Source organism: Lemur catta, chromosome 3 (assembly GCF_020740605.2).
Source record: "Lemur catta isolate mLemCat1 chromosome 3, mLemCat1.pri, whole genome shotgun sequence".
NCBI lineage: Eukaryota > Metazoa > Chordata > Mammalia > Primates > Lemuridae > Lemur > Lemur catta.
The window spans coordinates 51,193,230-51,442,438 of NC_059130.1; the positions used below are offsets into that span (position 1 = coordinate 51,193,230).

At 39.1% G+C, this 249,209-nt stretch overlaps 3 protein-coding genes, 1 long non-coding RNA gene and 1 other non-coding gene across 8 annotated transcripts; 1 reads left to right on the forward strand and 4 right to left on the reverse strand.

The window, feature by feature from the left end:
- Nucleotides 1-13,264: 13,264 nt before the first annotated feature.
- Nucleotides 13,265-108,383, reverse strand: LOC123635370 (TLC domain-containing protein 4-like). 4 transcript variants are annotated; one of them, XM_045547482.1, is made up of 7 exons: nt 108,300-108,383; nt 49,014-49,099; nt 44,104-44,193; nt 41,589-41,647; nt 39,019-39,113; nt 25,147-25,220; nt 13,265-13,695 (listed from the first exon to the last, which is right to left on the reverse strand). In XM_045547482.1, the coding sequence occupies exons 1-7, from the start codon at nt 108,315-108,317 to the stop codon at nt 13,377-13,379; spliced, it is 741 nt and encodes a 246-aa protein (XP_045403438.1). In that variant the 5' UTR covers nt 108,318-108,383; the 3' UTR covers nt 13,265-13,376. The 4 variants fall into 4 exon arrangements, with proteins under 4 accessions (XP_045403438.1, XP_045403437.1, XP_045403435.1 ...); XM_045547481.1 differs by having other exon boundaries at nt 48,934-49,099; XM_045547479.1 differs by lacking the exon at nt 108,300-108,383 and adding an exon at nt 68,385-68,682 and having other exon boundaries at nt 48,934-49,099.
- A 6,640-nt stretch (nt 108,384-115,023) lies between these two features.
- LOC123634688 lies at nt 115,024-115,592 on the reverse strand. Its single transcript, XR_006733981.1, has 3 exons — nt 115,382-115,592; nt 115,190-115,288; nt 115,024-115,042 (listed from the first exon to the last, which is right to left on the reverse strand). It is a non-coding gene; the product is annotated as an uncharacterized LOC123634688 (long non-coding RNA).
- A 139-nt stretch (nt 115,593-115,731) lies between these two features.
- ALG14 (ALG14 UDP-N-acetylglucosaminyltransferase subunit) lies at nt 115,732-207,856 on the forward strand. The gene is made up of 4 exons (XM_045547483.1): nt 115,732-115,928; nt 121,305-121,456; nt 150,886-151,017; nt 207,366-207,856. The coding sequence occupies exons 1-4, from the start codon at nt 115,793-115,795 to the stop codon at nt 207,594-207,596; spliced, it is 651 nt and encodes a 216-aa protein (XP_045403439.1). The 5' UTR covers nt 115,732-115,792; the 3' UTR covers nt 207,597-207,856.
- On the reverse strand, nt 127,210-127,317 carry LOC123636136. Its single transcript, XR_006734347.1, has one exon. It is a non-coding gene; the product is annotated as a U6 spliceosomal RNA (small nuclear RNA).
- A 26,683-nt stretch (nt 207,857-234,539) lies between the features above and the next one.
- Nucleotides 234,540-234,707, reverse strand: LOC123634689 (40S ribosomal protein S29-like). Its single transcript, XM_045546420.1, has one exon. The coding sequence runs from the start codon at nt 234,705-234,707 to the stop codon at nt 234,540-234,542; it is 168 nt and encodes a 55-aa protein (XP_045402376.1).
- Nucleotides 234,708-249,209: the final 14,502 nt, after the last annotated feature.

Sequence of the window (249,209 nt, forward strand, 5' to 3'; positions counted from 1 at the left end):
GAACAATAGTGAGACCCTGTCTCTACTAAAAATAGAAAAATTAGCCAGGCATGGTGGCACACACCTATAGTCCCAGCTAATCAGAGGGCTGGGGCAAGAGAATCACTTGAGCCCAGGAGTTTGAGGTTGCTGTGAACTAGACTGACACCACAGCACTCTAGCCTGGGCAACAGAACAAGACTCTGTCTCAAAAAAATAGAAAAGAAAACATTAAACAACTTAGAATGTTTATTTTTATGTAGCTAGACCATGGATCATATTTCTTTCTCTTTTACTTTAGGAAGCAGCTTTTAATTCTAGGATGAAAATAAAATTAACATTTAAAAATATTGTAATTTTTTTAGAGTCTACATAAAAAAATTTTATAGTTGGCTTGTAACGTGAGCAATATTACAAATCTCAATGCATGAGAATACATATTATCAGAATTTTTTAAAGTATTTAGAGATTTCTTGATTTCTTCCTCCACCCCTCTCTTCAAACCTGCATCTTCCTTGGTGTTCCCCATCTTAGGGACACCATTCTCCCATTTGTTCAAGCTAAAATCATAAAAAATCATCATTTATGTGGCTTTTTCCCCTCACCTTCCCACAAGTAGTTTATCAACAACTACTATCAACTCTATCAACAACTACTATCAACTCTACATATAAAATATATCCTGAATCCATCTATTTCTCTTCACCTTTACTGTCACAACTTTAATCTGAGCCAATGTTTTACAAACAGTGAATTGCAACCCGTTGCTGAGTTATGAAATCAGTTTAGTGAGTGACAACCAGCATTTCTTCTTTTACAGTGAAAGAGAATAGAGAATCTCAAAGTGCATCACTCATGGTAAGGACATTGTCTCATGAAACTTTTGTTTATGTATATGTGTTTGTGTACTGAGTCACCATATAAAATATGTTTCTTCCTGTGGATTATGGTAAAAGATGTTCAAAACTCTAGATTTAAACCCACACCATTTCTTCCCTGGACTCCTTAAAACCCGGAATGCTTATTCTCGGCATAAGAAGCCAAGCAGCTTACGATGGCCCATCAGCTCAGCAGATCTGCGGCCTCCCTACCTCTCCCCCAGCTTCCATCTCTCGTCCCCTGCACTGACCACGCTCCGATCACACTGGCCTCCCTTTCGTTGAAGTCCCCACCTCAGGGACTGTACTTGCTGTTTCCTCTGCACAGTATGTTCTTTGCAACACTTGCAGATCCCTCCTGGTCTTAGCGCAAGTGCCACCTCCACAGAGTGGCCTTTCTAAAATGCCCCTCAGTCTCCACTCTCCTCTGTTTCTTTCCTGGCCCCTATTACCGTCTGAAATATCTTGTATGTTTATTTCTCTTTTCAGGCTTGTTCACTGCCCATCTCTCTTTGCTAGAAAGTAAGTTCTAAGAACACAGAGTTTTCCTCATCTGACTCCTTCACTGATGTATCTCCGGGGCCTAAAATAGAGCATGGCACTTAGTATACACTGAATAAATATGTTTTAATTGACTTGCTATCTAGTAACTTACTATATGTGAAACACTGTGCCTGATCTGGGGATCCAAGACCCCCTACACCCTACAGAGTCACTTGTTATACTTTCTCCTGTTCCTTACCTCTGTCTTACTCCGCGCAGGATGCTATAACAAAATACCATACAGTAGGTGCTTATAAACAATAGAAATTTATTTCTCACAGTTCTGGAGGCTGAGAAGTTCAAGATCAAGGCTATGGTTAATTTGGTGGCTGCTGAGGGCCCACTTCCTGGTTTGTAGGCAGCTGTCTTCTCACTGTAACCTCGCATGGCAGAAGGGGTGAGGGATCTCTCTGAGGTCTCTATTATAAAGGCACTTATAATGTGCCCTCATGGCCTAATCACCTCCTAAAAGCCCAACCTCCTAATACCATCACCTTGGGGGTTAGGATTTCAACATATGAATTTGGGGGGGACATAAACATTTAGTCCGTTGCAACCTCTATTCCTTTCCAGATGCTAAGCTCCCTGTGGGCAAGCACCCTGACAGTTTTGTTTGCCATTTATACCCTCTGCCTTGCTTGGTATCTAGATGATTAATGTGTTTTTGTTTTGGGTTTGTTTTTTTTTTTTTTTTTTAACAGATGGGGTCTCACTCTGTGGCTCAGGCTGGAATGCAGTGGTGCAATCACAGCTCACTGCAGCCTTGAACTCTTGGCCTCAAGTGATCCTCCTGCCTCAGCTGGGACTACAGGCTTTGCCGCCATGCCCAGCTAATATTTAAAAAAATGTTTTATAGATACAGGGTCTTCCTATGTTGCCCAGGCTGATCTCACACTCCTGGCCTTAAGCAGTCCTCCCACCTTGGCCTCCCAAAGTACTGGAATTACAAGCCTGAGGCACTGCACTGGCCCAATTAATGTTTTGTAAGTGAATGACTGAGAACTTGAATTTGGGTGGCCCCAATACACAGGGATGAATGATTTTCCAGAAGGTCTCTGCAGCCTGGGTGAAGCATAGAAAACGGTTTGATCCAGGGTAAGAATATGTAAGGCTTGAAGCTAATGGTTGGAAAGTCACAAAAGGAATGGACAATGGAGTGTAGATTTCTGGCTTCACTTTCTAAACAAACAGCTTAGATCCCTTTTTTTAAAAAAAAAATAATGGTCCAGTGTTATAAAAGTTTTCATTTAGAGTAGTCATTTTTAAAGAAAAAGATTAATGTGCTGTTATATTTATTTTCTCCACTCCATTCTTTAGAACATAAATCTTAGTTAGCTGCTTATTATAATGCTAAGGAATCATCTACATTTTTCCCTAGAACAATGCATTTGTTTCTTATGTCACTTTCCTTTATGATATAGTATCTTAGGGAGTACATCTACTGATTATAAAAATCAGGAATGGATCTCCTATGCATAATTTCATCACCAGCTTAAGATCAATAAAGTTGCAGAAAACAAGTATACCACCCAAGTCACAGACAATAAACATTGTAATAATAATTCTCCCATCCTGATTCATCCTGGCCTTGACTCTCCACAAAACCTACCAAATAACCCCAGAAGCCTACATTTAGGGTCACTAAGAACACAGAAATCTTACAGAAAGTCCTGATCTTATGGAAAGTCCCAGAACTCAGTCAGCCAAGGTAATTGACCCATTAGTGACAGACTTGCTTCTCAAGATAATTGGAGGATTCAAATTTTTTGTTTTGGTGAAAGAGGAATAAATAACTTATTATTTACATTTTCACTAATTATCTATTTTTTCCTGTCTGGTAATTATATTTAATTGTGGGAAAGAAAATGGGTTTTATGTTTGGATACCATGATTAAGATGTTTACATCTTTCAGAGGTTAACACTAGTAAGAATATTAAAAAATTCAACTTGGCAGCAAGTCGAGTGGGAAAGTGCATCATTAAAACTTTATCTCTTTCCCCTAAGAATGTTGAAGCACTCAGCAAATATTATACTCAGACTTTTTGGCTAGGTCTATTGATTGTAAGTGATACCATCTCCTCTTATAATGAGGCAGATGGAGTCATAAACAAGTGGCCTCACTCAAGGGCGTACAGTCACAACCAAAGTTAGGACTTAGGCCACCTCCAAAAACATACACAAATGAAACCAGTCTTCTGGAATTGCTGTCTGATGCAAGTGCCATGCCCTGGCCTGTACCCTAACCTCAATTCTAATCACCATAGTCATAGAATGATGGAATTGGAAAGAAAAGGGGCCTTCAGTTCATCCAGTTCAGCTCCTCACTTTACCAATGGAAAAAAACAAATGCCAGCAAGGTAAAAGCACTTGCCCAAAATGGTTACCAGTGGGTAGTGGAGACAGAAGTGGGATCCAGGTTTCTAGATTCCCAGATGAAAAGTCTGTGCACCAAGTTATTCAGAATATCAAAGTCTGTGCTGAAGCCTGCAGAGGGCTGCATGCCCACTACTTGCTCCAGTCAGTGGGGCAGGGGGCCTCTGGGCTGAGAGGACACACACTGAGCTGTGGCCCTTGCTCACTCAGGACAGGAAGCTTGCAGATCCAGGCTGCCAATTAAGAATCAGTTTATTTATCCTGCTTGTTCCAGGAACTCACCTGACAATCTAGCAAGTGCTCAATAAATGTTAAAGTAATGAACTTACTCTTCTCAGCTCTACCTGAACATTCTTCTGTTTTGTTTTTAGTTGGAAAAAAGAAAAAAGAGCCAATTCCCTTACTGTATAGCCTTGAGGATGAGTAGGATGCGGATCAGTAACAGGAAAGGCCTCTGGGCCAGAGGACAGCAAATGCAAGTGCCCAGGCTGGATGAGCAAGAGGTAGACAGTGCTGCCCTCTGGGAGAACTTTCAGGTGGATGGTGAGGTTGAGTAGATAGCATAGGGTTATATATGTCATCAAGAACCCTAGATTCGGTTTAAGGAATTTAGACTTGGGAGCAGAGTACTGGAAGTTTTGAGGACTGACAAAAATTAAAGATGCATTCTGAAATGATGATTCCATCAGTAGCATGTGTGGAGAGGGGAGACTGCGGAGTCAGAGAGACCAAATAGAAACCTGTATGATAGTCCAAGAGGGAATGTTTTAAAAGTGCCTCTCCATTTCCCCTCTTAACAATTCATAAACCAAAACTGGAAACCTAACATGGTCCTTGCAGCCTCCACCCCTGCCTCAGTAGATGCAGCTTCTTCTGGTCCACCTTTGAACTTCTGCCCCTTCTCTCACCATCCAAAGACCACCCTGCCTGGGGAGCCAATCCCACTGCAAGGCTGGGCTTTCCTCGACCCACAGTAGCCTCTAGCTACTGGACCGGCAGCCTGAAACTCCAGAGAAGGGCCTTATTCTTCGGACCTCTTACGATCATCTCTAGGTCTTTCCCAGATTCCCTTACTTGAGAGAGCTGGGCTGACCCCATGGGGAGCCATGAGCCATGGGGACAGGGCAAGGAACCTGAAAGCACTGTGAGGAAACCATGGGTCAGTGGCCAGTCAAGAACCTGGACTACACAGATATGAGGGGTCAAGGCAAGACAGTGGATCAGAAATCAGAAAAGCAATTAAAACCACAACAGTGTGGCACTTGGAGAGAGTTTTCTTTCTCCCAGATTCAATTCTGCACAACACTGCCATTATGTTAAAAGTCTGTCACGGGCTCCACTCTGCTCGTCTAACTACCGTGTCTTCTCTTCCTTGTTCATGGCAAATGACCTTGACATCTACAGGATCCCCGTAAGAGCTGCCACCAGCCTGCTCGCCAACCTCCCACTGAGTCCTACGTCACCACCCCGTGGCAGCTATCTCCTCTCAGTTCCATAGCCTTCGTCGTGAGTTAGGTTCCGTTTTTCTAAATTCTTTTCCCTGCCTCTGTGCAGCATTTATCAGGGCCAGCCTTTTTTAAAAATCTTCCTTATCTCAGGCCAACCATTGGGCTTAACCACTTTGTAGGTCCTTAGCCAGTTCTTCGTCACTTAACCTACTTCAATACTCTCATTCATCTAATTTGACACTGAGAATCTCCCTCCAATGCCATTTAAATCATATTACTAAGCCTTCAAAGCTACACTTGTTCCTTCCTAATCACCTCGTTTCAAATTAAAGCGCTCGCTAATAGGATGGGAGAGTTGGAAGGAATGTCAGAGACACTTCAAACACTATTTTACAGATAACAAAACTAAGACTCAGAGATTAAGATACTTCTTCGTGGTTACTGTAAGCTTTTAGGCACCTCACTCTTGCCAAATTGCTCTTTTCCAATTTACAGTTCAAACAAAATCCTACCCCCTTGTGTCTCATCCACTCATACATCCTTCCTGTCCACAACACAGTATACTTTAGAAACTGCTCATTTCGTCTTCTAAAACCTCTCAAGGTGAGCCTGCTTGGTAACCGTGATCATTCCAGGAAGCTTAACTGTTGGGCATAGTTTGGTTTTTGGTGCCTACACCAGATCAGGACGCGGGCTCTCCTGCGAGCTCAGACACCCCATCGGGACCACGGTTCCACCAAAGCTGCCTCTGCATGGAGGCATCTGATTGCTGGCAGGGCGGGGAGAACACTGGGAAGCTACGCTCCTTCTCAGATACAAATAATTTTGAAATTCTAAATCAGATCATGTCCCTCACAGGTGTGTGTGCACGTGTATGTAGATAGGTGTGTGTATATACGTATTTACACACACCCACATAGCTACACAGAGAAGCATATATAATGATTATGTGCATATTGTATTTTAATACAGAAAATCCATTAAACTTTTGGTTTTTTAGAGACAAGGTCTCACTATGTTGCCCAGGCTGGCCTTGAACTCCTAGGCTCAAGCGATCCTCCTGCCTCAGCCTCCAGAGTAGCTAGGACCACCAGCATTCATCACCACGCCTAGCTTTAAGAAAAGTCATAAAAATTCTTATGCCCTGAGACCATGTAAAAGAATTTTTCTATATCCATTTTTCTTGATCAGTTCTTGTCACCTAAAATGCAACGTGTATATACACAGCATCTTCTTATCTTTCCTGTTCTCTGAAGTCCTTTCCTCCTTCCTTTTGTGTCATTCTGTCCAAATTTCTATCTTTGGTCTTCATTCTTGATAGAAATGCAGCCCATCATCCACATTACCTTTCATTCCTCTGTACAAGTCCCTTTTGAAACTTCTGCTCAGGTAATTTCTGCTGCTATATCCATAATCTGATAAAACAACAAGGTTAGATGTGGTAACCAAATTTAGCCGAAGGTAGATGGAAAGAGGAAGAGACTGTCTGGCACTGGCAGGGAGGACCTCGGAGGACTATGCCAAAAATGGCAATGGGCACAGCTACTCAAGCAGAGGGTGGTGTGCACAGTCCTTAGAGACCAATTTGCAGGGACACCCAGGAATATCTGTCAGATTATCAGTTACTAGCATGGGGAGAAGTTACACATTTACCAAATCTACTTTGTGCATGCTTAAGGACCATCACAGGGAAGAGGAAGCAGTAAGCAGACTTTGAAAAAGACTAGAAAATAGAAGCATGGAGGGTGAGTCATGTTTGAGACGGCCTGAGGAGTGGGAGAGAGACCCCATTTACACTTGCTTCCAGCGGTTCTGAATACTTGTGATTTCACCTGTGGCCCATCTCCACTGACAGCTGGGACTGCTATTTTCATTTTGAAATTCAGCTGTTCCTTTGCCAGTCTTAACACAACATTTTAGGCATGTTCTGAAGCATGACTCATGATATTCTCCAAAGGCCAAACCACTTCAGTATTCTACTCATTTAGTGCTCTGCTTTCTGTTCTACTGGATATTCTCAGATCAAGATGCAAGATTCAGACCACAGGCAATTTTAGAAGGTAGGAATTCCAGCCAAGACATTTGGCAAAAGATACTAGAGGCCACGAGAGGCCTGAGGGACAAAGGTAAGAAGATTAAAAACATAACTGCCAAGGTTTTAATCTAAAAGGGCCTATCGATTAGATAGCACCATTCCTTCCATTAACAATCATGACTACAGCGTTTGCAACTCCTGGTTTGCTACCAGACCTCAGCGCGGAGAAGTCAAGGGAAGGAAGTAAACAAGTTCTACAAGCATCTTGAGGAATAAAATCTTACCTTTAGAATTCAGGTGCTAGAAGAGATGATTTGAGGAAAGTAATTTTATCATCAATCTATACATTAACAACTATTAAAGTAAACATCTTACAAACTTTTGCACTAAATAATTATGATTTTTATTAATTTTTCCCACAAAATACAAAGCTTTGCACCACATTATAGTAGTGTTCTAGCACAAGAAAATCCCATGGTTATCCTGGGGGTAGGGGGAGAGATAAGAGATTTACAGAATGTTGATTTTATCATTCTTAAAATTAACATTAAGTAAAATTGTCATGACAAACTATGCCAACCTTGTATAACATGCAGATTATTGCTTAGAACTTGCATATACCTTAAAATGGCACACAGTATACAAACACTTCAAAATTTTAATGAAACACTTAGACATTTATTATCCTTCCAAATGAAGCTCAACCAGGAACCAAAATAAAGAACATTAAATTGCCATTTTAATTACTGATGAGTCCTAGTAACACTGATTTATAAATTATATAATCTTACATTTTATAAATAAAAGTTCTTCAGCCTTACAGAAATAAATTAGAAGATATGTTCTCAAAATGTTAAGTGTATTTTGAAAGACTTCCAAAAATCTTTATGACAATTAAATATTATATATTCTCAGGAAAAACTGTATATATATCACTATAGCTATGACATTTGCTGCAGTTTTCAAGTAGCTTTTTCAAATAAAATATGTCTAAATGTTATTATAAATTATAGCTACCAAAAAAAATGTCATAACTTATCCTAAGTTACAACTTAAGAGTATTACCCACACAAAATTCCTTAAGTAAAAAGTAGACATAATCATACAAGAAACAAACCAAGCAAGAAACAGAAAAATAAATAGCACATTTTATGTACTGCTATATCTTTAGGCTTCATTAACCAAGAAGTAGCAAACAACTCTAATGTACACCTAATTACAGAAAGAATTATACAGAGATAGAAAAAAATATACAGAGGATGTTTAACGAGTTTTCAGCCAGAGGTATTGTACTTATAAATCTTTGAGATTTAGAAATATTTTTCATTGTTTTTGGTTTTTTATACAGGGCCTGATATAAAAACTGTCTGCTGCTCAGAAGAAGTGTAAACATTTTCAACGCAAACAAACCAGTCTTTAGGAACTGCCTTCAATTCTTCACTGCTATCCCAAATATCTTCTAATAGAGGTCTGACATTATCAAAGCAAGCAGAGGCTGTGTGAAGTCTAGCCTGGAAAGGGGTAAGGCTTAAGTCCTTGGGTGTTGTACTTTGGAAAACATCAGGTATCCCATTTGCTGGTAAGTTTGTTTTTAAAGAAACATTACCATAGCAAAGTTTGCCCTATTAAAGAGCACGACTCTGAAAATAATTCTGCCACAAGCCAACACCCCCTCTCATACCAAAGAATTACCTCAGTTCCTCCCAGCTCCTGTCATGGGGTCCTAAAATAACACTTAGGTAATTTACACGCCTACAATAAATCCCCAGCTGAAACACGTTAGTTATAAAGCTCCTATTGCTAAACCAGTTTAAGAGATTACAGATGTCTCTTAATAAAACTGTAACATTATTAGCTTTGCCTCCTGTTGTAAACAGGTATTATTAAATGCTGAATGGCTTCCTGTAGCCTCTTAATAAATTACAGTTTGAGCTCTACTTACATTTACTACAATGCTCTTTTCAATTAGAGAACCGATTTGTAAACTTTTAAATTTGCCACAAGAGACTGGGAAGCTTACAGATAGAGAAGAAGTTCTCAAAAGTTGACATAGAAAGATGTTGGCATAAGGGAGGGAGGTGCTGATCAAGTCTTTGGGGTAACAGAATGAAGAGATGGAAGGTCCGGAAGGATTCAGTGAGAAAATTTCTAGATCAAGGGAGGATTGTCACGGCTCTTATCGGGGGGAAAGCAGTCTCAGTGTCTCCTCTAACTCCTAGTCCTGCTAGCGCTTCGCTGTTCCCACACACATCCATGTGTTTTGCATCAGAACTCACTTTCAGTAGCTTTCTTGTGTTTGCCATCAGCCAGCTGTATTTAAGGCTGGGAAGGTGCGTGCACTCGGAGATGCAGGAAGGGTATGCTGGCTCAGTACTTGCTCAGCATTGTTGCTATGCTGGCTCAGTACTTGTTAAGAAACACCGACGCACACTATCTGGGGAATGGACACCCTTGAAGCTCTGACTCGGGGGTGGGGGTAGGGGGTAGGGGAGGCATCAGCAATATACATAACTTAAACTTTTGTACCCCCATAATATGCTGAAATAAAAAAATAAAATAGAATACATGAAAAAAAAAGAAAAGAAAAGAAACACTGTGACAGTCTTCTGATAAAATTATACAAGTTTCCTTCTTTTGGAACCCAAAACATATACAAATACAGAAACTTCGATGAAGTATTATCAATGATATTAACAAATTTGTGGACTTTTCAATTTCACCTAACAGACTAAACCACTTAAAGCCGATTCAAATGCACACTTACATTTTGGAGTTAAGAGCGGCTTAGAAACAGAAATTTGTTCAAATATTGAATAGCATCTTTTGAATGTTTATTTCGCTTAAAAATGACACAGAAACATGCACAATACCTTCCCCTCTATAGCTACATAAGAATGTTTCCGAATGCATGATAACACATGGTGCAACCCACAGTAAAGCTGACTCTTCACACCAGTAAAGGACTGTTCTCCGAAGGCCCAGTGTGCCTCAGAGAAAGTATACAATTTAAAAACTGACACTTTAGTCACAATTTGATTGGAGTCAAATTATTGAAATTTAGAAAAGAATTTGATTCAAATACCTATAAACTAGACAGTTTTTTAAATTAGACCTTTAAGACGGTCCTAGGTCATCCATAATATATCAGAGTCACTGTTAGGGATGGTAACAACATAACATTGTTTTTCTTAATGTAGGGTTAGTCCATGAAATAACGAAATCAAACAGTTGGAATAAAAATTTAATTTCAACTTACTACAGGGTATCAAAACATAATTTAAGCAGGAGTTAATTTCTTTGTACTCATATAACTCCATTTTGAGTCTTAAATAAATGCAAATAATCCTTAAAAAGATTTTAGACACAAGAATGCAAACTCTATAAACTAAAACTGATAATTTTTACATTCTTACAAATAAAAATTCAATGCAGGATCTACAATCTTGCATGCTATAAGCTGATTTTCATTCATTTTTAAGTTTCACAAGAACTTTTATTTTCTAGAATACTACACATTCAAAGAACATCTTTATAATTACAGGTTGTCACTAATCTTTTCTACAAAAATAGAATTGCTTAAAAATTTATACCAATTTGCTTTTATTTTCTATAAATATTTTAATAGAGTTGTTAAATATCAGAATGCCTAAGAGAATCATTTAAATTAATCCATGTAGTCAAAATACTTAATATCTAAAATGTCTAGCAAAAGTTTGTCATTTAATAAATGAAAAATTCATCGTTTAATAAATGATATGTTCTGTCCTTATATGTATTTTAGGTAGGTGGATACAATCACAGAACAGCAAAGTTTATCTCCTGTAAAGGTCAGACCTAAAGTAGCATGGCAGTTTGTAGTAGCATTTCCATTTTATGTCTGTTGTATGAGGAAATATATAGAACCCACTTTTGGATATTGAATCTGGATGGTGAATTAACTGTCATGCAGCTAGCACAAGGTTCACATTGCTAAGGGAATAAAAAAAGCTTAGTTCAGAACTTTAATATTTTAAATATACTCATTTAGTAGCAGCTATACCAATGAAAGGTAATGTTAGTGAAAGAAAAAAGGAAGTTTTAAGCATGAAACAATAACTATAAAAACTGAAACTGCTACATGGAGACTTACTGATATTATAGCTTTATATCATCTTCATTTTGATGGTGGGTTTAAAATCTGTGTTCAGAAATATAGAAATATCCAGAGTCAAAAATATTATTTCAAGGTTTTTATTCTTTCAAATGAATGAATTTCCAAAATAGTTTTATAATATAAATGTTTTCCTTTTTTAAAAAGCCACTTTTCTTGCAAAAGAGCAAGAACAAGATAAAATCACTTGCTTTCCTATCCCCTCTAGACAACCAATATATATTTAAGTGTCTATGATATGGACAGCACTAAATTTAGTAACAAATTATCAATGTAATATTAACTTTTGAAAACAAATAACTATTTTACATTACTTTAATTCTTTCAAAAATAAATGTGCCTAGTGTAAGCCAAGCAATCTCATTTTATCAGTTAGTTATTGATTGAGATTTCAATTCCCTTCTTTAAATGTTCTAAAACTCATCAGTCTCTTTCTGCACTGGATAACCAAAACAAATCAAATCAAAAGTCCTGATTATATTTAGCTAGCCTTCGTTCATCAATATAGCATGAACATTGAAAGTGAGTCAAACATTCTCCTTCAAACTGAGAAATTGAATGGATTAGACCTTTTGACTTGGGTTCAATTAAGTTCAAGTATTCACCACCAGTTGAATTAAATTTCTTTTTTCCTTAGGTAAGAACAATCATTAAAGTCAAGTACTTGAAAAAATAAATAAAGGCAATAATAGATAAATATATAAGTTTATATTTGGATTGCAAGAATGAAAGTAAAAGCGCGCACGCACGCGCGCGCGCGCGCGCACACACACACACACACACACACACACACACACACACACACACATCACCAGTCATGTATCTTCACATAATCAGGCAATAATTCTGACAATTAGAATACTTGGATTAAATTCTCTTATTTTCTTCCTGTCCTTTAAGAAAGATAGAAATGCAAAGCACTCAAAATGCTGACTAAGCAAGCATGGGTGTAAATTGTGAGTAAAATATGAATACTGATTTTTTTTGTAATAATAGTTTAGATCTCATCAAGAAGAGGCCTATTTTAGGAGCACAATAAATACATATTGCATAAGACTTTGGAACTGATGATGTTGGGTTCTGAACTCATAGATTTTGCAAATAGAAATAATAAACTTTTCACAGAAAATTGCAAGGGAAGCAGACAGGGACAATAGTGTTAAAGCTCTTTTCTTAATGATTCTTCCTATTAGCCATAGGCTCTAAATAGTCATCTATCAACATGCATTTTTAGAAGAAATTCATCTCTTAAGGAGGTATATAAGATCTGTCTGAAGCCTTACTATAACATAAAAATGCAGTAATTTGATAAAATGCTAAAAATAGAAATAAGAAAGTGACATCTGAAAAATATCAAAATGAAGTAAGTACTTTCCATGCCTAACTAATGAAATATTCCCTAAGTGGTAAAATATTTCATCATTAGTAGATGATGATTGCATATTGGAAATGAAAAATATATCACTCTTGCATAGCCTAAGAAAAAGAACATGTCAACAATTTAGAAATTAAACCTGACACAGGTGTTGGCAGCCAAAGGAAGAAAAGAGTGCTTGACAACAAATGTTAAGAGCTATTTACAGATTTAAAAGCAGTTCCCATTCTCCCAGCAAAATTGGTGACATAAAACCAAGTGCACCAAATTATCATAGTCCTCTTGCTACAGAGAAAAATACCAATGCAAGTTAAGAGATTTCTGGAAAGATTCACTACTATATTTATAATTTTTATTCAAACCTTTAAGATTTTATCCATGCTTATAAATAATGCAGAAGAAAAGCAGAAAAGATATCTTAGAATGAAAACTAAATTTTAGTTTCTCTTTTCTAAAGGTAAAAAAAAAACAAGACACTGAAACCCTGAATAACAGTTATAATTAATAAAGAAGCACAAAAACATGCCAAGAATTCATCCTATCAGTAGATAAAATGATGGGTAGTAATGAAGTTTGCTTATCAATAGCACACCCTTAGTCAAGTTTTCCATTCTGAAGACTATTTTTATCTTTATCTTGTCTGATGAGAGAGATGACTTTGATGCATCCTTTTGAAATTTTGATCATCCACATGACATTCATCACATCCAAAACAAGACAGGAGGAGATCCAGGAACATTGGATTAATAATCCAAGCCTTCTGTAGGGTTCTGTTCCATACACAGAATATATGAAGCTATACAAAGGAGGTATTGAGACAATCCGCACGATGAAGAACACCACCGTCATGAGTATTCCATTGATGACATTAGCTTTGGAAAACTTAGGATACTTCAGAGCTTCAAAGAACCATCTGAAAAAAGAATTAAAGAAACATTCCATTTATGCTGCATCTCTGAGGAGTAACCATTTTAATTTCAGTTTGTAGTTTTTAAAATTCAGTGAATGTCCCCCTAAGATTTACATGGAGAGGCAAAGGGCCTACAATGGCCAACACAATGCTGAAAAAGAATAAAGTTGGAGGACTCATACCACCCATTTTCCAAGACTTACTACAAAGCTACAGTAATCAAGACAGCATAGCATTGGTGAAAGAATAAACAAATCAGTAGAGAGCTGAGAAATAAACCCGCACAAATATACTACTCAACTGATTTTTGACAAAGGCTTGTAAAAGTTATTCCATGGAGAAAGAATGTCTTTTCAACAAACTGTGCAAAATTGTATATACATATGTAGAAAAATGAACTTAGGAGAGACCTTATACCACACACAAAAATTAACTCAAAATGGATCATAGACCTAAATGTAAAATGCAAAACTATAAAATTTCCAGAAGAAAACATGGAAAAAATCTGTATGATCTTGGGTTTTGTAATAATATTTTAGATACAACACCAAAAGCATAATCCATGCCAGAAAGACTGATCAGTTGGACTTCACTAAAATTAAAAATTTGCTCCTCTGTTAGGAGAATGAAAAGACAACCACACAGTGGGAGAAAATATTTACAGCATACATATATGATAAGATATACATAGAATTCTTAAAACTCAATAATAACCCAATTAAAACATGGGAAAAAGTTTACTTACTGTGCCATAGTAACCTAAGAGGCTAACAATAGGGGAAACTGGATGTAGGGTATATGGGAACCCTCTGTGTCATCCTTGCAACTTTTCTGCGAATGTAAAACTATTCTAGAACAAAAACTTTATTTTTTAAAAGTTCAGTGAACACTTGCTCCATTCTACTTTTTCCTCCTTAAAAAAACTACCTCGCCTAATTTTACATCATTGTTTTAGAGTTTAAATTGTAAAGGCAGTAAAACATATCCATGTATCTTAATATTCATTTTGACTGACTTAGTCATGATTAAGCTAAAACTCCTCAAGCTAAGAAACTAAAAATTAATAGTGAAAAAGCCTCAAAGTATCTTATGGAGAGATTAAAACATCAAATAGGAATAATTTATAGAATAAGAGACATATTAATATTACAATTTTTTAGGATCAAAAGGGCTAAATTATTTAAGACAATTAAAAGAGAAACTATTTAGACAGCAACAAATTAATAAAAATAATACTGCAAACAGGAAAAACATCCCTGAAGCAGTAACACCCACACCTTTGGTCCAGATCTCCTATCCCCCAGCCTTCTCTTCTCCAAAGACCTCCCTTATTCTCCTTCAGCCATTCATTTCTTTGACTACAGGGTGGCCTTGAGATTCCTCAAGAAATGCTATACCTCAAATAACCCATTCCTCTTTAATCATAAGCCTTTCATTTTTCATTTCACCTAATTCCACCTAAACTACTTGTTTGACCTCCAAACCCTCAAATCCCTCTCTATCAGCCTCCACACTTTGACTTCCTTTCATACTTCATCTGAACTCAAAGTCAACATCACAACACACAGAACACACATTGCAACACCTATCAGCACCTCCAGTTCTCTTGCCACGTCACCTATCCCACGCACCCTGCCTATCTCGATGTTCCATCAGGCCAACTTTCCTTAGGCAGTATAGTATGCCAGGAAGAGCAGGTACAGTGCTATCCAATCAGACTGCCTGGGTTCAAAGCCTGGTTCTGCCACTTAGCAGCTGGTGGTCTTATCTCTCTCTCTCTCTCTCTCTATTGACCTGTATGTCTCAGTTTTATCTCTATAAATGAGTATAATAATACCTCCTTTGTACTATAAAGCTGTTATGACACATGGTAAGAACTCCCTCATGAGTTCAATAAATAACTATTATTACCCTGATCTTCATATATTAAGATAAATGGCACAGATATCTTTTTAAGAGCTACAAACCTCAGGTGAATTTTCAAATTGGCTTGACATTTCTTTTATTTAACTCCATATTCTCCATACAACTGCTTCCAAACCTGTCCTCTCACTCAGGTCACTTCCCTTCCTCATTCACTTCTGCATCTCAATCCCATCAGAGGAACTGGCCTCTTCTATTACTGAGATACAGTTGACTCTTACAATACAGGGGTTAGAGGTGCTGATTCCCCTCATAGTAAAAAATCTGCACATAACTTCTGACTCCCCCAAAATTTAACTATGAATAGCCTACTGTTGACTGGAAGCCTTACCAATAACACAGTGAATTAACACATATTGTATCTGTATTATATTTACTCTTACAATAAAACAAGCTTAAGAAAGAAAATATTATTAAGAAAATCTTAAGAGAAAATATGTTTACTATTCCTTAAGTGGAAGTGGATCTTCATCTTCATTGTCCTAACATTGACTGAGGAGGAGGGGGAGCCGGAGGAGGGACTGGTCTTGCTGTCTCAGGGGTGGCAGAGGTGGAGATGTGGAAGGGGAGCCAGGCAAGGCAAGCATATTTGGCATAACTTTTATTGGGAAAAAAATCCATGTACAAACAGACGTATGCAGTTCAAATCCATGTTGTTCAAGGGTCAACTATATTATAGTCCATCAACCACTAATTCCTTCCATTCTGACCCCAAGATCTCAAAACTTCTTTTCAGGCACCTTTACCTTCATACTCAGAAGAATACCTACCTTCTGAGACTTTATTCAATAAATTATCCCCTTTCCCTCGCTCCACCAAGTTCCCCATCTATAAATTGATTTTTTCCTTCTCTCTTACTAACATGCTCCATTCTTCCTAATCCAAAAATCTCTTGTTCTCTGCTGCCCTTCCTTGCCAAACTTTTTGAAAGAGGACTCAACAACATATTCATAGACATTCTTACTACGTTTCAAAATCCAGTACAATATGGATCTCTCTGCAAAAGTAACTGGTCACCACTGGCTTTCTCATAACCAAGACAGTTCATCTTAGCCTTCATCCCGTTGACCTCCGTATAGCTTATGACACTGCCAACCACCATACTCCCTCTCTCTTTCCTTGACTGCCACAATACTATTAATATTTCGTATTGATTCCTTAACTCTGTGTTAAGAATCAGTCTTCACCTTCCTCTGTCTGTCCCCTTGTGCTTCCTAGGGACCGCTTCTTTCTGAATGCTCTATCAGGCCATTTCACCCATTCTCAGGGGCTCAACAACCCTGTGTATATAGATGACACAAATCTTCTGGTTTCAAGGGCTCTCTTAAGCTCTGCTTGTGGTTCCTTATTTCTAGTTTCTTGCCGGGCATCTTTACCCGACAAACCACAAATTCTCAAATATGTGTAAAACTTAACATGCCTAAGACCAATACCCTAATCCTTGTTCAAACTCCCTTTTCCCATTGCCACAGGAAACTACTTGTTTCTCATCTGATCCTCCCAATCTCAATCAATGAGATCACCATCAACTCAGACATCCAAATCAAAAGCCTGAACTATTCCTACAGTCGATTACCAAGCCCTGTCTGTTTTATCTCCTAGAATTCTTTCTAGTCCTCCTCTGGCTCTTCCCATTCCCACTGCTGCCATTATATTAATAATTTTTGGTCCCCAGCATCTTACTTAAATGACTATAGTAACCCAACTGGTCTCTCTGACTCTACCTTTCTAGGCTTTTCCCTTCAATGCCACAAGTCCTCCACTATATTTAAGCCCAGACTACGTCCTGTTCTACAAACACTTCACGCACTTTCCAAATTTTTGGTTGTCTAGAAATGTAATTACCTACAAACCTAAACTTAAAGAACTTATCCTTTGGCTTTACTATGGAATAACTGTGTTTAATTTCTTCTGATTTTTCCATCTGACCAGGGTTTAGTCTTTAAGCCAGTTTCTTTCAAAAGAAAGAACCCACATATTAATTCAAGGTAAAATAATATTTACTTAACTGTCTTCCTTACCTTCCTCTCCCATGAGCAGGACAACCACTTATTTTGTTGGAATCTACCTCTTCTTATATAATTAGAATATGCTTTCATTCCAATAAATAAAGGCTAACTGCCTATGAAGATATGTACTGAATCTAAAAGGCAAGGGCACAAGGCGGGAAGAGGGCAGGCACACATGTGGGAAGGAAGGAGAGAGGGAGAACACTCTCTCTTACCCACCATCTACAGCTACTACTAAGACAGGTATCGAAGAGAATATAGCAAATTGTATGTTTACAATCCTCCCAACTCCACAGAGAAAATTCTGTCTTTGGTCATTTAAGCACTTCCTCTCCCTGCCTGTCTAAAGGAACTTGAACTTTCTATTAAATTTCCTGGGAGTTGATTGTGTACAAGTTTGGCACTCACTACAAATAGTGTAAAAATAGGAACTATCTGGTCTAATTCACATTTGAATTAGAGGCGAGAGGGCTATTTGCAAGTAGAGAAAGAAAGAAAAAAAAGTGAGAAAAGAGGATAGGGGCAAAGAATCAGTCCCCACAAGACACTGGCTTGGTGAGTTTTGGAGTTGGGAGCCGACAGTAAGAAGTTTGAAAGAACCTTGGGAAAGCTGCGAGGTCCAGCAGATATTGTGTGTTCGAGAGGAATGAAGAGAATTTTAAGAAGTGCTGTTGTGAGTAACAAACTGAATCTTTGTTGGTACCTTTGGAAAAACTCCAGTAAGGATTTGGATGCTGTACCATTTCTTGGACTCTACACAGGGACTGGGCCAGGAGCGGACCCTACTTATATCCTGGTTGGCAAATGTAATTCTTTCAGGTATGTAAACATTTGTATTTAAGAAATATTAACCCTGAAAAGTTAGGAGTTCAGGAACTTAATTTTAAAAAAGTTGTTTTCCACCCCAATATTATATTGCTTCCCCTCCTACTTTTAAATTAATCTTTCATTATATCTACTCTTTTTTTCTCTTACTTCCCGATTCTAGACATTTAACTTTATCTGTTACATTCCATCTTTTCTTATAGCTTAAAATGTCACCACTTTTCTGATCATTCCAGCATTCCTGACTCTAGCTCTTAGTAAATTTCCACTCAGATGCTCTGTGTGTCCCTTATGCAATAATACAACATCTCCACTTACCACCCTCCCTCCTCATCTTCCTAATTCCCTATCACTTTTGATGGGCCCCCTTCTCCAGGTCCAATGTATGGATTTATTTTATATTTGTCCCTATTTTCTATTTCTAATTTTTTATCCATTGCCTATTTCATTTTTCTTCTTTCAAAATCTCTATGTTTTTCATCTCTCTATTCCCACAGCCTAATTGGGCTCTTATGTACTTTCTGAACTAATGAAATTATACCATTCATTCACACAGCTAAGACCTGGATGCTAGCCTCCTAACCTAAATGTTTGTCTCCAATGTTACAATCTATCCTACAAATATCAAAAATTATAATCATTCAGTGCACTTTTCAGAATGTCTTTCTCCACGATAACATAGTCTCGCTGTCCACTGGGGGTCAAGGTCAGTCAGTGCTCCCAGGCACTCAGCACCCTCTCTGGCTACCCGTCCTCCTAAGACATACTCTCTGATCCTACAAGTCTATACCCTTTCTCTTTCCCACAGCATGTTTATTCCACTTTTCAAAAACCTATGTTTATTCTTTTCTTCCTGAGTGGAGGGCTTTCCCTCCCCATCCACTTCTTTAAAAAGTCCTAAAACTTACAAGAGTGTGCCCCACCTTCTCTGTGAAGCCTTGCATGACAAATATCCGTCCAATAACAGGTATTAAAATGTGGTCCATGGACCCCTGAGGCCTTTTCAGGAGGTCTATAAGGGAAAGTTATTTTTATAATAATGCTAAAATGTTATTTGCCTTTTTTGCCGTGTTGATTTCTGCACTGGTAGTGCAGCACACTAGTGGATAAAACCACTGGTGTCTTAGCACAAATTAAGGCAATGGCAAGAAATGGTATTATTAGCCATTGCATTCTTCACTGGTACAGACTTGCAGTTAAAAACAAAAATAAAATCAGAAAAAAGGGAAAAAATAGTTTCATTTAGGAATACCTTTGGTGAAGCCATAAGAATTATTGATTTTATTAAATTATGACCTTTGAGTAAGTGCCTTTTAAATATTCTGTATGATAAAATGGGAAGTACACAAAAAGCCCCTCTGCTACAAAGTACAATGGTTGTCTTGAGGAAAAATCCTTGGATGATGGTTTGAACTGTAAGCTAAACTACCTGGTTTTTCCACGGAATACCATTTTTACTTAAACAACAAACTGTGATTGCTTAGGCATTTGGCAGGTATTATCTCCAAAATGAAGAAAGTGGGTTTATCACATCAAGGAAAACAACTGACAGTATTCGTTGCTGATAACAAAATTTGAACTTTCAAATGAAAAGCAGAATTTTGGAAAATTTGTATCTGCCACAGTGAGCTTGACAACCTTCCAAAACTTAAAGACTTTTCTAACAAGATCTCTGATATTATCTAATGTATTTTTTTAATGTCATCTAATAAATGTGTTAACATTTTGAAGACCTACATAACTCAGTGAACCAATATTTTCCAAATGATGAAGACACGATGAATCAAGATTATGCATGGATAAAAGATTCAAAGCCCAAGAAAGACCAAAGGATTTGAATGTAGTAGAGTACAAAAAGTTCACTTTTGTGATATGGTGTGAGTCCACATTTAACTACCCTTTAAGAAACTACCTCTTGGTATACTTCAGTGATATATTAAAGAAGAATATCCATAATTATTTGAAAAGGCTACTAAAATACTCCTCCCTCTTCCTACTATATTATTAACTCAGGGAGACTGGATATTTCTCCTATGCTTCAACCAAAACAACATCACAACAGACTGAAAACAGAAGCAGACTTGAGAATCCAGCTGAATTCAATCATTCCAGATAGTAAAGAGACTGAAAAAATGTGAAACAGTGACACTATTCCTAATGAAATTTTTTTTGTTGCTTTTGGCAATATGTTTTTCACGTTACACACAGAAAAAAAACTATGTTAACATGCAATATTGTTAGTACTAAATGAATTAATAAATATTTTAAGCATCTCCATTTTTATTTCCAATATGGTAAATATCAATAGATACAACCCACAGGAAAGAAATCATTCAGGTCCTCAGTAACTTATGAGACCAACAAGTTTGAGAACCATTGTTTCACCATTGATATTAGTACTTTTTTTGGGGGGGGGTTCCTTTTTCACACGTCATGTTTTAGTACCTCATTATTTTATATTTTTTAGTATTATTTTCTCAAACACAGAATTGAAGGCAGACATTATATATGAAGCTCCCTGAGGGCAGGCTCTGGGATGTTTAGGTACTAAAGAGGTATTTAATAAGTACTGAATGAACATACTAAGGAACATAGGTGTGAAGTTTTTATAAGGTATGCCATTTTAATAAAAATTCATAAAATATGTCCTCATAACAGTTAAGGACATTTAGGCAAGAAAGAAATTACCACCATTAAATTATTTTTTACAAAACAAACCTACCATGTGGGTACTACTCAGCATCAGTAATTTACTTGAAGCCAGGTGCCTAAACTTTATTCCAGTCCTCTTTTACTTTATATCCCACCACATACGTACCATGTTGCCTTCTTAAATCATGCAAAGCTCTAAAATGGAGAGAATATAAACATACCACAAACTATAAAGAAAACAACAAAACTGCAGAATTCTGACAGTGCTTAAGTAGCTCTGCCCAATTTTGTTATAATCTCCTTGCTGCCTGATGAGATCATTTCTTCCTCATATTCCAACCCGTTTTCATCTTCTTAACTTACAAAGGATTCAAAGCTTTTAGATAAAAGTATAGCATAACCTTTTACTATAAAATTAAAGAATAAACTATCTCTAATTTTATGATTTCTTGAAAAGAATTTCAAACAAAAACAAACAGGTTTCTGTGCCAAAGTTAGCTTTTTCCTGCTTCAAAATATCATAATCAGAATCATATTCGAGACAGAATTTGCTAAAGCTTAACTCATTACCTCGTGGAAGTCATTCATTCAAAAGGCAATGAGATGTCTACTATGTGCCAGATAACACGTGGATGCTGGACCATGCAAAGTTTAACCAAATTTGGCCCTTGATCTAATGAAATGTAAAGATAACAGGAAACAGAAAAAAGAGAACTTTACAATAAGACATATTAAGTGTAGTACTATAAACATATGTTGCTATTATGAAAGCACAAGTAAGGGGCACCCAACCCATCCTGGAAAGAGATGGATTTTAATGATGGAAATGATCCCTGGGTTGAGTCTTGAATAAAGAGCAAGAAGACAGGAAGCCTTGCCAGCAAACGGACAAGTTGGTACGACATGGGAGTTTGAGGAAACGTAGCAGAAGCAAATCAGCTCTACTTGGAGAGCTTTCTGTGTCACCTTAAAGAGCTCATATTTTATCGTATCAGCAGCAGGAGCCACTGCGAGGTTTCAACCAGAGGAGCTGCATATTATCTTCATTGTGGAAGATAATACTATAGAAGAGAGATGAAAGGGGAACGGAACTGGAGGCAGGGAAGATGGTCTGGAGCAGGGACCAGAAAACTTTTCCCACAAAGAGCCAGAGAGTAGACATTAGAGCAGTTGCCTTTGGAGGCCACACATCCTCTGCCACAACTACTCAACTCAGCTGTTGTAGGGTGAAAGCAGTCTGGGCAGACACGTGAACATGACTATGCTCCGATATAACATTATTTACAAAACAGGCAGTGGGTCTGGCCCATGAGCCATACTTTGCCAACCTGGCCTAGAGCAGCACTGCCCCAGAGAACTTTGTACAATAATGAAACACGCCTGTACTACAGTGTGTTGCTCAGTGCAGTAGCCACTAGACATGCAGACCCATGAGGCACTGGAAATGCCAAAAGTCAGACTGAGGAACTGAAGTTTTAATTTTATTTCATTTTAAATGATTTTAATCTAAATAGTCGTGTGTGGCTTGTGACAACTCTACTGAATGGTACAGAGTTGGAAGCAGGCAAGGCAGGCCAGGCAGGAGATGATGAACTAGGGCACAGACAGTAGAAATGGAGAAGAGGCAGCAAAGATGAGGGGTATTTAGGAGGTGATACGGTAGGACCCAATGATGGAGCAAATATAAGTGAGGGAAAACAGCCAAAGATGCTTCTCATGCGTCCAGCAGGGTAACCTGGTGGACAGCTGGACCACACACTGAAGGAGAGCGTACAGGCAAAATATGCTCTGTTGTTTTAGACACGTTGAACTTGATATGCTACCTAAGAGGAGAAAACACTTGACTAGAATACAAAGAAGAAGGTAATACTAAACATGGTCTTTTTATATAAAAACAACTGTGGTACAGGGATATTAAGTAACTTGTTCAGGGTCATAACAAGGAAGTGGCAAAGTTGAATTGCAACTTGAGTTTACTTGATTCCAAAACTCATGCATAGTCCATTACACCAAGTTGAGCAATTAGGTAATAGGTGAGGGCTTGAGAGGAAGAACTCACTCAGAGAGAAGCATACGGAAGATCATGGGCCCAGAAGAGCGCCCAGTGGGACACCAGCATTTAAGAAACTATTTCTTGCCTGTAATCCTAGCACTCTGGGAGGCCGAGGTGGGAGGATTGTTTGAGCTCAGGAGTTCGAGACCAGCCTGAGCAAGAGCGAGACCCTGTCTCTACTAAAAACAGGAAGAAATTAGCCAAACAACTAAAAATAGAAAAAATTAGCCAGGCATGGTGGCACGTGCCTATAGGCCCAGCTACCCGGGAGGCTGAGGCAGGAGGATTGCTTGAGCCCAGGAGTTTGAGGTTGCTGTGAGCTAGGCTGACACCACGGCACTCTAGCCAGGGTGACAGAGTGGGACTCTGCCTCAAAAAAAAAAAAAAAAAAGAAAGAAACTATTTCTTACCAAAAAAGACTAAAAAGGAATGATTAGAGAAATACAGGGAGAACAGGTGAATGCAGCATCATGAAAGGAAAGGGAGTCTGCCATTAAAGGAGGGTGTGGTCAATAGAATAAAGTCCAGAGTGAGACAACACCACAGGCCCCAAAGAGAGTTCACTGGTTTTTGCAACTGCAAATCATCGATGCCTTTAGTGAAACAGTCTCGGCAAAACGGCAGCGCAAGAAGCCTAATTATAATGGGCTAAACAGCAAAAAGGATATGACAAAGTAGAGAAAGCAGATATAAACCATGCACTTTGAGTGTTTAGTAGGTTTTGGCACAATGAATGCATGCTAGATTTAGCACTTACTGAATACACAGTGAATGACAAGTACTGTGTCACGTGCTCTACACACATAATCCCATTTAATCTTCACAAAAAAACTGTGAGACCTGTAAGTATCATTATCCCTATTTTATAGGTAAGAAAACTGAGTCTCCAAGAAGTTAAATAATCTTCTACTTATACACAATGGTAAGTGGGAAAGCTAGGATCTGAATCCAGGTCTTCTGACTTCAAAGAACACATTCTTTCCTCTATGCTTTCACATTATCAGAGTCTTTGAAGACTGCAGAAGAAATATTTCTTAAAAATATTTAAATGGCCTCAAGCTCAAGGAACTAATTGTCTTCTTGAAGAAATAAGATTATAATACATGGAACACTGGCGAACAAAATAAGACAGTCCATAAGTACTTGGGAAAGAAAAGGTTAAGCAGCAGATCTGCAATCTCTTCTCTCCTGTCTGGGGACAGAAACATCATGCCCTTCTCACCCCGACCCATGGCAAGAAAAAAGACAAGAAAAAACAAGCAATTTTTCAAAGATATATAAACAGACAACAAGCATATGAGAAGATGCTCAACATCATGAATCACAAAAAATGCAAATCAAAGCCATATGAGATAATCACCTCGCATCCATTAGGAAGGCTACTATCAAAAAACAGAAAATAGCAAGTTTTGGGAAGAATGCAGAGCAATTGGAACCCTTTTGCACTGTTGGTGGGAATATAAACAATAGAAAAATTAGCCAGGTGTTGTGGCATACACCTGTAGTCTCAGCCATTCGGGAGGTTGAGGCAGGAGAATTGTTTGAGCCCAGGAGTTCAAGGTTGCAGTGAGCTATGATGATGCCACTGCACTCTAGCCTGGGCAAAAGAGCAAGACACCATTTCAAAACAAAACAAGGACATTGGACTTGGCAATGATTTTTTCGGTTATGATACCAAAAGGACAGGCAACAAAAACAAAAATAAACAAATGGGACAACATCAACTTTAAAAATTTCTGCACATCAAAAGAAACAATCAACAGAGTGAAAAGGTAACCTATGGAATGAAAGAAAATACTTACAAATATTAATGTATCTGATAAAGCATTAATATTTAGAATATAGAACAAACTACTATAACTTAACGCTGACAAAACCCCACTTAAAAAATGGGCAAAGGGCTTGAACAGGCAAACATTTGTACCCCTGTAATATTTTGAAATAAAAAAATAAAATAAAAATAAAATATTAATAATAACATCAGTAACCTACCGCTGATTCACAAAAGGGCTGGAAAGCTCTGCAAGCAGGCGAAAATTCCCAATGAATGCCAGCACTCCATCTTTCTAGATGATAAACATAGAACACAATGTCAGGGATAACATTCTTATCAACATTTCCAAATACTGAAGAAATATTCAACAGCCTCTCGGCATAATACAACAATCAATATCAAAACAGACCAGAATTTTTCTACCTTTCATTGCTAATTTTCTTCTTTATGAAAATTTAGAAATGTCCTTAGAATTCTATAATATTTTTAAAAGACAGTATATTATACGCTTATGTTCATTATGTATATATAATATTCAATTATGAAAATAGGTTTTAAGCAGTTGTCTTATGTTGAACAAATGAACTCTGTAAATAACCATTAATAATGGCATTCTCAATTACTGTAGAAAGAATGATCACAAAGTAGCATGAATTTCAGAAGCTGAGGAATTTTATAACAAACACCTAATGGGAACTCATTTTTATATCCATTATTATAATAAGCACAAGCACCTTAAAAATCTCAAAAGTGTACTTATCCTAAATAACATATAAGCCTGTGAGCACCTTTGGGACCTTTCTAAATTTAAACATAATACCTATTACATCCCACTAATAATATGAAAAGTATAGCAGACTTAATAAACATTAGGGAAAAAAAGTATACATTCTAAAGAATTTTATTGAATATACTTCAAAATTTGCAACTAAGTAAAGGGAATCACTCCAGCACTTCCAATTAAATCAGAATCACGACTACATGCCAAAGAAAATATTCTTCCTCACCCCAACAGACACATGAAACTTCATAAACTATTTTTCTACTGGTTATTCCATGCTGCCTTCCAAACAAAAATACTATGAAACATTAAAAAAAAATACATTAACTTTTTATTTGAAGATATTTAGTATTTATCCATGAAAATTATTTTAGGAATTTAAAATCCAGAGCTGGATTATAAGAATTAGCTTTACCAAGGCTAATCTTAAACTTTTTATAATTTCAAATTCATTGTCCTTAATGATACTGGAATGTGTGGTGAGGACCACATTCTGGGGTTCTGGGAGTTAGGACTTCAACCTCCTATTAATTTTGGAAGGGACACAATTTGACCCATAATAATGCTCAATCCCAAATTCTTTTCTATATGTTGTGCAGTATGTTCTCTTTTGGCTATCAATCTCCCTAATTTAATTTGATGTATCTGTCCATAAGAACATGTTATGATATACTAATATATATAAAATATATTGTATGGATTTCCATATATAATGAAGATAACCTCCTTTATCAGTGATGTCTGGGGAATTCTGGTGTTTGTATTTTAACTGTTCTCGTTTTCATTATCTAAACCCTTAGAAAATACAGTCACAGTATTCACAGTATTGTAGATTACCCAAACACTATCTCAGTACAAATCACAACAGTTAATCTAAGAGGCAAAGTCAAAGATAGGTTGTTATTGCTCACAAATACAACACACTTGAATTGCATCAATCAATGTGATGCAACAACAGATGATCCATTACCGTGAACCTCAAATCATTTTTTAATTTTTTTAATGTTTGCCTTTTTTTGAGACAGAGTCTTGCTCTGTCACCAGGGCTAGAGTACCATGGCATCAGCCTAGCTCACAGCAACCTCAGACTCCTGGGCTCGAGCGATCCTCCCACCTTGGCCTCCCAGAGTACTAGGATTATAGCTGTGAGCCACCGTGCCCAGCCGTGAACCGCAAATCATAGTTGCCATGATTTTTCTATCACAGGAGGAGGTTCCCCAGGATGCAGGATTTTCAGTGGTAAAATGGTAAAACCTGTGGGCAGACCACTCCCATCTTTATTTTATTATAAATTCATTTTAATTAATAGAGAATCACATTTCCAACTAGGAAACAGGAAGAATGAGAAAAGAACAAATGTCTGACCTCTATAACTTATCCAGCATAAAGTACTTTAAAGATAACAGGAAACAAACTGCCACTTACATTTCAAGCCCCTGGATATTTTATGTGCTTTTTTAATTTAAAAAATTGGTGACTTGTTCAAAGTTTAGGTGAGTTTTTTTCCAAAAAATTGGTTGGAATATTTGCGTTAAGAAGAGTTTGGACAGCCGGGTGTGGTGGCTCACGCCTATAATCCTAGCATTCTGAGAGATGGAGGTGGGAAGATTGCTTGAGCTCATGAGTCCAGCCTGAGCAAGAGACACCTTCGAGACACCTGCCCCAAAAAAGAAGAGTTTGGACGAACAAGTAACTGTGTTCAATTGTAGATAATCCAAGTAAAATAAGAAAGCTCTAATGTTCTGTTTTTCTTTCCTCCATAGTTAAATTCTGCCGTGAATTAGGGTAAGGGAGAACTTTGAAAATAGTATACAACTAGAAAGTGACTCTTGTAGGAACAAAAAATGGAAGGACAAAGTTATTTTAATGAGATTCTTACTTGGACCAGATATAAACATTTTTGAAGTATTTCTATTAGTATGATCCTTCACTATAATGGATTCGTATATATAATAAACATGCACACTTGTTTCTAAAAAATAAATCCTATCGTTTAAAACGTTGCCCTTCTCCCCTCAGTTTAAGGCAGCTCTTCTTCCAATCTATTTTTCCTAACAAGTTTCTTCTTTTGATTTGTTGTTTAAAGTCTACAATATTCTACTTAATAATGTCCAATGTTTAGAGAATATGACAGAACAGATTGAAGCAAATGGAGTTCATATGTTCCTAAGGCCAGCCAAAATCCTTGCTAAATTACTTACTGTAGCCTTCAAATAGTTTCTCCTATGATGAAATCCAATACTGAAATCTGTTTTTATTTTTTATTCTTTTTAAGTATTATTATTATTATTATTGAGACAGGGTCTTGCTCTGTTGCCCAGGCTGGGGACACTGGCGTTATAATAGGTCACTGCAACCTCAAACTCCTGGGCTCAAGCAATTCTCCTGCCTCAGCCTCCTAAGTGGCTGGGACTACAGGTACATGCCACCTACACCAGGCTAATTTTTCTATTTTTTGTAGAGACGGGGTCTCACTCTTGCTCAAGCTGGTCTCTAACTCCTGACCTCAAGCAATCCTCCCTCCTTGGCCTCCTAAAATGCTAAGATTACAGGTGTGAGCCACCGTGCTTGACCCTGTTTTATTTTTAACAAAATTTGACATTCTATTTCTAAAATATTTTAAGGGCTGGGCGCAGTGGCTCATGCCTGTAATCCTAGCACTCTGGGAGGCTGCGGTGGGAGGATCGTTTGAGCTCAGGAGTTCAAGACCAGCCTGAGCAAGAGCAAGACTCCATCTCTACTAAAAGATTGAAAGAAATTAGCTGGACAGCTAAAAATATATAAAAAAAATTAGCCGGGCATGGTGGCACATGTCTGTAGTCCCAGCTACTTGAGAGGCTGAGGCAGAAGGATCGCTTGAGCCCAGGAGTTTGAGGTTGCTGTGAGCTATGATGACACCACTGCACTCTAGCCCAGGCAACAGAATAAGACTCTTGTCCCAAAAAAAAAAAATTTAAAGCAGACACCCCAAAGTCATGTAAAATATTGAAATAATATATTAGCAATAGGCTTAAACTTTAAAAGAAAATTCTAAAAATTTCTCTCTAGCTAATATTAACTTTAAAAATATATCCATGAAGTATGCTATATCTAAGACATTTTATGAGAGTTTAAAAAATTCGTCCAACTCCTTTCATAGCGGTACAGAATTAAAAATAGCTATTAACATTAATCAAAGTACCAAATTATTATCAGATTAAACCTGACTTTATGATATTCTTTAAATATGAAAAGAGGTACTAGTAAAAATAGTAAATTTGGTATGTTGTTTTCATCTAATCAACTTGGCCAAAATGCAAATTATCCTCACTCTGAGGATATTTTCTCTTGAATTTAAAAAAAGGGGGGGTGGCTAACATTTTCATCCTTCTGCTAATTTCTCTTTCCTCTTTCCAAAGAGAAGGGTTAGCTCTCTTATTTCTAGCCCAGTGCTTCTCTACATCAGGTCCCCAGACCAGCAGCATCAGCATCACCTAGAAACTTGCTAGACAGGTATATTGTTTGGTCTGTCCTAGACATAATGAATGGGAAACCCTGGAGGGTGGGACCAGAAATCTGTGTTTTAACAGGCGCCCCAGGTGATTCTAAAATATATTAAAGTGAGAGAGCTGCTGTCCTAGCCTAGAGATGATTGGCAATCTGTACGCCGGAAGGAGGTAGCCCCCCACTTCCCTGAAACTGTGGTCAGTGAAGGTTTAGAAATGCCCCCACCATACTCCACAGCATTCTCAAGGCAGACCTGCTACATTCCTCTAGAAATGTTTTTCCTGACTCCTCAAATCCCAGTCAAGTGTCTCCACAGATCTCTCCCCTTGTCTGTTAGAGTCCGTAGCCCCTGGCAAATCTCTCTATTCCTGTGCCTCATTCACTGTTACATCCCTAGAACCTAGCACAGTGCCTGGCCCACGTCTCCTGAGTTGAGCCCTTCCTGCTCACCAGCGTGAAATAAGCAGGTCACCTCTAAAGCCAAAAATTTCAAAAAGAATCCTTCGGACCTCTTTCTGAGTGGGTGAGAGCACCATCAGAATATTAGTGTTCCATTCTAAAAGGAGAAAAATATCCAGATTTTCATTTTGTAACGGACTATAGAAATGATCCCTGAAACTATGGTCTTCAGATTTTCATTTTGTAAAGAGATCGATGAAACCAAACTAGAAGTTATCAAACTTGTTATGAGGAAAAAAAAAGTCTCAAGTTTAACCTCTCACCTTTGACACATTTAGATGAGTGAAGCCAAACAAGTAAAAGTGGGTAAACAAGCAAAAGATGTAGGGGAATTTGGAATTTAGAATATTATATATTCTATTATCTAACAGAAGAAAAACATCCAGAAGCAGGCGATTAGTGAGCACGCTAGCAAAGCTAAGGAGCAATCAGATGTGGTCTCAAAGAAAGATACCATGGTTCTAGCCCGGCCCTTACTATAACGGTGACCTTGTAGCTATTACTGAACTTCTCTGACCCCCTTCCAAGAACTTAATAAAATACAGTTAATACTTTTTAACAGGGCTGTTGTTAGGACTATATGGCTGCCATTACCACATCATCATCATTTTATAAAACAATAAAATGAGAAAGTTAAAACCAACTGATAGATGAAGTATCTAACAATGCCATTTGATACCAGCACTATATTCCAATGCTGATGATAGAATTTCCATAAATATTTACTGGCTAACTGACTAGCATAAATCTTTTAAAAACTTATTTGGGCAATTCATTATGATAATTAAGCAATTAAGTTTTGGAAGGTGGGGACAGTTAATGATCACAGGCCTGTGGTGAGGAGGCCAGGATTTGAATCCTAGCTCTGCTGGCAGCCGTGGCCAAAGCGGACCTGAATTTCGGTTTCTCCATTTGTAAAACAGACATGATACCTAATCTTTATATCAGGACCTACATGAGAATAAAATGAGATGCATACTGATGACAATCAGGAAAAATACTGAAATGTAAAAGGCACTTAAAAAAGGGGGAAAAAATGTACTTAGCGATAATGAACCAGGTAATTGTTCTTACTATAATTATAAAGAAGATAAAATAAAGACAAGACCTAAAAGGGCCTATTGCCCTTCCTGCCTTGGTATAATCCTTCACCTCTAGTTACTGATATAGGGGTGACTACACAGGCCTAAAGGTCAGGCCTGAATGATGACAAGGAATGGATAAGACATCACAATTTGGAAGGCCTGAATGTGCTGCTAGCGAGCTGCTATTTTAGTACAAAAGATACTATGTGAACAAATCACCCCTCAAAAAGTGTTAATGTTACCCTCTAATTAATGAGTTACAGGAAAGCTTCAACCAGATAGTTTAAGAATAAAAACATTTTCAGAACTTTCAAAAGACTCAGAGAAGTTACCACCTTCACACCTTTTCTTAGGATGTTACTTGAGGATATGCTGCAGCAAAATGAGCAAACCAAGAAAGTTAAAGACATGGGATCCAGGAAACAGTGACTCCAACCCAGGAGAGCAATGACAGGGAGCCCCAGGACATCAGGAAGCAGCCCAGAGAGCAATCTGTTCAGACTGCAGCAGCAGAACAGCGAGCTTCAATAGCAGGTATCCGGGAAAAGACAGTTACAGAGATGTGATACTATCCTTGAGAACATGGAACAACTTGAATGTGTGATAAAGGCAAACAATGCAAGAAAAAAAGGCAGACAATTAGAAATGTCAGGAAAAAAAACAGACAGAAAACGGAATGCTGGCCCTGCAGCAAACTATTTTAATATAATCATAATAAATACTTTATTGATTTTCCATGTGTAAGATCAATTGGCTATAAAGGAAAACTTGATATGATTACAGAATACAAAGTAGATATTTTGAAATCTCAGCAATCCAAAATATACAAGTACAAATGACAGAAACTGAGAAGCAAAGTGGGAGTTAGAGGAGCAGGAAGGATAAGGGCACTAACACCTCCACTTTAGAGAGCATCAAGAAATAAAAGTACTTGAAGTTTTAAAAGGAACTGAGAGATGAGACAACTAGCATTACTTTAATTGCCTTGGGAGGAAGAAAGGAAGAAAACAGAAGTATGAGAGTTAAACTCTTATCCATCATAGCAGGAAGATATTATCTAACATTGACAAAGCCCATGACAAGCCAGTCTTCAACATCACCCATGAAAATCTGATATCTCCTCAGTGACTTTTCTTATAATGTCTTCTGACCTAGGAATCCTTCCCTACCTTTTTCTGGCAATCTATATAAGCATATTTTTTTGAAGGCTGAGTTTACGTCCCAATCCCAAAAGCTCTCTTAGAAAATTCAAAAAGCATAAATACATATAGGAAAATTCATGCGCAATTTATATAAACTCCAAGAATATAAATCAAGTACCGTCAGATCTCTGGAGAATCAGATCTAGAGAACCTTATACTTGCTAAGCCCTGTCTTTCGTCAAACTCGAAATGTTTTTTCACAAACATCTATATTCAGAAAAACAATTAACAAAAATTAACACAATGATCCTTCCATTCCCTAAATTACTATAGTATTACTGACTCATTGCTGGGCAATATTTTATTTTAATTTTTTAATAGTGTATTTAAATCTTAGTTCCTTAATTGAAACCACAGGTGCTAGCATATCTTTATCCCCCAGCCCCAACCTCTTTAGCTCAAAACCTCTGTGAGCCACCCTGGGGTGCAGAAGTATTCTTTGGTAGTCTTGCTTCTATATTTTCTGATCCGTACATCAATACATAAATGACTGTCGCCACATTTAATCTGATACACCTATGACAGCATTGTATGTGGTATACACTTCCATGGGCGTAGCTAGCCGTTAGACGACAGGCTTCAGGTTATGTGCAATTCCTTGTTACTTTATCCCCTTCTCTCCTGTTCAAGAAAACCTACTTGAAATACAAGTAGGATAGATGCTATTAAAGGGATAGGTTTAAAGCTTGCTATAATATTTTTAAATGAATAAATTACAAATTCTGACACTTTATGATTAGTAAGTTATGGCAAAATTCACAACCAATTTCTGATCAATATGGTGTTTTCACTTCTGTCATCCATCTTTAAGGAGCTTTGCATACAGTAAAATCCACATTTGCCATGGCCTCTGCATGACCATAAAAGAAAACAAAACAGGATTTCTCTGATCCGTTCCATAGCTTAAAAGAAAATTCTTTTAGCAAGTGATTAGGAAAATCTGTATTTTCTTACTATGGGAAATTTAAGTTTCTACCAGCTAAGAGCAGGTAGGGCCAGAGATTTTAGGAGGTGGGGGAGAAAGATACCTAAAATTATTAGGTTCCTACTACTGCTAGTATGGTGCTAACACTGTTCTACTGCCAACAGTTCGGACAGAGATGGGCACCCTTTCCCTCACTACACTACACTAGGACCACACATTGGTAGGAAGTAAGTTCTGGGCATCCTAAAGTGGAACCCTGTGTAAAACTGGGACTGTGTTCTACAGCAACAATAATGGGGCACTTCAATACGTAATATACTGACCCAGAGCCTTGGCACATTTTCACGGAAAACTCTTTCAGAGAACCATCAACCTAGAATTGAGATTTGAGAAGAAAATCTATGCCTACATTTAATAACTGCTTGTTTAATTTTAATCATTCAAGGTTTTTTGATTATTTACTTACAAGACAGAAATGAAGGTGTGAGCTAACACATAGGATTGGACTGCCAAATCAGACTCATGTGAAACAGTACTCTTACTTAGCATTAAGTTTTACCAACTACAAGGATAGAGGCCATGAAATAATTCAAATGAAGCAGAGAAAGGTCTGGGACATTAACGGCAGATGGCAACACAGGTCCTTCTTTCCTGTGTTTAACGTGAGTGTCTGGCCTAGCAGAGATGAAGGCTCTACAAAGTGAGGTTCACGAAGTTCCTTACATAGTTGGGAGAGTTTAACTTATAAAACGTCTCCATGTTATACCCCCAGAAAGCTGTACAGCCTACATGACTTTCCCCAAGGAGCCAAGCCTCATAAATTCCTGGGTTCTCTGCACTTTAGGTAATCCTTACCCAGGGACATCCTGCTAAGGGCATTTCAGAGTTAAGGTTTCCTCCTCCTAACAAATATCCAAACTCTACTTAACCAAAGGTCCTGTTGACAAGGAGATTAGACTGGGCCACTTGACTCCTTTTCTTCCTCTCCTCCCCCACCTCCACAAGGAGAGGAATGGCTCGCAGGCCTGCTGCTCTCAGGCCTGCCTCCCAAGGCTACTTAAGAACCTGGTGACATAATTTTAGCTCACTGTCAATCCCCCCATTGTCTAGTTCTCCACTATCAGAACCAAATCAAATCATTTCAACAAAATAGTTGAGTCACAGAATCTAAGAATTACGATGGAACTTTAAAAATCATTTAGTACAAGCTTCTACCCAAAGTTTCTACTTACTATATCTACTTTTCTATCTAGCTGACTGAAGATATGTCATGGTACAATAGCCACTTTAAAAGGCCATTCCATTGTTGTTATCCTCCAATCACTGGAGATATCTTTCTTCTGTAAACAAAAGTCTCCCCTACCTCTCCTTACCACTCCCACTGGTCCTAGTTCCAACCTCTGAGTTAATCCAGAAAGTCTACTCCCTCTGCCACTTAATAGGCCTTTCACATTTCCTGGGGCTTCAAAGCCATCATGTCCTCCTCCTCCTTGGCTTTTCTAGGCTGACATCTCTGGGTCCTGCAACTGTTTGTCATAAGGCAATAGCTACCTAATCTATTATCTCCCCTCAGTTAATTGGTGGCTCTCCTCCAGACATACACAAAGTTAGGGACTCCAGATGATGATGATCTTGGGTGTGGTATAACCAGGCAAACTATGTTTAAATTAGATACCATGCCTCCTCTAATATAGTATAAATGTGAAAGTAGCTTTCTTTTTTAGCAGATATGATGTACTATTGGCACAACTGAAGTGTGGTCATCTGCTACCTCCAGGCAATTCTTCCTTTCTACACATTGTTAAACCTAAATGTAAAATTTAACATTTATCACTATTAAGGTCCATCTATTTTTTAGCCTATTATTCCAGTATAAAGCCTTTTTAAAAATGTAATTCATTGTCTAACATATTATTAGTTCTCCTTCCTAATTGTGTTTTAGCCATTTAATAAGCTTCTTTTAAACTTTTTTTATTGTGATAAAATATACACAACATAAAATTTACTCTTGACAACTTTCAAGTGTACAATTCAGTGGTATTAAGTACATTCATACTATTGTGCAAAAATTACCACCATCCATCTCCAGAACTTTTCCATCTTCCCAGTGAAGCAATGTGTCCCCATGAAGCAATAACTCCACACTGTCCACTCTGCCCATCCCCTGGAAACCACTGTCCTATTTTCTGTCTCTATGAATTTGATTATTCTAAGTAACACATATAAGGAAAATCATATGATAAACTTGGCTTTTAAAAATCTAATTAAGAACAAATTACTGACTTGGGTGGACACGGCAATCTTCTTGGATGCCATCTATTTTATCAGCACATACCAAGTCCAATCTATCAAGCGTTTGCTTTCCTGATATTGAAAGGAAAATAGGATTCAAAAACCAAACTTAGAGAAAGTAAGGGAAATAGTTCTGCTAAGGTAATTTCACTACATAAATCTGTGCCCACAGAGGAATATGAAACAGTAACACAGGACGATGAAGGTAGGGAGAGCTAGACTTGAACTCCTAAACTAACACTGAGGAATGCCTTACAGAAGGGTTTTTATCATAAATGTGTTTGGAAATTATGGGAATGGTCACATCAGATACTCTATATTAAAAAGTGTTTTTAAAATGTTAAAACAAATTCCAAAACAAAAAACACAGATACATATGTGTATATCTATGTATATAAACATATAACACATATTTTATATATGTAAATATGTAACATATTTTTGAAACTGACCACTTAACATTTTTGCCACATAAATCTCTCAATAAATAAGAGTTATATAAAGTAACTGTATATTTGTGTTTTTACAAAGATTTCTATAAGTGAGCTACAGAAATACTAATAAAACAATTAATTCCCAAGACTGACTTCTGCCGGTCAATTGTTCATTGCTATATAAGAAAGTTGAAAATCTTTCATTTGAGTAGGAAAAATGATTTAGCATGTTATTTGAGTTTTAAAAATATCTTTCATTGATTAAATATTTAACATGTTTTACTAAACGTAAATTTTGTGGGAAACAGAAATCACACTTAGTGATTTGCAAATCACACATATTGCTTTAATAATCTATATTAGGTGGCTATTTTTAACACCTACCTAATTAATTTTTAAAATTTTACCTTTTGAAATGTTGTTATAACAGTTACTATGGTTACCTAAAATTTTTCTTTAAGGCTACCCTAACGGAAGAAAAGGAGGAAATACAGTAGTTACATGTAATAGGAAATAGGCAACACTATTAAAATCCTTTTAAAAACAAGAGTTCTTCTTTTTTAACACTACTAGTGATAAAATGTTAGTGAGTCATAGCATTTGTTTTATGGCATCGCTGTGGAGATATTTCTTCAGACAAAACGTAAAACCAATATTTTTCTAATTCTGGTCTCCTACTGTAAATTAGAACTTTGTTGAATCTGACATAACAAATCTTTCATTTTCAATACCACTTTATACATATTTGCTTGCAAATGTTTTAAAAATATAAATACTGTGGTAAAGCATTAAATAAGAAACAGAGAGACCAGGCGTGGTGGCTCATGCCTGTAATCTCAGCACTTTGGGAGACCAAGATGGGAGGATTTCCTGAGGCCAGGAGTTTGAGATCAGCCTGTGCAACATAGTGAGACATCGTCTCTACAAAAATAGGAAAAAAAAAATTGGCCAGCTCTGGTGGCACATGCCTGTAGTCCCAGCTACTTGAGAGGCTGAGGCAGGCAGGAGGATTGCTTGAGCCCAGGAGTTCAAAGCTACAGTGAGCTATGATCACACCACTATACTCTAGCCTGGGCAACAGTGAGAGACCCTGTCTCTAAAAAAAAAAAGAGAGAGAGAGAAGAAATAAAAAAGATAAAAAAGAAAGAAATTCAACAAATTCTCACACTTAAGGCATCATACGGTACCTAATACCCTGAAATAAATCAATAGCCATTTTAAATCAAGTCTTCTTCCTAAATTGCAGCAGAATGATTTAATGATTAGATTCCAGGATAGTGTAAAAAAGTGTGGAAGAGTTGGGAAAGGATGCACATTCAGTAATTTTCAAGTTTAAATGTTTTCCAAATGCATTGTAACTCATTATCTAAGGGCATGGTTTGATTGGGGAGAAGGGATGATTCCCAAAGAACATAGAAAAAAACTAAGGCTACAAAAGAAGTCAGAAAGGAGAGTGGTTTATCCTTAAAAAATAAGACATTAAAGCATAAATGTGTTCATTTCCCTTATAATAAGAGATCAGCCTCTCATACTTTCCTTGATAATTAGTATCCTGCCCCAGGCGTGAAAGCTAAATATCAGGGGAAAAAAAATTGTATTAATACGATTTTTACATCTCTATATAGACAGAAGAGGATTCCTTAAGCCCTAAATTACTCTGCCAAAGAATTTTAAAACTTCAGTAAATATAACAGAGGCACAAAAATAGTGATCAGGATATTATATAACCTACCACACCCTAATTCAAAAGAATCTTACTTTTCAACTATTTCTTCATTAGGGCATATATTTAAAACCTACAGGGAGCTTGCTTCTATTGATCACTTTAAGTTTTATTTAGTTCCAGTAACAGAATCATTTAAGAAAAAAGCTTATTACAAATAGCTTAAACAGTTATGTAAGTATCAAGTCAAAGTGCTTTACAAATACCAGTTCTCATAAGTGATAAGAATTTGATGACCATTTACACCAAAATTTGTAATTATTATTATTCTTTTATCCTTACTTAGAATAACAAAATACACAAAGTGACCTGGGAATTCTTGGCAAGGAAAAAACCTTATATTCAATGAGTAAATGTAAGATCTGTAAATAACATAGGATCTCTATCCATTCAACTATTATTTTTCTATTTTATTTCTCTATGAATAGATTCACTTTATTAGATAAATTTATTTCATAGTAAAACAATAGAGCACAGGAAGACATATAAAAAAGATCTTTAGGAAAAAGATGCAGTTGAATTCCTTTACTTATCAACTTACTAAATAACACAGTTAATTTCTTATAATTTTTTTAAAGGCATAAAAGTCCAAAGAGGAAAACGGTATTCACCCCACATAATTAAACATTCAACTTGCCAACGCATGCACAGCCAGCCATTTGCCATGTCTGTGATTTCAGTGGTCAACAGAGAACAGAATCATAATCTTTTAAAACATGTATATTAATTATTTAAATTTGTGACTTCAAATGGTTGATATGGAGAGATGTTTTGATATATCTGATTTTTACAGAAACAATGTCAAATCAATGTCTTATTCACTAGCTATCTTTATGTTTTTTAAAAAAAAAGAAAAATTGAAGAATATTATTAATGTACATTTATATAAATTTTTCTAAAAAATCCTCCAAATGGTCACAAATATCCAGCAATATAAGGATTTCAGTAATACCAAAAAAGAAAAAAAAACCCAGAGGCTATGTTTAAGTTTTAAAACAGAAAAAACATGGAATGGTATATCATATCTACTAAATAAAATTCTATTCACATCTATTATTTACAAATATCTATCTAGAGTTTGTTGGTATAGCTAGGTTGAAAAATAATTGGTCGTGGAGAAACCTAACAAACATACAAGGAATATAAAGTTGCTAGTTTACAAATGTGTATGTGGAAAAATAATTTTAGATATAGAATTTAATATGCTTTATTGCCTGAGATTTATTGCAAGAATCCTCTACTGACCTCAGTCTTGGAATTCTGATGAAGTCTCTGAGCAACATTTCCCCACTGCTCCAGCCTACTTATATGTTATTATGCATGTATATGGAATTAAACAAAAAGAAGTATTTTAGCTAGTTATACAGGAATATGTATGTGTCCCTGGCTGTTAAATCATAAATACATCTAGAAAGACAAATATTTGTAGCTACACAATCCTAAAGATTTTAAGTGGAAATTCAAGGAATAGGGTAATCTGCCTATCTCAAAGTTTATGAATACAGACACATTAATAATAGACACACATGTAAAGTTATTATTTTAGTTAATAAACAAGATAACTTATCACAAGAACAATCCCTGAATGCATTTGGAGATGGTCTTTATAAATTAAGAATTGTATGTTTAAATTTATGGTCACCCTCAAGTCACTATTTCGAATCTTGTCTGCTTGTTAAGCTACTGTAAATCCTGGCACTCACCAGTACAAAGAAGTATGCATACAGAGCTGCACAATGGTGAATTATAAAAAATTTGTCACCAATCACTTTCCAATGCCAAATGAGAATCAACAAATCTGTAGGAAGGAAAAATAAGTTATTACATAAGAAGAAAGCTTCAGTGTTTTTCAAGCGTATTTAACTCTTTCTCCTGACAACTCATCACTGTCTACTCCGAGCCCACAGCACTTTGTTCCTGCCTCAGTGAGTCTGATCACCCACTCTGTTGTAAAGCACCTGCTCCTTTTTCCTGTCACCCGCTCTACTGTGGCTCCTCCAGGACCCCTGCCAAGTTGTGGGCATTTTTATACCCTCAGAATCTAGCACAGGGTCTGGCAGATAGCATGTAACATTTGTTGAAAGTATAAATGAATAACTTGTTTTCATGGTTAAATGAAAAGAAAATATCAAACAAAAATAATTTTTAAATAAGCTTAAATTACTGATTTTTGTCACTATGATAATTCAAACAGAGGTAAGATGGTGGTAGAAAAGGTTCAAAGTGACTAATTCATTTATAACATAAACTCAACAAAAAATATCAAAAGAATTAAGAATGCAAATTAAGTATAAATTCAAAATTAAAACTACCGAGACATACAAAGAAAGAGGTCAGAGCATCAATTTTCTTTAAAAGATCCTGAATCTAAACACCATGAATCAGAAAATAATTAGTTTATTTTAGCAAAACAGAAATTGCTGAAAATTTTAACACAACTACTCTTTTTACCAAATAGTTAAACATGAAATGTAGACAAGGAAACAAATGGCTCTCACAGATGCAGACCAGGGAAGGATTCAGATTTTGTGGGGTTGGAGCTTATATAATGCAAGGGCCTCTTTTATAAAAACAAAAATTACTACTACAAGACTAGATATGAGTATTTAGAAAAATAAATCATCAAATTATAAATTTTAAAGAGAAAGCACTTACAAATATGAAAATCAAGAAAAATAACATTGTTACCAACTGCCTGACACATCTCTCTAATACATTTATTTCCCTATATTTTTCGGCTGTATACTTTTTGGCCACCAATTTATAAAATAATGATTTTGTTGTATGTTCTATAGAGAAAATAAAAAGAATTCACTTTTCATTCAGCTTGGTTTAGAAAAGTTTGTTTCAGGCCGGGTGCAGGGGCTCCCCCCTGTAATCCTAGCATGCTGGGAGACAGAGTGGGAGGATTGCTTGAGGTCAGGAGCCCCAAACCAGCCTGACCAAGAGCGAGAACCTATCTCTACTAAAAATAGAAAAATTAGCTGGGTATTGTAGTGCACAGCTGTAGTCCCAGCTACTCGGGAGGCTGAGGCAGGAGGATCTCTTGAGTTTGAGGTTGCAGTGAGCTATGATGACACCACTGCACTCTAGCCCAGGTGACAGAGTGAGACCAGTGTCTCAAAAAAAAAAAGAAAGAAAGAAAAAGAAAAAGAAAGAAAGAAAAAGAAAAAGAAAGAAAGAAAAAGAAAAAAAAGAAAAGTTTGTTTCAGTTCTTAACTCCTGTAAGTTTTTCGGATTGTTATCTCATTTGGGAAAACCTTAATCAAGTTTCTTTCATACAACATTTCCTGGGAAAAGACTATTGTCTGAATTGACAACACTTATTAACCAGTGCATGTGGTGCATTAGGGATTTTGTGTTATCCTTGCCAGGGACAGCACTGTGTGTCAAATGAGCAAATCTTTTTCCAGTGTGTTCACATGATTCACTCTTCTTTTAATTAGGCTATCAAATAATCCAACAGCCTATTCAATTATTTCTATTCAAAATTTATCTCTTCCACTTAACGAATTACTGTGTTTTGGTATAATCTAATTTTCTTGTTAGAACTCATTTCTTGATGGCAGAAAATTTTCTATTAAGTTCACCACTTTATCACTTTTGTTTCCTATTCCATTATTTTTATTTGGATTTTCTTTCGGTTATTTAATAAGTTTAAAAATTACAAAATGGAGTCCCCTATACAAATGTCCATATCAGGGATCCATTATTTCTCTCATTTTATTAAGATGACCCAAAATGTCTTTTCAAATTGCAGTTAAAATAGCGTAATCTCAACTTTACTTTCCTCTGCTTCACTGTAAAAAAGGCAACTCTAACCCCATCCAGCATGAGGGAAAATATGACAGAGGAGAATACGGAGTAACTGATTATGGCTGAAATAGCTTACTTTGGTAAATTTTACCAAAGCCATACAAAACCATGACTGTTGGAACACATTTCAAGGACTGTTGAAAGTGAGGCTTAAGCTTCATTAGCTGCATAGTAATTACACCTCAGAGACTCTTCAGGACAAACAGAGACCATCGTTAATAAAAAGTGTGCAGGCTTCAGTGGTTTGAGGCCCCATCTGGCAACTCTCATCTTCTGTGAGAACCAGGAAGCCATCAAGAAACAACATTTCATGTTCTACCATCATCACAGGTATTTTTTCCTCCGTATGGGTAAAAGCTACTTCTCAACTAAATAAACCAAAAGCACACACTACATATACTTTGTATACTTCCAAGAGTAGTCTAAAAAGAAATAGAAAAACGAACATATCACATACCAGAAATGAGGTAGCCTGAAGCAATAGCAATGTTCACGTTCACAAGTGATGGATCACCCCTAAAAATATTTTTTTAAAAAAAGTTCTTTTTAAGCACATTGGTTATAGATGACAGCTACTTATTTTTTCTATTGAGATTTAAATATAATGAAAATGCTTTCTACAGATTCTCTAATGGTAAGCTGCAGTTCTCAAATAAAATCGTAAAACGTACAGTAACAATTTGGCCGAACTGTGACACATCCTGTGGTACTGGTACTAGCAGAAAGACGCTGTCCCCAGGATAACATGAACCCACAGCCCCCAAGGAAATTTAGTGGCCTTCCTGTCCAAGGTCAATTATTTTAATCAAGAGATCTTCTTTAGCCCATATCTTCCATGAAGTTTACTTTAGACCCAAGGCAGTTTCCAAAATCTCTTTGAGGATAAATCATCAACTCTTGGAATTGGAACTAGGCTGGAATCCTCTAAAGCAGCAGTCCCCAGCCTTTTTGGAACCAGGGACCGGTTTCATGGAAGACAGTTTTTCCATGGATGGTGGGGGTAGGGGGGAGGTAACAGTCCATGGACCAAGGGTTGGGGACTGCAGTTCTAAAACACTTAAAGCTAATCCATATTGAGATTCCCAATAGTAGGAACAGATGTCCTGGGAGTGGCTAAGAGTACTCAGTTTATTTTCAGAACATAAGTTTTTAGAACTATTCCCAGAGTCCCCAAATCCAGAGGCACAGCATAGGGTTTGTTTTGTTTTGAATTGGAAAATCATCATCCATGCCACCAGTGGCATTTACAGTGGACTCAGTGGGTACCTTAGGGCCCACTACAGCTGACATTCCAATGTATCAAGTTACCTTACGAGTGGCTCACTATCAATTCTGGATCCTATTCTAAACTTATCAATGCACAAAGTATTGTGTTAGCTATGATAAGACATCTAACTGCATGAATAATCATAATTCTTATATGTATTAGCTAGAAGTTTTACTAAAACAATTTCACCAAAAGATAACAAAATTTATAAATGTTTTCTCATATGATTTGTTTGCAAAAGGACTCAACTGAAATTCCAGATGCTGATGTTTTTTGATTCCTTGAATCAGGGACTCAAATAACCTCAAAAAATCCCCTAGCTCACTTCTGATTTTGAGGCAATATAGTATTATCATCATCACTCTACTGAGGACTAGAGGGATTTGCCTATTATCACACAATCAGGAAATAATCAGAACAGTATAGTTTGACCCTGCTGTTTTGATCCCTACACATATCAGGATCCTATACTTTTGCCCTACAATGCTCTTTGCTCCAAGAAATACAAATTATCAGTCCTTTATCTGATTTATAATGTGAACCCCTAATGAAATTAACACAAAATAAAACCAACAGCTAAACTACAAATGGAAAGATTTAGCAAAAATCATGTCTTCTTTACAAATTTTTATCTGTAAATATGACCCAGGAAAATAGACCTAGAATAAATAATGGCATTAAAAATGCAAAAATGTCAAAAATTATATTAAAGTTTGATAAGGCAAAAATTGACCAATGAATCAAATCTGTTATAAAATTTACTTCCCAAAAGAACTGGTTCTGCTGACAATCATGTTAGTAAAATAAAAACTAAAATTATAATAAAGCTAGAAATTGTGTACATAGACTATATAAAAATCTGGTCAAGGAATTAAGTTCATTAAATTGATTTCCTTTGTAAAGTATCTTCCCAGTGAAAATTTATCAATATTGGTATAATACATGTGGCAATAATTTCATATTTATGAATAAAAACCAACACCCTGCAGTCAAATGGTGCTGGTTGAAAGACCTGGTTAAATTGCCCTACATCCTCCAGAGCTCACAATGACCACAATTCAATGCAGTGCTTTCTGAAAATACACCTCCTCTCTCAAACTAAGTTGCACTAAGCCTTCTCATATAATGCCAGGAAATATAGTTTGCAGAATTTCTGCCACTGGAATGACATTTAAATTTTTCAAAAAGAACCATCTTACAAATTATCCTATTATTGCTGCATATAATTATTATTAGTGCTTCAAATCTTCTCAGGTACTAAATGTCTCTCACATGGCCATCTATAATTCTCATTTTATCTCTTTGATATCAAACTATGGGTCAAACAGAAATTTGAAGACGAAGTCTTAAGTAGATATTATCCAACTTGACCATCCTATCTTAATAATGACTTATTTTTGCTCAGAATAGTGGTTACAGTAACTTGGTTTTACTCACTAACACAATACAAATGTTTACATCATCATCATAATCTCCTTGTTTTGAATAACAACTGCAATACTAAGGAAAAATGACCCTCTTTTGCATTCAGATCTAAATAAATTATTTTAATGCACTTTGCTAAAATAAGTCTGAACACAAGCATTTTAATAAAGCAGATACCATCAATACAGTTTATATTTTAAAGTAAAGTAAGTGATGTTCTTATTAATAATTAATATTAAAACATAAATCAAAATGGCTATCTTGGAAAGAAATGGCTTACCAAAGCGGATCAGCTATAGTAGCCTCATCAAATAAGAAAATGTACAAGCCAAAAATCCCAACCAACAAAGAATGGCATGTAGATACTACCCTGAAATGAAACAAGACACACACAAAGATTTTAGATTCTTTGCAATAAACTTTAACTCATTCTGGCAAAACATTTCACATTCTGAACAAACTACATCTTGGAGCATTTAAATATAGAAATGGAGTACATCGGCGAGTGTAATACAAAATTGTCATTTAGAAATCCAAGGGCTACAACTTTACTTTGAAATGAGTAAAAAGGAAGATGCCAAGGTCTACAATTTCCTGCTAGAAAAATGGTGAATCACTCCTTGGTTAAAAGTTCTAAGACAGGCTGGTGGGGTAGCTCACACCTGTAATCCTAGCACTCTGGGAGGTCGAGGCAGGAGGATAGCTTGAGCTCAGGAGTTTGAGACCAGCCTGAGGAACAGTGAGACCTTGTCTCTACTAAAAATAGAAAAAATTAGCCGGGCGTGGTGGTGCGTGCCTGTAGTCCCAGCTACTCAGGAGGCTGAGGCAGGAGGATCACTTGAGCCCAGGAGTTTGAGGTTGCTGTGAGCTATGATGACACCACTGCACTCTAGCCCAGGCAACAGAGTGAGACTGTTTCCAAAAAAAAAAAAAAAAAAGTTCCAAGACAGAAGCAAACATGATGACATAGTCGCCAGAGTGCTGTGCAGACAGATGGCAACTGGTGAGAACACTATTCTGTACCCTGCTCCAAGCTCCCTCTCCAACAGCATCATTACACAATGAGTTTCCTGCTTCAATCAGCATGGGAATGACTTCCAAATCTACTGGCCTTAACCAACTCGATATCCTGAAAACAATTCAAATGGATCATGATATGAAGATTTATTATCTTGGAGATTTTGGTTTTAAATGTACATTCCCATGCATTACTGCACTTGATTCTTGTAAAAAATCTGTGAGAAAGCAAGGGCAGCCATTATTAGTCCCTCTATCATTATTATGACAGCACTTCTAAATAGAAAAATTGAGGATCATGAATTTATACAGAAAATCCATTTTTAAAATAAACAACCAAGTGAGAGCAAAATGTTCAAGATCCAGATCAACTTTTCTTTTATTAAAGGAATAAGGTTTCAATGAAAAAACATCAGTTTCTACAAACATATCCTAATAATTTAATAACTTAACCAATACTCAAGCTGTATGATATGCTATTTAAAAAACTGTAAACACGATACTTTGTATTTATCCACATAATGAAGTTTTTTGCCCAACAATTTCAGTTTTCTCACATCTTTATTAAGAAATTTATGAGTAATGATGCTTCTTTTCTCTTCTTTAGAATAAAAGATGAAAGGAATAGTAAAGTTTTCTCTCTAGAAATTACTGGTATGCAATAAAATTCTCTCTCCAATAAGACCCCAGATCTTTTTATTTTTATTTATTTATTTTTTTTTTTTTTTTTGAGACAGAGTCTCGCTTTGTTGCCCGGGCTAGAGTGAGTGCCATGGCATCAGCCTAGCTCACAGCAACCTCAGACTCCTGGGCTTAAGCGATCCTACTGCCTCAGCCTCCCGAGTAGCTGGGACTACAGGCACGTACCACCATGCCCGGCTAATTTTTTCTATATAGATTTTTAGCTGTCCAAATCATTTCTTTCTATTTTTGGTAGAGACGGGGTCTCACTCTTGCTCAGGCTGGTCTCGAACTCCTGACCTCCAGCGATCCACCCGTCTCGGCCTCCCAGAGTGCTAGGATTACAGGTGTGAGCCACCACGCCCGGCCAAGACCCCAGATCTTTAAAAGTGAAATATATCAACTAATATTAAGCTTGATATGAGAAAATTTCATTGTAACTTGAAAAATCAATATACTTGATCTAATAGATAATGTTTCTAAATAGATATAACATGCTAAATCAGGTCATAATTTAAAGGCACAAAGATTCTCACTAAATTAAAGGCACTGACAAAGAATCCTTTGTTATTAAATAACACCAAAGCATCATTTGAAGCGCAAATAATTAATCCAATTAACCTGGTTTACAAATCTGGAATTTTTATACCAAGCACACCTGTATTCTATTTGAGCACAGCAGGACAAAAATATAAATTCCTTGATATCAAATAAGACAATCCATCTAACTAACCCTACAGCCCATTCTCTGTTGCTATTCAAAAATTCCAGAAAAGAAAAAAATATAACCTCTCTTACTAACTTGTTTTACTATTTAGTAACCAGTAAGTCAAGAAGTTTCCTTTGGGAACAAAAAAAAAAAAAAAAAAAAAAACTTTTTATTCCTGACACTCAGGCCCCTCAAATTCTCTTCTCTGTTCAGATATTATATGGTAAATGGAAAGCATTATGAGCCCTCAGCTGGTGAAAATGGCATACAATTCATTAAAAAATAGTTAAACGTTCGTTGGTTCAGTCAAATAGCTCCCACTATAATGAACAGGAAAAGTAAACACCCTGTACTCACATACTGTTCTGCATTAAAAGTCTATACTGTCTGAAACTTATTAGTAAAAATTTCATACTTTATTCTTTAAAATCAGATTCCTGGCAAAGCAAAATTTAGATGCCTTAGTAACTAAAAAGAAACACCAAGATGCTACTCAAGATAAAATTTTTCAATTTTTTTCAAAACGGGTCAAAAAGAAATGTCTGTGCTTATAAAGCACTTGAAGAAAATAATTAATGAGCATTTTAGAATAGCAATGTAAATTTAGTGATTTAATCAATCACAAGCAGTGTGAGTGTTGTCAACAGAAATTACATAGCTCAAGCAGAAGAGTTAAATTTTGGAAAATAGAGTAAAAAATAGTAGTATTTCAACACAATAGGATTTTCAATGCAATAGGTAAGCAACTGGATACAAGCAACTAAGAAACAATTTTTAATTATAAGACATAAATATTATCTGTAAGTATGTATGTTTTCAGAAAAAGTTACAATTAAGTACAACCATTTCTCACTTATAATTAAACTGCTCTCCCTCAAGTGGGCATTTGCCAGTAATTTTTTTCCTCCTGTCCTTTTTCTGCTAGATGGCTTATACCACCCATTTTTCAAATACTCTTTCCTGATTACTAGATATAATTAAGTGTGTTGTATTGATCATATGTTTTAAGACTGGAGGCTGAATTTTAAGACATTCTTAAATGTCTTAAATCTCTACTTTATTCAAAAAAATGGCCTGCTTTTTCCTTCCTTGCACTCTCCACCTCACAGCTTAAGTCCTATGTAAACAAAGCGGGAAGCAGGAACAAATTTGAGAGAAAGGGAAAACACCATTTGAATACCTAAATGAATCTTATATATAATCCCAGACTCCTTTTTCAAATAGGAACTCAGTTTCCCAAATGGTAATTTCCTGCATCACAGAATGGCAGCAATAAGACAGAATAATGCAAAATATTTTTCAATTTCATCATTTCATTTTTATCTTTGCTTCTAACTCTCTGTACCCTCCTTATTTCTTTGGCTTGCAGCTACTCAAAATTCGAATGCCTTTACCTAACCTAACCATGGTGAAAAGGAAATGAAAATAGTTCAAAATTTAATCAGAGAACATATGTCCCCCCACCCTTTTCTTTCCTACCATTCCATCTATCTTCATATGTTACGAAGGGCTTTTAAAAATAATGGTATCTCTGGTACACCACATTTAAATAATATTTTTATGCTAGTCTTAAGATAAAAGATTCATACCTCTTATTTTTTATGAAAAATGTAAAATGTAAAGAAATAATTCTTGCTTTTGGGGTGAAAAGAACTGTAGCATGTATGAACCGGTCATATCAGTGTAAAGTGCAAAAGAAAACAACTAACATCTTGTTAAATTCAGGCTAAATTATAAAAGTAGATGCCAGCAAAACAGTTTGGCTCAGAGAAAGACAGGGGATTTCAGGTCAACTATGACCACTCTCAAATAAATACTTAGACACTGGCAGAAGTTCTTGGATTTTAAAAGAAAATTTCAATGAAAAATAATTACAGCAATTTTAGAGACTTACTGAATGCATTTTATGGTTAGCGTTAACTTCAGCTAAACAGCAACAACAAAAAACATGCCTGTGACTGCTTTGATTCACTGAGGTTTGCAAATGCACAGCAATATTTGGGCAAATAAAATGCCTTAAAACAAGCAAAGCAGTCATCAGAGTCATTTTGTGTTTGAAATCGTGTGAGATTAATGAGTTGTACACAAAAAAATTTGCAACTAACATTTTAAAACTCCAGATTTCCATATCCATAGATGTCTCATTCTTTTTTCATTTTTGTTTTAAAAAAAATCTAAAAAGTAATTTTTACTTTAGAATTATATAACAAGAATAAATGCTAGTAGGCTCTAAATTACAATGAAAAGTTTATTAAAAAGATACAGATGCACTGATTGTACACTTCGTTCTCTGGTGTGTAACCCCTGGGTCTGGCTAAGCTGGCCAATACCACACAGTATATAAGCTATCCACAACTCCAACAAGTGTTTTCTTCCATTATCATTTCTAAAGAATATGTGTTTGTTATAATCATTTCAGAGAAAAACACAAAACAGTATCCTTCCACAGTCAGCTGGATTCTACTTAAACTTCACACTCTTCCGCAGAAAGTTAAAGTTTTCCTAACATCTTTCAACATAAGAATTCTTAAAATTTTCTTATATGAGATCTATCCATTTGTTTTTCCTTTTATTCCCTAAAGTCAAATAAAAATTTGGCCTTAGATTTTGTTAGATCCTAAATGAAAGACTTTTTTGAAGTGTTTTAAACAATTTTGTTTCATGAAACTAGTTTTTAGTCAATTACATTTTCATATGCTTTACCTTGAGTTCCATTCAATCTTCTTTTCCAAGCTGAGACTATTAAACCCTGGAGATATTTTTGCTGAGAACCAGTAACTTACATAGTGGAACAGAAACTGAAAGGTGACAAAGCTGGTGCAAATAGTGCTGATGACCAGTTTCCTGTTGGTATCCATGTTTCTTCAACCTGTTGAGAGAAATGACAGCTGTAAATTGTTATCTCATGATAAGCCTATATTAAAATCTTTTTAATTTTAAAAAGCATGTAATTGTATTCTTACTAATTTTAAAAATTTAGCACAAATGTAAGAATACAAAGAAACTAAGAATGTTTGGCCTTTTGTGTGTTTCTTCACCTATTTGTTGTATATCTTATGTTTGTATTTAAAGTAAAAAGAGGCCGGGCATGGTGGCTCTCGCCGTAATCCTAGCACTCTGGGAGGCTGAGGCAGGAGGATCGCTCGAGGTCATGAGTTCGAGACCAGCCTGAGCAAGAGCGAGACCTCATCTCTACTAAAAAAATAGAAAGAAATTATGGGGACAACTAAAGATATATAGAAAAAATTAGCCGGGCACGGTGGCACATGCCTGTAGTCCCAGCTACTCGGGAGGTTGAGGCAGAAGGATTGCTTGAGCCCAGAAGTTTGAGGTTGCTGTGAGCTAGGCTGACGCCACAACACTCTAGCCAGGGCAAAAGAGTGAGACTCTGTCTCCAAAAAAAATAATAATAAAATAAAAAAAAAAATAAAGTAAAAAGAGAAAAACCTATTACCTTAAAGGTCAATATTATAAATTTCAGAAGACGTTTTAACATGATATTCAAATTTATCTAAGTCTTAGAGTTTAACATTAAGAGGGAATTTCAAATACTAAAACTGAAAAGTATTCTTTTAATACTTTATTAAATTTAGAACAAATCACCTGATTGCTTTCTGCCTCAATTTCCTGATCTATAATATGAGTTCTTTGGATAATATCCTTTTTTTTTGAGACAGAGTCTTGCTCTGTTGCCCGGGCTGGAGTGCCATGGTGTCAGCCTAGCTCACAGCAACCTCAAACTCCTGGGCTCAAGCAATCCTACTGCCTCACCCTCCCAAATAGCTGGGATTACGGGCATACGCCACCATGCCCGGCTAATTTTATTTATATATATATATATATATATATATATATGTATGTATGTGTATATATATATATTTTTTTTTCCAGTTGTCCAGCTAATTTCTTTCTATTTTTTTAGTAGAGATGGGGTCTCACTCTTGCTCAGGCTGGTCTCGAACTCGTGAGCTCAAACGATCCACCCACCTGGGCCTCCCAGAGAGCTAGGATTACAGGCATGAGCCACCACGCTGGGCCCTTTGAATAATTTCTAAAAAACAATCAAGCCAAAGATCACAGTAGAATATTACCTGTGATAACAAAACAAAATTACATAATAAAAACTAATTGTTCAGCAGGACAAACATTTAAAACAAAATTTAAATCTTAAGAAGAATAACACAATGTTAGAAAAGAACCATACTACTGTCATTGCTTAAATTAGTATTTAACTTAAAAAAAAAAATTTCTGCAATCACACGTATCCTTGGACCAAAGGCCTCCATGGCTTTTTATCTATTTAAACAAAAAAAAGATTATTATAAAAAAGCTTCAAATCTTAAGGATAGAGTTAGTATAAAGAATAGTAATATGCATATGTACACACTCAAAGTATGTTTTCTATCTCATTGAGAGGAACTTTTTTTGGCTCCTAAAAATCTTAGGAATATTTAGACCAAAAAGGACACTAAAGCATTTGCTCTTATCTAGCAAATACAGCATTCCTATGGCTCCATCTCTTATAGAATTGATCCTCAAATGAAAAGGAAATGAATCAATAGACATTTCCAGCTGCCTAATATGAAGAAATAAAGTCACCTACTGAAGCCAATTCACCAGAGAAAACCCAAGTCATTGACTGCACTAGCAATACCCCCACTTCATTCCCTTCCAACCAGGATATCATAATAAGAATCAGTCTCCCACAGGGCCGCTTCCCACAGAATCCGTATGTCTGTAATGAATTCTTTCCCCTTTTTTTGTTTTGGTATGTACGCTTAGTAAAAATATTGATATTACAATTCTTCTCTGTGGGACTCCATTACCTTTACTGCTCATTTACTTTTTTAAATTCAACATGTGTTTACTGAGTATTAAAAATTTACTGTGTCCTTTTAGCCTAGGTTTAATATTAACCAAATAATACATAAAAGTTTTATACATAAATTAAGCATCACAATTATACGAGTGAGATAGAAAGGGGAAAATATTTTTCTAAGATTAAAGCAAATAGAGATCTGGAGGGCAGGTGGACAGATAATTGAAGAAAATGGAACCACTAATCAGAAGAGCGTGGAAAGTCTAACCTTAAAGGTGAGGAGGGTCTGTCCTGAAGGCTTTTGTATGCTCCCTGCTGGCCCCGGAGCACCAGAAGAGCATGAGCTGCTCAGTTACTTTTGTTAAAATTCAATGCATACAATAAGCATTTATTTCATGAATGTTCGTTAAAAGTTATCATAAAGCATACTTGCATCATGCAACATTATCGATTTTATGATTGTTAATTTAACCAATATATTTGAAGCACTTAAACAATTCACCATTAAGAAATGTATCATTCCTCCCAAATCAAGTTTTTATTATGTCTTTTCATACTGGCTGAATACTTTATATTTTCAACAGAATTATTTTCAGTTAAGACTTTGGGGTAAATGTTGAGAGTCTCCCTTTGCAAAAATGTTTTATTTAAAACTAAATAAAGAGCTCCACATATTCAAGCTGTGGCTTCTGTGAAAGGCTCAACAGACAGAACCTAATTAAATTGTTCTACTCAGCTTTGCTTCTTAATAAGCAGCTGCTTGCTTAATCAGTCATGCCAAATCAAGAACTAATCTAGATTTTTAAAAATTTCCCCAGAAAAATCAAGCCTTCTGATAGGAAGCAATTGCCCCTGTTCATTAGGCAAGAAAATGGTAAAAATGGATAAAACCAAATGATGCTTATTACTAACATATATTAAGGGCCTGAGAGAGCTTATTTAGGAATACACAGCGAAAGCAGAAAAGCATTAGACCTAGATCATACACCGCCACATGTGGCTACTAACTGGCAGCAGGCTGGGACACTAGCTGTCTTTGGAAAGAGCAGCTGAAACAGTGGAAATATTTCATGGCAATTCCCAGGAGTGTCTAGATATGAACTCTACAATATAATTACCCCATCTTGATCCACAGGCATTGTGGACACCAAAGAAACTCTTCCAGAGACCTACTGAATACTTTTCACCCAAGACAGTTTACATAAACTTTAATGGAAGCTGGTTTCTCAGTAAGGAAGAATGTGAAAAGGTTTGAAGTACAATCAAGGACCACGTATATGACAGTGGTCCCATAAGATTATAAAGGAACTGAAAAATTCCTATCACCTAATGACGTGGTAGCCATGTGACACTGCACTACAACACATTACTCACATGTTTGTGGTGATACCAGTGTAAACAATCCTACTGCGCTGCCGCTAGTATAAAAGTCTAGCACATACAATTATGTACAGTACATAATATTTGATGATAATGACCATGTTACTGATTTGTATATTTATTACACTATACTTTATCATTAGTTTAGGGTATACTCCTTCTATTTATTAAAAAAAAACTATAAAACAGCCTCAGGCAAGTCTGTCAGGGGGTGTTCAGAGAAGGCGTTATCATAGGACATGACAGCTCCCTGCAAGTTATTGAACCTGAAGACCCTCCAAGGGGGACAAGATGTGGAGGTGGAAGACAGTGATATTGATGATCCTGACCCTGTGTAGGCCTAGGCTATTGTGTGTGTTTGTGTCATAGTTTTTAACAAAAATGTTTAAAAAGTTAAAAAAAATTACTAGAAAAAAGCTTATAGAGTAAGGATATAAAGAAAAAATATTTTTGTACAGCTATATAATGCGCTTGTGTTTTAAGATGTGTTATTACAAAAGAATCAAAAAGCTTAAATTAAAAAGTTTGTAAAGTAAAAAGTTAAAGTAAGCTAAGGTTAATTTGTTATTGAAAAAAGAAAAATTTATAAATTCAGTGTATCCTAAGTGTGCAGTGTTTATAAAGTCTACGGTGATGTACAGTAACATCCTAGGCCTTCACATTAACTCACCACTCACGCACTGACTCACCCAGAGCTACTTCTAGTCCTGCAAGCTCCATTCACGGTAAGTGCCCTATAGAGGTGTGTCATTTTTTATCTTTTATATCACATTCTTACTGTACCTTTTCTATGTTTAGATAACATAAATACTTAACACTGTGTTGCAACTGCCTTAAGTATTCAGCACGGTCACATGCTGTATGGGTTTGTAGCCTAGGAGCAATAGGCTTTAGCACATAGTTTAGGTGTATAGTAGGCTGTACCATCCAGGTGTGTGTTGGTGCATTCTGTGGTGTTCACACAATGATAAAATCACATAAGGATGCATTTTCTAGAAGGTATCCCCGTCATTAACACAACTGTACACGTCTCAACCAGGAGAGCACTTCTCTTCCAACAAGAAGAGGCAGGGCCCCCAGATACAGCACAGCCAGGGCTGATTCAGCCTTCAGCCCACTGTTCATCCAACACCTGTCACTGGTCTACCACGTGCCAGGCACTGTGTTGGTGCTTGGAATACAAAATGGGAGACACGCTGACACCCAGCAAGGAAGTAAAGAAATCGATCCTCACCACATAAAGTAATACGTTCAGGGTGCTAAGGGGACACTCCCTGCTTTCCAGGGGGTAAATATCCAGCAGATGACACAAACAGTGAGAAAATGCCCAAAATTACTGAAAGCGAACCAAGACAGTATCTTCTGTTCTACTACAATCCCAACAAGATGCTGAGGCTGAAGCCCAAAAGACTGAGTTCTACTAGGTGAGCTAAGAACTACCGACCCCTCCCCTCCAAAACACAACCATTACTCTCATTCCCCTGTTTGTAATTCCCTGGTAAGTACAGGGATTCCTTAGGGAATATGTCAAAATCACCAGTGCCACTTCCACACACGCACACGACCCCACCCCTTCACATTCTGATATGATCCTCAAGTGAGAACCACTGCTGAAGTGTTTTGCAGTAAAACCCTTAAAAAGAGGGGAAAGAGGTCTGTGTGTTTGCCTTAAGGGCATCAAGGAAGGGGGAAGCTGGGAAGAATGCCCCCCTTATGCTTAGCATTCCTTTTCGCATCCCTAGAAAGCTCCCGGTTTTTATTTCCCACGCTGTTCCAAATATTCACTGCTCGCAAGTCTCCAGTTCTCCATCTATTATAACAGGTAAGGTTTCTTCCCATTTCACCAAGAAAATGAAGGCTATCGGGCATGAATTCCCTCACTTCGGCAATGTTTACAACCTCCCCAGCCCCCTCCCCCTGAACCTCTTCTCTGCACAGGACAGGCTCTGCCTGGCTCTGGGCCCCCACACCTCCAGCACTGCTTCTATTGTGTGCAACTAGACTCCAGCCCTCCCAGCACACCAGGCCTGGATGGTCAGCTACCCCCGAGGGCTCCATATGGGCATCCCAGAGGCCCCGCAGGCTCTACTTAGCCCAAGCTGAACTTAACCCCAAACCCAAATCCAAAGAATGCTCTCAAATCTTTTCTAAGATTTGAGAGTATTCTTTTAATATTTAAGAAACTGTGGTGCAGAAAAATGAGAGAGGGACCTTACTCTGCATTACTCAAAATGGCCCAAGTGGGCAAAAATTATAGGGAGGAAAGAGTTCGGTTTAACTTAAAGAAGGACCTTCTAGCCATTTAGAAGTATCCAAGCATCTATCACAGAAGCTGTGAGAGGATGGTGAGGAAGGTTGGTCTGCAGAAGGGATGGTCTAACTTTCAGAGCACTCTCAAAGTAAGGCTCTGGGTCTAAGATTGAACTTAATTTGGGTATCCAGAAAGATAACTCTATATCAAATATTACATTAACTTCTCAACACTCTATCATTTATGTTAAAACACCAAAATCTCACAGGTAAAGAAATGTTAAGTAGCTACAACATGGTGGGAAGTACACAGGCCCAGTTGAAGTCTTGAGTTTGAGTTTGAGTTCAGCCCCTTGCTAGCTGTGGGACCCTGGACAAACTACTAAACTTGCCTGAATTGAACCTCAGTTTCCTCATCCATAAGACGGAGATAACAATATTATTAACCTGACAAGGTTGTCAGGGGAATAAACAATATAATGTTTGTTGGGCACTTAGAACAGGCCCCAGCATATGGTTTGCACTTAGTTCCTGCTTCTGCCATCATCAGCCCCAGCAGCGTGCAGGGCATGTGATCTCTGGCCCTGCTGTCACTCCAGCCAAGGGAAACAAGACCATCCTGCAGCCACCAGGCCCCTAACTCATCCCAGTTTTTATCAGTCAACATTTAAAATGTAGGCAGTGCCCGCTGCAGAGATCTATCCTCTGCCACTTGAGTACCTTTGTTGTGTTCCAAAGTTCCTTCCCAGCCACCTGACCCAGTCTGTCACGCCCTCCACCTCCCAAACCCTTCCACTAGGCCCCTTGGAACTGCTGCTCCACACCCAGAAAACTGCTATATCCTTGGCCTCTCCTCCAAACACACTGAAGAAACCCCTTTCTCCTGCAACCCTCTCAGGTAGTGGCTGCGAGCCTCTCACACTAGGAGTCAGGAGGTGGCCCGTGTATCCTCTTTGCTCCTTGTGGTACCCTGAGGCCTTCTCCCTGATTCTCCCAGCCCCTGTAAACATCCCTGTCCTTCACGGTCCTGCCATTCAGTTACACTACCCTCTCCCTCTCCTCAGTGGCATCATATTCTAACCTCCCATACACTCGTCAACATCTCAGAGACATTGGCCCTGGCTTACTCATGCCCTTGGGCCGAGCCACCATCCTGAGTAACTTCCTATCTGTTAGATGGTTCAGCCTCTCCTTGGCAACTCCAGATGAAGTCCTTTTACCTCAAAGCACCTCTTCCATGCCACCTCAACTGCCCGTGGACTTTATTATCCCTTACCTATCATTTTTCTGCCTCCAAATTAACATTTCAAGTATTCCCTTTGCTGACCAGAGCCTCCTTTCCTTCAAGCTTGTTCAGTATTACAAGCCCACTGACCTCTCGGCTTTCCTCCAACCCATTAGCCCTTTCCTTTTTGTACATCCGTCTTTAATCAGCTTAGATCCTAAAGCCCATCATTTCCATAACACTCTTAGTAATATCCTCCCATTCCCTTTCCATTGCCAAGAGCTGGCAAGATCCCAACCCTGGATATGCCCAACTATTTACTCAGAGATGAGTCCTCAACAATCAGGGCACTGTAGGAGAAAGTCATACACCAGAAGAAATTGAAGTTGGTGAGCATGAATTACAGAGGAGAGGGATCAAACAGCCTTCAACACTGCCCTGCACTCCAACTACATCGCCCTGGCCAACAAATCCTCTCATATTCCACAATAAATTTTCCAAATTGACCCTATTCTTTTCAAACCTCCAACCATCCACCCCATTCTCAATAGATAATCCCCAGCCCGCTTCACAAAAAAATAGAAGCCAACATATGAAAACTCTCAATTTCCCACTACTAACTATACAAACTACCTGCATCTGCACCCATCTGTCCTCCTATCTAAGGCCAACCTAACCTATGCACTTTGGATCCATCCTTTCTGGCCTCCTTGGGAAGCTTTTGTTTCCCATTATCCTTTGTTCTCTCCTCAACTGGCTCTTTCTGTTGGCTTTTAAACAGGCTCAAGTTCCCAGCAAAAACAAAAATCAACAGATCCACAACTTCTTCAATCCTCTTCCCATTTAGTTCTCTTTCTCTCACTTGCACTTTCACATTTGCACTCTCTCTCTCTCACCACCCCTGTACAAAGTTCTAGAAAAATGTGTCCACGCTGTCATGATTTCTCATCTCGCTGACTCTTCAACCCACATTCCACAAATTTTGCTTCTTAAATAACTTTCAAAAAGATCCACTTTTTTCTCAAGCGACTACCTCGCTTCTCTGGACTGTCTCCAAATTCATCTCCCGGGAGTGGAGAACAGAGTGGAGGAATCCAGGGGAATCTTTTCTAAAAGCTGTAAGCTGTCTTTGATCATGTCACCTGCTCACCTACCCTCAACTTAAAACCTGCACTGGTTTCCCAATGCTCTTATGAGAACTCCACCTTCTTCAGCTTCCACTGGCATGTGCCCTCACTTGCTGCACTCCAGGCAACATGGCCTCCTTTCTCCTTCTCAACGATGCTGTGTTCTCTCAATCCACAAGGCCTTTGCACATCCTATTCCCCCACTCCCAAGTTTACTCCCATGCATCTTCAGCTCTCTGGTCAACTCTCACTTTTTGGGGAAGTCTTCTTTGAGCTCTGTCAACAGGTCAATTCTCCCATTATCTGCCCTCATGGCACCATGTCCCTCTCCTTTACAGCTGTGACTTAAATGAAAGTCTCCTTCCCCCACTGGAACATGTGCCCCATGCAGGTGGGAAACATGGCCATCGTCCCCCTCACCACTGAGTCCTCATGCCTATACACTGCCTGCCATATAGCATGTGCTCAATAAATGTTAAATAAAATAAAGATAATAAGACACTTTCATATTCTTCATGTGCTTTCCATTATGCTAGTATCTCAGTCACAGATCCTTTATCAGTATAATCAGAATACTAGAAAAAGAATTTTCTAAATTGTCAATGCTAGTATTACAGCATGAAAGTATATACTGACTTCAAAAAGATTCTCACTTCCAAATATGTCCGAAAGAAAAGACTATCAGTATTATAAATGAACTGAGTATAATTATCTACCTCAAACTCCTGTCAACACGATATGTATTTAAAAGTTTCATGTGTAACCTGCACTATATTTTCATACTCTTAATCAACTGCAGAAGTATATATTTATTATTTATCATCATCAGTAGTCCTACGATTTAAAAGTCTAGCTGCAAACTGTAAGTCATTTGTAAATAAACACACGACTGTAGAAGTTGAGCTATTTACTAAGCCAAACAAAAAACTTTAGCAAAAAAAGGCATACCTGCCCCCCACCCATCCTGGTTTTTCTTTCCATTTTCATATAGGCGTTCCTTGCCATGATCTGTCTCAATGCTCATAAAATGTCAATAACTGACCAGGGACATTAAAATTTTAGTAAAGAATAACTATCACACTACTCATTTTCAACTTTTCATTCATATAAAAACTGGTAAGCATCTAAGTGAATATATGTAAAGCTCTTGGCTAACTACAGTTACAGATTTTGCTTTTTCTGTTTTGTTTTTTTTTTAATTGTGCATTAAGGGCTACATGGAAAAAAGGTTAGAAGAATTATATACAGAAAACATTCCACTTCTTTTTCTTTTCTGAGCAGAGTTCAAGAAACATTAGCGTTAGTGTGAAAGTCTACAGGAAGCCAACTGCATGGAACAGTCAACCCAACTTCTATAAATTCTCTTATATTCATGGTACTGCTTTTTAAACTGAAGCAAATGGGAAGAAAATGAAGACTAAGCCAGAAAAGGCAAAGGAATCTCATATTAATAAGATTGAATTACACTCCCTTTCTAAGATAAATGATATCACTTAAGATTTAATAAGGAGTTGCTCGTGACTATGGAAAAGATTTTCTATGGTTCCTCCCTGTCAGTTAAGATACTAAACTTTGAATAAAGGTATCCTTTATATTTTTATTCTCTATCTTCTATTCCTTCAACCCTTACTCCTCCAAGAGGATATAAAAGAATTCTTTCAAAGCGAAACTACTCAATTTTGCCTGCTACAGATGCTGGCAATTGACACCTCCCTGAAATAATCTTTTTGGATTACAGATTGTTTTGGTTACAACAAAGAACAAAATATTTAAAGTTCAATATTCCTACATTTCTAATTGGCCTTTATTTTCCCTACAATTGTATATAATAATTATAATCACAGGACATTACATTAGGAACGAAGCTAAACTCTATTCCCTAAACTGGGTGTTGTAGGGGTCATCCCCCTCCCACAGCAAAAAAGTATCTATACTCTATGGTTGTGGAGTGGTCCCAGCTTGCTACTAAAGCTCAGAGAAATGTTTTGACAATTAATTCATATCTCTGTTAAAAATCTCTTTAAGATTTCCCTTTATCTGTCATAATCCTATCTGTCCTTTTATATCCTATATTAAATGCCTATATAAATCCTTCTCTGATCCCTCTAATTCAGTGTTTTTCAAATTTTCATATTCCAGAGCATCCCACCAGCACCACAGTACTCTTTCAGTATATATTCTGCTTATTCCTACCAGCAGAGAAAATTTTGTAATCTTCCTTTCTATAGTTTGTTTTGTGGGAGGGAAACAGATTTTTTTAATATAGATGTTTTCCAAACAGCCCAGAGTCTCCACCAAGAAATTGTGACACAGCAAGGGTGGGGGGTTATCCCATCTCCTTAATCCCTCCCTGAGAATTCCTGCCCTTTCAAGAAATTATTTCTCACCCTCTGGTTTTCATAACACCTGGAAATTATAGGCACAGTATTTTTAATTAAATTCCTCCCTTCCATTACAGGTACAATATTTATAATTGTATTTTAATAAAACGTATTATTTTCCTAGTTTATATTTAAATTTTGCATGTTCTAGCTTTTAACTTAAATAAATGAAATCTAATGTAACTCATCAATTTTACTGTCAAACTTTTTATCTTTTATCCTATTTAAAAATTTTCATTTCATTTTACAGTTATTCCTTTACTTGGGTTTCTTTTTATAAGGCCTAAAAAGTAGAGTGACTATAGAGAGTCCATCAAAGGAAAAAGGCCTCCTCTCCACCTCTTCCTTCAGCTCCTCTGCCTCAACTCCCAACCTGTTGAAGAATTCTGCCCTTAGGAAATTCAGGTCATTTTCTAGGGTCTTATGCCTGAGTACAGATGGTATGTGGGATTTCCGTGATTAAATGTTGATTCCTAGCACCTCACCCCACTTAAAACTTTTATAAAGAAGTCTTTGTTTTTAAACCTATGAGTTCCAATTATAGCCACTGTATTTTGGATAAACCACAATGCCTTAAACCAGGACAGGGCAGTAATTAGAAAGTCACATTAATACAGCAGCTGACGCAAACAGAAAGTAAAGGTTCTGAAGCTCATACAATTTCCTTCTTAGGGCCCACCTTTAAGGAAATCAATGTTTCAAATACAACACTAGACTTGAGGCTTGGGAAGACTCTGTGCTAGTAAGAAGCCCTGCAGCTAAAGCAGGGACCAGGTGGCTCCGCATTGCCTGGGGGTGACTCTTGGGAAAGAGGAAAGAGGTTCCTCAGCCAATCTTTTCCACCTAGCTTCTGATGTACTTATTTCCTTCCCTTCCTGGAAGGAGCACAAAAGGAGCCTCTTGGCTTGGGACATCTCTTGGCTTTCTGCCAACACTGTGAAATCAAGGAAAAGCTGGACAAAGCATGGTTTTTCTCAAATATATTTTGTTCTTTTTTTAAAGCGATCATTGGATCACCTGCCAAGCCACCTAGGAAGTCAGAACCTAAGGCAACAGGGAAGTTCTTCTCACCTCCAAATCACAGATCCGATTACCTCTGAGAAAGTACTTAGGATGCAGGGAAGTGGCTCAGTTAGGGCTTTGCCTCCTGCCTTCTATTTTGATTTCTTTTTTTTGCCTACACCCCTCAGGAAAGCAGATAATATTAAATGGGTTAGAGGGGCTGAAGAATAATCTACCAAATGTCTCCCACTTCTTGGGTTCCTAAGAAGAATTCCAGGCCAACCACAGTAGTTTATGCCTGTAATCCCAGCGCTTTGGGGACCTGAGGTGGGAGGAACACTAGAGGCCAGGAGTTTGAGGTTACAGTGAGCTATGACTGCACCATTGCACTCTAGCCTGAGGGACAGAGCCAGACCCTATGTCTAAAAAACAAAAACAAAAAACAAAAAAAAAAAGAAAAGACAAATTTGAATTCCATTCAGCTAGGCAGAGACCTAGAATCCTACTCCCAATACTTATCAAGAGGCCTTGAGCAAGATCAGCGTAACCTCTCTGACATGCAAGTTCCATAAAATGGGATAAGAATGCCTACATTGCAAGACAGTTATGTGGCTTAACGAGATAAGCTGTTAAATGCACCTAGCACAGTACTTGGCACATGTAGCCACTTGTGATAAATTATTTAATGGCCATAAATTCCTCTGGAATGTGACATGGTCATTCCGATCCTCCAATCCAGAGGTGGAATCTATGTCTCTGCTCTCATGAATCTGGGCTGGCCTTACCACCTGCTAACAAATAGAATACAACTCAAGAGAGGCTATGAGGGTTCTGGAGCCTAAGTCGGCTTCACAAGACCTTGCAGTGTCTGCCTTTCACCCTCTTGGAACATTGCCCGGAAGCCATCATGTAAAGAAACCTGTCTAGTCTACGGGAGGATGAAAGGCCACAAGGAGAAAACTGAGGCTGCCCAGCTAACAGTCAACACTCAATACCAACTGCCAACCATGCTGGCCAGCCATCTGGGTCTCCCAGCCCAGACGACCCTCCTGCTGAATGCAACCACTTGCGTGAACCTGCAACCAACACAGTAACTGCCCAGCTAACCCACAGAATCACAGGGGGGTGGAAATCATTGTTTTAAGCCACTAGGCTAGGGTTTGCAGGTGGTTTGTTATTTGGCAATAGATCAAAATATCACTCAATAAACAACAGCTCTTGATACTACTGGTCCTGTCTTAACCAAGAAATGTTACACCTATTTCTCCAATGGCACTAATCATAGAGGAATATCATATTCTGTATCTGAAAAAATGCGATTGTTTCCCCCTCCTTTTAACCATTGGCCTAAGGGCCCTGCAGCTGGTTTACACAGACCATCTAATTGGAGAATTAAAGGCTAAAATTTCTCAACAGCCAAGGAGTTTCTAAATTCTCTAGGTGGCTTTTTATCTTGTTATCTAAGGTCTACTTAAAATTCTATTCAAGGTACTCTGACAGTGGTTTCTATTCTGACCTATTGCCATCACCTAAAACTGGTTCCAACTACACTCTTTCCCAGTAAACGTGGTACTTATCTACCTGATTCAATATCTGGTTCTTATACTGTCAGGTAGTTAAAAAATCTAAATATAGTTATACGTTTCCTTGAACCATTCCACAGGCTAGCAAGGTCATATGCAAAACAAACCAGATATGCCTTCAACACATCACAAACTTCAGGTGGCCTCAATCTCATGTTTAAATTCAGGTATAGTAAGTCACATAAAAGAACCTAAGCTTGGCCCACAGACTTGGCAATGAAGGACTGTTTGGGGGCAAAGTTCCCAAGGCAAGAACTTGGTGAATGTGGTCATGGAAGCTCAGATCCAGGTGACTCATGAGAGGTGAACTTTTCCCAGGTTTATGAAATAGGGTGAAGCTGCCCCGACTTATAGATCTCTAAGCCATGATAACACTCTCATGCTGAACAATCGATTAACAATTGTAAGCCTCAAGATGCTTTCAAGATCACTTAGCACAGTGGCACTGACCCTTTCAGACTTAAGGGGTTGAATAAGTACCATCCTTCTTGCATGGACCAAGTACAGAGTTTTGGTGGGTTTTTTTTTTTTTGGAAAATATTTTGCTCAGCCATTGTTATCATTCTAGAAAGTTAATGTCAGCTAAAATATCCTCATTTCTGGCTTCATAAGTTACAAGCCTATTATTCTGTGAGTACTCATAGAAATTCCACTAAAATTATATATTTTATACTGACATTTGGCTCTAAGAAGTCAAAAAAAATAAAAAAAATTATATATTTTATAGTATATTTCATGCTACCTCGTAGAAAAATGTCAAAGAACAAAATCACATTGCTGTTTTCATTGGTCATGTGTTCCTTTAGGTCCTCTTAAAGCCATTTCTGGACTAAACCCATGAACCTACACCTCATCCTGCTAACCTTTCGCTGGGCATTGCCAAGGCATGATACCCCGGGCTAGTACTGAGCAACATGATATGAGATGGCATCATAAAGCAAAGGCACTAGGTTTTACTGTACAATACTAGGAACATCGTTGAGAATGCTGGCCGTTTCAAATGCAGTGTTTTCTTAATCAGAACCTAAAGGAAAATTTTTTCTCACCTTCTGGAATGAGGGATAGGAGGGCTTCTCTGATTTGGTTTCTCCTCTGGATACCCTCAAGCTTATTATGGATTGTTTGCCTCTTCTGGTTGGCTGCTGGAAAGCTTATAGCCAGAACTTAAGCCAAGAAGACAGCAGGACTTCAAAGTATACTAAAGAGCCTCACTCATGCTTCCATCTTCTTTCTCTTTTTATACTAAATTTACTTTATCTTATCATACTGTATGCATCTTTGTAAACCTTCCCAAATCCTTTTTGGAACAAGGTGGGGTATAAATAAAACTGAAAATATTTTAATCAATGTCATGCCTAATCCCCCCCTACTAGATAGTGAGCTCTGGTAAGCAAGGGCTGCACACTACCCCACTTTGAAGCCCCGAGAGGTTCCATCCTGTGCTTTCACTGTGGAAGGAATATCTGGAGAATTAAATAGCAGAATATGTAAATTCTGATAACACTATGTTTCTTGAATTATAAAATAAATTGATCTTTTACCTTCAAAACAAATTCACACAAGTGTGGAAAGAAAGATGTACAGTATTAACAAGGGTGTTTATCGAAGCATCATTAGAAGTAACCTTAAGGTCCATCAATAGAGAAATGGTTAAATATATTGACACAGCTATATTATCACGTTATATAGACATTTACATGAATAAGGTGATACGGAAGCAGGCTAAAAAACGATAAATTTTTCATAAATAAATAACTCTGAGCACACTTTGGCATTTGTAGAGAAAATGTCTGGAGGGCTATACGCTCCCAAAACTGGTAACTGGTTGTGGAGGTGAAAGCAGGGAGGAGAAGTGAACTTTCATTTCATTCTATTGAGTTTTGATTGTAATTTTTTTTATAATGAGCTATTTTCACCTCCATAATTTAAAAAAAAAACACTAAAGAAAACTTTAGGGACTTGCTTCAAATCCTCAAAATGCCAAATGTCTTAGGGGTTTGGTTCTTAACCGTGTCTTAAGAGATATGAAGAGTTGCCAAACATGATGCCCTTGCTCCAGGTGATCAGGCCTTCCCTTCTGTCCTCCCGCCCTCTAGAAAGAAAATCAGACCAGGCAAGGATGGGTCAAAGGAAGAATCCAACTAGGTCAGAATGTCAATGATAAAAGCAAGCAGTAACTAAGCAACACGCTGGGGTGAACGCTGATACCTGTGTACTTTTTCTCCAGGCTTTGTTTTATTTGCTGGTGGGAGTGTTAGGTGTTGGAGCCAGATGTTAATTGTTATGAAAAGGAAACCAAAAGTCTGCAGATAGACTCTGTCCTTGATTTACTCCAGGGCAGATCCAGGAATTAGCTCACAGTTGCTAGTTGCTGCCTTATCTATTTCTCCAAGAAGCTTTTTTGGTTATCCCAAAGACTATGAATGATGACTGGAGTTTGATGGTAGATCTTGAAATAGATTTTTAAGGAAGTCTTGATAGTCTAACCCTTTTATAAAATGTGGTGAGAATACTTTTCAAACTCTGTGAGACAAGCAGCCAACTTCCTAACAAGTTTTATCAGCAAATGGGGTTTCAAAAAAACACATTCCATGCACTTCTGCTCAAACTTTGTAAAGCTGGAAGGGGAGGTGTGAGCCTCCTACTCACCCACTCTGCACTATGAGCCCCTTACTCCCTATCCAGGAGCCCATGAAAGTGGACATGACCTAAATCCAACAGCCAATTTGTTCTGAATCCATTTGTCTTCTCATTTAACCTACAGAGAAAAATCTGCTCTAAAGAAATCTGCTTTCAAATCCAAGTTCACTCCTTCCATACTTCCTCTTTGCTTAAAACCAATTGTTTTGCTTTTAAGTGAAAAGAACAGGTGGGAAGTCCCGTTTTTGCATCTGCCCCATCCAGCTGCCTTTCATCTATGTGAGTCCTGCACGGGTTAGACACCAGATGAGTTCCCACACTCCCCTCTGTCCTCACTGACAGAGGTCCAGATAGCTCTCTGTCCCTTCTATGACCCCTCACCTCCTCCAGCATCTCCAACCCTGCTGCCCAGCCTGCTTCACTGCAACCTGTTTTTCTATCCATTAGACAAATGGTTTCCAAATGGTGGACTGTGATTCATTAATAGGTTACGCATTTTTAAGAACACAGAATGGAAACAGAAATAGAAACTTGTTTCAGATGCACATGTACTTACTCATGTCCTGGGTCTCAACGTAAAAATGCATGTTGTACCGTTGTAGTTCAAAATGTCTGAAATACTGCTTTAGACAAGCCTTGTCCATCGACTCAAACTCCCACCACAATATTGGTCCCACTGTCCAGGACTCCTTTCCTCCACGCTGGCCCAAGCTCTGAACAGACTTTCAGCTGTCTTCTTCATGAGCCATTTTTGAAAACCTTGGCCTTTTACATTGACTCACAAGCTCCTTCTCATATTTCCACAAGATTGCCTTCTCCTCGAACAGACCAACGTTCTGCGTAAAAAAGCACCTTTGCTATTCCTGCCTTATCCTGCCTCCGCAGGTCTGGGATCTGCTTGCAGCACATCGAACTGTCTCACCAGGAATAACAAGCTTCAGAGCAGCAGGACTCCATTTCTTTGTGTGCTACCTTTCATCTCCAACAGGAAAAAATACCACCAAAGTCACTCTTGAAATACCTTAGAATTTTATACAAAATTAGCCTCACTTTCCTGATGTAACACATTCTTTGGAGTAATACAGTAATCCAGTGCCTGATATCAATGCCAGGTGAATATAGCCTATCCCTAATGTTGAGTTAAGTCTGCTTCCCATCCTTGAGAACAGATGGTGATTCCACCTCCATACTGCTATCTTCTTCCTCTCACAAGGCAAATGGAAGGAGGGAAAGCACAGCAAGGTGCTTGGTGGTATCCTTTGCTCTCTCAAGGACAAGGACACAAGCTGTCCAGCACAATTCCACCCCCAGTCCTGCCCTCCCTTGTCCAAGTGCCCACTATTCTCATCCAGACAATTAATTCATTATCTTCCTGAACAGAAAAACTATAGTTTTCTGTATCTCAGTGTAGACTGTTCAGTTTACTCTTCTCAAACTCAGTATCCCACTTTTTAACATTCCAAGGATGTAGATGCCTAACTGAATCCTTAATCTGTAGGATACGGGGTTTTAATTTGGAAAGAAGGGTGAGGAGAGGCACTGAAGCCTGAAGGGTTTCTTACAAATTAAACTGCCTGGCTTCCTCTAATACATGTAAGGCCAGCTCTGAGGGAGAAACAAAATGCCAGGCCTCCTTTACAGCACCAAAGAAGGAGCGAGAACAGGTCTGAAAACTGTACAACAGGTGCACTCCACTCTGAGGAGCCAGAAACATTCTCAAAGGAAAAGAGGGAGAAGGGCCCATTAAACCTCAGGTGCATTCCAGAATTTGCCTAGAAGGTATGACACTCCCTTTTTGCAACCCAGTCCCTTTCCCATTTCCCAGTGGGGAATCGAGGGCTCCTTTACTGCCTGCTAGTTATCTGGTTATAGTGAGGGCCTTCCTTCGCCTGTCAAGCCACTTCTTCCTTCTCCCTACTCCTTTGCAGGAATGCTCTTAATCAGCCTCGCACTGAGTTAGATTTCTGGTAACTCCCTGCTCCCAAGGCTTCCCTTGGTAAGCAAATTATCCAATGGAGATTTCAGAAAATGAAAGAAAAGACAGGCCAACTCTTTCATAGATACTCCAGGATCTTGTCAGAAGACCCCAGCAAAGACCCAGCTTTTCTGGAGTTCCCAATAAAGTTTCCACTCCCTGACCACTGCCATTCCTAGTCACCTCTAAGTATACACCTTTAGTAGCAAAGGCCCATTAATTCTTTCCACGCGGGTAAAGAGGATTAGAGTGAAGGCATAGAAATGGAAATCTAATAGTGTAAATATTAATAATGATGATGGACTGAGTAGCTGCATTGGAGGTGTTCAGCTTAGATAGGTAAAACTCCTGCAAGATCACACAGTACAGATTTGAATTCTGTAGCGAGGTAATGTGACCAAAGGAGTTGCAGGGGTAGGAAAAAGGAAGTATCCTCAAAATAAATTATTCTCTGGACCATCAGATGGCACAGGAGGGGGTGTGGCAAATTAACTAAAATCTATGGTTACTCAAGCCATTCTTTCAAATTTTCTAACATGACAAGAGTACACTTTGTTAATTTAGTTTCACCCATACAATCCTTATCTTTTAAGGAAAAGATAAATAAGGGTAAAAATTCTCTACCACATATATACCTAACTTAAGAGAAAACTTGGATTCTCCAACTTATTACCTTAATTGGCTACACAGAGATGAAGCTGCATTCCAATCTATACCATGTGCTTACACAGCAGTATCTCACTTAAAAACACCACAATCCATGGGCTTTTTTTTCAGCTCCATTTACGACTGCATAAAGATTTTACTAAAATGAGTTTCCTGCTTCACATATCAGTTCCTAACATCCACACAAACTCTTCCATCTTGTCCCCAAACTGATATCTGGATTAATTTGAAATTGTCAAAGATCACTCTTTAAGGTAAATTTCATAATTTCATAGAAAAACGTGCACCACACTCACGCATGTACAATTAAGAAAATACAGACCAGCAACAGTGATTCTTAAATGAACTAACACAACTCAAAGTGCTTTCACAGAGGTTTTCCTGCCATCTCTAGGCGGTAGGAAAATGCTGTCATTACGAAGCCCACTTCATGGCTGGGTAAACCAAGGCACTTAGTTTAATAAACTTGCCAGAGGTTATAATGGTAGAGCTGGAAACAGAAACCAATTTCTCCCTCTGACTTTGCGCACGGTCCCTTTCCCACTACACTTTTCAGCACTCGTTGGCTAAAAATGGGACCCACTTGAGAGCTGCAAGGGTAAATAGAAGCTACTTGTTTTAGGAGGCGGCGGGGGGAAAGGAGACTTACCCACTTGATGCGCCTGATTGTCGGTCTCTAACAAGAAAGCTTTCCCCGGGAGTCCAAAGGTTTGCACCCACCCCCTTGGGGCTGAGACCCGGGAGGGGCCGCCAGGCAGACCGGGCAGCCGGAATCGCGCAGCCAGGAAACGCGAGTGGGACGCGGGGCGCCCGGGTGGCGCGGGGGCCGCGGGCCCCGGGACACCATCTGCTCCCGGAGCGGCGCCGGGGCCCGCGGGGCTGGGAGGATGCTGCGCCCGCCGCACACACCTGCTGGAGCCCGCCCCAGCCGCCTCCAGCACGCCGGACGCCCACCCAGCCTCCAGGCGCAGGAGCCCTCGGCCGCGCTAGGCCAGCGGCGGGAAGTCGCGGCGCCCCTGCCCGCGGACTGCGTTCGGCCGCGCGGGGAAGCCGCGGGGCGAAGCGAGCCCGGCCTCCCCCCTGAGCCCCGCTCCAAACGGCGTCACCTGTGCCGGGTCCCGGGGCGACTCGCGCGCGGGCGGCGGCTGCGCCGGACCAGGAGAGGGCGGTGGGTAGTTACAAGCGCCTGGTTATTTGGCCTGGCCCGAGGGCTGGCGCCTGCCAGAGCCGCCCGGCGAGATGCTCGCGGGAGCCAGGGAAGCCGCGGGCTCTGGGCCGCCTGGAGGTGCAGTCGCGGAGGCCAGAGCTGCCGCCGCGCCCGCCCGGACTGCGGGCTCCGGTTACCGCAGAGCGGCTCCTTAAAGGGGCCGCGGCCGCTCGGCCTCCGGCTCGGCTCTCCGCGGCTCCGACCCCAAGCCAAAGTGGGCGGGGCCCCACGCCCGGTAGTGAGGCCGACCTTCGGGTGCTGGAACTCGGGGCCAGGAAAGGGTTCAAGAACGTGAACACTCGAAGCGGGCTGCGGTGGGATCCTGGAAGATCAGACCTCGCCTACGGCAGGGCGTGCGGCTCCCGGGCTTTCCAGAGCAAGTACCCAAACTCGCAAGTGGGGGAACGGTGTTAGCCCTGCCCCGCTGCGGTCAGAACCTGAGCTAGCCACGTAACCAGGAATCTTTTTCGATTATACATTTACATTCTGCCTTAAATGCCCAAATACTGCGTAAAAGAACTGCGTTGTCATCAGAAAAGAGATGAAAAGGCAACTGCTGGTTTTTCCTGCCACGTCTGACATGGCCAGAGTCGTGTCCCGCCGGGTTCTCCTTGGGGCTGCAGGTGCATACCAAACTGGGTAGGGGGCGTGAGTGGAAGAGGCGTGTTCTCTCCTAGCAGCTGCCTCCGGAATTCATGAAAAACCCCCTCTGAGAGTGCACGAGCACTCCACCTACACCCGGAACCCCAGTGCTATCCGGGTGTGAAAGTAGGATTTGTGGAAGTAGGATTTGAATTTTTGGTACGGGCTGAGAATCCCAAATTGCCATTAAGTAGTTCTTCTGACCTGTTATATATAACCTCAAAAACTTCCAGGTGTTCTGGATCAACCAGATACTGTTTGGAATAAAACAAAATAATAAAGAGCTATATTTAGGCTATTGTAATTCGCAAAAAGCAAAAACAAGTCCTTTTTATGGAAAGAGGTAAGTTTTAAATAAATAATTTGTAAACAGCACCATTAATAACATAGGACAGTTATTTGTAAGAAATCACTATCAATAGAGCTAGCATATTTGATCTAATATGTACATGTACACAAACACACACATATCTGCTACAAATTTAAAGCTGAAAATACACACACATACACACAAAACCTCACACACCCTGTCTATATTCATTTTCAATGGGAAAACAATAGAATTGAAATCAGAACCTGGAATTCTGTCAGTCTATTTATTAGAGACTGTGTGGCTTTGCCTAACTGAACCTCACTGAGACTCAATTTCTTCATCTACAAAATGGGAGTAATAGGCCCGGCATGGTGGCTCATGCCTATAATCCCAGCACTTTGGGAGGCCAAGGTGGGAGGATTGCTTGAGGCCAGGAGTTTGAGACCAGCTTGGATGACATAGCAAGACCATCCCATCTCTACAAAAAATAAAATTAGCCCAGCATGGTGGCACACACCTGTAGTCCCAACTACTAGGGAGGCTGAGGCAAGAGGATAGCTTGAGCTGAGGAGTTAGAGGCTGCAGTGAGCTGTGATTGCTCCACTGTACTCCAGCCTGGGTAACAGAGCAAGACCCTGTCTTTAAAAAATAAAAAAATAGAAAAATATGGGAATAATAATTCATAGTTACTTCTGACCACCTGAGTCATGGCAAAAGGACCTCAGATTGACTTAGAAAACGCAAAACCTATACCACCCTCCAGAGACAGAAACCTGTCCTGCAGTCAACCACGGAGGAAGATCCTGCAGGCCCTCAAGTGCATGTTCCTCCTTTTCTCCCTGAGACTCTCAGGACATACCAGGACACACCAGGACACTAGTGCTCTTTGACCAAAACCCATCCCATCACAGTTGATTCACAACGTATGCACAGTATGTAACATCTTTGGTTTGCCACATATTTATTTCATAATTCTCCGTGGGTAGGAGTGTTGTATGTGGAAAGTACAGATTTCACAGTGTCATCTCAAGACTGTGTGTCAAGACTACCTCCCACAGACACTCTCCCATGTTTGTCTCTGGTGGCTAATAGTGACTCTGTTCTTTCCTGATAAATGTGCCATTGTTATCTTTGATATGCTTAATTCTCTAACACCAACAGCAGTAACCAAAGCCAAGGAAACCCGTGGAAATCCACTATACTCTGTGTCCCGCTATATTCCTTCATGTTAGGCAGGCCTCTACAAACGCATTACCAAATCTGAAAGATTGTTTTGAAATTATACAGGACATGAAAGTGAATGCATCAAGGACAAGGTCTGAGATATGAAGGTAATTTAGTAAATTTTAGTTGAATGTTGAAACTTTTAAACTAATCAAAACTGAGTGACTTTGGGGGCAGAAGAATGTACTGACTATATTTTTCCTGAAATTTTTAATACAGCTTAATTTCTTTAAAAATATCCATTTCCTTATTCACATTCAAATCTTTAATTATTTTTAACTTTGTTTTACCAATATTCCCTTTCTAAGGACATGTCCTCAAAATTCTGTATTTACTATACAAAGGTTTTCTGCAATTTACATGTGATGTAGCAAGGTTGAATTGCACTTTTTACATTTTTGTTCATTGAAACAGTTCAAGAGAAAAAATACAAAAATTCTTTTAAATGAAGTAAATTTTCCTGATGAATTTGTTTCCCAAAATTCTTAAACTTCTAAATAGAGCCAATTGCTTGAAAACCTAAGACCAAAGGCTGCTTCTTTTTGAAATAACAAGATAATTAAAGCAAAAATGTGTTGGTCTGAAAACTGCCTCAAGTCTCCACTCTGCACTGTTAGTGAAGGCAGAACCTAAATGACACCAAACATTTTGATGAGAAAGATTGAGTTAGTCAAAAATGAACAACCACAGGCACCACTTTTTCCTATATTGGTAGTCTTAGTGCATCAAGAATTTTTTGTGAACCCTAGCCTTAGCCCTAACCCTAGCCCTAACCCCCAGAAAAATAATAATAAATAATAATAAAAATAATAAAATAAAAAAAAGAATTTTTGTAAGGTTTTATAAGTATTTAAAAGTACTTTCATCTTACAAAGATATGGGATCAACCCAAGTGCCTATCAATTTATGAATGAATTAACAAAATGTGGTATATGTATACCATAAAGTACTATTCATCCATAAAAAGGGATGAATTGATGCCTTTTGCAGCAATTTGGATGGAACTAGAGACCATTATCCTTAAGTGAAGTATCTCAAGAATGGAAGAACAAACACCACATGTACCCTCTAATAAACTGGAACTAACTGAGGGGCATACATGTGCACAGAGGGAAGTAAAAGCCATTGGAAAGGAGATCCGGGAGAAGGGAGGAAGGGAGGGGCAAAAACCTACCTAACAGGTACGATGAACACTATTCGGGTGATGGGCACATTTACAGCCCTGACTTAAACATTAAAAAAGCTATCCATCTAACAAAAACATTTGTACCCCTTTAGTGTTTTGAAATTAAAAAAAAAAAAAAAAAAAGAGGGCAGCCAACATTTCTACCCATCCTGCTAGTCACAGGCCATTCCTCTCATCAGGAGGTGGAGATTATTTCCCCTCCCTTTGAATCTGAGCTGGCCTTGTGATTTGCTTTGACTTGTGTGAGTTTAGGATCTAGCTGTTAAGAGGACTGGTAGTGCTGACTTCTCTCTCTTGGAACTCAACTGCCGTGCTACGAGGAAGTCCGTGCTTTCCTGCTGGAGAGAGGGGCCATGTGGAGAGAGAAGACATATGCCACCCTGGAGGGGAACTAAAGCAGCCCAGATGACAGTCACCCTCAAGGCTGAGACATGTAAGAAAGGCCATCTAGCGTGCTCCAGCCCAGCCACCAGCTGAATGCAGCCAACAGAGTGACCCAAGCTGGAGCAGAAGGACCACCCAGGCAACCCACTGGATGGTGAGAAATAATAAACTATTGTTATTTCAAGCCCTATAAAAACAAAAACAAACAAAAATACAAAAAAACTTTCATCTATTTTTCAGTCTTTTCCAGAAAGAAACCATTTCAGAAATCTACTAACAGTGGTTATCTCTGGGTGGATGAGATTCTGGCCATCTTTGTTTTCTTTTTGCTTATTATATGTGATATTTTTCCTGTAATGTATGTGTATTGTTTGTATTTCTATTTTTAATGAAAATAATACATATAAGTGAAAATTCACATGGTTCTTAAAGGCTTAAAACAGAAAACATTCATGAGTGCCAAGTCCCCTGCCTTGCTTTTCCCCACCTGTCTTCACCCCCGATTCCACACAACCCTACTCTGTGTTCTATTCCTGAATGATATCCTTATACCAACGTGTCTTGATTTTCAAGGTTAGACATTATTCATTAATATCTTGTCATAGTATCTGAGGATTGAGCTCCTTTACATACCACCACCACAAACACTTTGCCCTTACCCCTCCTTCCAGTGTACCCACATCACCACGTTCACCCCAATCAATAACGAAGGTTACATCATCTTGACACTAAATATAGTGAGCACGTTGCTGAATCAAGTAACATGCCATGATAACATGTTAAAAATCCCGTGTTCTTCCTAGAGTTAATAATTGCCTCACTTTTTCACTTTTTAGAAAATGACCGGGTACAGTGGTTCATGCCTGTAATCCTAGCACTTTGGAAGGCCAAGGCAGGAGGATCGTCTGAGGTCAAGAGTTTAAGACCAGCATGAGCAAGAGTGAGACCCCCATCCCTACAAAAAGTAGAAAAATTAGCCAGGCGTGGTGGCACATGCCTATAGTCCCAGCTACTCAGGAAGCTGAGGTCGGCGGATCACTTGAGCCTAGGAGTTTGAGGTTGCGGTGAGCTATGATGACAACACTGTACTTTAGCCAGAGCGACAGAGTAAGATCCTATCTCAAAAAGAAAGAAAAAGAAAAAAAGAAAGAAAGAAAGAAAGAAAGAAAGAAAGAAAGAAAGAAAGAAAGAAAGAAAGAAAGAGAGAGAGAGAGAGAGAAAGTATCTTACCTGAATTTTATCCAAATACTTCAATATCTCTATCAAATGCCCATTAATAATATCTTCCAATGCCCAGACACATGACTTTCAATTTACCCTCTTATTTTGCTGAAACACACACTCCAGTAGCTTACTCAGAGGAGGTACATCAGTGGTAAATTTTTAGAGTACTTGCATGTCTGAAAATTTCTTTATTCTCTTCTAATTACTGACTGATAATTTAGAAAGATTAGAAATCATTTTCCCTAAGCATTTTTAAGGATTTTTTTCCAGTGTTGCCGTTGAAATGTCTAACGACTTTCTAGTTCCCACTCTTCTTTATCTGGATTGCTTTTCATTCTAGAATCTTGCCATTTTCCCTAGTAGTCTGAAATTTCATAATGATGCACCTTAGAATGGAGTTGTTTCTTTTTTTCATTGATAGTGCTGGACACCAAGAAATCCTTTCCATTTTATCTGCAATTTTTTTCTTTTATTTCTTTGCTAATTTCTTCCCTTTGCTTTCTCTATTCTCTTTGTGAACTCTTAATAGGATATTGCAACATCTATATTAATATCTAAATGTATTGTTCTTTTTATTCTATTGATCATCTCTGCATCTTTCTTTTCTATTGTCTGAGACAGAGTTTCTCAAAGTAGGGGGCTGAGGGAGAAGGTTGATTCCCCTGCCCCAGGAGGAATGTGGCAATGTCTGGAAATATTTTTGTCACCACAAGGAAGAGTGGGGTGCTCTAGCATCTACTGAATAGAAGCCAGGGATGCTGCTAACTATCTTACATGCACAGAGCAGCCTTCCACAACAAAGAATTTCTAGCCCAAATGTCAATTGGGCCAAAATTGAGAAATCCTGAACTAGGAGAATTCCTAAACTTTATTTTCTAAGTTTCTACTAACGTTTTTATTTCAAACATATTTTTCATTTCCAAGGGCTCTTTCCCATTATCTGGCTAGCTCTTTTATTATGGAACTCTCAAGGGATAAACTCCTTTCTCCAAAGAAGAAACTTCTGGCCTCATAGAGGGTTTGCCTGGGTGGTACCATTAGGATGGAATGCATGAGTGCAGGCTGGCTGTATGAGGTGAGAAGGGGACCTAGGAGTCGAAGAGCTTAGTGAACAACTTTGGGGCAATCCTCTTTGTCAGCCTTATACCCCACCCCTGCCTTCCACGATACACTGTACCTCAAAGTGCTATCTCCTGCAAGCGCCTAGGTTAGCCCCTCTTCCACTTTGCCATGTCAATTATCACTACTCCCTTCAACTTCTGGCTTCCAAAATTTATTGAAATCTTTCATCTGCTGTAGACTTTTCTCCTGTTCTCTTTTTCCTCGTGGTCCATATCTCACAAACACTTTTCTATACTACCATTTTAGTGCCATTTTGCAAAGAATAAGTGATAAACATCCGTGATCATTCCATGATGTTTAAACAGGATTGTCTTATTTTTATAAGATGAAAAAAATTAAACAATAAACAGAAAGGGATCTAGAACACAGGAAGGGAAAGAACACAGTTCTATTTTTCTTAAAATTCTAACTTACTTTTTAATTGTGACAAAATGTTATGATGGATATTTTAACAATTTTATAAATTATTTGAAATTAATGTTACGAATCACCAGTTTATATAACTTTTAGATCAGTTTGTTAGATATCCTTCCAGATGTTTTTCCATGTATACTCACATACACTTCAGAGTTTTTAACAACAAAAAAGATTAAAATAGTACATATTATTCTGTAACTATTCTGTTCTATTCAATGAATGTACCATGATATATTTAACTAATCCCTTACTATTGGACATTTAGGGATCTTATGGTTGGACCAAATTTTCAGTTTTTCAGATAAAACAAAGCAGTATCTGATTAGAAATTAATTTTAAAATTCAAAGCCAGCTTCCAATTTAATAGGGAAACACTGGAGGATTCTTGCTCAGGTCAAGAGGAGGACAAAGAGATGCCCCTTCTACTACTAGTTAAAGTCATGCTGGAAGCTTCAGTCAAGGGAACTAGAGGAAAGAGAGAAAGTAAAATTATAACTATTGGAAAAAAGAGTGTAAAATTATCATTATTTGCAGATGATGTGATAATATATTAATACCTGGAAATCAACTGATATATATATATATATATATATATATATATATTGGCCAAGAAAATTGACTGAAAAAATTTATATAAACATAGAAAATTAAGTATGGGAAGAGGATATAAAATCAATTTACCAAAATTGTGTGTGTATATATATGTGCACACACATATATAATATGTGCACATATGCACACACAAAATAGTACCTTACAAAATAAAAGAAAGAAAAGACCCCACTTATAATTGCAACCAAAAGTTCTATGAATACATTTAACAAGGAATATGCAAAACTTACAAATATATGAGGAAAACTTTAAAACACACCTGTAGGACCCAAAAGTAGACAAGAACATTGGAAAAATCAAACCATGTTCTTCGACAGAAAAAGCGAATGTATGTCCATTCTCCCAAAATTCTAATTTTTTTACATTTATTACAATCTCAATGAAAATACCAAGAGGCGATTTTCTGGAATAGGACAAGATGATTCTAAATTCCATAGGGAAAAATATATAAGCAAGAATAACCAGAAAAATTCTTTTAAAAAGATTAGTGAGGAAAGAATAACCTTCTAAATATTAAAAAATACTACTGAATCTCAATAATTAAATACTTTAGGATTTCCATAGGAATAGGCAGATTAATGGAAATGAATAGAAAGTCCAGAAACAGATCCAAATAAGCAGCATCTCAAATCAGTGGATTACAATGGACCTTTCAATAAATGGATAATATCTGGAAAAAATAAAGCTAAATCTATATATCATACCATACACTAGGATAAATTTCAAATGAGCCAAAGATTTAAATGTAAATTATGAATGCACAAATGCATTACAAGAAAATATTGATGAATTCCTTTCTTATCTTAGAATGGTTAAGAAAGAATGAGAGGGCCTTTCTGTGTCTCAAAATCTAGAAGCCATAAAAGATCAATAAATCTAACTAATTAAAAACCAAAAACTACTACCTGGAAAAAAATAACAATAATAACATAAGATAAGCAAAGTTGAAATACAAATTACAAACTGAAAAAGAAATATATCATGCTATTCAAATCACAGATAAAAGGCTAACCTCCTTAGAAACCAAAAAGAAAAAGACCAGCCATTCAAGAAAAATAGAGGACATTAAGAGACATCACAGGAAAAGAAATATAAATGGGCCAGGTGAGGTGACTTATGCCTAATCTCAGCACTTTGAGAGGCCTAGACAAGAGGATCGCTTGAGGCCAGGAGTTCAAGACCAGCCTGGGCAACACAGTAAGACCCTGTATTTAAAAAATAAATAAATAAATTTAAAAAGAAATATAAATGACCCTTCAACATTATAAACGGCCTTCATTCATCAAATATATGCAAATTAAAACCAACCTCATCCCATAAATAGATATTTATTCTACAATTCAGATTGTTACTTTCTGACTTGGAGCATTCTTCTTTCACTACAGCCTCTTCACATTGGTTCTACCCACCATCATTTGTTGAAAAAGTGGGAAATTTATGAAGCTATGACTTTTGTAGAAATTCTAGATCCAAAATACTTTGTCAAGAGGAGGGGGCGAGATGAGATGAGAAAAACTGCCGGCCAGAGTGTCTCTGCAAGAAAGACAGATTTTAGAAGAAAGTGAAAGAAAATAAGCAGACAGACAAACATAGATCTGATGAGGGTCGGAAGGAAGGGTGCCTGAAACTACAGGAGACTCCACACGAAGAAGCTGTGGAGGAGAACTGGAAGGAGAAAGGCCCCCGAAAGGCTTGGAGACCAGCAACAAGGGCAGGTGGAGCAGCTACATTTCCCCTCTCTTGCGTTTTGGACTGCAGGTGGGCTCCTGAGTGGAGAGACCTACCCACACCAGCCCAGAGACGCCCACTGCCAGTGAGCCCTGAGCCTCTTGAGGACAGGGCACCAGGCTCCCATCTCCCTTGGGGCACCTCCCAGTCTGCAGACCCGAGCCAATCAGCAGGTGCCATATTGCTTCATTCTCCCCTCCCCCTTTGCCTACCGGCCACTGCTGAGAGAGACAATTTAGCCACCACCCGGAGGCATCTGCAAGGAATGGGACCTTTCCTTTTGGGGACCTACGCAGACTGAGGGGTACTCAGATTGTGAGCTCTCTACCCGCCAGCCCTCCCAGGTGCTGCTTGCCTGGTGACTCCAGGAAAGTGGGGCAAATCCTGTGGCGGAGAGACATCAATCCAGTTTGGGCACCCCGTGGGGGACTTGAGACCAGCACTCCTCTCCCTGGAAGGGTCAGAGATTGATCTCCAGGGCTCAGGGGACAGGTCTGCAGGCCAAATCCTATACACCCAGGTCTCAATCGCATTGCCCTGGGACACAGAAGGGATATTTATGAACAACCCTACTGAGTGTGTGTGCCTTCAGAGGCAGAACAGCATGCTTGAGGGGCAACGCTCCTCTCACAGGAAGGCCGTGTGCCCAGCCCAGGCTGCGATCCTGGGTAGGGAACCTCTTGGCCTGCATGACAGCCAGGGTAGATCCACTGGCTTGAGGTCCTGCCTGCTGGCAGAGGCCCAGGAGAAACTGCGGAATGGGGGAGGGTGGAAAGGAGCAAGGCCGGCTCTAGACTGTAGGTCTCAGACAGCCCCACGCCCACACGCAGACTTTTCTGCTGAGAGGGGCCATTCCAGCCCCTCCCTGGCAACTGTGCCCAGAGACAAAGAACAGACCTTTGACCCCTGCTAACAGCATTTGTGGAGCTTAAGGGCAGCCTCACCCAACCCAGCTCTGCCCAGACTCACTCCCTGACCTGCCCTCACTGAAGTGCAGAATAAGGACACACCTGGAAGTCCCAGGGCCCCACCCACCACGTGAGGCACTAGAGTGACTCTCCAGAGGAACAAGAGCTGGTCACAGGACCCAAAAACAATACTGGAGCCTGCTCCTTCCAGCAAGCGCCACCTACTGACAGGGAGGTCATTCTGCACACCATTTTACTGCATCTACTGACTCATCACATAGGGTGTGGTAAAATCTCACCCACAAACACCACCTACTGGCTCAGAAACTAAACAGGGTGTGTCATTATGCAAATGAAAATCTAAAGGTAAGAAGGAACAGCTGATCCAGATGGGAAGGAATCAGTGAAAGAACTCTGGAAGTATGAAGAATCAAACGGAAAGCACACCCCAAAGAGGAACACCAGCTCTCTAGCAATTGACATTAACCAAATTCAGAACACTAAAATGACAGAAGAAGAATTTCAAACATGGATCATAAGAAAATTCAACAATATGCAAGAAAAAATAGATAACCAACACAAAGAAACCACAAAAAAAATCCAGGACTTGGAAGAAAAATTCACTAAAGAAGTCGAAATATTAAAGAAAAATCAAACCAAACTCCTGGAAATGGAGAATTTATTCAGGGAACTACAAAAGACAGGGGAAAGCCTCAAAAGCAGGGTAGATCAAACAGAAGAATGAATCTCAGAGATTGAAGATAACACCTTCCAATTAAATAAGTCAGTCATAGAGATAGAGCAAAGAAATAAGAGAAAAGACTAAAGTCAGCAAGAAATGTAGGATTATGTGAAGAAGCCTAACACAAGAGTTATTGGCATTCCTGAGGGTGAAGAAGACAATACACAACAGTTGGATAAGCTATTTGAAGATATAATTGAGGAAAATTTGCCAGGCCTTGCTAAAAATCTAGATATACAGGTACAAGTGGCCCAAAGGACCCCTGGGAGATTCATTGCAAATAGGAAGACACCACATCAGTCATCAGACTGACCAAAATATCCACTAAAGAAGCCTTTCTTCAAGCTGTAAGGTGAAAGAAACAAGTAACATACAAAGGAAAGCCCATCTGAATAATGCCAGATTTCTCAACTGAAACATTACAAGCAAGAAGAGACTGGGGCCCCAACCTCTCTCTTCTGAAACAGAATAATGCCCAGCCTAGAATCTTGTACCCAGCAAAGCTAAGTTTTGTATGTGAAGGAGAAATTAAGACATTCTCAGATAAACAAAGACTCAGGGAATTCACCAAGACAAGACCACCCCTCCAAGAAGTACTCAAAACAGAGTTGCACATGGACCAGCACAAGAAACACTCACGAATGTAAAACTACTCAAAAGCTAAAGATCAAAGGCCAGATACCACAATGACCCAAGAGAGAAAACGTAGCAATGAAGTTCTACCCAACAGGATGAACACAAATCTGCCCCATCTATCAGTTCTCTCAATAAATGTGAATGGCTTGAACTCCCCACTCAAGAGACATAGGCTGGCCCAATGGATAAAAAAATACAAGCCAAGTATCTGCTGTCTCCAGGAAACTCATCTAACTTGCAAAGATGCATCTAGACTGAAAAATAAAGGATGGAAATTGATATTTCAAGCAAACGGAAGCCAAAAAAGGCTGGCATGGTGGTTTTAATTTCAGATAACTTAGTTTTTAAATCAACAAAAGTAATGAAAGATGAAGATGGTCACTATATAAAGGTAAAGGGTACAGTTCAACAAGAAGACATAACTATACTTAATATGTATGCACCCAACTTAGGTGCACCTAGATTCGTAAAGCAAACCCTACTTGATCTAAACCAAATAATAAACAGCAACACCAGAATAGCCAGAGATTTCAACACCCCACTGACAGCACAGGACAGATCCTCCAAACAGAAAATAAACAAAGAAATAATGGACTTAAACAGAACGCTAGAACAAATGGGCCTGACTGACGTTTACATGACATTCTATCCAAAATCCACTCAATATGTGTTCTTCTCATCAGCTCATGGGACATTCTCTAAGATTGACCATATCCTAAGACACAAAGCATGTCTTAAAAAATTTAAAAAAAAAAAAAAAGAAATTATACCATGCGTCTTCTCAGATCACAGTGGAATAAAAGTAGAAATCAACCCTAACAGAAATTCTCATTTCTACTCAACGTCATGGAAGCTAAACAACCTTCTCCTGAATGATTATTTTATAAACGAGGAAATCAAGATGAAAATCAAAAGATTCTTTGAACTAAATGACAAAGGAGACACAAGTTATCAAAATCTGTGTGACATAGCTAAAGCAGTCCTGAGAGCAAAGTTTATTTCCATAAATGCCTATATCCAAAAGATAGAAAATATACAAATAGACAACCTAATGAATAGACTCAAAGAGCTGGAGAAGAACAGACTGACCCAAACCCAGCAGAAAAAGTGAAATTAATAAGATCAAATCAGAACTAAATGAAATGGACAACAGGAAAACTATAAGGGAGATTAATAAAACAAAAAGTTGGTTCTTTGAAAAGACAAACAAAATTGACACACCTTTGGCTAGACTAACTAACAGCAGAAAAGAAAAATCTCTAATAAGCTCCATCAGGAACATGAAAAGAGAAATTACAACTGACGCCACGGAAATACAAGATATCATCTATGAATTTTATAAAAACCTTTATGCACACAAACTGGAAAATGTGGAGGAAATGGATAAATTTTTAAAAAGACACAGCCTCCCTAGGCTCAACCAGGAAGAAATAGAATTCCTGAACAGACCAATATCAAGAACTGAAATCAAAACAACAATAAAAAAAACCTTCCCAGGTGGGGCACGGTGGCTCACGCCGGTAATCCTAGCACTCTGGGAGGCTGAGGCGGGCGAATCAGCTCAGGAATACAAGACCAGCCTGAGCAAGAGCGAGACCCCATCTCTACTAAAAAATAGAAATTAGCTGGACAGCTAAAAATATACATAAAAAATTAGCCGGGCATGGTGGTGCATGCCTGTAGTCTCAGCTACTTGGGAGACTGAGGCAGAAGGATTGCTTGAGCCCAGGACTTTGAGGTTGCTGTGAGCTAGGCTGACACCCCAGCACTCTAGCCAGGGTGACAGAGCGTGACTCTGCCTCAAAACAAAACAAAAACAAAAACAAAAACCCTTCCCAAAAAGAAAAGCCCTGGACCAGATGGTTTCACATCCGAATTTTACCACACCTACAAATAAGTACTGGTCCCTATCCTACAAAATTATTCTATAACATCGAGAAGGACAGAATCCTCCCCAACCCATTTTATGAATCAACATAACCCTGATACCAAAACCAGGAAAGGCTGCAGCAAAAATGGAAAACTACAGACCAATATTCCTTATGAATATAGATGCAAAAATTCTCAATAAAATCCTAGCAAATCGAATCCAGGTGCTTATCAAGAAAATAATCCATCACAAAAAAGTGGGCTTCATCCCAGAGATGCAGGGGTGGTTCAACATATGCAAATCTATAAATGTAATTCACCCCATAAATAGAAGCAAAAACAAAGACCATATGATCCTCTCAATAGACGAAGAAAAAGCATTTGACAGAATTCAGCATCCTTTCATGACAAGAACGCTTAACAAAATAGGCATAGATGGGGCCTACCTAAAAATGATACAAGCCATATATGACAAACCCACAGCCAACATCATACTGAATGGGGAAAAATTAATAGCATTCCCACTTAGAACTGGAACTAGACAAGGTTGCCCACTGTCCCCACTGCTATTCAACATAGTGCTGGAAGTCCTTGCGAGACCAATCAGGCAAGAGAGCAAAATCAAGCGTGTCCAACTGGGGACAGAAGAGATCAAACTCTCACTCTTTGCTGATGATATGATATTATATCTAAAAAAACCCCAAGGATTCAACCAAGAGACTCCTGGAATTGATAAATGAATTCAGCAAAGTCTCAGGATACAAAATCAATACACACAAATCAGAGACATTCATATAGGCCAATAACAGTCAAACTGAGAACCAAATCAAAAACTCAATACCATTCACAAAAGCAACAAATAAAATAAAGTACTTAGGAATATATTTAACTAAGGAGGTAAAAGACCTCTAAGGGAGAACTAGGAAACACTGAGGAAAGAGATATCAGAGCATGTAAACAGGTGGAAAACCATACCATGCTCATGGCTCGGAAGAATCAACATTATTAAAATGTCTGTACTACCCAAAGTGATCTACAGATTCAATGCAATCCCTATTAAATTACCAACATCATTTTTCACAGATATAGAAAAAATAATTTTACACTTTGTATGGAACCAGAGAAGACCTGGTTTAGCAAAAGCAATTTTAGACAATAAGAACAAAATGGGAGGTATTAATTTACCAGACTTCAAACTATACTACAAGGCTGTGGTTATTGAATCAGCTTGGTATTGGCACAAGAACAGAGACACAGAGCAGTGGAACAGAACTGAGAATCCAGATATAAAACCATCCTCATATAGCCATCTAATCTTTGACAAAGCAGACAAAAACGTACACTGGTGAAAAGATTCCTTATTCAATAAATGGTTCTGGAAAAACTGGATAGTCACATGTAGAAGACTGAAACAAGACCCACACCTTTTACCTCTCACAAAAATCAAATCACGGTGGATAACAGACTTAAACTTAAGGTGTGAAACTATTAGAATTCTAGAAGAGAATGTGGGAAAAACTCTTATAGACATTGGCCTAGGCAAAGAATTTATGAAGAAAACCCCAAAGGCAATCACAGCAACAACAAAAATAAATAAATGGGACCTGATTAAATTAGAAAGCTTCTGTACAGCCAAAGAAACCGTCACGAGAGCAAACAGACAACCTACAGAATGGGAAAAAAATTTCGCAGGCTACACATCTGATAAAGGACTGATAACTAGAATCTATTTAGAACTCAGAAAAATCAGCAAGAAAAAAAATCAAACAACCCTATCAAAAAGTGGGCAAAGGACATGAATAGAAATTTTTCAAGAGAAGACATAAGTATGACCAACAAACATATGAAAAAATGCTCAACATCTCTAATCATCAGGGAAATGCAAATCAAAACCACAATGAGATATCACTTATCTCCAGTGAGAATGGCCTTTATCAAAAAGTCCCAAAACAATAAATGTTGGCATGGATGAGGAGAGATAGTAACACTCATACACTGCTGGTGGGCCTGCAAACTAGTGCAACCTCTGTGGAAACCAATATGGAGATAACTTAAACAGATACAAGTAGACCTACCATTTGATCCAGCAATCCCATTATTGGGCATCTACCCAGAAGAACAAAAGACATTCTGTAGAAAAGACATCTGCGCTCAAATGTTTATAGCAGCACAATTCACAATTGCAAAGATGTGGAAACAACCCAAGTGCCCATCAATACATAAGTGGATTAATAAAATGTGGTATATGTATACCATGGAGTACTACTCAGCTCTAAGAAACGATGGTGATATAGCCCCTCTTATATTTTCCTGGATAGAGCTGGAACCCATTCTACTAAGTGAAGTATCCCAAGAATGGAAAAATAAGCACCACATGTACTCACCATCAAATCAGTGGTTTCACTGATCATCACCTAAGAGAGCACATTTAGGAATAATTAATTGGGTTGGGGGGGAGAGGGGATGGGTGTATACATACATAATGAGTGCAATATGCACCGTCTAGGGGATGGACACACTTGAAGCTCTGATTCAGGGGTGGGGGGGGCAAGGGCAATATATGTAATCTAAACTTTTGTACCCCCATAATATGCTGAAATAAAAAAAAAATACCTTGTTAACAAGGCAAATAGACCTTGACTGGATAATATTAGAGTATCATTGTTTATCAACATATAAAATTCATGCTTACCACTTTGAAACATGAAGAATCCATTCATCAATATGACAAAAAGCGGAATGATCATGTTACCTAACCTGCTCCTATAAACAAATTTTTCTTAAAAAATTAAGTTGATAGTTAACTATTCATAAGTAGTTTTCATAGACTTTATAGCTAAATACAATTTTTGAATTTAGAAATTTAGTATAAGTATCCCCTGCTCCACCCCTATCCTCTGCTAAATATATTCAATTCCAAAAGAATCAAATTTTTGTAATGATATAAATCTACTACCCCAGTGATCCTATAGACAAGGAACTTTTTTTGTTGTTGTTTTGGTTTGGTTTTTTTTTTTTCTTGCTATCTCAACCAATGAAGAAGGAACTATCTTAAAAATAATTAAAAAGGCCAGGCGCGGTGGCTCATGCCTGTAATCCTAGCACTCTGGGAGGCCAAGGTGGGTGGATCGTTTGAACTCAGGAGTTTAAGACCAGCCTGAGCAAGAGCGAGACCCCGTCTCTACTAAAAATAGAAAGAAATTATATGGACAACTAAAAATATATACAGAAAAAATTAGCTGTGCATGATGGCACATGCCTGTAGTCCCAGCTACTCGGGAGGCTGAGGCAGAAGGATTGCTTGAGCCCAGGAGTTTGAGGTTGCTGCAAGCGAGGCTGATGCCACAGCACTCTAGCCCGGGCAACAGAGTGAGACTCTGTCAAAAACAAAAAAATAAATAAATAATTAAAAAGAAAAAGCAAGGGCAATATTTATGACATATTTTTAATATGCAAACATACTGTCTCCCTTATAAATTTATTATCTCCCAATCAAATGGATCTCCTAATGCTATTACAATTATTGTTAATAGCAATAATATTACTATAATCAACCCACCCTATACATTTAAGTCATGTTCATCATTGACTAAAGTCCCTATTTTAGTAAAAGGTGAAAGATTTATATGATCTGAAGAGAAACCAGAGTATTATTTTAGACACTCTATATAAGAAGTCAGAAGCATCAAGAATGACAGTTATTATTTAAATAGAAAATGCATATGCTACATTCAGATCTCCTGCTTAATCTTGGGCCTGTGTTCTGTGCATTTTAGTTACAGCAAAAAATTTTTGTCTTCCAGTAAGTAACAGTTTTGAAATTTTATCCATTGCCACCCCTTTTCAAAATATTTTTAGTTTGCAATGTACTAAGAATTTTCTATTTTAAAAATAAGACAATCTAGTTTTAGAGAAAAAGATATCATTTTAATGGGGATTATTTTCCACAAGGAAAGGTATAGTTCTGGTCTGAGCTTTTAAAATTCTCCTTGGTAAACAACACAAGATTAACAAAAATAATTTTTGAAAGATTGCTATAATTATCTTCAAGCTTTGACAAATATATTCCATAATAAAATGTGTAGTATTCCAAAATGCTAAAATGATGTTTAATAGCCAAAAAGTAAGAATAAATGGATTGCAGAATAAGGAAAAATTTTAATTGTTAATACTATCTGTATACTACATATTAGAAATTATAATCACATTAATGAAAAGACTATCCCCATAAGAAAATTTAACTTAATCTATTAATTCTTACTCCAATCAAATACAAGTGATGAATTTCACAAATATAATATATGACATTAAAATGAAATAGAAGTAAATGTCAGGACTTTTTAAGCATACAAATTATTTCTTTTAATATATTAATAGATAATAAACTGGCTTTACCTCCCAATGTTTACAGATAGAAGTTGAGGTCTTCAGAATTTGAACCTTTAGCGATGACCAGTTTTCAGATGGAATATTATCTGAAGTGGTTTTCTATCTTTCCATGTGGCTACAAGATCCAAGTCACCACAGAGACCTAGAGTCACCCTTGACTCCTTCCTAGTCTCACAAAAGCATTCAGGATTTGCATTAGAGCAAATGCCTCCAAACTAGTCTTCTTTGCTTATCTTATTTCTACACTCATCCCTTCCATTAGCCTCTATTGCTGCCACCAGTGGAAAAAAAAAAAAAAACCACCCAGTAAATATTTTTTTAATTTAGAAATAAATGAAATCATATATTCATCCAAATCCAGCTTTCTTGGATATGAGCCTAGTTATCAAAACCTACCACCCATAGAAGAAGCAACATCATGATACATTAGAGTTCATTAGATTCTGAGTTTCACAATGGTGTTCTGGGAGTTCAATCACTGAACATACCTGGATTGGAAGTTGCCTGAAGACCAAGTTTCTGTCTTACACAGATGGTCCCCAATTTATCATATTTGACTTACAGTTTTTCAACTTTACAATGGTGGGGAAGTGATATGCATTCAGTAGAAACTGTATATCAAATTTTGAATTTTGATCTTTTCCCTGGCTGGTAATAAGTGGTATAATGCTCTCGGACAATGCGGGCCAAATCATCTAACACAAAGCCTAAGTATTCGATATCTCATGTAATTTATTGAATACTGTACTGAACATGATCTGAGCATGTTTAAGGTAGGCTAGGCTAATTACAACATTCAGTAGATTAGGTATATTAAATGCATTTTTGACTTAGGATATTTTCAATTTATGATGGGTTTATTGGATGTAACACCATCATAGGTCAAGGAGCATCTGTACACCTTTGCACCTTATACTGCACCCTGCAAGATGGGTGCTGTCCATGTATTCTCCCCACTTTTCTTATCTTGTCAAGGAACTCATTTAGGAAGCTCAAAGTTCTGTGGCTAGGGGAGAGTCTTAAACGATAATCTACATTCTAGAGAGAAAAAGAACAAAAGAATGACATGTTTCTCCTTTTTTATCGTGAGCAATTACCTAATGTTAATAAAAAGGAGTCAAGTGATTTAAAGGGCTGCTTTGCCTCTGATTTTAGAGCTCCTAGAAAGGAACTGCCCTCTGGTTTGTACATGAAGTCTTATACCACAGGACATTTAAAAATCTATCAGGATCTGGCTTTTAATAGTATCTTATGAACACAGTTCTACTAGTACAGAAAACGAAAGTAGTAGCCCTAATGTATTAACATAGAGGTGAAAGGAACTCAATTTCAATTCACTTTGTCTTAACACAAATTATTTATTCTCTTAAAGAATGCACCTTGTTAGAGCATCACAGGAAACTTTGAAAACAATTTCATAAATTCTAATAATGCAGAATTCTTTGGAAATAAGTAACCATATAGCTAAAAACACGAACTGTCAACATTTGTCATGTTGATTGGGGGGAGGGGACAAACAAACAAATAAAGCTGAAGTTCAGAACTACATGTCCTATAAATAATTTAGGTGTGGTTTTTGTAACTTTGGTCTTTGGTTTGTAATGACCATTACAACAGTAAAGAGCAAACCTTCTTTGACTTTAAAGAAATCAATATAAAAATAACTCACTGACATCACTGTTACTGCTTCATCATGTTAAATCAGAATTCAGCCCTTCCTCTAGTTTCTGTAGGAAAATATCTCCAAGCATTTCATGATTCTGCCCAACTTTACATAAGATTTAGTGGTTTCTAAAGAGTTGGGAAGACCTTCTACCAGCTCTAGGCTCCAATCTCTTCTCCCCTACAAAGGAGTTGAATGAGCAACTTTTGTGGCTTAAATCCCTTGGAGTTTCACTGCCTACCTAATAGTTCTTCCAAACAAATACAGAACTCTCCCTAAAAGAAGTTCTGGAAAAAAAAAAATTCTTCAGCTTGATCCACTACTTTTGCTCTTATTTCTCAATAAGCTCTTGCTTCATTCATCTCAAAGTGTTTATGATTCCTTGAACCTGAGAATGTATTGCCTTGTCTGCCTTAATAATTGGCTCTAAATTTTGCAATTAACCTTTTGCTTAGTTCAGTTCCAAGTCATGATCTCACGAAGTTTTAACTCTCAGTTTTGGCTTAACCCTGTCCTCCCTCGTCCCACAATCCACCGAGGTGTATCTGATCTCCACTTACACAATAGCTGTCTAAAACTCTTTCTTGAGCTCCAGCTCTATATTCTCAAGATCCTACAATGTTTTCCCAGGTCCTTCAAATGCAATAAAATATATAACTCATTATCCCTTCTCTTCTCTGTACTCCTCTTTCTCTTTCTCAGTTTATGAAGTCACCATGCCTCTAATCACCCAACCCAGAAAACTAAATTTTCCTAGACTCCTCCCTCTTGCTTAGCTCTCTATAGCCAAGTACATACCAAACTCTGTCAAGGCTACTCCCTAAATATTTAACATTTACTTACCTCCTCTACCCTTCCTCTTTCACTCACCAAGTTTAGAAACATATACCATCTGTAACCTCAGGTGTCTCTCTAGCAACATACCAGGGTAATAATTTCCATCTTCTCTCAGTATTTAGAACAACGTTTCACACACAATAGATCCTCAAAAAATATTCATTAATTATATGAGACTTCAAATCCTTATGATCTCACATCTTTCTTTTCCTTGTCATTTATAAATAGCCTCTCTCCAAACTTCCTGCCTCTTCAGAATTCTTCTGACCTGTTGTTGATTATCTTCTCATCTTTTTACCTCAAATCAAAAGTTTTCTATTACTCTTTACTGCCTACCAACTAAATGCATAGCATTAACGTCCTCTATTCTAGCTCAAACCTACATTTCCAGTCTTATTGTTCACACTCTTCACTCAGTCTAGCCAGAGCCAACTACTAGTCATTCCCCCAAAAATGCTGTGTATTTTCCTGCCTTCACAATTTTGCTCATGCTGTCCCTAACACACAGAATGTCTTTTCCTCACATCTTTCCTTGTCAAGATGGAGAATTTCTCCCTTCCTCTTCTCTCCTTTGAGAGTTTGAGCTAGTTTATAACTTGCTTTGTACAAGCAGTTTACTTCTCCTACTAGGAAAGTAGTATCATAGAATTGTTCAAAGCAGTGTTTTTCAGACCACCTGCAACAGAATAATCAGAGTCTTGTTAAAACAAAAAACAAAAACCCTACTAAGTCAGAGTCTCGTCAGGTAGATACTCAGAACTCTGCACTTTAAAAGCAGCTCTCCAGTAAACTGCACAGTGATGTTAGAGACCTTTAGAGACTGCAGAGTTGCAGAAATGGGCTTTGAAGTCGGCATGAATGGCAGTTGCATTCCAGTTATATCTTTGCTAAAAGATAATTTTTAGAAAAATCTAAAATCATAACTTTGATACAGATAGAAAAGAAAAAAATGTTAAAAATTTTATTTAACCCATTCAGTGACGGAACCGGCAGATGTTTTTTTATTTTGTTTTGTTTTGTTTTGTTTTTTTTGAGACAGAGTCTCACTCTGTTGCCTGGGTTAGAGTGCCGTGGCATCAGCCTAGCTCACAGCAACCTCAAACTCCTGAGCTCCAGAGATCCTCCTGCCTCAGCCTCAGCCTAGTAGCTGAGACTACAGGCGCATGCCACCATGCCTGGCTAATTTTTCCTATTTTTAGTAGAGACGGGGTCTCACTCTTGCTCGGGCTGGTCTCAAACTCCTGAGCACAAGGGATCCTCCGGGCCTTGGCTTCCCAGAGTGCTAGGTTTACACATGTGAGCCATCACACCCGGCCTACCAGGCAGATGTTATAGCCTGTTTTTAAGTGAGTCTGAAAAAGACACATTTATACAGAGTTATAAAATGGCTCAAAGGTAAAGAAAGGCAGGGATGAGATGACCTGGAAGGTGTCCTCCACGCAATGCATAATTTTCTACAGAAACACAAAATTTTTCTCACACCTCTTACTAGCTATGTGACTTTGAGTAGGTTACTTAACTTTTCTGAGCCTCAGTTACTTTATCTATAAAATTATAAGGATAAGATTTTATCATTTTAAAAAAGCTTTTGTGAGAATAATACTTACCTAATGGGGTTAATGAAGGCCCAGAGTTTAGGACAGTACAGAGCAATTTATACTCAATAAACATTACCCAGTAGTAGTAGTACTAGTAGTACTACTAACTATAAGTCCCTTGAGACTCATTCTTGTTTATTAATAAATGTATTCATTCAATCAATCAACCAAAGTGTGTTAAATACCTATTTATGCTAGGTTTGGGTAGATAATAACATAGTTCTTATCCTCAAGGAATATAGGCTAGCAGAGGAGATAAAAACTTGAACAAATAACTACATGAGATATAAGAAGTAAAAATAGAGTTATGTGAGCACAATTGATAAAATAACTAACCATGTGCAGAATGCACAGAATGCTTCCAGAAAGGCATTATAAAGGTGAATTTGAGCTAAATCTTAACAGGTGAGCAGGCAGTCACTAAGAAAACAGTTTGCTAACAATTATTATCCTAGATCATTACATGTGTTACTCTTAATTTGCACAAGAGGCGTATAATAATGGTTAATTCTAATTGAGTACTTACTATGTGCCAGGCATGGTTTTAAAGACCATCAATATCCGATTTTATGAAGAAAACAATCGTGAGGCTTAGAGAAACCAAGCAACTTTTGCAATATGATACAGCCAGTAAATGGCAAAGCCATGATTCATCACAGAAAACCTGTTTTCAACCTGAGGAAAGATAATCTCAATTTTTCTAATAGGAGAATCAAACCCCAGAGAGATTAGATGATCTCACAGGAGAGATTTATTAGAACTTGGGTGTCTGGTTTTAAAGCCCAGGCAAAGGCGGAGGAAGAGTACTCCAGAATGAAGGGGAAGATGCAAAACCATGCAAGCATGGAGAGCCTGGCATACCCTCGAGAACCACAGATGTGTGGAACTCCACATGCATTTATGGAAATAGCAGCAGAAGCTGAGGCCACTAAAGTAGTCAGGGATTATGAAAAATAAATTACGCCACACTAAATTACATAGACTCTGCTCAGGAGGATATGAGACAACAATGAAGGATTTTAAGCAAGGGAATGAGGAGATCAAAGGTTTAGAAATTGGAGTTATGAGGCAGCAAAGGCTAGTGTTACTGAGATCAAGAGTTTTGAAGTCAGACAGACTGCTACTTACATTGACCTTAGGAGAGAGAACCTATTCATCTGTTAAATGAATATAATAATAGGGCCATTATGAAGCTTAAATGAAAGAACATAGGTCACCACGCTATAAATCTGATGCTGTACTTCAGATCTAGTAGGCATTTAATAAATGATGGTGGTAATGTTGTTTATTGCTATTAATGTTGTTATGATACAAAGATATTGAGACCTAGTTTAGGTCTTTTTGAAGGAAGAACATATTAAATACACTTACTAATGCTCTTTTGCTTAGGTTGTTTAAAAATAAAACCAATGCTTCTTGATTTATTCAGGCATAGTAGACTGGCTGTATCAAAACAACAAACTCCCAGGAGCACAAAGGGAACCAGATTTCAGGAATGGCATAAAGTTATGGGTCCAGTTTACCAAATATTTCTGTGTCCCTACTGTGTGTCTAACACTGTATTAAGTGGTACATATACAAAAATAGGACACAATCTCCTTTCACAAGGAGGTAAGAGTCTACGATACAGTCATTTAGGTTGCTTTCCTTTGTTCCCCATCCCTGGCCTCCTCTCTCATTTACAACCTTATTCACCCCTTAGGTATCTGCACTACTCCTACGGAAGTAAGTGGTCTTAGTTTCTCTACTTCATTACCCCCATCTTGGACTACCTCCTTTCCTGGCTTCTCCAGCTGGACAAGTCAGATTATACCTTGTCTGATCCAAACCAGTATCTTACCCTGGTTCCAAGACACCTTGCTACTGTAGCAAAGTTAAACCAAATCTCTCATAGCTGGTACAAGAATTCTTATTAGAGGAAAACACCTTGATGAGTCATTACACATAGATGGTGTGCTTGAGAACTTGGGTTAGTAAGAGATAGGATGACAAAAGAGAGACTGTTCTACATCAGAAATTAAATTGAGATCAGAAGGGTGACTATAGTTTACAATAATCTATCGTGTATTTCAAAATAGCTAGAAGAAAATAATTTTGAAAGTTTCTAGCATAAAGACAAATATTTAAGGTGATGGATGTCCTAATTATACTGATTTGATCTTCACAGATTATATAAATGTATTAAATTATCTCATGTACCCCCAAAATGTGTACATGTATTATGTATCAATAAAAAAATTTTAAAGGAAAAAGAGGTTGGGTATGGCGGCATGTGCCTGTAATCCCAGCTATTCAGGAGGCTAAGGCTGGAGCATTGCTTGAGTTTAGGAGTTCAAGACCAGCCTGGCCAACATAGAAAGACCCCACCTCAAGTAAAAATAAATAAATAAATAACAAATAGAAAGAAAAAAATACGTTAACTTGAGGGTATGGAAGGAGTTGGGGACAAGAGAGAAGAGAGAGAATAGAAAGGGAAGGCAGATAACTTTATCATATATGCCTAACATACTTTTTAAAAGTATAATATTCTAAATTATATTTCTTTAATTCCTCTCATTTCTCTCAAATCTCCAGTAAACTTTTCACTATCTCTACATTCTCACACCTCCCCATGTGAGGACAGATGGTGGTAGGGTAGATGAAGAAATCACAGAATGGGTTGGGTGCAGCGGCTCAGACCTGTAATCCTAGCACTCTGGGAGGCCAAGGCAGGACGATTGCTTGAGCTTGGGAGTTGGAGATAGCCTGAGCAAGAGCGGGACCCGGTCTCTACCAAAAATAGAAAAATTAGCTGGGTGTGATGGCGTGTGCCTGTGGTCCCAGCTACTTGGGAGGCTGAGGCAGGAGAATCGCTAGAGCCCAGGAGTTTGAGGTTACAGTGAGCCACAATGACAGCACTCTAGCCCGGGCAACAGAGTGAGACTCTGTCTCAAAAAAAAAAAGGAAAAAGAAAAAGGAGCAGAATGGAGACAGTACATCCAGAACAATGAGACAGTCGACAAATAGGATACACCAGTGGAGGCTGAGGTAATGCTAAAATCAGATGCCTGGAAAACTGGCAGAATTCTTCATGAAGTGCTATGCTTTATAAGAGTTGTGTAATAGGGGCTTGCATCAGTATTATCTAGTTAAAAAACAAAACCGATTGTTCCAGCTGATATCTGGGTCATGATTTCCTCAGAGGCATTGACAATTGTTACTTTAATGGTTTGCCTTTCCAAAATCCCTACCATCCCTTCCCCAATGCTAGCCACCATTGTCTTACCCCCAGGCTACTACAAGTCTTCCTGTGTAAATATTTTCTTAAAGGGCCATATATAATAGTAAGTGGTTCAGCTTTGTGAGCCAGATGGTCACAGTTACTCAACTCTACACTTAAGGCCTGGAAACAGCTATAGACAACACATAACTGAACGGGTATGACTATGATCCAATAAATCTTTATTTACAAAAGCAGGCAGGCCTTCTGTCCTGCCCTTTGTGTTCTCCACATTGTTTTCAGGGTACTCTTTCTAAATGTCACCTCTCTGATTAAACATTTGAATGGCTTCCCACTGTCCTTAGGATAAAATTCAAATTTCTTAACTGGGTAAACAGATTTTATTCCATTAGCCCCCTCTAGCCACTTCTTGCTTCTAACTCAATTTTTCAGCAATACTGGAATACTTTTAATTTCCTGAAGTTCCTGGTTCTCTCTTCCTCCCACACATTTGCACATGCTGTTCTTTTGGCTTGGACTATTCCTCTCTCCCCTGTAGCCACACTTACCACCACCCCTTCTCCTAACCCCCAGCTTATTATGTCTATTATCTATATTTCAAGTCTCATATTAAATGGAACTTCCTCCAGGAAGTTTTCCCTGACTCCCTAAGTTCTTACAAAATGTTGAGATGGCTGATTTAATTGTCTGAATCTCTTATTAGTCTGAAGATCTCTAAGAAAAACAAACTGGTCTGTCACTTACTATTGTATAACAAGGTGCTCAATAAACAACTGGTGAATAAATGGATTCTTGACCGTATGAGGAAGGAAAAAGATAACAACCAACCTAAAAGTGGAGGGGGTCCTTCAAAGGCTAATTGGTGGAGAACAAGCTGGGATTGTTTGAAGTGTTTCCTCTGATTCAAAGCCTGCTGCTAGAGCACTTTCTGCTCTGCATTTGTAGCTGGCAGAGAGGTTTAGGAATCCTAAACATACAACACATCTCTGAGGACTTTCTGATGCAATGACCAAAGTCTTGAATGGTTCTACTTCTGTCTTTATCTCTAAACTTATCTACAAACTTCTGTCTTTATCATCCTCTGGCTCCCAATCTTACCTCATGTGCAGTCTTTTATAGACCATACTTTAAATTTGATAATTTTTCTCTCAAAGAGATCTTGGCTTGCCCTTCTGACCAATATTCACTTTCAAATATCATGTAGTGGGCATATTCTTTGTGCCATGCCTATAGGACTTAATCATTTAGTCCCTACTCAATCCTCGCAATAATACTATGAGAGATTTCATCATTCCCATTTACAGTAGATATAATTAAGACCTAAAGAGTTTAAGTAATGTGCCAAAGTAACACAACAAGTGGCAGAGCTGATATGTGCAGGAAGAAAGTCTGACTCAGAACTCAAGTTTGTAACTTCATACTGCTATGTAGGTTCTCTAGAATCATGTCTGTTTTTTTACCTCTCTGAAAATGGTTCCTCTATAGCCCCAGAAGTCTTCTGTAGTACTTCTGCAGGTTTCATCCTGAATTTCATGGACAGTATGGTTGAATACAAGGCAATTACAACATTTATTGACCATAGTCACTGTGCTAACAGTTACCTCATTTAACCTCCACACACCCTATTAAGATAAAAGTATCTGTTTCATAGACGTAGAAATACAGGCACAAAAAAGGAAAATAATGTGTTCAAGGTCACATAATTAGTAATGAGAGGATTTAGAACTTAAACCTATACATTCTGATTCTATGACCCATATTCATGGGTAATAAGAGAACATATAGGGAAGTAGAAAGCCTCAAAAATTCCTCAGGCCTCACAGAATGAATAAAGTTGAATGATTCAGGCTTTAACTGCCCAGGATAGGAGACAAAGGAGTATGCCTTAGTTATTTATTGCTGCCTAACAAACTATCGCAAAACTTCGTGGTTTAAAACAATTATTTACTACCTAACAATTCTGTGGGTATTTGGGCTGGACTTAGCTGACAGGTTCTTCTGCTGGTTTCACCTGGGCTCACTCATGTTGTGACAGTCAGCAGGCAGCTTGGTAGGGGTCTTGATGGTTCAGGATGATCTCTCTGGTGATCAAGACCAATTCATGGATGTCCGACCTGTGCAGTTGCATGGAGCTCCCACTTAGAAGGGTTTATTGTACTGCTGTTGCTATCTGAAAATTCCTAATAATTATGGAACAAGGGGCCTCACTGGACCTTGAAAATTATGTTGCCGGTCCTGCTGGCAGTTGGTGCTGGATGTCAGGTAGGCATCTTTCTTCACATAGCCTCTCATCTTCAAAAAGGCTAGCCCAGGTTTCTTCATATGATGACAGGATCTTTCCATGAGAGTGAGAGCAAGGCTTCTCAAGGTCTAGGCTCAGATCCCACATTATCACTTCTGCGGCATTTTATTGGTCAAAGCAAATCACAGTCCAACCTAGATACAAGAAGGTAGAGATCTGGAGCCCACCTCTTGATGGGAAGAACAGAAAAGTCACATTGCACAGGGGCATATATGGGGAGTTGGGATGAGTTTGTGACCATTTATTGCAATCTACTATAGAAAAGGTATGTGGTTAAGGTGAAAGAAAATAATTTCAGTTTTGGACATGTTGTGGTTGAGGTGTCTACTGTGGTATATCCATGCAAAGGTATCCAGTATTTGGGTAATATGGGTCTAGAACATAAAAGAGAATCCTGATTAAACATACAAATTTGGGAGTTGTCAACATACAAGTGATAGGTTTCTGAATAAACAGATCAGAACTCCCAGGAAGACTGCATTAAATTAAGGTGAAGGCTAACAAAGAGATACAGTCAATCCCTCAGACCACCCAAATATCTGAATGGACTCTTCTTCCCATACAGCTCAACCTTCCTCTCCATGAGAGACCATCTACGTTCCTATCTACTTTCTGCAGCCAGCCCAAGGGTCATTATCTCTGGGAAAAGTATGGCCTGCTCTGTTATGTCCAGATATGGATACTTCCAGTCCAATGAATTATAGACTAAAAGAAAGTTGCTCAACTCCCACTTTCAAAATGTGCAAGGATAGAACAGGAATAGAATTAATTACAATAAAAACTTCCATTGGACAAAGAAAAGAATGGGAAACTTGCAGCAATCAGTAGTCCTTAATAGTTTTATTTTATTTTACTTTATTTTTTTTCTTTCCAAGCAGAAATCCCTCCCCTGTCCATAGAAGAAATACCTCGATTAACCCATCTGGATTCCTTTTGTTAAGCCTTCAGGGCCTCTGGTTGTACCATCTGGGAGGTTCTTCCTTGTCCATTATTCTTCAGGTTCAAAACTGAAGTGGATGCTTCCTGGAGACTGCTTTAGGACATGAACAATGACGGGCTTCTTGCAGGTGAGATTTGTGGTTTCTTTAGCAATACAATTTCCTCAAAAACATAGTATAGTAGTGCCCCCTTAACAGTGGGGGACAAGTTCCAAGACCCCCAGTGGATGCCTGAAACTGCAGATAGTGCCAAACCCCATTGCCGTCAATCAGAACACATTTCTGTTCACGTCTTCCACCCACGAATTCAATGCCTTTTCCATCTTAACTAAGCAGTAATCATACACTGAAGCCATAACTTTTGCAGTTTGAGGTGTGACAGCAAAACTAGCACAAACTTCTTTTCCCTTCTTCACAATTTCATAGATAGAAGATTCGTTCTTACTGTAGATCTTAGTAACCTCAGCATATTTTTTTTTCATTTCTTAGAAAGTCGAAAACTTTTACCTTTTTACTTAAAGGAAGCACTTTACAGCTTCTCTTTGACTTATTTTTATTGCTAACATGACTATTCTTGCACTTTGGGGCCATTATTAAGTAAAGTAAGTGTTAATTAAATCCAAGCACTACAGTACCACATTACTCAGTATGATAACCTAGATGTCTACTAAGTGACTAATGGTTGGGTAGCATATACATCACGGAGACACTAGACAAAGGGATGATTCATGTCCTAGGCAGGATAGAGGAGGATAGTGTAAGATTTCATCATGCTATTCAGAATGGTGTGCAATTTAAAACTTAAGAATTGTTTATTTCTGTAATTTTTCATTTATTATTTTTGGAAAACTCAACTATGGATAAGGGGGGACTACCATAGGCTTCTATGCTATTTGTCTCCAGTCCATTACACATGCCAGGAACCACATCCAGTGCTCTTTTCTGAACCTACCTCTTCAACTTGCTTATTCTCTAGTTTCCATGCTCTACTCATTCCTCTTCCCATAGTTTTAATGGTGGCTACTTTGAGATAATCAAAAAATAAGTGATGGCAACACCTTTAATCTGATCTTTGCTGCAAGACTAGATCTCTTTCTTTGGTTGAAGAATCTTAATGGGAGGCCTTCAAGAAAGTCTCTGCCAGCAACAGTCTTATCTCCTGTTTGGACTATAAGAAATAGTTGGATTTTCCAACCCTGTGAGGTCTCAATTTTCTGTACATTCTTTATTTCCTCCCATCTCTGCTTGCAAACCTATTATTTCTTATGTGAGCTCACTTCTTTTTTTAAAAACCTTGCTAAATGCAGCAAGGAGAAACCATTATACATTTATATCCTGGTTCTTTCCAAATGCTTCCCCTAGAGTTCAGCCATAGAAGGAACATGATCATTCTTCTAAGTTAAGTAGGTAAAATTTTACCAAATGTTTTGTCATAAGAAGGATCAACAGTTTCCCAGTCTAATAGATTTGTTTCTGCACTGCCAGTTTTCTGACTGCTTAGATAATGCTATATGTTTTTGTATTTTTTTAGAAGTCTGTATTTCCAGGTATCAATGTCTGTATTAGTTAAAGGCTAAATTATTATAATAAAGAGATCCCAGAATTCAATGACATAAAGAAAATTGTCATTTCTTTCCCTCTCACATACAGGTGTTCCTAGACTGGCAGGGCAGCTGTATTCTGTGTCATTCAGGACTCAGTTTCCTTCCATCTTCTTTTTCTGTCCTTGTAACAAGTGCCCTGTTTTTCAGTGCCCCATTTTGAAATTTTCTTCCCCTTTTCTTGTTATGTTCTTTTTTTTTTTTTTTTTGTGACAGAGTCTCGCTTTGTTGCCCAGGCTAGAGTGAGTGCCGTGGCATCAGCCTAGCTCATAGCAACCTCAAACTCCTGGGCTTAAGCGATCCTACTGCCTCAGCCTCCCGGGTAGCTGGGACTACAGGCATATGCCACCATGCCCGGCTAATTTTTTCTATATATATTTTAGTTGGCCAGATAATTTCTTTCTATTTTTAGTAGACACGGGGTCTCACTCTTGCTCAGGCTGGTCTTGAACTCCTGAGCTCAAACGATCCACCCACCTCGGCCTCCCAGAGTGTTAGGATTACAGGCGTGAGCCACCGCGCCCGGCCTTCTTGTTATGTTCTTAGTGAGGAAATACTGATCTTTACCCTCCTTTTTTCCAACAGGCACTCCCTTGGACAAGTTTCCCCTATTAAATTATGTATTTGTTTAGAAGTTCCAGAGACTGAGTCTTGAAACTATCCAGACACCCACCAGGAGATTACCTCAGGGTTGCAGTTAATTTATGGATAAACAGCCTTTGAGGTAACGCCAGGCCATTCACCAGGTGGAGCAATAATTCAAGACAGTCATCAAGACAAATTAGGCTGACCAGCACCTCCTTACCACTCCTGCATGCCCTTCATATCAAATTCCCTTTTTAAACATTGACCCTCAGCCCAAGACTTTGAAATGGTTTCTTTGAGGCATTCCCACTGCTAGCTCTGAAATAAAATCACTTTCCTTTCACTACCCCTCAATCCTTGTTATTGGGTTTTGCAAGCAGCAAGCAGCCAAGCCTGTCCTCAATTACAGCCTCTTCTAGGATGTCTACCTCATCTTCATGGTCATGGCTATCACAGACATGTCTGTGAAGGAGAAAGAAAGCAGTTCAAGGCAAGCCATCTTCCTTTAAAAAGGTATGGTATTCTTTGCTTCCAGTTATATTCCATTAGCAAGAACTTACCCACAAAACCATACCCAGCTGCAAAGGAAGATAAGAAATATAGTCTCAAACTGAGTAAAAATGTGACCAGCAAGAAGAGAAAAATGAAATTTAGGATGATAACAATTAGTCTGCTACAAAAAATAAGAACAAAAGATACCCAAGGCTAAGAATCCTTAGAAATACAAAGACCAGCAGCTGGATGTGGTGGCTCACGCCTGTAATCCTAGCACTCTGGGAGGCCGAGGCAGGAGGATCACTTGAGGTCAGGAGGTTGAGACCAGCCTAAGAAAGAGCAAGACCCCATCCCTTACTGAAAATAAAAAAAATTATCTGGGCATTGTGGTGTGCACCTGTGGTCCCAGCTACTCGTGAGGCTAAGGCAGGAGGATCATTTAAGCCCAGGAGTTTGAAGTTGCAGTGAGCTATGATCATGCCACTGCACTACCCAGGGTGACAGAGCAAGACTCTGTCTCAAAAAAAAAAAAAAAACAATACAAAGACAAAAAGAGGATAAATGAGAAGTTTGTTTCTTAGAAGAAAAGCAAATGAGAGTCTTAAAAAGTACATGGCAAAATGTATAGCTGGCGGGTACCCAAATTTCCATTTTATTATTTCCAGTACTTTATTTTATAAGTTTTTTTTTAATTTTAAGGAAAGTAGATAGAAAATGAAAGGCCCAAGAAGAATATTAAGATAGGACAATAGCAGTATGAGGAGAATCAGAAGAAAATAGAGTAATAAAATCAATGGAAGAAAAAAATTTAAAAAAAAAGTTTCTTCAATTGCCTAAGAGAAGGCAAGAAAGATAAGAAAAGGAAATGTTCTTTAGACTTGAAAATCCAGTGGTTATTGGAGAATAATTATGGCAGAAGTTAGATTTCAGTGAATCAAAAAGTGAAAATGAACCAAGTAAAATGAGACAGCAAGCATAACCTGGTCTTTTTTAAGAATACTGCCTTTCCATTCAATAAAATTCAGTATCCCTTCATGATAAAAATCCATAACAAACTAGGCATAGAAGGAATATACCTCAAAATAATAAAGGACATATACGACAAACCCACAGCCAACATCATACTTAACAGGGAAAAGTTCCAAGCATTCCCCGTAAGCACTGGAACAAGACAAGGATGCCTACTTTCACCACTCTTACTCAACATAATACTGCAAGTCTTTGCCAGAGCAATTAGGCAAGAGGAAAAAATAAAAAGTATCCAAACTGGAAAAGAAGAAGTCAAATTATTCCTGTTCACTAATAACATGATTTTTATATCTAGAAAACTCTACAGACTCTACCAAAAAATTTTTAGATTTGATAGAATCCAGTAAAGTTTCAGGATATAATATCAATGTTCAGGAATCAGTAACTTTTCTATACACCAATAAATCTAGTGAAAAACCAAATCAAGAAAGCAATCCCATTTACAACAGCTACAAAAAAAGGAGTACCTAGGAATATATCTAACCAAGGAGGTGAAAGATCTCTACAAGGAAAACTAAAAACACTGATGAAAGAAATTATGGAAGACACAAACAAATGGAAAAATGTCCCAAGCTCATGGATTAGAAGAATTAATATCGTTAAAATGACTATACTGCCGAAAGCAATCTACAAATTCAATGCAATCCCTACCAAAATACTTATCTCACTTTTCACAGGATTATTTTTAATGTTTATTTGTTATTTTTTAGAGACGGGGTCTCGCTCTTGCTCAGGCTGGTCTCAAACTTCTGACCTCAAGCAATTCTCCCGCCTCAGCCTCCCAGAGTGATAGGATTACAGACGTGAGCCACCGCACTCAGCCCATTTTCCACAGAATTAGAAAAAACAATTCTAAAGTTCATATAGAACCAAAAAAGAGCCTGAGCAGTAACCAAAGCAATCTTGAGCAAAAAGAACAAAACTGGAGGCATCACAGTGCCTGATTTCAAGTTATACAAGGCTAATTAATGTTACAAAATAGCATGGTATTGTTATAAAAATAGACAAATAAGTCAATGGACCAGATTAGTGAACCCAGAAATAAAGCCACATACTTAAAACCAACTGATCTTTGATAAAGTTGACAAGAACATATACTGGAGAAAAGATGCCCTTTTCAATAAACGGTGCTGGGAAAATTGGATTGTCACATGCAGAAAAATGAAACTAGACCCCCATCTCTCACCATATACAAAAATAAACTCAAGATGAATTAAAGACTTGAATGTAAGATCTGAATCTATAAAAATACTAGAAGAAAACCTTGGGAAAACTGTTCTGGACATTAGATAAAGAATTCATAATTAAGACCTCAAAAACACAGGTAACAAAAACAAAAATAGATAAATGAGACTTAATTAAACTACAAAGCTTTTGCATAGCAAGCGAAATAATCAACAGAGTAAACGGGTAACCTGAAGAATGGGAGAAAATATCTGTAAACTGTACACCCAACAAGAGACTAATATCCAGAATTTACAGGGAATTCAAACAAAAAAACCCAAATAACCCCATTAAAAACTGGGCTAAGGGCATGAATAGACATTTTTCAAAAGAAAACACATAAACAGCCAAAAAGCATATGAAAAAATGTTCAACATTACTAATCATTAGAGAAATGCAAATTAAAACCACAATAAGATATCATCTTATACCAATCAGAATGGCTATGATTAAAAAGACAAAAAAATGACAGATGTTGGTGAGGATGCAGATAAAATGGAACTCTTTTGGTTTTCTTTTAAGCTGGTTCTTACAATCAGTAAAGAAAACATTTATATACTGATCGTGGAAAAGTAAGTTAGTGCAACCTCTATGGAATACAGTAAGGAGTAAGGAGATTTCTCAAAGAACTAAAAATACAACTACCATACAATCCAGCAATCCTACTATTGGATATATAAAAATGACATCTGTACTTGTGTGTTTATTGCAGCACTATTCACAATAGCAAAGATGTAGAATCAACCTCAGTGTCTATCAATGGAGGACTGAATAAAGAAAATGTTGTATATATACACGATGGAATATTAGCCATTAAAAAGAATGAAATCATGTCTTTTGCAGCAACGTGGATGGAACTGGAGGCCATTATCTTAAGTGAAACAACTCAGAGATAGAAAGACAAATACTGTATAAGTGTGAGCTAATAATGTATTTATTGGGACATGCATGAAAGCAGAGAGTGGAATAATGGGCAGTGGAGACTCGGAGGGGTTGCAGGGGTGGGAGGGAGGTGCATAATGGGAGGTTGCCTGCTGAATACAATGTGTATTGCTCCAGTGAGATGGATGCATTGAAGGTCCTGACTGTGCTGTAAAGCAATATACCTACCGGTGGAGCAAAATTACATTTGCACACCATGGATATATACAAATAAAAAATTTAAAAAATAAAGTCCATAGTCTAAAAAAATAAATAAATAAAAGTTAAAAATTACACATACACACTGACCAAAAAAAAAAAAAGAAAGAAAGAGATAAGATGATAGCCAGTTAGGACTAATTTCCCTTGCATGAGTACCACCCCCAGGGAGCTGAGTTGGGGTGGTGAGAGCAGGTTGTAGGGGTTGAAGAGGGAAAACTTCCCCTTTGCCCTCTGAAGGTTCTCTGAAAATGAACTGATAAAAGCAGATTAATAGCAGAAAAAGGCATAAGAAGTTTATTTAATGTGTGGGGTGGGGATGCGGTAGGAGTGATTCCTGAATAATCCAGTGAGGTCCAGATGCTTTTATACGCTTCTTCATAGGGGAAGGGGAGATGGAGGATGTAGAAGTAAATGATTCTCAGAGGAAGTGAATGAGCCCACAGAATACTGGCCTGGGAGAAAGTTTTTCTGAGCTCTGGGGGAAGTGGCCACAAGGAGTGGAACTTCACTGTAAACAAAGGTTGTCTTGTTATGCAGATAAAGTCTCCCAGGTAAACCTCTTGGAGCTGCCCTCCAAAGAACAAACGAAAAGTCTGTCTGGGCATGGTGGAGACTCCCAGTCTCTCCTCTCTTGGTTAATCTTTCCTGGTTAGTTAATGAGATTCTTAGGGAAGGGGGGGTGGGGAGCAGTGGGGGTGGGTGGGTCTTAAGACAATTGCATTTCTTTTGGAAAGAACCTTCTCTAGTCAGTTAAGGAAATTCCAGAAAGAGTCTCTCCTAGTACCTGGGAAAGAAAGAAAATCCTAGAGACAAGGGGTAGGGGAAGGTCAGGTTCCGAGTCTTATTTCCAAAGCCTTTCATTTTTTTTTTTAATTCAAAGCACTCAGCAAGACTAAGGTGGCCCACAGTTCTAGCTGCCCAGCATAAATATACATATATTGATTGAACATATATATAATATGCATTTTTGAACAGCTGGAAAAACGGAGTGCTTTGTATCTTAGACTGGAAAAGTTTTCCTAAAGTTCAGAACTTCTCTTGGATGTGACGGTTGACTCCTATAGTAATGAGATCCTGGGCCCCCCAGAGACAGTGCCCGCATCTCCACTCTCAGTAATTGCCACTTCTGCATGAGATAGATGACTTGTTCCCTGGAGAGTCAGGGGCTCTAAACTGAGTGTAGAGATGAAAAAGGACCAGAAAATACCTTAGCCAAAGCTGGAATTTGGGCAAAGCCCCAAACTTTAGAATATCCCCTGGGGGGGTTTGGGGGGATGGAGGTGGTCAATAAATCTGAATTCATAATAGGCATATAAATCAGCAGTAGTAAAACTTACAAACTTCGGCACTTTTGTTTGGTAGACTAAACTGGAAGTGTAACCCCAACTTCCATTCCAAACTCCCATAAGAAGAGACCCAAGGTCAACAAATTTCTAATTAACGTTGACTAAACTGGAAATATAACCCCAACTTCCATTCCAAACTCCCATAAGAAGAGACCCAAGGTCAACAAATTTCTAATTAACGTTGGTGCTGGTTCTTCAAAGTGGCAGAAAAGGAGGAATCTCCTGTTCTTATATGATAAGCCAAACTTCCTTCAAGAAAAGAAATATTATTTCATGGAGAAAGGATTAGATTGTGTTGTGTTTGAGGAAACTGAATGCTGCTCATTGCAACATGTGCTTGCAATCTAGGTGACATAGCTCACATTGGTAGGAGGATTGAACCGCCATTTGGGAGATTCACCTTCAGCCTTATTCGTGGGGCTGGAGCCCATTAACCTCTGGAACCCGAGTTACTGAGTACTGATTCAGATGAAGTCTGAGGCATGGGGATATGGAAGAATAAACCAAAAGATGAAACTTTTGCTGGGAAGAGGTTGAACATTTCTGAAGGAGGGAGACAAGGCCACCAGACTGAGAGGTTTGGAAGAGAGAAATGCAAGGATGGGAGTAGGCATCAGAGGAGTAAAGGGAATGTTTGCCTTGTGACACCTAAATCTAGAAAGTCCCCCCACTCTTGGGAGGTTTGTCAGCCCTTTTAGAAAGATCACTGGAGAGCCACCTAGTGGTGGCTGACAGGGAAGGTTGGCCAAGATAGGGCAAACCTAATATGCCCTGTTTATCTGCCAGCTTTATCAGAGAAAGGATCTGTTTCTATTTGTATTCAACCAAGCTCTCAGACACTCAGACACTCTTTGGGTCAGCATATTACAGAGGTATCCAGTATGCACAGGACAGCGTCATTCTAGGGAAAGGCCTGTGTCAGTACCTGATTTCTGTGCCATGGCTGAGGGGAGATGCTGTCTCCATATGCGGGCATGAACCTCCATATAGTCCACCAAGAATAGGCTGCCTGGCCGCATGTTCAGGATGATCACCTCTCAACATCTGAAATGAAACTTTGCTCTGTGCTCAGCAGAAGGCTTCAGTTCAGTGACATAGTCCGACTGCATAAAAATAGACTGGGAGTGGAGCACTCTGGCAAAGGTATAAAAGGTGTGGTTAAACACTGGAGTGCCATTTTCATGTAGCTGGGCTGTCTGACTGGTAGTTTAAAGGAGTAATGCTGAGCCTGACTGATTGAGGAAGTGTTTTATTGATTTTGCTTTTATTTTTTAATGAGAGAGACTTGAGACTTGTTTTATAGGCTAAGGGTAAAGACACAGTGAGGTCCTATTGCTGCTATAACAAGTGAATAAAAAAAAAAGACACAGTGAGAGTCAGTGGCTCAAGATTCAGGAAACAGAGGGCATAACTGATGGAGGAAATGACCATAAAAGGTTTTATTTAGATTATAGCACTTTTTCAGAAAGGGAAAATTAGAGATTCTTCTAAATTCTAACTTAAGACAGTTATGTCACAGTTGCCTTGGGAAATATTAATCAAGTACTACAAAGTGTTAAGGCTTTCTCAGGTTCATTTAGGTTATCTTTTAACTTATCCCAAACAAATACAATCAGCAAAGAGCCCACTGGAATACTGGTGTGGAGGAGAAGAGAATTGTGAAATAGCTAAGTCACTTAAGACTTATATCAAAAAAGTCTGTCAATAAGTTAACAAATCTGTTTTGTAACAAATTAAGAAGGGATTCACAATGAATAGGGTACCTAATGTTGATGAAAGATGAACAGGATATTAAATAAGTCATGGAGACACTGAAAAGAAACCAGGTTAAAGGGCACAGAGCAAGAGCTATCTATCCAGCATTATAAACTATATTCATTGATTATTTACACAAAACTAACAAGACACAGGCCGGGCGCGGTGGCTCACGCTTGTAATCCTAGCACTCTGGGAGGCCGAGGCGGGCAGATTGTTTGAGCTCAGGAGTTCGAGACCAGCCTGAGCAAGAGCGAGACCCCGTCTCTACTAAAAATAGAAAGAAATTATATGGACAGCTAAAATATATATATAGAAAAAATTGGCATGGTGGCGCATGCCTGTAGTTCCAGCTACTTGGGAGGCTGAGGCAGTAGGCTTGCTTGAATCCAGGAGTTTGAGGTTGCTGTGAGCTAGGCTGACGCCACAGCACTCACTCTAGACCGGGCAACAAAGTGAGACTTTGTCTCAAAAAAAAAAAACTAACAAGACACAGTAACACTAACCTTTAAGTAGTACATCTGTAAATTTCACTTTTCTTATCCCCTTCTTACTGTAAAATGTGTTCTCATTAAGTACCTTCCCTAAGTAAGATCACTACATTCCTGAAGCCACTAGATGGCCACATTACAGGACAGGAAGTCAAGTCCAAGCACCAGCAGTGTTAATTTAGGACAGTATAGCCTCCATTTCTTCACCTACGAAATGGGGATAATAATAATACTTCAGTTCATAGGATGCTTGTGAGAGGTAGTTGAGAAAGTACATACATGGCTTATTAAATGGTAGACAGCATATATTATTATATATATGAATTCCACAGGAGGTTTGTCATGCTCCTTCTTCATACAAAGTTAAGGAATAATGAATAGTCAGGTAAGAGTGAAGACATAATTTGTGCATTTCTATCAAGGACAAAAAGCTCTGTGGCAGCAGAAAATAATTTGAGAAAGATATAGAAAAAAGGGTAGTGTACACAAGGAAGGAGAAAAGAAAAACCAGTGAAGATGCAGGCAGAGGCTTTGGAGGAAGGTAGGATTGGGCTGAGGAGAAAATCAGTTCAATGGATTTCAAAGACAAGCAGTGTTTACCAAAGAAATATCATTGTTTCTTACCTAATTTACCGGTCAAAAATTGAAAATATGGTAACTGAAAATTAAAGAAACTACTATTGTTGTGGTTGTCATTAATAAACAGTATAATGGCCAGGCATTGTGGCTGTTTTCTATAATCCCAGCACTTTGGGAGGTGGAGGCTGGAGGATTCCTTGAGTTCTCCCAGAGTTCCTGCCTCTACTTAAAAACAATTTTTTTCAAACACTATAATATGGTATGATATTTCCCATGATAGTCTGGGAATGCATTTTTAAATAAGATTTGAATGTCTTCTTAAATTGGAACTGATTAGGCATTTTTGACAAGGCTAAGACAAGGGATTTATAAACATATCTAGAAAGATATATCTGGGATAAATGGACATAAAGTAAAAACAAAGGATAATAAAATGGTGTCTTAGTAATTTCACTATAAATTCACCTTAAGGCTTGAATCAAGATTATACACACACACACACACACACACACACACGCACACAGAGTATCCTTTTTGAATGGGCTTGGAGGAAAAAAACAGAAAAAGGAAAAGCAGTTCTTGACTAGAATGTTAAAAACCCATTTTGAGAAATCCTTTTCTTCCTATTTAATTTTAATTTTATAAGTGAAAAATCACACATAGTAAATAATATTTCTATCTTGCTTTCTTTCTTTTTTTGGAGACAGAGTCTCTCACTCTGTTGCCCAGGCTAGAGTGCTGTGGCATCAGCCTACCTCACAGAAACCTCAAATTCCTGGGCTCAAGCAATCATTTTGCCTCAGCCTCCCGAGTAGCTGGGACTATAGGCACTGACTACAATGCTCTGCTAGTTCTTTGCTTCTATTGTTTGTTGCCTGGCTAATTTTTTCTATTTTTAGTAGAGACAGGGTCTTGCTCTTGTTGAGGCTGGTCCTGAACTCCTGACCTCAAGCAATCCAACTGCCTCGGCCTCCCAGAGTGCTAGAATTATAGGCGTGAGCCACCACGCCTGTCCTTGCTTTCTTTAATATATAACACAGTAGCTGGTGTAAATATATAATAAACAGTTTTAATGATAATGTAGAAGCTAAAACTGTGGGCTATACAGTCAGACTAAGATTGAATCCTGACTCAACCAATTCCTGACTTTGTGACCCAGAGCAAATGATGTGATCTCTCTGTACCTCAGTGTCCTCACTTGTAAAATGAGGATCATAATAGTGTCTACTTCATAGGGTTGTTGTGAAAATTAAACTAATTAATCCATGTTCTGAGTGCCTGGCATATGGTAAGCATACAATGAATGCCGATTATTATAAGTATTAAAGAATTGCCTTAGCCTTCAAGGGTTAGCATTCAAGGAGTCTTAGGAGGTAGTGGCTCTATCCAGGAAAAGGTTGTGACTCAAACATATATTAGTGTATTTAAAAAGAAAAAAAAGTCTTAATTATAACTAACATTATGTGGTTTGTATTGGAACAATTTCTGTCACCCATCCTGCCCAATCTTCCAGAAGATCTTTAATAGTGAGGCATATAAATATCAATTCTAGTGGTCACAAAGTCCCAGTTCTATCCTTGACCCAGACTAAGAACTCCCAGCTCTATCCTACCTCGTCATGGACAAGCATGATGCTGGCCAAAGTGGTCTCCCTGGCTGTTACAAAAAGGCTTCATTTTTCTTTATCCATACTTTTCTGTCTGTGGTAGGACTGAAGATGGTTGAATTCAGGTGGGAAGGGGCCTAGCTGCCAGGATCCCTAGCAGCCCACACTCCCCATGCAGCCCCCAAAATAGGTTAGGTGGCTTTTCTTCAGGAGGCTTTGTCAAGAGGCATGTGGTTCACACAGTCAGGCTCATTGTTAAGTCACTGCTTGGGTGTTAACTGTTATCACCTTACTACTGTAGCCCTAGTGCCTAGCCTAGTGTGCAGCACATAATAGATATCAGCAGAACTGAACTAAAATGAATATAGAGAGTCTGCCTATATCCCTATTTACTTCAATCCCCAGAAGCTTCCCAGATCATCTATTATTGTCCTGATTCTTATCTCTAGTGCCTCATAAATCCCCTAGTCTAACCCAACCCTTGTTCCTCACCACCCTTCAAAGCCTTTCACTACACTCTTTGGACCTCCTGACACATAACCTGCAAACTCTCCCTATATTTGAAACCTCTGTTAGAATGCCTTCTCCACTTCCTTGCTTAAGCTGAAGCCTCACTCTCCTGCATTTTCCCAGTATGTCTCTAAAATAGAAGCTATTTGTTTCTCACACCGCCTTGTGTCCCTCCTATTGCTGCTTCCAAACCATTTCTCCTCCTCCTTTCAAAAACTCCAGTTCCTTTGAAGTTCTTGTCATGTAGTTGTACTACCCCGTATCAATCAGTGTCCCCAATAGGATATAGACATCACACTTAGATTAGGTTAATTTGAGGATGATTTAATAAACAGACCATTTACAAAGGTGTGAATGAGGTAGGGAAAGCACAGGGATAGTGCAGTAACCCAGGGCTAGCAGCAGTGGTGCTGGTACTGTTACGCAGATAGTGAGGGATTCCAGTTCTCCTAGGGACGAAAGTGGGTGCTGTTGCGGTTCACCCCCCACCCCCATGGGCTTTCAGAGAGGCTCATGGGAGATCCGCATGCACAGTAAGACTCAGGTCATATAACTCCCAACTGTCCATCAAAGTGGTTCCATGATGACATCTGAACCATGGGGAGGTCCCAATCCAGACACTACTATAAAACAAGACCCAGACCAAAACCAAGGTCTTTCTTTTGCTACAACAGTGGGTCTAGTTGTCATCTGTGGCATACGTATCTTGCTCTGTAAACCTATATCTTATCTTGCTCTTGCTTTATAATCCTATTTTTCACTCCTCAATAAACCCCATTTCCATGCTTACCTTGTTATCAGTGTGTCTGGTCATTCTTCGGCCAAGAGTGCACAAAGAACCAACATTTCAGACTACAACCTGACAGTACCAACCCTAAGCCTGAAGGAACAAGAAAAGAGACCCCAAAAAAAAGGACCCAGAAGGAGAGAGATGTATAGAGAAGGTCACATTGAAAAGAGTAAGGACCTTCAGTTCAGTGACACAGCCTTCCCTCCATCAGATCTTCTACTGAACATTCCCATTGGCCAAACCCAACCAGAACTACAGGGCAAGGAAACCTGTTGATTTAGTCCCTCAGTTTCAGCTAACATGGTACTAACTGGAGTGGTGAAGAATAAAGAATAGAACTAGAGGGACAAATGGAAGATATCTAACTCATACCTAATGCTCTTTTCTTTTTCTTTTTGGAGGGGGTTGTTTTGTTTGTGTTGAGATGGGGTCTTGCTCTATCTCCCATGCTAGTGTGCAGTGGTGTCATCATAGCTCACTGAAACCTCAAACTCCTGGGCTCAAGTGATTCTCCTGCCTCAGCCTCCGGAGTAGCTGGGACTATAGGCATGTGCCACCATGCCTGGCTAATTTTTTCTATTTTTCGTAGAGGCAGGGTTTTACTCTTGCTCAGGCTGCTCTCAAACTCCTGGGCCTTAAGCAATCCTCCTGCCTCAGCCTCCCAAAGTGCTAGGATTACAGGCATGAGCCACTGCACCCTGCCTCCAATGCTCTTTTTGATTGCTGTCATTTTCCAACCTCTTGGTCTCTGAAGACTTGAGCTCCTAGCTCATTATCTTCCTCTCCACCCCTCAGTAACTTCAGCATCCAGTGATCTTTTTCATCCACCCCCACAGTCACATCTTAAATACTATCACCAGTAACAATATAATACAGACTTCAAGCATTCTACTCTCTGACCACTAGCTCTTATCTCTACAGTTCACTTAATCTTGTTTTCATTATAATTTTTCAATCTTCTTGATGTCTCCAATCCACTGATCTTACTATCCTTCCACTATTCATTCACTCTCCCTCCTCCACTCTTGTGTCTTCACTTTCCACTATGTCTACACCAAATTCCACAGACCTCACTCCCTTGAAAAGCACCTTCTCTCCTTTGTATTCACCTGTCAAAACTGTAACTGTGATTACTGCCAACTGTCTTTGCCCATTTAGTGCTGCTATAACACTGTATCTGAGACTGGGTAAATTTATAACGAACAGAATTTTACTTCTTGTGGTTCTGGAGGCTGGGAAGTCCAAAATCAAAGGGCCAGCATCTTATGAGGGCCTTCTTACTGCATCATCCCATGGCATGATGAGAGAGAACAACAGACGGAACTCACAGCCTCGAGCTCTTTTACAATCAGCACTAACCCGTTCATGAGGGTGGAGGCTTCATGACCTAAACACCTCCCATTAGGCTCCACCTCCCAACAAAATTGCACTGGAGATTAAATTTCCAACACATGCTTTTTGGGGGGAACACATTCAAACTACAGCACCAACTATCTGTCTTTTCCAGTGGAGGGAAAATACACAAAATTATGCTGACTGGTTTCTCACTAAATTTGTTATCACCAGCTTCAAATGGTATTCTAATCAGCCCAGAAATCCTACACTGACCCTGGTGAGTAAGCCACTTACTCTTCAAGATGATTATTTCAGACCTTCTCTCCTCAAGCCTCCCACACGGTACCCCTAGTCTCCACACTCCCATCTACTCACCACAAATTATACAAATCTCCCTGCATCTGCATCCACATCCCTGTCCTCCATCCTGTTACCGTGCCACCCTCCTCTCAGAGTTCAGCCTCTCCACTTGTGCTCTAGATTCCAACTCCTTACATCTTTTTAAGAAATTTGTTTCTGTGCTCATTCCCTTTGGATAGAGTCCCAATCAAAGCTCACTGCAGCAACACATCCCTGGGCTCAAGTGATCCTCCTGCCTCAGCCTCCTAAGTAGCTGGGACTATAGGTGCAAGCCAACACACCCAGCTAACTTTTTTTTTTTAATGTAGAAACAGAGGCTCACTATGTTGCCCAGGCTGGTCTCGAACTCCTGGCCTCAAGCAATCCTCCTGACTCAGCATCCCAAAGTGCTGGCATTACAGGCATGAGCCAGCATGTCTGGCCCTCTATTGGATCTTTTTGACATCAACAAATATGTTAAGCAACTCCCATCTGAAAAAATGTTTCCTTGATTCCAAATTGTCCTCCATCACCCACCCAGTTTATCCATTCTTGTCAAAGAAAAAACTGAAATGACTGTCCACAGAGACTGCTATTCTTCATCTCCCATTTTTTCTTCAGCTGATTTGCATCTGCCTTTCATCACCATCTTGTTTAGATCCCCAGTGACTAACCTGTTCCTAAGACATCTGACCCCATCTATCAAAAGCATATGACATAGCTGACTGCACTCTCATTCTGGAATCATTTTCCTTTCTTGGTTTTTGTGGACATCATTCTTTCCTAACTTTCCTTTTATCCCTCTGATTTTTCCTTTTCCATATTCTTTGCTAGCTCAATCTCCTCTACTAAACCTCTAAATGTTAGTGACCCCACACTCTTCTCTATCCTGCGTTGTCCAATACAGCAGCCACTAGCCATTTGTGTCTATTTAAATTTAACATAATTCACATGAAATAAAATTAAAATTCAATTCCTCAGTTGCACTAGCCATATTTCAAATGCTCAGTAAGCATATATGGATAGTGTACAACACAAATATATAACACTTTCATCATCGTAGAAAGTTCTATTGGACAGGACTGACCTAAACTCTCTCCTTAGGGGATCTTACCCAGTCCCATGGCTTTAAATATCATCTATATGCTAATGAATTCTAAATTTATACCTCTAGAGCTGACTCAAGCTTCAGATCTGTGCATAAAACTGTCTATTTGACATAACCACTTGGATATCTAACAGGCTATTCAAACTAAGTCCAAAACAGAACACTTCATTTTCTTACCTTCCCCTACCCACAAAAGCTTGTTTCTCCTCCAGTCTGTCTATTCTTTCTAAATAACACCATCTAACCAGCTTTGAAGCCCCAAATCTAAGAGTAATCTTGATTTCTTTTTCTTCATTCCCAATATCTAATCCATCAATAAGTTTTATTGACTTCCCCTATCAAATATATCTCAAATCTGTCCTCTTCTACCTCCACTGTGATCTCCCTAGTCCAAGGTTTTTGCCTGGGCTACTGCCCTAAGACATCCCCTGCACTTAAAAGCACCTAGCACATAGCAGATGCTCATTAAATGTTGAATAAATTACAATGTACAATCTTAAAGAATGTACAATCCCAAGGAATACAATGTACAATCCTAAATAGTGCAAAATAATCTGAACTTTTAAGAAACTTTAAAAATATGCATAGTGGATAATTGCCATAGAAACTTTAGGAAATAGATTTAAGAAGATAATAAAAATCATACTCCAAGACAGACTTTACTTAGGATTTGTTATGGACCACATATCATTATTCATTTTACCAACTATTAATATGTTTTTCATGCTTTTTGCAGCACTATAATTTACTTCCGTGAATCTGTTATCTGAATTGTCAGTGCAACTCACCTTTCAGAGAAATTTTAGTTGTTGTTTGTCCCACTCAGCCTTCACTTTCCTGGTTAATCCACTACAGTTTCTTGACCTCTTGATTATCTATATGGGCCCACGACTCAGCTTACCCTGTAAACATTTTTGTTCAGGAACTCTTAACTTTGTTCCTGTCCCTGCCTGCTACCTAGCTGCTTCCTGCAGTCCTTGACTTCCTTGACAGGAAAACTTAACAGTTTGACCCTTGCCTTAACTCAGAATAACTCAACCGGTAACTCCAAACAATGTCTGCTACTCCACCCTCTTTGACTCTCTAAATTTACTGGCCGGCCCCACATGCTTGATTGCTTCCATTCTTTCCAGCTGCATGCCAAGTGTGGTCAAACTGATTTTTCCTACAGATATAGGTAATTGCAATAGTGAGAGGATGGGGTAACAGGAAATGTAAGAGCCTCCTTTAAGTATTAAATCTTCCCTAATATTGAGCTTGGGGCCTGGGGCCAAATAATTATTATATCTCCAACATTTGCATTGCATGTGTCAGTTTACAAAGCCATTTCACACACATTATCTTTACAGCAATCCAGAGGCTATAATTTGCCTACCCAACCACCTGCCCTCCTTCAACTTCCTTCTCTCCAAGAAAATGCCCATTTTGTTCAGTATTCACCCTCCAAACAATGGCCATATACTACAGATGAGTTTTCTTCCATTCTGCACTCCCACCTTTGGGGTCTCTTTCCTTTTATGCATGGGCAAGTGATATAAATATGGCCAAAAGGAGAGAAAGAAAGTCTGGGAAAAGGGGTTCTGGAAAAGGTTTCCCCGCCTTTAAATAAAGACCCATGACAACATAACCTCTTTTTTGGCTCTGGAGATTGCCCTGCACGGATGTAATTTCTGAGACCACTAATGTCTCTTTTTAAGTATGAGGAAAGAGAGTCTCAGGGTGAAGCCATTGCTGGGAATGGCAAAGTAGCCAGATAAAACAAAAAGATATCCTTTGTAATATTCTTGAGCCATTTTTCATACTGCACCAGAGGTCATACCTCTGGACTTCCAACTCTGCATTTGTAAGCCCCCAGGATTCTAATTCCATCAAAATTTCAGAGACACGGACTTTAAGTCCACAACTATGAACTTTTTCCACCACTTACTAGCTAAGAAACCTTAGACAAATCATTTAACTTTTATAAAATCTACTTCACTATCTGTAAAGAAGGGAATAATATCCACTTTTGGCCTCATTGTGAGAACGTAGGGTTAATGGAAGGCTGAATTTGGAAAGTGTTGTGAGGTCCATGAGCCAGGAAATGATGTATCCGCAGTCTCCCAAACTTGTCATCTGGTAGGAATGGACACACTGGTTATATAACCAGACCCCAGGTGACTTCCTGGAGATTCTGATTCAGTAGCTCTCTAGTGGACTCTAGGCGCCTGCACTTTTAAAACCACATTCTAGGCTCCAGGTAAGAGTGATGACCGGACAAGTTTGAATTTAGAAAAGGAATACAAGATGTAGTACTTCCATGCAGCAGGAGTTAGGATTTCTGGTTTCTAATTCTAGATCTGACAGTATTCCACTTCGGCAAGCAGTTGCACTTTCTGAACCTGTTTATTCATCTGTATATCTCTCCTATATAACTTATAGGCCTGTTACAGACCTAAGGCAAATTACATTTGGGGTGAAGGGGCTTCTTTAATTTTAGTATTTTCACATCGCTGTAATATGGATTAGACACAAAAATAAGCAAAATTGGACCAGATGCGGTGGCTCATGCCTGTAGTCCCAGCTGTTTGGAAGGCTGAAGCAGGAGGATCATTTGAATCCACGAGTTCAAGCCTGCAGTGAGCTGTGACCTGCCACTGCACTCCAGCCCGGGTGACAAAGCAAGACCTGTTTCAAAAACAAAAAAGCAAAATGGGGATTGGAGGAGGTGTTGGCAGATCATCATTTTCGCTGAGGACACTAAGAACAAACTGAGAATGCTCTGTGGTAAAACTGAGCATTAACTGCGGGACTATGCCTTCTCTACCCGGCTACCTTGAGCCGACAGCTTCCACTTCTCTCAGGAACATGGCAAAAATCGAGGTGATCACCCTCAACCACTCTGGTCATACTGTTTGAGAGTTGTGAAAACACCTAGAAAAGTTAAAAACAAAAACAAAACCATGAGTGTTGGGAAAGAGGGAGTTTGTTTGAGGGCCCTACATTCCGTTTTTCTTACGAGAGTACCTTTTACTGGCAAGCACTTTCAGTAACGTCTGTGTGTGCAACAGAAACGTTTCTCTTCGCTTTAAAAGAAGAAAGAAAAAAAGCGACGTATGCCATTAGCAGCAGGAGGAATTGACAAAGTGGGAAGAGCTGGAACACTTCCTAACTTGGGAGCTTCGGGGCCTTCAAGGGTGCGGCCTGACCTCGGCACGGGCGGAAATCAAACTTTTCCAGCGATTAACCCCCCGAATTTCGCCTTGTGCTCGGGCAGCATCGGCGTAGGACCCGGCAGCGCCGCCCTCAATTGCCGCAGGCCCCGCCCACCAGGGGGCGTCCCTCCGCGTTTGAGTCTCCCGGCGCCCGTAGTGGCGAACTTTGACCGCCCGTGCGCGGCCGGCTCCAGGGAACAGCACGCATGCGCCGCTTGTTTGCATGGTGTGTCTCCTCATTCTAGCTGCAGCGGCAGGAGCTGTGGCGGCCTTCCTAGTCCTGCGATTATGGATAGTGCTTCGTTCCCAGGACGTTACGCCCCGGCAGTCTCTCAGTCTCTTGGTAGTAGCTGGGTCCGGTAAGTATCGAGGCGGTGACTGTCGGGCTTGGGTGGTCACTACAAGCCCCAGAGTGCACCGCGTCTCTCTTCTCTGGCAGCCTTAGCACTTCTTGGAGCGTAGCATGCTGAGATCTGTAGTTTTTATGCGTTACCGGAACCGGCCAGCCCAGCCTGGGCAAAACGCTGGTTTGCTGACGCAGCCCAGGCGTCTTTTAATGACAAGTTGAATAACTCACGCTGGTCTGTAATTAAGCTTCTCTGTAGCGTATATATTTTCTAACAAATAAATTAGTGAACAGGGAGGACCTAGAAGCCTTGTGATGCTAACATGCAGTTTCCTTGTATGGCTGTTGTGCAGTGTTAATCTAATCTAGGCATTCCGTATTTAGTTTGGGAAACACGAATACTACATGATAAATGAGGCAAAGTGAATTGTCAAATTTATAAATATACAAAGTCCACGAGGATAAAAACAGTGATATACGGAACGTGGAACAATACACACAGTGGCAGAGTATGAGCAACAAACTGTCCTATCAGGTGATACAATCTGAATCCACCAGCTTTGTAGGTGCTTACAATGTTAAATGGACAGTTTTGACAGGGATACACGTATAGTGTATACATTCGGAAATGTCAGGAAGTTGCACACAGAAAGAATAATATTTATAGTATGAGCAAATGTACTAAATTCATGTTCAAGTATAATTCATTACTTTATTCACTTAATATATTTTCAGCCGTAGAAGAGGCCAGGCACTAAGCTAAGCTTTGGAAATAACAAAACTGATCAATATACTTGCCCTGTAGTGCTGACTATGTGCCAAGCATTTTGAAAGTTTTGAGGATACAGTAATAAAATGTAATGGAGAATAAGAAAAACTAACAAAACCAAATGAGTACTTGCTGTGATTAGATATTAATAAGTGCTATAATCTTGTAATGGTTGTGTAAGAAGTACAAACTGCTATGGCAGTCTTCAGAAACGGCGCCACTTTATCTGCACTTGAGCTAGGAAACTTCCTGGAAAAAGTGATGTTAAACTGCGACTTGAAAGATGACCAAGAATTAGCCAGACAAGGGAGAACTGGTGCTTTTAGGGCTATGAGGGTATGAAAAGAAGGTGGTAGCGCTTGGAATGGCCAGAGATGAGAGAGCACTATTGCACAGAGTTCGATGTGGGCAGGTAAGCTGAGTCCAGATCCTAAAGGATGTTTTAAACCCTGCTTTATATAGGGTATTGCTGCTACTCTACTGTTCTGTATCATGTAGGAGTTAGGACCACAGGCCTCCAGATTGCAGTAACTCTAGAGTTGATTCACATCTCTGCCACTTCCTACTACCTTGGTGATCTTGGACAAATTACTATAGTTAACCTCACTGAGACTTCTGTTTCCACATGGCTTGAGAGAGATCAGGAGAGATTACACGTGATGGTATTTAAAATGTTTAGCAAAGTGTTTGGCATATAGTAAGCGTTTAACAAATGGTGATTGTTAGTCTTGGTAGCAAAGGGATCTTTTAAAGTATTTAAAGTATTTATTTATTTGTTTGTTTATTTTAGAGACAGGGTTGCTCAGGATGGCCTCAAACTTCAGGACTCAAGCGATCCTCCTGCCTTAGCCTCTTCAATAGCTGGGACTGTAGGCAGGTGCCACCATGCCTGGCTTAAAGTACTATTTTTAAATGGAGAATTACTCAATTCAATCTGAATGTTTACAAAGATTACCCACCCTGCATTGTCAAAAGAATGTCTTGACAAAGACTGAGGTAGAGAAATGAGTAGGAACCTTTGAATAATTCAAATGACAAAAATGATAGCCTGACTGCAATATGTGGGGATGGAAGGAGCAAATGCATTCAAATGAGATTAGGAGATTTTAGGAGATAAATCTACAACTGTGGATTGAAAGTGGAAAATAAGAGAGAAAAGGACTAAAGGATGATTTCCAGATTTTTAACTTGAGCAATTGGATGGATGTGGATGTTAGAGCTATTAACTTGACAGTATTAGATTTGGTGGACTAGAAACCAAAATTAAGATTGAGAATTCACATCTCAAGTGGTGCCCTCATTCGAATCATTGAGGGTAGAGAGGGATCAAGGGCCTCAAAGAATCATGCAAGTCAAGGAAAGACTTGTAATCAGATAAATAGTTTAATAGTTCATGCCCAAAATTTGGAAGAGGAAGAAGGCATTTTCAGTCTTTACCTTGAAGACTAAGCAACATTTAATCTTTAGGTACCATAAAGAACTATTAGTTGACCACTTGTGTTCAGAGACCATCTATCAAAACTACTCATTTTCCTTGAAACACAACATGGTCTCATGTTTTCTCTTAGAAAAATTTTACATTTAATATCAAACCCTCATTCATTTATTCAGCAAGAGGAGGGCCTACTATTTTCTAGGCACTGGAAGTACAACAGTACCAAAATGAACAAAAATTCTTGCTTTCATGGTGCTTGCCTTCCAGTGGGGCAGGGGTGGGGGGAGATTAAAAAAAACCATAAATAGGCTACATAGTAAAGTATACAGTGTTAAATATTATACTATGACATGGTGAAAGGGATTGCATTTTAAAAATGCCTTCCTAGGCCGGGCGCGGTGGCTCACGCCTGTAATCCTAGCCCTCTGGGAGGCCGAGGTGGGTGGATCGCTCGAGGTCAGGAGTTCGAGACCAGCCTGAGCAAGAGCGAGACCTCTCTACTAAAAATAGAAAGAAATTATCTGGCCAACTAAAATATATATGTAGAAAAAAATTAGCCGGGCATGGTGGTGCATGCCTGTAGTCCCAGCTACTCGGGAGGCTGAGGCAGGAGGATCGTTTAAGCCCAGGAGTTTGAGGTTGCTGTGAGCTAGGCTGACGCCACAGCACTCACTCTAGCCCGGGCAACAAAGCGAGACTCTGTCCCAAAAAAATAAAATAAAATAAAAATTCCTTCCTGGGAAAATGGCAGATATCCTACAGCAAGAAGGACAGGGTGGCTGGACTAGACTGAGTAAGTAGGAAGAAGCAGGAGATAAGGCACAAGAGGTAAATGCAGTTGGGGGGCAGATCACAAGAAGCGTTTTATTCCACATGAGACATGAAGCCGTTGGAAGGTTTTAATCAGAAGTTAATAATTTGATCAACTCTTTTTAATAGGATCACACTGGATGGTGTGTTGAGAAAGACTGAAGGGGAAGCAGGTGGAAGGAAACAGACCAGGAAACTATGCTCATAATCCTTATGGGAGGTAATAGTGGCATGGAGCAGAGTGGTAGCAAAGGATGTGATGAGAAGTGATTGGGTGCTGGATATGTTTTAAGGTAAAACTGAAAGGATTTTATTCCCCCAAAATATATCTTAATAAAAAAGTAAAATGGAAGGCAAAGTCCATCATTTTAATGACTTTATTCAGTAACAAAGTTAAATTTTCGGTGAATGTATTGTCAACCTAAATAACAGAGAGATATTCTCCAAAGAGAATAAGTCTATTCAGGAATGAGCATTGCAATGTGGAATACGCTCACCATAGTAAACTATGGGAGTATTCAGGGAGGCAAGGGAAGACAAGAGTCTTTGAAGGTAAAATGAGGGTACATAAGTTGTTTTGAAACACTTAGCCTTGGCTACAAGGATCAATAACAAGGGTGGTATCAGTCTAAGGTTGGACAGGTAGTTGCTGGGTAGATGTTCTTGCAGAAGTATTTTTTGTGTAAGGTTGTGGAGGCCTTTGTGCAAGGTTGTGGTTTTGTATAATCTTTTGTGATAGTTCTTGGTATCAGGCAATCGTACATGCGTGAGAACCCTCCCTTCATGTACTTCCTAGCTCCATTTTGGCAAGGTTTGACACAAGTGAATCTATTTTGATTCTGACAACTTTCATAGTATACAGTTAGGGTTTCCTTTTTTAAAAAAGAGGAAAGAAAAAGACTGTTAAGGCAGGTATAATGAAATTTTAATTGTAGTGGAAGATGTTGTGGATATTAGGTTTTATCCTTAAGTGTTCCAACTGTAAAAACAAATACCTATTTTGCAAACCACCACATTTGTTCAAGGCTAAAACTAAAAATACTGAAATAAGTATAAATCAGATGTGTAAATTACATGCCCCAGTCAAGAAGATGGGTGACAAGTTATAAAGTTAACATATGATTCTAATTCCTGAAATTCCCAGTAAATCTATGCCAAATTTCTTTCTATATCTAATTCCTTCTGGAACCTAGAAAGAAATCCTTCCCATTCTATTATAAAATATATATATATACGTGTTTGGGGAAAACACATCCTTAATTTATTTGATTATCTTTCTGTGTGTTTGTGTATCACTATTAAAAGCTCTTTTCTTACAGTAAGGAAGGTGGGGTGGGGGAAGCTTTCTAGGTAGGGGAAACAGCATGACCAAAGGCAAGAAGAGGGTAACAAATAAGAAGAATGCAGAGAATGTTAAAGACATGAGGCAAAGAGCTAAGTGAAATGAAACTGAAATAGGTGTGACAGGGCTCTTTGATAAGGAGTTTGATTGTAAGCTTAAATGATTTATAGGAGGAAATAGTTGATTTTTAATTTCATGCTTTTAAAATTAAAATATTAAAATTTTGGAGATTGTATGACTTCAAAAACTGTACATAGACTTATTTGGTGAAGCTGGGAAATATTTGAGGACCTGCAGTGTGCTGAAACCTCTGTTAGGAGCTGTGGTTACAGTGGTGAACAAAAAGTCTTTGTTAGGAAGACCCAACCCCTGCTGGTCATTGCTCTTTCCTCCCTCACTCTCTACACAGAAATGTGCAGTGACTTACTTCGCGTTTCTTATCCTACTTTCCTGACCTTACTTCACCCTAACATTTCTTCCTAGTATTCCCACCACCCCTTCCTTGAACACGTCTCAGATCTTGCCATCTCATGCCCTAACAATCCTCACCCCCGCCCAGGGGCCTCCCTGCTCCTATTTGTGTATTATCTTTACCTTTCAAGTCATCTCAGCCTTTACCAGGGATCTTCCCTACTCTTAGGGCATTGATTTTTCATAACCATTTGCTTTCCCCCCACATTTTAGTTTTTCTTGCCATGTTGCATCATCTTTATATATGTGTATGTGTGTGTTGCCCCTTTCCCACCAGTCTTTTTAATAACAGGAGCTATGTTTTACACTTCTTTGTATCTTCCTCAGTCCCCACTGCTAGTGCTGATTTTATTTTTATACATTTTTTATCTTCTTCCCAATATAAACATAGTGTTTATACAGGGGCATAGATTATTGTTTCCAAATGTTCCTTGTGTCTTTTGAGAAATATGCAATCACAGTCGTCCTCCCTTCCCTAAAAATATGACATTGATGTAACATGTACAAATGGATGTGCCCATTGTGGATTTCTTAATCTTAGGACTTCTGATATTTTTTCCAGGTGGGCATACCACCGAGATCCTGAGGCTGCTTGGGAGCTTGTCCAATGCCTACTCACCTAGACATTACATCGTTGCTGACACTGATGAAATGAGTGCTGATAAAATAAATTCTTTTGAACTAGATCGGGCTGATAGAGACCCTAGTAACATGGTAAGTAATCATTTCTATTTCTAAGAAAGTTGTACATTGTACATTGAGTTTAATTGTCCCTGGAAATAATCTCATGGCACTTCAGTGATCTACCCACAAATGTTTACTGGTGATGAAATTTATGTCTTTCACTACCAAAAAGTAAGAATTTTTATAAATTAAATCTTCAAATTAAAAAATAGTTGCTTAACTTTTTTATAATTTCCTTTATTCTTTTAAATAGAGAAAACAGTATTTCATTGAGTTCAACCATGAAAATTGTTTTAACTTACATACATAAAGCTTCCAGTTCATATGCTTATTGGCTCTTCATTAAAGCTCTCTATCTATTGCTTTTATTAATAGTTTGATTATCTACAACTGCTTCTTATTTTCCAAATCATATTTGTATCTGCCTTTAAAATTACTTCTCTTCCCCTAGTTGCTCGCTTCATTTTAGCATTTTAGTTAGAATTTGGAGTTTTCTTTTTTTTTTAAGAGGTAAAACTACTTCTTTATTAAGGAAGGAAACTAGAGCTATTCCTTGCGTAAAGTGTCTCCATCTACCCCTCTCTTTGGGCACTGCCGAGCCACAGGGCTGCAATGGGTAGGTTAAGAGTGGACAGCTGAAAAAATACAAGAGGGGACAGCTGACCCCGCTCAGGCTAATCACAGTCTTTCTCTGGGCTTTTTGGACGTGGAGACGCAGAGAATGGAGTCAGTCTCTCTTCAGGGGCAAGCTCTGTAAAAGGTACAACTTGGGAGTTGTTGGCAGTCAGGTTTTCACCTGTTAGATAGTCTATAGATAGAAGAGTGAAGATAGTATACAGCAAGAAGATGAGATACCAGGTGAGTCCTGCCTTCAGTGACTTGAGAGGCCCTGATGCATCGGTGTAGACCCTGCCTTGGTGGTTCTTCTCTTTCTTGGAAATCAGGATCCACTAATATAACCCCTCCCCTACTCACCTTGTTTCCACCGCACCACACATACTTTTTAAAAACCTGGTTGAGTTGAGTTTTGGTCAATTGTAAACATGATTCATAAGTAACATGCTATTAAAATGTATTCTTGTAAAATCCATGGCAAAAACAAGATCAGAATGGGAATCTGCTTGCCATCATTCAGCCATAGCAAAATGTATGGTACTTTTTTCTATATGAAAGATAAGCCAAAATGCTTCCATTTCTGTTTTAGGAATCAATACTATTTTAGTTTCCCAGGGCGCTATAACAAAATGCCATAAACTGGGTGGCTTAAAACAACACAAATGTATTCTTTCACAGTTCTGGAGGCTAGAAATCTGAATTCAAAGTGCTATGCTCCCTCTGAAGTTTCTGAGGAAGAATCCTTCCTTGCCTCTTTCTGGCTCCTGGTGGCAGTGCTTGGCATTCCTTGGCCTGCAGCTGCATCACTGTAATCTCTGCCTCCGTCAGCACCTGGGCCTTTTCTGTGTCTTTGTCTTCACATGCCTTTCTTGTGAGGACACCAGTCAGGATTTGGGGTCCACTCTAATTCAGAGGGACCTCATCTTAACTTGATTACATCTGCAAAGACCCCATTTCTAAGTAAGATCACACTCTCAGGTTCCAGGTAGACATGAGTTTTGGAGGGACACTTTTCAGCTCAGTCCAGATGCATACACTAAACTATTTCAGGAAAGTCTATTTGACATATAAAGCAAAACAAACTTTTCAGAAAGTGTTAGAGGAGAAAATAGTATAGCCTGCTGGTATACCAGTAATTGTTCCTTTCAATAATTGTGAGGCAGATAGTAGTATTCTCATTTTACAAGTGAGAACACTGAGGCTCAGTGGTGTAAATAACTCAGCTAGAGTCCCACCAAATATGTGTCCCTGACCTCCACATGTCTTCTCCAAAGCCTGTGTTTCTCCCACATAGTGACTCTGCCTCCTTTGTGGATTCTTTTCCAATTCAAAAAACTCAGTGAGAGAAGAATGCCCAGGGAGTTCTCATCCAAGGCATCAGAGACTACAAATGTCATTTAACATTTTATCTTAAAGTGTGTTTGAGAATTGGTAGAGAATTTGGAAAAAATGATGGTGATTTTTACATAAGAAAAATGGGAAAAGTATTATAATTTACCAGTGGCATAGAGCACTTAAAAATACATAAAGGACAAAATAATCACAAAATTCTTACTGTTTTTTCAATATATGGAACAGATATCTTTGATTTTACCCAATTATTAGTGTGCATATTTTCTTTCTGAAGTTGCATCCAAATTGGAGCCTCCAATTTTAGTTTAGCATATGTATTGAATATATCCCTCTAGATCTGTCTGTCACCGTATGTATTATTTGTTGAATTATTTCATAGTTTACAGAAACATTTGGAAGATTGTTATATACTATGCATCACAACACTTTAGAACTCAGTAAGTTGGGTTTGATTCACATTGATAAGAAAGCCAAAGATTTTGGATTTTTAAACTGCCATTATTTTTTATTATCAACATGGTACCACATGTAGGACTGAGCATCTGTATTTGACTTCTTTCCTTTGTCAATTAATTTCCTGCTGGGGCAGTGCAACCATTGTTAGAGAAAAAATTCTATCCTATTCCTGAAAGGGTCTCTACTCATGAATCTGAAGCTGGGAAGAGCTTTGCAGAGATGCAGAAAAGAGCTGTTGAGGATGACAACATGGACATTTGTGCTGGCCACCCCTGTGTGCCACACTGTGTGTGTGGTGGGGAAGGCACAGAAAGAAAAAGAGACATAGTAGAGAGATAAAGGGAGGGGACCACCTACTGGTCTCTTTGTGCACTGCAGCTCAGCCATCTTTTGTACCTTCCATGGAGCTCACTAAGAAGCGAGGATCTTGCTGAAAAAATCAGTAGTGATCAATACATTTGCTGTAAGAGCCCATATCAGCCATGAATAATGAACAGTCTAGACCTGCTTCTGTCCGGTATAGTAGTCACCAGCCACATGTAGCTATTTATATTTCAATTTAAATTAATTAAAATTTTGGCCCCTTAATTGTACTAGCCACATTTCTAATGCTCAGTGCAGAATAGAACCTAGACACTGATCTATTTTTTTCTTTTTTCTTTTCTTTTTTTTATTACCTTTTTCTTTTTTTTCTTTCTTAGCTTCTCAATGCTGCTGTACCTAGACACTAATCTAGTCGTTTATTTATAATTATAAGCTGAAAATGAAACATGATCAGACATTATTATAAACAGAATTAACAGGTTCAAAGCAAAAGGCCCCTGCCAAAACAGTTAATATAGAAATACATCATTTACAGTATTTTTTTAAAAGGAAAGAAAAATAAGAGAAATACAAAATAACTTTGTTTTTTTTCAAGACAAAGTCTCGCTCTGTCACCCTAGCTAGAGTGCAGTGAGTGTTCATGGCTCACGCAACCCTCCTGCCTCAGCCTCTGGAGAAGCTAAGACTACAGGTATGTGCCACCAAGCCCAGCTAATTTTTTCTATTTTTAGTAGAGACAGGGTCTTGCTCTTGCTCAGGCTGGTCTGGAACTCCTGACCTCAAACAATCCTCCCACCTCGGCCTCCCAGATTGCTAGTATTACAGGCGTGAGCCATTGCACCTGGCCCAAAAGAACTTTTTAAATTTCATATTATCATTGAAATTCAATGAGATAGTCCATTAATTAAACAAAAATAATCTATTTTACAAAAGAAGCAGTCTCAAAACAAAGATTCCTTGGAAATTAAAACAAATGGTTATCAAAATTAAAAGTTCTGAGTCAGTAATTATCAGGTTAAATACAGCTGAAAACCTCATTAGTGAACTGGAAGTCGAGCTAAAGGAATTCTTCAGGCAAATAGACAGATATGAGGGGAAAGAATCATGAAGTGTCAGGAATGAGAGGAAAGAAAATAAAAGAAAAAAAAGGTCTGGAATAAATTTTTACTACCTTTCTCCTATCTTAGGTATCTTTATTTAATTTAATTAAATCTAATCTTGATAGCAGCAGTTATGTAGTCTTAACTCACTGCTGTTTCTTGTATACCATGTCTTCTTTGGAATTCATTTCATCTTCTATTTGGCTCAAGTATTTCGTTGAGTTTTTTTCTGTAGAAAGGTTATATGGGTAATGTATTTCCAGAGTCTTTCCATCTCTGAAAATATCTTTGTTGTGACATTATGCCCCACCAGTTTGGCTTGGTGTACAATTCTAATTGTAATGCTACATTTCTTTTCCCCACAGAAGTCTGTAAATACTATTCTATTCTCTTCTAGTAGCTGGAGTTCCAGAAAAGGTGTTTGATGCCAGTTTAATTCTCCTTCCTTAGAATTTTGAAATCTAACCAGGTCATGTCTACATGTCTGTTTTTTCATTAATTCTTTCTGAAATTCAGTAAACTCATGATCTTTCTTCAGTTTGGCATTATTTTCTTCTATTTTTTCTACTTGTCTGTTCTGTATACCAATCCCTTTGTCATATTATGTGTGTGTCATATGTATATACATGTACACACACACACAGTTGTCCCTTGTTATCTATGGGGGATTGATTTCAGGACCCCCCTCAGATACCAAAATTCATAGGTACTCAAGTCCCTTATATAAAAGGATATATTACCTTCATATAGCCTTAAATCATCTTTATACTTTGAATCATCTTTATAAATCATCTTTATACTTTAAGTCATCTCTAGATTACTCATAATGCCAAATACAATGTAAATGCTATGTAAATAGTTGTTTTGCTGTGTCGTTTAAGAAATAATGACAAGGGAATAAAAGTCTCTACATGCTCAGTACAGATGCAGCCATCCATTTTTTTCCCCCAAATTGTTTTCAGTCCATGATTGGTTGAATTCATGGATGCAGAACTCATGGAGTCAGAGGGCTAACTATGTGTGTGTATATATACATATTTTTTCTTCCTGCTTATTCTTTCACTGTTTTATGATGAAAATAAGTTTTTTTTAATTTTTTTATTTCAAAATATTAAGGGGGAACAAGTATTTTTGTTATATGAATATCTTGTATAATGCTTAAGTCTGGATGAACACAAGTTTTAGATCTTAATGTTTACATTTTCCTTTAGGACCTTAAATTTATATTTTCCCTTAGGACTTTAAGGTCATAGAGTTATACTCGTGTTAATTTCTAAAAGTTTTAACATTTTGCTTTTCGCACTTGTCATTAATTCATCTGGAGCTGATTTTTTCTGTATAACATTAACATTTGAAAGAAATCTAATTTCTGTATGGTAAAACAGCTGTTCCAGCCCAGCACCATTTATTGAATAGTCCTTTTCCCACTGATGTGCAGTGCCTCCACTATTATGATCAAGTTTCTACGCATGCATAGGTCTGTATCTGTGCTCTTTATTCTGGTAACTGGTTCATTTGTCTTCACCTGACCCAGTGCCAAGCTCCCTTAGTCTTACTCTTCGAAAGTGTTTTAATTGTTCTTTCTTTTTATATAGGTTTTTGAATTAGCTTTGACAAGTTCACAAAGAACTGTGTTGGTAATTTTATTTGAATTAAATTAAATAAATCAGTTTAGGGAGAACTTACATCAATATGATGATGACGTCCTATCCTAAAACTGCATCTCTCCCTTCATTATTTATATCTCCTTTAATGCTTTTCAATAATATTTTCTAATTGTCTTCATATATTTTGTTGTATTAATATTTATTTCTAGGTACTTCGTATTGTTTTCTTACTCTTGTAAGTGATATATCTTTTGGTGACATTTCCTGTGTTGTGATATATAAAAATATAATTGATTTTGTATAGTGATCTTTTTTTAATTTTTAATTTAAAAATATGGAACACTTCCTGAATTTGCATGTCATCCTTGTTCAGGGGCCATGCTAATCTTCTTTGTATCGTTCCAATTTTAGTATATGTGCTGCCTGAAGCAAGCACTTGTATAGTGATCTTATAAGAACTACCTTGCTGGACTCTAATTCATCCTAGTAATTTTTTTAATAAATTTTTATCTATGAAGATAATCTTATCATCTATAAACAGTAACAATTCTTATTCTTTTTAATCCTTACACTTCTTTTCCCCTGATTTTATTGTGGTGTTAGAACTTCCAGAACAGTAACAAATAGAGGCAGTGTAGTGATCACCCTATATTCTTTCTGATTTTAAAAGCATGCCAAGGGTTTTATTTTAAATCATATTTGGTTGTTGATTTTTTTTTTTTTTTTTGAGACAGAGTCTCACTCTGTCCCCTGGGCTAGAGTATAGTGGTATCATCATAGCTCAATGCAGCCTCAGACTACTGGGCTCAAGCGATCCTCTTGCCTCAGCCTCCCGAGTAGCTGGGACTACAGGCGTGTGCTACCACGCCTGGCTAATTTTTCTATTTTTTGTGGAGATGAGGTCTCATTATGTTGCTCAGGCTGGTCTTGGTCTCCCAAAGTGCTAGGATTACAGGTGTGAACCACTGTGCCTGGCCTTTGGTTGTTGACTTTTGTAAAATGTCTTTTCTACGTCTGAGATGATGATATGGTTTTTCTAATTTTATGTTTATGTGTACAATTACATGGTATGAATGATTCTTGAATTCCTGGAATAAGCCCAATTTATTTTTGGTGTGTTATATTTTAATACATTGCTAGATTTGATAAACATATTGTTTTGGATTTTTTTTTTTTTGGTTTTTAAATTTATGTTCATGAACAAGATTGTCCTGTACTTTTCCTTTCTTGTATTTTTCTTTGGTTTTTGCATCAAGATTACAGTAGGCTCACCACATGAGTTGTGACCTTTTTCTTTGACCTTTCAATTATTTCAAAGTTTTAAAAAATTTCTAAACATAGTTATCTTTTAAAAATTGACTTATTATCTTATTCTAATGTAATTAGAAAATTGGCCTATATGAGACCCAATTTTTTTAAATTGTCAAAATTTCCTTCATGGCCTTGAAATTTACTTAACATTCTTGCACAGGGTCAATTGTTCCACATGTCACTGAGAAAAAATGTGTATTCTCTAGTTGTTGGCCTAGTAAATATGACCATTAAGTGAAGCTTATTTGGATTTTCCAAATCTACTGTGACCTTGCAAAATTTTTTTGTATGCTTAATTTATCTATTACAGAAAAAGATAGGTTGAAATTTCCCTCTTTGATGGTAGGTTTAATTTCTTCTTGTAGTCGTTTCAATTTTGCTTTGTATATTTTCAGACTATCTTATTACATGCATTTAAGTTTAGAATTGTTACAGCCTATTTGTCAATTGAACTTTTTGTTATTATAGCATTTAGTGACCCATTTTATCCTTAAACTGCTTTTTCTTAAAGTATGTTTTTTTCTGATAATATAGCTAACCTAACTTTCTGTTCTTACAGTGGGCTTTTATTTTTCGAATTTGTCTTGTAAGTAGCATGTAGCTGGAATTTTTGTAAAATTCCAATCTGACTTTATAGGCAGAAGATGTGTTCTTGTAAAAGAAGAATTTCCTTGGTATTTGTTGAGACTTGCTTTGTGGCCTAAGATATGGATTGTTTAAGTCCCATCTTGTGTGTTTGAAAAGAAAATATATTCCCTATCATTTAGTGCAAAATACTTTATATGCCCATAATATTATTTATTATGTTGTTCAAGTCATCTGTATCTTTATTAATTTTTTGACTTCTTGATCTATCATTACTGAGCAAGGTATATAAAAATCACAATTGTGAATTTGTCTTTTTTTCTTTGTGTTTATCTGTTTTCTGTATATATTTTTGTATTCTAGTTCAAATTTGATTCTTTATTATAGTGAATTGCTGTTTTTATCATTATGAAGTGATCTGTTTTATCCCTAATAATGCTTGATTTCTTAAAATTTGTTTTATCTGTTAGTAACATAAGCAGTGCCAGCTTCCTTTTGGTTAGTGTTTACATGGTATATCTTTTTCTGTCTATTTTCACTTTTTTTGCATGTCATTATATTTCAGATGTGTCTTTTACAAATGGAATATAGCAGAATTTTTAAATTCAAAACTGAATTTTTTTTTGTTTTTTTTTTAAAGAGACGAAGTCTCGTTCTGTCACCCAGGCTGGAGGGCAGTGGTTTGATCATAGCCCACTGCAACCTTGAACTCCTGGGCTCAAGCCATCCTCCTGCCTCATTCTCCCAAGTAGCTAGGACTACAGGTGTGCGCCACCACCTAATTGCGCCACCACCGGCTAATTTTTATGTTTTTTTTGTAGAGATGGAGTCTCACTGTATTGCTCAGGCTGATCTCAAACTCCTAGCCTCAAGTGATCCTCCCTCCTTGGCCTCACAAAGCGCTGGGATTACAGGAGTGAGTCATCGCACCTTGCCTGTATAGCATTTTCTTTGCTTGCCCTTCTTGTATCCTGCTCACTCCTTTCAAATTCAATGTCTTTGTTTCAGAAGTATATCTTTTATTAGTTCCTTCATGCAAGGTCTGTAAGTGATGAATTCTTTCCATGTTTTTTGTTTGCCTGAAAATACGTCTTGGTTTTGCCCTTCCTTTGATTGCATTCTGCATTTAGAATTCTAGGTTAAACTTTTTCCTTCATAGCTATGAATTGAGCATTTACTCATTTATCTAACAAATATTTATTGAATGTCTGAGTGTTAGCACCATGGTAGTGAATAAAACAAAGAAAAATCTCTGCTCTCATGATGCCTACATTCTAATGGGGGGATAATAAGCAAGATCATTGAGTAAAGATTATAATGTGTTAGTGAAATTTTGTTAAGAAGAATAAAACGGCCAGGCGCGGTGGCTCACGCCTGTAATCCTAGCACTCTGGGAGGCCGAGGCAGGAGGATCGCTCGAGCTCAGGAGTTCGAGACCAGCCTGAGCAAGAGCGAGACCCTATCTCTACTAAAAAATAGAAAGAAATTATCTGGACAACTAAAAATATATAGAAAAAGTTAGCCGGGCATGGTGGCACATGCCTGTAGTCCTAGCTACTTGGGAAGCTGAGGAAGAAGGATTGCTTGAGCCCAGGAGTTTGAGGTTGCTGTGAGCTAGCCTGACACCATGGCACTCTAGCTCGGGCAACAGAGTGAGACTCTGTCCCAAAAAAAGAATAAAACAAGGCAAGAGAATAGGGAGTTTGGGGGGAGGGGATGTGAAGAGAATTTGTAATTTTAGGTAGAGTGACCAGGAAAGGTGGTACTTGAACAAAGACCTGAGGGAGGTGAGATTTTAAGCCATCTAGGGGAAAGGGAATTCTTGGAAGGGAAGTGGTAACTGCAAAGAAGGCCCTGAGGTGAGACTAGGCCTGGCAGGTCTTAAAATAGTGAATGGTCAGTGTAGCCAGTGTGGAGGAAGGGAGGGAGAGCCATGTAGGTATGAGGTCATACAGGTCAGATCTTTTAAGGCCTTGTGGTCCATTTTTTAGGCTTAAATTTTTACCCAGTGAGTGAAATGGGGAGCCATTGGGATGCTTTAGGTAGAGGATGGACATGATCTCATAGGATGGCTCTGGCTGCTGAATAAATGGAAGTGGAGGACAAACGCAGGGAGGGGTTTTGAGACTCTTGCAGTAATCCCAATGAGAGATCAGTGTGAGTTGGACCAGGATGGCAACAGTGCATGTAATGGGGACAAGTCAGAGTCTGGGTATATTCTGAAGGGAGAGCTAATAGGATTTCCTGGCAGATAAGTTGTGAGGTCTAAGAGAAGAAAGAGTAGTGGAAAGTAACACTCAGGTTTTTGGCCTGAGCCACTGGAAGAATGGAGTTGTCACTTATATGGGGAAGGTTACAGGGGAGAGCAGGAAGGCAAAGTGTGGGGTCTCTGTAAACATGCAAGTGAAGATGCAGCAGATACAGTTGGATCTGTGTGTCTAAAGTTCAGGAAAGAGATTTGGTCTGGAATATAAAATTTGGAGTCATCTGAGTATAGATCGTGGTACCTAAAATAAGAAACTTGGTGACAGTACCCAGGGGTTGATTGATAGAAAACAGAAGAGGACTAAGAACTAGGCCCTGGGGCATTCTAAATTTCAGATATTGGGAAGCTGTTACTGTGCGGAAATATCAGCTGCCATTTTGTTCCTGTGTTTAGGCTTCTCTTCCTAAACCTTCCCGAGCACTGAAACCCCGGCCCCTCTGGCCTAAGTGTATCTTCCTCCTCAAACCTAAGTGCCACAAGGCTGTTTTCTCCCTTTTCACTTTCTTCTTTCTGGCAAGTAGGAGTTTCCCTTTCCTTCTTCCCAGTTCAGATAAAATAATATTTTGTTGTAGTTCTGACATGATTTTAATTTCTTTATAGAAGGAGAGTTTTCAAGTTATTTTGTATGACTATTCTGTCAGAACCAAAGTCAAATTCATTTTCTAATTAAAGTCAGAGTTTTGATGTACACTCTGTTTCTATTCTGCGCCATTTGTGTAAACAGCAGCCCCTTCCTCCCTTAATTTCCCCCTTTTTTTCCTGATGTTATTGTGCCAACTGCAATTTCCTAGCTATAGATAATACTCCTATAGGTATTGGCCTTGAACTCTCTCTCTGTAATTCAATTTTTTCAGACTTCTTAAGTAAACCAGAAACTCTGTACCATTTTAAAGCAGTAACTGCACTTGTGCTTGGGCCGAGGATCTCATCCGTAATGCCTGGAGCACTTCAGGAATGAAAGTGCATCGAGTCACAGTTCCTGTGAGAAGCCAAAACCCACATTTTCAACATAGGCTTGCTCTTCCAAAGACACAAAGAGGACCTTCCCAGAATTCCGAAATCAGAAGATACAAATTAAAAGTATTAATCACTTAGAGTGATACAAGTAATATAGGAATTTTCTATCATTTGGTTTATAACTTATAAATCTAAATGTTTTTGCTAGTTTGTAGAAAAAATCTTAAATGTTGTTATTTACCTATTCTAGATTTAAATATAAAGCAGATTTTTAAGCTAAATGTTAAACTAATATAATTTTATTGATTGAATTTTAGAAGTGGCTAACTTTCATTGTAGAAACTTCAAATTTCTTATTTCTTTGATTTAGTGTATTTTTAATGGTATTTAATATTGTAGGTACATAATTCACCTTATTTATAAATACATAAGAGTAAAGAGAATTACTTTTGGTATACTTTTTAATTCAACTATTCAGGCTGAGTAGTTTAGCTTTTTATGAGAAACCGAGATTAGAAAGGTGAAGAGCAGAGAGGAAAGAAAGAAAGAAAGGAAGGAAGGAAGGAAGGAAGGAAGGAAGGAAGGAAGGAAGGAAGGAAGGAAGGAAGGAAGGAAGGAAAGAAAGAGAAAGTGAGAAAGAGAGAGAGAGAGAGACAGAAAGGAAGGAAGGAAGGAAGGAAGGAAGGAAGGAAGGAAGGAAGGAAGAAAGGAAGGAAGGAAGGAAGGAAAGAAGAAAGAAAGAAAGAAAGAAAGAAGGAAGGAAGGAAGGAAAGGAAGGAAGGAAGGAAGGAAGGAAGGAAGGAAGGAAGGAAGGAAGAAAGGAAAGAAAGAAAGAAAAAGGAATGTTTGGCTGTGAAATTACTTATATGAAAAAAATATCTTGAAAAGGCTTCTAAAGAAAAAGTAATTTCCACTGGGATTAGTTCTAAAGTAAAGAGTAGTCAAGTAATATCTTCTAGCAAAAATTGGATGGTAACCTTTCCAAATAGAACCAATTACCAGAGCTATATGAAGGTAAATGAAAACTCAAACCAGAGCTGCCTTCCTGGAGACCAATAGTCTCCTTGTTAGGCTGTGTTTCAGCAGGGACATCCCCCCTACAAGGCATGGAAGGAAACAAGGCTCAGGGCATCACACTGTGGATTTTGGTTCATCCTTTTATTTGCTTCTGAATCTGAGCCCTATCTCTTAACTGCCTTCCTTGACAACCAACTTTTACTCCTTGTAACTTCTGTTAGGACATCAGTTGGCCTCTTTAGAGCACATCAATAAAGAAAAAGGTGACACTTGAATAACAACATTTTAAAACTTCATTTAAAAATTATAGAGTGGACTTTTTTCACATATAAAACAACAGTAGAAGTTGCTGAAGACTGATTTAAAGGGTTAAAAATTAGAGCCAAGCTTCACTTTGAGGCCACTTAATTAGATTTCCCACTACTCTATAATTAGACTTACAATGTTTTCCATGAAAGGTATTTGTTCATTCATTTAAAAAATATTAAATGAGTGCCGATTCCGTACAAGACACTTGCTTAGTGGTTATTTCAGCAAATCTACATAGAGTACACCCCAGAATTAACTGGCAGGACTGTGGGGGGTTATTTTTCTGTTTCTTTACTCTTTTATATTCTTTCCAAATTTTATTTCTTTTTGGCTTGTTTCTTAATTTAAAGACTTTAGACAGTAAAGAAGTATATAAAGTAAAAAGTAGCAGTTCCCTGTCACCACCTCAGTTCCACTCTCTAAAAGTAACTACCAACTTGAGTTATATTCTGCCAGTGCTTTATATATATATATGTATATATAATTTTTATTTCAAAATATTAGAGGGTACAAGTGTTCTTGTTACATGGCTGAATTGTATAATGCTGAAGTCCGGGCTCCAGTGCTTATTTTCCCTCCTGTTGTACATGTACATATAACCAAGTATTATGAATTACATACATACATATACTTGTAACCGTGTAGATAATGTTGGGGAGTTTTTTGGAGGGAGCTAGGTATGGCTAGTTTATAAATCACATCCCATATATTATCTACAACTTTTTTTTCCATTTAATTCTATGATAGCTTTCCATGTTGGTACATTAGGTCTAATTTGTACTTCTAAATGATTGTATAATAATCTATAGTATTGATATACTGTTTCCTTATTACTGTTTTCAGTTTTTCACTAAATACTGTAGTAAACATTTATGTACTTATACACATTCTGGAAGCATTCTTGTAACTTCCCAAATTTTCTACAATAAATGCAGGTGTTACTTTGATTAGGAAAAAAGTTAAAAAATAAAGAAGCCCAAGTTAAATAACTTGCTGACATTAAAAGGCATGGCAACCCTTTCCCGCTGTAGCATTCTGCTGGATTGTCAACTGAATTCCTGTTTTGAAGTACACATAGAAATTATGAAAGAGTATAAATGTACAGGGTAGAAGCTAATGTAATAGGTATTCCAAACTGCTGTTGTTCTGGCCATTAAATAAAACCTATGCTCTCTATTCATATTTTTCAATATTTGCTCAAGCCAGCAATACTGAATGGCCTATTATATGTAAGCCCTACATATCCCACATGCTACAGTTGCTTTGGACACTAGTCGTCTTCTCTGCATCACATTCATAACCATGGCTGCGCACATTTAGCTTCCTAAAACACGACTTTGCACAAATAACCCATTATTCCACCATTTTCATTGGGTTTCCTTAATATGAAAAAGTATATTTGGAGCCAAAAGCCGATGTCCATTAGAGGCATTCTCTCTTTAAAATCAGAACCAAAATAAGAATATCTCCCGTTAGTCATACAATTTTGTTGTTTTGACCCTCCACCTAAGATGAAATAAGAGGTAAAAATATTGAAAAAGAAGAAATAACTATATTCTATAAATAATTATATATCCGGAAACACAATCACCTAAAAGACTATGAAGTATAGAAAACAGAACATCAGAAGGGTGTCAGCTGGGCACAGTGGTGTGTGGCTGCAATCTTAGCCACTCAGGAGACTGAGGCAAGAGCATCACTTGAGCATAGGAGTTCGAAGCCAGCCTGGGCAACATAGCAAGACCTGTCTTAACAACAAAAAAAAATCCTTTAGGAAAAGTGGCAAATGCAAGCCAAATATGCAAAACTCAGTAACTTTCCTATATGCTAGCTTTAGGTATTAGAAAAAAGAATGAAAAAATATATTTTAAATATTAAACATAGGGAAAGGATCTTTAATAAAAGGAAATGATCCATATGTACACAATAGTGAAATCTTATTGAGACATTAAAAATGGTATAAATATGGAAGCATGTTCCTGATGTTTAAAAATTAAGATTTTCAATTTTCCCAAATTTACAGTGCAATAGTAGCCAGAATTCTAAAGCTTTTTAAAAAAACTTTGTTTATTCAGCAATAAGTATTTGCTTTCCATTTGCCAGACATTGTTATAGACAATTGGTATACACCAGTGAACAAAACAGACCAAAAAATTTCCTGCCTTCATGGAGCTTACTCAACTCGAGCTGGATGGGAAGACAGCAATACTAGACATAGTAAAGAAGTTCTTAAAGCCTGTTGTTAGAAGGTGATCAGTGCTGTGGGGAGTTGCACAGGCAGAGGGGAACTGGGAATTCTGACGGGGCAGAAGAAGTTGCCTTTGCTGCTCTTAGGGCCTTGAAGAGGATGAGGACAGCTGGGAGAAGAGCGTTTCAGGCAGAGGGAAAAGTCTCTGGAAAACTGTAGAGGGGCATTCCTGGGTGCTGAGGCCATAGCAGGGAGTTCTGGTGCCTGGAGCAGAGTGAGTGGAGGGAGAGACTGGGGACAGGAGATGGGAGGAAAGCGCAGGAACCAGATGACACAGGGCCATTTGGGCCATGTGGGAACTTCCTCTCTTACTCTGAAGAAAATAGGGAGCTTTTGGAAGGTTTTGCTCGGAGGAGTGCTGTGGTCTGACTCCTGTTTTACACAGGTCGCTCTCGTTGCTATGTTACAGATAGACCAAAGGTGAAGCCAGGGAAACTAGTTAGGAGGCTGTTGCTACAATCCAAGCCAGTGATAGTGTGGTTTGCACCAGTAGGGCTAGGAGCAGGGGGAAATAGCTGGATTCTGGATATTTTTTTTGAAAGTAAAGTTAATAGAATTTCCTGACAGATTGGATATGGGATGCGAAGAAAAGAGAGGAGTCAAGCATGACTTCAAAGCTTTTGGTCTGAACCATTGTGAGAATGGAGTTGCCATCACTGACCCTGGGAAGTCTGTAAGTGGGGCATCCCTGTCACCAAGTGTCTTTAAAATGTTTCATAGCACCCAAATGAATCGGCAGCCTCTGCCTTGGCTGGAGGAACCTGGAAACTCCCTGGGATTCAAAGGGACTTCCCAGGCCCTCCTTGTGCTGATTCAAAACCATTTCCTAAGTCCTGCACACTTGCTTTCGTTCTTGTTCCCCTTCTCTCTTCTCTCCCCTTCTCCCTCTTTCCCTCTCCTTCTTTCCCTTCTTCCTTTTACTTTCCCCCTCCTTCTCTGTCTTCTTCCTTTCCCTTCCCCGAAACAGTCCTTCAGGTTTCAGAAATGGACCTGGAGAGTTCCTCCATGTGTTGTGGGACTTGCCTTGTCATTTCCTCTGCAGCCTCCCGAGTCCGTGTCAGTGGCATCCCCTCATGCTGCCACCAGGTGGCAGTGCACTGCTGAACATTGAGCTGTAGGACCTGCACTGCTTCTCAGTAGAGGCAGTAGAGAGCTGAACTTTGGAATGGCAGATCCATTTCTAATGTGTATTACAGGCTAAGCCGGCATGGGGTACATGGGGAGAGGATGTCTCTACTTCTTTTTTGGAGAACATCATATTGCTAGGGATGATTTTTCTTTATTGAATTTGAAAAGGGTTTATATGGGTTTGGTGCAGTCTTTCCATCTGGAGAATGTTTTTATTTAAAGACTGTTCACCAAACACCTTGCTGAGGTTGCAGCACTGGTATATTTGTTTCGAATGCTCTTCTTTATCTGAGATCGGTAGAACAGCTTACTAGAAGCTTTGCCTTCTGCAAAGTAAAATTCTTCTTAAAACCCAAAAATGGATATTGATTAAAACAGTTTCTGTGTGCAAAATTTGTATTAAGTTTTATGAGGAATACAAGTAAAGAAAGGAAGTGCCTCTGTTGCCTCAAGAAGTTATTGGTGTGGTTAGAGAGGAAAGAGCATAAATACTGGAAACATGAAGAGTTAGTCATTAAAAGCATCACTGGGCAGTGCTAGCAAATAAAAGATAATAAAGGCATTCAGCACTTCTGAAGCCTGCGGTACAGCGTAGGGCTGAAAACAGGCCTTTTGATTGAAGTCTGCCTACAGAGGAGTTAGACTCCGGGATTCTGCCCTATGCAGGTAGAAAACCAAAGCTTTAACCGTTGCACAGGTTGAACTGAATAGGTTTTGGCTTTGGAACACCAAGCCACATTGGGGATTTGGGTAAAATACTGCCCTGAACACAGGGAGCTTCAGAAGAGTGAATACCTCCCCTGTCCCTGCACCTAGGTCCCCTTTCTGGATCAGTTCCCAGAATGCTACATTTATATCCTCCAGGAAGGAAATTGAAGATTAGTTTTGAAGAAACTGCTTTGCCCAAGAGAACAGAACTATAGATCCTAACACTTGGGTCAGGTCCTGACTATTTTTTACCCTTCCGTTGACAAGCCCCACCCAGCACACGGAGCTTCCAGGCTGCTTTTTAATGCCTCCGTTCTTTAATATGAACCAGGGCTTCTCAATCTTATCACTATTGACATTTTGGGCCAGATAAATCTTTGTTGTAGGGGAGTGTCCTGTGTGTTGTGGGATGTTTAGCAGCATTCCTGGCCTCACTAGATGCCAGTTGCTCTCCTCCCACCCCCATCACCAGTCATGCAACCCACAGTGTCTCCAGATCTCCCTCTTGAGAACCAGTGGCTTGAACCAGTATCCACAGATTATCAGACATTTGAGGAAAGCCTCTAAAATAAAAGAAGCCAAAACTAACAATCAGTGAAAGGAACTCTGAGAAAAGAAATCAGAGAAAAAGGAGATGCAGAGTGGAGGGTAGCAGAAGAGGGGCCTTAAAAGAAAACAATTACTTTCAGAGAAATCAGAGGGCATTGTGTCCTTAAAAAAAGAATGAGATCTATTTTTTTAAAACTCAGAACAAAAAGACTCTTGGCTATTAAAATTTTGATTGCAGGAATGAAAAAAATCAATCAAAGATGGGAGATCAAATGGAAAAACTCAAGAAAAAGATAAAAAGCATAACGTATAAGAAAAAGGTAAAAGTAAGAGAGAAAAGTAAGAGACTTAAACAATCAAACTGGATGTTAGAGGTCTGCTATCCAAAAAGAACACAAGGCAACAGGGGAAAAGTTCAAAACAAAACAAAGTGATGACCCACGGAAAATTCCCAGAGCTAGAAGGACATGGCCTCCAGACTAAAAGGACTATCCCCAGCCCAGTGAAACTGTAGTCACAACAAGATATGTGATCTACAATTCCAGAATTAGGGTAAAGAGAAGATACCAAAAACATCCAGAAAGAGCAAGAAAAGGAGTCACATTGGGGGTCCAAATGGCATTCAGAGCAACAATGGAGCACTGTCTCAAACTGATTCCCGTGTACCCTTTCCCAGAGGATGTGCCCCACCAAAACAGAGGGGACCTAAGAAGGAAGACCGAGTTTCAGAGACCTGGGCCCCTATCCAGGAGAGAAGCAAAGAGAATCCTCAGGATGACAGTGAGGGGAGTTCTGGTGTGAAGACCTCATAAGCAGGGCTAGAGAGCAACCGGTCAGGAGTGAGCTAGGGGGCAGAGAACTCCAGAAGAGGTGGTGCCAAGAAAGAAATGGGGATAATAAATGACCTCAGGGGTTTGACCAAACTGAGAAGACTGTAGGAACTTTAAAACCATGTGTGCATATATATATTCTTTGATGTATGTATCTCAAATGTAACTTTGATTAAAAAAATAAAGGTCAATGAATGCTTTGAATGCAGGGTAGGAAGAGATCTCTGTGGGCTAGAGTGTGGGGTGGGGTGAGGACTTCTCCAAAAGAATAGGGAGAGATGAAGGGGGGAGGACAGCGTGGGAAAAAGTGAGGAAGTTGGAAAGTGCAGGACTAGACAAACAGAGGATGTATTTTGACAAGAATCATGATAGGAGATTGGTAAAGAAGTTGTTAAATTACAAGACAAGAAATGATTTCAATGTTAGAAACTTGAGATCATCTAGACTGTTTTCAGCTGCAGAAAGAATTTAAGGGTCTGATATTTTTTAAGGTTGTAGAAGGGAGTTAGAGGGACCATCTCTGAATTGTGGATATGGGTTGATTTTAGTTTTGTCTTTGAATATATTTTTCTGCATTTTCTAAAGTTACAATTAGAAAATAGTTATTTTGTAGAAACAAAGCTAAGAAGAAATAAAAGTTCCAGTGGAAGTAATAACCTACTAATATGAAATATTTAGCGCAGTGGCTCACGCCTGTAATCCTAGCACTCTGGGAGGCCGAGGCATGTGGATCATTTGAGCTCAGGAGTTCGAGACCAGCCTGAGCAAGAGTGAGACCCTGTCTCTACTAAAAATAGAAAGAAATTATATGGACAGGTTAAAATATATATAGAAAAAAAATTAGCCGGGCATGGTGGCGCATGCCTGTAGTCCCAGCTACTCGGGAGACTGAGGCAGGAGGATCACTTGAGCCCAGGAGTTTGAGGTTGCTGTGAGCTAGGCTGATGCCACGGCACTCTAGCCCAGGCAAAAGAGTGAGACTCTGTCTCAAAAAAAAAAGAAGTAACCCAAGCACATACCATAAGCACCAATATTGTGAGGCTAGTATACTTTCGTTTTGGAAGTACAACAGTTTTGCTGTTGCTTTAATAAATAGGGATTCTTTGGGTTTGAATTTTTTTTTTTTTTGGTTTTGCAATTTTGATTTGTATATGACTCAGTGGCAGTTTGGCTGTTTCAGGATTTGTCAACCAGTACCTGTAAAACTAACACATTTTTCCACTTAATACCACCTACTATTTTCCACAAGGTGGGGTGCTAACTTCACACAGTGAACTGAGACTGTGTACAACTTGCTGAGACTTCTAAATTTAATGCATTTGTTGTTTATCTTCCACAGTTCCTAGCAGTTCTAAAAGAAATGTTTGTAAATTATATAATCAGAATTGTGGGGTTTTGTTTTATTTTGTAAACTATATATTACAACTAATGGCTTAACATAGTTACATTTTTAGAGTATGACTGATGTATATGTGTGATTTTCCTCATCCTAATGGACCTTAGCTATATTCAGTTATAGGTAAAGGTAAAAATACCTCTAATTTGAAAGAAGGCCAGTCTAAATGAGTGAGATATCTGAATAAGAAAATATGTGTAATTTATTGCACATAGAGATCCTGATGTGGCTGTTTCAGTGACTAGATTATTATTTTTGAAATAGTATGACAGTTGGCGTTCCCAGATTCTGAAAAATAAAAAACAAAAACAAAAACAAAAAGTAAAGATAAAAAAAAAGTAAAAAAAAAAAAAAAGAAAGAAGTAGTATGCCAGGTAGATGTATGCATGTTTCTAAAGTATTTTAAATAGCTTAATCTCTTAAATTCCTCCCCAAATCTTAATTATTCCTTCCTCTATCTCTAGAACTAAGGCCAGTTAGGTTGAACTTTCTTTGAATCAGATTCTGAATGGATAGAATTAAAATAACTGAATAACCATAATGCACCTATTTCAACTTTCTGTTAGTTTAACCAATTTCCCTGTGCCAGTTAAATTTGTATGGGATTCTTACAACATTCAGAGCAGCACATTTTACAGTATAGTGCTATTGTTTCTCCATTTTAAAGTGAATTAATCATATCTAATAACCAATGTTTGGATTTAAACACATTAATAAATAGCACATTTTTTTTAAATTGACGGTTATATTATGGTATAAACATAGTTTCCTTTTTGTTGTTATAAAATCAGGAGGTGGCCTGTTTTGGAATTCCTGCATCCTTCCTTTTGCTCCAGTGGAAGCTCTTTGATCCCTTGCAGTCGTTATGCCCCAGAAGATGATTCTGGAGCCTGGTGGTTGCAGTCATGCCAGGCATACCACAATTCTAAGTCCGGCAAGTGGTGAGGCTGTGACTGATGATGTAGTCAGGATTGACCAAGGAGCTGAGCATGGCAAGGAAGTGAAAGGGAAACAGTGGGTTCCGAGAGATGTTCACTGGTCCTGTGGGTACCTGGTGCTGACTTCACTGCTGATAAAGTGCCAGGAAATGGCATACGAGTGATGGAGCTGTGGTTCCAGTGGTTCCTGCTGATAAACAGCTCCATTACCTTGGGCGCATCAACCTCTCTGGACCTCAGTCTCCCACTGTGAAACAAGGAGGCCTGGCTGAGATCAGGGATCCTCAACTAGCCACCGTGATCCCACACCTGGCCCTCAAGTCTGACTTGTCAAAGATAAGTGAGGCTGCTGCTCCAGGCCATGTGCCCCTAGGGCCTAGCATCCAGACTTCTGAATACTGTCCTTCTAGATTCCCCATTGTCTTGCTCTATACACCCACCTGTCAGGTCAACCCATTGCCTCAGTTCCAGGTGCAAACCCCTATCTGCCCCATTTCGACCTAAAAAGTGCCTGTACATGTTTTCTAATATTGACATATCTTAGTATTTTACTGACTCACAAAATTATGTCTCAAACCAGACCACGATAAATAATAACATGCCCTCAGCCCAGTTCCTCTCCTGTGTTCTCTCCCTAGGACATGACAATACTATTCACCCCAGCTAGAAACCTGAGAGTTGCCCCAAGCCCTCCAGCTTCTTAGACCCCTCCTCCCCATGTTTGTCCTCTCCATTTCTCTGCCTTAGTGCTGCAGCTGTCCTTTAGGCCTCGCCGCCATTCTGATGTATTTCAGTGATCTCCCAAATGATTGCCCTTCTCTGTTGTTCCCCACCCCTTCTGTCCATTATCATGACTGCCAGAGTAGTATTTCTTGAATGCAGATCTGGTCAAATTACTCCCCTTTTTAAACATCCATCAGTGGCTCCTCATTGCCTATAGATTCAAGTGCATACTCCTTAGCATGGCTTTGAAGCACCATTTTCTCCTGCTCTCTGCCTGGCTTCTTACATACCAGAATATAGTGCCCCAAACATTTCATGCTATTTTATGCCTCTCTGCTCTGAACATGCTGCTTCCTCTGCCTTCCCCCTGCCACCCCCAATTCTACCTGGAACATTTCATATCCCTTACAAGTCAGCTCAGGTATCTTATCTATGAAGCCTGACTTAATTTATCAGAGTATAATTAATCACTTCTTACTTGGTGCTAACATTATATTTATAATTATCTCATGTTGTATTTCTTTCTTTGGTTGCAATTATTTTTTCTGTGTTGTCCTACCAGACTGTAGTGAGTTCCTTGTGAACATCTTATTCACCCTTGTGTTCCTAGCCCAGTTCCTGTCATCTGGTAGGTGCTTATTGGGTATTGAATGAATGAGCAAATGAATTGTGTTCATAATGAAGAGTGCAGCTCTGAAATCTAGTGTCATAAGCAATTGTCTCATACATGATTTTAATATATTTTCGTTGTTTGAGAAAGGAAAGCCATCTTAAATTTATACCACTTTAAATCCATAGGAAAGGTGTTTCAATTGCAAGTGACATACCTAAACTCAAAACTGGCTTGAACAATAAAGGGAATTTGTCAACTTATGAAACAGGAAAAATTCAGTGTTGTTTCTGTCAGGACTTGGTCCAGCTGCCCAGACATGTCACTAATGATAGTAGGTGTCTCTCTGCTCTGTCTGTCTTCTACAGTGGCAGCTCCTCTGGGCTCCCCACAGCACTGCCTCCAGCAGCTCCAAGCTCTGTCATCAGGGTAGCAAAAACCTATAGCACCTCCTGGCTTCATGTCTTTGTACTAGGCTGTCTGAGGAACAAGTGGGTCTCTTATAGCATATGAGAGAGGGATAAAGCCTCTTTTTCCCAGAAGCCCCAGCAAACATCTCCTGTCTCATGATCTCCAGGTGGGTTATAATCCCATCTTTCAGCCAATCATTGTGGCAGGAGTGAGGATTATTCCATATCACTTAAGCCATTCCAGGCCTACTTTTGGAGCTTAAGATTGGGGATAAAAAAGAAAGAGGGTGAACACTACCCAAACCAGCTGGCTGATAACATGAAAGGAATCAATTACCCAAAGGAAAATTGGGGTATTGTTAAAAGAAGTGAACAATAAAGTCTGGGGAGAAAACAACAAATGTTCGTTATAAAAGGCTTAAAAAATCTTTTGGGCCAAAATCCCACGTCAGACTTGATGGCCAGTTGTGGGATCACGGTGGCTAGTTGAGGATCCCTGGTTTCAGCCAGGCCTCCTTGTTTCACAGCGGGAGACGGAGGCCCGGAGAGGTTGATTCGCCCGAGGTGATGGAGCTGGTTATCAGCAGGAACCACTGGAACCACAGCTCCCTCATGCACCTGCCACTTCATCAACACCATGAATTGAGCACCTATTAGGAACTTGAAGGACATGCATATAAAAACACTTTTTATGGTAAATTATGGTCCTCTTGGTTTCATAATGATTGGTTGAACCATCAAACATACATTTAAAATATATATACACACACACACGCACACATACTGCATTTTTTAAAAAAGTTAAAGCTGAAACCATTTTTGGTTCAATGAAATTTTACCATTTTAGTTTTCTCTTATTTCCAAGATTATTCAATAGTGTGACATTCATTAAATAATAAATGTATTGTACATTACAGTGGGTGGTAACATCAAAGAATGACTTCATAGACCACTTGATCTTCTCTGTTGTGGTTTATGATGCCATCTGGCTTCTTTGTGGAATTATTTCCATCTAAATCACTATAAACTTCTGTTTAGTTTTCACAAATCTAAAGCCAGATATGTTTGTGGTTTTTAGCAGTGATGTAATTCTGGAAGAGACTTTGAAAGTTAGAAGTTGTCATATACTATTAGTATTTAACTTAGTGTTTCACATAATTTCCGGCAAGCTAGAACCGTGAAAAAAAACTATTTCTCTACTTTATTTTGTTACTCTTAAGCATTCCACTTTGCTTGTCTTTCTTGCCACTATACATTTGGTTACATCAGTCAAGCAGATATAGGGAGCATTGGGAGGCCCTGTGGCCATATAGAGTACTATAGGACGTGGCCTCTGCCCTACAGGAATTAGGAAGCTGAGTTAGATAGGATATTTCACTAAGATATGTCTCTATATGGTAGAGAGAAAATAAGAGAGAGTCTTACTTCTTTGGCCAATTGTGTGAAAGAGACTCGATCACGTTGCAAGATAGGTGAAGTATATGTTACAGGATATACACATTGAACTACACAGAAAGAAAGAACTCAACTAAAACATCCTTTTTAGGAACATGTAACCCAGTTGGCCACCAGGTAGGAGCAAGAGCAAAACAGGAGAACTTGCCAGAAAAAGACTTGAATCCTAAGGTTCAACAGAAAATTCTGAAGGTTTCTGGGGTCCTATGTTCTTATTCCTATTTTTCCCCCCAAAGGCTTGGGGAATAGGTGAAGGAATCACTGGTAGCAGTGGTGGGTGGGGTTAGTAAGCCAATCTACAGTGCAGAACAGAGCACAAAGGACAGAGAGGATGAGACAGGGAGCTCGGTTCCCATAAGGCAGGAAAAGAGACAATAAGCTCTCTAGGTTTGAAAGCAGGTGAGTTGAAAAATAAGGAAGGAAAAGGAAGTGGGTCAGGATGGGTAGTTGGCTCTATACAGGAGCAACAGGAGCCAGGAAGTATACTTCATAGGAAGCTGGTTCAGCTTCTTACATATTGAGGAAGGCGGGCTTCTCAGCAGTGAGGCACAGAGATCCAAAAAGCGTCTGTAAAAGGGTGAGTCAGCAGCATATGGACATGTGGAAGACCCGGATTCAGGTCCTGGCACTGTCACCTTAGGAAAGTCCAGATTCTTCATCTGTGAAGTGAGGGAGTGGAGTTAGTTGGTCTCTTACAACCCTGAGATGTCATGAGATTAAGGGCCAGCAGCTTCCCCATCACCATCCCCCAGCATAGACCATAGACTGGACTTCTAGAAACTATAATGATAGTCATTTATCTGTTCAGCAAGTTATTACTGAGTAATCACTATGTGCAAAGCACCAGGCACTGGGATTATAGCAGTGAACAAGATGAAATCCTTTCCTCCCATAGAGTTTGCATTCTAAGGGGAGAGGTAGGCAACAGTTACACACATAAACAAACAAATTAATCTTAGGTAGCGATGCTTGCTATGAAAACAGTAAAATAAGACAGTGTGGTGGAGCGTGACCATGTATTGGGGGGAGAACTGTCTCTTGTCATGAGGAGATAATGTTCAAACAAGACCTGATTTGCAGGAAGGAGCTAGCTGTGGGTAAAGCAGACTGGTTAGAATAAACAGATAAGGCCCCCAGGAAGGAATAAGTTTGACACAGTCAGAGAACAGACAGAAGACCAGTGTGGCTCCAGTGAGTGAGCAAGGAGGAAGTAGAGAGGTAAACCAGCACCAGATTGCATGGGACCTTGGGAGCAATTGTAAGAAATTTGGACTTTATCACAAGTGAGGTGAAAAGCTGTTGGAAGGTTTTAAGGAAGAGAATGAAAGCATGCATCTGCTTTACGTTATAAAAAGATAGTTCTGCTGATTCCGTAGAGAATGAGTTGTAGGGGAGCAAGAGGAGAAGCACAGAGACTAGGTAAGAGCTGTTGTAGTAGTCAAGGTGAGAGATGGTGCTGACTTGAACCATGGGAGTAGCAGGGACATTTGGAATAAGTGGATAGCTATGGAATGTGTGTAGAGGTTTTAGAAGGAAACATGGAGGCAGCCTCCTCCCTTCCTGTCCCTGACAACCCCAACATATATCTTCATATCTAGCAGGAAATCTATGGTAGGTCCTACTATTTATTTGTTGATTTCTAGCTTGAGAATACAGAAGAAGTCGCATGTTTTGGTGGTAAATATGATAGTTCAGTTCTGAGTTATTGTAGAAAAATCTAGTGGATAAAGAAACAAAAAAAGTGCACTAAGTCCTCACTTAACTTCATCCTTAGGCTCTTGAAAACTGCAACTTTAACTGAAACTATGTGTAATGAAACCAATTTTACTGTAGTCTAATTGATATAAACAAGAGTTAATTTCCTATGGCATATATCTGGTCACAGAAACATCACCAAACTTCTACATAAAGACCAAAATACTTCTAATATTAAACATTGAAATGTGAGCTATACATATTTGTTTAATAAAAACAAATAAGAGAATGATTTACTCACTTATTCCAGTTCAGGGTCACGGGTGGCTGGAGCCTAACTCGGCAACTCAGGGCACAAGGTGGGCACCAGCCCTGGCAAGGACATCATCCCATCACAGGGCACACTCAGACCCATACCCACGCTCACTCACACTGACCACATAGGCATGCCAAGTCACCTAATGTGCACGGCTTTGAGATGTGGGAGGAAACCAGAGTACCCAGAGAGAAAGCCCACACAGACCTGGGGAGATCGTGTGAACTCCACACAGACAGTGGCCCCAGCTGGAAATTGATTTTTTTTCTTGTCAGTGTTATAATGCCACAACATTGAATGAAATGATGTTATTCTAGGATCTGCTGTATATATTTCTCCACCCCAGTAGAATGGATTGAGAGTTAGATGAACAGCTGACAGTGTGCCTCAATGGAAGAACTACATTCCCAGGATCTATAAGAATCCCAAGAAGAGACTGACCTTGCTTGGGTCATGTGGCCACTCCTGAACCAAACGTTGGGTCTGGGAGTGGGGGTAGATGGTATAAAATGGTAGACATGGAACCTTTTATGTCCTATGTCCCATTGCAGGGCATAAACCTGGGCCAGGAACAGTTCCCCCAAGGCAAAGGTGCATACTAACAAAAACAATATGCCTATGAGGATGCCTTCATGTGGATTTTTCCAGATGCCACAACCTCTAAGGAATTCCAGGCCAAAGGTCATAGGCCTGAATTGTAGCTCTCTGAACATCTGTCCCATTCCTTTGTCTTCAAAGGAATTTTTGTTAAGGCCAAAATACAAGCCTTCTATTGATAATTTTTCCTCATTGACTTCTTTATATATTTGATAGTTTTCTTAAACTGTGTAAAATAATAAAAACTCTCAATATTTTGCTGTGGCCTGTTTTCTTTAGGTGACATAATATCAAATTACCTAGTGCCCAACTTCTGTGTGTCAAGCATAGCTAATCTGAGGGCCCTATCCATATCAAGATGGCCCCAGGTTCCTGTCCACTTGACTGCATGGCTGCATAGCAAGTATAATACAGAACAGTGGGGCAGAGAATTTTTTAAACAGTTTTAGATGCATAACGGCATACTTCCGCTTGCTCTAACTAGCAGGCTCCCTTGCCCTTTGGGGACATACCTCAAAGCCTTAGGACTCTCCTCTCTCATGGTCCTGTTTTCTGGAGAGAGGACCCATGAAGGCTGAGAGAAGTTCCCTGAGGCCCTTGTAAATGGTCAGTTTCATAGAGTAAGGTCTAGGCTTTAGCTCTAGTGCTGCCCCTGGCCTCCAAGGCTGTACTCCCAAGGCTCCACCACTGTTGCTGGGCCCCCTCTAGGCCCCTGAGGCTTCAGTGCTCCTGTCGGGCCCTGAGGTTCCACTGCTGCTGCTGGACCTCGAGCTCTGACCATGAGGCTCCATTCCTGAGGCTTCAGGAACTCACATTCCAAAGGCAAATATAGCAAAAACAAAAACAAATAAATGGCACTTGATTAAGTTCAAAAGCTTCTGCACAGCCAAGTAAATAATCAATAGAGTAAATAGACAACTGACAGAATGTGAGATAATATTTGCAAACGATACATCTCATAAAGGGCTAATATCCAGAATCTACAAAGAACTCAAACAAATCAGCAAGAAAAAAGCAACCCCATTATAAAGTGGGCAAAAGACATGAACAGAAATTTTTCAAAAGAAGATAGACAAATGGCCAATAAATATATGAAGAAATGTTCAACATCACTAATCATCAAGGAAATGCAAATTAAAACCATAATGAGATATCACCTTCCCCCTGTCAGAATGGCCTTTATTAAAAAGTCTAAAAACAATAGATGCTAGCATAGATGCAGAGAGAAAGGAACGATTTTACTCTGTTGGTGGGACTGCAAATTAGTACAACTTTTTGGAAAATAATATGGAGGTTCCTTAAAGAAATAAATGTAGATATATCATTTGACTCAGCAATCCCATGACAGGGTATCTATCAAAAGGAAGTCATTTTATTAAAAAGACCCCGGCACTCAGATGTTTATTGCAGCACAATTCACAATCGCAAAGATGTGGAATCAACCAAACTGCCCATCAATTCATGAGTGGATTAAGAAAATGTGGTATATATAAACCATGGAGTACTACTCAGCCATAAAAAGGAATGAAATAATGTCTTTTCCAGCAACTTGGATGGAACTGAAGACCATTATCCTAAGTGAAGTATCTCAGGAATGGAAAAACACCACATGTACTCTCTAATAATTGTGAGCTGATCGGTGGGCACATGTGGGCACAAAGAGATATAAAGGTCATTGGAAATCAAGAAGAGGGGTGAGGGGAGAGGGGAGAGGTAAAGGTTTACCTATCAGGTACAATGAACAGTATTCAGGTGATGGGCATACAAAAAGCCTTGACTTAAGCATTATAAACGTTATCCATGTAACAAAAACATTTGTACCCCCTTTATAATATTTTGAAATTTAAAAAAAAAGAAAAGAAAACATTTAAATAGGCCAAGGCGATAGCTCATGCCTGTAATCCTAGCATTCTGGGAGGCCAAGGCAGGAGGATCTCTTGAGTTCAAGAGCAGCCTGAACAAGAGCAAGACCCCCATCTCTACTAAAAATGGAAAATAGCCAGGCATGGTAGTATGTGCCTGTAGTCCCAGCTACTTGGGAGGCTGAGGCAGGAGGATTGCTTGAGCCCAGGAGTTTGAGGTTGCTGTGAGCTAGGCTGACACCATGGCACTCTAGCCAAGGCAACAGAGGGAGATTCTGTCTCAAAAAAAAAAAAAAAAAAAAAAATTAAAAAACACTCAAGTAACCCTATAGAAAGGTTCATGTGGCAAAGAACTAAGGCCATCAACCAAGGCTACCAACCAGTGACCAGCACTAATTTGCCAGACATGTGAATGAGCTACATTGGAAGTGGATTCTTCAGCCCCAGTCAAGCCTTCAGATGATTACAGCCCCAGCTACCAACTTGATTTCAAGTTCATGAGACACCCCAAGCCAGAATAACCCAGCTAAGCCACTCCTGGATTCTTGATCCACAGCAACTGTGAGAAGCAAAAAAATATTTGTTTTTAGCTGCTAATGTTTTAAGTTTGGGGGTAATTTGTTACATAGAAATGGATAACCAATACAACTGGAACTTTTTTTTTTGAGACAAAGTCTAGCTCTGTTGCCTCTGGGCTAGAATGCTGTGGCATCAGCCTAGCTCACAGCAACCTCAAACTCCTGGGCTCAAGCGATCCTCCTGCCTCAGCCTCCTGAATAGTGAGGGCTACAGGTGCACACCACCACATCTGGCTAATTTTTTCTAGTTTTAGTCACCTGGCTAATTTTTTTCTATTTTTTTAATACAGATAAGTCTGGCTCTTACTCAGGCTGGTCTCAAACTCCTGACCTCAAACGATCCTCCAGCCTCAGCCTTCCAGAGTGCTAGGATTACAGGCGTGAGCCACTGTACCCGCCCACAACTGGAACTTTGATTAAAGGAAAATATATGGGTTTATCTAATTATGCAAATAATAATACATTCTTGTTACGAATTTCAAACATGGGTATATATGGCCTGGAAAACGTGAATATCCTATAATATCATCCTTCTTATGATTCGTGGCACAAAGTTCCAGATTTTCTCCTTGCAAATACTAATATGTATATGTATGCGTATACAAACACATGTATGTATGTATGGTTTTTTAATAGACATTGGATTGTAAGCACGTGTGTATGTGATTTCTTAATGGACATTAGATTATATTAAACATACGATCCTGCAACTTGCATGATTCACTTAATGTATCTTGGGATATCTTTCTATGTCATTTTTAACATTTCTCCATGTATCTTATTATATGGACTTCTCCATTCCCTGTTGGGGAATATTTGGTCTGTTTCCAGTTTCCACAGATAGAAACAATGATACAGTGGATAAAATGTGGGTAAATCTGTAAGATATATTTCTGGAAGCAGAAATACTAGATCAAAGGTAGATACATTTAAAATGTTGATAGATGTTTCCAGATTGCCCTTCCAAAAAGTTATACCAATATATTTGTCCAGGGAATGTGAATTTCTATTTCTCTATAACCTTGATAACCCTGGGTATCCATAATTGTTACCAATCATATAGGTGAAAAATGATTGTTTTCTTTTGTGCTTAATTGTTAGTCATCTTTTCATATGTTTATCAGTTATTTGTATTTCTTCTGTTTGGAATTATCCATCCATCTTCTTTGCACATCTTGTTACTAGGTTATTTGTCTTACAAAGGTAAGAACTATTTGCATATTAACATGTTAAGATCTTTGCCTAAAAGATATTTTATAGAAAATTTCCCCCAATTTATTGTCTATACTGACTTTAAAAGTTTTTTGAATCATATTTAGGAACTTTTCCGTCACAAGCCAGTGATGGGAGTGTTACACAAAGCATGAAATAGGCTTTGCAATTCTAATTTAAAAGTGGTTAGAATGAAGATTAAAAATAAACAATAAAGCACTTCCTATTTCTGCAAATGTTACCTGTTACTGTGTTTAACCTTGGTATTAGCAACCCAGTTAATTTGGATTCCATTTCCTTTTAGTCTACCAGATACTACATTCACCGAATTCCAAGAAGCCGTGAGGTTCAGCAGTCCTGGTTCTCCACGTTGCTTACCACCTTGCGTGCCACGTGGCTCTCCTTTCCCCTGATTCTCCGGCTGAAGCCAGATCTGGTACGTAAAACCATCACTATGGACAGGGAAAGCATTCATAACTCTCCTGTGGATCTTTCATTAGTAACAGGATATTTTGTTTTCTTAAACAGCTATCATTTATCAGTGTGCCAGCTAGTATATGAGACCCTTATTAACATATGCTAAAATTCATCATTTATAAAGTCACTTTGGTGAAAGAGGTGAGAAATTTGCCTTCCTTTTTTTTTTTTTTTTTTTTTGAGACAGAGTCTCGCTCTTTTGCCCTGGCTAGAGTGCCATGGCGTCAGCCTAGCTCACAGCAACCTCAAACTGCTAGGCTCAAGCAATCCTCCTGCCTCAACCTCCGAAGTAGCTGGGACTACGGGCATGCACTGCCATGCCTGGCTAATTTTTTCTGTATATTTTTAGTTGTCCATATAATTTCCTTCTATTTTTAGTAGAGACGGGGTCTCATTCTTGCTCATGCTGGTCTCGAACTCCTGACTTCGAGCGATCCTCCCGCCTTGGCCTCCCAGAGTGCTAGGATTACAGGCGTGAGCCACCGTGCCTGACCTGCCTTCCTTTTCTAGCTGTAATTTGAACTCTAAATTTTCCCTGTTCTCCTTATGGTAATAACCACTAACAGAGCAGTATCTTTAACCAATTTATGCACCTAACCAACATGTGCTTATCAGCCGAGAAAAGCCAATTCTTTCCTCCTGTTCAATAGTCTTTTTTTGCTTTTGTCAAGACTCTGCTATAAAATGTGGTATGCAGTGGGCAGAATGTCATATATACTCAAGTGGTTTTTTTTGTAATTTCAGAATATTACGGGGGTACAAACCCTTTGGTTACATATATTGACTTTACACTGCTGGAGTCACTGGTAGGACTGCAAATTAGTACAACCTCTATGGAAAATAATATGGAGATACCTCAAAGAACTAAAAGTAGAATTACTATTTGATCCAGCAATCCCACTACTGGGTATTTCCCAAAGGAAAAATAGACATTCTATAATAAAGACATCTGCAGTCAAATATTTATAGCAGCACAATTCACAATTGCAAAGATGTGGAAACAACCCAAGTGCCCATCTATACTCAGGTTTTCATAGTAAAGTAGTATAGAAAATAGAAAAATGAAAACTTAATTAGTATACTCTATGTTCAACCTTACCTTATCTATAAAAGTCTTAAGTTCTTTTGTGGTCTTTAGGATAAAGTTCTATTATTAAATTGCAAGTGGACAATAAAGATCAGTGGATATGTTATCACAATAGTGTACACAGTTCTTAGATAATAGTCTCATTCCTTTGAAAGCAGAATTCATTAACTGGCATAGCCTGAAAGGAAACTCTCTACTTGCTTTCCAAATACGCAACTTCTGGCATAGTGTATGTTATTCTCATGAATAGTTGAACAGAAATGCATTTAGCTACAGTGATTTGAAAGATATCTATCAGTTTGTTCATTGCCTTTCATCAGCTGAGTTGCGGTTCAAGTCCTTCTTTTGGATGAGAATTTTAAAATATGAATTTCCTACATAAGTAGGTTAGATTGATTTTAAAATATATAATTCACATACAGTGAAATGCACACATCTTAAATGTACAGTTTGACCACATCCACGTCAAGATGTAGAATATTTCCATCACCCCACAAAGTTTTCTCCTACTCCTTCCCAGTCATCACCTGCCCCCAAGCAATCACTGTTCTGATTTCTATCACTATAGATTAATTTGGCTTATATTTCTTTCAAAATTTTTGACAAAATAAGTTTATTTCAGTCTCCAACCACATTTTTTTTTTTTTTTTTTTTTTCTTTGAGACAGAGTCTCACTCTGTTGCCTGGGCTAGAGTGCCGTGGAGTCAGCCTAGCTCACAGCAACCTCAAACTCCTGGGCTTAAGCGATCCTACTGCCCAAGCCTCCCAAGTAGCTGGGACTACAGGCATGCGCCACCATGCCTGGCTAATTTTTTCTATTTTTAATAGAGACAGCGTCTCATTCTTGCCGAGGCTGGTCTCGAACTCCTGACCTCAAGTGATCCTCCTGCCTCAGCCTCCCAGGGTGCCAGGATTAAAGGCGTGAGCCACGGTGCCTGGCCTCCAACCATATTTTGAATGTGTAGAATTCAAATTTCCCTAAAAGGTCATTACTGCCCTGAAAGGTTTAATTATTTCTTAAACTGAAAAGACAAAGGGAAGGGGAAAAAAATGGTGTTACCATTTTAAACTGGGAATTTTAAGTTAACATTTACTAAATTATTAAAGAGACTTGGCCGCTTTCACTGGCAACAGCTAGCTTGAGTGCAGCATTAAGAAGGAAATGGTGATGTCTGGTGTGGATACTTTGGTGACCGCCTGGCCCGTGTATTTGATACCCTGGTAGTGGGACACCTCGTAAGATATAAGACAATTGGTTCTAGGCCCACTTTGGCTTTTATTTTACTTTAGTCATTTCCCTTCTCAGCCTCATTCTTCACCTTAAAATGAAAAGTTTGGATTATATATCTTCTCAGTTTCCTTCCAACTTAGTTTAAAACTTTACAAGCTCCATAAATTTGCTTAGTAAATTTGGTCAGTAAAAAGTGGAAGGGAAAAAAAGAGATTATGATGTTTCTAAGGAATAAGAGAAGAAAGTGGAGTAAAGGTAAGATGCTTATTTCCATTCTAAACTGAGTTAAGAAAATTATTTCAAGCTTAAACATCATGTGATCAATTTCTCTATGTTTGGCTTCACCAAATGCACTTCCATTTAATGAAACCCCTTTTTACAGAGAAGAAAGTTAATGGTTAAGAGACTTTTTTGCTACACTGAAAGAAAAACTACAATATGCTGATCTCTCCTGTATTCATCTGTGATAGACTATGTCTCTTCAAAATTCATATGTTGAAATCCTAACCCCCAAGGTATTAGGAGGTGAGGACTTTGGGAAGTGATCAGGTCATCAGGGCAGAACCCTCATGAATGAGATTAATGCCCTTATAAAAGAGACCCCAGAAAGTTCCTTTGCCCCTTCCACCACGTGAGGCTACAGTGAGAAGGCTGTCCGTAAGGAAGCAGGCCCTTACCATAAACTGAATTGTCTGGTGCCTTGTTCTTGGACTTCTCAGACTCCAGAACGGCGGGAAATAAATATCTGTTGTCTATAAGCCAACCAGTATATGGTATTTTGTTATAGCAGGTAAAATGAACTAAGATGTCATCCTTGACTTTTTTGTGACTTTTATCACAGAGCACTATTTCTTCTTTACTTTTTTAAAAAAGTGGGAGGAAATTCCATGCTTAGAAAGAATGGCAGCATCAGACCTTAAATTACCAGAGTTGTCTGAACAGCCAGGTGCCCTTCTGCTTCTCTTTATCTGTATGCACCTGAGTTAATAAGTCTATTGATCCACTCACCTGTCCCTCACTTTGTCATCTGTAAAATATAAATAATGACACTTTCCATATTGTTCCACACTGCTGAGTAATACAACATTTTAATGGTTTTGAAATGGAAATTCCATCTGTTCCAAATAAATAGCTGGTATTTATTGAGCACTTATATGTGCTAGATCTGGTACTAAGCACTTTGTATTCATGCTGTATGAAATAGGTAGTACTGCTCTTCACATTTAATGGATGAGAGAACTGAGGCTGTAAGATATGAGTTACTGGCTCAGAGTTTGCACAACCAATAAATAACAGAGCTGGAACTAGAATCCAGACCTTTCTGATTCCAAAGCCAAAGGCCTTACAACTGAAGTATATGCCACCATTTCTGGCACACACTGTGGAAGATGTGTTCGTTCATTCAGACCAATTAAGAATCAATTAATAAATTACTTTTTTAGTACATTACATATCATTGCCTCTAAATAATAAATGTGTAAAATGAAAATATATCCCAGCAAGTCAAGGATCTACTTTTATAGTAGATTTAACATAGACTGATCTACTTGATTTATAATAGTATAGATTTTTCAAAATTAAATGTCATGTATATTTGTCAAAATATTATAAAATATATTTTTATTGATGCATAATAGATGTACATAGTTTTGGGATACATGTAATAATTTAATACATTCATATAATTTGTAAAGATCAAATCATTGTGCTTGGGATATCTATCAATAAAATATTTTTAAAATTCAAAATGGATAATAAAAATAAGAGGGACTAGTATCAGTAAAGAATTCTACAAATGAAATTGACTTGGAAAATTAATTGAATTTAAATTTACCAGTTTCCTATTATAGAAAATCATATGTAAAAACCATTGTATGCTGTTTTATGTCTTAATTAACATTTTAGATAAGATGGTAACCTAAAACCATGGGTTATTTTGAGTAAAAAGTGTGTAAATCTGTTTATTGAGTATACATTAAAAGTTTGGCTTGTTTTGTCCAAGCCAATTATTTGATGAAAAGCCTTTCTTAGAGAAAAATTATAAACCCCGTTTGGAGACCTGTATCTAATGCTTAACAATGATTGCAGTGGATGATTTTTCTTTTTACAAGGTCATTAAATACTCTTTGAGTGGTTCAAATATTTCACACATCATATTTTTCAAGGAAGTTTTATTTTTATAGGGCTTTGCCAAGCATCTGTGAACAAAAGTCACAAATTCATAAGACTATGCTTGAGTTTAAAAAGATAATGGGACAGGCAGGCATGGTGGCTCACACCTGTAATCCTAGCACTCTGGGAGGCCAAGGCAGGAGGATTGGTTGAGTTCGAGACCAGCTTGAGAAAGAGTGAGACCCCATCGCTACTAAAATAGAAAAAATTATCTGGCCAACTAAAAATAGAAACAAAAAATTAGCCGGGCATGGTGGCAAGCACCTGTAGTCCCAGCTACTTGGGAAGCTGAGAAAGGAGGATCATTTGAGCCCAAGAGTTTGAGGTTGCTGTGAGCTAGGCTGATGCCATGGCACTCTAGCCCAGGCAACAGAGCGAGACTCTGTCTGGAGAAAAAAAAAGACAGAAAGAAAGAAAAAGATAATGGGACAAAAAAACTGATCAGTGTTTGCCAGGTCTGGGGGTAAGGAGGGGTGACTATGAGATGACTTGAAGGAACTTTTTGGGTGAGAAATTGTTCTGTATCTTGATTGTAGTGATGGTTACTTGACTGTATGTGGCTGTTAAAATGCAGATTTGTAAAGGGTAAATTTTACTGTGTATAAATTATCTCATATGAATTATACAAAAAATAAAATAGATTAAAATGTGTATAATTACCAAAAGCATCAAAGCATTTGGCTTCCAGTAGCCTTGTATGTGTAAGTGACTTGGTAAGTCACTGCTTACCTCTTTCTTAACACCTAACCATCCAGTGTTTATAAAGCATGGAAAAGTGCACCAAGCATTTGAATTGAGTTGACAGCATTTGTTTAAAATTTCTGACATAGAATTCAGCATACTTGTCTTAATAATCTGGGTCAGAAAGCATCAGTGGCAGCCAAAAATGACATATTTTGTCAAATGAACTGAGATATCTGGTACTTTCAGTCACTTATTATTTTATGTTTGTGTCTCTGTAACCCAACAGTAAATAGAGTTAGTCAAATTTGGAGTGCTCTTTATATGCTTGATTTGTAGGTGAGTCTGTCATCTTCAGAGTGGTAGCTGTTAAAGTATATGTCAAATGTCTGCTATATGCCATTTTTCCAGTTGGATATCTCATAGGCATCTGAAACAAACTTGCATGGTTCAAGGTGGTAGACATTTCCTATTCTTCCCCATCTTTGTAAATGTGCTTACATCAAATACCCAGGAGACATCCTTGATTCCTCTCTGATATACCCTACTTTCCATGTTTAATAGCAAGCCCTGCCAACCATGTCTTCAAAATTTATGCCCCAATCTGTCTACTTCTGTCCATCTTCACTGCCACCATGCTCCCTCTAACTTCCCACCTCCAATTGCATAGTGTCCTAACTTGCCTGTCTGTGGAAGGAAGTTCATGGCCCCCTTTAATTTCTTTACCACTTAACCAAAGTGATTTTTTAAAATATAAATAAGATTTTGTTACTCCACACTTAAAATCCTCCAGCGGCTTTCTATGCTCTTGGAATAAAGTCCAAACTTTTCAGCGTATCCTGCACACTTCAGCCCTGACCTGCTTCTCTGAACTTTTCTCCTTCTGTCCTCCCCTGGTTTACTATGTGCCAGCCACACTTACCTTTGTTTGTTTGTTTTAACAAACCCAGCTGATTAATATCTCAGAGCCTTTGCACTTGCTCTTCTCTGTGCTTGGACCTCTTCACTCTTGATCTAAGCATGACCAGCTCCTTGTTATCTGGGCTCAAATCACCTCCTCACAAAGGCCTATCCTAACTATTAGCATTTCCTCCAGCTCATGTCCTTATCCTCTGTCACATTGGGACATCCTCTGTCACTTTATTTCCTTTATAGTATTAATCTCAATTTCAAAATCACCTTATTTATGTATTTATTTATTGTCTTTCCACAAGAAACTGTGTTTGCCTTGTTCATTTTACTTATAGAACAGCGGCTGGCTTGTGGTAACCTCTCAGTACATATCTATTGATGAATATTTTAATCACTTTGCTAATTACTCAGAGTATAAACATGAGTGAGACATGTTTAGAGCTTAAACTCTATTGGAGGAGATAAATGGGAAGATAATTATAGGCATACCTCATTTTATTGCACTTTGCTTTATTGCACATCACAAATAGTGCATTTTTTACAAATTGAAACTCTGTGGCAACCCTACATCAAAAAAGTCTACCGACGCTATTTTTCCAACAGCATGTTTTCACTTTGTGTCTCTGTGTCACATGGTGGTGATTCTTGCAATACTTGAAACTTTTCATCATTAACTCTTATGTGATCTTTGATCAACAATCTTTGATGTTACCATTGTAATTGTTTTGGGACACCACAAGCCACACTCATATAGGATGGTGAATTTAATTGATAAATGTTATGTTCTGACTGCTCCACTGACCTGCTGTTTCCTATCTCTCTCCCTCTCCTTGGGCTTCCCTGTTCCCTGAGAAACAGCAATATTGAAATTAGACTAATTAATAGCACCATAATGGTCTCGAAGTGTTCAAGTGAAAGGAAGAGTTGCATATCTCTCGCTTTAAATCAAAAGCTAGAAATGATTAAGCTGAGATAGGCCAAAAACTAGGCCTCTTGCATCACACAGCCAAGTTGTGAATGCAAAGGAAAAGTTTTTGAAGGAAATTAAAAGTGCTACTCGAAAGTGAACACACAAATGATAAGAAAGCAAAATAGCTACTGCTGATGTGGAGAAAGTTTTAGTGGTCTGCATAGAAGATTAAAGCAGCCACAACATTCCCTTAAGCCAAAGCCTAATCCAAAGCTAGGCCCTAGCTTCCTTCAATTCTTGAAGGCTGAGACATGAGGAAGCTGCAGAAGAAAAGTTTGAATCTAGCAAAGGTTGGTCATGAGGCTTAAGGAAAGAAGCCATCTCTATAACATAAAGATGCAAGGTGAAGCAGCAAGTGCTAATGGAGAAGCTGCAGCAAGTTATCCAGAAGATGTAGCTAAGATAATTAATAAAGGTAGCTACACTAAACAACAGATTTTCCACGTAGACAAAACAGCCTTATACTGGAAGAAAGTACCAGCCAGGACTTTCATAGAGGCAGAGTCAATGTCTGGCTTCAAAGGATACACTGACTCTCTTGTTAGGGGCTAATGCACCAGGTGACTTTAAGTTGAAGCCAATGCTCCTTTACCATTCTGAAAATCCTAGAGCCCTTAAGAATTATGTTAAATCTACTCTGCCTTTGCTTTATAAATGGAACAAAGCCTGGATAACAGCACATCTGTTTACAGCAGATTTACTGGGTGTTTTAAGCCCACTGGTAAAACCTACTGCTCAGAAACAAAGATTCCTTTCAAAATATTACTGCTCATTGACAATGAACCTGGTCACTCAAGAGCTTTGGTGAAGATGTACAAGGAGATTAATGTTGTTTTCATGGCTGCTAACACAACATGCATTCTGCAGCCCATGGATCAAGGAATAATTTTGACTTTGAAGTCTTATCATTATATTTAAGAAACATATTTTGTAAGGCTGTAATGGCCATGAATGATGATTGCTCTGATAGATCCAGGCATAGTGAATCGAAAACCTTCTGGAAGGGATTCACCACTCTAGGTTCCATTAAGAACATTTGTGATTCATGGGAGATGGTCAAAACACAGGAGCCTGAGTTTAGAAGGAGTTGATTCCAGCCCTCATGGATGACTTTGAGGGGTTCAAGACTGCAGTGGAGGAAGTAATTGCAGAGATGGTAGAGATAGTAAGAGAACTGGAATTAAAAGTGGAGCCTGAAGATGTGACTGAATTGTTGGAATCTCATGATAAAACTTGAACAGATGAGGAGTTGCTTCTTATGGATGAGCAAAGAAAGTGGTTTCTTCAGGTGGGATTCACCTCTGGTGAAGATACTCATGAACATTGTTGAAATGACAACAAAGGGTTTATATTATTACATAAACTTAATGATAAAGCAATGGCAGAGTTTGAAAGGATTGACTCTAATTTTGAAAGGGGTTCTATTATGGGCAGAATGCTATGAAATAGCATCTCATGCTACAGAGAAATTTGTTATGAAAGGAAGAGCCAATGGATTCAACCAACTTTATTGTCTTGTTTTAAGAAATTGTTGTAACCACCCCAGCTTTTAGCAACCACCACCCTAATCAGTCAGCAGGCATCAACACTGAGGCAAGACCCTCCACCAGTAAAAAGATTATAGTTCGTTGAAGGCTGAGATGATTGTTAGCAATTTTTAACAACAGAGTATTTTTAAATTAAGGTACGTATTAGGTTATTATGAAATGTCCGATTTCATACTTAATATCAAATGACAGTTGATACTTCTGACATTTCACTTTGATACTTCTTGTTTTTTATTGTGAAGGTACATCCTCACTCTTTCAAATGCACATTTTGGTTTGTGATTATCTTTCATATTTTTTAAGAGCAATTTTTGTGAAACCATGGTTTCACAAAAGTGAAAAATTCATGTTATTTTTGAATTGAGTTCCGTCGTGGAACCAGTTCAGGGAAGACAGCTTGAAATATCAACGAAGTATTTGGGAAGAATGTGGCTAATGAATGCACGGTATGTCACTGGTTTCAGAAGTTCCAATCTGGTTATTTTAATCTTGAAAATGAGCCACGTGGATGACCTGAGACCAAGGTGGATAATGATGAGCTGAAAGCTGCAGTGGAAGCAAATCCATTTCAACCTACGTGTAAATTAGCAGCAAGGTTTGATGTTAACTATTCCAACAATATTGGACCATTTGAAACAAATGGGCAAGGTAAAGAAGCTGGATAGATGGGTTCTGTATGCATTAAACAAGCCTAAGAAGAGAAACTGTCTCAAAGCTTGCCTTTCTTTGTTACTACAACATAAAGACGAACAATTTCTACACTGTATTGTTACATGTGATGAAAAATGGATTCTTCTTGACAATCACAAGCATTTGGCACAATGGTTGGATAAAGAGGAAGTGTTGAAACACAATCCAAAACGAAATATTCATCAAAAAAAGCTAATGGTGTCTGTTTGGTGGTCCAGTGCTGGTATTATCCACTACGGCTTCATGAAACCTGGTCAGTTGATTACGACAGATGTCTACTGCAACCAGTTGGAGGACATGATGAGGATGCTTGTGATTAAGCAGCTGAGATTAGTCAATAGAGACAGGCCAATCCTCTTGCAAGACAACACTTGACCACATGTCACACCAACAACACTGCTCACGCTACAGAAGCTGGACTTGGAAACTCTCTGCCATCCACCATATTCACCAGACCTTGCACCAACTGACTACCACTTCTTCCAGGCTTTGGACCACTTCTTGCAAGGAAAAATACTCAATTCTCCACAAGCTATAGAGAACACCTTTTGTGATTTCATCACCACTCACTCTCCAGGCTTCTTTGCTACTGGCGTAAACAAGCTGCCGTTAAGATGGCAAAACCATGTTGATAGTTAGATGCATATACTTTGATTAATTGTACTGCTACTTACTTGAGATATAATAATGTACATTTTTTATTCGAAATCAGACATTTCATATTTAATGACCTAATGTTTTTCAGACACAATGTTACTGCATACTTAATAGACTACAGTACAGTGTAAACATGACTTTTATATGCACTGGGAAAGCAAAGCATTCATGTGACCTCACTTTATTCCAATACTTGCTTTGTTGCAGTGATGTGGAACTGAATCCACAGTATCTCTGAGCTATGACTGAATAATGTAATATGCCAAGTGCTTTAAGGGTGATAAGTGAAAAATTGCTATAGGAGTATTAGAAGAGAAAGTCAGTGGTTCATTCCTTCAAAAATATTCATCAAGGACCCTACCCTGCGGCAGGGTTTATACTGTGTACTAGGGGTACAAAAATAAGCACAATAGAGAGCAGTCTGCCCAGAGCTGAGTGGTTATAGTGTGGTAGATTCTCTCTGGGGAGCTGGTTAAGGCTTTAGGGAAGAGGTGCCATTTAAATTTAAGCGAAGGTGGATAAGAGTGGTAGACCAGTTAGAAAGTAGAAAAAGGTCATTTTAAGAAGAATGAAAGCCATTTTAGTAAGAGAGTCACATAATGAGCATAATTTTGAAATCTTTAGACTTTATCTTCATTAACTGGCATTTTACATATTTTGTTGTTATTAGAAATTAATGGAATTAGGTCCTCAATGCAGAAGTAAGATAGTTATTTTTACAAAGCTAAATATTATAGGTACTGTTAAGATGGCATATTGAGCTTTTTTCTCTATAATCCCCACGTACAGACTTGTTAAAATTGAAATCCAGTTATAAGTTAAAGGGAATGACTCCTTAAACATTTTATTAATTATCGTTTTGATTCATGTGAAGGGATTCATCTAAAAGTCTTTTAGAAAAATAACATTTATTGAACTTTTCCTATGTGTCAGTTACTATTCTAAGTACTTCACATATGTTAACTCTTTTAATTCTTAGCAGTCCTCTAATATAGTACTGTCTTTACCTCCTTTTTATGGATGAGAAACTCAAACCAGAGAGCTCTGAGTAGCCAAGGTCACATCACTATCAGTGTAGCATAACTCCAGTTCTCTTTAGAAATGTATTAGATTCTGCCAGAATTAGCTAACTTGCTCAACTAAAAAGTTAACTAATTTTTAAAAAATATCTGTAATGTAGCAGGCACTAAAAGGAATGAATAAAATACAACTCATGTCCTCAAGAAGCTTTTACTTAGCTTCGTAAAAAATGGAGTAAAGAAACAATAGGTAGACATGAAATACAGAGTACTTTAATTGAAAAAAGAGACCTGTTTAAATCAGAAATTGTTTTTTCTATCTCTGCAGCCTACATTAGAGTACGTTTAGCTTGTTCTAGGTATTCAAGATTCTCTTAAAAAGCATTTGAACACATCTTACCTTTTTTTCCTTGTCTTTTTTTTTTTTTTTCAGAGACAGAGTCTCACTCTGTTGCCCAGGCTAAAGTGCAGTGGTACAGTTATAGCTCACTGCAGCTTCAAACTCCTGGGTTCAAGAGATCCTTCTGTAGATCCTCCCAAGTAGCTGTGACTAGGGTGAGCCACTGCATCCAGCCACATCTTTATTTTTTTAATAGCATTTTAAAATTTTAAAATATAGATCCTAAGAACTTGCAAAAATAAAATATAGAGTCTCATATACCCTTTACCCAGTTTCACCTAATGGTAGCATCTTATTTAAGAGTAGGGTACTACAGTATCAAAATCAGAGAATTGATATTAATAAAATACTGTTAACTAGATTACAGAACTTAATCAGTTTTCACAATTTTTAGGTGCATTTGTATGTATATGTGTGAACATACTAAATCTAGGAGTTTTTAAAATAGAATCCCAGGGATTTTCTACATAGACATTTGTGTCCTCTGCAAACAGAGCTTTATTTTTTCCCTTCCAACCAGTATATCATTTGTTTCCTTTTCTTGCCTTATTGCATTACCTAGGACTTCTAGTATTATGTTGAATAAGAATGATGAGAGCAGACATCTTTGCCTTGTTCCCAATTTTAGGGTAAAAGCATTTTCTTTCACTATTAAGTATGATATTAACTGTAGCTTTTCTATAGGTGCTCTTTGTCCAGTTAGGAGATTTCTCCTCTGTATTTATCAGGGTTCTCTAGAGAAAGAGAGCCAGTAGGACATGTATATAGATATCTAGGTATTTAGAAATCTGTGTCTATCTTTAGATATCTGTATGTAGATAGGAGAGAATGATTTATTGTAAGGAATTGGCTCTTACAATTATAGAGGCTGAAAAGTCCCAAGATTTGCAGTCAGCAAGCTGGAGACTCAGGAAAGCCAATGGTATAAGTTCCAGTCCAAAAGCTGGCAGCCTTGAGACCCCAAAAGAGCCAATTTTCAGTTCAAATGCAAAGGCAGGAAGAGACTGAAGTCCCAGATCAACTTGTAAGAGGAGTTTCCCTTTTGATAAGCTTTTTTGTCCTATTTAGGTCTTTAATTGATCAGATGAGGTCCATCCACAGGAGGAAGGGCAATCTGCTTTACTCAGTCTATGGATTCAAATGCTAATCTCATCCAGAAACATCCTCTCAGACACACCCAGTATATTATTTGACCAATGGTCTGGGCACACCATAGTCAAGTTGACATATAAAATTAACCATAGCACCCTCTATTCCTAATTTGCTGAGTTTTTTTTTTTTAATCACGAAAGAGTATTGAATTCTGTCAAATGCTTTTCTTGCATCAGTGGATAAAATCATGTTATTTTTCAACTTTAGCATGTGGACATGGTACATTACAATGATTGATTTTCAGATATTGAAACAGCCCTGCATTCCTGGAATAAATCCCTCCTGCTCATGGTGTATAATTCTTTTTATATGTTGATGGATTTGATTTGCTAGTAATTTGTTGAAAATTTTTATGACAGTGTTCATGAGGGGTATTGGTCTTTAGCTTTCTTTTTCAGGCAGTCTTTGTCTGGTTTTGATATTGAGGTAATACTGGCCTCATAAAATGAGTTGAGAAATGTTTCCTCTTCACTTTCTGGAAGAGGTTGTTGAGAATTTATGTTAATTCTTTAAATTTTTGATAAAATTCTCTAGTGAAACCATCTGGTCCTGGAGATGTCTTTTTCAGAAGCTTTTTAGTCATGGATTAAATTTCTTTAATATCTGTTTTATACTGGGTGAATTTTGGTAATTTGTGGTTTTTGAGAAATTGTTTCATTTCATCTAAATTGTGGGATTTATGTGTAGAGTTGTTTGTAGTATGCCTTTATTATCCTTTTCTACAGTTTTAGGATCTAGAGTTATATCTTTTGTTTCATTCTTGATATTGGCAATTTGTATCTTTTTTTATGTTTGTCTTTTTAGAGACATCAATTTTATTGATCTTTTCAAAGAATCAGCTTTTTGTTTTATTGATTTTTCTCTGCTCTTGTTGTTATTATTTCCTTTCTTCTGGTTGCCTTGGGTTTATTTTGCTTTTTTCACCCTAGTTTCTTAGGGTAAGAAATTAGGTTACTGATGTAAGCTCTTTCGTCTTTTGTAATGTAAGCATTTAGTGCTATAAATTTCCCTCTCAACTCTGCTTTAGCTTCATCCTACAAATGTTGATATGTTGTATTTTTGTTTTCATTCAGTTCTAAGTATTTTTTGTGTCCTTTTAAGACTTCATCTTTGACCTGTATATTATTTAGAGTGTTTTGTTTAATTTCCAAGTTTTGGGAGATTTTTCCTATTATTTTTCTGTTATTGATTTCTAGTTCAGTTCCATTACAGTTAGAGAACATACTCTATTTTTAAATATCTTGAGGTTTGTTTTATGATCTGGAATATGGTCTATCTTCATGAATAGTCCATGGGCACTTGAAAAGAATGTGTTTTCTGCTGTTGTTGTATGAAATGTTCTATAATTGTCTGTTAGATCCTGTTAGTCGATGATGTTGAGTTCTTCTACATCTTTGCTGATTTTCTAATAGTGCTGTTGATTGCGGAAAGAGTCATAGAACACTTTGTAATCCCTTCTATAACCCTATCTAAATAGTCCCATTGATTTAAGCCCTTCATAATCTCTTCTGTGCTCTTCCCCTTCTGTAATGTTCACATTAATCCCACATTAAAATGAATTTTAAATACTCCATATGAATCTACTGTTTTGTATCTTGAAGCCCAAAGATTTCTTCACTATTGTGTCTTCTTTAGTTTCTTCTAAAAATAGGAGTCTTTGAGTCAGTCTTTGAATAAGTAGGCTGTTCTCATATTCTCTTGGAAATATACTCCTGAAGAGAAATTAGTTTGTTTCAAGGAGAGGAAGAGATAGTTTAAATTGAGAGGTTGCTGATCATTAAAGTAAGAGGACTGCTTGCGTTAGGGGAGCAGGGGAAGAAAGATCTGTAAAGTTCTTGAGGGTAAAGGCCAAGTATTTTTGCATTTTCTGTGGTCCCTTTCTAGAAAAGCTTCCACATATTTGTGGAATGACAAAAATAAATGAATGAATACTGGGTGATGTGAGTCATCACAAAACAAAGACACCCACTCCCTATACTGATGCTCTTCTCAGGCTTTATTAAGAATCTGAAAAACCAGGAAAGTTTCCAAAGTCTGCAGTGTTTGATTATTGGCTTCATTCCAACCTGGTCATTGTTAAATGAAATACTCAAGGAAAGAGCTCTGCATTCAAAAATGAAACCTAATTTAATTTTTAATCAAGTAAAAAATAAATTTTAGATTGTCCATATATAACAAATTGGAAAGAAATGGACCATTTCAGCCTAATACTCTGCCTCTTTGCCTGAAGCTGAAATTGATTTAATTCACCATGACAAATTTAGATGTATGTATTACATCTGCACTCACTCACGCTTTGTATGAAAGAAGACCATTATTTTACTTAGTCATTTTTTTCCATGTTCCATACCCAGTTTGAGCTGTGAAATGTCTAAGTTCATAGCAGTAGAAAGTTGATAACATGTATAGTGGGTTATTGTCCGTAAGTAAGATACTGTGATTTTTTTTTAATTAAGTATTTTCTGTGTTGAGCCACAAACTAGGTGGCACCAAGATTATCACTGTTTGCACAGTATATAAAATTTTTATTGTCCTACTAATTAACATGTGTTTGAAATATTAAGAAGAGGCAATTAACTTCTTGTTGATATGCCAGAACCCTTACAGGAACTTTGTTTTTCTCCTTAACTGTTGTTGGTTTGATTCTCTTTGCATAATGACCTTCATCTGGTATTATATTTTTTGGTGCTAAAAAGACCTTTACAACATGTTCAAGAGAGCTTGGCTAGACAAAGAAAAGGTCAGCTATGCCAAGATGCCTATCTATAAATGGAGTTAAGTGAGAATAGATTTTTCAAGCCAAGTCAAATGAGAAACAATTAGACCATACTTGTCTACCACTTAGTGTATTCCGAGATTAGTGAAATCATACTTGGGAGCCCTTTGTTTAGATTTCTTCAGTTCCTGTTCCTCTGTTGTCCAGTCTTCCATAATATATTAAAATAATGCCAGTATTACTCTTTCCCACCTTTTTATGCCTTCCATATATGCACCATAAATTTAGCAACCTTCAGAAAGATACAGAAGAACCAGCTCGGCATTGTACGTGCGTTTAGCAAGTCTGGTGATGGTTGAAGTCTACTGTGAGAAGTGATTTGATGTGAAAATCCTCCCAAATATCTGGTTTCTTGTGACTGACTGACAAACTGCTTTTCCCAGCTGCATGGTGAAATTACCAGCTGTGCCACTGACACGTTGGCTGAGTGACAACCTGTAGCTGCTTCTATCCATAAATGAGATATTTAATTTAAATATTTTGGCTTCTGTTTCACATCTTGAGTGAGCTCAGAACAAAATCTGTGTCAAAATTAGGCTATGTATTATCCATTAAATTGCTCTGAGTTGTTTTTATTCGTCTCCATTTTGGGGGACTCTCAGAAGCTTGAAAATGATTTTTCTTTCTAGGTTGATCCTTTTTCCACTTGGCAAACATTACGCTTTTCCTCTCTGCAGAAGCCAGCGTGGCTTTGCCTGTCGTTTTTGCTGTCTTGTTTTGCTTTGCCTGCGTTACTTTCCGAGTTGTCCCTGTTCCAGCCCATCACAGGCACATACTAGATCTGGACTTGATGGGGCCTCTTCCTTTCAAGGTGAAAGCCAGAGTGTTTTCCCAAGGATAGTAGTGTGGCCACAGTGAAAATGGAAATGAAAGTTGAAGGGAAAGGAATTCAGTTGTGAGAAAATAAGAATGAGGGAAGTGTGATGGAAACAAAGCTGTTTTCAAAGAAGGGACTGATGTGGTCAGAGGCCGTGAGCTTGGAACAACCTGGTGTTGTAGACAAAAGTGGTGAAGGTGCTGGTGGCTGGTGAGAACAGAGAGTGGGGTAGAGAGAACGGAAATCTTTGCAATGACCTTAAATGCGTACATATTAATAATTCCTAGAACCAGTCCCAGCTTCACAGGCTTTCAGTACCTATTTTAAAGGTTCTTGTGAAATAGTAGTCACATTTGTATGGCATTTGAAAATCAATAAAGTGATGTTTTTGTTTAGGATTTTTAAAATCTCCCTTTATTCTGAGGAAAAAAGAAAATAAGGGCGCACGAACAGCATAGATAATTGAATATGTAATGGGAGAGCTTGGGAAGGGCTGCTGCAGTCCAGGTGAGGTGGGATCGTTAAAAGATGTGGAGATTTTATAACTAGAGTTGGTATGGAGGTATCATGAGAAATTTTGAAAATTTGAGTACAGACTGTGAACTCCTTGAGCAAAAGCAAGGTATATTATTTACCTTGGCGATCCGAGCACCTATTAAAGTGCTTGGGGCATGTAGGAGTTTAATAAATATTGAAAGAGAGAAGTTAGGTAGGAGGCAGATAGGAAGGGCAGAGTCAGAGAAGCTATTAAAACTTAGTGAATAGGTACACCAAAAGCCCAGATTCCACCACTGTACAATGTATATATAATGGAATTCAACTTGTACCCCCTAAATCTATTAAAATAAAAAAAACACTTAGAGTTGACTGCTTACAGTTTTTAGGTAGCCTGGAGAAAATAGAATAGGGAAAAAAAAAAACCACTATATAACTGCTCCTTGGTTAACTTTTGCTCCCTTTGAATTAATTCCTGGAATTCATCTGAGGATTTTTTTAATAACATGTTTCTGAAGTGTTAAATATTCCCTTTATCCAAGCAACCAGTAGAAAATGGCAAAAATTTCTCATTCACCTTAACCAGAGAACAGTTGCTTTATTTTTTTATTGAAGTGAAATTCACATAATATAAAATTAAACCATTTTAAAGTGTACAGTTCAGTACATTTAGTACATTCACAATGTTGTGTAATCACTACCTATGTAGTATCAAGTTCCCAACCATTTTCATCAGCAGTTGCTTTATTTTAATATCTTAGTGTGGTAGAACCACTTGGGGTTCTTTACTTCATTTGAGAAAAAAAAAGACTGAAACCCAGACAATGTTTTCTAACAGCTTCTGGAGATCAAAGGCCATCTTCTTCATAGTCTGTCTTGGTAATTTCTCATTTTCCGTCCCCACAAGTCATTGGGTAAAATGTACCTTTTAAAGTTAGGATTTAGTCTTAGTTTGCTATTTGGTGACTTCTTTATCTCCTGGCCTCCTGGCATAATTTTTTGACTTTGTAGCATGAATACAGAGAAGCCTGCTGGTAATGGATTTCTTTTTCTAGTGTAAAACATATATGAGGTTAAATCAGCTGTAGAAAGGTTATCACTTCTCTGTTAGCATGTGATTTGAGATGCCACTTACACCAGCACAGCATTTTGCAGATGTACTTCAGGCTGCTTCTCACTTTCCATGGAGCCTTTTCCACATAGTCAAAAGGGTTAACTGATTTTCCCTAAGAGATATGGGCAAATAATTATAAAAACGCTCTTCAAAAGGACCTTACAATCAGGAATGTGTATAAGAGGAATGAATAAACACCTTACAAATTCAAACACTGTCATGGCTTACAGGAAAAGATATGTTAGCATTATTGTTTAGAAAGTTGAAAAAAATCCAATTAGAAACAGGTTAGAGAGCTTTAACTGGTATTACACACTCGTAAAAACAGCAAGAAGTTCCCTGCTGATAAGACCTTTGAATTATAAAAAGAACATGTTGTGACTGATCATTCCTTTTAAGAAATTTGAATACCAGATTTATAAGTTTCATATGTTTACAATGTCAGAATTTCCATATTCTGCCATAAAGAATAAAATCCTCCAGTGGAATCAGCTGTAAAATTGCAAAGGGCAGCAAATTCCATTTGTTAGCAAAATACCATTTTGCATTCTTGGTCTTCCTGAATTCACATTTAAGCCACTTACACAAATCTTTGACACAAGCAATTTTTAAAATATGTTTACAGCTGACAGTCTGTGAAAACAGGTTTGCTTTTGTGGGCTCAATAATCATTTTTCTCTAAAGACAGGTGTTGCATGCTTGAATCAGTTGTGTCCACATCTTTAAAGCCCCAGATGCTTTTTTTCAAAAGGTTTGCTTACACAAGACAGTATTTTATAGATAAGTCCTGTTAGTGGAGACTGTGCCTAGAGCTCAGGGAACTTGGTCTGTTGCTATTTAATTATACCTGAGCCAACTTTTCCTGTTTCAGTTTTTCAAAGAGCCATGATTCATCTCTATGAAGTCACATAGGGAGAAAAAAATTCCTCACTGGTCACTGCTGTGGGAGAACAGAATTGAATGGCATGGAGCTAGGGGGTGAATTTCACTCCCCTCTAAATGGGAACTGAGTGAGGCTTATATAAGACAAACTTCTAGTTTTCAGGTCATTGAAGAAGAGTTCCCATCTTTGGTCTATAGCTTTCATTGAGAATTCACCCTGAGTATTTGCTTACATTTTTTCTCACACTTTCTAAACTATCTTTTCCTCTGGTTGGCATCCATTATACCCCAGTTGTGGTACAGAAGAAAAAAATGCCATCCTGGGAAGCAGGAGGTTTTGGTTTTACTCTCAGCTTTGTCGATAATTAGATGTGGTGACTCGAAGCTAATCAGTTAGCCTCTCTGAGCTTAGCTTCTCCTCCCTAGCAAATGGGAATAATAAGAAGCTCCAATAGAAGTAGCACAGCTGTCAGCTCCGCTTGTTTTCAACAAGCCACTCCCTCTTGCTGGGAAGATGATTCCCTGCCATTCGAAACACCTCAGTGCCACTCACCTCCTGCTATGACTCACGTTCCATGGAGCTCCCGTACCTCATCATATTTTAGATATTGTAGACCTCAAAAAAATGTTTGCTTGAATTATGATGGCAATACAGAGTCAGAGTTGTTCTGGGATTCCTTATGGTTTACTTCAGGAGCACCTATCACCCATTCATTCCCCAAGGGACATTCCAGAGCTTGGTTGCTCCCCTACTGCCCTGCCCAACACATGCTCAGTGGCCCTCTTCTCTCTGTCTCTTATCATACTTTGTTCTTTCTCTTCTTCCTCTCCTTACTTACACCTCTGCCCTACCATTGGGATCCACATTGAAGCCCCTGTTTTCATCTTCTCCTTGACATCCTCTCCCACCTGTTTTCTTCACAAAGGCCCTAGGGGTGGCCTGTCTACCTCCACTTCTTTCCAGCTGCCTCAATCAGCTTCCACTGCAGGAATTCTTCTTCCCTTAGATCTACTGGGAAATAAACTTAATTTTAATTTTCACAAATGTTCCCATTTTTTTTCCTAGCACACCAACTCTTTGTTTTAAGGGCTTTCTTACTACTGACTATAGGAAGCAGATAGGTGTTGAGCAAAACTATAAGCATTATGGGAGTTAGATGTGTAGTAGCTTAGGGATTACTGATGAACTTTATTCAGATGTGAATTGGACAAGCTCTTTCTCAATGCCTTTTCTATGTCTGCTTCAATGAGCCCCTTTTTATTTCCAAGACTTGAACTCACCAGGCCTCCCACCTTGTCTTTTTTATCAGCCAATTCTGAAGCAAACTGATGATCCTTGGACCTCAGTGAACACAGAATGTCTTGTCTGATTCACATAGTTGGTCAGTATTTGGACCACGTAATTGGTCAAGATATTTCACACTACATGAAAAATCCATTTTTCTGGCTCCTTTTGCAAATTTGGAAGGCTTGGTAACTGCAGGGCAGATGTATCAGCCAGCACTGAGTAGTGACTGCCTTATCTGGGATCCTTTCTCTCTGTGGTTTCTTACCTCTGGTGCTTTCATTTTTAGAGGTTCCCTGACTGAACCATGATTGTGTCCAGCCTTCCAGCCTTTTTCTGAGGACCTTAGTGAGCAGTAGAAGTGGGAAGGGGTGGCTTGGGGATCTGATAGATGTTATGGGGAACTAAATGTATGCCATGTAAGTGAAGTGGGCTTATTGTGCACAGTTGCAAGATAAACTTGCCATCACTGAACTCTTCTTTAAAGTCCTTGTGCTGTCATAGCCATTGTGACAGAATAGTTAATATTTATTAGATTATTTATATCTTGGTAGATTTCTAAATATTAAAATTAGTATATATCCTCATATTCCCCTTCCTCTTTTTATTAGAACAGTCATATTAGGTCATTCCCTGATGGAGAACCCATTTGTACACTTGGAATCATAAACTTATATAGATGATACCTTCAGAATAGCTGAATCCCATATTGTCTTTTTAAAGTTTAGATGATAGAACCAAGAAAGAGGAGAGCCTTGTCCAGAGTCTTAGCACTAATAGCAAAGCATGGATGAAAAACAAGTTCTTCTCATTCCCAACTCCAGGCTCAGCTTCAGACCACACTAACAATGAGATTTCATAGATTTCTCTCCTTTCTAAGGGTGATCAAGTATAGACTGTCTACATGGAACAGAGGAAGTGGGCTTGGGCAACATGCATACCAGGGTTCAAAATCTAGGGCTGCCATTCTATTTGGGAAAGCTTAGGTGAACTATGTAATATCCAGAAACTTCCTTTTCCTAGTCTATAGAATGGGGACCATAATATCTGCTTCATAGTCTTGTTTGGCCGTAACTATATGTGCAGAAGGAGCCCCCATAGTAGGTTCCTGGGTCTCCCCACCCCTGCCCCCTTGTCATTAGGTTATTCTCTTCCAAAGATCAGGAAGCTAATAAGGAGTTAAATTTTTTGAAACTCAGACCAAGGAATGCCTGCGCAGTGCCCAGTTTGGATGATGCGGTATTCTGACTGTTTTCATGTTGATTTTCATGCCACAGTGAGCCCCTTCAGGCATGAAAACAACCAAGGATTGTTTGCTTCTCTGTTCTTTCTTTTTTGGCCCTCTTGTGTTTTCATCACAGACTCCAGCCTTTCCAAAAGCAGTGTGTCAGGATTTACCAATGAATTCCAGCTCTCTCCTGCTGAGCCACCGTTCAAGGACATCCTTCTGAACCTGCCCGTCTCAAGAAGGGCTCATCGACATGTGTCTCATTCATAAACAACCTTAGTTCCCCAGTTCAGTTTCTTGTCTTCTTGAGGCTTCTTCTGAGGCTTTATCTTGTACCATTGTTCTATTCAAATCTTTCCCTCCTGTGAACTCCTTTTGAATTTTTAGTTTAGCATTTAATTGTTCTCTGGTCATTTAAGTTCTGTTAATTTTCTCCCTCTCCAGATTAGATTTTGAACACTTTAAGGACCAAAACCTACGTCTTCTGGCTTTATCATTATCCCCCCACAGAGTTTAGCTATGTGTTGGGTGCTTAGAGTCATCTTTGATTAACAACTGAATAGTAAGGAACTGGAACACACCAGTTCCACCACAGGGAAATAAATGAGCAGTGCCTGGTCCCAGCTCACTCCAGAGCACTGCACTGCCTTTCTTCTCGCTCAGTTAAATATCTCCTCCTCAGCTGACACCCTGTGTTCCCTCCTGGATCTCACTGAGAGGTGAATGGAGTTCAGGGGCCCCTGGAGCTGCCTCCTGGACTACCTTTATTACTCTGACTCCCTCCCCCCACTAGTGGGTGTGCTCTGCCCTCTTTGTTATCACAGAGTAGGGATGCCGGCCTCCCTTTCTCTGAGTGCCATGGCAAATTGAAAACTGTAAAGCTGCCTTCATATTAAAAAGGATTAGGAAACATAACCAAGCCTTGGGAACTCAGGTTTTCCTCTGCTGCCATTCACTAAAATGCTCGCTTAATTCTTAAAATGCTATTCATTGAATTACTTCATACTTTTTAAGATGGCCTGAAATCATTAATGCAGAATTTTTTCTGATGTCATCTCTCTAGGATCATAAAACCTAGATGTCAAAGCTGGCCTTTGAAGTTATTTATTCATGAATTTGTTACTATTTTACAAACTTTTTGCTATTTACAAATAAATTATTTGTAAGTCAATTTGCAAATAATTGTAATTATTTGTGAATGAAAATAATAAATTATTTAAAAATTTTGTTTTTATTTTGCATTGAGTAACTGCTGTGAGACCTGAGCTGGGCAGCATGGAAAACGGAGGAGGATGTATAACACATGGCGTCTGTGCTCAGAAGAGTTTGTAGTCAAGGATACAGGAACGGCCTCAGGTCTAAGGCTGAGAAGGAGGGTGATGTGGAGTGGGAACTGAACTGACCCGCCTCAGGATTACAAACTAAAACATCAGTGTGGTTCTTTGGAGGTGTTTTAAATCCCAGGCCCTCTTTTGGAGGTGAGAACAGGTTAATGAGCCATTATCCCATTATCCCAGGCTGCACAAACTACATAATAAAGAATATGGCATGAGGCTTCAGGATGTCTGACAGAATAGTTCTAGAAGTCAGTAGCAGCAAAGGCAGTTCAAAAGGCCCAGAACAAACTGGCCCTTTAGGTCAGTTTTTAAATCAATAACAGATCGGTCCCCAGAAGAGGAAGCCTGTTTCACAGCCCAACAGTGAACAAAACCGTTTGGAAAAGGCCAGGTTCCCACAGTCTCTGGGGAGTAATCAGCCAACTTGTATTTCTGAGAATGATTCTAAACACAAAATAATAAAAGTTAGGTAAAGGGTAAAGTAAACTATAGACCATGACTTCATAATGGAATTGCATAATTCAATTAGGGAATCATAAATTTGGAAATGCTGGAGGTTTTTTTTTTTTTTTTTTTTTTTGGTTTTGTTTTATGGAAAAGTGGTTTAAAGGCAATACTAATAAAATAAAAATAACCCATGACTAAAAATATATGCTGAAGCATTTTATCTCACTTGGGACCTGGGAACAGTAAAATATCCAAGTTGGAGTCTAGTCCTCTAGACTAGTCTAGTTCACTCACTAGGCTAATAAATTAGTTTTGAGAGTCTGAAGTAATTGTTTGACTTTTTTTGTCTGCGGAAGCAGTGCAGACTTGGGGGGTTGTTTGTCTTAGTTGTTAGCAAAACACTGTAAATGTCCAGGTTCTGGTCACTGTATTTTTATTATAAAGAGCAGGAAACTTACTTCCACCAAATGAGATGGAGGGCTGGGCGTGGTGGCTCATGTCTGTAATCCCAGCACTCTGGGAGGCTGAGGCGGGAGGATCACTTGAGGTCAGGAGTTTGAAACCAGCCTGAGCAAGAGTGAGACCCCATCTCTAATAAAAATAGAAAAAATTAGCCAGCCGTGGTGGCAGGTGCCTGTAGTCCCAGCTAACTCTGGAGGCTGAGGCTGGAGGATCATTTGAGCCCAGGAGTTTGAGGTTGCTGTGAGCTAGGCTGATGCCACGGCACTCTACCCCAGGCAACAGAGTGAGATTCTGTCTCAAAAAAAAAAAAAAGAGATGGAGGGTTAGGATAAATTGTGGATAAACAGTAGCTTTTGGTCAAGTTCAAATACAACATGTTACCCTGCCCTGGAAAAAATGAGACGATTCTATATTTAGACTTTATATCCACTCTGATATTTATGATGAGAGGGAAAGCTTCTTCTGGATTGTTTTTTGTTTGTTGTTTCATCAACAGAGCAAATACAAGAAAGGCTTGAATAATATCTCATCAGATTATACTTTTTCCTGTGATACCAGTTTTTATCTTTTAGCTTTGAGCTTCATGAGTCTTCGATTCACTGGTTGTAAAGTAATGTACTAGGAAGTTCCACCAAAGCAGGGCTGCCTGGAACAGGCTCCACTCGCCATGGAACATAGATGTTCTTAAGGGGGAACTCACATATAATGATGTACTGTGCGACTAATCTGCAGAATATTGCCTGATTAGGGGTACACAGCCCTCATAACTACCAAATCTGGTATTTGTATTTCTCAGTAGCAAATGTAGAGAATGAATTATTACTTAATGAGCAACAAAATCTTACTGGGCTCCACTACAATAACATAGTAGCTTGCTCTAATAAAACAACTGTAACATTGTTCAAGAAAGTTTAGTTCCAACTCCACTTCTGACCAAGCTGGATGGTATTATTTCCCTAAACTAGAGATTTCAGGTTACTATGACATTCACCAAAAGATCCAAATCATGTTTACATGGAAGGTCATATGATGAAACAGTAATTAAATTAAATTGGTTAAAAGCTTTGATCTTTACTTTTCATCACTTATAGTCATTAAAATGCAGATTAAAACACTTGTCAATCAAATTTATTTTTTGGATTTCAATAATAAAGAATAGTGAATCTTAATCCTGTTGTATATGGGAATGTCTTAGTCTCTTCAGGCTACTAGGGTGGGCGCTTATAAACTACAGAAATTTATTTCTCACAGCTCTGGAGTCTGGGAAGTCCAAGATTAAGGCGTCAGCCAATTTGGTACCTGGTGAGTTGAGGGCTTGCTTTATGGTTCCTGGACAGCCATCTTCTCACTGTAACCTCATATGGTAGGAGGGTCAAGGGAACCTTTCTGGGGTCTCTCTTGTAAAGCACTAATCCTGTTCATGAAGGTTCTGCCCTTATGACCTAATCACCTCCTGAAGGCTCCACTTCCTAATACCATCACCTTGGAGGTTAGGGTTTCCAATATGGATTTGGTAGGACATAGATATTCAGTCCATAGCAAGAAGTAATTGGGATCTTCAGGTTTCTAGGCTAATCTAGATGCCCCCCAATTCCTCATTCTTTTCTGAGTTGACTTTCTGATGACAGTGTGACCAGATGAGCTGACCATACAGTATTCTAAAGATATAGTCAGAACAATTCCTTCTGACTTGATTCAATGTCATTGTTTATGTAATGAAGAACTTTGCTTGTTTTTATTTCTGCTAGGCTCTGTTGGAATTGGAATTTTATCTTCCAAATTTGTAGAACTTTTTACTAAATATGGAATGTTGGTATGATATTTTTTCCCTTCCAGTCAAGACCTCTCTCTCTCTCTCTCTTTTTTTTTTTCTTTTTTGTAGAATTTAGGAATGGCAAAAAGAACTAACTCATCCCTGTGGTATTTTCTAAATCCATAATACACAAATGAACAGTCAAATGGCTAATAGAAATATCAGTATACAGTAGCTTCTTGTTTCTTTCTCTTTTAAAATAAAAAGAGCATTTTCACCATTAGAAATGTCCTGAATTCACCTACAACCAATTTCTACAATCTCTTTTGGCATTTTAGGCCAAAATGAGATTTTGTCTCTATCACTGGTAGACAACTTTACTGTGTCTATCGATGATAAAGATGGCTGAATTTCAACTGTATGCTTTAATGAATGGAATATATTGGATTTTATATTACAATATAGACCAAGATACTACTTGGGAGCAGAAAGGTGGGGGTAGTTGAGGACAAATCTAGGCTGAGTCCTGTTTCTGACTTGGGCAAATGAGTCAAACTTCAGCTGCATTTGAAAGTAGGGATGTCCATTGGATGTAGTGTCAGAATTCAGAGAGCAATCTGGACTATAAACATTGATTTGACAACAGTTGAGGAGAATAATTATTTGAGAATATGTAAATGTTGGGAGAAGCCTTCCTATGTAAGTCTTTTCCAGAAGATAAAGTTGAAAGGTTTGGGAGGATGGATCTGGAAGGAAGAAATACAGGGCCAGTGTGACACTGAGAGTACAGGAGAGAATTGGTTATTAGAGGCACTAATTATAAACAGTCTCATATTTATTCTCCTATGAATATTGGAAGTTCCTTCAAAGATCAGACTTGTAACTTCAGATTTATCATTGCTATCTCTAATTATTAGAGTTAATGGTTTCACATGTCCATTAAGGTTTTTTATTGTTGTTGTTTGTTTGTTTATTTTAAGAGTCAAGGTCTCATTTTGTCACCCAGGCTGGAGTGCAGTGGCATGATCACAGCTCACTACAACTTCTAACTTCTGGGCTCAAGCGATCCTCCTTCCTCAGCCTCCCAGGTTGCTAGGACTACAGGTGTGCACCACCACACCCAGTTGATTTTTTTAATTTTTTTGTAGATATGGGGTCTCTCTATGTCACCCAAGCTGGTCTCAAGATCCTAGGCTCAAGCAATCCTCCCACCTTAGCCTCCCAAAGTTCTGGGATTACAGGTGTAAGCTGCCACACCTGGCCAAAGTTTAGAAACTATAATTGTTTTTAGCTTTTTATTTTGAAATCCTTTTAAACTTACACAAAAGTTGCAAAAATAGTAGAGAATTCTGCATACTTTTTACCCAACTTCCACTAATGTTAACATCTTATGTAATCATAGTACAATTATCAAAACCAAGACAATAATGCTGGTACAATACTGTTAACTAAATTACAGACTTTATTAGGATTTTACCAGTCTTTCCACCATTGTTCTTTTTCTGTTTCAAGTTGAATCCAGAATCCGCATTGCTTTTAGTTGTCAGGTCTCCTTAGTCTCCTCCAGTCTGGGACAGTTCCTAATTCTTTCGTTGTTTTTCATGACATTTATACTTTTGGTGAGTTACTAATCAATTATTTTGTATACAGAGACTACAGTTGTATGATTAAATGATGGGATTCATTCTTACTTTATTTCTGAATGAAACTTTGAGTTTTCTAAAGAAGACTATATTTGTTGTTTGTCAAAATCCTGGTGACTAGTCAAAATCTATTGTAGCAGAGCACAATTATTTTGACTTTTTTCTTGGGAATCTGTCACTACTTGGAAATTTCTCCCTCCTTCCCTATAAGGAAATGATATATTCTCTGTTCTACCTGCTATAGCAATCTCTTCATCTCTAGTTATGATAAGTGAAATATTGAGTGACGAATAACAATTTTCACAGTATATAGTTTCTAAATTAATAAATTTTGTCTTATAAGTCATCTTTTAAAACCATATGCATATTCCTCAAAGAGTTAAATATGGAACTACTATATGATCCCGCAGTTTCACTCCTAGACATACCCAACAGAATTGAAAACAGGGACTTAAATAGATACTTGTACACCAATGTTCATAACAGCATTATTAACAGTAACCAAAAGGTGGAAACTACTCAACTGTCCGTCAGCAGATGAGTGGAGAAACAACTGTACAGTATATACACACAGGAATATTATTTAGCCATAAAAATGAAATTCTGATACATGCTACACCATGGATGAACCTTGAAAACACCATGCTAAATAAAATAAGCCAGACACTAAAGGACAAATATCGTATTATTCCATATATTTGAGGTACCCAGAATAGAGACAGAAGTAGAATAGATGTTACCAGGGGCTGGAGAAAGGGGAAAATGGGAGTTAATGTTTAATGGGTACAGCGTATCTGTAATGATAAAGCACTTAACACCACTGAATTATACATGTAAAAAGTAGTTAAAAGGCAAATTCTATGTCATGTGTAATTTACCACCATTTTTAAAAAGGCTTTTACAACTATAGCTTTCCTGGCTCCCACTTATTGGATAATTTTAATCTAATATATAGGATTTTTTCGTATTCCACAGATCAAATTTTTTCCAAGAAGCCCTAAATAGCATCATACTAAAGTGGACCTTATTAAAATTGTATTTCGTCTATCAGGAATTTGAAAAAGTTTCATCTCAAATTTATTTGAATAAGATAATTTCTGATACTCGTATTTGATTAGTTATGAAAGTCAACAATAGAAACATAAGCTTATTCTCACTAGACGTTCATTTTATCCTGTTGGCTTGGGTTTTACAATAGACGTTCAAGTTAAGTTTAGACTCGGAATGATGTATCTGCAGAATGTGCCCACATTCATCAAAGCCCTTGATCTTATGCGTCAAATTCTCTAGAAGTGGAAATAAGTACAGATGCCTGTTTACTATAGGGAATCTAGGGGTTAGGGACTCGCATATCCTTGAGGTCCCAGACTCATTATACCATTTGCTAGCTCATTTGGTCTCATGACAGGCAGCTCCACTAGAATAACAAGGAGTAGAGAAGAGACAATTCTCAGAAGAAAGGAAACAAAAATAGATGTGTAACTAGCATACCAGGTCATTTCATTAATTCATTCTGTGAATGTTTCTTGAGCACCTGTTATGTGCTAGGCACTATTCTAAGCGTGAGGGATACATCAGCTAACAAAACAGACACGTATGCCTGCTGTCATGTAGTTTACCTCTGAGCTGATCTCTTCAGCTACAAAAGCATGTTGAAACTTGGGCAGCTAGCAGCTGTGACATAAAGTGCTTAGACTTCCATGGCTAACCTGTTTCCTACTTGTTGAAGCCATTGCCTTCAAGTTGGATAGCAAGCTAGTTTCATGCCAGAGTGGCATCCTTATGAGGTCTGCTATCATTTCCAAAGGTTCAAACCAGTAGATACTATTGCAGTGGTTTAAGGGTCCCGTAGCATCTAGAATGAGGAGATGAACTGGTACAGTTTTAGCCCCTGTAGACAACATGTTGGCAAAAGTCAGTCAAATTACTGCAGGATTTCAATCTCAGACAAAAATGGGAGAAAAAATCAGGAGCCTTGATGGAATTTTGCATTTGGGGGCTAAATAAAGCTGAGGTTCACTAGACACACTGGAATGCAGGGACTTCCCATGCACATATCAGATTCAAACTTAAGGCAGAAATACTAATTCCATTTTATAGACCAAGTCCCTGGAAAGGGTGGTGTCTTGCCAATATTGGTTAGATTGACTTGGGATATGGACAGGGTACAGTCTGTTAAGAGAAAAATGTCTTCAGGCAGGAAATGACTACAGGATGCTGGTAGATGGATGCTATCAGCAAATAGAAATAATTGTTGTTAGTATTTGGTAGCCAGACCCACATTTTTTCACTTAATCCTCAAAACTAAAACAAATAAGGAAAATGCCTCTTTGAGATCAGAAGTCTAGTTGCAAATATTAAAAATTCAAGTAGAACTTGCTTAAACAAAAAAGGAAATTTTTCAATACTGGCGATTTAGTGATTATTAAGACAGACTCTCAACCCTCACCACCCCCATCCTGATCTCACCGTCTCTGCAGAGGGATAACATTTTTCCCTTTTGGGGATATTAGAAAATAAAGTTATATATTTCAGCTCTAGAAACTGCATTCGGTTCTGGGCACCACACTTTTTTAAAGGGCCATTGACAAATTGGAGCTTGTTCAGAGGAAAATGACCCAGATGGCGAGGGAATATGAAACCAAGTTATATGAGAAACAGTTGGAGGAAGTAAGGAGATTTAGCCTAAAGAAGAAAAGATTAACCAGAAAGTATTACAGAGACCACAGTTTTCAGATTCCGGAAGAGACACCACAAAGGTTAGGGATTCGTCATGTTCTGCCCATTGGAGCCTCCAAGAACAGGGGCCTTTGTTGGGAAGATACAGGAGGAGCATAGAAAAGAAACTGATACAAATTGAAGCTATACCAAAATGCATGGGCATCACTGGAGCAGGTACTAAGCCCCATATTTCTGAAGTTATTCTAACAGGGTATCAGGCAGGACCTACTCACATCCTCCATGGGTCTTCCCAGATCTCCCATGGCCAATAACCTCTTTTCCTCCTTCTCCTTTTATACTTTTTACCTCTCTGAAATGTTTCTATAGGTTCCCTTTTATTCAATTCCATCTATATATGTCTGCCTCTCACTAGTGGTTCTTAAACTTAATGTGTCCTTTTTGAGAGCTTGTTTGGAGGTTCTAGCAGGGGAGCACAGCTACTCGTATACCCTTGACGGAAAAACGGTCCTTCTCTATCTGGGAAGGTTGTCCTCTTCAACCAAGTGTGCAGCTTCGGGAGGGCCACACGTGGAGCTGTGAGGGAGGAAGGGGACACCGGCCTAGCCAGCCAGATCAGCCGAATCAACCCTGGTGATCCGGTATCGCAGCCAGATTGCCCTCACATCCAATGTGTCCGTTTCGTAACACATCCTTTTCTATCCTGAAATGAAATTCCTAGTTAATGTAACCTGTGTTTATAATTCCAAAAATGCAATATATTTCCTTAATTGTAATAAAAAGGAGAAATAAAAGGAAAATAATTTGTAACCAAATTACATGTTTTACAATATGTAAATATCCAGGCATGACCACATCAGGAGACATAATCAAGTAGATAGATTCTGAATGTAGACTCACCATGAGTAGGACGGCTACAGCTCAGACTGATCGAGGTGCATTGTATTGGTAACCCAAAAACTGTGAGCAGTTTTGCTGCCCATGGTACAGTTTTCTTAAATAGTGAACATAAAGTTTCAAACAAAACAAAGTACAATCTTCCCTCAGTTTCCATGGAGGTTCTATTTGGGACAATTCAGTGTATATATAAAATATACAAAAAAAAAATTTGTCTTTCTAAGTAAAACAGAATTAGGTTTTAGGCTAGACAACTATAAATGGATTATCACCCACGCAGATGTCCAATAGGACATTTGAAAGTTAAGATTGGGCCGGGTGTGGTGGCTTATGCCTATAATCCTCACACTCTGGGAGCCTGAGGAGGGAGGATCACTTGAGGCCAGAAATTTGAGACTAGCCTGGGCTCTAAAAAAAAAAAAACATACAAAAATTAGCTGGGCCTGGTGACACATGCTGGTAGTCCCAGCTACTCAAGAGACTGAGGCAGCAGGATCACTTGAGCCCCAGGAGTTTGAGGCTGCAGTGAACTATGATGACGACACTGCACTCTTACCCCAGGCAACAGAGTGAGACTCTGTCTCTAAAAAAGAAAAAGAAAATCAAGATGGATGTAGGGCTGTACTTGGTTGTATTAGACAGTCCCAAGAATTGCAGAATGTTGATTATCCCTGGCACCTGCCTACTAAGTACAAATAACACCCCTGAGTCACTATAACAACCACAGATGCCCCTATAAGTTCCCCTATATGTTGCCACCCATTGAGAACCACACTATACAGTACATGACCTCCAGGAGGGCAGGGGCCAGTTTTTCATTCCCTTAGTGCTTGGTACAAGAGATACTCAATGTTTGTTAAAGTAGAGAATGCAATATAGAGGATGCCTAGATGTTCCTCTAGTATCTCAAACTCAGTTTTCTAAAATTGAACTGAAGTATAATCTTCCTTTTCCCTACCCCCACTCCCAATCAGTTTTACCTGCTTAATTCTTAGTCTTAAACTATACGGTAGTCTAAAAATTAGCTGTGGATTCATCTCCCTCACCACCTGTGTCCAGTAGGTCACCAGATAATTGTGCTTCTGGCTTAGAAACCTTTCCTGACTCTGGCCTGCTCCATTACCCTGCTCTGTCCTCCCTTTTCCTCTTCATCTGGGCTATTGTAACAGCTTGTTTCCCTGCTTCAGCCTCGCCCCCTTCAAATACACACTGAACTCTAAACAGTCCTTGGACATGTTGAGCCCTCTGAACTTTGGTTAGTAGAGTAACCGTTGCTTTTTCATCTGGAAAGACTCATGCATCAGCTTAAATGTCTTTTCCTCTGTGAAGTCTTCCCGGACCTGAGTTACTCAATGTGTCTCTGTTCATATTCTCGTTGTGGCATTTCTTGAGTTAAACTTGATTTGTTCACATCCCTGTGGTCTCCGCTACATTGAGAGTGCCTTGAGTAGAAGTTAATTACCCAGGCTTTGGAATCAATGGCCAGAGTTTGAATCCCACATAATTTAGTAGTCCTGAAGTTCTGGGTAGACTCCCTAATTTCTTCAAGCCCCAGTTTTCTTATCTGTAAAATGGGGACATTAGCAACCACCTCATAAAGATACTGAAAATTAAATACAATGCTCCTAAGGTATTTAAAATAAAGCTTGAAATGTTACCCATCATCATTGGCTTTGTATCTGTCCAACATTTCATAGTAAACATTAATAGAGAAAGTGCTTACTAGCTGATTTTGAATGAAAAGACTGCTGATATTGTCACATTCTGAGATTTTATGATTTAGTCAAAAAAAAATGGAGGTTATACTTAGAAATTATAGCAAATTTTGTTATAAATACATTTATTCATGGAAAATATTCTTAAAAGAAAAAAAAGATCTATTTTCCCCCTCTAATTTTTTTGGTCCATTAAAAGGTATTCATTCTAAAACAGTAATGTATAAAAACCCTTGGATCCTTTAAAGTCCACAACCACTGTGAAAAATTAAATGCCTGGAAACTACCGTGTTTTAGATTTTGACTTGTATCTTCCAAAATATGAAGTGTACGGAAAGTCACCCTTCCCTTATTAATGTGGGATGGTGAAAGACAACGAGCCCCTCTGGTACTGTTGAGCTAAACTCGGTCATGCAATTCATTTGCTTTCAATTGAAAATAAATATTCTTATTCAGCCTATGGATCAGTTGTTTCGTTGCTTTAAAAAGTCTTTCTTTAACATGTCTTAAGTGCTGTTTGCAGTATAAAACTGAATCCTACATTTTAAAAACTTCCATAGTTAATACTCTGCTAAATGTTTAAAGCCTGACATTTAATCTCTGTGAACTGGAACGCTCTGATTTCACTGTTTTCAGCTAGTAAATGTCACTCCAAACATTGTTGCTTTCACTCACACTTAAGCGCTTTCATCTGCAGTGGGTGCAGTGTGTCAGAGAGTTCTTTGTGTGCTACTCTAGTGAGGGGAAAAAGACTAAGCCCCCAGCCTTTAAACAGAACGAGAAAAACTGCGTGAAAGGCAAAGATGACCCTGTTTTTATATGGTGTTTGTGAACACACAATCCTAAGTTCTACCGGATACTCTTAAAAAGCAACTATATTAGCTCAGTCAGACCAGGGTCCCGCTGAGCTCATACGTGGTTGCCAGCCAAACAGCGTCCCCCTCCCTTGTGACTGGGGGTAGGGAAGGGTAAGAGATGCTATCATTACTTTAATTTCACTTTTGCCTGCAGGAGGAATCTTGTCATCTTCTGGCTCCCCAAGCCATTTTCAGCCAGGGTGTTTTATTTCTGAGTTTCTGAAGGCTACTGGCACGCAGGCCGGCTCTCACTTTTCATAATTTTGACATGAAATGGAAAATCAGTTTGTGGCTATTTTCATAGCATATGATTTACTCCTGTTCTTTTATCTGTCTCTCCCGCCTTTATATTTGTTGTTTGGACATATTTTTCTCTTCAGCCTTTTGTTCTCTTGGGATTTTTATGTTTGTCTTCATTCCTCTGCCTTCTCCCCAGCCCCCAAACCCCAGGTCCCTCGTGGGCCCTCAGCCTCCTTTGCTTGCTCCATGGTCTCTTGCCCTGCCCCCGTAGTGCTCATCCAGCTGCATGCTTGGCTGCTGCTTTCTCTTCCGCATCTGTCACATGCTGCCGTGGGGGCCACTCCACTGCTTCTCCAGACCTTCCAGGTCCCTCCTCATGTACCTGGAGGGCTCAGTCGGTATTGGCCCATGACATAGCTGACAGCAAGCAGACATGCTAAACTCATCCCTCACCGCTGTTACAGAAAAACAAGAATATCAGCAACATTCCTTGGCAAACTCGTGTTTTTAAGGTATTAGTGCCTACACCAAGCAGCACTTCCAATTTCCTGGAAGCCAGGTTGAAGCGTGAACCGAAGCCCAGACCTAGAACATTGTACAAGAAGTACTGAAGTGTAATTTTAGAAAACCCTGGGCTTTTCTGTCAGACATGGATTCATATCTCTATTCTTGCTTCTTACCTATGTGGCCTTGGATAAATTCGTTCATTCATTTAACAGATATTTATTGAATACCTATATTTGTGCCTTGTATTTGGCATTTATAGAGCCAGTTAATAGCCTCTGTTTTCCCTGCTTTTATTCACAACCAATTGAGAAGTAAGTTACAGAAATCAAAGTATTAGCTTTATCAACTGATAAAAGCCAGGTTGGAGGATGCGGCTTATATACCCAGCCACCATGGGTTTTGTAATACTCCTCTCCTACGTTAGACTGCAGGTTTGCCTCTCTTCTTCTCTGTGCAGCACACTAGTCAGGGTATAGAGGATAGTCACATGTTGACAACAGACAAGCTGGAAAAAAAGGAGTGAAAAAGCCATGGGGGCTTGCTGAGCTGAGCATCCTCAATCTGTTCTCCTAAACTCGCCGATCATGCAGGCCACGCTTTCTCCCTAGGGAAGGGTAGAATGAGAAGGCTGAGAAGAAGAGATCCTACTGGAAATTCCCTTCCCTCCAGGAAACAGGATGGTTGAGTATTCCCCCAACTCTGAGCATCATACTTAACCAGTGATCACTGTAGTAAACAAGATAAATATTGTTAGTCTATTTCCTTACCTGTAAAATATGAACTATCATAGCTACCTCCTATTGTGACTGTGGAAACTAAAATGAAAAGAGACACTATTTACAAAGAATTCGAGTGTGTTAACTGCTGTTTTTGATCAGGACCAGCCTGAGGTAGAATTGATCATTCACCCTTTCTTCCCCTATTCTTTCTGAACCTTCAATTTGATCATTTCCTTCTTCTTCACTCCTGTTTTTTTAAAAAAGTGAGGAGACTGGTCTTAAAGCTTTTGATATCCAGTAAGCATAGGTTGAATCAATTCACACTGGCCAAATCTTTGCTAATCCTGGTTTATGTATTAAAAATCTCACTAATTTGGACAGAGAAAGCATTGGGAACAATTAAGTCTGCCTTAGAACTATAAAACTAGTTGGACCTGAATGGTCACCCAAGTGTACAAACAGGTACACTGGCTACAAACAGGTATTATTTATTTCTTGAGAAAAATATTTCTTGATTTCTCACATTTATTGTTGTGAACAATACTTATAGAACAATACTTATGCGGTTTCTCTACTACCATAGAAAATAATCCAGGTGAGCCTTGAAACCACAATAAAGAACAACAAGATAGATAGTGAGTTTTAGGAACGAACCTTTAATCCATGATATTTGGACTTTATTTTGAAGGCAGGAAGAAACCATTGCAGATAAATGATGACATGACCAGATTTGTATTGTAGGGAAAAGTCACGTAGCAGCACTGTGGAGAGAGAAATGGAGGAGGAGGGGCTGAGGCTGGGAATGTTCCTAGGAGGCTTGGGTGAACCAGATGATGGGGGAGATGGCCCACACCAGGTAGGGGCAGTGAAGATCAAGAGCAATGCCAAGATTTGAGAGGCTTTCGGAGTAGAATTGGCAGGGTTTGGATGAGAAGAAGAGAGAAAATATGTCAGACTGGAGGACTGTTTCTTAATGTTAATAAGATTTTAAATGACAGTGCTGCCAGAGGCCCTTCCCCAGCAGGACTAGAGGGTAACCAGGAGGAATCTGGCCTGAGGAAGACAGTTGGAGCCAGAGGAGACATGAATTTGGCCAGTAAGAAGAGCCGGACCAGTCCCCCAGGAGGGGGCTGGAGAGGGAATCCCCTGGTTAAAACTGCAGGATATAGTCTAACACAGAGATACACCTTTCACTCACTGCAGAGAGAGAAAGAAAGAGGAGGAAAAAGGAGGGGTGGAAAAGTAAGTCAGTGTGTTGGGGACATTTGGGGCCCACTTGCTTTCAAGAATGCCAGGATGACATGGATTCTCCTGGCTTATGCATAATTACATCTAACCATTCAAATAAAGCACATGAAGCCTCATTTCAGTTTTTCCAGAAAACAGATCTAACGAAAGTACTTATTAATTGGATACTTAGCTAGAGATTTTTTTATAGTGTGGACTATGTCTTTGTTTTCTTTGGGTTTTTTAAAATTGCATTCTTCTTTTGCCTTAAATTGCCTGGGATGGAGGGAATTTGATCCCTTGGATGGGCTCTTTCCTTGTAGTCTGTTTTTATAGGATGTTACAAGAACTTTTAGATTTTAAAACCAGGGTCTAAAAACAGTGAACAGGAGAAGATTGGTGAATATTCTTTCTTGGAGGGTGGAAGAGGAAGTAAAGGAGAAAGATTTTATGGCTTTGACTTTAGAATAGTCCACGCTGTTTTCTTTCACCTCTTTTAATCTATGTATTTGCTAAAAGTTTTTATTGATTAATTGGACTTAGCATTCTGTGCCCCTCAGAGCATTATTGAGCATATCAACAGTGAACGTACACTGTAAGTTTTATAAGTAATTACATATAACAATGAAAAACTTTTTTCTCCAGTCTTTTATAGACTGAAGCTTTTCCCTCCATTTCTTAGTTTTTAAAGACTCTCAGAACTGGAGCATGGAGTTTTTAACTAATGACATGTTACAGTGTTTCGGTCTTATTTGTAGAGGTATTGTATAAAACCACTGTTTTTTCTGAGGTATTTTGTGATGTTAAACTAGCCAGCACTTCTAGACACCCGACAGTGAATGAGCAATTTCTGCAGGCTTTCCATGAGACTTTTGATGTGTACTGCTTTTGTGCAAAGCATGTGATAGGGGCTGAATGCAAAACCACATTTCTAGATTGTAAGCTCCCTGATGGCTTACTCATCTTCCCAAGCCCCAGTGCCAAAAAAAATTGCCAGGTACCACTGTAATACCTTACACATATTTAAGCCTCACAGCAACCCTGTGAGTTAGTTACTTGCCAATTTTATCCTCATTTTGTAAATAAAAACAATGGGGCACAAGAAGGAAAACTGACTTGCCCAAAGTCTGATGGCTAAGTGGGAGAGACAGGATTCAAACCCAGATAGCCTGAGATGACAGCATCTATAATCATTGTACTGTGCTGCCCTTCTGCTCAGGCCATAACGATTGAATTCATGAATGAATTTCTCAGTAAAGTCATATAGATGAGACAACACAGAGTGATGGGCTGGTGGTACTTTTTAGAATTACGATGTGGATCATAACACATTTGCTTATAATTAACATGAGATTTAAAGTTAGTGTCTGTCATGTATGTGAGTGCCTCGCCCCAGTTCCCTTCCACACTTCCCATTGCCAACACTGTCCCCAACCAAAGGGAGCCGGGTTTTGCTTTCAGACCCAGTCTCTGTTTCAAAGACTCACACCATGGTGGGCTGGCAGGGAAGGCTGAATGGGTTAGCCGGCCAGCGGAGGTGGGAGGCACGGCAACAATGGGCGAGTGGCAATGAAGGCCGCGTGGCGCCTCCTCTCCCTGGAAACGCTCTGTTAGACTCAGGAAGCGTAATTTAATCCTGGCTGAGATATTTCCATTTTACACCCTAGAATGGATTGTCTGCATTCTCCAACAGAATTTTTATTTTAAATCTTACCCTGAGAAGCCCTGCTGTAAATAACTTGGTTATGTTATTTGCCCGGTTAGCTGAACTACACAAAATAGTGGTTTATTCTCCCTCCTGCCATCCCACCTCTTTTTCCCTTAAAAGGCTCTTCATGAGAACCTGAGAACCTGCTGCCCCAACAGAAGATGCCTGGACTGCGGCCCAGCAATTCCCTCAGCAGGATTTGGGGGAGGAGGGAAGACTATAATTTAGTCAAAAGAGCCACTGTCAATCTTGAAAGAACGTCAACCATACAGATGCCACAACGATTCTCCTTCCCCTTCGGCTCCAAGACCTGTCTTTTGGTATTTGTTGTGAGCCAGCCCTAGGCAGAGAAACTAAGAATAATAACAGCAACAGATACAGGATCTAAGTGCTTTTGCAGACCTTACCTCACTTAATCCCCGTTTTACAGATGAGGAAACTGAGGTACAGAGAGGTGAGATAACCCACCCAGGTCGCACAGGTAGGAAATGGTAGAGCCAGGATTCGGTCCCAGGCAGTCTGACTCCAGAGCCCATGCTTTCACCGCTGTCTTTTCCCTGGACTTTTAACACCTCAAATACCCCATCTTGTTGCAATTAGGCAAAAACTATTGTTTCAAGAAACAGGAGGGTCCATATTTGAATTGGAAAACCTAGAGGTTTAGTATTCTCACCATACTGGCTAAGAATCTTTTCCTTGACAAAATTTGGCTTTTGGTCAGGCAAGTTGTTTCCCAGATTACCTGCTGGATTAAAACTTGCTGCCCCTCTGTTTATGACTACTCTGGGGCCAGGCAAGGCAGCTTATGCCTGTAATCCCAGCACTCTGGGAGACCAACGTGGGAGGATTGCTTGAGGCCAGGAGTTCAAAACCAGCTTGAGCAAGAGCAAGACCCAACTCTACCAAAAATAGAAAAAAACTAGCCAGACATGGTGGTGCGAGCCTGTAGTCCCAGCTGTTTGGGAGGCTGAGGCAGGAGGATTGCTTGAACCCAGGAGTTTGAGGTTGCAGTGAGCTATGATGACACCACTGTACTCTAGCCCAGGCAACAGAGTGAGACCCTGTCTCAAAAAAAAAAAGACTACTCTGGGAGAGGCTTCACTCTGGTGCTACTGACAGACTGAGCCCCTCCAGTGAGGCCCTGCTTATCCAGCCTCCACATCCCCAAAGACCCAGATTATAATGCCAAGCATGTGCAGCAAACCATTCCTGCTTGTGCTCTTTTAGCAGGGATGGGATGGGACATCTTGGCAGCCAAGATGACTTTGAGTGGCAGGGGGTATGGTGCCTTGCCACTTGCCACCTCCGTATTATCTTTCTGTCTTCCTACCCTCAAGTGACTCCCTATATACCATCTTGTCCATATTCTCAGGATGCTGTTAACTACTCCTTTTAAAAGCATTAACAGATAATTAAGAAGCTAACTTCTAGTCCTTCAGATAAGACTTACCCCAGGAATACTTGCTTTCTAGGAGATGACTCTGTAAGTCTAACCCACAGATGGAGGAACATTCCGGCTGAGTCCCCCAATATCTGTCAGTTCTCTCTGCTCTTAGGAGCCTCAGGCTCACTGAAAAGCCCTTCCAGATGGGTTCAGCTGTGCTGCTTGCCCCTAATGTGGTTTTGAGCAGGACGAGAGAGAGAACGGCTTTTGGCAGATCACCAGTACCCACGCCTCCTTCTCCTCACTGCTTTCTCCTTTAGTACACACAATCTTCTTTTGTAGTAAGGAGGGGCACCATGCCTGAAGATTGCTAGCCACCTTCCTATAGTGTAGATCAAAGATTTCCAAGCTCTGATGTGCACCAGAATCATCTGGGAGCTTCTTTGAAATTCATATTCCTGGGCCCTAGACCCAGGGATTCTGATTTAGAAAGAATCTACATTTTTGATAAGTACCCCTGGGTGAATGTGATGTGGAGGCCTGAGAAGCACTAGCATAGTCACTTCTCTGCTAGGTGGTTTCAGCAGGGTCCTCTCTAGATAGATAAACTCATTGCTTCCCTCAGATTCTACCAATGCTCCTGCCTTTTGAGTCTATAGTAAGTCATTAGTGCAGCCATGCATTCTTAACATCACTCAGCTAAACTTGAAGTCAATTAAAAAAAAAAAAAACTCAAAAACACTCCAGATTTTGACAAGCAGTGTCATTCTGCTTCTGCGTGTTCTTGATAGGGGTCAGGTGCACCATTGCTAGGACTTGGGAAAATGCATGATGGACAGTTAAAGGAAAACAACCTTTGAACACCTGAATGCACAGAGCACATGTTCTTTAGAGGACCTTGACCGCTTATCTAAGGTGTGGAATTCAAACTTGGCTCCAAATGCTGTGTTCTTTAACCACACCAAGAGTACAGCTACTTAATGCATCTCAAATTCTATATTCTTGCCTCTGTTTCATTGTCTTCGAGTATATGTATGTGCCTATCCCTTTCTATTCTTGTATCTCTCCCTCCCTCTGTCTCTCTCTACCTCTCTCTCTCTCTCACACACACACACACACACACACACACACAGAGGACCAGAATCTCATAAACAAGTATTCTTATATATCCTTTTGACTCAGAATTAAGGAATCAGATAATCCTCTATAAAAATTCTGAAGCTTTTTTTTATACTACAAAAACAGCCTGCACATAAAATGAGGAAAACTGCTGACCAATTTTCAGTTCAGCATGATAGAAATATAATACATAGGGACGTGTACAAAAATTGGGGAAGGGTCACAGGGAAAATATCACTTACCTGCTTAAGAGGGTGCCTTAACAGAAGTTAAGAGTTATGTAATTACTTTGGATTCAAGCCAGTTCTTCCTGTTTAGAAAGGATACTCCCTTTTCTTTTGAAAATATTAACCATTGCACCATTTTCTCTGCTAAAAAGTTTTCCTAATCCATTTTAGTCTAATAGTATGTTACAGTCTGCCATTGATTTCTTTATTAAAGCTATGAAAGTTTAATAACAATTGACTTTAATTAAATTCTGTGTCATAATCTCCCCTGGGGTACCCTTGCCTTAAGCCCATTTCTAACTAACGCTGGGTCTGGTTGTCAGGCCCAAGCCGGGGCCAGTATGGTGGAGTAGAGAACCCTGGTCTAGTCTTCAAAAAAAAACTTAGGTTTGAGTTTCAACTCAGTCACTAACTTAGCTGTATGGTCTTGTTCAGGACACTTAATTTCTCTGTACTTTAGTGTCCTTGTCTGAAAAAATGAAGATAGCAACCCCTACCTCTCAGGGCTGTTCTAAAGTTTAAATGAGGTAATTCTGCAACATCCCTTCCTCCTTAAGCTGAAGGGAAGGGATTGAACTAAATGATTCCCTGAGGCTGCATCTAGCTCTAGCTATCTATGCTTCTGAGAGAGCTGCTTAATACAGGGTTTGGGAAAACAAAAGGAAAAAATACTGGATTAGTAGAGTTCAAAGACCTCCATGAAAACGTTTCAGAGGGTTGAAAATACAATGAAAACAAAAAGAAGATCAAGAAGGCAGGAAATCATCACCCTGATCATTTGGTCCAGAGAACAGGAAAACTAAAAGATTCAGTTTCCTTAGCTGAAAGTAGGAACAGCCAGGAAGGTTGAAAAAACAGTTTGGTTGGCCTAACAATGATTGTCAGTGATGGTGCTAAGCAGGCATGGCCTGACCATTCCAACAAAAAAATTTTTAGGTTTTTATTTTATTTATGTATTTATTTTTTATGACAGAACATCAGGGCAGGGAAATGAAATACCAGCCCAGTGTGGGTACTGGCAACCTGTGAGCTCTTATGCCTTCCCTGACGGTTCAGTCGAGAAGTGGCCATGAACATGCGTGGAGCGTCCAGGCTATGTAGAGCCTTGGATCTGTAGGATGTTACTGACTGCATCAAAACCACGGTTGGCGGCCGGGCGCGGTGGCGCACGCCTGTAATCCTAGCACTCTGGGAGGCCGAGGCATGAGGATTGCTCAAGCTCAGGAGTTCGAGACCAGGCTGAGCAAGAGCGAGACCCTGTATCTACTAAAAAAAAAAAAAAAGAGAGAGAAATTAGCTGGACAACTAAAAATATATATAGAAAAATTAGCCGGGCATGGTGGCACATGCCTGTAGTCCCAGCTACTCGGGAGGCTGAGGCAGTTGGATTGTTGAGCCCAGGAGTTTGAGGTTGCTGTGAGCTAGGCTGACACCATGGCACTCTAGCCTGGGCACCAGAGTGAGACTCTGTCTCAAAAAAAAAAAAAAACCATGGTCGGGCACCCTGAGTTGTACATGGGACATTGGAGCCTGATGTCTGGATGTCTATGCCACTTATTTAGCTACTCGTGTAGCTCAGCCCAAACCCAAACAGTCAAAATGGTCACAAGTAGTTGGGAAGTCTAGTTTCCCATACAAGGGCAAAATAGCCGGCTCTTGTCTTGAAATAGACAAGCTCAGGCTTGTTCACCATGTTAAGGCTACGGACCTTCAAGGCCATTTGGCCACAGGCTCAGAAGTATACTACAAGGGCACTGCAGATGCAGAGCAGGGGAAGCTCAGGAATGCTTCAGTCATCCACTGTCCATAGAAATCCAGAAAATACCACTCTTGGTAATCAGGCTCTTTCTGTCGTTTGTTTTTATATTAATATATATCACTTGGAATAGATTGGACAGGGCAAAAAATATGACTGGAAGATAAAGAAACCAAAATTCATGGTGAGGGTACTGTTATCAGGTTTTCTCTGAAGGGTAGGATAAGTCATGCCAGGTCAATGCCATGCCCATGACAGAGTGACAGGCCTTGAGGACAAGGTCGGTGCAGCCCATGTAGTCTCTTTGCATCTCTGTGTGGCCTTTGTTCCACACAGTACTCTTAAAGTTTGGAAGATGCCATAGCATCCTACTGCTTACTCTTAGATGGATAGTAATAATAACTACCATTTGTTGAGCTCTGTGTTAAATGCTTTACATACATTATCTTATTTAATCTCCACAGTAGATACTGTTTGCCCTGTGTTGTATTTGCTTCTGGTCAGGTTATCATTCCCCATCCCTGACATTTTCCACTTTAACACTATAGACTCCCAAGAAGAGAATATGCTAGAACTGATTATCTACCTTCCCTGAGAACCAGCAGGACCAATCCCATCCTGCCCTACATCTTTGTTTACATTATTCACCACAAGATGTTCAAACCCTTGCGGTCGGCAGAACCTTTCTGTGTACCTGTAATCTGCCTCAAGCTCCCACTCCTCCCCCACTCCCCAGACTCTTTCGTTGGCCCTCAGTAATTCGCCGTCCACAAAATCTACAGCGTCCTCTTTGCTGCCTCTTGCTCTAATGGATATGTGCTCCTACCCAAAATACCATACCAGTTCATCAGACATCTGCTCACAAGTCACTTCCTCGGAAAGACCTTCTTTGTCCTTATCACCCTGCTTCCTTATCCTTCCTAATATTTTATATTTGTATGTACAGCCAGCACTTCATAAAGACATTTCAGCCAACAACAGACCACATATACGACAATAGTCCCATATGATTATAAAGGAGCTAAAAAATTGCTATTTCCTAGTGATGTTGTAGCTGTCCTAATGTAGCACTGGTAAACAAGCCTACTGTGCTGCCAGCCATATAGAAGTATAGCATTTATAATTCAGTACAGTACATAATATTTGATGATAAATGTTTATGGTTTATATATTTACCTATACTATGCTTTTATCATTATTTTAGAGCGTACTCCTACTTGTTAAAAAAAAAAAAGTTAATTCTAAAACAGCCTCAGGCAAGTGAGGTATTCCAGAAGACATTGTTATCATAGAAGGTGACAGTTCCATATATGTTATTGCCCCTGAAGACCTTCCAGTGGGACAAGATGGGAAGGTGGAAGACAGTGATATTAATGATCCTGCCCCGTGTTTGTGTCTTAGTTCTTAACAAAAAAGTTTAAACAGTAAATAAGGATATAAAGAATCCTTATAGAATAAGGATATAAAGAAAGAAAATATATTTGTTCAGCTGTACGATGTGTGCTTTAAGCTAAGTATTATTTAAAAAAACTAAAAAAGTTAAAAATTTATAAAGTAAAAAAGTTACAGAAGCTAACATGGTTTATTATTGAAGGGAGAAAAATCTTTTCATAAATTTAGTGTAGCCTAAGTATAGTGTTGATAAAGTCCACAATCGTGTACAGTAATGTCCCAGGTCTTCACATTCACTCACATCACCCATTCAGTGACTCACCCAGGCCTGCAAGCTCCATTCACAGTAAGTGGTGCCCTATACAGGTATATGTTTTATCTTTTTTTCTTTTATATCTTTTTTTATTGTACCTTTTCTACATTTAGATATGTTTAGATACACAAATACTTAACCACTGTGTTATAATTGCCTACAGTATTCAGTACAATAACATGTTATACAGGTTTACAGCTTAGGAGCAATGGGTGCTATCATACAGCCTAGGCGTGTAGTAGGCTATACTGTCTAGCTTTGTGTAAGGACACTCTTTGATGTTTGTATAACAATGAAATCACCTAATGATGCATTTCTCAGAAAGTATGCTCGTTGTTAAACAACACATGACTCTATGCATGTTATTTTCTTTCTACCCACTGGAATGTAAACTTTGTAAGGGGAGGGACCTTTGTTCACTGATACCTCCCTAGTGCCCAGAACAGTACCTGGCATATTCCCTTTGCTCAATAAAATATTTCTTGGATGAATGAATCCATGAATGGGGAAACTGAGACATGGAATGGATAAATGAGTTGCCCCAGATCACATTGCTATTAAGCAGCCAACACTGGTCTTCGTGATTGCAAAGCCGTGGCCCATAGTCACCATCATTAATCAGCCTGTTGATGGATTATGTGAATGCACAATGAGCAGGAATATTCTGACCAAACGGAAGTAATCAGTGATAGAGTATCAGTATAGGGAACTTATCAATGGGGCAAGATCTTACAGGACCAAAGTTTACACTGTTCTTCTCAGTTATTTGATTAAATTGAGAACAGTTTTTCTGAGTTGTCACCAAGCAAAGGGCAAGTAACTAATATTTGGGGAACCAGCAATAAATTCAGTATCCTTAAAACACTAGTGCATTAGACTAGATACAAAGAAGTGATAACTTAGTTAACCTTCTTGAGGGGTTTGAAAAAGGATGAAAGCTATGCCTGAGAAAAGAGAAATGGGATCCTTGTTGGTATAGTGATGAGTAAAAAAATAAAATACAGTAAAAAAAGAGAGAAACAGGAAAGTGGCCAGATGGACTGTGACATGTTCACTCAGTGGAGCAACTAAAGCCTGTGTAGAAACATGGAAGGGAAGTAGTTATCTTAGTGGAAAAGTAGAACTCAAAATGCTGTGTACACAATGATGGCAACTCTGGAAATTCTGTGTTAGCAATAGAATGTAAGAGACCTCGAGGTTCATAAATAGTTGATGATTCAAGTGTTTAGGATTTATCTGGTTATTTCATGTTGGTCTTGATATTTAGATGTTTCTGTGTAACTGTTACTATTCAGATGATTAAATATACATAACAAAGGAGAAATACAATGTACCATCATGTGAGCCAAGTGAATATGTCATTCCCATCTGTTGCACATCCTTTTTTCCTTCCGGCTGTTCACCTCCACTGATCGCTGACATCCAGCACTGCCTTTCCTTGGGCTTCACCCTAGCCTTCCAGTCCCTTGACTATGACTTCTACATGTTATACACCACCTGCCCTCCAACTGCGTTTTCTTCTTTACTTCATTACTCTCAGGTGCTTCTCTGGCCAGTTTTCTGAGGCTTTCAGCCCACTGCTCTTGCCCTCCTCCTCTCTTGGATGAGGCCTTTTGCTTGTCCATTCCTTACCCTGGAGCACTTACCCAGTCTGTGTGTGTGTGTGTGTGTGTGTGTGTGTGTGTGTGTGTGTGTGTGTGTGTGTGTTTTAATATTTTGTATAGATAAGGGTCTTGCTATGTTGCTCAGGCTGGTTTTAAACTCCTGCCTCAAGCAATCCTCCCACCTCAGCCTCCCAAAGTGCTAGAATACAGATGTGAGCCATCGTGCCTGGCCCCGGTCTCTTTTTGGTTTGTGATCCTCATCCATGTTTTGCCCTGTTTGCTTCCTGTCCAGTGATCCAGTGCTTTAGCTCTGCCTGCGGAAATCTGTGACTGTTCTGATGCAATCCATTCCTTCTCTGACTCTGCACTTGCTGCTCTCAGAAATCTTTGTTCCTCCCATATTAGTTAGCGTTCTTGGTAGCAAACCATAGAAATCCACTCTGGCTGACTGAAACAGAAAAAGAATTTAGTGAAAAGCTGTTGAAAACTCTCAGAATGGCCAGGAATGCTAATGAAGTTGGCTTAAAAAACACAGAGGGACAAAGTGGGAGCTGAGCAGCTAGAACCATGGCCAAAATTCCATGGCCAGAGCTAGTTCCAGGGAACACTGCTGGACAGTGGATGCTGCAGCTGGCACCACTGGCGCTGGGTGCTGGACCTTGCCAGTAGCACCTTTGCCACCAGGGCAGATTCTCCTCCAGCCCTGCTTCTCTACCACTTGCTTCCAGTCAGATCTAGGCAGAGACATCTGCCCAAGTCACTGGCCCATTTACTAGCCCTAAGGGGGCCTAGAAAGGAGTATCGTACTTCTGCCATGAAAGAGGGGCTCTGCCTACTACCACAACTCATACAGTGGGAAATTGCTTACACAGATTCTAGACAGGAACAAAACAAAACAAAACAAAACAGATGCATCCTTGATCCATAATGATTGTTTTATTAAACTTTCTACAACTTCTTTAAATCCTTGAAGCTATTTCTTCTAACTTCCCAGTCAGCAAGAACTATGGAACATAGTTCAATGAAAAATTAAAATAGGTTTATATATAAAGATGTTCATAACAACATGATTTAGAATAGCAAAAAAAAAAAAAACAGGAGTCAGCCTAGATTTCTAACAATAGCCATTTCCATTAACAAGGGAGTGGTTAAATGAATTATGAAATACTGATAAGATTAAATATATACAGTCATTAAAAATCATGGATTTTTAAAATACTTTAAAAACAAACAGAAATATAACTAAAAATAACTTTATAATATTTACATATCAGCTCTCACAATTGCATATGTGCATATATGAACATACTTTATGTTAGAATATAAGTATACAAAGACATACATTAGAAGGGAATATACCAAAATGTTAACAGATCAGTGAGATTAAGATTGCTTTCTTCTTTGTGCTTCTTTGTAATTTTCACATTGAACTGAGAAATTATTAATATTTAAAAAGAAGGCATACTTCCTGTGCCACCATTGTTATCCTTTATCACGTTCTCAGAAAGTACAGTTTTTCCCAAACCAACCTCATAAACCAAATACTCTCAATTCTTACTCTTTGTTCCTGGTGTTGAAAGAACTCATCCTTTTCTGTATAATCATTTCCTTCCTCACCATCCATTTGTTCCCACCTATCTTTATGTTCACATATAGATCACATTCCATTCCATAAAGCTTTTCCCTAACCCTACTTAGCTTGTCCCCTCTCCCAAGAGCATGCTCACTCTCCCTTTGCCCTGTATTCCAGCCCAATGACTCACTGAAATAGCCATCTCTGAGGTTTCCATTGCTCTTCTCTTGGCCAGATCTGAAGATCTCTTCTCTCTTTCTTTGTAGATTTTCTGGAGAAACATTATTGATCATTTCATCATCTTTGACATAGTTTTAGGGGGCAAGTGACCTTGTGGTTTTCCTCTTATCCCTCTAACCATTCTAAAGCACCTTACCTGAGTTTGTTTCCTCGTAGGCCTTACTTACAACCAAGCTTCTCTTCTTCCTGTATCTCCTGACCATTCCTACATGTCATTGTTTTCCCCCTTCTTCATCTCCCCCACTTACCTGTCTACATAGTGGAGCCAATATCCTATTATATAAATGGAAGTGCTGATTTTGACAGAACCTGTGACCTCCATATAGGCAGCCTGGCCGAGCCAGCCCAGCTTTGACAGAGGCCTTCAGTTCTCTGGCTTCATCCACGGCCTTAGGAGCTTAGCAGAACCTTTCCTGCAGCTGTGTTCCTGTGGTTCATGACCACTCTCCAGCCTCCACCTTCATCAGCAGGAGGCTGTCAGAAAGTCTGGTTTTAGGGCCAGTGCCTCAGAGTTGGACTTTGTTTCTATGTCCATTCCCTTAAGATTGAAGCCTTGGTTGGACCTTCTATCTGGCTTTCAATCTCATCTTCACATGCTCGCTCTTAGACACCTTCAGCTTCATGGTCTCTGCCCTACAAACCAACCCAGGACTCCAGGGGTCTTGGCTCATATTCTGGGGGCCGGGAGGGGGGCTCCTACTGGATTAGGAGTCAAATTCAGACTACTCAAGCTCAGTATGTCATTTCATACATGCAGATGTTATGTTTGAGCCAATGGGACTTAACCTGTGGTGACCCAAATCCACAGAACAGCAATCCTGTTGTAACTATTCTTGATCCTTGATCTGGCTCATCTACCCTCATGACTTCATATTTGTATTACTCCTGGCCTCTTTCTATTTTCTAGACCCATAACTTATCTTTAGTACATCTCTTTGATTTCCTGCTCTCAGAGTTTATTTATTGATTAGTTAATTCATCCAACAGACACGTACTGAATACCTACTGGTTGGCTCCTCAGATGGTCAGAGGCCAGTTAGGGAGTTAAACAAAATAAAGGGCTGTGTCAATTAGTATGCCTTTTATTGCCAGTGACAGAAATCCTGATTCAAACTGGCTTAAGCAAAAATAAAATGTATTCTCTCACATACCTGGCAAGTCTAGGGATAGATTTGGTTTCTTTCAGGCACAGCTGGATCCATGGATCTTAAATGCTGTTTTGGGGACATGGCCTGTCTTCCTCTTTCAGCTCTGCTCAGCTTTGTGATGGCTTTATTCTCTATCCGCAGTCTCCAACCCCCCAGGGCCATGAACCAGTAGCAGTCAGTGGCATGTTAGGGACCAGGCCACAGCACTACGCTGTCACACCCTCAACCCAACTCTCCTACCCCCACCTCTCATCCGTAGAAAAATTTTCTTCCATTAAACTTAGGAGGGGGTGGGGACACACAGCGAGAGGTGTGTCAAACTGTCCCTACCTTCCCCAGACCGTGGAAAAATTATCTTCCATGAAACCAGTCCCTGGTCCCTGGTGCCAAAAAAGGTTGGGCACTGCTGCTCTATGGTAGCAAAATAGACGTTTACAGTGCCAGGTCCACATCCGCCTAGGTTTCAGAACAGTAGAAAAGACGCCATGCTCTTAGCAGCCCCAACAAGTTTCCCGCTAAGTCTTACAGTTTCTGACTAAATTATGTACTCTTCCCTGAACCAGTGACTTTCACCAGGGGAATTTGATGCTCTGACTGGTCAGACTAGAGTCATGTGGTCAGACTGGAGTCCTGTCTCCTCTCCTTGTAGCTGGGTGTGGCTCTAGTCAAGAACTTAAATTGAGAGTGAGGGTTACAGTGGTTCGACTGAGAAAAAGGTGATAGATGTGGGATGGTTTAAAAGAAAAAGCAGTAAGTTACAGCCATTAGGGCAGCCAACCACTGAAGATTTATGGTAAGTGTGTATGGTTAAAGTTAAAAATGGTCAGATCTGGCCAAGGGAACCACATGGGATAAACAAGGATTCTCTTTTCCCATACCTCCTTGCTTCTTACTTTCCTTCTTCCTTTCTTTCAGCAAAATTTAGTGAGCGCCTACTTTGTTCCAGGTGCAGAGTATAGATTGTCCTAGAAGTGGACCTTGCCCATATGGAGCTTACAAAGTGAGGAAGAGAGATGGCCAGGACAATGGTCCCATATTTTTGAGAATTTGTATTTTGAGTAATGGAAGTATAAAGAATATTTCTGTGTTTTTTGTTGTTTTTGTTTTTTTGGGTTTTTGTTTTGTTTTGTTTTTTTTGAGACAGAGTCTCACTCTGTTGCCCAGGCTCGAGTGCCTTAGCATCAGCCTAGCTCATAACAACCTCAAACTTCTGGGCTCAAGTGATCATCCTGCCTCAGCCTCCCGAGTAGCTAGGACTACAGGCATGTGCCACCATGCCCTACTAATTTTTTCTATATATATTTTTAGTTGTCCATATAATTTCTTTCTATTTTTAGTAGAGATAGGGTCTCACTCTTGCTCAGGCTGGTCTCGAACTCCTGTGCTCAAACGATCCGGCCGCCTCGGCCTCCCAGAGTGCTAGGATTACAGGCATGAGCCACCGCTATTTCTGTGTTTTTTATAAAATTAAAGAGACAGCTTTAACCATTATATTGTTTAACATCTTCTTTACCAGCCTGTCTTGGTAAATTCTGTTTTTTTCAATGCTTGGAATAAGTCTCTCTGGTATGCTTCCTTGAATAATGAAAGCTCCATAATCCATATTTAAAAATTTTTTTTGCCTAGGCTACTGTAAAATTTAGAGTTAAAACCCGTGCTTAATTAAAAGTAGCTTTCCTTAGTGTAGGTTTCCCTTGAGATTAGTTTGCTTTTTTTTTTTCAATTGTTGATTTTTGGTTTTATGATTTTATTGTACTAGAGACTTTTGTAGTAAAGTAGCTCAAACTACGGAGATATAACAAATAAACAAACAAAATACCTTTAATTTCCGTTTTCACCTTAATAGTCTCTACTTCTGATCTGTAGCAGGTTGTTAATACATCTCCCACCAAATGCCTGATCATTCCCCCTCTCATACATAGACATCTCTATCAATGTACACATAGCTTGTATATAGAGGGTTGACCAGATGTTGAAATGAACACATGAATATGTATATTTTTTTAAGGAACAACAATGTGAAAATATTTTTGTGACATTCAAGATCCAACAAGCAATGCTTACATTATTTTTTTTTATTATTATTTTTTTTTATTTCAGCTCTTCATAGGGGTACAAAAGCTCAGGTTATATACATTGTCTGTGTCCCGCCCATCTCCCTGAGTCAGAGCCTCAAGCGTGTCCATTCTCCAGACAGTGCACCTGGCACTCAACATGTGGTCATACCTCCATCCCCTCCCCCCACCCCCCACCTCCCTGAGTCAGCACCTTCAAGCATGACCATTCCCCAGACGGTGCGCAAAGCACTCATCATGTAGGCATACACCCATCCCCTCCCCCCACCCCCCGCCTCAGTCTGATATCCAATTAGTATCCTTCCCTGATGTGCATTTAGGTGATGATCAGGGAAACCAATTTTCTGGTGAGTACATGTGATGCTTGTTTTTCCATTCTTTGGATACTTCACTTAATATAATGGGTTCCAACTCTCTCCAGGAGAACCAAAGAGATGTCGTATCACCGTTATTTCTTATAGCTGAGTAATACTCCATGGTATACATATACCACAGTTTACTAATCCATTCGTGGATTGATGGGAACTTGGGTTGTTTCCACATCTTTGTGATTGTGAATTGTGCTGCTATAAACATTCGGGTACAGGTGTCTTTGTTATAGAATGACTTTTGTTCTTCTGGGTATATGCCCAATAATGGGATTGCTGGATCGAATGGTAGGTCTACTTGAATCTGTTTAAGGTATCTCCATAATGCTTTCCACAGGGGTTGCACTAGTCTGCAGTCCCACCAGCAGTGTATGAGTGTTCCTGTCTCTCAGCATCCATGCCAACATGTGTTGTTTTGGGATTTTTTGATAAAGGCAATTCTCACCGGAGTTAAGTGATATCTCATTGTGGTTTTGATTTGCATTTCCCTGACGATTAGGGATGTTGAGCATTTTTTCATGTTTGTTAGCCATTCTTATATCTTCTTTTGAAAAATTTCTATTCATGTCATTTGCCCACTTTTTGATAGGATTGTTTGATTTTTTTCTTGCTGATTTTCCTGAGTTCTAAATAGATTCTTGTTATCAGTCTTTTATCTGATGTGTAGTATGCGAAAATTTTTTCCCATTCTGTAGGCTGTCTGTTTATTTTCGTGACTGTTTCTTTGGCTGTGCAGAAGCTTTTTAATTTAATCAGGTCCCATTCATTTATTTTTGTTGTTGCTGTGATTGCCTTAGGGGTTTTCTTCATAAATTCTTTGCCTAGACCAATGTCTGTAAGAGTCTTTCCTACATTTTCTTCTAGAATTCTAATCGTTTCCCATTTAAGGTTTAAATCTGTTATCCACCGTGATTTGATTTTTCTGAGAGGTGAAATCTGCGGGTCCTGTTTCAGTCTTCTACATGTGGCTATCCAGTTTTCCCAGCACCATTTATTAAATAGGGATTCTTGTCCCCAGAGTATGTTTTTGTCTATTTTGTCAAAGATTAGATGGCTATATGAGGATGGTTTTATATTTGGATTTTCTGTTCTTTTCTACTGGTCTGTGTCCCTGCACTTGTGCCAATACCAGGCAGTTTTAAGAACCACAGCCTTGTAGTATGTTTTGAAGTCTGGCAAATTAATACCTCCCATTTTGTTTTTATTGCTTAAAATTGCTTTTGCTATACGGGGTCTTCTCTGATTCCATACAAAGTGTATAATTATTTTTTCTAAATCTGTGAAAAATGATATTGGTAATTTAATAGGAATTGCATTGAATCTATAGATTACTTTGGGTAGTATAGACATTTTAACAATGTTGATTCTTCCAATCCATGAGCATGGTATGGTTTTCCACCTATTTACGTGTTCTGCAGTTTCCTTCCTAAGTGTTTCATAGTTCTCTCTATAGAGGTCCTTTGCCTCTTTACTTAAATATATTTCTAAATATTTTATTTTCTTTGTTGCTATTTTGAAGGGTATTGAGTCCTTAATTTGGTTCTCCAATTGAATGTTATTGGCATATATGAATGCCTCTGATTTGTGTGTATTGATTTTGTAACCTGAGACTTTACTGAATTCATTAATTAATTCCAGGAGTCTCTTGGTTGAGTCCTTGGGGTTTTCCAGGTACATCATGTCATCAGCAAAGAGTGAGAGTTTGATCTCTTCTGTCCCTATTTGGACACCCTTGATTCTGCTCTCTTGCCTGATAGCTCTCACAAGGACTTCCAATACTATGTTGAAAAGTAATGGGGACAGTGGGCAGCCTTGTCTGGTTCCAGTTCTGAGTGGGAATGCTTTCAGTTTTTCCCCATTCAGTATGATGTTGGCTGTGGGTTTGTCATATATGGCTTGTATCATTTTTAGGTAGGTCCCATTTATGCCTACTTTGTTAAGCATTCTTATCATAAAATGGTGTTGAATTTTGTCAAATGCTTTTTCTGCATCTATTGAGAGGATCATATGGTCTTTATTTTTGCTTCTATTTATGTGGTGAATTACATTTATAGATTTTCGTATGTTGAACCACCCTTGCATCTCTGGGATGAAGCCTACTTGGTCGTGATGAATTATTTTTTTAATAAGCACTTGGATATGATTTGCTAGAATTTTATTGAGAATTTTTGCATCTATGTTCATGAGAGAAATTGGTCTGTAGTTTTCTTTTATTGTTGCGTCCTTTCCTGGTTTTGGTATCAATGTTATATTGGCTTGATAAAATGTGTTGGGGAGAATTCCATCCTTCTCGATATTGGAGAATAGTTTATGTAGGATGGGCACCAGTTCATCTTTGTATGTGTGGTAAAATTCGGGTGTGAACCCATCTGGACCAGGGCTTTTCTTTTTGGGAAGGTTTTTTATTGCTGTTTCAATTTCAGTTCTTGATGTTGGTCTATTCAGGAATTCTATTTCATCCTGATTGAGCTTGGGAAGGCTGTGTGTTTCTAAAAATTTGTCCATTTCCTCCTCATTTTCCAATTTGTGTGCATAAAGATTTTACAGACATTCTACCCAAAATCCACTGAATATACATTCTTCTTATCAGCTCACGGGACATTCTCTAAGATTGACCATATCCTAGGACATAAAGCATGTCTTAAAAAATTTAAAAAAATAGAAATCATACCATGCATCTTCTCGGATCACAGTGAAATAAAAGTAATAATGAACCCTAACAGAAACTCTCATTCCTACTCAAAGTCATGGAAGCTAAACAACCTTCTCCTGAACAACTATTTTGTAAAGGAAGAAATCAAGTCAGAAATGAAAACATTCTTTGAATTAAATGGCAAAGGAGACACAACTTATCAAAATCTATGGGACACAGCTAAAGCAGTCCTGAGAGGAAAATTCATTTCCATAAATGCCTATTTCAAAAAGACAGAAAACTTACAAATAGACAACTTAATGAATAGACTCAAAGAGCTGGAGAAAGGACAGACTGACCCAAACCCAGCAGAAGGAGAGAAATTATTAAGATCAAATCAGAATTAAATGAAAAGGACAACAAAAATACTATAAGGGAAATTAATAAAACAAAAATTTGGTTCTTTGAAAAGATAAACAAAATAGACACACCACTGGCTAGACTAACCAAGAGCAGAAAAGAAAAATCTCTAATAACTTCCATCAGGAACATGAAAGGAGAAATCACGACCGATGCCACAGAGATACATGACATCATCTATGAATTTTACATTATTTTTTAACTGTAGTTTTTGTTTTGCTGCATATTATTGAAAAGGAGATTGAGAAAAGCAACGCAAATTATCCAAGGATAAGAGAGTATATTAATACAGTGGTTGTCAACTGGAGACATTTGGCAATGCTTGGAGTCATTCTTGATTGTCTTGACTACAGGAATCTTGTGAGTAGTGAGTAGAGGCCAGGGATGCTGCTAAGTGTGCTATGATGCATAGGACAGGCCCCCAACTAAAAATTACCCAGTCCAAAATGTCAGTAGTGCCTTGCATTAATAGGATTTTTAGAATTCTAAGCCCTAAAAGGATTCATAGCAAGTTTGTAATTTAGGCTTATGACAAAGCTAGAAGCAAATTAGAGTCATAAAATTATAAAATCCTAGAGCTGACAGGGAAAATCATTTAATGTCAGTCTACTTATTTCTAGGTAAGGTAACAGTCACATAGGAAGAAAGGGACCTGAAACAATATAACTCCTTCACCTCCTAAACGTGTGATCAGACAACTTGCCCCATCTCTTTGTGCCTCAGTTTCCTCATTTGCAAAAAGGAATAACAAAACTTGCTTCGAATGATTGCTGTTAGGATTAACTAAATATATATATATATATCTACATATATATATATCTACATATATACATATATATATATATATCTTTAATGTTTGGTACAGGACCTGGCTATAACAGTTTGTTAATAAATAGTGGTGAGGAGCACCAAGGTGGTGATTATCATTATTGCTGTTGCCCAAAGGCACAGAGCTTAATTTACAGTGTGTTTAACCCTATTCCCCTGACTCTTAGTCCCATTTTCTTTCTATTACACTGCCTTGAGGAACTATGAAGAAAGGTTATGGGGCAACTTAAGGGAGGTTAAAGAAGACCACTCTGGAGAGCAGCTGAGTAGCTGGTGATTCAAGAGAAAAGTCCAAATGAATTTCTCCATAAAAGACAGAAAGGGGATTTAAATTGTAGATAGAGAGCTTCAAGGAAGCCTGAAACAGGCCACCTTCTCTTTCCAAAGCTCTGGGAATGGTGTTGCAGGTGGTCACAGCTCCAGAAGGTGGAGCCTAGACCAGATGACCTTCATCAAACTCTTACAGTCCTGACCGTGTTCACATGGAAGCAGGATGTCTGTCTGTCTCTCTGTCAGGGAGGGTCTGCGAAATGCTGGTGTAGACAGCATATCTGGGGACCCTTCTAACTCTAAGATTCTCTGGTGTCTGCCAAGTTTTGTGGATTTTGGGCTGATAAAATCATGTGACATTATAGATCATGCCCAATAAGCATGTGTAGACAACTGGAAACTTTTTGTTTTATGGTTTGTGGAATAAAATGCTCTATTAGGTTTTATGAATTCAGTCAACATTGAGCATATGACTAAGATGTTGTGTAAAACACTTTTTCCTCTGAACATGGTAATAAATTATCTTACCAGCAATTCTGTGAAATATGTTTCCTCTCATTTTCTTAAAAGACTTATAAGAATTCTTTGCAGTTGCTCTATGAGTTTGTTTTTATTTCTCTTGTTGGGCTAGTCAACTAAATTGTTTTTAACGAGAGGCTTTCTATAAAAATTAGCAGAATTCAAAAGCATTAAAACTCTTCTGTGTTACAAGCATAGATTAAACCCTCTTGTGGGAAAAATCTCATTCACATGGTAGTCTTCTCTTGAAAATTACATTTGTTGGATTGAACACCTAAAATGATTCCACATCCCACAAAAATATTCTTTTTTTTTTTTTTTTTTTTTTGAGACAGAGTCTCACTTTGTTGCCCGGGCTAGAGTGAGTGCCGTGGCGTCAGCCTAGCTCACAGCAACCTCAAACTCCTGGGCTTAAGCGATCCTACTGCCTCAGCCTCCCGAGTAGCTGGGACTACAGGCATGCGCCACCATGCCCGGCTAATTTTTTCTATATATATTTTTAGTTGTCCAGATAATTTTTATTTCTATTTTTAGTAGAGACTGGGCTCACTCAGGCTGGTCTCGAACTCCTGACCTCGAGTGATCCACCCGCCTCGGCCTCCCAGAGGGCTAGGATTACAGGTGTGAGCCACCGCGCCCGGCCACATGCCACAAAAATATTCTACATAATTAGTCACTTAAAGACATTTTCTCATACATCAAGAATAAGTTGGTACATGAAAGAAAACTGAGTGAATCTTAGTTGATTTGATCTGTTTTCTATACATGCATGGGACATCCAAGATTCACAAAGCATTAGGAGAAGAGCAACACATGTCTGTCCAGTGAGTGCTGACTGAGCAAGTACCAGGCACCGGGGCTAGAAGTTAAAAGTTAAGTGATTTGAGCCAAGTCACACAATTGGTAAGCAAGACAGCCAAGACAACACAGCCCTAAGTGTGTGAATTAAACACACAGTTTGATGCATCCTGGTTCTTGACAAAAAAGACCAAAAAAAGCATAAAAAGAATTATTGTTTAGAATAATAAACAAATCCCCTTGAAGATCAGATTATTCTTAATACAAAATGCCTCACTTAGATTATTATTCTGTATTTTAATTTGACCTTCAACCTTTTTTTTTTTTTTTTTTAGGTGTTGTGTAATGGACCAGGAACATGTGTTCCTATCTGTGTATCTGCCCTTCTCCTTGGGATACTAGGAATAAAGAAAGTGATCATTGTCTACGTTGAAAGCATCTGCCGTGTAGAAACGTTATCCTTGTCCGGAAAGATTCTGTTTCATTTCTCAGATTACTTCATTGTTCAGTGGCCAACTCTTAAGGAGAAGTATCCCAAATCTGTGTACCTCGGGCGAATTGTTTGACAAATAGCAATTTACTTTAGAATTTTTCAGTCAACAATAATATTTACTATAATGGAATAAAAAAAGCCCTACATGTTTTTTGCAAAAGCTTCTGAAAGTCCTGAGAATTATTGATGGTAAAGAGTAAAAAAAAGTGCAAATGACTCAGTGAAGACACGGAGTCTTCTCTTACAAAACAAACATTAATAAACAGTAACCATTAAAAGGTTATGCCTCTGTATACCAAATTTGTTTTCTAGATAAAAGTACGTATCATTCCCAGATTTCACTACTATACAATTCATTTTAGTAACCAAAAGCTATTTTACTTGTACCCCTCAATCTATTGAAATTTTTTTAAAAAGCATGTCAGTACTTACAAGTTATCTTCTGACTGTTTTGTAGTATTTTTTTCTAGAACTAAATATAGAGTTTATATGATTAGTAACATTTCCTGTTGTACAGTTTTTTTTCTTACAGTATTCTGCATTGTAAAAAGAAAAGTAAAGTATGTGGCTGGGTGTGGTGGCTCATTCCTGTAATCCTAACACTCTGAGAGGCTGAGGCAGGAGGATCTCCTGAAACCAGCCTGAGCAAGAGCAAGACCCTGTCTCCACCAGAAATAGAAAAAATTAGCTGGGTGTGTTGGCACCCCCCTGCAGTCCCAGCTACTTGGGAGGCTGAGGCAGGAGGATCACTTGAGCCCAGGAGTTTTAGGTTAGAGTGAGCTAGGATGACGCCACGGCACTCTACACAGGGAGACAAAGTGAGACACTGTCTCAAAAAAAAAAAAAAAAAGGTATGTTCTAGTTTTTGTTTAAATACAACAAGCTTTATTTCCTGTATGGAAACAGTGATGTCCCCAGTGAATCCTTTCGGCATAAAGGAAGCAGCTCTATTAAATTGGCTTCGTGACAACTTGCACTCCACAGACCTCCAGAACCTTGAGCATAAATCAGCATCTTTTTTTGTACTTCAGTCTTACTTTATGAGTAGTTGGCTTCAATCCAGAATATCTTTTAAAATCTCTTGTTTAATTGTTAAAGTAAATTAAAAGGTGACCACTGTTACAGCAATAAAAACATGATTGTATTTATCAGGAATCGAAACTCTCAAAACATTAAAAAATATATTTTGGTAATTACTACATAATGTCATGGCTGTAGTTTTCTCTAGCATTTTGAGATATTTAGGCTTGCCATATGCCAAGTATTCTGTATATATTTATTAAAATTTTTATAGTGCTTGCTATATGCCAAGTATTCCTCTAGGCACTTTCCAAGTATCTCACTTAATCCTAATAAGAACTCAATGAGGTAGAGACTGTTATTATCTCCATTTTACAGATGACTTGTCCAAGATCACACAACTAGTAAGTGACAAAGCCATTCAAGCCCAGGTAACCTGGCTTCAGAGTGAGGCTATTTCATGGGTGTGTGGCCTGTGCACTCACATAGGGTCCCACACTTAGGAAAGCCCCACACTTGGTTTAATGCTCTGCGGTTTTTCTCTTGAATTTCTTAATTTTTAACAAGGGACTCACATTTTAGACCTCACAAAGTATGTGGCTGGTTCTGCTTGAGACTTTGTGTTCCTGATGGTGCCATGTCTACTACAACAGAAGCACAGTACCTCGTGCAGTGCCCGGCCCAGGTGGCTTCTCAAACACGAATTCTATTCCCCTCCCTCTAAGTTCTGCTCCTTCAAAAATGAGAAGAAGGCCTTCTCCTATAGTTTTGAGTTTATATATTTTTTCTCTTAAATCTTTGGTTTTATAAGTATGCTACAGAGCTAATATGTGGTAAATGATTAATGAAGATTGAATTTTGGTGAAAAGAGGGATGATCACTCATGATGATGTAAAATTAAAATCCTGAGATTTTTCTAAAAGAACAAATATTTCATGTTCTTTTAGAAAAACTCTAAATCAAGTAACATAGGCACATCTGCGATGAGGACATTTTCCTAGATGTCCTAGGTGGTGAGAGCACTTTGCCGTCTGGATTCAGTGGCCGTGGGGCAGCCAAGTGCTAGTTCATTGTGCTTTGGTTTTAAGCTTCAAATCTCAAGCCCTGGCTCTGTTTCCGCTGACTATAGACTTCGAGTATCAGACAGCATATTATTGTGGTTCAGCCAGCGGCTGAGTAGAGAAGTAATCCACTGCTTTTCTAAAGAGAAAGTGATTTTTTTAGGGGACAGCAGCATCTGTATTTTACTCATGTTTGAGTCTTTCTGTGCTCTGTGCTTTGTTCCTAAGTGGCAGTAGGTAAATAGATGCCGAGGGAAAGGGGACTTTCTGTGCTGCCGGGGCAGCTTCCCCAGGCCCACAGGTAATCCTGCTGCGGAGCCGCCTGTCAGGGCCGAGCTTACAATGCTCAGACCAGGAAGAGTTGTAGAAAAGATGCCATAATTTTTTCCAGAAACATATGTCCCAGATGTTTTGCAGAGCCTTAACTTAGACAGTGGTTAGCCTGGAATGTCAGAGAAAGAATCTTTACATCACTAAAGTTTAGAAATCTCTTCCCTGGGTTCAGGCTGCTGTACACACATTCAGAGCCAGGCTGAGGCACGCGTTATCATGTCTTCCTGCTCAGCTCCAGATTATTTGGTAAACAAGTACGTGCTCTGTTGTTATTGTTATGGCTAATTTGAGTCCTCAAGGTCACACTAGCAGAGGAGGCTGGTTTGAGATTAGAGTAGGGGGCACAGTTTCCCTGCTGTGTATTTCTGTGACATTCAGAAAGATACTGCTCTAGTCTCAAGTCAAACTAAAGATGATCAGTAGCTAGCTTGTCCTTTCCAATTTCTCTGGAATGCAACTTTTATTGTAAGTGAATGTTCGTGAAAAATTAACTGAATCAGTGTTCAAATGAGAGGCAGGGAAACCACACATCCTGCCCACACCTACTTCCCCGGAAGATCTTTATCTACAGTTCAGCTATTCTAAAAGGTCTCAGCAGTTTGCCAGGTCAGAAGGTCCAGCTGTTTCAAATAGGACACCCAAAAATCATGACAGGAAGCTTTAGCCTGGAACTAAGAGTGCTGTGAAATCGTGTCAACAAGAGGAGTGTTGTACAATTTTGAATTAAAATCGCAAGCGGTCCTTGCTAGAAAGGAGATGACACAAGCTTCCCCTTATAAAAGCAACTTGAAACACATTGTTTAGTTTACCTTCCAAAGGTAGATGGTAGGTTAAAATTGGGAAACATACCCCCTTACTGTGCAGTTACTTAGGTTGAATCAGTGCTTTATTTTTTTCTGAAAAGCCCATCCTCCAGAAGGAATTTGGTAGCAATATATAAGCACCTTTTATCAATGATAAAAATGTCATCACCATTGTCCTTCTACATACAGATCAAAGTTTGGGGCCTTATGAGTTTTCTTACCATAATTTCAGCTCTAATACACAGTGAGCAGAAACCAGATCTTGTCTGTTGTGAACGTTCTTCTTTTAGGGCCCATCACTCTAGCACTCTCAAACACAAATGATCTACAATTGCATTCTTGCTGCCAACTCATTTTAAACATGGATCTGACATAGCTCCTCCTTTTCCCTCCGGAGTAGTTCACGGATGCTCGCCTGCTAGCCTCTGTCACATCCTCAAACAACAAACTTTGGAATCATTTTTGGTTTTTATTCTCTTTCCTTATCCACATATAATTGGTTGTCTTTTTTCCCCCCACTATCCCCAGAATTTTCCCTTGTTTTTTCTTCCGCTTCTCTCCTTGGAATTACCTTTACTTTCCTCTCCCTTGTCATCTGAATTCACCCATTGATTCTGCCTTTGACCTGGTTCATATCTACCTTTTCCTTTTCAGTCCCACGGTCACAACCTAAGCCAGCTCTTCAAAATAAATTCCCTGTTTGATTAACACATCTTATTGAGGCACAGAGAGGTTAAGTAACTTATTAAAAATTATAGAACTATGTCTACGGCCATAGCACCCTGAACGCGCCCGTTCTCGTCATAAAAATTAGAGAACTAGAAAGTGGCGGAGCTGGGATTTGAACCAAGGCATTCTAGCTCCAGGCAGATTTACCTTAACAGCTATGTTAGGTTTTTTAAAAAGTGCTAAAAAGGAAATAAGCAGGCTGGGTGCACTGGCACATGCCTGCAGTCCCAGCTACTCAGGAGGCTGAAGCCGGAGAATTGCTTGAGCCCAGGAGTTTGGGGCTGCAGTGAGCTAAGATGATGCCACAGCACTCTACCCAGGGTGAAATAGCGAGACTCTGTCTCAAAAATAAATAAATAATAAAGGAAATAAACAATGTGTTATGATGGGGAAGAAGGTACTCAGTGCTCTAGATAGGGATACTAGGAAAGGCCTTTCTAAGAAAGGGACATTTTTAGCTGACTTCCAAAGAATAACACCTTAAATATTTGTCTTCCTTACAGTTCACCTCCCAACTTAGATTTCACCTAAGGAATGTAGAATGGTGCACCAGCTGTGTAAAACGCTTCGATAATTCCTCAAAAAATCAAACAAAAATTTATCATATGACCCAGCAGTCCTGCCTGTGAGAGGACCACTTGAGGCCGGGAGTTCAAGACCAGCCTGGGCAATACAGCAAGACCCCATCTCTACAAAAAATTTTAAAATTAGCCAGAGAATTGAAAACATATACTCCAGAGAACTGAAAACATGTTAACATAAAAACTTGCACATGTGTTCATAGCAGCATTATTCATAAAAGCCCAAAAGTAAAAACAACCCAAATGTTCACCAACTAATGAAGGGATGGGTAAACAAAATGTGACACATCCACACAATGTAGTATTATTCAGTCACACAAAGAAATGAAGTGTTAATACATGCTACAATATGGATGAAGCTTGGAAACATTATGCTAAGTGAAAAGCCAATCACAAAAGACTACATATTGTATGATTCTATTCTGTGAAATGCCCAGAGTAGGCAAATCCATAGGAAGAAGATTAGTGGTTTCCAGGGGCAGTGGGAAAGGGGAAGAGAGGGCAACTCTTAATGTGCATTGGGTTTCTTTTGGGGGTGATGGAAATGTTCTGGAATTGGATATGGTGATAGTTGTACAACTCTGTGAATATACTAAAAACCACTGAATTATACACTGGGTGAATTTTACGGTATCTGTAGGATTTCCAGTCACATCTTAGTACAGACTTTGAGTCGTCTCAATCCAAGGAGAAGCTTCTAGATGATTGCAGCCCGGCCATGTGAGCCACTCCAGTCTTTCTGGCCTTCCCCAGCTGAGGCTCAGACACCATGGGGCAGAGAGAAGCCCTCCTTTCTGTGCCTGCGATTTGCCAGTCTGTAGAGTCCCTGGGCATGATTAAATGGTGGTGGTTTTCCGCCACTATGTTTGGGAGCAATTTGTTACAAAGCAATAGGTAATTAGAAAAATAACCTTTCAGAAGGAGCCAATTTCTCCAAAGCTTGGTTACTTTGGCTTAATGTTAAAAGAAAGAGGAAGCAATGTCTTGCCCCCAAGGCAAAAAGAAGAAGATGTATTTCTACACCATGGATAGGAAAAGATTTTTTTTTCCTCCTTTCTTCTTGGTCTGGATGTAGCAGTGAAACAGAAACCAATGGATCCTTTTAAATCTTTTAACCATATGCAGATGAATAAGCAAATGGTTGGACTTGATTCCTAATCTCTTTTCCTTTCCTGTATAACTGAGAATTTTTTTCCACTCTAATAAACTTGAGCCTTTAAACAGAAGTCATGTGTCACATACATGACGATTAGCAGCAAGAATGTGGAAAAGGAGATAGCTGCTGAGCACGAAGCCTTAATTAATACCCAAGCCATTCAACTGAAAATAAGAACAATGTTTCTGGCAGGAAAATAGGAAACTTTTCTTCTGTCCAACTTGGAATCCTTTTTTTCCCCCTCAGTCTTTTTAGGATAACGATTTAAAGTTCAATGGCTATAAAGAGAGCGTTTTAAAGTTTTCAGTTGAGCTCCAGTGATTGAAGTGCAGTAATCTTTCTATAACATCAAGAAGGGCCACCCTCCCCATCTCTGGGTCCCCGTGTGGATTGCCAACCCCCAGAATATACAAACTGAGACGAGAGCAGGAATCCAGCTGAAGAAAGCCAAGCAGCAGCAGGAGGGATGAAGGAGTCTGGAATGACAGTCTCTTCCCACCTCTCAAAAAAGGGGAAGAGAAGTTTCATTCTTCAAAAAAAAAAAGGGAAGAAAAACAAGACTTTTATGGAAATACCATATACAGAGTTGGCAGAAATTCAGCAAGGAATAAAAAGTATCCAAAAATGTTCCCTCCTTCAGTTCCCGTCTGGCAGACAAATTAAAAGAGGTTTAGTTTTCAAACTGATTTGCCCTGAATTATCTGGACCTGAAACCATGCAAGGCATCTAGAAGGACCGACCCATGCTTTGGTCCACTGACAGCCCAGTTGAACAAGCTGAGTCTAAAGCATCCAGATGGAAAGAGCTTAAAATGTTTCCACCAAAATCTTACAAAAAACAAAGTATTTCTGGATGAAATGATAAGAGGTCTGAGATTTGATCCAAAATCCATGGCCAGGGTGGGGAAGGAAGGAGAGTTTACAGGTGAAACAGGGTCAGCCGTGCGTGTGGCAGCTGGGTGAGCAATGGGCACATGGGGACAGGTTTATTTATATTAAATAAATCTGTCATATTCCTGCTACTTTCATTTATGTCTGAGCATTTCCATAATTAAAAGTTACAGAATGTACATATCATATAAGAAATCTTCAGATGCTAAAAAGCCAAAGAATGTATTGATTATAGATAAAATGAAACAAGCTAGGTTTTAAAACGAGAACAAGAAAGGACATTTAAAAATTACTTTTAAGCCGGGCGCAGTGGCTCACGCCTGTAATCCTAGCACTCTGGGAGGCCGAGGTGGGTGGATTGCTCGAGGTCAGGAGTTTGAGACCAGCCTGAGCAAGAGCGAGACCCTGTCTCTACTAAAAATAGAAACAAATTAGCTGGCCAACTAAAATATATATAGAAAAAATTAGCTGGGCATGGTGGCACATGCCTGTAGTCCCAGCTACTCGGGATGCTGAGGCAGGAGGATCGCTTGAGCCCAGGAGTCTGAGGTTGCTGTGAGCTAGGCTGACGCCACGGCACTCACTCTAGCCAGGGCAACAAAGTGACACTCTGTCTCAAAAAAAAAAAAAATTACTTTTATTTCGTATTTAGCTTATGAAAAAGAAGACCCGTCAGTCTGCAGATCTGGTTCCTGAACCTGCATAGGTTTTTCTGACTTGGAATAAATCAGTGCTGGGCTTTCCAATACACTTCTATCAATGTCACCTTATTCTTTATCCGCCTGAGGGCTGTGCTCCTCATTGTTCGGTAAATATTTGAAGTGTTCCAACATCAAAAAACAAAAAAAGGTCTTTGACAAGACCTTTACAGGAGGCTTAAGGGCGCTGACTCCCATTGAAGAATCCCCTTTCTCCAAGGGCACACTCCCTGCCCGGCATCAGAAGCACCGAACATGCACTGACTCATTTAATCCTCAGACCCAGGCAACTGAGGCCCATGCTTTAGAGACCCCTGCTTGCCCCTTCCCTCTCTGTGGGAGCAGAAGGACACACCTCCTTTCTAGAGCAAACTCTGGCTGCCAGGACCCCAGAATTCCCTGCTTCAGTGGCCCTAGCCTGCTTCTAGGGCTTGCATGGGCCTCTTGCCCCGTGGAATGCAGGTGAACTGTGCCCCAGGGCTCAGAGGTGGCATTGGTGGCTTGCAGTGAGGAAGGGTGCGGCAGAAGTTAGGACCTGCAGGCTGAGGTATGGACACTACCCAGGAGGGTCCTTACAGTGCAGGATGGAGCCAGGTGGAAGGAGAAGGGAGACGAGCTATGGCAGGGTGTCTTGTGTATACTCTTGCCTGGGGTCCTGTAAATGTTAGGAGTGGGCCTAAGGCGGTAAGTATTGTTATTAGCACCTATTCTAGAGAAAATTAAAACTGAGACAGAAAGCTTGAGTAGTTTGTGTAGGGTCGCACAGCTGGTTAGTGGCAGAGCCAGAGCTCTTGTGACTCTATGGCTCTTCCCTTTCGTGCTGCCACACAGCAAAATCCACAGACTCTGCGGCTCTCCTGAGACTCCAAGCCGGCCCTGAAAAGCTGGCTTCTATCAGCTTTTAAATTGCTTTTCTACTCCACACTACATTATTGGTGCCAGCCGAGAAGGTGGCAGACGGCCGTGTGGCAAAGCCTCATCCAGAAAAAATTACCATGGGAGGTTGATTCAACGGAAAAATATTTGATACAAGAGTATGACAGTTAATCCTAGGATTTCACTTTTTGTTCTGAACTTCTGACCTACATACAGCTGCTAGTCCAACCACAAAATATCAAGAAGGTACCTTAACTAGATTTTAACACTGTTGAACCGGGTTTGGCCAATCAAATAAATAGGTCTTTGTTTATTTCCTTTAAACTCTAAAGCCAGGAAATTACCTCTGATATGTTAAGACCCCCACCTTCCCTCCAAGGACATCCTGAGGCACAGAAATAAATCTAGCCAAACATATTTTCAATTACTATTCATAATGAAACATCTAGCAAATTGTAGGTAATTTGAAAAAGCAAATTTCTGAAAAAAGCTATAAACATATTACAATATTTTTAGAAGGCATAATTTGATGTACTTATACGAAGTAGTCACTTCAGTTATGTTTTGGATACTAACCACACATAGCTAAAATTAGTAATAATAATAGTAACTGACAGTAGTGACTGCTTATGGACCAGCCACAATTCTTAGTCTTTTACATGTATTAACTCACTCAATGCTCACAACAACCTAGGAAGTAGTTAGTATTATTATTGCTCCTTTACATATGAGGAAACAGACACAGAGAGGCTAGGCAGCTTGGAACTAAGATCATGCATGAAGGGGTTTATCAAAGTACTATTTATAATAGAAAGAAAATTGGAAACAATCTAAGTTGGAAAATATTTAATATATTATGGTATGTTCATGAAATGGACTATTGTGCAGCCATTAAAAATCATGTTCTTGAGAATATTTAATGGCATGGAAAAATGCTTAAAATGTTACATTAAGTACATTTTTTAAATAGATTCAAACAAAGGTGTATTAGGAGCAAATTTAAAATCTATGCAAAGCTTAAAAAGGAACAAAAATATATAAAATATTAAAAATGGATATTTCTGAATTATGTACAAAGTTTATCCTATAATTTTAAAATTTAATTTTGATTATGTATTACATAAAGAGAGAAAAGATGTTAGAAAATGATTGAATTCTTGTAAGCCAGTACCTCAGTATAAAAAAGGCATTTAAAAGAATATAAAAAAGGGAAATATTAGAATGTCTTCTAAGAGATACTATACTGCAAAGTATAATAAATAATAATAGAAATAATTACTTAATAGACATGTATCCAATACTTACTGTTTACATGCAGTTAACACATCTCACTTGATCCCCACAACACTCAGAGCTGAAGGTAGTCTTATCTCCCGGTTTTCAGGAGGATGAAAACAAAGCTCAGAGAGGTTGTAATAACCTTTCTGAGTCTCCTCAGATGCTACATGGTCAAGCCAGGGTTGGACTTTTCAGACGCTCAGTCACAACGCAGCATCTGTGAGACAGGCCCAGGGTGCAGGCAGAGCCAGAACTGTACGGGACTAAGCACATTCTGACTTACTCAGCACGAGGTTGAATAAGTATAGAAATGAGTTAAGAGAGCCTCATGCCAATGTGTGGGAACGCCAGTGAAATAGGAATCAGGAGATCTGAGTTCTAGTCTTGGCTCTGCCGTTAATTAGGTCCATGGGCAAATTCTTTGACCTCTTTGGGTGCCTGTTTGTTCATCTGGATACGACACAAATGTAATTAGGCTTCCTGGGCCCAGTGGCTGCCCTGGAAGTCAGTTGCCTGTGTTGTCACATGTCAAAATCCCCTAAGTGTGATTCCAAAGGCTTTGAATAGCAATGCTGAATTTTACTGAAGATGGGGGCTGGGGGGAGGCTGGGGTTGCATCACATATCACCAGCAAAGCATTCTTAAAGTTTCCTTGAAACACTTCTTTTTCCCCCAAAATTCCATTTTCCTCTACCAGCTGCCCAAATTCTCTTTTTCTCTCTCTCTTTTTCCCTGTAAAAAGAACCATTTTGCCCCTTCCTTTCTCCAGCCACACTCAAGACTTCTCCCTATTCCAAGTCTATTTTGAGTCAATAAATATTTATTATGTGCCTACCATTTCCCAGGACTATTCTTGGTGCTGGACGAGACAGCTGTCCACCCCTTTCCTACATAGAGTATAATCTAACCCGGTCTCAGTTTCTTAAAATTTACATCCAGCCAAAGGAGGCTGTGGGGGAAATACAAGGAATTTAAATTATTTATAATCTTTTCAATGTTACATATAAAATGAGAGATGAATACTTCTTGCTCTCAAAGGACCTCCCAGCTCTATTTTTTAAAATAATTGTATGATTTTCTAAAATTTAATTCCTAACAATGTCTCCTTCAGAGACACTGATAATAATTATAACAAGCATTTATTGGGTACTCACAGTGCCCCTTAGCACTGGATTAATTACCTTACATTTAATCCTCACAATCCAGTGAACTATTACTATTTCCCTCTTCTTGGGGAGGAAACTGAAGTTTAGAGATGCTCAGTGACTTGTCAGAAGTCGAACAGCTGCTGGTGTCAGATCCTGAATTCAGACCCACGAATGCCTGACTTTCGACCCCGTGCTTTTCAGCCTCTGTGCTTCCTGCACCGTCTCCCTCCCTTCTGGTCTGCCCTCACCAAAAGTGCGGTATTGCTGGGAGTACTGACCTGGTGTTAGAACCTATTTTTCTGTTCCATTTTTGCCATGTCTTCTCAAGATTAAAATCTGCCTGGAATAGAATTTGATTCAGTTTTATGAACAAATCACAAAAGTGCCAAGCACCGTAACAATGCTGTAGAATCATTATGAACATTAAGAAATTATCTGTGTTAAAATCCTTAAGGTTGAGATAATGGCAATAAAAAAATGATAATTCATATAAACATTGTCTAGGGATCAACGCAATTTCAAAGCCTGATAGATTCAAGAGCTCAAATAATACTGTCAGAGGCCTAGTTTTGCTCTTCTCTTCCCATCTCCATTCTGTGCGCAGCCTTTCTCTGCTTGGCTAGCTAGACGGCACCAAAAGCCTCAGGTTCCCATCCTCCTAACTCAGCAACTCCAAAGGACAGAGAACGACTCTTTCTCGATGTTCGTTTATCGGTACCAGAGATGCTTCTAATTAGCTCTGTCTGAGTGAACCAATCATTACTGCCAGGGAGGCAGGGGACCGTAATTGATAGCCCCATCAATGCCACATGGATGTGGGGGGCGGGGGAAATCACCCAAAGAAACCAAAGGAAAAGAATGGGACTGTGGGTGGGGACAGGGCAAAGATACAACTGCAGTCATCCACCACCTGGTCTCTGCCATCAAAGAGACTGTGATTTAGTTGAGGAAACAGCGATATGTGAATGAAGAGATAAGGCAAAGAAGCGTACACTTCACCAGTAAATGGTGCCCTGAAAGGAGAAATCATTATGGGTTAAAAATAGCAGCCAAGGAATCAGAAATGTAGAAGAACCAACCTTCCCTGCTCCCCAGAAGCCTTCTGGAGATAGCCCATGGCCTTCCAGCTCCCCTGAGGTTCTTATCTGGCCTCCACCCACTCACTGATTTCCGGTCAGTTTTCCCTAGTGTCAACCCCACTGACGGTGCTGGGAACAGGAGGGAGGCCCAGTGGACAAAACGATAAGACAGTAAAATTCCCACTCCTGTGGCAACAAATGATTTCTTCATCAGAGCAAGCAGAGTGAACGGGAGCTGGCCACTGTTGAAGCATGTTGTATGAGACCCAAGAAGGGAATAAGTAAAAAACCAAGAGGGAAGTAGAAAACATTTAATTTTTCCTATTCAAAAAATTTAATTCTGAAATGAAACTGTTTCTCTTTTGCTGAACACATAGAGTAGTAACACAGCCTTTCTTTGATGGAAAACGCTCCATTCATCATGCGAGTTAGAGAAGTCGCTTGTCTGCCTTTCCATGTGCTTTGAAGTCATGGGCTTAGTAAAGCCACTCCAGACTCCTAACGCGGGGTCTCTTTTTCTCTTTCATTTTCTCCTCACTCCATGTTTCTAATTATTACGACAGCCTGCTGTCTGCTATAATTTTTTTAAACGCTCTTCTTAAAAGATTGCCTTTCTCTGTAGATCAATGACAACTCCTGGAGGGATTCATAAAGAACCAGGATAGGTTTTATATTTCTGTCCTGAAAACAATGGGGTAAGTGGCAACAAGTCTTTGGTGAGTTGCCAACACACTCTTCATTTCAACATTGGCTAAAGTGGTCTCCTCAGAGCAGCAGAAGTCATTGAATTCTTATAAGCATCAGTGATTTTTGTGGGGGTTCTAACCGGGTATCAATCAAGACAATTCCAATTTAGAGTGTCAGGGTTTTCATGCATATGTTGTTTCTTCTATTGTCTAACAACACTTGAGAGGTGAATATCCATGTAATTAAAGAATGCAAGGCCCCCACATGAGTCCTGGCTCGTAGGGAAGGCTGAATGTACAGATTTAAGTGTGAGGCAGTGCATGTGAAAAGGCATGTTCCGGTTCTGAAAAGGAAACAAGTCAGTTACACAATGGAAGGATTTCCTTACTTTTTTCTGCTACTGTTCTGGAGAGAGGGGTACAATGGTCTAAAACCCAGATTTGTTTAACTAAATCTGCTATTTTTTTTTTCATAAATTTACTGGATTGTAAATAGGAGTTAATTTACTCCATACACAAATTATGTATTAGATATTTTAGAATTTTAAGGGTCTGGCTTACCACTGTTAGCTATATATACAGTCAGTAATCATATAGCCAACATTTTTTAATTTTTTTGCCCCAACATCTGAACCAGAGATTTTTAGACTGTAATCCATGGAAATGTCTACAATTTGGGGGATTTATGTGCATCTAAGCATTTTCTGGAAAGATCAGCTATAGTGTTCTTTAGATCCTCTGTAAACCCTCTCTCAACTCCCCAAAAAAGACACAAAGAGATTCTGAAGCTCTTTAGAACAGGGCATATTTATTTATTTTAAAATGTTTTTTTCAAGCTGAGGATTGAAATTTAATGGAAAAACAAACAACCTTATCTCCTTTCCTTCTGTGCCCATTCAATCATGCCACTTTTCCAAAATGAACAGCATGCATGTGCATGCGTGTGTGTGAGTGTGTGTGTGCATACGTAAAGCTGTCTCTGAGGGCAGCAGGATGCGAGAAAAAAGGAAAAAAAGAATAGTGGCATTTTTTTTTTTTTAGAAAGTGATTTTTTTTAACAGAAAATCTGCCTTGAATTTTTTTATTTCTCTCCTGAGTCTCTTGGCTATTGTTAATTGTTATTTAGTATTCTTCACTGTGAATTCTTTTGTGGGTGACTGTAAATTACTAGATTCTATTTTAACTAGAGGAGCCAACACAGCGAATTTATGTTCTGTTATAAATTAAGTGATATGATGATATCTGTGTAGCGGTTAGACTGACATGCAAAATAAATCAGCTGTAATCATTTGAATATAAGTTTGAGATATAAAACAAACCATTTTGGGGTTGAAACAAAAGACGGAACCATAGGAGTAGCAGTTCACCAAAGCACAAATAAGCTCATTCTGCTTGCAGTCAGCAAAAGAAAAATAATTTCAATTGGATATTTTTCTTCTTCTTTCAGTACCGTCAAGAGAAGTTAATCGTTCAGATGTGAAAATGTGGAATTTAGAGCTGTGAGGTTTATAAACAGACACCCTCACTTTGGTTTTTAGCAAGTGAGGACACAGGACCAAAGGCACTCCAAGACACAGATGTGGCTGGTCACAAAACCCTAACTAAAACTAAGGTGTCCTAACTCCTACGCCTACTTTCCACTGCATTGTACTCACAGCACTAAAGAGAGAACAATTGACTTTTGAATTATCATGCAATGCTATTATTGAAGAATACACAGTTAAAACACACTTCCAATACCTGGAACTCAGATAACAGTTTGACTACTATGAGAGCCAAAGAGTTACTGCCTATCAATGCATAAATGATAACAAGAACACAAAGTAGGGCTAAACATTCTCATTCTGGTCTTAGGCCAAAAGCCATTTTTTAAAATTGACTTCATTCAAATCATTTTCTTCATTTAAAGTTATACTTACCCTGAGGAGGAGATAAAATATGAGGAGTGAAGAACTCTAACTTTTTAGAGCATGGGTTTCTATGCATTTGAATTTTCTCCCTGATCAGGTAATCATCTATTATTTGTATAATTTTAGTTTAAAAAAAATAAAAAGAATCCTACACCCTGAGGTTTTTGTTTGATGTGCTGTGTTTCTCATCTATAAGTCTGACATTGGCAGTTGACTATTTTCTATGCCTAGCCTATCAGTGAAATTTAGAAGAAAATAAAAATGAACTCACCTTATTTGTGGAGAAATTCAGTTATGTTTCCTTTCTTTTGTGCCCCCCAAAAAAGAATGGGGACCAGAAATTTGGATAAAATAGAACTTAAAACTGGAAGAAACTTTGGCATCTTTTGGGCCAACCCACAACTCACCGCACATGAGCAAGCAGACTGCTAGAGGCTAGGTTAAGGGACTCCCAGGGTGGATGCAGCTGGTAAATACAGAGGTTGGGGCTGAAATCCAGGCCTCTGCATTCCTGCAGTCCTGGGCATAAGTCATCCACTTTTACTTCCCATTGGTTTTCTACAGCTTGCATTGGGCTGTTCCATAGGAAAGTCAAATCATTGGTTTTGTCTATGTGTTTCATCTCCCTCATAGGTCCCGGCTAGTAGTTACTGTGTGCCTACAATGTTTCAGGTACTTTACTGGACGTTTACTCTGTAGGACAGCCCTGTAAGATAGCTCCTGTTATCTCTATTTTCTATGGGAAGAAACTGAACTCAGAGAGGTTAGGAAATTTGCACAAAGTCACAGAGCTGGTAGGTAGTGGGACTGAGATTCAAATCTACCTATGAGTGATTCCAAAACTCATTGAAAACATTACTGGATAGAATTATGGCTTATTCACCTTTGTTCTCCTGACAGGTGCTAGCACATTATTATACAAATATTCAGTACTCAACAAATGATTTTGAAAAGAATGAGCAAATGATAGATCTAGTAAGAACAAAGTATGGACACTTTTTAAAATATTATAAAATTTTAGAAAATGTTACAAATGTTTCAATATTTCAGATATGTTTTGTTCAACTCTTGTGGGGAGAAAAAGCCAACCTACACAACCTAAAATTGAGCAACCCAGGAATTCATCAAGTTTCTCTGTCATCTGAGAGGCAGGATAGCATAGTAGTTTAACACCTGGACCCTGGCACCGGCTGCCTGGGTTCAAATCCTGTCTTGCTGCTCACCTGGGTGAGTTACTGCACTTCTCGGTGCCTCAGTTGTTTTCATTTGTAAGGTGGGGATTATAGTTGTAACTCCTTTATGGGGTTGTTTTGAAGATGAAGTGAGTTAATAGATGTGAAGCACATAGTAACACTCAGTAAACACTCAATAAAAGCTTTATTAACTTAAATACATTTCTTCATAGCTCTTGTAAAATCCTTACCACCTTTTTGCAATAAAGCATTTTCAAAAAGTACTTAGTGCCATCGACACAGGTTATCTTTGTGTTCTTTCCTAGAGGATCCTGAGCGCGGGCTGTGTTGACATCACATCATTAACGTCTTCTGCTGCCTCCTCTGCAGTCACACGTTTTTCATCGTAGTCTTGGTCCCCACGTTTGCTGTACTTCGTGCACCTTGAAGCGTGGTAACAGGAACTGAAAATGGCAGAAACTGGAAGCAAAATAAAATTCAGCCAGGAAACACTAGGCTGTTTTTCCCTTTGCCATGCATGGAAAAAGAAAGAAAGAAAAGAAGAAGGAGGAGGAGGAGGTAAGTTGCAAACCTGTAAAAGTCCAGCATGAATTTCAGGATTGTTTTATTTCAGTGTTCCAAATATAAGTACAGAGTCTCTGTTTTCATTCAGCAGACATCTACTGAGTGTTCACTGTGGAGTGCCCTGACTCCCCATATACATCTGGTGGCCAGCTAGCCTGGATTTTCTAGAACAATTCTGCTTTAAAATGTCTTTGGTGTCTTTTTATGGAAATAAATTTAAAAGGCAGGGGAAAAAAGCCTTTCGGAGATGCTATGGCCACAGTTTTGTTTCATACTTACTGTCAGCCGTGTTTCTGCTTGCTCCCAGGTTAGGAGCCTCCCAGGAAAAAGTCTCCAAGTCCTGAAAGGCTGCCTGAGCCAGAACAGGGTCCTCTGGGTCTCCACTGGAGGAAGAGGTTTAGATGTTAACATTTTCATCTATAACTGTGGTTCTTTATTTGGGGCTGGCAATACTGAAAACTAACGTTTTATATTATATATTCTAATACTTTTTTTCATATTTAAATGAGACCCATTACTGTGATAAGCAGAAAATAAGTTGTTGTTTTGTTTTTAGGGGGTTTTTAGCCACTAAACAACTGACTTACTTCCACAAATACAATAGGCACTCTCTTTTTAAGAAGCCCAATAATAAGGTGTGGTAAAAAACAATTCACTCGGCTGGGCCTGGTGGCTCACGCCTGTAATCCCAGCACTCTGGGAGGCTGAGGCGGGTGGATCGTTTGAGCTCAGGAGTTCGAGACCAGCCTGAGCAAGAGCGAGACCCCATCTCTACTAAACATAGAAAGAAATTATATGGACAGCTAAAAATATATATAGAAAAATTAGCCGGGCATGGTGGCACATGCCTATAGTCCCAGCTACTTGGGAGGCTGAGGCAAGAGGATCACCTGAGCCCAGGAGTCTGAGGTTGCTGTGAGCTAGGCTGACGCCACGGCACTCTAGCCCAGGGAAAAGAGTGAGACTCTGTCTCAAAAAAAACAAAAAAACAATTCACTCCATGAGGACTTTTCTCATCTAATATTCCCATAGAGGAGCACTTGATGAACATCTACCTAAGGAATGAACAAAGGTCTCTTTAATATTCTTTAAAACACCTTTACTTTCCTGAATAGGAACATAGTAGTTCACCTTAACCATCCCAAAAAGCATGTACTATATAATTCTGGATTTACATGTAGACTAAATATTACTTACTTGATGAAAAGAGTCACCAGATTCCTTTATACAGCAAATCTCCTCAGTAGGTTTAATGTATGATTTGATTGACTTCATTTTTCCTATGAGATAGTGGAGTAGATTAAAAGCACTTCGATAAACCAAGAGCCCAGGGTTTGAATCCTGCCTCTACCTCGGACCTGTCATGTGTCCTTGGGCAGGTTTACTGTTCGTTTGTTTGTTACCTCTCTGTGTCTGTTATCTCCACTGTAAAATGAGAAAAATTGGAAGTGTTATAGGTACCGTATAAAAGCCCTGGTACAGTGCCAGGAGCTTAGATATAAATGGTAGCTGCTATTATTGGTGCTTATTAAAGCTTTTCAAAACATCCAGTGCATGAATTGAAGTGTAATTACAGTGATAACCACAAGTCCCAAAATGCATCATGGAGGCTCAAACCTAATTGGTATGAAAAAAGAAAGTCTTTCATGTTTAATCCCAGCCAAGTGATTTAAATGCTCAGACGCAAGCATTTCGTGCTTGGAGTTGGTGCTTGGAGAGCACAGAGGCCTCCTTCGCTCCCTTGTTTGTGTGACAGGAGGGGAAATCCCACCCTCCTCCAGCCTTGCTAACTTAACCTTTTGAGCTTCAGCTGGTAGGAAAAAAAGTAGCAGTTAAATTTGGGAGCTAGGACTGGTAAATTCTAATATTGGGTTTGCAGTCTAGCCTAGAGAAATTAAAGAAGGTTGAACCCAACAAAAATGCCTAAACTTCAGTCCAAATTTTTCAGTCTGATAAATAAACCTGCTGCACTGTATGATGAGGTCGGGAAGCCTCACCTGGCTCCGTCCCTCCTCTTTGAGGCATGAGAGAGGCCTGAGGGGCTGGCAGGCCAGCAGGCTGAAGGGCTGGGGGTCCTTCCAACACAGCCCAACAGGGGGGATTTGCTCCAAATTCGTAGTTCCGACCTCCACAGAGCTTCAAGAACAGGTGACGGGAGGCAAAGGCAGGAGGAGGATGGGCAGCAACAGACAGCTGCGTTTCTTCCTCCACAATCTGGTCTCTGGCATTTCTAGTTAGACGTGCCCCAGCCAAGCTATGGCCGTGCAGTAGGCTTCCCTGTGGTCTGGGAATGCAGCAGCTCTGGCCCTTTGCTAAGATTCTTTACAAGTCAACACGCTTCCTTCCCATGCCACGCCTGCCCTGACCTCCTTCTAGAATCAGGGAGGGGCCCTCAGGAAGTAGACAGGGGCCATAGGCCACTGGGGGGCCGGGCACTCCCACCCCGACCCCACAAATGAGAACATCTCCCTTTCCCCTCTTGTCCGTGTCCCAGGCCCCCTCAGTAGTGACTATGCAATTCCGTTACAATTCAGGGGAAAGGGGGACTTTTTAAAAGAGGTCAGAGAGGCAGAGTGGCCTTCAAGGGAGGAGACCCACAGACAAAATAGAAATAGAATGTTCAGATACTCCAGACAAGGAAAGTCCAGGAAGAACACAGAGGGTCAAAGTAGGATAGCATTACCTGTTAAGCACGTGTGCACATGCACGCACACACGCACGTGCACACACACACACAACACGTGCAGTTATTGTATATAGATACTATCATTAACAGTTTATTGTGCTGTCTGAGAATATGACTGCTACTTGTTTGAGTCTCACACGATTCCTGATGTAGTGCTATATCCATAGTAGATGCTCCATTGATATTTGTTGAGTAAATGAATAAATGCCCGTGAGATAAAGAGCCCTAGAGTGGGGAGGGTGGGCTTCATAGAGAAGGCAGTAAGTTACCCGGATCATTACAGGGCGTTGGCCACAATGTTGGTAACTGTACGCTTTTCAGTGTTATTGTCAGAGCTAAGACATACTAATTCCCCTCCACTTCTCATAAACTATGACAAGGGACAGGGGAGATGTTTAGCTTTTGAGTGCTCTTTTTGCTGCCAAAAGTAAGGAAGTTAATTTCACTAGTTGTTCCCTGAGATCCTGGTTTATAGCAGTCCTGTTTTCAGTTCTATTGTTCTACCCTCCTTACAGGCTTCATCCTAAGAAGCAAGACGTGAAAGCCAAATAGTGAACACAACAGGGGTCAGGTGACCTCACTTTAAGGGCCACTTACGGCAAGAATAACTCGTTGTTTTGTTCTGTTGAAGATGAAAATGTGGGGCAGGTTTCTTGTGCTAATCTTCACTGTGCCTGATTCTGATTCTAGTTTATTAAAACTCAGATGACTGTATCCTTTCCTATGTAGATGTAATGGAAACAGGGTAATGATTATGCTCTATTCCCTAGTGCTTTTGCAAACAATTCATTATATCTTGGTAAGAAGTTGGATGTATTCAGCATACTTTGAAAATAACATGTCTTTCTTCACCAAGGCATAACAGCCTCTGAGTGAAGACAGGGGAGTGAGAAATATACCATTTCCGCATGGGTTCCTTTCTACACTCAACACATCTTGGTGTAAATTAAGGAAGTGCTATCTGCTTAGGAGGGTAACTGGCTAGGCCATGGTGCCCAGATATTAGGTCAAACATTACTCTGGATGCTTCTGTGAGGGTGTTTTTGGATGAAATTAACATTTAAATCGCTTGACTTAGAGTAAAGCAGATTGTCCTCCATGTGTGGGTGGGCCTTGTCTAATCAGTTGAAGGACTGACTAGAACAAAAAGTCTCTCCTCCCCTGAGCACGAGGGAATTCTGCCAACCAATGGCATTCAAACTGGAACTGCACATCAGCCCTTTCTGGGTCTTCAGTCTGTGGGCCCACCCGGAAGATTGTGAACTTGCCAGCCTGCATAATTGCATGACCTTTTCCTTTCAGTGAGTCTCAAAGACTCTCTCTCTATATATACGCACACATATCCTATTGGCTCTGTCTCTCTGGAGAGCCCTGATTAATACACTGTGGTAACAAATAATCCTCCACATTTCGGTGGCTGAACACAATAGACTTTGTCTCCCTCAGGGAGTGGCCCAATGCCAGAGATCCTTGTCAGGGGGCAGTTTTCACCACGCAGTAATTCAGAGACCTGGGCTCCTTTCATCCTGTGACCCATTATCCTCGAGCGCTCTGGGTTCTCTGTGTCCAGCCAGCAGAAAGGAAAGTGAGGGCAGGGAAGGCACATCTGTTTCTTAACCACCGTGGCCCAGATGTGGCACCCGTCACTTCCGCTCACTTTCCACTGCGGAGAACTAACTGCATGACTCCATCAAGAGGGGCGGTGGGGCTGAGAAATGTGGTGCTTGGCTGGGCGGCCATTTCCCAAAAACAACTTTTTACCGTAGATAAGGGAGCAAGAATTTAGTAGCTACCACAATCTTCTTCACAAACACTCACTGTCTTATGTATATTTTTAAGAAGACTTACTCCACCTCAACTGTAATTCCTCTTGTGTTTTCTTTGACAAGAGTCTTCATCCAGTTTGTTTTATTCTAACATGGCACAGAGCATCTTCTGTCAATTTGCTGAGTGACTAACCTCACATCATTAGACCTTTCACAGATTTAAAATCTAATAAGGGCCGGGTGCGGTGGCTCACGCCTGTAATCCTAGCACTTGGGAAGCCGAGGTGGACGGATTGTTTGAGCTCAGGAGTTCGAGACCAGCCTGAGCAAGAGCAAGACCCCGTCTCTACTAAAGATAGAAAGAAACTATATGGATAGCTAAAAATATATATATAGAAAAAATTAGCTGGGCATGGTGGCTCATGCCTGTAGTCCCAGCTACTCGGGAGGCTGAGGCAGTAGGATTGCTTAAGCCCAGGAGTTTGAGGTTGCTGTGAGCTAGGCTGACGCCACGGCACTCACTCTAGCCTGGGCAACAGAGTGAGACTCTGTCTCAAAAAAAAAAAAAAAAAAATCTAATAAGGAAAATAAGCTTAACACAAATAAAAGGCTAAATAACAGTAGAAGGCCATGTATTATTATGTGTGCAAAGAACAGGGCAGATGGTAAGTGCAATGGGTGTTCAGAAAAGGAAAAGATATCTTGGGTAGTTTGTTTAGTGAAAGCATTTATGGAAGAAGTGTGCTCAAATTGGGACATTAAGTATGAGTGAGATTTCAATGGGCAGAGGGGGATGGGAGGACATTCCAAGGTGGGTGAATAGGAGGCATGAGCAAGAAAACAGAGATGGGAATGAGAAAATAATTTTGAGGTATAGTCAACAAACCAGTCTAACTAGAGGGAATACTGGTAGATTATTGGGTTTTTTTTTTCCCCAAAAAAGCAAATTAAATCTGGATTGTGTTTGAACTGAATTAAAATAGTATGTAAATAATGGAGATCCTTAGAAGATTTTTGCATGACAAAAGTAATATTTTAGAAGAATAATATTGTGGCAGTGTGTAGGATGGTTTGCGGGGAGCTCACAGAAGCAAGAGACCACAATCTTCGGTTCCCTGATTGTAAAATCTTGTGGTTATCTTTGTATTTGTGGGAAGTTTTTTAGATGCAAGTGAAAGAACTGCAACTTAAACTAGCTTAAGGGAATTTCTTGACTTATGTAAAATGGAAATCTGGGCTGCTTCTGTTTTAGACATGGCTGGGTCCAGGAGAAAAAGTATACATCAGAGTTTTCATTCTTTCTGTCTGTCAGCCCTGCTTGACTGTACTTGGACATGGTAGGCAACATGGCATTAGCAGCTCCAGCCTCACGTCCTCACAGTCAACAAGTGCAGCAGAAAGGGTCTTCCTAGGTCGTGCCTGTAGTGGGGACGTCCTGGGGCAGATGCTTACTGTCCTGGTTTAGGTGATAGATGCATCCCTGCACCAACACTATGGCCAGAGGCATGGACTACTTTGGCCAATACTGGGCCATGTGCCCCAGAGTTGGAAGGTATGTGTATTTGGGGGGAGGGAGTGTAGGGGGCCAACCAGTCCCATCTTAAGCATTAGAATGGCTCCACCGTGAGAAAGAGAGGTTCTGTTTTCAGATGAAGGAAAGGGATGTAGTTCACTAGAACTTTCAATTTTTTGCACTAGGTTTTTCTTTTTCCCAAAAAGAGTTTAAGTTCCTCATTCACCAAACATCGGAATGGAGTACCTCTTTGTTGTCTGGATTATGTTTTACCAATGTCTTATATCACATCTCCGTATATCACCTCTGCTAGTACTGAGCATATAGTAAACACTCGACTCTCTCTGAATTCTCCAGAAATAACTCACATCCATTTTTCCATTTGCATTCCCCATCCCTATCCTATGAACAAGCCCCCCCTCCTTCTTGCCTGGCCTACTGAAACGTACTCCCTGCTGGTCTTCCTATTTCTAATCTCTGACCTTTCTAACTCATTATCCGCAAACCACCAGAGTTATCATCCTAAGACATAGGTCAGATTGTGTCAGACCTTGATGTAGAACGAATTCCATAGGCCTTAATATGGTAGTGTGGCAGTTTGTTTTGTGTCCACAAATTCTTCCTATCCCAGGACATCTGCTCCTTTGCAATGTGACCTTGCTGCTTCTCCTCTTGAATCTGGGCTGGTCTTGTGACTTGTTTTGCAAATAAAATGCAGCAGACATGACATAAGAGTTCAGAAGCTTATTCCTAACAGGCCTGGCAGCTTCCGCCTTTGCTGGTTTGGAAAGTTGCCCGGAGACTCCAATGTAAGGAAGCCAATCTGGCCTACTAGAGGACGAGAGGCCATGTGGAGAACTGAGGCTCTCTAGCCAACAACCAACACCCAATATCAACTGCCAGACGTCTGAGTGAGGCCATCCTGGGCCTTCCAGCCCAGCTGTCGCTAGCTATATGCAGGCATATTAACGAGCCTAGGAGAAACCAATAGAGAAATATCCAGCCAACCCATAGAATAAGAAATAATAAATCATTGTTGTTTTAAGTCACTAAGTTTTAGGGTGGCTTGTTATGCAGCAAAAGATAACCAAAACAGGTAGAATCCATAGGATTGTTTGAAGGTGAGGGAGAAAATGTCTAGAATGACTCCTGTTAGTTGAGGTTGAAGGAAATAGACAATGAGCTCAGATCAGGATGTGATAACCATTGGGAGCCTTTGGGATGTTCCAGTAGAAACGTCCGGTAAGTAAGTGAATCCGTGGCCCTGGAGCTGTCTGGATTAGATCTCCCAGGACCACCCAGTGAGGGAGAGGAGGCAGAAGCCAGAGGTCAGAAGACAACACCTAGGGGAAAGCTAACGTGTAAGGATGGGCAGAGGAAGGAAAGCCAGCGGAGGAGCTAAGAAGAAGTGGTAGAGTATGTACTGTATTTTATTCTTCACTTTTTCTGGCCAGTCAAAAAGTAAAGAAGATACCTGGCATGGTAATGTAAAGAATTCCCAAGGACCTAATTAGTCTTTTCCGGGATGCAAACAACTCCTGGAAACACAGCCGGTCAGCGGTGAGTGGTTTACAGTTGCTCTGCAGGGCCCTAGGGAAATGCTCAGCTAGGAAGCTTAGCAAACTGTGCAGGAAAAGCAGCTACCCGACCTTGCTACCCCACTCCCCTTTCACCAGGGCAGAGAGCTGAGGAAAACTCAAACAAATTCAGAGAAAAGTAGACAAACTAGCCACTCTAGTCAATGTCAGAGGAGACAGAGATGTGTGCAGGGCCAGACACAGAAAGGCACAAATCAAAATATGCAGGACACAGACATGGCAGTGAGGACGGAAATCAAGACACATGAAGAAGCTTGTTTCTTGAACAGTCCTGCCTCTTCCTCAACTTCATGTTTCTCTCAAATACATCAGTGTAGCCTTGTGGACGACTGACCTGTGGGAAACTTGATTAGTACGTTTATATTTCAGGATATAAGTATATAACTATGCCAGAGAGAGAGAGAGAAGTAATCACAGCATATCCCCAAAAGAAACTCAGCTATCTTGGATCTAGTCCCCTCATTGTACAAATTTTTGCACATTTTTGACAATAAGACTGCAGCGCTGTTTGTAACTCTCTGCCTCTTAACTGAAGACTCAGTTTAATGGACATACACCAAGCACCACACCGTGCAAGCCGCTGCAGGGCACACTCAGACACAGGCAGTAGTGTCCTGGTAAACCAGCACTCCGGAAAACGAAGACCTGATTTATACCATTTGCCGATTTTTTGTGGTGTAAATATTCCCACCATGGCTGATTGCAAGCTATCAGTGGTTTAGCAACTAGCTCATAAAAATCCTGAGTATTTAGCTGCGCTGGGATAAACACTCAAGGATGAGGAAATCCAAGGTGCCCCAGACAACAGCCAGCACCAACCGTCAGCTCCGTGCAGGAAACCACGTTGGGCCTTCCAGCCCCGCTGCCCCTCAGCCAAGGTGCGCCCAGGGGAGACACGCACAAACACCTCCCAGCCAAATCCTGAGAAATAATAGGTTGCTGCTTTAAGATGATAAGTTCTGGAGTGGTTTGTTATACAACAATAGTTAATTAACACACATAGTGGAGACTACATGAGGAAGCCTGTTTGGGCCTTCCCTTCTCTGTTCAATTCCCAGGCCTGTTCCCAAGCTATTGAAAGTCTCGGTCTTTACCATGGTTGTGAGGATTAAAAAAATAAATACATAAATAAAAAGAAAGTCCCGGTCTTCCTTTTTGCTGCACTAAGACTTCCTGGATACCTGCTGTTAAACATAAGCACTGGCAGCGCCTTTGCTCTTGCCCCTTGGAATGTGCTGCCAGTCCGATTTGTAATAAGACTGGGTGGGGGGCTGGACAAAGTGACGATCGTATTTATAGGCAGTTGTTTTATGAAATTGTGTTTTCTTGAAAAGCGAGACTGATGATCTCATCAAGTGAGGGGAAGTGGGACCACCGTAAACAGGACCACCGAAAGGCAGACAGAACGTTTAGTGACATCCCCCTCATCTGTTTCATTTTCTCTTCTGGACACCCACAATTCTTATCTGTCCCGCCATCAATAATAGACTTTGAACACCTGTCAGTGATGTGTTAAATATTGATTTGAGTAGCGATGACCCAGGGTCCATGATCTCCCACTCCATTCCTAAAGCCAGTATTTTCTGCGGTTTTTCCTTCTCTTTCTGGACACTTGCAGAATAGGCTCCAGTTGGACTCTAAAGGAATTTTTTCTACTAAACATTTCAAAATGTAAGAACTGTCCCCTTGGCCTGTGTACCTTTAACTTGTGTGAAATACTGGTGATTTCAAAGTATCAGAAACCAGGTAAGAAAAAAAAAACTCTTCAAAAAATCCATTTCCTAAATAAAAGCTATAAAGTAATTATCACAAAAGTTAAGATAGTGTCTTCTCCTGCGAGGTGGGAGAAGAATAATGAAAGGTGAGGTGCATAAGGGAGAAGCCTGCAAGAAATATTCTAACTCTTACCCAGGTAGTGGGGTCCCATGGTATTTGCTCTATAATAGTATTTTTAAGTATTCATGCAATTTTTATGCTCTCTGTGAATGTAGTTTAAAAATAATTCATTCTGCATTCTGATTTCTTCTTGTATATGGGCTGGGAGCTTGTTAGAAATGAAGACTCTTGACCCCACCCAGACCTACTGAACCTACTGATCTGCTGGTGGTTTGTCTGCACATTAAAGACTGAGCAGGCAGGCGCGGTGGCTCACACCTGTAATCCTAGCACTCTGGGAGGCCAACGCTGGAGGGTCGCTTGAGCTCAGGAGTTCAAGAACAGTCCGAACAGGAGTGAGACCCCGTCTCTACTGAAAGCAGAAAAAAAAAGCCGGGAGTGGTGGTACATGTCTATAGTCCCCGCTACTCCGGAGGCTGAGGCAGGAGGATCACTTGAGCCCAGGAGTTTAAGGTTGCAGTGAGCTACAATGACACCACTGCACTCTAGCCTGGATGACAAAGTGAGACTCTGTCTCAAAAAATGCAAAAAAGATTGAGCAGCACTGAAAGTCACCTTATCCTTCTGCCTAAGTCTCCTCTGTAAAAAGGGCATAATAATACAGATCTTACAGATCTGGCCTCCCTTCCAGGCTGCTATGAGGTGGGCAGGAGATAATACACATGAAAGCACTTAAAAAAGCAGTAAAGTATCATATAAATTAGGTTTTGTTATCACCTTGGGATAGAGTCCTGAAAGAATCAGTTGCAAAAGAGCAAACAATTGTCATCATCCCCTTACATTTAATACTTTCTGGAATCTTTCCAACTCCAATTTCCTGGCAGCCTGGTGCTTCCTGCTTCTGCTTTGTTAAAACTTGCTTTCCTCCCCGCCTTGAGGGTATTACCAGCTTCACAGCCAGATGCAGGGTCATCCATGCCCTTTGCAAGGTCTCTGGAGAAGATTACATCTTTCAAAAGGCACTGGCGTCCCCAATTTAACTTTCTGAGAAATCAAATCCACATGTTTGGCTAAGCCTGCTGTATGACAACAGCGTCTGGCCTCACCTGGGCCAAAGCTGAGCTCCAGCGGGAACTGGGAACACCAGGCAGGCAGGCCTCAGACACTTGCGATTGCTCATGGCTCTTGGTTTTATTTTAATTTTTTTAAGTTTTAAAAGATTTTATATTCTCAGGCTGGGCACAGTGGCTCACACCTGTAATCCCAGCGCTTTGGAAGACCAGGGCGGGCAGATTGCTTGAGGCCAAGAGTTCAAGACCACCCTGAGCAAGAGCAAAACCCCTTCTCAACAACAACAAAAATGGAAAAATTAGCCCAGCATGGTGGCACACACCTGTAGTCCCAGGTACTTGGGAGGCAGAGGCAGAAGGATCCCTCGAGCCCAGGAGTTTGAGGTTGCAGTGAGCTATAATGATGCCACTGCACTATAGCCCAGGACACAGAGCAAGACCCTGTCTCAAAAAATATATATATACATTATTTTCTGTACAAAGAGCTAGCATGTTTCTTTTGTTGGGTAGATGTCTTGGATAATCCATTCAAGGAAGATCATTTAGTCCAACTCGAAGCCCATATCCTTCACATACTGATGGAAACACTGGCAGCAAGTATTGAGGTTGTATTTCCAGGTCAGACCATGCTGGTTTGAGCAAATGCGGCAAGAGCAAGAACCCTGGCGGAATTTTCTTAGTTGGCTCTGGTAGAGCTGCTGATGGCCCATCTCTTAAAAGAAGCAGTGATCCTGTGCACTGCACATTGTGATTCAAAAACATTGGTGGTGATGAACTTGTGTATTATTTCAAATAATACATTTAGTCTTCTAAACTTCAAAAAATACTGAAACAGTTTACAAAAGGTCCAAATGGACAGGTAATTAAAGTATACTTATTGGTGGGGTTTTCTTGCATTAGGGTCCATCTACTAAGTTTCAAGAGTTAAGTATTGTAAGGATGCAGTACATAAATGCTAGAGTAAGTTGTGCTTAATTATTCATTCATTTCAACACATATTTGAAGGCCAGTCTGCACTAGGTTTTGTACTTGGTTGTATTTGTGTTCTGTCAATATAATATGGGCAGATACAGAGGTATGCTTGTGTGTGTGTAATTTTTTTTGATGACCACATTTAAGAAAAGGGAAAAAAAAAAAAAAAAGAAAGAGAGGGAAGCTGCCTGGTGAAATCGTTAAGAACTTCCCCAGAACCCAGCTTCTAGAGTTAGACCCTTTGGGTCCAATCCCAGCACTACTAATTCTTAGTTGTGAGACTTTGGGCAAGCTACCTAACTCACTCAGCTGGATGTAAATGTTCTCTTCTGTACAATGGAGGGAAAAAAACACACAACCTGTGTTATAGATTTTATTATAAAAATTAAATGATTTAAAACATGTGCCTGGCATGTAATAAGGGCTCCATGAATGTTAATTGTATAATGATTAAAGGAAGGGACTAACCATCAACTTTTTGGGAACAAAAGCCCATCAAACTTGTTAATAATGTCACTATCATGATTATTGATACTCTCTTGATGACAGAAAATAATGCACATAGCAGGCCTAAACTACTATGGGGGAAAAGGCCTGCTTTCAAGGTTGGCCCTTGACTGGTGCCAGGGAGGGAACTTAGATTTTGTGTGAGTTTCCACCGTTAACTGATAAGAGTGGCTCGTTGTGCTTAGACTATTTGTGCAAACAATATGGTTTGTGCTGAACACCTGTGTTCCTTCTGGGAGTCTGGAATTTGCATATATGCCAGGTAGAGGCTGCCTCCGTGACCAGCTGTGAGTACGACTGTACGCCAAGTCCTATGAGTCCTTTTAGTGAATCATCAAACCAGGGGTGGGGGGTGGGGCCTTAGGCATCTGCCTGCATAGTACCTCTGAAGGAAAGATGTTTGCTTGGAAAATACTGATAACACAGCGTTATCTAATTTAACTGGGTGAATGAACATATTTTCATAAAAAAACTCAGAAATATAGGATCTAGAAAAAAATATTCTTAAATGAGTAAAGGATAAAGATGCTACCAAGCAGCATTCTGTCCTCAGTGACCCTTCTCCAAAATTATCAAGATATTAGGAATCTTCAGCACTGTGAAAGTTAGCTGTAATGTGTATAGGCAGCTGAAGGAGCCATACTGTGATGGACTGTTTTTAGGTCATTGTACTTTAAAAGCTCTCTAGCTCCCACCTACACACACACCATCCTCCCAATAGTCTTGATTTCCTTCCCAGTGTGTGTGAAGCTAATTTTGGTATTCACTCACAAATTCTGTATGTTCTGAGAGTTAAATGTAAATGTATCATATTATAAATGTTTCTAGACTATTTCAGCATCAGTTTGAAACATACTCATTCAACAAGAATTAACTGAATACCTTCTACATGCCAAGCAGACTTGTAAAATTCTTTGGTTTAACATGAACCCTGCAGTTTTTATTATGATACCGCAGAATGCAGCTTAAAATCCCTAGTTAGGCAAGCCTCTCAAAACCCTGTGTTTTATTTTCTGTTGAAGATGGTCAAGTATGTATTTGGGCAATGTTGTTTGTGCTGGCCTTTGTATCAAATGAACTAGTCAAGAGTATTAATTTCCATCCCTTTGATAGAATGCAGATTTCCCATTAAAAAAAGCAAATCTTTCATTTAAAAAAGGTTTAATAAAATGATACTTCTTTCCAGCTGGTTAAATGTAAAACACTGAAGAAAAAGTTTCATGCAAGACTCTTCTCCAAGTCTAAGCTAGAGCATGTTCGTTTGAGGGTGAGCTGACTGCGTTGGTATTTAAGTCACACCCACAAGCATTCGTCCACGCTTGGGAGGGAAACAAGTCCACGTAGCCCTCCTGGTCTGTGCAGCCATGCGGGGAAGACTGCTGTTGCATTACTTCTGCGGCTGACGGCCCTTTCCTGTGAGTGCTGACAGATTTCAGGAAAGGGCTGTGCCAAAACTGTTAGTATTTTCCTCTTCAGTTCTCAAATTGAGACATTCCCTGGTCCCCTCATGACTCCACCCTTTCTATTTTTTAAGGAAATTTAGAAGTCTATGTTCTATAACTGGCAAAAATGGTAGAGACAGATAGTAAATGCATCCAGCCACAAAAGGGAGCAATATATTAAGTCAATATTTATCTACTGAGCATTGGCACTGTTCTGGGACAGAAACAAAAAAGTAAAGTGTGTCCCTTACCCTCCAGGAGTATATAATCAGGTTGACCGTATTAGATAAGGGTTTTGGTCTCAAGGAACAGAAGGCCACTGGACTGGCTTATGCAAAACCAGGGATTTATTATAATCCACAGGAGGAAAGTTTCTGGGTCTCATTGAGGGACGGAAGCCTAGAACTGGATGCCACTAAGAAGCAGTGTTGCTCTCCTTTCTTTTGGAGGCCCCAAGTCTCTCACCGCTGCGTTTTCTCTGAGCCTCTACTTCATGCTCACTCCCTGCTGACCAGCTGAGACGGCTTGTTGTACCTGCGATGTCACTTCTGCCCTTCTGTGAGAAGAGAGTTTTAGCTGAAAACAAGGCTACTCAGCTAAAGGATACACTTCCAAGCCTCCCTTGCTGCTAACTGCAGGCATTTACTCAGCTCTGGCCGATGTGATATGGTCAGAAGTGATACATACAACTTCAAGGTTATGCTCTTAAATAGAAAGGAATGAATTTCCTTCTTTTTCCTCCTTGCTGCCTAGGTGTGAATAAGATGACAGGAGTTGAAGTCATTGTCCTTGACCTAGAGGTGGAAGCTGCAGGTCAAGGATGGCAGAGCAACAAGGTTGAAGGAGCCTGGGTCCCCAGCTGCATGGAGCTAATGTGATTATTAGTCCTGCCTCAACTGCTTAGGTTCAGGCTTTTACGTGAGAAAGAAACACTTCTATCTCATTTGAGCTGGTGTTGTATTAGGTCTTTATTAAAGAAGCCAGAACCTGTAACCTAACTAATAAAACCTGTTCTCTGCTTTTCTGCATATAAGATGGAAAATGACCACCCTAGTCTTCTAAATTTACAAGATTTCAGGTGAAGTGACCAAACAAGAATTTCAACTTCAAATACAGACGTTAAGAGAATCAATTGGCCCATCTTCAGGCTTCTCTAATCAGCTAAACTAAGAGGGGAGAGTCAAAGAATACAAGCCTAGCCACTGGGGCTCCCGCTGTGGGTGAGGGTGAAGTGGGGGCATCATTCTCAGTGGAAGGTCACCTATTTTATTGACCCATGCTTCTGTATGAGACCAACCATTCCTGGAGGCATTTATGTACTATTTTTTTATTTTTTTTATTTTTGTTTTGTTTTTTCTTTTTTTTCCCCAACTCACTCACTCACCCACCCACCCACTCACTCTCCATATTTTAGAAATAAATAATTTATAATGTATAAAAGCCAAGCCTTGCACTAAGCAGAGTAGTGAGTGAGAAGAAAATCTCAGAAATTGGAAAGGAAACCAACATCTCTCTCTCAATTAATAAGGTCTCCTGTGGATATCAGTGTAGACTGGTTGGCTTGGGGGTGACCTTGTCCTCCCATATGGATTTTCCAAAGCTGCTTGGTCTGTCAAAGATGACAGTCCCAAATAGAGAAGAAAGGCTCTTTAGTCAAGAGTATTCAGAACTGTGTTCTACTGCTATACTTTGAAATCAGATGCAATTAATGTGCTTAGATAAGATCTATTTGGTAGGTACAAGAGAGTTTTAGACGAAAGGAATGTGTCTTAGTCAGTTCAGGCTGCTTTAACAACATAACATAGATTGGGTGGCTTATAAACAGCAGCAATTTATTTCTCACAGTTCTAAAGGCTGGCAGTTCAAAGATCAGGATGCCAGTATGGTTGGGTTCTGGGGAGGACTCACAGACTGCTGACTTCTTTTTGTATCCTCACACAGTAAAGAGAGCAAGCTAGATCTCTTGCATCTTCCAAATACTGTCATATTGGAGGTTAGATTTCAACATGAATTTTGGAAAGATGAGCATTCAGTTCATAACATTCCACCCATGGCCCCCCAAAATTCATGTCCTCAAATGCAAAATACAGTCAATCATTCCATCCCAGCAGCCCCCAGATTTTTAACTCATTCCAGCATCAACTCTAAAGGCTGACGTCTACAGTGTCACCTAAATATTATCTGAATCAGATATGGGTGAGACAGGACAATACAATTCATCCTGAGGCAAAATTCCTCTTCAGCTGTGAACCTATAAAACCAAACAAGTTATGTGCTTCCAGAATACAACAGTGGGACAGACATAGGATAGGCATTCCCATTCCAAAAGAGAGAAAAAGGGAGGAAGGTAGGGGTGATGGGTCCCAAGCAATTCCAAAGCCTCGCCAGGCAAATTCCTTGGATTCTTAAGGCTCAAGAATAATCCTTCTGGGCTCCATATTCTGTCTTCCAGGCTTAGTGGAGCAATGGTCTGCCTTTGGGACTCACTGTGGTGGCAGTCTCATCTTCCACACCCACTGAGGCTGTGGTTCCTACCCTGTGGCTCTTCCAGGCAGGGGTCCTGCCCCTGGAGTTCTGTAGGTAGGGGCCAAGTCTACCCTACACAGCTTTGGGTGAAGATCATCTGGCCTGTTGAAAACAAGGTGATGCCCCACTGCCATTTTGAAGTGAGGAGGCAGCCCTGATGATCATGGAATCACCTTCAGGGTCGTTCTTCCTATGTCTTGAAGAATAGTGCACGTTTGCAGCCAAATAGCTCTATGGTACCATCCTGTAAAATCCAAGAAGTCTGATAACGTTCCTTCATTCCTTCCCTCTCTTTCGTCTTCATTTTAACTGGAAGTTTTCTGCTAGGGAGCTGATTAAGTCCATGGTTCACCCCTAAACTAATCTCCTTATTGAATGGTTGGCTGGCCATACCCTGAGTTTTCTCTTCCAAACTGCTCTCTCATTTTTTGCAATATGGATAGGTTAAGAATTTTCCAAATCTTTAAGTTCTAGTTCCTTTGCTTAATAATCCCATCTTCAAGTCATTTCTCTCTTCTCAAATTTTGCTATTAGCAGTTAGAAGGAACCAAGCTGCTTCTTCAACACTTTGCTTAGAAATCTCCTTAGCTAAATATCCAGTTTTATTACTCACAAATTCTATCTTCCACAAACCACAAGACCGTGAACACAATTCAGCTAAATTCTTTGCCACTTTAGGATTATCTTTCTCCATTGTCCAATAACATGTTCCTCATTTCCATCTGACAGCTCGTCAGAATGCCTTTACCATCCATATGTCTACCAACATTCTGTACCTAACCATGTATGCATTCTCTAAGAAGATGGAAGATTTCGCTATAGCTCTTCTCGCTTTTCTGAGCCCTCACCAGAATTGACTTTAAACATCCCTTCATGACAATCTCAGCTGCTTCTAGCATGCACTTTGAAAACTCTTCTAGCCTCGGCCCATTACCCAATTCCAAACCTGCTTTCACATTTTTAGGTATTTGTTACAGCAGTACTCCACTTCTTGGTACCAATTTCTGTCTTAGCACAGGCTGCAATAACAAAATACCACAGACTGGAAGGCTTTTTTTCTTTGTTTGAGATAGGGTCTCACTATGTTGTCCAGGCTGGTCTTGAACTCCTCTCCTCAACTGATCCTCCCACCTCAGCCTCCTAGGTAGCTAGAATTACAGGTATGAGCCACTGCACCTGGCAGACTGGGAGGCTTACATGAAACACTTATTTCACATAGCTCTAAAGATAGGGAAGTCCGAGATCAAGGTGCTGGCAGATCCAGTGTCTGATGAGTGTTCTTTTCCTGGTTGCAGACTGCCAACTTCTTGTTGTATCCTCTCATAGAGTAAAGAGAGCAAGCTGACTCTCTCATCTCTTCTTATAAGGGCACTAATCCCATTCACAAGGGCTTCCCCCTCATGACCTAATCACCCCCCAAAGGCCCTACCTTCTAATGCCATCATCTTGAGGATTAGATTTCAACATGAATTTTGAGGGGACACAAACATTTAGTCCATAAAAGAAGGAGTACAAAAAATAATGATTATTATTATTCTTTTATTAAGCAAATGCTTATTAAGCCCCTGCTCAGTGCCAGGGGCAAGAGACCAAAATGAGTTAAGTAACACACAACCAATAACTGGTTGTGCTGGGTTTGACACAGGTATGTCTAACTCTGAAAAATGGGCTCTGGGGAGAATTCTTATTAATATCACCACACACCTTCCCTTTTATTTTTCTGTTTTTATTTTAATATAGTCATCACAGATATAAAAGGATTAGACTCCAAATTTAAGGAGCACACAATCTAGCAAAAAGAGAGACTATACAATGATAATACAATGCATTAAGTTCTATGATAGAGGCCGGGCGTGGTGGCTCACGCCTGTAATCCTAGCACTCTGGGAGGCTGAGGCAGGAGGATCATATGAGGTCAGGAGTTCGAGACCAGCCTGAGAAAGAGTGAGACCCCTGTCTCTACTAAAAATAGAAAAAATTATCCAGGCGTGGTGGCACGTGCCTGTAGTCCCAGCCACTCAGGAGGCTGAGGCTGGAGCATCGCTTTAGCCCAGGAGTTCAAGGTTGCTGTGAGCTAGGTTGATGCCATGGCACTCTAGCCCGGCAACAGAGCAAGACTCTGTCTCCAAAAAAAAAAAAAAAGTTCTATGATAGAGATTAAAAATTTAAAAATCACAGGAACCCAGAAATATGTATTTAATCAGGTTAGAGGAGGGCAGGGCAAGGAAGGCTTCCTAGAGAAGATGACTGATGAGCTTGGTGAGAGAGAGCCAGGTGGAGCAGAAGAGGGCCATATGGAAAAAGGTTTTCTGGATACAGCTGTTTTGCTAAATTACTAAAAGCAGGCCATTGACTAGAACATAGAACATGAGAACCTTTTTTTCCAGGCTAGTCATCAGTAAGACATTCTATGTGAAGAGGGCTTTGTAAACTCACATGTTTGGAGTTCATCCTGAAATCACAGGTGAGTCCCACAATAGAAAGACAAGGCTGGTTATGTGGCTATCCTTGGGCATATGTGGTTTCGGTTAAATAAAAGACATAAGAACATGCGGGCGTGGTGGCTCACGCCTGTAATCCTAGCACTCTGGGAGGCTGAGGCGGGTGGATCGTTTGAGCTCAGGAGTTCGAGACCAGCCTGAGCAAGAGCGAGACCCCGTCTCTACTAAAAATAGAAAGAAATTATATGGACAGCTAAAAATATATATAGAAAAAATTAGCCAGGCATGGTGGCGCATGCCTGTAGTCCCAGCTACTTGGGAGGCTGAGGCAGGAGGATTGCTTGAGCCCAGGAGTTTGAGGTTGCTGTGAGCAAGGCTGATGGCACACGGCACTCTAGCCTGGGCAACAGAGTGAGACTCTGTCTCAAAAAAAAAAAAAAAAGACATAAAAACAAACATCTTAACTTTTCCTGAATCAGTTCAGATAATAAAACCCAAGCAGGGCAAACTGTGACTTTCAAGATACGGACTTTATCTTGCTCACTGCTGTCTTCTCAGAATCTAGGACAGAACCTGGCACAAAGCAGACACTCAACAGGTCTTTGTTGAATGAATGAGTGAATGAATTGAATGAAAAGATGTGTGTATAGTAACAGCACCATTTGCCAACATCTGTTCATCCTTTGTGGGTTGACACTGACTAGAATACTATTTTTGGCTCACATCTGAAGGAGCTAGTAAATTATTAAGCTTTATATTAACCAGTCTTTTGGATTCTTATATAAATGACTCAGCAATCCTCAGGAGGTAACACTGTAATTTTAGCTCATAAATATTAAATGGGCATCTGCTTTGTACTCAAAACTCAGCTAAGAACCAATAAGGAACAGATACAAAACACGACCTCTATCCCGTGGATTTAAGTTGTAATGTCAAAATGGGAACAACATCCACGAAAAAGGAGTGGTCATTACCAAGGTTAATCTTGTGATAATGACCAATGACTGTTACATGCCAAGATAAAAATAAATAAATGGAGTGTAAGATCAATAATTGAGAGTGAGTGCTATGGTTTGAATGTGTCTCCCAAATTTCATATGTCAGCCACTTAATCCTCAAACTCATATGTTGATGGTATTTGGAGGTGGGGCCTTTGGGAGATAATTACGATTAGATAATGTCATCAGGGTATGGCCTCCATGATGGGACTGGTGGCTTTATAAGAGCAGGAAGAGAGATCTGAGTGGACACCTACTCTTCTTCTCTTGCCATGTGTTGCCCTCTGCCATGTTATGATGCAGCAAGAAGGCCCTCACCAGACACTGGCACCCTGCTCTTGTCCTTCCCAGGTTTCAGAACTGTGAGCTAAATAAACTTATTTTCTTTATAATTTACCCAGTCTGTGGGATTCTGTTATAGCAACAGATAATGGACAAAGACAGTTTTTAATAAGCAAGTTCAATTTCACCTTGGGAACATATGCTTAGAAATAATAATACATTATCATTTAAATCTCATGTAACCGTATGAGCTAAGTATTCTTGTTTTATAAATGAGACAGCTGAAGCTTCCAGAGGTAAGGTAAGTAATCTGCCTAAGGTCACACAGCTAGATGGCTTCAAACTCAGGCCGTCTTGAGACCCTTCTCTTAACGCCTACCCTGTACTACCTTATTTCAAAACCTTCATTAAGAACATGTTCCAGAAAACATGATGTCAAGGGGAAAAAAATCATACGTACAGTTGACTCTTAAGCAACATGGGGGTTTATGGTGCTGACCCACCATGCAATTGAAAATCCACATATAACTTTTGATTCCCTCAAAACTTAACTACTAATAGCCAAGTGTTGACCAGAAGTCTTACTGATAGCATTAAAGTCAATTAACACATATTTTGTATGTTTTATGTATTTTATACTATATTTTTACAATAAAGTAAGCTAGAGAAAAATGTTAGTAATAAAATCACAAGGAAGAGAAAATAAATTTACAATTCATTAAGTGGAAGTGGCTGATCATAAAGGTCTTCATCCTCATTGTCTTCATGTTGAGTTGTCTGAGAAAGAGGAAGAAGGGTTGGTCTTGCTGTCTCAGGGGTGGCAGAAAGTCCATGTTTAAGTGGACTTATGCAGTTGAAAAACCCATGTTGTTCAAGGGTCAACTGTATATATAAAACCATTATACTTTCTGAAAATAATTAAATTCAGTAGCTAAGTTTTTTGAAAATTTTTTTGTGTATAACTTTTTATCTTAGTCTGTTTATGCTACTATAACAAACTACTTGAGACTGAGTAATTAACAAAAAATAGGAATTTATTTCTCATCATTCTGGAGGCTGGGAAGTCCAACATCAAAGTGCCAGCAGGTTCAGAATTGCCGAGGGCTGCTCTCTACTTCCAAGATGGCCCCTTGTTGCTGCATCCTCACATGACAGAAGAGCAGAAGAGCAAAAGGGACTGAACTCTGTATGAAGCTGCTTTTGTAAGGGCCTTAATCCCATTCACAAGGGAGGAGACCTCATGGCCTAATCACCTCCTAAAGGCCTCACCTCTGGCATTGGAGATTAAGTTTCCACATGAATTTTGTAGGACACATTCAGATAATAGCACTTCTGGTAAGGCAGTAGTAAAACCAGGCAATTCAAAGGCAAATTTTAACAGCTGAAATGCATTATTATTATTTTGCATTTGGAACATGCTAATAAATCACACCCGTGCCCTCTTTAAGCTACGAGCTGAAAGTAAAAATTGCTCAAGTCACTTTACAAAGCAGTTTCCCTGAAAACTTTTTGGAAAAAAACAAAAAACTTAGATGAGGCTGAAATATTTTTTTAATCCATGATCATGATCTGAACAATTTAAAATGCAAAGTTGGAGAAAGAAATGGAAACTAGTATAGTGGCCAATTCTAAACACACAAAAAGGAATGGAAAAATTCTTTCCTATTATATTGACCACATTCCTCTGCTAAATCATAAGGCTCTCAGTTGAACAAGTATTATAATAGGTGCTTATTTATCTAGAATGGCTGGAAAATGGGCTTACCTACTTAATATTACTTTTTAGATGAGTTATTAGATGTACCACTCAAGACTTTCTATTTTTAAATCACCTCAATGCTTAACTAGTCTAGGCTTATTATAATCTTTCTTTAATTCAGAAAACAAGCACAGAAGGGTTTTCCAGGACCTCAGATCCTCACTGTTCCTCCTTTAAGGCCAAAATCCTCATGGCCTTCAAAACTCTGCTCGATCTGGACTCTGCCTGCCCCTCCCGCTTCATCCTTCTCCCATGATCTCAGTTCCTCCAGCCACTTCTGTTTCTTTCTCTCTCTCTTTCAAGCGCCTTCTCTCAATACATTTTCCCTGACAACTTCCTCTGCCAGGAATGCATTTCCCCCTTATCTTCTCAAAATTCTTATCTCCACTTGAACGTCCCCTCCTCCCCAGATCACCCTCTCTCAAGCAGCATTAGCACAGATCGATTTACTGTCTTCATGGTGCTCTGGACTCCCTGAAATAATCTTCTTTACTGTGTCTGATTGATTATGGTCTGTGCTCCATCTCCTACTAGATTGAAGCTCCTAGAGAAGGATCTTAACCTTCTCATTTACCATTTGTATTCCCAGGGTCTAGAAGAGCCCACAGTGCAGGGTTGGCACTCAACAAATAGTTAATGAATGAATTGAATGAAATAAAGTCAACCATATGGTATGCCTCTAAAGATGCTTTCTGGAAACTATTAATACATTCTGTTATCAGCTTATTTTACATTTATTTATTAGATTGTTCTTTGGGTGTTTTTTTTTGTTTGTTTGTTTGTTTTTTCATTTTTTGGGACAGGGTCTTTCTCTGTCTCCCAGGCTGAAGTATGGTGACATGATTATAGCTCATTGCAGCCTCAAATTCCTGGGCTCATGTGATCCTCCTGCCTCAGCCTCCTGAGTGGCTAGGATTACAGATGCATGGCATCATGCCAGCTATTTTTTTTTTTTTGGTAGAGATAGGGTCTCACTGCATTTCCCAAATTGGTCTTGAACTTCTGACCTCAAGCAATCCTCCTTCCTTGGCCTCCCAAAATGCTGGCATTATAGGTTTTAGCCATTATACCTGGCCAGGTTGTGAAAAGATAAACTCAGGCACATTAAAATTTCTATAAATTTATTTGAGCAGACAGCAATTCATGAATTGGGCAGCATTGCACTGAAAGTGGTTCAGCCCTCTCCCAAAGGAGTGTGAGGGGAAAGAGTTACAAAGTGTTCATGGAAGGTAAACAAACAAAAAAAAATTAGATTGATTAAGCGGAAAGTTCCTAGTTAGAACTTAGTTGGTGGTTTCTGATTGGTGAAGCTTAAGTTTGGTTTTCCTGCTTACATTGAGTTGGGTTTCTGTTTGCTTGTGTAGGAACCCAAGGCACTGGAGCTGTCTGAGCCTAATGGCCTCCCAGTTAATTAGTTTAATAAGATAAATATTTATTGAATGATTACTGTGTATAAAGTGTGAGAGATATAATGTTGAACAGAATGGTTCCAGCCCTCCTGAAGTTCATAATCTAATGGGAAGTTAAAAAGAAATTCAGTTAGTTGAGTTTTTTGTTTACTATATTAATGCTTTTACTTTAATAATACTATTGAACTAAATGCATATTTTTCCAAGCATCTTCATTACCAAAAGGTAAACCTGTTTATTTTAAGAAATAGGTGCTAAGCGACTTTCAGAATAATCTGGAAATACTTTCCTTGGTCAGAAGAGTGCTATGTGCTAAAATTTAGACCATCAAGAAAATGATTCCTGCTGCCTCAAGCAGTGAAAAAGAATTGCATTTCAGTAGGGGACTCTGGTCTTTACATTTCAGAGTAAACACATTTACAAAAGAATTAAGCTGCATTAGTATTTTAATACCATCTTAAATTGAATTATCTAAGGTTTTTGATAAGCAACAAAGAACACTGGAATGTGATACTGGAATGTGAGTCATTTGTACTTCAAAAGATTGTTTAGTTGAGATTCTTGATGTTAACCCTACTTATTACAAACAAAAGCTTTTAAGCTATATCCTTATCAAAATTAAGAACACAAATTATTATAAAGAAGCTAAAATTGAGCACTGGTATTTGATAGAGGTGAAAGGCAGTGGGGCCTGGAATCTTTTTGATCCTCTTGCCCTGTGAAAATTAAAAAACAGTGGAATCCTCCCCTCCAAAAATGTATGTGAGCACATACACACACAAATCATTGCATAGAAGTCTTGTGAAGGTTGTGAACCCCCAGACAGGAGAGCACTGACTGGAACCTCTCTCCTCCTCCTAAACTCCCTCTCCAGACTGCCAAGTCCTCTGGCAGCTGTCAAAGCATTATGTTCTATTGTTAACACCAAATCTAGGCAGTCAGCAATTTCTTTGATCCTGAATAACAATAGATAAAATTAGTGGAGTATTACCAATTGCTTCAAGCAAGAATAACGCAAGATAAAAGTAAAAGGAGGAGAAGGCACACACACGCGCGCACACACACACACACACACACACACACAGAGGATGAGAATAAATAAATATCAGAATGAGAAGAGGAAGGAAAGCTATCAAGAGAAAGAGAGATAGTGGCAGGAGGTAGGTGATGGGAGTGCATAACAGAAGAAATGGTTTGAAAAACTGGCAAAAATGTTTTATGTCTCTTTAAAACATCCCCCACTCCTTTTGGAGAACTAGGACCCGCATCCCTGCCTCAGGCCAGTGGTTGGGAGGGGCAGGGGAGTGTCTTTTGTTCTTTGTGCCACAGGAGATGGCTCAAGGGAATTGGGCAGAGGATGGGAGATTGCCTTAGCCAAAAAATGGGATTAATCCGGGAGGAGGTCAGGAGATTGTCTTAACCAAAGATGGGATTGATCAGAGCCTTTAAAAGCTCTGTACTTCTGCTCAGAAGCAGGCCGTTGGTACTTTGAGACAGGAGTCTGCCAACCTCTTCTTTGCTGGCAAATTAATAAACTCCTCTTTCCTTCTCTTCAAACCACTTGTCCTCATTCTTCTGATACAGCCTCAGGGACAAGGGCTGAACTTTCGGTAACAAGAGGAGGCCTGTCTTCCCTCCAGGATGTCCAGAATAAGCACGTCACTCCCTCAGCTCCTGCTTGCCCCTGTGACTCCACACTCCCACCTCTCCAGCTCTCTTGGCCCTGCCTTTAGGAGAGGGACCCCTGTGGCTTCTCCTCTCTGCTTCTCTCAACCCAGCTGCCCACTTGCTGAAGACTTCCCCCTTCTCTCTGCTGACTTCCACTGTCGATGGTTTTTCTAAATGAACTGCCTCCATTTCTCCATCAGCGCTTCCCTTCCTTGCCCAATAATTTGGTTTCTACTGGACCTATGGCCTTGAGGCTTCTCAAGGAAAAGGGCCATAATGAAAAATAAAATGGTCTTTTCCTCTGTCTTCATGTACCTTGTATGGTCACTCACCTTTTTCCTTAAAGCCTTCTTCTTTCTTGTTTTCTGGGCTCATTTTAGTGATTTCTTTGTATTTGTGGTTTTACTTGCTCCCTTTTTCTTTTTCTCCAAATACCTGAGAAACCCCAGAATTTAGCTCTTGCTTTTCTCTTTTCTTTATACTTCCTCTCTGAGGAAACTATAGATTATAGTGACATAACATAGTGTAGCAAGAAAAACATGGGTTTTGGAAGCAGAAAAAGAAACTAAACTCTGGTTCTGATCTCACTGCTGTTACCTTAGACAGGTTACTAACCTCTCTGAGCCTCAGTTTCTTCCATCTGAAAAAATGAGGACAATATATTTCCTTACAATTGTTCTTTAGAGGATTAAATGGGATAAGATTTGTAAAAATGCCTAAGAAAGTGCTTGTCATATTCTTCACTGAGCAAACATTTGTTGACAGTATACTTTATGCCAGATTCAACATAGGATCCTAAAGAATGAAGCAATGAAGAAGACAAAGTTTTCTGCTCTAAATCTGCTCACAATCTATGAAGGAGCATGTAAACAAATAATAAATGATGTAACAATGTGTCAGGAACAACAAAAGGAACATTTACAAACTAGAAAGGACACATAGAAAAAGAGGCAAATAAATCTAATGGAGGGTTCTGAGACAGGGAAGGCTCCTGGGAGAAGGTGACATTTGAGTTGGATGTCGAAGGATAAATGTTAACAATAGAAGCAGAGAAAACCTATATAGAAGCACCTAAGTGTGAAACAACATGGACTATTCAGGACTTTCTAGAATTAAAGCACAAGGCTGGAAGTGACAGAAGACAAGATTGGGTAGGTAGGGAGAGGCCAGATAATACTCTCAGTAATGATAAAGGTAATAACATCCAA

Excerpts from the sequence above, each read along its gene's own strand:
- LOC123635370 (XM_045547481.1), bottom strand. The coding sequence starts at position 49,088 with ATGGATACCAACAGGAAACTGGTCATCAGCACTATTTGCACCAGCTTT. Across the intron at positions 39,114-41,588 it reads TTCAGGCTACCTCATTTCTG|ATTTGTTGATTCTCATTTGG; the intron begins GTATGTGATATG and ends TCCTTCCTACAG. Across the intron at positions 13,696-25,146 it reads AGCCCTTTTGTGAATCAGCG|ATGGTTCTTTGAAGCTCTGA; the intron begins GTAGGTTACTGA and ends TTCTTTTTTCAG.
- ALG14 (XM_045547483.1), top strand. The coding sequence starts at position 115,793 with ATGGTGTGTCTCCTCATTCTAGCTGCAGCGGCAGGAGCTGTGGCGGCC. Across the intron at positions 115,929-121,304 it reads CTTGGTAGTAGCTGGGTCCG|GTGGGCATACCACCGAGATC; the intron begins GTAAGTATCGAG and ends TATTTTTTCCAG. Across the intron at positions 121,457-150,885 it reads ATAGAGACCCTAGTAACATG|TCTACCAGATACTACATTCA; the intron begins GTAAGTAATCAT and ends ATTTCCTTTTAG.
- LOC123634689 (XM_045546420.1), bottom strand. The coding sequence starts at position 234,707 with ATGGGCCATCAGCAGCTCTACCAGAGCCAACTAAGAAAATTCCGCCAG.